The following is a 266,413-nucleotide window of genomic DNA, read 5'->3' on the forward strand; positions in this document are numbered from 1 at the left end:
TTATACCAAATTATTTGCAGGCACAAAAGGAGGCCATAGAAAAATTTAGGGGTAATAGAAGGGGAAGGTCTCTGATATTACCAGAGGCCATTTGAAATAAAATCTAAGCAAAACTAAAACATGAAAGATGTGATTTGCAGGGCCACAAGGCTTTATTTGTTCTGAAATATGTTTTGAATTCCGAAATATGGGGAGAATTAAGAATACTACGTATTTGAGAACGCAAGAGATGGATAAAGAATGAACCAGACAAATTGTAAAATGAATACAGTGTTTCAGAAAACCTTGTGTTTTAGTAAAAGCAGCACAGTCTTCAGCTTTTATGTTAAAACCTTCTTATATTAAACTAGAGGCCCGGTGCATGAAATTAGTGCACTTATGGGGTGTCCCCCAGCCTGGCCTGTGCCCTCTCACAGTGCAAGAGCCCCGTGATTGATTGCCCCAAAGAGGCAGGCCCCACCCACCCATCCAGGGCTCCTCAATGGATTGCCCCAAAGAGGTAGGCCAGAGCCTGGGGTCCCACCTACACGCCGAGCGGAGCCGTGGCACCTGCCTCTGCGCTGTGCATGTATTGTCAAGCCCCAGCCCACCCCCGTGCGCACAGCCCCGCCCACCCACACGTGCCCGCTGTGCATGCAGCCTCCTGATGATTGTTCATTGTGGTGTGAGGGCATCATGGTGTGAGGGCATAATGACCACATAGGCTTTTACTAATAGGACCAGAGGCCCGGTGCATGAAATCTGTGTGGAGGGGGGTCCCCTCAGCCCAACCTGCACCCTCTCCAATCCAGGACCCCTCAGGGGATGTCCAACTGCCAGTTTAGGCCCGATCCCTGGGATTGGGCCTAAACCGGCAGTCGGACATCCCTCTCACAATCCTGGACTGCTAGCTCCTAATCACTCACCTGCCTGCCTGCCTGGTCGCCCCTAACTGCCCCCCGCTGCTGGCCAGGTCATCCCTAACTGCCCCCCCTGCCAGCCTGGTCACCCACAATTGCCCCCCCCCCCTGCTGGCCTAATCGCCCTCAACTGCCCCCTACTGCCAGCCTGGTCACCCCCAACTGCACCCCCCCGCCGACCTGGTTGCCCCTAACTGCCCCCTCCCCCACTGGCCTGGTCACCTCTTACTGCCCCCCTTGCCAGCCTGGTTGCCCCCAACTGCCCCCCCTGCTGGCCTGGTCACCCCTCACAGACCCTCCCCCCCGCCGGCCTAATCGCCCCATGCAGCCTGCTGTTCAGTTGTTTGGTCGTCCCTCACTAACCCCCCTGCTGGTCTGGTTGTAGGCAGCCATCTTGTGAGGGAGTGAGGGTTAATTTGCATATTACCTCTTTATTATATAAGATTATTGCAGGTTTCGGTAGCTAGAAGAAGTGAGTTTTAATATATGTTAGAATTTTATTTTTTATTTAAATATATTTTTTATTTTTGATAGTAGTACAGATATCTCCCAGTTCCTTCCCCCCAATCTTTACTCCCCTCCTCCCAGCCCACAGTATGTTAGAATTTTAATACAGACATAAGTTATGATGCTTATCTAGTTATTTTTATTGGTCCTTTACATTTTTCTCCTTTGCTTATATTTTAATAACGATTATACTTTCAGTCTTAAGGTAGTAATGGTTTATGAATTAGAAAGGTTAAACTATTGGAGATGAGGTTTTAAAATTCCAAAGTCTTCCAAAAAAATTTTTGGTAACATCTGGATAATGACCTTCCAATTATCTTTCATCAGTTGGTGTTTGGCTGCCAAGAGCCATAATTCTGCATTTTTCCTTGCTTCTAGGCTGTGTGGCATAGAAGAAAGGGCATGGACTTTGGAGTCTCACAACCTTGGGTTCAAATCTAGCTCCGTGATCTTGAGCAAGTTACTTAGCATCTCTGAACATCAGTTTCATCATCTGAAGATGGGCCATTTCTGCTGAAGTGGTTGTGAGGATTAAATAAAATAATGTCTATCCAGTGCCCAAAACGTAACAGGAAACCATGAAGGATCCCAATTACTTCTTTCTATTTTCACATTCCATATTGATTCCTTTTTCTTTTCCTCCCTCCCTCCCTCCCTCCCTCCCTTCTCACCCCCCTACCCCCAAATTCAAAACTAAAGGAGCAGTATCCTGCAACTCTTCAGCATGCTATATTGAGCTGGATGACGTCATCATTAGCTAACACTGGCTTTTAACCAAGCCATTCCTTAAGGCATGCCCTGGATAGAATTTCATCTCCGTTTAGGGTGTGTACTTCATAACTGGACTATTTATTGGCAGAAAACTGCCTGTGCTTTGCTTTCTGGGATGTGGCTGGTTAACACTTTGCTCCTCAGAGCACTCGCTCCGTGTCCTCAGTGCTGTGCTCACCGGGGGGAGTCTGAGCTCTGAAAGAAGTGTGAACTTGATGTGGGGCTCTTTAGATGGCGCACACCACTCAGAACCTTCAGTAGCTCTAACAGAAATGGACCGTTTCGGGGGAGGGAGGCGTTGTGTTTTGTGTGTGTGTTTTTTTAATTATGAGACTTTGTGACATTGCTCCTAAAAGGCTACTGCCCATGTTATATGTTATTGTGGAGAGTCAGACAGACTTGAGTTTGGACCCTGACTTTGATATATCCTAGGTAGTATATAACCTCTCAAAGCTTTGGCTTTCTGATCTGTATACCAGAGATTGTGGTAGCACCTGCCTCCTAGGGTTGTTGGGCAGTTTAGTTGGGTTAATGCACGAAATGCCCTTGATTAATGTTAGTTCTCAGGAGTGGCAGCAGCAGTAAAAGCCACTGTGGTGGGAGTATATTTGTGTACATTTTATGAACATGTCTCATTCTAGGAACTTACCAGAACTCTCCTCAAATGTTACACTGGTGATTGCATTCTCTGTGAGCCATGTCAGTGGCAGTCTCTCTCTCTTCTTTTGTATTCCTGCTGCCATTTTCTCTTTGGTGAGGTGCATAAGTCTGCCACTCACCTGCACTGCTTAGCCCCTTTGTCCTGCCCTGCACAGTCTTGCTTCCAAGTCTCTCATCTTCAGGAGGACCTGAGGCCTCATACTTACAGGGTAACTGCACGTTGCCTGTCTCTGAATCCTGGTCCTCCAACTCTGGGCCTTCAGGTCAGCCCCCACAGAGGATGGGACTTCCTGGGCTCTTCTCCTCTGACTCTGCTTTGTATGCCCTGGGCTGTGGCCTCTGTCCAGCCTCGGGCAGCAGGTCTCTCATTAGCGTGGGTGCTTGAATCCGCTTGGCGAAGGAGGAAAACCCTGGGCTAAGCCTTGAAGAAAGCCCAGGTCTTTGCCGGTGTCAGAGCGATCCATCGCTAGCATGCAGCCAGTTGCACAAGGAAGAAAGCAAGCCCAAATGTGAAGGCTAGTTTCTTAATGCTTTTGTTTCCCAGTTGAAAGTTTTCTGTCCAGCAACTTCCTCAGGGAGAGAACTCCCGGTGGGCAAGCTCGGGAAACTGTATTTGGCAAGTTCTTTGAACTGAGGTTACGGAATATCACTGAGACTGTACACTGATGACTAGAGCAGCTGCACAACCTCTGGGGCAAGAGGAGGCAATGTCACAGGCCAGTGGTCGGCAAACTCATTAGTCCACAGAGCCCAATATCAACAGGACAACGACTGAAATTTCTTTGGAGAGCCAAATTTTTTAAACTTAAACTTCTTCGAACGCCACTTCTTCAACATAGACTCGCCCAGGCCGTGGTATTTTGTGGAAGAGCCACACTCAAGGGGCCAAAGAGCCGCCTGTGGCTCGCGAGCCGCGGTTTGCCGACCACGGTTACGGGCGATGCTTGGGGCCTTGGAGACTAAGAACCTTACCGGCCACAGCGACGCTGGGCTGAGCGTGTGTCCTCGGACCCAAATAAGCTGTGCCCCCCTAGGAAGTGGCCGAGAGGAGAGACTGCACAGGATTCCTACTGTGTCTCATCACATTTTCTCAGATGATACCATAAAAAGGACCGTTTGTCCTCAGCATCTGCGTTTGTTTTTACCTGGGCGTATACATAACTGCTCAAAACAGACGAGGTTCTCAGCCTCCCTGGAAGGCTGTGTCTAATACGCTGATGAGCTCATACACTGAGTTTTAAATTTTGGTAGCCTCTTGTTTTAATTCATTTTAAACGTTTCATCTGTTTTCTTTAAACGTTTTCTGCGTACTTATTCCCTGTGCTTGTCTGGTATTTCTAGTATGTAAAGTGTTGGGGAGTTTAAATCTGTTGGTCGTTTCCACTGACTCTTAAGCATAGTGGTTTATTTTGTGTGCATTGGAGAATTTTTTTTTTAATATTTTTATTTATTTTTTACAGAGAGGAAGAGAGTGGGAGAGAGAGTTAGAAACATCGATGAGAGAGAAACATCGATCAGCTGCCTCTTGCACACCTCCAACTGGGGATGTGCCCGCAACCAATGTACATGCCCTTGACCGGAATCGAACCTGGGACCTTTCAGTCCGCAGGTCGACGCTCTATCCACTGAGCCAAACTGGTTTTGGCAACATTGGAGAATTTTTTATTGTGAGCTCATTTTATGTTGAATTGAATCAGTGGGAATCCTGAAGGCCTGAATAGGGTGAGCTTTCCTCTGGAGAGGATTTATATTTGTGTATATCCAAATAAGCTAAGAGACTCCTTGGTGAGGTGCATAAGTCTGCCACTCACCTGCACTGCTGAGCCCCTTTGACCTGCCCTAGCACAGTCTTGCTTCCAACTCTCTCATCTTGGGGAGGACCTGAGGCCTCATCCTTACAGAGGCAGTTATTCCCTTCACATTAATGTAGCATCCACTGGTCTACTTTTAGCTCACACATTCACATTTATCCTGCTTGTATCTGTCTGTCTGTCTTAGAAAATTCTCATTACTTTCTGGGGAGCTCTATGATATTATGTTATAATTTATCCAGGATTTAGTTGTATTTTTGTAAGAAATGCAGCCCACTGTACTTCTGGAATCAGAAGTCCTCATGTACTTGCTAAGAATTAGTAGTATGGGTATATTTTATAGTTTTCAATAAGCAATGATGATATGAGAAAGATATCCTTATACCATGAGATTTAACAGTTACATGTATTTGCAAGATTATGCCTCTGATTTCTCAGGTCTCCTGGCATTTAAAAGGCTGTGCTGTAGAGCTTTTGGGAGACTCTAATGTCAGTACGCTGATGTTTGAGCATAAGGGAATTTTATGTTAAGAAAGATGACTTTTGTTTTTCAAAAGCCAAGTCAAGGATTTCTTTTCTCCCCTCTAAATGCCCCCACTTCTAAAATTTGGATAAAGAGGAATAGACTTGTTATATAAAATCTCTTGGAGGAGGAGGGGGGTTGGGGCAAGGATGGAGGGGAGCCTGCCCCTTCGGTCCCACTGGGCGTTCCCCTGATGTGCCCTCAGGGAGGGAGCTGGAGAACCACTGAGCAGAGGTGCCAGGCGGGTCACCTAGTTAGTAAGCAAATCCCTTCCCTTCTGAGCACCGCAAGGCTCCGAGGGTGTTCATGCACAGTGGGAGATAGAATTCGGGGTGGTAAGCCACCGGTGTCATCGACAGAGCACAGGTGGCATGCGAGACCTGGATTTGGAGCCAGTCTCATGAGCTGTCTGTGTGCCTGGAAAATGTCCCTGGGTCTCAGTTTGTCTCTCTTAAAATCAGAGCATGGGCCCTACCCAGTTTGGCTCAGTGGATAGAGCGTCAGCCTGCGGACTGAAGGGTCCCAGGTTCAATTCCGGTCAAGGGCACATGCCCAGGTTTGGGCTCAGTCCCCCTTAGGGGGTGTGCAGGAGGAAGCCGCTCAGTGATTCTCTCTCATCATTGATGTTTCTGCCTCTCTCTTCCTCTCCCTTCCTCTCTGAAATCAATAAAAATATATTAAAAATCAGAGTATGGGACTGGCAGTCCATTTTATTCTAAATCTTTATTTCTGTGTATCTACAAATCCTTTACATAAAAAGTGAGTGGCTTCTATACATGGATTATTTTTGGTGTTCCAAGACATGAATGTTAAACACATAGATGTGAGCACTGTAGGAGTGGCACGTCCTGAGGGAGGCACAGGGTGAATCTGGAAGGATGTGTTTGCGCGAGTTCTAGTAATAGATTAACAGCCACGGCCATCCACTGAGGGCCTGCTCTGTAGTGGGCACTTCACATACATTTTCCCCTTTGACCTTCATAACAACCTTATGAGAACACCTTCATGTCAGCAGTGAGAAAGGGGAGCCGAGGGGTAAACTCTGCCTGCCTCTAAGACCCCACGCCCTTTCCACGCCGGAGTCTGCTGTTACCACCAACTCTATGATCCAATGAAAGTGGGTGGTCATGTTATCACACCTGACTCTCATTAGAGTTTTTTAAAGGTGTTTATTTCTTTTTGATGCCAGGAAGATGAGAATAATTGTTTGTTGTCATTGCCATTGTAAAGGGGCAAACAAAAAGCCGTTTATTCTTCTCTCCTCTTTAATTTACCAATCTCAGGAATGAGCAAAATAATTGGCTGAGGTATTTATATGCAGAGTGTGACTTTCACATCTAAAGCTGATGTTTTTGCTAGCTTGTTGGTAGCAGGGGAGAAGACAGAGCCACAGTATGCCCTTGGGAACAAGTTCTTGGCACATGGCATTTGTTCTCTGTGCTCTGGTGTGCATTCTGATGCACTTTGACTTTTAGAGGTGGAGAAATTACCAGAAATGATTGATCAGGCAACAGTCAAGGACGACTCAGATCTAGACTCTCTTCCTGTGTCCAGATAAAGTGGTAATCTAGAATGGAGCAATTCCCCACATGTTTTCCCTGTAATTTTTCTACATTTGTGTTATTAAACGTGTGCTTTCAGCCCACCAGAGAAGTTTGCCTTGATTTTTTAAGTAGAATAATACCTTTCCCTGGGTATCGTATAGGTGCTGATCTGCCGCACTAGAAAGGATATTTCAGTTGTAAGTATTTCTTTGAAGAAAAAGAAAATGTTTAGATATCTTCACACACACAAAAATCAAATAAACAGTCTCTAGAATATGAAACAAGAAGGTGGTCCCAAATCATAGCTGGAATTAGTATTTGTTGCATTTTCTCCTGATTCCTCAATAAATTATCTTTACACTCCCAGAAAGATGTCCTTGGCCTGGCCAGTGTGGCTTAGTTGGTTGAGCATCCTCCCGTGCACTGAGGGGTCGCTGGTTCGATTCCCGGTCAGGGGGCACATGCCTGGATTGTGGGCTCAATCCCTAGTAAGGAGTGTGTAGGAGGCCACGGATGGATGTTTTTCTCTCTCAGATTGATGTTTCTCTCTCTCATGGATATTTCTCTCTCTCGTGGATGTTTCTCTCCCTCTCTCTTCCTCTCTCTCTAAAATCAATAAAAACATTTTTTTAAAGAGATGTCCTATAAAAGGACACAACACAGCTGCAGGTTCAGAGGTGAGCACTGGAGGAGTGGCAAGTCCTGAGGGAGGCACAGGTTGAATCTGGAAGGAGGGGCTTTTAAGGGGACCATGAGCTATTTTCCTTCCAGTTACCACGGTAGAGTTGTGCATGCTTCGTTAGTGATTGTGAGCTCATGCTCCGAGGTCATGCCCAAGTCCATGGTGCCGGAGCCACAGATGATGAAATGATGTTTTGCAGCCTGCAAACAAGGATGTTCCCGCAGGGGGTTGTTGAAACCCTCCTGTGAAAGACTGTTAAACAAACTTGATCTTTGTTGATGTAAGGTGAATGCAACACGGAGGCTGGGTAATGAGACTTTAGGGGGCTCAAAGAATTTGCACAAGTTATACCTTTTGGTAATATTCATAGGATGTTTGTCTCTTGATAACAAGGAAATCATCTGCTTATACCCTAGAATGTTCTGCACTGACCAGCTGGCAGACTCAGTCTGTGTACCCTTGATTTTTAAAAAGCAGACTTCTAAATGCTTCCAGAAAATACAGATCTAACTCCATGGACTACATGTAACCATGCCATTGGGAAAGAAGTAAAGACAAATGCAGTCAAAATCCTAGTGGACTGCTCCGTGTGAGGAAACAAGATGGGCAGACACGACCACTCGTGGCTACCACGGGAGTTCATTGGTGGTGCTCAGACTTAAAAGATGGGAGAGGAAAGTAAATGGTACAAATCTGTGACAAATAGTAAAGGGATGTTTGAGTTGAATCTTTATGAAACGTAGTCAGGGAGGAGAGAGAAAAGGGGTGATAACCACAGGTGGCCGAGGGAAGGCAGAGCGGCCAACTCCCTAGTTTGCTTTTGTCATTACTAGAAGGTGGCTGTCTCACCAGGGGACACAACACACAACAGAAAGGGGACCTGAAGCCCCAGTTGGTGAGAGAACTGAAGCTGCTTTACACTAGTTCACAGTCTCAGGCCCAGATGAATTCTGTCTCACAACATTAAGTTGTAGATCTGAGTCTGGAGTAACCACCCTGGAGGTAGTCCTGGAGGTGCCCTGAGGTACAGACAGCAGAAGGCAGGAAGGAGGCCGATGGAGATCACAGAAACCGCTGATCAGGGAGCTGGACACGGCTCACCAGCCAAACACTAGCCATGGGATTGTAGTTGGAAAAGAAGTGACCGATTCCCAAAAGGCATGAGTTCAGCAAGAACAAGCTATGCCTAGCAAACTCCACTCCATCTTTTTCCATGGTTATTAGGTTGGTGGATTTGGGAAGATTAAACATAACGTGTGAGGGTTCTGGCAAAGCATTTAACAGCATGTGTTAGGATAACCTTGGGGCAAGTTGGAGAGAATGTGGGTTTCCCGTTGGTTGCATGATATGTCCAGAGTGTTGATTAACGGGTCGATACCAGCTTGGAGAGGCGGTCTTGGTGGCCTGCCATGGTACTCTGTCCTTGGCCCTGTGGTGTGTAAGCATGTTTATCATTTATTTACTGGGATTGAGATAGAAGACATGCTTATTACATTGGCAATGACATAAGGATAGGTAGGGTGCTGAATACATTGACTGGTTGATAGGCTCGTAATTACACATAATCCCAAATACCAGTCATGTGAAGCTTAAAATTCTGGATTTAGGTTTCAAAATAATCAGTGAAACAAAATGGAATCAAGAAGACCAGTGTATGTAAACATCTTTGGGAGAAAAAAAAGACGCCTGGGTGTTTTAGTGAAGTATAAACTAAGGATGAACCATCCATTCACTGACCAAACGTTTACTTCACTCCTATGTATATTTTAATCATTCTCGGTACATTGAGAATGCAACAGATGAGTAAAATACAGACCTTGCTTCCAAGAAGTTGTTAGCCTAAAGGAGTGTATTCGTTTCCTAGGGTTGCCATGAAAAAGTACCACAGACTGGGTGGCTTAGAATAAAAATACATACTGACCCACAGTTCTGGAAACCTGAAGTCTAGGATCCAGGGGCCAGCAGGGCCAGCCTCCCTCTGAAACCCTGGCCGAGAATCCCTCCGGGGCCCTTGGAGCTTCTGGTGGTGGCCATGGAGCTTTGGTGTCCTTGGCTTGCAGCTGCATCCCTCCACCGTCTGCTCTGACGTCACCCGGCATTCTCCCTGTGTGTCTGTCTTCACCGTGGCCTTATCCTGGTCTCCTAAGGACACCAGTCAGTCCTAGGGGATTAGGGCTCACCCTAATCACCTCCTCTTCATTTGATAACCAAACCAGGAACCTGGTTACTGATAGGCGCTTCCACATATCTTTTACAGGAAGCCAGTTCATCCGAAACATGTTCATCCAAGGCATTTGACTCTGATCCTGTTAAAGGAAAAAGTGCCACAGAGGATTAAACAGACAAGCTCTAGACTATGAAAAAGAAAGCGGAGTGCTGTGGGAACAAGTGGCAGGGAGGCCCTCCTCAGCTCCCGGGAGGAGGGGCGTGGAGGATGCTGGGAGCTCTCTAGGCAAGGAGGAGGGGTAACTTTCCAGGAAGAAGGAGCCACAATGCAGAGAGCCTGGAGGCAGTAAGAGGCTGAGTTCAGAGCAAGTTCAGAGGAAACGGTGTAGCTGGAGGGCGTGAGCAGGAGGCAGAAGATGGGCGGAGGAGAGCCAGGGGCCGGCCAGCTGAGCTCTGTGCGTGGTGCTGAGGTGGATTGTGGCGTCTTTAAAAAGAACACAGCCCTAGTCGGTCTGGCTCCGTGGACAGAGCGTCAGCCTGCGGACTGAAGGGTCCGTGTTCTGTTCCCGTCAAGGGCACATGCCTTCATTGTGGGCTCGATCCCCAGGGGGTGTGCAGGAAGCAGCCAATCAATGATTTTCTTTCATCGTTGATGTTTCTCTCCTCTCTCTCTCTCTCTCTCTCTCTCTCTCTCTCTCTCTCTCTCTCTCTCCCTTCCTCTCTAAAATCAATAAAAATATATTTTTTAAAAGGCAAAAAGAATAAATAGGAGTATACAGAATTGGAGGAAGAAAATAAGCAAATTAGACTCTGTGCTTGCGTGACCACATCTGAAATGCTTTGGCTTGTTAGGAGTGTCATTTAAAGTTAGGGTTTTTCAAAATGTGCTTCTCAAGCTTTGAATTAATGTATTTGTTGGAGAGGGAAGAATTATTGGGATGGTAGCTATTTGAATGAGGACTTTTTCGCCTTTGCTCTTAGGGCAGAATGAGGCCAATAGGCAGGAGTTATAGGGGGCTTCGGGCAGGAGTTATAGGGGGGCTTCGGGCAGGAGTTATAGGGGGGCTTCGGGCAGGGGAAGGGCTTGTGGCCGTGGGGGCTACACGAGCGCAGAGGATGCCTTGAGAATGCGCCTGCCCTTGCCCATGGGGACGGCCACCTGTCAGAGAAGAAAGGAATTCTGCAGCGAAGGCAGGATGGGGAATTTCCTCCAAGGTCCCCCATGAGGTGTGCCCACCAGGGTTTCATGTATGGTGTTAAGATTTCTAAAATGCATTAACATGCCCTTTATCATCAAGCATTAAGAGCATTCCAAAGGCTTTAACATGGAGTGTCACTGGGGGGTTATTAAATGATGGAATTCGCTGAAAAGTCTCTGTGATGCAATATTGGATGTCAGTGACATCGCAACTAAAACATCTTCGCAGCATCACAGCCAGGCACGTGCTCTTCTGAGGCCGCGGTATTGGCAGGAAGTATCTTAACCTCACGTCGTCGGTACAACTGTCTCTTTTTCCGCCCCCCCCCCCCCCCCCCCGCCCCGATGTCCTTCCAGCCGCCCTTGCCGGCCTGGTTCTGTCCACCTTGTTTCCAGGGATCAGTTGCCAGTCATTTACCATAAGCCAAATAAATCCTACTTAGAAGTGGTGGTATGTAAATGTGTGCATGCTGTCTTACACCAACTGAGCAGTTTTACCTTCAAGGGGGGCGGGGAAGCCGGAGACACAGTGTATGGGAGAGTGTTCATCCTCCCCACGTGCCTCGAGACCCAGAAAACCGGCCAGCTGCCAGGAGTGTATTTAAAAAGGATTTCAAGCCCTCGCTAGTTTGGCTCAGTGGCAGGGGTCCTCAAACTTTTTAAACAGGGGGCCAGTTCACTGTCCCTCAGACCGTTGGAGGGCCGGACTATAGTTTAAAAAAAACTATGAACAAATTCCTGTGCACACTGCACATATCTTATTTTGAAGTAAAAAAAAAAAACACAAAATGGCAAAAACACCCGCATGTGGCCCGCGGGCCGTCGTCTGAGGACGCCTGGAGAGCGTCAGCCTGCGGTTTGATTCCAGTCAAGGGCACATGCTGGGGTTGTGGGCTCCATCCCCAGCAAGGAGCATGCAGGAGGCAGCTGATCAATGATTCTCTCTCATCGTTGATGTTTCTATCTCCCTCTCCCTTTCTCTCTGAAATCAATAAAAAAAATTTTTTAATATTATGTTAAAAATAATTTAAAAATAATAATAAAAAGGATTTCAGCGTTTCCTTGTATCTCTTGAAGGAGATCCAGTTCACATTCCACACCAGCACTTCGCAAAACCCGCCCCCTTTCCCCTCTGCCTCCTCGGGGCCAGGTGGATCCCGGGCTGCAGGCTTCCTTCCTTCCCGACCCCCTTCATTACATTACTCAGCCTGGCTTTTTGGCTTTGCTGTTTCCGAGTGGGTGGTGTGTGTGTTTTTTTCTTCTCGGAGTCAGAGGAATCAGGAATTGACAGAGAAGGCAAGAAAGTCCCTTCCTGCTGTCCCCGCAGGAGCTCAGAAGGCCCCGGGAGCCAGGCAACACCAGCTCCACAGACCCTGTTCCTCGCGTGGGTTCGAGAAGGCACGTGTTGTAGGGGAAGTAGGTGGATAATTGGACTGCGGTATTCACTCGGATAACAGCAAAGCAGAAGGCGAGGAAGGGAGGCCGAGGCCAGAGGCCAGAGGGGGTGGTTCTGAAACCAGGCGAAGTGTTCGAGTTGGTTGACGTTGGCAGGAGGCGGATTGGATCCCCGTGTAAGTAAAAAGATCCAAAACTCAACTCATTCTGCGTGTTCCATAATTCTGGTATTTGGGAGTATGCTGATGTCTGTAAACATTCACAAGCATGATGTAAAATCAAGGACACTAAACCGTTAGACCAAAAGAATTCATTTAGCAATCGCTGCACAGCCTGGATTCAAATGCTTGCTTCCTGCCCCAGGCATCGCTTCAAGTGAGGGGTGGGAAGTAGTGCTATTTCCTGGACCAGCTGGGGACAGAGCCCAGGAGACCGAATTTCTCTCTGCGGTCTGAGCGCTGACTACTCTCAAGGTCAGATGAAACGGCTCTCGGAGAAGCAGTAGCCGGAGTGTGAGGATGAAGGGACTTTATCTTTCTTCTGTGACATTCTTGTTTTATAGCCATCTTGTAGCACAGAACATTATAAAGGTTTTAGAGGCAAGTTATTGTTTTATTTCTGCGTAACAAAGATTAAAGATAAGTGTTTTTAAAAAGAAGTTTGAGAAACTGTGAGTAGTAGATAAATGTGTGTGGATATATATATATATATATATATATATATCCACACACATATATATTTTAACTTTCTGCTTAAGGAATTTCTTGCAACCCTCCATACTTTTCATTTTTATAAATTGTATTCCTTGTAGAGACCACTCTTTACACATTATTTGTTTAGAAATGTCTTATTGATCAATGATTACCAAGTAGGGCTTTTAGAAAAGTATGAAATAGTTTGAATTTTGAATTGTATAGTAACTTAGCTGTTACTACTCAAAATTAAAAATGAAAATAGTTGTTTCCAAGAACTTCTAATTAAGATTTTGCAGATACATGTGATTATTTTAATGATTTGTTGCTTTTTTTTAAAAAAGGGAAAGAACCTCAGATGTTATTAAATTAGTAAAAAAATTCAGGATCTTTTTCCAAGAAAGGATTTTTCCCCCAAATAAAGTAAGAAAGAGAAAAAGTTGGACTTTTAAGCAACTGATTTTAAGAAGTGGCTGATTATATAAACTGTCAGAATTTCAAAGTGAGTCTTAAAGAGTAATGATATTTAGTTATTAGAAAAAATCAGTTGGTTTTCTTATATATTCTTTGCTGTGAAGACTAGTTAAGCATTATTCAGCCTTTTTATTTATTTATTTTAAATATATATTTTATTGATTTTAGAGAGGAAGGGAGATGGGAGAGAGAGATAGAAACATCAGTGAGGAGAGAGAATCATTGATCAGCTGCCTCCTGCTGATCGCCCCACACTAGGGACTTGAGCCTGCAACCCGGGCATGTGCCCTTGACTGGAATTGAACCTGGGATCCTTCGCTGACGCTCCATCCACTAAGTCAGACCAGCTAGGGCCATACAGCCTTTTTAAAAATGAATTCTGGAATGAAAGAATGGGTAAGGGCTCCGATCAATTTTGGCTCTGCCCAGGATGACCTCTCTGCTGCCCCAACCGCAGGCCCCAGTCTGAGCAGGTGCCCCTCTCATGCATCCCTGTAGTACCCTTATCTTCTCCTTCCCCCTCTCCTTCCCCTTCCCCCTCTCCTTCCCCCTCCCCTTCCTCTTCCCTTCTCTTCCCTGCAGCATATTATAGGGGATGGCCTAGTTGTACTTGTTTTGCCTGTATTCCCCCTCCCACCGCCCCGCTCCCTGGAAATTTTGTCTAGAAATTGCATTTAGACCATTTCACTTTTCCTTTTCAAAATTTCTAAAGCTTGATCTTTTAGAGAAATCGACAATTCATTAAGTAATTGATAGTAATTAATACGCCCTAACTACAATTTCTCCAACTTTAAGGGTTGGAGATCAGAATTTTTCCTAATTTTTCTAAAAATATTACAAAAATAGAACACACATGGGACAAGAATGTCAGACCTCAGTTTTAGGGTCCTCATCATTTCAAGTTATTTTGATTTTTTAAAATTCTTAGTTCGCATCGCCTAAACCTAACTTTTAGTGGCTCTGAAAGGTGGAGGTGAAGAATGGGCACTGTTTTCGTTGCTTTCTCTGAGCGCACAATAGAAATGTTTTATTCAGACTCGCTGGACCCCAACGGGAACTTTCAAATCTCTCTCAGCCAATGGCAGTGTTCCCACAAACTGCCAAGATGCTAATGATGCAAGTTCTGGCAACACATTGTTTCTGCGTTTTAAGAAGTAGCAAATCAGAACGTGCTTTTCAAAATGGAAAATATAGTCTTTTATAGAAATGTCTTTTCTGCCAAACCCTAAAACATAAGTACACTCGGTATGTGATCCATCTAAACTTCTTAAACTTGGACTAAGAGTGAATGTGAATTCTTGTCGAATTCCTTCCCTGCCACAGTTTGACGGAGGAATTTTGCCTCGCATTGAAACAGGAGTGGTTTAATCTTAACAGTGAATGAAACCAGGTTCCTTTGAGGAGGGGTGTGAGGTGGTAAATTGAGGCGGTGCTTCGGCTCTAAAGGAAAACGCGTGACTAGAGGAAACCAATGTTCGAAAGTATTTCTCAATTCTTTGCTCTTGGACAAAAAGAGCTTTCTTGGACTGTAACATGCCTCCTCGTCCATGAACATACTTGCAGCATTTTTAATTTGGAATCCAGCTACTAATCCAGAAATAAGTTTAAAAAGAAAAAAAAAAAACGTCCTGAGGATTGGCTATAATGCAACAGGGGATTTGATTGGTGCCCTGGAGTTGGCTATAATTTGTATGCCGGTGAATTAAAATTAGAATGAGGGCGATAGGGAATGTTTTTTTGCTTGTTTTTTAAAAGTTATGTTTGTCTTTTTAGGCAGTTTCTTGAGAAGTAATACCGAGTGAATCACTTTCTTGTAAGATGAGCAGTTCCCACACCTGTGACCACAGCAGGACCCCTGAACTGTGGCAAGATTTGATCCACAACAATCAGAGTTACCGCGACTTAAACTTCAGTGGTCTAGGGAGCCCACTCATCTAGACTATCCCGTGGCATAAAAGCATGCCCGATGTGACTGTTTTCTGGCCATTTGGATTCTATTCTAGAAGCCCAGCTAACCCCTACTTATCTCTAGCTCTCCCCAGCCCCCGACACGTGAGAAACACTCAACAAACGTTAGTCATCTCAACAGGATAGCATTTACGTAGTGACGGGTGTGGAGTCTTTAGAAAGGGTACCTCCGATGTTTGGGATGCCACGTCTTTACGGGGTGACAGGGACTCGCAGAGGACACTTCCTTCGGTAGCTGGTTGGGGTGAGGGACAGAGTGTACCCTCTGGCATGTGGGGTGGTTTATTAACCAAAGATTGCTAAGACCTAATGGGTCAGGCGGCTGCCTGATGCCGAAGCGTACCACCAGGATCCTTGCCGGGGGAACCGGGTGCTGACTGGCCAGAGACTCCCGTCACAGAGGTGCTGAGGGCTCGGTTTCTTTCCTGCACTTTTTTTTAACTTCTGCTCCTCTCCAACCCTAACAACAAAAAGTTGGACAATTTTTTTTATTATTCTGCGTCTATTTGAATGAGACAGCTAGGTATACCTATGCCCTTGTTTTTGCCTTTCCTGAAACTAAATAGATACCCATTTTAAAGCTGCCTTTACCGACAGTCCTCGTGTTACATTAGACTCAACGTATGTCGTTTCGCAGTTACATCGCCATTTCCCATTTATTTATTTAAAAAAAAAAAAGCCAGTTTCAGCCCTATCCCACTGGCCACTCCCCTCGGGAGGGCCAGACGCAGGGCTCATGGCGATCGGGACTGATTGGGCACGAGCCCGCAGCAGGCACAGAGGGGCCAGGATGAGAGGAGCAGCAGGTAGGAGCTGCAGGTGGTGTTGGACTGCAGGTTTCGGCCCGATTCCTGCAAGCCACCCAGAGGGACCCCACCCGTGCACGAATTCGTGCACTGGGCCTCTAGTTTGGTTATAATTAGGAAGAGCTAATTTGTTGAGGATTTGCTGGAGCGCCTGCCTGCCCCACCGGCTTGCCACAGCTCTTTCTCCTGTAAGATTTGTTGACAGGAACTGTGATACTGAGATGGAGGATTAAGTTTGAAAGTTCAGCCTGACTTAGGGGAGGAGAGGAAAGATTCATTTCTATGCCACTAAGTGCCTCGTCAGACTCCTGAGCCAGAGTAAAAATCCAGGACTGACGTGTGATTGCAATTTGCAGATTTGGAAAGATTCCTGTGGTCAGCGGAAAGGAAGTCTGCTCTGTGATGTTGTCATGTCACCAGGGCTAGGGGTTTACTTGACCTGCAATTCTGTGCTGTCACATTTACAGCCTGGATTGAAGAAGGTTGAGAAGGAGGTGTTGAGGAAGGAATTGAGCTATGGGGCAAGAATTAAAAGGGGCTCCAGCAAGGAGTTAGGTTTTTTGAAACTGTTTACTTATGGGGGCGGGGCGGTGAGGGGGGATGTGGAAGACGCGCCTTGTATCATCAGGCTCCTTAGAATCATTCGGAGATGTTGGCACCGCAGAGTCTATTACAGATCCCTCCGGCCTGCCCTTGGCTAATTACATTTCCAGATCTAGGCTGAATATTTGCAGATTTTTCTCCTCAATAGAGAGGCCACTGTCTTAGCAATCTAATCTAATAATAGACAAATATGCAAATTGACCGCACCTTTGCTACACCTAAGCCACGCCCACCAGCCAAGCCACGCCCACCAACCAATCAGGATGGGTATGCAAATTGTCCCAACAAAGATGGCGGCTAATTTGCATATCAAGACAGCATCCAAAGAAGCCAACAGCTGCAGAAGGGAGTAAAGCTTCGAAGAAGCAAGCAAGCTGTGGGGGGGGGGGGGGGGGGAGGAGAAGGGCGGGGCGGAGGCGGGGCCGGGGGTGAAGGGAAACTCGGGCGGGCTGGAGGAGAAGGCGAGGCGGGTGACAAGGGCGGGGCGGAGGCGGGGCCGGGGGCGAAGGGAAACTCGGGCGGGCTGGAGGAGAAGGTGAGGCGGGCGAACAAGGGAGGAACGGAGGCGGGGTAGAGTGCAGCAGGAAATCCTATTGCAGGATTTTTCCTGCAATGGGAAAGCTAGTAAGTAAAATAATTGTTTGTTGAAGAAAGGTACACATCTGTTTCCGGGATTACCAGTCCCTGGTGACCTCATAGGAATGTTGATTCGAGTTTTACGTTCTAAGGGTAAGGCCATGGGTCTGAATGTTACGGAGACCTCTGCATGCCTGTAGGTTTCCTATTAAATACCCGTCCTTGGTCCCAGGAGCAGTAGCTGACAGAGCCCTTGGCAAAACAGTCTGGACTCTCCAGGCCAATAGAACCGTCTTTAAAACCCCTGCATCTTCTCCCCACACGGTGTGTTGTTGATGAGGCAGTGCACGGGCAGAGGGTACAGACCTGAGTCAAAGGCTAAGTGTGAGTGGAATTCTCTTCAGCAAGGAAAGAACCTTGTAGAAGTGAGAATGATGTCATCACCCTTTCACACAAGGAGCATATCTTTTAAAAACGTTGTAAAGGAAGAGTCATTCTTTTAAATATGTAAATGTCAAATTGTATCACTCAGATTCAACCCAAATACCCTATTTTTTCATTCTTCTGTTGCCATCGTACACTCATCGATCAGTCTGTCTCCACAAAAGCAAAAAAGCACAGGATTCATTTTTCTTTATTGACTAAACAGTGTCCGTTACACCTGCTAGGACTTAACAAATGTTTGGCTAGCAATGACACATCACATTGACCCAGGATGTTTTACATTGCGTTTCTCCCATCCCATTATATTTCTACCAAATTGATATTGTGCCCGGGCTTTTGCAATCAGTATTTTATCAGCTGTGCATAGCTGAGAGTGTTTGCAGAGAGCACTGTGCAACCTGTCAGTTCTAAGAAGAGTTCTTGACGTATGCTTTCCTGTTACTTAAAAGCTAATGGAAGCTTAGCGAACACAGCTTTATCTTATTTTCTGAGGGCAACATGGAAAAAGGCCCAAAATACTTTCCAGCAATCAGATCCTATCTGATTAAAGGGTCCAGTTCTGTAAAGAACAGCTCTGCTTTCTGTGGAATGTAGAGTGAATTAAATTCACTTTTATATTGATGAGATGACGGTAACGGATTCATTTTGGGTAACTGTTGACAATAAAAGTTTTCACTATTTTTTATATTTTCAAAGGTTTATGGGTTGGCTTGCTTATTCCCTTTCATTTTTTACACTGTTTATTTTGTGTGTGTAGAAGGGGGGGAGGTAAAAGAAATTTCACAAAGAACAGTATGACAATAGTATCAGAAAAAAAGGATTTAAAAAAAAGAAAACTCACAATCCTATCACACTCCAAATTTTTTAAATTGTCCCTTCTTCCAGATCTTTTCCTTAAATAGTCAACGTTATAGAATTTGTGTCTTTTCCTAAAAACTGAGGTTAAGTGCTTTATCAACTGTGTTTTATCTAAAGACAAACAGGTATCCCTCATTTTGTATATCAGCTGTTTCCTAAAGTTGTATATGACAGGTCCCGCTTTCACATGATCTTAAATCATTACAAAATTCAGTAAATATTTGAGCTTTTTAAAAATTGGTAGTTGTTCCTAAATCTTGAATAAAAACATTTAAATGTTAGAGAAGGTCAGCATTTAGTAATACCTTCAGTTCTCCACAGCTTCACCCCCCCACACACACACACACACCTCAGTTGACCTCTATTTAACTTCAGTGTTTTACTTTAAATATATATATATATATATATATATATATATATATATATATATATATATATATATAGTTCAGAGAGAAAGGGAGAGGAAGAGAGATAGAAACCTCAATGATGAGAGAGAATCATTGATTGGCTGCCTTCTGCATGCCCTGTACTGGGGATTGAGCTCACCACCTGGGCATGTGCCCTGACCAAGAATCGAACTGTGACCTCCTGGTTCATAGGTTGATGCTCAGCCACTGAACCATGCTGGCTGGGCAGTGCATTTGACTTCTTGATTCTTTTTTAAGCAGTACACTTTCCTACCTCATCTTCTATATGTATTAGAAATAGCTTGTCAAGGGTTAGTTATAGAAATTGATACACATTTGATTTATAGAAGTATTGATACCCTTTGACTTTGGAAGCCAGAATATTGACAAAATTGGAGATGGCATTCATCTGTATTTCCAAATTCTCCACCAAGTATTTGTAAAGTGCCATGCTTGGCATTCTGTCAGGATGTGTGGAAGATGCTGATGTGCAAACTTTATTGTTACTGTAAGGAACTTTTCACTCATTTTTGCTTTTCTTTAGGATTTTTCTCTGTATTCTTTGAGCTTCTTTCAATATCAAGGACTTGTGTTTACAATGATATGTGAATAATGTTTAGCTAGTTAGCTTTATCTACTAGGTTTATTGTGAAATTGGATTATTCATATCCCAGACAAACATCTCTTATGAGCAACTAGTCATTTAGATTTAGTATAGAAAGTTTATCTTATTGTATTTATTATTTTTAAATAAATAATTTTTAATAATAGAGTTGTTTTAAACAGAGATTAAGGTTGAGAACTGTTTAAAGGTTTATTTTCTAGGGTAAAAAACCTCTTAAGTTCTTTGGAGAAGATTCCTCATGAGTTAAGGTTATTGATAATGAATGTCATGAGATTGAAGGGGATGGCATTCAACCTCTAGTTCAGTACAAGTGGCAAACTTGAATTTGAACTTCCAAAAATAAATACAGTTGATTTTATGCACCAATAAGATGCATATACTATTATATTCCCTATTCCTTAGTTATTTCCTAGTCTGCTGAGTTATATGTCTCCATAGACAAGGCCACGTAGAGCTTTTTAATTTTTATACTTCTTTTGCACATAAATTGCACATATTCATTGGAGATGAATTAGAAATACACATTAGGAATATGATGAATATTATATGAAATACACAGGAGTGAAACTTAGCCCACCACCCAAGGATCACTAATGTTAATATATGAATATGATGAATATTATATGAAATACACAGGAGTGAAACTTAGCCCACCACCCAAGGATCACTAATGTTAATAATATTTGGGTATAGTTTGCTTTACTAGTAGCCTTTTTGCTGTAATAGGTGCATATTTTTTCTTACCCAAATCCATACTTGGTTTTATAACCTAATAATATTTTTCTCAGTGCTAGGTTTTTTGGGCCTGTTTGGGGTGGAGATGGGGTGGGTTGCAGAATGAGACTTGCTATCTACTTTATTCATTGCATTTCAAAAGAACACATAAAACTTGATATGGACTTTGGGTTAGTATATTTATTTAGAAATCTCAAATAACTACAAATAAGAATGTATTTCGGATCGGAGGAAAAAATGGCGACGGAATAGAGTCGGGTTTGGAGTCTGTTCCTGGGGCGGAGAGTCGGAGCAGCAGAGGCTCGCAGAGGGAGTGTATGTGGGCAAGCCAAGGGACAGCTAAACTCCAGGAGAAGGCGGGGGAGTGCTGGGCAGTGTTCCTCTGACCGCGCAGCACCCACAGGGGCTGGGTCCCCTCCCGGAGCTGCGGGCTCGCCGGGCGCCTCGCCATCTTGCAAGGAAAGGAGGATTTTGGTGGAAACCTGACTTTCCGCGGCAACTGCAAACACTGAACTGCTGGGAGCACCAGACCACCGGTCCCCTATCAGCGCAAACATTCGGATTCAAAGAAACTCTTCACTGCACCACGGAAAGGTCAGATTTCCTCTGAAATAAGCTGCGGTTTCTAATCCCCGCGGTGGGTGAGGGAAGCGCTGGGTGAGGGAAGCGCGGCAGCCGCAGGACCGCAGGACCGGCAGGAGCCGGGAGGTCTGTGCCTAGAAAAATCAGCGGCAGTTGGAACTGCCGTGATCCGTGAATGAGGAGGGGGGTCTTCTGAGCTGCTAACAGAAGTGACCTCTTGAAAGCAACTCATTTTAATCTGACGAGGAGGGTCAGACTAAGAATTTTCAAAGGAGTGCAGGCTCCTTAGTCTGGCGCACAGACCCACGGTCCGCACACCTGGGCTCTTTCCGACTCTGATTGCTAAGCCCAATACAGAGGTAAACCCAGGCGGAAACCCTGAAAGACTGCAGGGGGAAGGTGTTTTTTCGGAACCTGGGGCCAGAGCTGCGTGTGACCATCAGAGAGGCAGCTCTGAGGCGCACGCCTCCACAAACTGGTAGTGAGTGCCATAGAAGGGGGAAAAAAAAAAAGAAAAAAGAGCTAGAGAGGCCCGGAAGTCAATTCAGAAACACTGCCACCCAGGGGCTGAAACGCTAATTGTCTCTGGTGTAATCAAAAATAAATACGAGAAATTAAGACAGGGCTGGCTTAAAAAGCAGGACTGGCTTCCAACACTGAGGAGCCCTGGAATGAAGCTGAACTGAAATACCGCCCAGACTGGGAAAAAGGCGTACCAAACAGAATAATAGAGGAAGTGAATGACAGCCGCTACTGCACATTTTAGTCTTCCTATTTTTTAATTTTCAATTCTTTTTTCAATTTTTTAATTTTTTTATTCTCATATTCTTTTATTTTCATTTTTTGCATCTTTTACTTAAGAAACTAATATTTTTTCTTTTTCCTCACTTGATTTTCACCTTTTTAATTATTACATTTTTATTTTCAATCAGCACTATTATTACTATTATTTTACTTTTTTTTTTTTTAATGTCATTTGATTTTCCATCTCTTTTATTTTTGGATTAGTGTCCTACATTCGATTTGCATCTTTCCCTTACAATCGCTTTACCCTATCTCAAAGCTAAAATTACGCCATCACTCTCCTCCTAACCTTTCCCCTTTTGGTCCCCAGTTTATCTTAACCCTTTCTGGCTTTAGATTTTCCCTACTTTTTCAGTTTACTCCCTGCTAAAACTTCACCCTACTTATATATCTAATTCCCAACCCCCTGCTCCAAATCCATACAAACCTCTCTCTACGCTACCTTTAAAAAATTATTTTTCTCTCGGGCCTTTTGTTGTTGTTTGCTTGAATGTTGATTAGATTGAATTTTTATGCTTTTTTATGAGATTGTTTTGATTATTCTTTTTGTTGGTTTGGTTGGTTCTTTTGTTTGCTTTGTTTTTGTTTGTTTTTTACTTTTGTTTTCCCTTGCCTCACTTGATATTAGCTGCTGTTGCAGTTTGTAATAATCTCCAGGCTCGTGTTGCTGGAATTTGCTGGGAATAGTGGTTGTTCTAGTGGAGTTTACTCCCCATATATATAGTTTGTTCCCCTTTTCTCTCTTAGTATCATTCTTGTCTCTCTTACTTTTTTTTTTCTTTTCTTTTTCTTTTCTGTTTTTTCTTTTCTTTCTTTCTGCTCTTTTCCCAAGTTCAGATTCACACTCTTTGTTGTTTTTTTTTTTTTTCTTCGTTGTTGTTCTTTTTTTTTACTCTCCCTCTTCCACTCCTATTCCCTAATTTGTCTTTCTCTGGTGGTTACCTTTATTGGAGGTTATTAATATTGTGAATACAATTCTGTTCAGTGCCTTGTCTGTTGTGCCTGGTTGTGTTGTATTTTATACCTTTAAATCAACGCCAGAGAGAGAAATCTATATAACCAGACATCCGGAGAAGAGAGACCATGGGGAGACAAAGAAACAGCCCAAACAGGAAAGAGAAGCAGGCATCACCAGAAAAGGAAGTAAACGATTTAGAGGCAAACAACCTATCAGAGAAAGAATTCAGAGAAATGGTCATAAAGTGGCTGAAAAGGATGGAAGACAAATTCGACAATATGAGTAAGAACCAAGAAGAAATGAAGAAGAACCAAGAAGAAATGAAAAATGACATCGCTGCTGTAAAGAACTCAATAGAAAGCATCAAGAGTAGACTAGATGAAGCAGAGGACCGCATAAGTGAGCTAGAAGACAAGATGGAAAAAAATACCCAATTACAACAGCTTCTAGAAACAAAAATTAGAAAGATTGAGGAGAGCGTAAGGGAACTTCGGGACAATACAAAACAAAACAACATCAGGATAATAGGGGTGCCAGAAGGAAAGGAAACTGAGCAAGGAATAGAAAACCTGTTTGAAGAAATAATAACAGAAAACTTCCCTGATATAGGGAAGAAAAAACCCACACAAATCCAAGAAGCTCACAGAGTTCCAAGCAAAATGAACCCCAAAAGACCGACGCCAAGGCACATTATAGTTAAGTTGGCAAACACCAACGACAAAGTAAGAATCTTACAAGCGGCCAGAGAGAGACAGACAGTTACATACAAAGGAACCCCCATAAGACTAGCAACTGATTTCTCAACAGAAACTCATCAGGCCAGAAGGGAATGGAATGAAATATACCAAGTCATGCAAAGGAAGGGTCTAAATCCAAGAATACTGTACCCAGCAAGGCTATCAATCAAAATTGAAGGTGAAATCAGGAGCTTCAGAGACAAAAAAGGACTAAGGGAGTTTATCACCACCAAACCAGCAATGAAAGAAATGCTAAAGGGTCTGCTGTAAAAAAAAAAAAAAGAAAGAAAGAAATAGGAAGCAAAGAAGGTACACAGGGGTATAGAATAAAAATGGCGTCAAATAAGTACCTATCAATAATAACTTTAAATGTAAATGGATTGAATGCCCCAATCAAAAGACACAGGGTAACAGACTGGATAAGAAAACAAAACCCAGATATCTGCTGTCTACAGGAAACCCACCTCAAAAAAAAGGATGCATACAGACTGAGAGTAAAGGGATGGAAAAAGGTTTTCCAGGCAAATGGAAATGAAAAAAAAGCTGGGGTTGCAATACTTATATCTGACAAATTAGATCTCAAAGTGAAGGACATAACAAGAGATAATGAAGGCCACTTCATAATACTAAAGGGAGAAATCCAACAAGAAGAAATAACTCTGGTAAACATATATGCACCCAATACAGGAGCACCAAGATACATTAAAAAACTCCTGGAAGACATCAAAGGAGAGATTGACAGTAATACAATCATAGTAGGAGACTTCAATACCCCACTATCACCATTGGACAAATCCTCTAAACAAAAAATCAGCAAAGAAACATCAATCCTAAATGACTCACTAGAACAGATGGAATTAATCGACATCTTCAGAACATTTCACCCCAAAGCCACAGAATATACATTCTTCTCAAGTGCACATGGGTCATTTTCAAAGATAGACCATATGTTAGGACATAGGCAAAGTCTCTCCAAATTCAAGAAGATAGAAATCATATCAAGTATCTTCTCAGATCACAGTGGCATAAAACTGGAAATCAACTACAATAAAAACAACCCAAAGAAATCAAACACTTGGAGACTAAACAGCATGTTATTAAACCATGACTGGGTTACCAAAGACATCAAGGAAGAAATAAAAAACATCATGGCAACAAACGACAATGAAAACACAACAATCCAAAATCTATGGGACACAATGAAAGCAGTCCTGAGAGGGAAGTTCATAGCTCTACAAGCCTACTTCAAAAAACAAGAAACAATGGTAATAAATTACCTAACCCAACAACTCAAAGAGTTAGAGAGAGAGCAACAAGATAAGCCCAGTGTAAGCAGAAGGAAAGAAATAATAAAGATCAGAGCGGAGATAAACGACATAGAGACCAAAGAAACAATACAAAAGATCAACAAAACCAAGAGCTGGTTCTTTGAAAGGATAAACAAGATTGATGGACCTCTAGCCAGGCTCACCAAGAAGCAAAGAGAGAGGACCCAAATAAACAAAATCAGAAATGAAAGAGGTGAAATAACAACAGACCCCGACGAAATACAAAGGATTGTTACAAAATACTACGAACAACTCTATTCCAACAAACTGGACAACCTAGAGGAAATCGACATATTCCTAGAAAAATACAACCTTCCAAAACTCAATCAGGAAGATTCTAAACAGCTCAACATGCCAGTAACTATGGAAGAAATTGAAGCAGTCATCAAAAAGCTTCCGGCAAACAAAAGCCCGGGGCCAGATGGCTTCACAGGAGAGTTTTATCAAACTTTCAAGGAAGAACTAAAACCTATCCTCCTCAGACTATTCCAAAAAATTCAAGAGGAAGGAACACTTCCAGGCTCCTTCTATGAAGCCAGCATCACCCTAATACCAAAACCAGATAAAGACAACTCAATGAAAGAGAATTACAGGCCAATATCCCTCATGAACATTGATGCCAAAATCCTCAACAAAATTCTAGCAAATCGGCTCCAGCAGTACATCAGAAAGATCATACACCATGACCAAGTAGGATTTATTCCAGGAATGCAAGGATGGTACAATATCCGCAAATCAATAAACGTGATACATCACATAAACAAATTGAGAGATAAAAATCACATAGTCATATCAATAGATGCAGAAAAAGCATTTGACAAAATCCAACACCCTTTCTTGATAAAAACTCTCAACAAGGTGGGAATAGAAGGCTCATACCTCAACATAATAAAAGCTATTTATGATAAACCCACAGCAAACATCATACTCAATGGGCAAAAACTAAAACCATTTCCCCTAAGAACAGGAACAAGACAGGGATGCCCACTCTCACCACTCCTGTTTGACATAGTACTGGAAGTATTAGCTATCGCAATTAGGCAAGAAGAAGAAATAAGAGGCATCCAAATTGGAAAAGAAGAAGTGAAGCTGTCCTTATTTGCAGATGACATGATATTGTACATAAAAAACCCAAAAGATTCCATCAAAAAGCTAATAGACTTAATAAATGAATTCGGCAATGTAGCGGGATACAAAATTAACGCCAAGAAATCTATGGCTTTTCTATACACCAATAATGAACTTACAGAAAGAGAGACTAAAAAAGCAATCCCATTTACCATCGCACCAAAAAAATTAAGATACCTAGGAATAAACTTAACTAAGGAGGTAAAAGACCTATACGCAGAAAACTACAGGACACTGAAAAAAGAGATAGAGGAAGAAGTAAACAGATGGAAGAACATACCATGTTCCTGGATTGGTAGAATCAACATCATTAAAATGTCCATACTACCCAAAGCAATCTACAGATTCAATGCACTCCCCATCAAAATACCAACAGCATATTTCACAGACCTAGAAAGAACTCTCCAAAAATTCATCTGGAATAAAAAAAGACCCCGACTAGCCTCAGCAATCCTCAGAAAGAAGAATAAAGTAGGTGGGATCTCAATACCAGATTTCAAGCTGTATTACAAAGCCACTGTTCTCAAAACAGCCTGGTACTGGCACAAGAACAGACATATTGATCAATGGAACAGAATAGAGAACCCAGATATCGACCCAAACCACTATGCTCAATTAATATTTGACAAAGGAGGCATGAACATACAATGGAGTCAAGACAGTCTCTTCAATAAATGGTGTTGGGAAAACTGGACAGATACATGCAAAAAAATGAAACTAGATCACCAACTTACACCATACACAAAAATAAATTCAAAATGGATACAGGACTTAAACATAAGACGGGAAACCATAAAAATACTAGAGGAATCCACAGGCAACAAAATCTCAGACATATGCCACAAGAACTTCTTCACTGACACTGCCCCTAGGGCAATGGAAGCTAAAGAGAAAATTAACAAATGGGACTACATCAAAATAAAAAGCTTTTTTACAGCAAAAGAAACCATCAACAAAACAACAAGAAAGCCCACTGCATGGGAAAACATATTTGCAAATGCTATCACTGATAAAGGTTTAATCTCCAACATCTACAGGCAGCTTATGCAACTCAATAAGAGGAAGATAAATGATCCAATAAAAAAATGGGCAACAGACCTAAACAGAATATTTTCAAAAGAAGACAGAAGGAAGGCCAAGAGACACATGAAAACATGTTCAAAGTCACTTATTATCCGAGAGATGCAAATCAAAACAACAATGAGGTACCATCTCACACCTGTCAGAATGGCTATCATCAACAAATCAACAAACAACAAGTGTTGGCGAGGATGCGGAGAAAAAGGAACCCTCGTGCACTGCTGGTGGGAATGCAGACTGGTGCAGCCACTATGGAGAACAGTATGGAGTTTCCTCAAAAAACTGAAAATGGAACTCCCATTTGACCCAGTAATCCCACTCCTGGGAATATATCCGAAGAAACTAGAAACACCAATCAGAAAGGATATATGCACCACTATGTTCATAGCAGCACAATTTACAATAGCTAAGATTTGGAAACAGCCTAGGTGCCCATCAGCAGATGACTGGATCGGAAAACTGTGGTACATCTACACAATGGAATACTATGCTGCCATAAAAAAGAAGGAATTCTCATCATTTGCAGCAACCTGGATGGAATTGGAGAACATTATGCTAAGTGAAATAAGCCAGTCAATGAAAGAAAAATACCACATGATCTCACTCATTTAGGGATAGTAAAGAACATTATAAAGTGGTGAACAAAAAGATAGATACAGAGACAGTAAAGCATCAAACAGACTTTCAAAGTACAGGGGGAAAGTTTGGGAAAGGTGGGGGAGTTATGAAATCAAACGAAGGACTTGTATGCATGCATATAAGCATAAACAATGGACGCAAAACTCTGGGGGGGGAGGGCATGTGTGGGTGTGGGGTGGGGGGGGTAATAGTAAGATATGTACACATATAATACCTCAATAAAAATATTAAAAAAAAAAAAAAAAAAAAAAAAAAAATAAGAATGTATTTCACTACAAATTCATACTTAAAGCATAGTAGAATAGCAGTTTTAGAAAAATCCAAGCGTGTTTTGGAGGAAATTTTTTTTCTTCTAAAAGGTTCAAATGACTCCACATAAAAAACAAAATGGAACAGAATGAAATGAAAACAGAGAAGCTAAAACACATATTTGAAATGCATGTTCATATCATGAAAACACATATTTGCTAAATCTGTAGAATACATAATGATGGTGAATTTCCCTGCCTTTCCCATGCAAGTCCCCTAAAGCTGGAGAATATATCTATGTACCACCCATTCTACACTTACTCTTAGCACAATTCCTGGCAGATAGTAACACCTAGAAAACATGAGTTGAATGAATGACTGAAGAAAAAAAAAAGAAAGGGAGAACCAAAAAGATGAGGTCATTCACCCCCTTCCTTGTATTGAAGACCAGTTAACCATCTTACGGAAAATAGATTTATCAGCATATGTTTAAAAATTGTGACAACAAAAATGACAAATCTTTTTTAATCACTCCGGGCTCCTATCCCTTTGCACCCCAAATAAGCCATTGTCTCAGCCCCTTATAAAAGGGCATGTCTGAGTGAACTCTTAAGAAATTCACCGCTTTTGGCTCATGAAGCCCTCCTGATGGCTCTGGCCACACCTCTAGCAACAAGTCAATAGGGGAAATAATGAACAACATAAACTGATGAACAAAAACAGACCCGGAGACAGGGAAGCATCGATCAGACTGTCAAACCTCCGAGGGAAGGTAGGGGAGGATGGGGGTAAGAGGGAGAGATCAACCAAAGGACTTGTATGCATGCATATGAGCCTAACCAGTGGTCATGGACAACAGGGGGGTGGGGGCATGCGTGGGGAGGGGTTTGGGATGGGAATGGGGGGTTGAGGACAAATATGTGATACCTTAATCAATAAAAAAAATTTTTAAAAAACGTCAACAAAAACAAAAATCCAGGCGCCATAACTGAGCTGAGAAGCTGGGCCTCGGATTGGAGGGATGATGATTCCAGACCAGCCTCTAACGTCCTCCCCGCCCCTCTCTCCCTCCTCTCTCTCCCTCAGGTTGACCTTTTCACCATGATCCCCTGCAGAGCAGCGCTCTCTTTTGCCCGATGTCTGATCCGGAGAAAAATCGTCGTCATGGACGGCCTAGAAGATTCCAAATTAAGCCGTTGCTTATCCACCATGGACCTCATTGCCCTGGGGGTTGGAAGCACCCTCGGTGCCGGGGTTTATGTCCTGGCCGGGGAGGTGGCCAAGTCGGATTCAGGCCCCAGCATCGTCCTTTCCTTCCTCATCGCCGCCCTGGCTTCGGTGATGGCCGGCCTCTGCTACGCTGAATTTGGGGCCCGTGTTCCCAAGACGGGGTCCGCGTATCTGTACACGTACGTTACCGTTGGAGAGCTGTGGGCCTTCATCACCGGCTGGAACCTCATTTTATCCTATGTGATAGGTAGGTTTCCAAAAACCCGTCTACTTGTGTGGAGTGGTAGCATAGCTCTCCCGAGTCCGAGGCCTTAGGGCTCCCTTGTTGGTCTGATTTGGTTAATGACCATGGTCTTGAGTGTGAGAATCACATGATCCCCGGGTGCCTCCTTTTTCTCATCTCTACAGAGTCTCTCCTCCTCACTGCACAGCTGGGCGATTCTGCCTCATCTCTGAATACGCCGCTTAGTGGATTTATAAACCTCTTTTCAAAAATATAGCTCTTTAATGCAAATAAAGGTACCCGATTCTGCAGGTGATGGACTGGAGCATTTGATTACTAGGTTATAATTGTACTGTTATTAAATAATTGTATGTGGGATGAAAATGGCCAGGTCAGTCTGCACTAACCCATGTGTCTCCTAGAAGAGAGTAGCAAATGATGTCATGTTAATTTTCGCCCAGTGACCGTGTATTCTCTGAATGTCCTTGTGTTTTGGGAAGGTACGTCGAGTGTTGCAAGAGCTTGGAGTGGCACCTTTGATGAACTTCTGAACAAACAGATTGGCCAGTTTTTCAGGACGTACTTCAATATCAATTATACCGGCCTTGCAGAGTATCCGGACTTCTTTGCTGTCTTCCTCATATTGCTTCTATCGGGTAAGAAAACTAGTGACACTCCTCCCTGCAGTGAGCCAGACTCATTGTCCCAGGGAAATAGATTACCACTGAAATTGGGGCCTGTGTTCCCAAGACCAGGCAGCTTATTTCTACACTTAGATCATCATTGGAGATCCGTGGGCCTGGCTAGCATCCCATTTTATCTTAGGTGATAGGCATGCTTCCGAGAGACATCGGAATTGTGTCGAGGGGTAGAAATAGCACTTTCATCTTCATGGCACTTGGAATGCACTAAATAATAGCTGGAGGCCCATCAAACTTATAACACTCATTGGAGAGTTGCAGAAATGGCAGTGAAGTCTCAATAAGGAAGAATGTATAGTATTTGGCATTATTTCATCTTGTGTTATACAATTGAGGATATTTACAAGCATACTATTTCTGAAAGAAACTCTGTCTTTTCAATCATGCCATTATCTGTATACTGCAGGCATCTGGTGGGTTCTTTTTTTTGGGGGGGGGGGTTTGTTTGTTTGTTTTGATTTTTTTGTTCTTTTCCTGTTATTTTTTGGTGTAGACATCATATAGGAAAACGTACTTGGTAGTAGGATTCTTTTTGTTTTCACCAGCACTGTAGCATAGTGGTTTAGAAAGGCACAAGGGAATAGGGTCCGAGAAGCCAGGTTTCTCCTCCTACTCTACCACGTAGGGTCTCCCGAACATTGAGTGACTTCCTTTTCCCATGATTCAGTTTGCTCACCCATAGGTATCAGTGTCTCTCTTGCACAGGCTTCCTGCTTGGTACCTAGTAAGCACTTAGACGGAAGGCGGGTTTGTTTTGTGGGCGTAGTTAATCCCTGCTGTCCCCTTATATTTATCTGTTTTTAACTATTTGAATGTTTTCTATATTGATTGTAATCCCTACCTGCATTCCTGCTAAAACCCATCAAGGATTGCACTAAGAATAAAATCCACCTTTTTTTCCACTTCCTACTTGACATACACTGCTAATCTGCCCCTTGTTTTCCTAGCCAACCTTATCTCTAACTCTGTCCTTCCTTGGTTGCAAACATTCTATAATGAATGTTTACTTGTAAAGTTATATACTCTTTAAGATAGCTTTACCCTTTAAAAGTTGGTTGTTAATGAAATGTTTTGTAAAGGGATAGGGTTAGGGGCATGAACAAAAACGATAGATCTGTAATATTTGGCATTTTGCTCTAATATCAAGAAAAATCACATTACTTGTTTTTCAACAGGTGATAGATTTTGTTTTGGTTTCTAAACAGCCTTGCTAAGATGAAATTAGTTAGATCATATTTTATTTAGGGATGGTTTCAATGAACTTAAAGTATTCAGCTAAACAATGGGAAGCGTGTCGCTATGACACAGTTCGGATCACTAAATTCCACAGCAAGACTCGGGCCTTGGCTTGCGTCTTTTGTTGAGTTCTTGACCTTCGTGTCTCTACTTTAAATAGAGGCTAAGCTTACAAGCTAACATTGTTCTTAGTATCTTTGAAGATCAAAACCTCCTATTACAAATCTTTATTCGGAGTGTAATACCAAATATCTTGGCAACTGAAGCTGTTATTTCTTAAGGGCCCAAGGGAAGTGTATGCAGTATTTGGATGAGATATTTATTGCTCTCTAATCTACTGGCTGGAGATGGGGATCTCAGAATAGAGAGGGCACGTGGGGTATTGGGAAGCTTTCCTAGGGCATGACAGTGGCTTTGCTACTTTGCAGTGTGTATAGTGGCATAGAGCATAGTGTGTATTTCCTAGGTGTATAGTGGTTCCTGAGCGACGGGGAGTTACAGAGTCATAGTTCTACTGACTATACAATTTTCCTTTATGTTGTTAATGTAGTTACATTAGTGTACATTCTGGGAATTATAAAGGAAGAGGAATGAAATTTGGCTTCTCTCATCTCTACTTGTAGAGTTGTGCTTATGAGGTCAGGGGTGTGTAGATGAGAAAGAAGCAAGTAAACATAGGGCCTAATCCTTTCATCTCAATAATTTCCTCAAAGTGAAAAATAAATTTTATTTGATTATACTTATTCATATCTATATAAGGTGGATTAAAGATATAAATATAATCATAAAAAGAACACAAAGGTGAATGTTTGGGGGATTAATAGTAGGGAAAATCTAAAGGTAGAAACTAAAAAGGAAAACTTTATATTCTAAAACACTAATATTAAAAGAAAATGATAAACTGGGAAAAACGAGGTAATACATGATAGAGAGGTTATAGCATTATTGTTATATAAATACATCTTATAAATCAATATGAACAAGAATAGCCTAACACAGTAGTCGGCAAACTCATTAGTCAACAGAGCCAAATATCACAGTACAACGATTGAAATTTCTTTTGAGAGCCGAAAACTGACTTCTGCGCATGGGCCACGAAGTTTCAATCGCACTGTACGTGTGCACCCACACGTGGTATTTTGTGGAAGAGCCACACTCAAGGGGCCAAAGAGCCGCATGTGGCTCATGAGCCGCAGTTTGTCGACCGCTGGCCTAACAGAAAAAAATGGGCAATTTAAAGTGGGCCAAAGATTATGGAGAATATTTTGATAATATGAAGCAAAAGCCTTGTATAAAAGTACATGGCCTTGATACAATATTAAATTTTAGAAAATTATTGTCAAGAAATAATTAGAAAGTGTAAAAAGATATTTATGTCAATACTGTTTATAGTAGTAAGAAACTAAAGTGGCCTGGTTGTCTCTAAATAAGAGATAAAAGTGCAGTGTCTCCATATAGAGGGAGAGTATGTGGCCATTAGAAATGTATTTGTTGCCCTAGCCGATTTGGCTCAGTGGGTAGGACATCGGCCTGTGAACTGAAGGGCCCAGGTTTGATTCCAGTCAAGGGCATATGCCTGGTTGTAAGCTCAATCCCCAGTGTGGGGTGTGCAGGAGGCAGCCAATCAATGATTCTCTCTCATCATTGATGTTTCTATCTCTCTCTCCCTCTCCCTTCCTCTCTGAAATCAATGAAAATATATTTTTTAATGTATTTGTTGACATAGAGATGTGTGTGTGTGTGTGTGTGTGTGTGCGCGCGCGCGCGTGCACGCACGCAAATTTCTAGACAGGAGATTAATCTTGATTTTATTTCCTTTATATGTTGTCTGTGTCTTCGAATTACTTGGATAGGAAATTGATTACTTTTACAATCAGAATATGAAATAAAACTGTAAAGATGAGAATCGACCTAACTATCTTTTTGGCATGACAATTAATTGTTTATGTTTATGTATATAGTAAATATGAGGCAGACATATGATTGAGCTTTTACCTTCAAAATTTTGCAGCTTAATTAACCTTGGAATGGCTTTAGAACAGCATTTCATGAAAACGAAGTTACTTTACCTCTAGCTACCAATGGGTAGTAATAGCCAAGGTGATGGGATTTGTCTGTTTCCAGGCTGGTGTGGTGTCTGGTAGCTGTGAGCACATCTGCCTTCTGGTTGGTTGGATTCAGAGATACTGTGTCTCAATTAGGCCAGTGAGTAAGCACTCACAACAGAAAGGGACGAATCGGACTTAAATATGTGAATGCTGGTGAAATAACATCCTAAAGCCTGTAACTGCCTCAAAAAGCCATTACCTTTCCTAAAGCTTAGGTCAGACTCAAAACACCCTTTCTTCTTCCATAGGTCTTCTGTCTTTCGGGGTAAAAGAGTCTGCTTGGGTGAACAAAATCTTCACAGCTGTCAACATCCTGGTCCTTCTCTTTGTTATGATTGCTGGGTTTGTGAAAGGAAACGTGGCAAACTGGAAGATTAGTGAAGAATTTCTCAAGAATATATCAGCAACTGCCAGGTAAAATATTTGGATTTTTTCCTCCTCTTGTTCTCTTTTTCTTGTTTTTTGTTTTTTTTTTTAATTTACTCACTGGTGTCTTACTTATGTTACCTTTTTTTTCGAACAATGGTTCTCAAACTTTTTGCTCTGGAGACCTTTCTGAGTTTCTGTCCTATTCCAAGACTCTTCCTCCTGTTCACTGCCTCCCTCCCCACTCCCTGCAGACATGAATGCATAGGTGTGCTCACCATTGAGCTGCTGTGGAAGCCATGCGACTGCTGGCTCTCACGCTCTGCTCCAGGTGTAGGGGAAGGAAAAGGGAGACTCTAACCATTGGACAAATGCTTTTATTTTCTCCCAAAGGTTTGCTACCTCTACATAACAAGGAGTATTTTTAAGTCATTCATCTTTTAGTTCGCCTATTGGGACCACCATTTGGTTTCATTGCATTTTCCAGCCTTGTAGTGAATTTCAGGCCTTGTTTTTTGGAGAATGTTTTTAGTTGCATAAGCAGACTTGTCCTTGCACTTCACTTTAAACTAGATGGTCTCAAAAATTAAATAAATAATAGTGTACAAAATGGTTTATCCTAAGGTTTATTTAATCATAATTCTCATTTGTGCATGTAAAATAAGATTACAAAAATATTGATTACACACATTTGTAATACCTTAATCAATAAAAAAAATATATCGATTATACGGAGTGAGGTATATCTACCTGAGTTTCTTTACATGACTTGTTAGTAGGCACTCTGATGAAGCAAAAATTGTATCCTCTGGTTTTAATACAGTTTTTAACATGCAAGGACATGTTCAACTTTAGTATTGTTAACCAAGCCGAGAGAATTCTATTTCACCTTTTCAGATGCCTTTCTAGTAAAGTTTTCACTGCTGCCCAACTGTCCGTGAGAAGAGGAAGTGTCCTGATTTTCTTTCAGATCAGGGTCCCCAGATGGAGTCTCTGCCTGGCTATGAGTTCCATCCAGAGGGGGTCTGGGCCTCGGCTCCTGCTGTCAGTCAGCCTCTGACCAAGATCAGTGTTGGTACCCCTGAGAAGATGCTGTTGTTGGGGTACCACTGTGTTCTCTAGGACAGAGTCAGAGAATCAGGGTTTGCTCTTAGCGTATCAGCTTCAGAGCTGATGAGCACGCAGCCTCCTCAGGGCATTGATTCAGTCACATCACCAGAAGCAGTGTCCTATGAAAATGACTTTCCGACCTATGTTCTCTCCCTTAGAGAGCCACCTTCTGAAAATGGAACAAGTCTCTATGGGGCCGGTGGCTTCATGCCGTACGGCATTGCGGGAACGTTGGCCGGGGCTGCAACCTGCTTTTATGCCTTTGTGGGATTTGACTGCATTGCAACAACTGGTAAGAGCAGAGTCCTGGCTCCAGGTCTAAGGGAGAGGGTCTCTTTGTACCACATGAGTACCTGTGGGTGGCAGCAGAGAGTCCAGGAAAGAGAATGGGATTTAGACCGGGTTCCAGATCCAGTTGTGACACCTGCTGTATATGACAAAAAGGAACTTGTATGAAACAACCTGAGCCTTGGTGTCCAGGTTGGTGAAATTGGGAGAGTGGTACCTACCCCTCAGATGTTTGAAGGTTACCTAAGAGATACACACACACACACACACACACACACTATCCTCAACCTTCTATCTGGACATGCTATCACAATGAGTAACCAATGATAATCACACTCTTAAATGATCTCTTCTCTATTAGGACAATATATTGTGATAATTCTGTCCTCTTAATCTTATACAAGGAAATCATCATGCCAGAATCACTCTCCAAGTATCTACTCTGGGTTCATATTTTTTGCATGGTTTATAATCTATCGTGTGTTGGATGCTTCAAATGCCACGTCTTATTAGAAGGACTCAAAGTATACTATTTTCTATTGAAACTAGAGTTCAATATAAAGTAGCTGAATTGGGTAGAAGTTTATCTGAAGCCTTCATATTTAAGGACCTACAGAATGGCATGACAGGCATTTAATCTCTGTGGGTGAATCGTTTTCAAAATGAATTAAGACTGCCTTCCTACCACTAACCATTTAATAGTGCTGGTATACCCTGTTTTCTGGAATTGGATTTTTATGTGATAGCCGTGTACCCTTAACAGGAGAGAGAATTTCATGTAGAATAGGTGGATCAAGCTAAGAACACAGAAGGGCCAAAAGCAGAGCAGAATGACCGTGGAGGAGGAGGAAAATGCATGGCTTACCTATTCATGTTTTATTCGACACTCGAACCTTTTATGTTTCCTTAGGTGAAGAGGTCCGGAATCCTCAGAAAGCTATTCCTATCGGAATTGTGACTTCTCTGCTTGTTTGCTTTATGGCCTATTTTGGGGTCTCTGCCGCTTTAACACTTATGATGCCGTACTACCTCCTCGATGAAAAGAGCCCCCTTCCTGTAGCATTTGAGTACGTCGGATGGGGTCCTGCCAAATACGTCGTGGCTGCGGGCTCCCTCTGCGCATTGTCAGCAAGGTACATTGCATTGCCTCCGGGGCGGGGCTGTTTGGGTTTCTGCAAGTGTAGTCCCTGTTTAAAGATTCCTTTTGTGTGCTTTTAAAATAATCCTGATTTCAGGAACATATTATGCAGTTATGTATTCTCTGAATAGTATGCCTGGAATTGCTATCTTTATCTTAAGTGATAAAGTCTTTTAACTCCATCAGTCTAGAGTCAGTTTCTCAAGATAATGACGGTCCAAGCTTCAGCAGAAATACCATACAGGATTGGGACAGGCATCCACATGCATATACATATGTGTCACACGTATTCATATATGTGTGTATTATCAAACTTTAGGATGCTTATACTAGTATGTTTCCATGCTGGCCCAGACAATTGAAACCCTAGGTACAGACTTGACATTGTCTTTTAAAGTAACCTCAAGTCCATGGGCATGGAAGCCATATGCTGTGGCATTGTTAAATGTAATGTGCTTTTTATCGGGAAACACTGAGACATTTCCACTTAGCACTGATGAAAGTGAACTTGGTCTGGAGAAAGAAATGACCCTTCTCAAATTCATGGTGGAAATTTGTATAACATCTATCCGAAAACGAAAGGGTCGTTGTATCTCAAGTGTTTGCATTTTCAGTAGCTGCTTGTTTTAACACTTCAGAATTCATTTCCCAGCTTTCCTGACTACTCATATTTTCAATTGTGATCATAAGATATTTAATTCTAGTATTATACTGTGCTGTGTAGTAGAGCATTCTTACAAAAAGAAAATTGATCTCTGCCTGATTACTAATTTTTTAAAGTAAAAATAATTAAAGTCTGATATTGGATGAAGAAATATTTCATATAATTTATCAGCCTAGCCTTTTTTTTCCTCAAATCTATTTTATTTTCTATTCAAGATAATGTGAAGTAGCAATTAGGAATTACTCCCATTGGTTTCTTAGCCATCTGCTAAGAGTAAGGTTTATTCTGAATAGTTTCAAATAGTTTCAAAAAACTGAACTGTGATGATACCTTGCCAACCAGTCTTAGAAGAGACGGACCCAAATTCACTGTGGCCAACTTCAACCCAGCTTTATTAAAAATAAAGAAGATGGATTTTTAAAAATAAAACATCTTACTCATTTTCTCTTAAATGGTTCTTTTTCAACACTAAGCCATATATGGAATGGTACTGCCAGTAAACATACAGGTTTTTCTGAAGTATCTGAAGTTTTCTTAAACTTTTCATCATGGCTATATCTATGTACTGATTTTACAGTGAGTTGATTTTTAAAATCTTGATTATCTTGTGATGCTGGGAATTATTACTAATTTGATCAAAGATCAGGCTATATGGGGAAAATAATGGTAAGATAAATATTAAAAATATATAATTATTAAATAAATGAAGGGGCTATTCTATGAATCAAGTTACTTAATCTCTTTTAAAAAGACATGTCAATTTAGGAATTTTATTTCCTGAGTTATTGCCATTAAAAATGGCTTAATGATATGATTGCTTTGTTTTTCTTGTTACGTCTTAATTTTTAGTTTTAATTCAGTAATAATCATGGGCATGCACAAATTACTTGCATTGTTGTTAGTCTGATCATTGTGCTATGCAGATCTCTGCAACAGAATAATAAGTGCACAGTGGTAAACATTGGCAATATTTTTAAATGCCCAATCATAATTTTAAGAATAACAAGACTTCATAATCATCGCTGTGTGCTGCGTTTTATACAATTGCTTAATTGGAGATCTGGGGTGTAATCGTGCATGAACATGTTTGCATACTGCATGTGTTTGCTTTTTATTCAGTCTTCTTGGATGCATTTTCCCAATGCCTCGTGTAATCTATGCTATGGCGGAGGATGGGTTGCTTTTCAAATGTCTAGCTCAAATCAATTCCAAAACGAAGACACCAATAATTGCTACTTTATCATCGGGTGCGGTGGCAGGTGAGAGAGAGTTAACTTTTATTAAGAAACGGGGGTGGGGATGTCTATTTTCATCAAGGATTCTGAAAAAGTATGGAAACTTAGGTGGTTTTCTGTTTTGATTCACATGAAGATCAATAACTTGTTTGCAAATGTTTCCTGTATTGAATTTTTTTTGGCAATGGTTGGTTCTGCACTTTAGTGTGTCCAGTCTGTACTTGTATCTACCTGTCTAGAAAAATGCTTGTCATAACTCACATGGATTATGAATTTTTCTGTTCTAGTCTTCTGGGCTCTATGTTTCCTTTACCCCGAATTCTGTTTGCCATGGCCCGGGATGGCTTACTCTTTAGATTTCTTGCCAAACTGAGTAAGAGGCAGTCACCAGTTGCTGCCACACTGACTGCAGGGGTCATTTCTGGTAAGCTTTCCAAACATAGGCTCCTTCCATGTTGGACTTGAACGTTTTGTGCGCATGCATGGACTTACAAGGAGGGTCTGCTTGCTGTGCATGTAAGTTACGAACAAAATCACTGAGAAATGATGGTCTGGGCATTGGGAAGACATCTGAAAATCGTGGTGGCAGCGGTTTCCTGAAATTCATTCATAATCGACCCTTTTGGGATTTTTTTTTTTTTTTGCCATTTTGTTATTTTAACCTTTGGGGCTTCTAACAAATGTGCAAAGGGTTATAATGGTTGTTCGCTTTATGTCAGGTATTAAATGCTTTTCAGATTGATTAGCACATAAAATTGTATCGCTGACACACAGCATTTTAATTAAAGAATGATTACTTAATTTTGGACATATTGATTAAAAATAATTACGTAGTATTTCCTTGTTTGTCCAGGATTTAAGCTGAATATTGGTGAAGGGACAGAGGGTTATTGAAAAGCTAAAGCTCACCCATTCCTTTTTTTTCTTTTTTTTTCTTTTTCTTTTTAAAATATATTTTATTGATTTTTTACAGAGAGGAAGAGAGAGGGATAGAGAGTTAGAAACATCGATGAGAGAGAAACATCGATCAGCTGCCTCCTGCACACCCCCTACTGGGGATGTGCCCGCAACCAAGGTACATGCCCTTGACACGAATCGAACCTGGGACCCTGGAGTCCGCAGGCCGACGCTCTATCCACTGAGCCAAACCGGTTTCGGCAGCTCACCCATTCTTAATTAAGCATAAGGAATGTCCAAGATGACTGGTACTTGGCTGTGGTAGTCACTGCCGTTAGAATGGCAGACGACCCACTTCCCGGGGCCTCACTGTTCCTTCGGTCTCTAAACCCCATGAGGAACCCATTTCTCCTTTCATCAGTTTTGGTTCCTAAATCATGTGCAAGAACCCCAGAAGCTTACCTTTTGGCATATCATGATAACCATGTCAAAAGCCTGTGGCCAGATTTTATTGCAGAAATTTTCAGGTATTCTACAGATCAAGACAGAGAGGCCTTAAAGGTCCTGTTACAAGAAGCAAGAGAGGGAGAGTCTAGCAAGCTTTATGGATAAAATGACAGACTGTCTAGGTGTTGTAGCAATCCAAACCAAAAATGATCATTGTGTTGAGGCTCTCAATTGTTGGGAAATGAGGGTAGGGAATGCTCATGTTTAATTGTGTGTGAAATGGGTTGTTTTTTTCAGAGACAAAAGTGTTTGTCTAAACAGCTTCACTTTGTATATATTTTCTCATAGATTTGGCACTTCGTTAGGCATACATTGGAAGGTCGAGTCACTTCTTTTCTAATCTCTGCACCATAAATGAAAGTTGTACTAGATAATCTGCAGCCCATTTTATTATTAAACGGTGCCTTATGATATTGTAGTTTAAAATCATGGCAAAGGATCACACATTTTATTAACTCCATAAAAACTTTTCTTTTTTCCAGCAGAACTTTACCCAGTTATATTCAGAATTTTATATATTATAGATATATTGTGTATTCAGAATTTTAAAAAATTTATTCTTCCTTCCTTAATTTGGCAGTATAACAAGATATTAAAATTATTAATTAAAAGAAGATAATTGTGACAAGAGGCTTTTTGTCAATATTTTTATTTCATGCTCCCATCTTATTGTGCTTGATTTTTTAATTAGATCAGATTGCTTGTAGGGATAATTAATTATGTCCTTCTATCTTGGCCATCTTATTTTGGCTAGCTGTGATTCTTACCAACACATTGAGGCCAATATTTTTTAAAGTAATCAAAGTAGATGGTTTTTAATAATCAAAGTAGTAACTATCAGTCTGATAACTGAGGGGTTTTGAAGTTTTGTTAGCAGTTTATATGATCCAAAAAACATCCTATTAATTGTGAGAAATATAATTTATATACCTTGTTCGACTTACCATTGGTACTAAAACAACAACAAAAATGACAGTCAGTTATCAGCTTTACGGAATTTTATCCGAGGCCATTTCCTTCACCATCCTTTTCGTTCCTCCATAGCGGTGATGGCGTTTCTTTTTGACCTGAAGGCACTCGTGGACATGATGTCCATCGGCACTCTCCTGGCCTACTCTCTGGTCGCAGCCTGCGTCCTCATCCTCAGGTGAGCCATCCTTGCTGTGAGAAGGTTCTGGAGGGTGTGGAAGTAAAGGAAGTGAGAGCTCACCATCCCTGCTTCCTAGGAGTTAGCAGTCTCAGAGTGAGAGGCTATGGGCATACAAACGTCAATATAAAGTATTGGTCCTTAGCCAAGAATCAAATACAATTGATAGTTAGCAGGAGTTGGGTTGGCCCAATTCTATGTGAACGGCAGGTTTCCATCTATATATATAAAGGCCTAAGTGACCAAACGACCGAACAACTGGTTAACCGGTCGCTATAACGCACACTGACCACCAGGGGGCAGACGCTCAATGCTGGAGTTGCCCCCTGGTGGTCAGTGCGCTCCCACAGCCAACCTCCCATGGTCCCTCTCCCCAGCTGGCCAGCCAACCTCCCGCAGCCCCTCCCCGTGGCCGGCCAACCTCCTGCGGCCCCTCCCCCCGGCCAACCTCCCGCCGCCCTGATCAGCCCCAATCACTGGCCAGGCCGAGGGACCTCACCTGCATGAATTCAGACACTGGGCCTCTAGTATGTGTAAAGACACTTAAAAATACTATACTTCGCTGATACATAACCAGAGTTTCTGTGCTGTTTTCGTGAATGTCTCCTTGGGGCATAGATATTTTGGTAAAAATCACCGTTATCACAGTTGCCTCATTTGAAACTGTAACTCTCTTCTGCATCTAATAAATAAATTCAATGGCCATCAAAGGAAATTCAGAGTAGCTGCAGATACCATACTGAGTGGGATTGTGTTCTGACTCCGCACGCTCAGGGGCTGCACCAGCTGCGGCACTGTCCCATGTCTCGCTGAGAGTCCCAGGAGCTTGTGTCATTGGGACCAAGTGTCTCTTTGAGAATCAAGACACCCACATTTATTTGGGGACAGGTACCAGCCCAGTCTGTCGTACGAGCAGCCCAGATATTCTCCTGAGAAAGAAGCTCTGGAGTCGTGCGCCGGGGCGGACTCGGAAAGCGCATCCCAGGTCACCATGCTGCAGGGACAGGGTTTCAGCCTGCAGACTCTCTTCAGCCCCTCGGCTCTGCCCACAAAGCAGTCGGCTTCTCTCGTGAGCTTCCTGGTAGGATTCCTGGGTAAGTCCTCTCCACTGTGTGCATTAGAAAGGGCCAGCAGGAGTGTGTAGATGGAGCAAGTGGGATGTGAGAGAGGACACACGGCCTCGTGTTACTCTAGACCTGATTAGCCACTTCCTGGAGCCCTGAAATGTCCATGTAGTGGGTCACTAGACTTGAGATCAACTTTTTATATTTTTATTTTTTTAATGTATAGTTTATTGATTTCAGGGAGGAAGGGAGAGGGAGAGAGAGATAGAAACATCAATGATGAGAGAGAATCATTGATCAGCTTGCCTTCTGCACACCCCCTACTGGGGATCAAGCCCACAACCCGGGCATATGCCCTGACCGAGAATTAAACCGTGACCTCCTGGTTCACAGGTTGATGCTCAAATACTGAGCCATGCCAGCCAGGTGAGATATCATCTTTAGATTAGCAGGATACATGTATCATATTTTGGTAAATGAAGAAGACAGGAAGAAATTCATAAGGTGAGAGGGTTAGAAGGAGGACATTGGTACATTTCATCAGCTGTTAGGGAGCTTCCTGTGTGAAAGCATTTGGCCAAGTACACCTGCCAATCACGGAACTGGGACCCAGGAGACTGGGAGGCAATCTAGAAAAGCCTGTCTGCTTACCCCCAGTTATGCAATCTTTCACATTTTCGGCAACATTTGTTGAGCATCATCTATGTGTCCGGAACTTTGCTGGGCACTTGGGATATCAAGAGAGATGGGTGCCCTCACTGGGCTTTACAACCCAAGGCTATGGGTGGCAAGCTAGGGGAGGTACAGGTTTCACTGAGAGTACATCGGAGGGACCCCTAATGCAGACTTGATGGTCAGAGACAGGGCCGGGAGAGGGGCGGGGGCGATGTCACTCTCTGAAACAGGGAGAAAAGATGCAGGTCATATTGTATTTGTTTACATTAGCAAGTGGTGTTTGCAACAGCTGAAAGTGGGCCAAGGGCACTATCCACCCCTGACAATGGCCCCTCAGTCCACGTGGTAGAGTCTGAGACAGTAGCAGACGAGGTGGCACCTGGGCAGGAAAAGCAGGAGGTCGTGCTGTCGGGAGGTTGACTTCCGAGGAGGAGACAGTCGCGAGTAAGCAAGTAGCGTTGCTTCATTCAACGAGATCAGCCCTTGCTGCCCTCAAGGAAAAGGAAGAATCTGAGTATTTGGCCAAGTAGATATGTAAAGAGCGCGATACCTTATCTAAATGGACTGTTGGAACTGAGGCATCTGAATGAAGTGTGGCTGCTGATTTTTTGCACACACGCATCTCCTTTGCAGCCTTTCTCGTGTTGGGCCTGAGCATTTTGACCACGTACGGGGTCCAGGCCATCGCCAGGCGGGAAGCATGGAGTGTGGCTCTCCTGGTGCTGTTTCTCGTCCTCTGCATCGCCATCGTCTTCATCATCTGGAGGCAGCCCCAGAACCAGCATAAAGTATCCTTTATGGTACGTGCGCCTTGTCCCCGGAACGTTGATTTTTAGGAGTTGTTTCTTTTCAAAACCAAAACGAAACACTTGCGATGAAGTTAGCCAATGAACAAGAGCGTCGCAATTCTTTGAGATGTTCCTTTTTGTCCCATGTATTCTGCCTGCGTTGGCTGTGTTACTGCCATTTTCAAAAACTTGAGGATGCTCCTCTCACAATATTATACATCACTAGCGTTCCCGTTGCAGGAAAAATCCTGCAATAGGATTTCCTGCTGCACTCTACCCTGCCTCCCCTCCGCCCTTGTCACCCGCCCCGCCTTCTCCTCCAGCCCGCCTGCTTTTCCCTTCACCCCCGGCCCTGACTTCGCTCCTCCCTTCTCCTCCCCTGCCCCTCCTGGCTTGCTTGCTTCTTCGAAGCTTTACTCCCTTCTGCAGCTCTTGGCTTTTTTCGACACTGTCTTGATATGCAAATTAGCCACCATCTTTGGTGGGGTAATTTGCATACTCGTCCTGATTGGCTGGTGGGCGTGGCTTGGCTGGTGGGTGTGGCTTAGGTGTAGCAAAGGTGTGGTCAATTTGCATATTTGTCTATTATTAGATTAGATAGTAACCAGATTTCTTGTCCAGTAATCTATAGTATCAACGGAGTAATTAGAATATCTTATTTTAGGAAGTCAGGACCATCTCAGGAAGGTTATTCCCACCAAAATACCCTTTCACTGCACATGAGATGATCCTGTCCCACTCGAACTCAGAGCAGGTTTCAGCTGGGAGTGTCCCCCGAGCTGCGGTGTGTATCCAGGGTTACAGAGGCATGTCCTGTTGATGTCCCAGGGGAACCTGCAACCCCGAACTGAACCACGCCGTGAAGCCAGTTGCATCTCGGCGATGGTGCAGGTGTTCGCAGGCTGGACCGGTCCTCTGTGGCTGTGGCCGCAGGGAACAGTGCTCTCCGTAGTGCTCTTCAGAAGAGTGCTTTTTTACTCGTGTTGTCCTTTCCGTGAAACGGTACACTTACACAGAATGCAAGTGTGTACTGCGCCAAATTGGTTACCGCCGAGTGGGAATGTGCTTTCAAACTTCAGAGTGTATTTACGAAGCTGTTTTCCCCCTCAGGTCCCGTTCTTACCGTTTCTGCCAGCGTTCAGCATCCTGGTGAACATTTACTTGATGGTCCAGCTGAGCGCGGAGACTTGGATCAGATTTAGCATTTGGATGGCACTTGGTAGGTCTTTTAATATTCTGGCTTTCTCAGCTCTGGCTCTCTCTTTCTGATTTCTGCACTGTGATTGGAGTAATGCTTCCAAATTCCCCCTCCCCGCCAATTTCTTCCTTTCCCAATTTTGAGAACATCTGAGTGCTTGCTTTTCCACAGGTTTTCAGATGCCTTTTAAAAACTCGAGTCTCCAAGTAACCCTGTAGAACCCATAGGTTCTATTTCCTTCAACTTGATAAATAAGAAAAATTAAGCCCCAAAATGTCAAAGAAACTAATTTACAAATGGCAGCCAAAGACTGATCCCAAAGTGAGCCAGCGGATTTTTGGAGACATTTTGAATGAGCTAGTAGCAATACCTACATACACACACATGTGTATGTGTGTGTGTGTGTGTGTGTGTGTGTGTGTGTGTGTGTGTGTGTGTAAATATTTTTTCTGAAACCTAAATTTATTAGAGCCTTGTAGGGGATTTAACATTAAATAACACGAGTTAGCGTATTTATATCTATACCACTTTGCTTTTCATTTTGACTTCTTCAATTTTGTATGTGAAGATTGAGGTAGAAATTAAGAGTTTACGTTTGTTGTAACTCAAGCACTGAGCACTGACTACCTTCAAAATGTGAGCTGAAGTAGTGAGAAATGAGAGTTAAATTTGCATTGGTTTTGGTGGCCTGAGGAGTTTGGGTTGATGCTTTTTGACAGTCCTCCCATTGGCTCAATAAGAATGAATGTAACTCACTTTGGTGTATGTATGTATGTGTTTGCTTTGGCTGTAAATTAACTTATTTTCAGTTTCAGCCACCAACCCCACTTGAATTGATGGGAGAATGAACCTCAGTCCATTTTGCCCATCTTCCCCCCCACACACCCACACTCATACACTTGAACTTGGATAAAGGCATGAATTACAGAGTCAGATTCTCTGGATTTGAATCCAGCTCTGCCATTGATTAGCTGGGTGACCTAGTTTTGTGCCTTAGTGTCTGTAAAATGGTCATGTTAGTACCTTTATCTGAGGACAGGGAGGGCTGGATCCTTGGACCTCTGAGGACAGGAGAGGAAATAGAATCATTCCTGATAATTGGACATGCCCAAATGCTAATTGGTAGCCTACTTCCCATAATGTTAAAGCGGAAAATTATAATGCATTTCACATCAACCCAAAACTCTCAACCAGTCCTTAAAAACAACAACACTAAAGCCCAGCAGAATGTCCATATATAAAAGTAATAAACTATTTTTTGGAGGATCCTTAAAACATTGTCTTCTAATCCCCGTCAGCACGGCTGTTAACAGTTGCTCTAGACACATAACTTGGCCTCTCCCGGTGACACAGAAAGAGAAGGCAAAAGGCCCTATTGAGTTTGTATTAAATTGTCCATGTTCCAACAGTCGTTTTCTGACACCGATACTTTGTTCTCTAAAAGGTTTCCTGATTTACTTCACTTACGGCATTCGACACAGCCTGGAGGGGACTTCAAGGGATGAAGATGAAGACGAAGATTCGTATTCAGACAACATTAACGCAGCAACCGAAGAGAAAGCTGCCATTCAAGCAAATGACCATCACCAGAGAAACCTCAGTTTACCTTACATACTCAATGAAAAGACGAGCGAATGCTAACGCTTGTAGGAGCCGAACAGGTCATAGTCTTCATGTGTGTATCCTACACTGAGCAAACGGGCAGGATGTCCTCATCGTGCTTGCTTGTCATGGGTTTGCTGCAGACATAGTTCACCCTAATTTATACTCACCTGGACAGCACCTCTCAGGTGGTGGATTTTACCTGGGGAAACCTGAGCTCTCTCCTAGTGCTATCTCCCAGACAGTGTGTGTGCATGTGTGTATGTGTGTATGTGTGTGTCTGTGTTGGGGAATACGCATGGTAAAAGTTGTTGGTGTTTTTACTGTTACTGCTTGACATTTTTCCAGTGTTTGTCATGATTTGGGGTCATATGGTACACATACTGAAATAGAAGTAATCACTGAATCAAAGAGTGTTTTGTATGTGCTTGGTATTGTTAGGGAAATGACTGTTGCTTTTCCTTGTTAGATTTCATTAATGTCAACTTAGAACAGGCTACAAATGCAGCTCCTCATCTGGGAATCTGTCATTGGTCAGGAGTAAGAGGAGGGGATAAGATATGAGCCTTTTCTATAACTTACAAATGCCAGCCGTGGGTTTAGTACAGAGTTTTCTTCTACAAGGTGTGACAGTTTGCTAAAACTTTAGCCAATAAGAGGATTTGCACCCGCCATGCTACACAGGGCACAAACCAGACAACACCCCTTTGACCTGTGGTCTTCTTTGAGAGAAGTGGTCCTTACATATCAGGCCTTCACCTGCTGTGAGTGATATGCCCACTCGGCCCAGTCAGGGGCTTGAGACAGGCAGTGTGATCTACGTCAGACCCTTTGTGTGGAAGGTGGTCCCTGTGGCCAGAAAGCTGGTGTAAGTGGCAATGGTGAGGATATGTTTGAGAATCAGAGTTAGACATATGCGTGGGTCAGTAGATACCAAGCATCCTTGTTTTAAAAGTCACTTAAAAGAAGCCAATAGAGTCCCAGATCACACTGCTGGTGGAATGGTTCATACTTCTTTCCATTATTTAAAAACTAATCAGTCAGGTGTTTTAACCCTACCAGACAAAGTATTCACTCCTCTCTTTCTACCATTATTTTGTCTTGTCTTGTCCTAGAAATGAGGGCTACAGTAGCAAATGCTATCTATACTACATGCCAAAGAGGAAAAAATGAAGGGATAAAAGCAGGAAAATTCCTCTGTTCTAATTTTAAAGTGCCTATTCAGATATTAAAGAGCATTTGGCCCGATTCAAGGGGTTCAGATCTAATTTGGCTGTTTCTTTTAGAAACATTTAGGGATGTTTTTCATCCCCCACCCCATAACAGTTTAGCACTTTTAATTTCATTTATTTTTAAATGGCCACACTAAAGCTATTTATACGAACGCCAGTATTCTATCAGTGGTTGGCCAATAAAATATTTTGGTTAAATACATGATTGTTTAAAACTTTAAGTTAAAAAAAATTAACCAAATTAAAGCTATAGATGACAGTAACCTTTCTATGAGTAAATAATTTATTTTTATGTGTAAGATTCTCTAAATACTATATTTTACTTTGTAGGGTTCTCTAATAGTAGACTATTTACCTGCAGTGTGATTTGCTTCTCATGAATTGTTTTTCTTTCAAATCATTAAATGGTCGACCAGATGAGAGCAAAGGCTCAATACACGTATAATGGGTTGCATTCCCGGGACAAGCGCTGTCAAGCACACCAGTTGGCCAGCCTCATCCAGGAACAAGGAACACGTTTCTGACAGCCCTTCTAAGAGATCAGTTATTATATTGATGCCATTAAAAAGCCAGTCGTGACCGAATTGTCTAACGAAGACTTTGTTGTGATTAAATATCAAACAAACAGGTAGAAAGCCTGGGTTCTGAGCTGCTAGACTCCTGGTGTCCCTGACATAGAACTCAGTACTGACATTCCACAATCCCCGGGGTGTTCATGGCAAAATCTGCGGCTGAGAATTCTCTTCCAAGCTGCGTGTTTCACTGGAGAGGCAGGGGGAAGGAGACTTGTAAGGACTGCAGGGATGCTCGGAGACCTTTGCTATCATAGCCATATCACGAGAACCTCTTTCATCCCATTATCAATCTAGAGTAGGCCCTTCACACAGAGAACATGAGGTACTTCTTATATGAATATTTAACTCTTTCATTGTAACAAAATCAAGAAATTTGTTTAGAATGTGAGAGGCAGCTAAAACTATTATGCCCCGTGTGTTCATTTAGGAGCAGAATTCAGTTAAAAATTATTTTTCCACATTGAAACACTTTGCAAACGCAAATGTCTTATGAAAAGATGCTTTGTCAGTGACTGTGTTTTGTTTTGTTTTTCCTTTGAAGACTCAAATGTGTCTGTATGTGCGAGTGTGTATATATTATATATATATGTATGTATATGTATGTCCGCGTATTTCAAATGTGAGTGTAAAAGTCAGTTGGGTTTATGATGGGCTTTGGAAATAATGCCATTGTGTGGATAAAAAAAAATCCAACGGATGTAGAGAAAATATAATGTTTTGTATTGATGGGTATGCTTATATAAAATGTTTAGGTTTTAAAGTATTTTGAAATGCACAGTGATTTTATATATATGATATTTTCTATAGATAGATTCTTTAAGAAAGCTGTATTTATAATGTTCCTAAGACGAAATCACTAAACTCTAGTTCATTGCAACAGGTGCTTTCTAATCTGAAATGGAGGAGGGTAGGAATATTAGGGTGTTGCTGTTTACTTGTCTCTGTGGTACCTTTTCTGCATCTCTGTCCTGGTACATCTAGGAAAAGCTGGTACTGCCAGCGCCGGTACCACTTCCCTGTTCCTCCACTTGAACTATAACCTTTTGGACAAAATGTTGTTTTTCCTTTCTTAGGATTACCAAAGTGTGTTTTATAGATTTCACTAGTCATTAATCACACTTATGTGAAAGCCTCTCCAGAAATTAAAAAGTACATATACACATCCTCTTAACTGTGACTGCATAAAAACAGCTTAAGTTACTTTTTTTTTTTTTGCACTAGGAAATATGTTCTCTTGATATTTTCAGTGAGAAACTTCTTCTAATGGCACCTCTGTTGTATACTCTTTTAAAAGAGAAGATGGTTTGTGAATGGCCATATGAAGGTCACCCCTACCCTACCTTTAACAAGGTAGCTATGCAGATTCAAGTTTAAAAATTATTTATGAGAAAACTTATATTAGAGCTTTTGATGTATACTGAAATGCATAGTCACATTTTCCCCAGAGACAAGTATCAGGAAAAACTAAGACCAGAACATCATTGGGGTATGTACATTATGGAAAACTAATGTTGATATATATATATGTATGTGTGTATGTATATATGTATATGTATATACATATATATATACACCTGTATATACATATATATACTATATATACATATATATACAACTAGACTATTACCAGCCATAGTTGATGCAACATATCCATTTCAGAATTGTCTTCCTTCAAAAGACAAGAGCCTCTTAATTTTCCTGAAAAAAAAAAAAGATTTTTTTTTTTACTTTAAAAATTTTAAATATTAGCCAAAATATCATTGAAGTCCTGGGAATTTGCAGGTGGTTGTTACAATATTTTGAATTCGAATCTATATTCATCAAATTGTTTTCTACACGTATTTGAATGCTTAGCAAGGAGAATAGGGACAGAGATCGCCCTTCACTGCTGAGAGCGCCGCAGGGAGCAGATCGGCCTTATCTTCTTTCCTCTTAAATCGGGGCCATATTCTGAGACTACAAACCACGTGATAAAGTTGTGCCCGGTCCCACTGCTCCCTTCCCTGTGAGGTTGCTCAGTGTTCTCTGCTTGATTTCTCCTGATGTGCTTCAAGTTAACACCAGCAATACAGTTTCCACAGAATTGTAAAGGATTGGATTGCACATCATGGAGTATTAAAATGAACAAGATTTTAATGAAGGGGTGGGATTGGTGGTTTTATTTTACTAGTGCCAAAATACAATAGTGCCTTCTCTGTACATTTTCTACTTTCATTCTCTAACATGTCCTAAACCATCAAGGGGAAATGTATCAAAGTTCAGGTAGGACATGATGCCAGCACAGGTCATTTTTAAACGTAGACTTAGAAGTAAGGTTGCTTGCCTTTGTTGTTTAGCTGTGTTAGGTTTTTTTTCCCCCTTCTTGTATAATTATGTTTAAACATTTTTACATGGCTTTCTGTGTTCTGGGTTTTAAGAGGCCTTCTCTGTTATTGTTGTGGCTGTCGGTTTTTGTAACATTCATTATTGTTTATATATGTACACAGTTTAGTCTTACTGATTTCAAATGCATTTGGCTATGGCTCAACCCAGTTGGCAACCCTATTTGCTGGAGCACTCTGCGTAGCTTTTATTCACTATGGCTGAAGCCACTGCCACAATCTCTGGCCTTAAAGAGCCGTCACTGACCACTGGGGCCCCGTGGGGATCATGAGCCAGGACCCTGGGCTGGTTCCAGGATCATGCAGCCTGCAAAGTATGGGCATCCATAGCTACCTGTTGGGTGGGGTCTTGGCATGTCAGGGGAGGATATGAAGTAAAAGACTTCACCTGAAAGTAAGGTAGTTTGAGGTCCATAATATCAGTTCCAAATACCCCATGAGTGCATCAAGGTAAAGGATCAGGGCGAAGGAACCTCTGTGCCTCATGGGAGGGACGGCTGCTTCCTGGAACTGGCACCATAGGGCGTGTCTTACTGCAATCCCTGGACTGCCACGGACAGCCTTGGGTGGAACTGCATGGGCCAAGGTTGGGTTGATGAAGAACCTTGTGTGACCAACAGGGTGGTGTCTCTGGCCCATGCCTGGTTGACAGGCTCTTCATCTTTGCATCCACCAGGGGTTCCCGGTCGTTTTATTGCTTTCTCTTGTTACCATTGTACTCAATAGAAACTGTAGATAGGGCCCAAAACCCTAGAGAAATTCTGTGTCTGTGAAAACCAACAGATACATCGGACTTGTGAGAATGTAAAGATGTGTTTGTTGAGTAGGTAATTTTAAATTTAAATGTTTGTAATGATAATCAGCGTTCCTTTTTACTTATAAAGTTGGATTATTTTTTAGAATTTGTAATAAATGAAAACTGTTGCTGCTTTACCACTGTAAAATAGGCTTTCTAATGTGACCATGTATTTTTTAAATAAATTTTAATACAACTTGTAATAATGTCGTATGCATGTGTATCACACAAACCGAAGTCTACATTTCACACTTACCTAATTTAAAATGTTAATATATATATACACATATATATGTATATATATGTGTGTGTGTGTATATATATATATATATACATAATATACATATATATATATCTCCTACCTAATAATAGAGTAATATGCAAATTGACCGCACCTTCGCTATGCCTAAACCACGCCCACCAGCCAATCAGGAGCAAATATGCAAATAAACCCAACCAAGATGGCTACTGCCACTGAGAGCAGGAGGGAGGGTTTCCTCGGTAACAAAAGAAGCCATCCTGTTGCCGGCCTAAGCCTCCACTCAAGGCTACAAAGTTTCAATTATAGAAGGTGAATTAACTCCAACAGAAATCGCTGCTGGCCACGGAGCTTGGCTTTGCTCCAGGCTACAAAGTTTCAATTGTAGAAGGTAAATAAATTCCAGATACCAGGGCCTCCGCTTGGGTTGCCAGGGGCGTGGCCAGCCTGCAAACCACCACAGGCCCCTCGCTCAGGCCACCCCATGCCCCAAGGGAACCCCCACCCTTCAGGGCAAACCAGTCAGCCCCCACCCATGCACCAGACCTCTATCCTATCTAATAAAAGAGTAATATGCAGATTGACTATCACTGCAACACACAATATAGCTGCCCCCATGTGGTCAAAGATCCTGCCCCCATGTGGACACAAGATGGCCAGCAGGGGAGGGCAGTTGGGAGGCACCAGGCCTGCAGGGGAGGGCAGTTAGGGGTGACCAGGCCGGCAGAGGAGGGAAGTTGGGGCCAAACAGGCTGGCTGGGGAGCAGTTAGGCATCAATCAGGCTGGCAGCAAAGTGGTTAGGGGGTGATCAGGCTGGCAGGCAGAAGCGGTTAGGGGCAATCAGGAAGGCAGGCAGGTGATCAGTTGGGAGCCAGCAGTCCTGGATTGTGAGAGGGATGTCCAACTGATCCTGGATCGGGCCTAAATGGGCAGTCGGACATCCCTCGAGGGGTCCCAGATTGGAGAGGGTGCAGGCTGGGCTGAGGGACACGTCCCCCCTCCGTGCACGAATTTCATGCACCGGGCCTCTAGAGTGTGTGTGTGTGTGTGTGTGTGTGTGTGTGTGTGTATACTTTTATTGATTTCAGAGAGGAAGGGAGAGGGACAGAAAGATAGAAACATCAATGATGAGAGAGAATCATCGCTGCCTCCTGCTGGGGATCAAGCCTACAATCCGGGCATGTGCCCCTGACTGGAACAGAACCAGGACCCTTCAGTTCACAGACTGATGCCTCATCTACTGACCCAAACCAGCCAGGGCAAAAAAAAACCAGCCAGGGCTTTTTAAAAATTTGGGAATCTTTAAATCTCCAAAATATAATACAATCTAAATTGAAATAATGACATTGTTAATACTACTCAGAGGGAAGCCTAGGGCTTACTGTGTGACTAACCAAGTCCTATGAGATAAAGGAAATGCCTTCACATATGCTCAATCCTCATGGCACCTTCCAGAAAAGATCAGTTGCTCCTGAAGCATACCACCCCAGGACCACCCTGAGAGCCACCACTTCCACTGCCCTTTAATGGACCAATCTCTCTGACATGGCTTTTGTGTGTGAGAAGCGCCTCGATGTTTTCCTGACCAAATCATAGCCTCTAATAATCGGTGATCAGTTCTCTGTAACTAAGAAATTTTTCACAGTGTAGTGAATGAATATTTACCAACTTCAACCCTATTTGCCCTCTTGGAGGGAGGAGTCAAAGGGCTTTCTGGCAATGGCTCAAGTTATCTCGCAAACCTCTTAAATTAGCTTGTTTAATTTTGAAATGTCTTTGTGTATACACTGAATTGCTATTTATTCTAGTAAGTTGGAGGGAACACGATGTTGGTTTAAAAACTTTAAGACCAAGTAAGCCAGCATTGAAAACCGAGCTGAAACAGCAAAGTATTTGCCAAGGAGGAGCTGAAAACCTCCTTTACCTAATTGTTGGCTTGATGAGGATTGTGACCAGGTTTTGTTCTACCGCCTCTGCTTTGGTACCATGGGATCATGTGGAAAAAGCAGTGATGCCCCAGGAGCTGTGTCTGGGCTGTGGGGCCAGCCAGGAACTCCCCAAAACAGGACACCTTCTCCTTAGTGATTTTTTATAGAGAGGAAGGGAGAGGGATAGAGAGTTAGAAACATCGATGAGAGAAGCATCGATCAGCTGCCTCCTGCACACCCCCCACTGGGGATGTGCCTGCAACCAAGGTACCTGCCCTTGACCAGAATTGAACCTGGGACCCTTCAGTCCACAGGCCGACGCTCTATCCACTGAGCCAAACCGGCTAGGGCTCGTTAGTGTTCTTTAAAGAAGGCCACAGGCTAAGGGCTCAAGGCCCATGGAGTGCTGATTGTGCTGACTAGTATCCACCTGTCTGTGTGGACAGAGTGATTCATTTCATTCATTCCATGAAATGTCTCAAAAAAATTCTCAAAGACATCCAAAACTCACCCATTATCACATTATCTCAAAGTAGGGTCAACGAATGGGGAAACTATCTAGAAATAAACTCAGCTCCATGCTGATTTACTTAAAACGTTCTAGTAACAGATTCATAGCCAACTCTTAAACACTTTGAGGTACCAGACATTGCAGATGTCACAGATCCTGGGTAAAGCATCCTCGTGACTCTACTAAGACGGGAGTAGTCAACATGAGGAGGAGAACACAGGTCAGACTACACTACCCAGGAGCATGGTACAACCCAGGCTGGGCTCCTATCTCCGCCACAGGGAACAAGCTCATTTCTGGGCTCTGGGTCCCTTAATCCACAGGCACCACAGCCCTGTTGCTATCCCAGTGGCGGAGTCTCCGGGGCTCCATTATCTTCCCCAGCCTGCTCCCTGATGCCTGACACATCTTCATGCAAAGACGGAGGGTATACCAGCAGTTAGCAGCTGTGCGTCACTGCAGGTTGCCCAGGACCAAACCAGAGAGAATCGGACCTGCATCACCACCATTTGTCCACCATCCAGAACTGTAATGTCAGTGCTGACATGTACACATAAGGAACATTGAAATTGGGTCTCAAAAGAACTGTTGGCCCAGAAAGAAACTCACTACAGACTGATTCATTTGCCTGTCAGCATAACCATTATTGCTTGTCTCATTTTCAGTTCTTATAAGTGTATTTCTAATAGCACATGATCTCACTCATATAGTGGAAATAATGAACAACATAGATGGATGAACAAGAACAGACCCAGAAACAAGGAGGCATGGATCAGACTGTCGGGCCTCAGAGGGAGGGGAGGGGAGGGTGGGGGTAAAGGGGAGAGATCAACCAAAGGATTTGTGTGCATGCATATGAGCCTAACCAGCGGTTACGGACAACAGGGGGGTGGGGGCATGTGTGGGGAGGGGTGTGGGATGGGAATGGAGGGATGAGGACAAATATGTGATACCTTAATCAATAAAGAAATTTAAAAAAATAAAAATAAAAAAAAATAAAAAAAAATAAAAAAGACGGAGGGTAGAGATCAGACCTAAAGTCCAATATTCTTGAAACTGAAACACCGACTTCAATTGGCATGAAGTTGTAAATGACCAATAGAAGATGCTTTTCAAAAAGTGAGCATTTAAAAAGCAAATAAACAGACAAAGCAAAGAGGCACAGATATTTAAAGGAAGAAGGAAGGACCATTAAGTAAAGAAAAACCAAAGAAAGGAGAGGATGGAGGTTTTACGTCATTTGCATTTTAGCTTAGAGTTGTCTTTCTTCCCCGAGGCCTTAGAGCTGTAACTAACGGACAGCTGATACATCAGCACAGGTGCTATCTCTGCTCCCAACCCTGGACCATGTTCACTTCTCTCTTCCATTTGCTGATTTCTGGTCCTCCCTCCACCACTCTCCTCTCCTCTCCAGCTCTGCCTTTGCTAAGTCAATGCCTGGGGCTGCTGGCTGAGCTCTCAGAGGAAGGTGCTGATGCACAGTCGCTCAGAGGATGCTGTGCCCTCCCGAGTGTGATGGTGCTTCCCTGGACACTGCTTTTATTTTAATTTATTTTTATTTTTAAATATATATTTTTAAGTTGATTTCAGGGAGTAAGGGGGCGGGGGGAGAGAGAGATGGAAACATCAATGATGAGAGAGAACATGGATCGGCTGCCTTTTGTATGCCCCCTACTGGGGATCAAGCCCACAACCCGGGCATGTGCCCTGACGGGGAATCGAACCGTGACCTCCTGGTTCACAGGCTGATGCTCAACCACTCAGCCCCTCTGGCCTGGCTGGACACTGTTTTTAAAAGGGCTGTTTTCTGTTTTTTCAGCCTCCTCTCCTCCCGCATGAGGAAGTAGCTGATGATTCAGGGAGGCTTGGACCCCTGATTAGTGCCACGCCTGAGCCACCCTGTGCGTCATGAGGTCAGGGGTGAGTGGATTATAAACACTAAAAGCTAATGAACGTAAGAGTGAGGTGGAGGGAGCAGACCGACAATAGTTAATAAGGAAAGGAAACATGGATTTGCAGGTAATACAGTCATTTATCTAAAAACCCAAGACATCAACTAAAAACTATATGGACAACAGTATGGTGGTTACCAGAGAGAAGGAGGGTGGGAGGTTGTAAAAGGTCAAGGGGTCAAATATATGGTAATAAAAGATTTGATTTGGGGTAGTAAACACAGATGATAAGTCATAGAATTGTATACTGGAAACCTATATAATTTTATTTACCAATGTGACCCCCAATAAAATTTAATAGAAAAGATGCAAACATACAAAAGTGAATCATGCCTTGGGAATTCAGGCTTCGAGTTGGATTTGACTTTGACCTGTAAGTCAAGGCTTGTTTTAATTGGCCCGTACTATAGCCATGGTTGGAGAAAGAATGGGAAAGATCCACATAAACTGAGATTCTAATAATAAAATTCCTTCTCACCCTGGAGACAAAGCACATGGGTTTTCACAGTGAAATCAAACCTATAAAAAATACAAGTCTGGCAGTTTTATTTTTCCGATTCAGAGTCATCGTGAAGTCCTCTCATTCAAGGATAACAAGCCTTGGAAAGCCCCTGTGTTTCTGGCAACCCTTGCTCCCCTCCTGGCCGACCGTCATGGCTCCGAAGGGCTGCCGGAGCGATGGCTACAGCCTGCCTGGGCTACACAACAGACATGCTTTCTCACAGTCCCAGAGGCTTTAAGTCAGGGATTAAGATGCCAGCAGGACCCTCGCCGGTTTGGCTCAGTGGATAAAGCATCGGCCTGTGGACTGAAGGGCCCCAGGTTCGATTCTGGCCAGGGGCACATGCCCAGGTTGCAGGCTTGATCCCCGGAGGGGGCCCTGCAGGAGGCAGCTGATTGATGATTCTCTCTCATCATTGATGTTTCTCTCTCTCTCTCTCTCTCTCTCTCTCCCTCTCCCTTTCTCTCTGAAATCAATAAAAATATATTTAAAAAAAAAAGATGTCAGCAGGGTGGCTGGTGTCTTTGGGGGCCTCTCTCCTGGGCTTGGAGATGGTCAACTTCCCCCTGAATCTTCACCTGAGCTTCCCTCTGTGCCTGCGTCTGTGTGTACACGTCCCCTTCTTACTTGCAAGGATGCCAGTCAGATCGGGTTCGTGCCCCAATAACCTAATTCTAACTTAATTCCCTCCTCAGAGACCCTAGCTCCAAATGTGGTCACATTCCGAAGTACTGGAGGTTAGGGTGTCATCATTTTTAAAAAATTGGGGGTAGGGGAGAGGAGGGCCCAATTCAGCCCATAGCACAGACCTAGGATAGTTTAGGTACCTACATTTAGCTAAAGTGTACGTGACAGAGAAGTAAAATTCCTTTTTTTTTTTTTTTCTGTATGCCGCTTACCCAATTTGAAAGTGTACTTAGGGGGCTGTGGCCACATCCCAGCCAGGAAAGATAGCAGCTGGAGCCTGCGCCGTGAGGCCCGGGATGATGGCAAATAGGCGCAGACTGGATGTGCCCTCAGCAGGCCGGCCAGGCAGGACCTGGCCACTGTGAGGCGTGGTGAACCCCAGGCTCCGACGCAGAGCGACAGATGTCAAGGTCACAGGGTCAGGATGGGAAGGGATCTCCGTGGGGAGCAGCCCAGGCTGACTGAGTCACTCCTGTGTGTGCTCCTGGATTCTTCGCCCAGAGTGCTCCCCAGGCCACGCCTCCAGGCCATGTTCAGGCCTCAGAAGTAGGAGCGCCGTCTTCACCTTTATACCCATGGTAATGAGCACGTAGTGAGCATCCAGGGGGCTCAGGGGGGCTGTGGGGGCTGTGGAGAGGTCGTGGCAGAGGCAGGGCCTGACCTGGGACTTCCCTCCTCCCACCGGCGAAGCGAGGACCGAGCTGACGATGGAAGGCGGGATTCCACACCTCTGTCCTGCAGGGCAGCACTTCCTCCCAGGGGTGCTGAGGGAAGGCCCCTTCCCGTGGTCTCTAATCTGCTGGCTGGGAGCTGTAATGTGCACGTGGGCCAGCGGGGAGCCAGGCCCTGCTTCCCCCTGGGGGCCCGCACCGGCTTGCCCACACCTGCAGGCTGCTCTCACCTGATGAGCCCGCAGCTCAGAAACCGGGGATGGGTCCCCGCCCAGGCACGGGGTGCCTAAACCCTCCACCCGCCACAGCCCCGTCCCCAGCCCCAGGCTGCGGCTTCACTCTCATTTCCCACTTTGTTCCCACGCTCTTCCCCTCTGGCCAGTGAACGCGGCTGCCAGTTCTTTCTTGCCGCGTGCCTTAGCCCCCCTGACCTTGGCCGACACCGGACAGCACGCACTCCTCGGCGCCCTCCCCCTGCCGCTCTGCTCTCCAAATTCAAGGCCTCCCCCTCTCTGGTTTCCTCCTCCTCCATCCTGCACTCACCTCTCTGAACTACTCCAATATTCATAGCTTGTACCGCACAATTTAGCATTTAATTATATTTTAGTTTGCAGTGCCTTTTTCTTTCCACCTTAGTCACCTCCTCAGGATGCTTCATGATGAGCACACAGGAGGGTCTGGGGGGAGAATTTGCAGGAACTGAGGAGCTTCCTGGAAGAAAGTAGTCTACATTTAGAAACCACCCAGAGTGCTGGTCTTGACTAGGAAGGATAGTGTGGTGTGTGTGTGTGTGTGTGTGAATGTGTGATGTGGTGTGTGTGTGAGTGATGTGTGTGTGTGTGTGTGTGTGTGTGAATGTGTGATGTGGTGTGTGTGTGGTGTGGTGTGTGTGTGTGTGTGTGTGTGTGATGTGGTGTGGTGTGGTGTGAGGTGTGTGTGTGTGTGTGTGAATGTGTGTGTGTGTGTGTGTTGGGGGCAGGGCAGCCCTGACGCTGTCCCTCTGACCTGTGGGCTTTCACAAGCACAGCTGAGGGTGTGGGGTGTGTGTGTGTGGTGTGTGTGGTGTGTGTGTGTGTGTGTGTGTGTGTGTGTGTGGTGTGTGTGTTGGGGGCAGGGCAGCCCTGATGCTGTCCCTCTGACCTGAGGCTTTCACAGTCCGCAGGCACAGCTGAGGGTGTGTGGTGTGTGTGTGTGTGTGTGTGTGGTGTGTGTGGTGTGTGTGTAGGGGGAGGGTGTGGGGTGTGTGTGTTGGGGGCAGGGCAGCCCTGATGCTGTCCCTCTGACCTGAGGCTTTCACAGTCCGCAGGCACAGCTGAGGGTGTGTGGTGTGTGTGTGGTGTGTGGTGTGTGTGTGTGGTGTGTGTGTAGGGGGAGGGTGTGGGGTTTGTGTGTTGGGGGCAGGGCAGCCCTGATGCTGTCCCTCTGACCTGAGGGTTTCACAGTCCGCAGGCACAGCTGAGGGCACAGGTGATGGCCTTCTGGGCACAGGTGATGGCCTTCTGGGAAGGAGATAATCAGGGGGCTGTTTACAAAGCTCCCGGCTCCGCCTGAGTGGGGGGGACAGTTGGACCTTTCTGGCCGCAGGGACCCTGCCAGCACCGCAGAGCGCCCGGCCTGGAGGGGGAAGTCCAGGAAGACGCCCGCCCACCTGGAGCAGCTAGGGATGGGTTCCCTGCGCCCGCCCTCCCCGCCGGGCCACCAGCGCCGCTCCGCGCCGCGCCGCCAGGGGGCAGGAGAGCTCACACACGGAATTTTAAAAATCCCAAGACTTTTCCCCCAAAACTGTGTTCCTCCTCATGAAACCGAATCCTCCAGCTGTGGCGTCCCAGGCGCCCGCCCCGACCCGCCGGCTCCCGCCCCGAGGCGGCGCCCCTGCCCGCGCCCCGAGCTGTGCGCGCCTCGGACCCGCGGTGCCCAGCGCCTCTGCCCCGACCGTCCGCCCTGAAGATGAAGGTGTGGCTGCTGCTGGGTCTTCTGCTCGTGCACGAGGCGCTCGAGGATGGTGAGTGACTTAGAGCGGCCGTTACAGGTCTGAGCCCCGACGTTAGCGGGGGTCCCCACCCTCGTCCTCCCGCCAGCTCTTCCTAACTCCCGGCCTTCGGAGGCTCGGCCCCGGCGCCGCCCCCTGCCACGTGCACCTGCCCCTCCTAGCAGGGTCTCCCTCCCTCCCTCCCTTCCTCCCTCTCCCCACCTCCCCTGGGGGCCCCTGGGCCGGCGGCAGCCACCCCGACCCTTCGGTGCCCACCAGGAAAGCTCCGCGCTCCCTCCCGGAGCATCCCGGCCAGCGCCTGGGCCAGCCCGAGTCAACGTGTCGGTCTGGGAGGTGGCAGGACCCGCAGCCGGCTTCCACCTCCGAGCCTCGCATCAGCTCGGGATCTCCGCTCTGAGGGCGGGGGGGCCCCCTGAGCCGGGCAGTGGCTGGTGCTTTTGCAACACTCCCAGTGCCTCCTCCTCCAGGCCGCAGCCCTGGGTTTGTGTCCTCGGCCACCTGGGGCTTGCATCCTGCAAGACCTGCCTAAGCAGTCCTGGCTGGTTTGGCTCAGTGGATAGAGCATCGGCCTTCGGACTGAAGGGTCCCAGGTTCGATTCCCGTCAAGGGCACATGCCTGGGTTGTGGGATCAGTCCCCAGTGGGGGGTGTGCAGGAGGCAGCCAATCAATGATTCTCTCTCATCATTGATATTTCTATCCCTCTCTCCCTTCCTCTCTAAAATAATTAAAATATATTTAAAAAAAAAAAAAGACCTGCCTAAGCCTTCCAGCAAATACTTCTATGGCTGAAACCTCAACACGAATCCAAATCCCACAGCTGTTCCTTACACCTCCTATCTGAGTGGATGGGGAAAGGTGAAGCGCGCTTTTTCCAACGCGAGCCTGTCCTGGGCCCACGCTGTTTTAAAGACTCACAGCCACAAGGTCAGGCTGTATTTTGATGTGTGTGTGTGTGTGTGTGTGTGTGTGTGTGTGTTGTTTATGTCTGTGTCTGTCTCCACGGTACCGTCAGCATTCGATCGCCTCGCTGGCTCCATTCGTTGGTTGATCAGGGTTATGTGTGCAGTACACTGCGCATCTGGGTCCATCCTGGCATCCTGAACCCGCCCTTGGAATTGCTCAGCCTCGGCCCCGTCTCTGCTTAGTTTTGGTTGAAAAGCAGCTTTTGTTGTTATGCAACCTCACGCTGGAGCCAGCTCAACCTGGCTCGCATTTTACCCACCACTCAGCCCTGACCAGTTCCTTTCTTTCCCGTGAAACTAGGGGCGCTGGCCAAAAAATACCACATCCTCCTTTGCAAAGTCCAAGATGGTTGTGGGACTTGAAGCTGAGCGTGAGGATCCTTAAGCCTCCTGGAGTCTTGCTGAATAAAACGTAGGGAGTTTCTCTACTCGGGGAAGCAACAGGTACTGTTTGCCCAGAGAGGAGCTGGCGTGAGCTCACGTTGTAAAATGCGATACGAAACCGCTCCTGGCAGGTCCGGATGGGATCGCTAACGTGACGGAAATGCAGTATTTGGTATTCTTTTTTGAATAAGGGCAGGAGATGGCCAGACAAAATAATTTCAGATAACCCACTCACTTGATTATACAGTTCACCCAAGATGCCTGCCTGAGGCTCAGGAAAGAGCGCCCGAGGTTTTTCCGGTCGACGTGTGCCCAGACGGTGAGAATGGTTGCACGCTGCCTGAATGAATTAGCATTATTTCAGTCAAATGTCATCCATGCGCGCAGTAAACAGTTGTGAGACCATCGGAGAAAGTTGAACGCAGATGAAACCCTTTATAAGAAATAATTGGTACATTTTAGGCATGGCAGTAGCCATTGTCTTTGTTTTTAAAGTATCTACTTTAAAAGATAGAGTATAGACTATGAATAAAATACTGAGCACATAATTAGAAAAGTAAACCTGCCCCGTTAGATTATATAACATTTCCCTAAACCTATTACGGATGCCTCTTCTGGTTTGAATTATGCTGTGGCTGGCTGGGGCTGGGAACAGGCCAGTCAGAGTGCCAGGCTCTGATTGGCAGGTTGGGCTGTGGGGCATGGCCACGCCCAGACACAAGGCCATGACTCACCTTGTCCCACTGCCTTCCCCTGTTTTCTGATCACTCCCCGGAGAGGGAGAGGCCGTGGGATAGAAAAAGGCTGCCCTGTGAGCGTGTAGTGGGTGGATAGCTGCTCTAGCCCAGAGGTCGGCAAACTCATTAGTCAACAGAGCCCAATATCAACAGGACAACGACTGAAATTTCTTTGGAGAGCCACATTTTTTAAACTTAAACTTCTTCCAATGCCACTTCTTCAAAATAGACTCGCCCAGGCCGTGGTATTTTGTGGAAGAGCCACACTCAAGGGGCCAAAGAGCCACATGGGGCTCGCGAGCCGCGGTTTGCCGACCGCGGCTCTAACCCAACAACGCGTGCCTGCCTGATTCCAGAATGCTTTAGAGTTGTAGGAGTGATGTTATTTCCCCTCATGAAGTAATGTTCTTTCTCCTCCGGTTCTGAAATGGCACACATTCCTCTTGAATCATGACAGGGTGTCATGAAAATAGTTACTAACCAGCCCGAGATCCCACCAGGTCGCCATGGCTCGCAGCACCTGGTTGCCAGCTTTTGTGTGGAGCACCTGCCACGGTCTTTACTGATGGGTGCTGCTCTTTTTACATTAAGAAATATAAAGCCACAGGTACTTACCAACTTTTGATCATCTACATCAGGGGTCCTCAAACTTTTTAAACAGGGGGCCAGTTCACTGTCCCTCAGACCGTTGGAGGGCCGGACTATAGTTTTAAAAAAACTGTGAACAAATTTCTATGCACACTGCACATATCTTATTTTGAAGTAAAAAAACAAAACGGCAAAAACACCCGCATGTGGCCCACGGGCTGTAGTTTGAGGACGCCTGATCTACATATTTTATCTGATGTCAGGAGTAAACTATGAAGCGTAATTGATTTGTGACTGCTGTTTCGTTGATCTTGATCAATGCTGATTTGAACCTCGGTCTCACATGGGTTCATTTTGGATCCTGTGAAAAGTTCTCTTTCGGGGAGGACGAAAGAGATTCATTTTGATGTGGGGGCAATGCAGCCAGATCTCTGTAAGGAGAGAAACATTAATGACGATTCTCTATCCGCACTATCATTTTTGTGTCTCAGTTTATTCCTTGGAAAGAGAGGGTAAAAATTAGTTCGGAAATTCTTTTTTTTTTTTTTAAACCCTCACCCGAGGACATATTTTTAGCGATAAAGGAAGGGAGAGAGAGGGAGAAAGGAAAAACATCGATGTGAGAGAAACATTAATTAGTTGCCTCCTGTACACACCCCGACTGGGGATCAAACCCAAAACCTAGATTTGTGCCCTGACTGAGAATTGAATCCCCAACCTTTTGGTGTACGGGACAACGCTCCATCCAATCAACTTCGCCTACTGGCCAGGGCCAGAAATTCTTACAGTGAGAAAAGAATTGTAAAAATTTTCATTGTTGGTAAGTGTAAATCACGAATGTTTTGAAGCATGTAGGATTTTGGCCTATATATTTGACATACAGAATAATCTCTGATCCCTAAACCAGAAGAAGAGAAATTTGAGGGCAAGAGAGAGGAGGGAGAGAAGGCCTGGGCATTGAAGGCTTTCCCTGCACAAGGTTGTAAAACCCTTACTTTGTGGTGCTAATGATCCAATGGAGAGGAGAGATGGAAAACAAACAAGTAAGGATTGATTTCCGGAAGTGACAAGTGGCATGAAGAATCAATAATCAGGGTGCATACATTTCCTAGGGCCGCTGTCCCCAAGTGCCACAAACCGGTGGCTTAAGACAACAGAAGCCCATTCCCTCCAGTTCTGGAGGATAGAGGTCTGAAATGAAGGTTCAGCAGGGCCACGGTCCCTCTGACACTCTGGAGCGTACCCTTCCCGGCTCGTCCAGCTTCTGCAGGTAGCCGGCTCCTTGGCTTTTAGCTGGATCACTCCCATGTCTATCTCTGTGGTCACATGGCCATCTTCAACCTGTAAGTTTCTCTTCACATGGCATTTCCCTGTGTGTGTGTGTGTGTGTGTGTGTGTGTGTGTGATAAGGACACCAGCATATTGGATTAGAGTTCACCCTAATGATCTAATCGTAACTCGATTATATCTGCAAAGATCCAATTTTCAAATAAGGTCTCATTCGCCAGCACCAGGGATTCGGACTTAAGTGTGTCATTTCGGGAACACAATCCACCCCGAAGCACAGGGTAAGCGGATGGAGAGGGCTGCGGATGAAGTGAGTGTGGGTGGGAGAGGAGAGGCAGAGGCCTGCCTGGAGGAGGAGGCAAAGGCTGCCGGTGTGAGAAAGGAGGCAGGCCCAGCAGCTTCCCAGTGGCCAGTGGGGCCCAAGCACCGTGAGGCCTGAGGCAGGACATGGCAAAGCCTTGCAGGGCACAGGAAGACGTGGGGTTTGGCTCTAAAGTAGATGAACGTCAAGGTGAGTCTTTAGCAGAGGCGTGCCCGTCCCTGGTTCATGTTTTCATATGTTGGAGTGCTTGGGTGGCAGCCAGGAGCCCGGACCAACTTAATGGTCTAAGCCAGTGGTCGGCAAACTCATTAGTCCACAGAGCCAAATGTCAACAGTACAACGATTGAAATGTCTTTGGAGAGCCACATTTTTTAAACTTAAACTTCTTCTAACGCCACTTCTTCAAAATAGACTCGCCCAGGCCGTGGTATTTTGTGGCAGAGCCACACTCAAGGGGCCGAAGAGCCGCACGTGGCTCGCGAGCCGCAGTTTGCCGACCACGGGTCTAGGAGAGAAGAGGCTTGGTCCGGGGTTGGTCACGGTGGATGGAGGGAAGAAGAGATGGCTTCAGGGTCTATTTTGAAGGCAAACAGTCCTCTCCCTGAGGATTTGCTGCTGGATTGGACACGGCGCAGGAGAGAAATACATAATCATGAGTGACTCTGAGGCTTTTGTCCTGAGAAACTGGTGAATAGACTTGCCGTTTACTGATTAAGGGACACTGGGACGGAGGTTCTGAGCGGCACCCAGGGTCGGCGTGGGCATCGTCAGCTTGCGCCGCCGCCTGGCTTTCCAAGCGCAGTGCTGAGTAAGCGGTTCAGGCCTGGAGCTTAGAGGCAACGTGAGGACAGGAACCGGGCAGCTCTCGGCATCTGAATGCTGCCAACGCCCGGGGGGCCGTGTGAGGCCACTCAGAGATGGAGTGTCCTTAGCGGTGGAGAGGACAGAGCCCCCGGGACTCGGGTCAGGCAGGAAGGGAAGAGGAGGGAGGGCTGCCGAGCACACTGAGGAGTTGTGGGGGATGTAGGAGGAACAGCCACAGTGCCCCGTCCTGGGAGCCGAGCAAATAAAGCTGTTTCAGCTAGAGAGGGATCCTTTTCCAGTATGTGAACACAAATAGGAATCATTACGCTGTACACCTGAAACTGACATAATGCTGTATGTCCATTGCCTCCATTTAAAAAAAAAAGAACAGCGATCAACCCTGTTCTAATGGATATTCTGAAAAAGGTTTCATTCAAAGTAAGGTCTTTACCTTGGAACAGAAGCATGTGATTCCTAGACGTTGCTGTGTTAAGAAAATGGTACCTTGAGAAATGGCAGGGGGGCGATTTGGAGGAGGGTTCTAGAAGAGAGGAGGGAAGGACAGGCTCGCATCTTTTTTTTCTTTCTTTCTTTATGTTGCGTGTCAGTGCCTTCCCATCGGCTCAGCGCTGGTTTCAGAAGTCTCAGTGCTCCCGTGGGTGTTTCACGAGGAACGGAAACATGAGCGTGAGGCACGGCCCTCAGTGCATAACCCCCGAGCTGCTCAGCACGTTTGCAGGGCAGACCTTCCCCCCTCACTGCCTGTGGGGAGAAAACACCCAACAGCTCCAGGTCTTTGATGTTAATGACTCTGATCTAAAGCGCAGCAGGGATTCTTCTAATGAATATATTGTCTCCTCCTGCACAGTTCTAGAGGATTAAAGAGTTAATAGTCAGTCAGTCGAACGAGGGTTCATTGCAACCCTCAGTTCGTGCGGAAGGATCACCGTCCGTTTTCCTGCGTTGCAGCCTTTATTCATTCATTCTGGGGACGGGGTTTTGCCCGGCGTCTCCCCGCTTGGGGAGTCTAATGTAAGCCTTGGGAAAGCATCCCCGGCCCTTCCAGGAAGGGTGTGCTCTCATCCCTGGCATCAAGTTTTGTTTGGCTTGGAACTCGTTGTCAAAGCCCAGGGCACAGAGACAAAGAAACCACTCAGACAATGGGGCTGCGCAGGAGGTTTGTGCCAACGCAGGGAAACTGCTGCAGAACGTTCATCTCTACGTGAACTGAAAGGCAAGGGCATGGCCCAGGGGAGACTCTAGACCTGGAGCCAAAGGGTCTGGTTTGTCACCACCTTCTTGGTGACCTGGGCGAGCGACTTGGCCTCCGTGGTCTCAGTTTTTTACACCTGTAAACCAGGGAGAATAAGAGCTCCCTTGTCCCCATCACCTGTTTATCATGGAGATCATCATGGGACATTATCATGAGATTACAAAACAAGGAGCACTTCACTGGCCCCTGTTGGGGTCAGACACTGCTCCCAGTATTTAAAACAGTAACTCGTTTACCGCCTGCCCCCCCCCCCCGCACCCCCAATCCATGAGATCATCGTTATTGCCATATAGTTCTCCATTTACAGATGAGGAATCTGAGGCAGAGAGAGGCTAAGGAACATCCCAAGATCACACAGCTAGTAGGTGGTAGCCAGGACCTGAAGTCAGTAATGATATTTAATGTTTTGGTTTTTATTATTTTACCACCTATTTCTCTATAAAATGCAGTAGTCTCAAAAAATGCAGTGGTAATGTACTTTCATTTTTATTTACCTACAATAGAAATTCTTACATGGTTTAGGCCTTTGAGAAATAATTTACATCGTTCGGCTGAAGAGTCGTATTCTTTACAAAGTAGGCCTGGGATTTGGGAGTCACTCAATCCTAGGACTGTCTGGGTATCTGTAGGGTCACTCACCTGACTCCTTTAACTTAGTGTCATCACCATAAACCACTGACCGATTCCATGGGCAGCCAGCTGGACAGGTGGGCCTGTTTGGTCAAAAGGTTAAATTACTTTGCAGGGATAATAGCACATATTTGGATGCATATTATTCACAATTAGGTCATCAAATGTTCCTGAGTAGGATAGCCACAGGAGCTGACAACTTACAAGTCAGACAAGTTGTGCATGTGCCCTAACTGGGAATTGAACTGTGACCTCCTGGTTCATAGGTTGACCCTCAACCACTAAGCCACGCTGGCCAGGCTGACTCACCTTGTTTTGTCACCTGCCTGGGCCACTGGCATAAGAATTGGTAACACTTGTCTTTTTGCATCTCTTGATCCCAATTTCAGTGTCTTTGTACTTTGGACCACTCCAAGCCTTTTGTACGCTAAGGTAGTACTGGATAAATACATCCATCAAAAAGGAAAAAAGGATTTTCTCCCGACTTATGCCACTTCTTTTAAACAAATGCCTTGTGATTCCCTCAGTTAGCCATGGTTCCTGTGCTTATCTGGTCAAAATAATCCTGGATGTTTATCTACATAGAGTGAGTGAGGACTTTGAATGAGGTTCAGAAGATCTGAGTTCTGCTCTCACTTTCTGCCAGGACCAGCGCTGAGCAATTTATGTAACTTCTCAGGGCCTCCTTAATTTTTTAATCTACAGCATGCGGACTTGACCTCAGTGACCTCTCGGGGGTCCGGTAAGTTTGGACACTGTGATTCTGTGAGTCTTTGAGCTCATGCAGGCAGATGCGCTGACTGCACAGTCTCCTTCTCATCCTGCTGGGGGCACCAGGCGCGTGGCTGCCGAGCTGGGGGGACAGCTGGGATTTCTGGAGCACGGGTTCAGTACTCGTTTCTCCCTAAACCTTGTGCTCTGTATGGACATTGTCAGCCCCCGGCACACAAAGACGCACGGTCCCCGCTTGTCTTGGGTAAATTTCCTAAAGGCTCAAAGTCTCCTGAGTGAGCTTGTGGTACCGGTTGTGTCTCCACTCACTGGAGACAACATTTAAACAGTAGATTCAAACTGAACAGTGAGCGCCCTGCGATTGCAAAGCAGGCACCAGGCCGTGTGAGTGGCTTCCATCCTGCCATTCCACTCCTTAGAGAAATAGATTCCCTTTCAGTCATGCATTGTTTTAAAGCTAAAGAATGAACCAAGAAAATGGTGATTATTGCTGAAAACGATGTTGGTAGATGAGGAGTGGGGTATTAAAAAGTGATCTGGCCTGGCCGGTGTGGCTCAGCGGTCAAGCGTCGACCTATGAACCAGAAGGTCATGGTTCAATTCTGGTCCAGGGCAGATGCCAGGGTAGTAGGCTCAATTCCCAGTAGGGGGCGTGCAGGAGGCAGCTGATCAACCATTCTCTCATCATGGATGTTTATCTCTCTCTCTCCCTCTCCTTTCCTCTCTGATATCAATAAAAACATATGTTTGTTTTGTAAAGTGACCTGTCTTAGGTGTTAAATGCCCTGGGTGTGTCACTCCTACAGCCCATTGTTCTCTCCTCACTTTTGTACTAGTTACCGGCCAACACCCTCCTAAGAACAAGCGTCCAAAGGAGCCAGGAGAGAACAGAATCAAGCCCACCAACAAGAAGGTGAAGCCCAAGATCCCCAGAACGAAGGACAGGGACTCGGCCGATGACCCGGCGCCGAAGAATCAGTCTATCATGGTGCAGATGACGGAGAGAGGGCGCTTCCAGAAGCCCGCTGCCACCCTGAGCCTGGCGGCGGGGCAGACCCTGGAGCTCCGGTGTAAAGGGAATAAAATTGGATGGAGCTACCCCGCATACCTGGACACCTTCAAGGACTCCCGCCTCAGGTGAGCATGCGTGTACCTTTTATTCTGCTTACATTGGGCCAAGGGTGTGTTTCGTTCCCTCAGTAAATATTGTATCATTTCTGACATTGACCATGTCACTCTACCAGCTTATAAAAATGGACGCTCAATGGGCAAAGGACATTGACTTTATTTCTTTGACCAGTTACAGAAAATTACTGCAAATCCTATGAATGGTGGTTAAAACTGAAGCCATATGACAAATAATTGAAACGGTGATGCATATAGGTATTTAAGAATGCATATTGTGAAAAATAATGGGTCCGATGCTGTATGTTACTTTTTTTTCAATCATAATGAAAACAGAAATGAGCTAACAGGACATTCCTAAGAGCAGCCTGACTGCATGTTCAACACGGACAAACCCCACCTCCGTCTGCATCTCCCGCAAGGACACCCCCATCCACTCAGCTGCTCAGCCAGAAACCCGGGGAGCATCCTTGCCTTGTCCTCTCCCATCACTCCCCACATCCAGTCAACCACCCCGTTCAGCCAATTCAGCTTCCTCAGAGCCATAAACCCGTCCTCTTTCCATCTCTGGTGTCACTGCCCCAGTCCCAGCTGGTGTCATCCCTCCCCACAAAGACCGCATGCCCCGGTGTGTCCTCCCCCGACTCCTCGCTGCAGCTAAAGTGATGTTTAGAAAGTGCTCATCTGGTCCTGTCACTCCCCTGCTCATCACTGGGCGGGTTTCCACTGGGGATGAGGTCTGACATCCTCACATGACTGCTGAGACCCTCCCAGCTCTCCGCAGCCTCTCGCCAGTCACCTCTCGCCTCTCGATTCGTGTCTCTGCTCTCGCTGGCTGGGCTCCTGGGACATCATCAAGTGCTTCGAGCACTCGGGGCCTTAAAACTTGGCTGTGCCCACTCTCAGCCCCTGTTCAGCGGCCAACTTCAGCCTCAGAGTCACTTTCTCTGGGAAGCCTGTGTCCGGCCCCCCCAGGTCTATTCCCATGGCCCCCGGCATCCTCTTCCGAGAACTCTTTATTTTTATTCCTGCTTCTTTGTTTTTCTAGTCTGTGTTTTTCACTGGGACTTAGCTAAGTGCTTGGCCTTCAGCTTTATCTATTGAATGATGGAATGACAGTCTTTCCCCCCTCATTCTCACACATATACACCTTGGAGAATAAATAAATTAAAATATATGTATAAGTAATCTCTCTCTATCTAACCTCTGGCATTAAGACCTCTTTTACATTTTCTTCTGAAGTTACTCTTGTGGCTTCATGGTGTATAATAGTGTAGGGTTTTTCTTACGGGATATTTGGTTGAACGAGTGGAGGGGGAAAGAATGAAACAGTTTTTCCCATTTGAATCTCCACACTTGAAATAAGTGTGAGCGTGAGTGTGTGTGTGTGTGTGTGTGTCCCTGTCCGTCCATCCCCTTAGAACAAAGCTGGAACTATTTATTCCCACAAACGTTTTAAATGTCTTCATTTACCAAAGTCAAGATTTACACTTAAAAAACAACAACAGATGGAGTCATTTGAAATTATTCAGGACATTTAGTCTTGGACTTATACAAAGTTCCTAAACCTAGATGATTTGGCCCTTAAAGATTTAATATTTTCTAGGAGTAGCTTCAAAGTTACGTTGGCCAAAATATGCTTGAAAATAGCTTAAGGACTCAAAGTAAAGGGAACATGGATCTGAATGGAAAAGAAATATCCAGTAGCTGAAAAAGCCAATTTCGACTTAACATTAAGTAGCATTCATTCAAAGCACAGTTAGGGCTTTATAAGAAAGTAAAGACAGATGTGGGCCCCCAAGGACTCTACACACACACACACAAAAATGTGGAAAATGTGAAAAACACCTAGTCATAACTCTGTATCACACAACAACCAAAAAAATCACGATTTATTTGACACCAGAGATTCAACAAATCGACTCTTGACATCTTTCCCGGAACGCGGGGCCTTTGGGTAGAAGAGAAGCATTCATTCGGTGTTTTCCTTTCCCGGGGAATGAGTTCTTTCCATCGTTCTCACAGCTTTGGGGTTGGAGGCTCCCCAGATGCATGTCTAACAGAACTCGGTGGTTGTGAGCCATTTTGGTAGCTTTCTGGAACGAAGTTCACATGCTACCCTATTTGTCCAAATGGAATCCTCTGACCGGAAGAGGAAGTGTGTGATGGACCAGGGAGGTCAGGCTGATGCACAGGCAGATTGAAATCCTGTCTTTACCACTAACCAGCAAAGTGGTCTTTGATCAGTAATTTCCTTGGAACCCTGTTTCCTCGTCTGGACTATGGAGATAATAGTACTGATGGTAAGTGCCGCCTGGCCCCTGGTAAATGTCCAGTAAATTATGACTAACGGTTACGAGGCAATGCGTATTTCTCAATCACAGGGATTCAAAAGACCTTTTGGGATATGTCATTGTGACCAGCACTCACATTAACCAGGGAATTATGCACAGCTACGTGGCTTCGAATATAGAGGATCCAAGAAAGTGTGTACACTTCTCTCCCACTTTCACTTAATTGATCAATTCTTTGTCATCTGGGACCTGTGTCCATCTTCCCCCTGAAAGTGTAAGCCCCTCCCTAGCCAGTTTGGCTCCGTGGATAGAGCATCGACCTGGGAACTGAAGGGTCTCGAGTTCTCCGGTCAAGGGCACATGCCTGGGTTTCAGGCTTGATCCCCAGTAGGAGGTGTGCAGGAGGCAGCAGATCAGTGATTCTCTCTCATCATTGATGTTTCTATCTCTCCCTCTCCCTTCCTTTCTGAAATCAATAAAAATTTATATTAAAAGAAAAAAATGAAAGTGTACGCCCCATGAGGGCAGATACCACATCTGTTTGGTTCCTGGTCAGATTCCTAGTACCTGGAACAGTGCCCGGCACATACCAGAACTCAGGAAATGGTTTCCTGGTTCCCGCAGGGGTTTAGTGACCCTGTCGGAAGTCAGTTCCTAGTCACATGCCTTCATTCATTCAGTATTTAAAGATAATTACACTTAGTGACACTGTTTATTGGAAAGTGTGAAAGCATTTTATATCCAGGGCGCTGTGTCACCTGTATCCATCCCTATTATCTCAGAGTCTGTTGTTGCTTGGCCTTCTGGAGCCATTCATTCGTCAGTTGACCCTCTTTACCCATCCTGACCCCTGTCTTCACTTCTCCCCCTCCTTCTATCTTAAACTCTTGAACACGTCTTGGGTAAGTTACTTTGCCCCCTGTTTTCCTTCACTTCCCTCCCATTTGGAAATTTCCAGCCCCAAACGAACTTGTTTACCTACTTCCTCTGGAGGCACGTGGACACGGAGGGCTGCTAAGGAAACCAGGCAGCTGGCCGGGCGGGTGCCATTGGTTCCTGGTCACCTCACTTGTGCCTGGCAAAGCAGAAGACATTTCTCTAGGGAGCTCACTTTTTTCCTCTTCTCAAATCTCTGATCTCCATCGCTCTCACTTTCAGCTAAATGATCACCTGATTTATTAGACATTGGGCCCCTAGAACTGTCTTACCTTCCTCTTATGGCATCTCTTTCTTCACTCTTCTCACAGCTTTAGTGGAGAAAGAGTTTGTCCACTTAACCCAGGCCAAAGTGTCATCTGTGCTCTGGATCTTGTCCTTACAATCTTTCTCAGGAACCTCAAGACATCAGGTATTGCCTTGCTGTTCTGGCTCATCATCCTCCCCTTCTCAAGGGGATTTTCTCCATAAATCTTCTCCATGTTAGGAAACCCCAGCCCAGTCCCACTACCCTCTGGCCACCTTCCTTTCTCTTCTTACCTTCACAGCCCCTTGGAAGAGTCTCTCTCTGCTTCCATCATCTTATTTTCCTCTCCTAGCCACTCTTCAACTCCTGCACCTGGCGCATGCTCCTGCTCCACATGCATTTATCACCCTGGTCAAGGTCACTAAATCCAGAGCTCACTTTTCAGTTCCCTGTGGCTGCTCCAGTAGGTCCATCCGCAGAAGGGAACACTCTCCTCTTGGCTTGCACAACGCTGTATGCTTCTGGTTTTCTTTCTGCCTCGCCGGCCTCTCCTCAGTATCCTTCCCCGGCTTCACATCCTCTGCTGTTCCATCTATTAAATGTTGGTTCTGTGCTGTCTTCTCTTCTCACTGCCTGCTGCCAAATGCCCTTCATCTGTCGTAGGTTAGATTAAATGTTTCTTCTAGGATGCTCTAGACTGAACTCTCCCACTGCCTGCTCACCCGCCTGGACCTTTCAGGAGCCTTTCTCTAAATGAAACCACCTGACACTGAGCTCTTGGTCTTCTGCACACCTGGTCCTCCTCCTGTGGCCTTGAGCTGATGACTGGCACTAATTCCACCCAGTTGTCCTTGACCAGAGGCCTGGGACTCACCTTGGACTCATCTTGGACACTTCCCTTTTACCTCCAATCAGCCCCCAGGCCCTAATGGTGCTGCTGTTTAACTCTTTCTTGAATCTCCCCACTTCTTTCCACCACAGCAGCAATAACCCGAGTCTCTCACTTACAGTAATCCAAGCTAATAAAGAGGGAATATGCAAATTGACAGTCACGCCATAACAAGATGGCTGCACCCATAGCAGAGACAAGGATTCCATAACACAAGATGGCTGCACCTACAGCAGAGGCTGAGTTCCCGTAATGAGCCTTAATGAGCAATCAGCAAGGACCTGAGGCTGCATGGCGCTGGGCCGGGGCAGGGGACCTGAGGCTGTGCCCCCATTCTGGTGGGGCTTGACAGGGGACCTCAGGCTGTGTCTCCCACTCGGCAGAGCTTGATGGGGGATCTCAGGCTGCAACCCCCGCCCCAGTGCCGGGCTGTGGGACCTGAGGCTGCGCGCACCCCCACCTCCACCCCACCCCCGCCTGGCGGGGCTTGACAGGAGACCTCAAGGCACGCCCCCTGGCCTGGGCTGGGGGACCTCAGGCCATGCCCCCCGCCCCAGTGCTGGGCCAGGCAACCTGAGGCCACGCCCCCCACCTGGCAGGGCTTGATGGGGGTGGTGCCAACTGGGTCTGGATCTAGCCCAATGGGGGTGAGGCTGGCAGGGTCTCACGCAATTTCAAGGTGCATGTGGGTGGGCGGGAACTTGACTCTGGGTCCCATGGCATGCCCCAGACTCTGACAGGAGGAAGATTTTTCATATACATTTTACTAATTTTCTCTCATCTCTGACACTTCTATTATAGAGAAAGGGCAAATAGCAATATTAAAATATTTCCTCTAATTAATTCCCTTTTAATGTGCACGAATTTCGTGCACCGGGTCACTAGTAATCACATAACTGCCTCCCTGTGCCAAAGCCCTAACCTGACCTCATTCCTCCACAGAGCACTGAGATCTTTCACAGAGCTGATCTGGTGCTGTCATTTTTCTGCCTCAAACTCTTCACTGGAGCCATTCTGCTGCCCTTAGAATAAAGTTCAAACTCCTCACATGGCCCAAAGGCCATGCATAGTCCAGCCCCTGCCTTTGCCTTCTGCCCCATTTCATTTCAACACACTGGAATAGCTGTGCTCCAGCCTGCAGATCCAGGCCTGCCACATCCTTCGTGAGAGCTCCTTGCTCCCGGACCTCACTTCCACCGGCCCCCGTTACATACCCTCGCTGCGCACTGATCATCAATGGTGCAATTACCATTTCCTCCCTCACTGATGCTGGTGCCCCTCTGTAGGCTGAAAGCTTGGCAGAGATGTCAGTGTATGCATTGGTGCTTCCCCAGCACCCAGCACGCTGCAGGTTCCACTGGTGTTTCAGGGAGAGCATGGTGCCGGGCCACTGAGCCTAGAGCTGGTCTTAAGTCAGGGCCCTGTGATCATGAGACCTGTGTCTCTGAACTTTAGAGATGAAAGGGACTTTAGTGTTTATCATGCTTATGCCCCTCTTTCTAACAAATGAGGACACTGAGAATCAGTGGGGATAGACAGCTCATCCAGAGAGACAGACTGGTGAGGGGCAGCCTGAGTCCTAAACTGTGCCCTCCTGCTCAGGTGCTCCGAGTGTGGCTAGTGGCATGGTGCAGACCAAAGAACATGCTTGGCTTAAGGAAGGGAGAAGCTTCAGGGAAGATAGATGTGTGTCTACTTTTGTTGTTGTTCCTTGGATACTAGACTGACAAATCTGATTTCTACAGTTAAGCTTCAAAACAGAAATAAAATTCTTTTCCAGCCATGGTGGTGGGTTGAAAGTGGATTGATTTCAGATGTTTTGGACACTAGGTGTTAACACATCACTGTGGCTGTGGAGAAAGGGGAGCTCTTATAGAAGGCTGTCTGATGCCCACCCTAGAAGTGATGTGTGCCTTCAGGTTCTCCAGCCTCATTCTGAGATGCTTTCTTTTGCCTTGGAAAAGAAGAACAACATAAAATAAGGGAGGGCGGGAAGATGGAAGCCAAATGGGAGAACAGAAAGGGAATGAGGCAGAGGAGTCAGTAAGCATTCAATGAATGGTAACATATATGCAATCAATACTAATAACTGTTGTCAGAAAAGTATCCTCACTCTTTTCTGATCTCAGAAGAGAATGGAGAGCTTATGTCATTGGACGACCACGAGATGGCAGTGTTCAATTGTCTTCCTTTCGCCAGTAAAAAAGCATTTCAAATGAGGGCAGATTGGGTAAAATAATTGCACACTTGTGTTTATGGTTCTTTCAGCCTTTTAGCCCACCCAGTGGTCACAGTTTAGAGTTATATCTTAAGCAACATAGAATTCAATTTCCCAACAAACAAATTAAAAATGTCGTGGGCGTGTGTCAGATTATGTGCCCTGAGTACTGCTAGTCTGCCCAGAGCCCTGGGCCCTTTGACTGGCTTAGTTGGCTCCTCAGTGGCCACAGTAAAAACTGATTCGGATTTTTATTCCAGACTCAGTATATCCCAATCACACAGATCTCCATTCTCTTCTTTTTTAAAAAAAAATATATATTTTTTTATTGATTCCAGAGAGGAAGGGAGAGGGAAAGAGAGAGAGAAACATCAATGATGAGAAAGAGTCATTTCTTGACTGAAATGTTCCTTGGGTACTAGACTAACTAGGCTGCCTCCTGCAGGGCCCCTACTGGGGACCAAGCCCAAAACACAGGCATGTGCCCTTGACCGGAATCGAACCCGGGACCCTTCAGTCCGCAGGCTAACGCTCTGTCTACTGAGCCTAGCTGGCTAGAGTGGACAGAAGAGTGAGGATACTTTTCTGACAATAGTTATTAGTATTGATTGTATATGTGTTACCATTCATTGAATGCTTACTGACTCCTCTGCCTCATTCCCTTTCTGTTCTCCCATTCGGCTTCCATCTTCCCGCCCTCCCTTATTTTATGTTGTTCTTCTTTTCCAACAAGTGTTTATTTTAGCATCTACAGCCGTCACAGTCCTGTGCTATGTGGATGCTGGAGATACGATAATGAGCAAGACAGACACGACCTCAATAGCTATAGAGCTCTTATTCTTGTGGGAAGACAGACTGTTTAATAAGCAATATTGATACATAGCTGTGTGAGTGCCTTGCTAGCAAAAGTACAGGGTCAGGGAGGAGAAAACTCAAGCTAATGTCTGAAGGTGGAGTGTTAACCAGCTAAAGAAGGGGATGGGAACCCAGCCGGCAGTAATAACCCAGTGAGAAGTAATAGCCCTCACACTGTGGTGTATATCCCTCTGTACTTTCTATGTTTGTCTACACATAAAGGCTTCAAGTCAGTGACTCATAATTGACCTTAGTTTCACTCTGAATTCCTCATCATGGTTGACAAAGCCTCCCATGTTTTGACTCTGGCTTATCTCCAACATCATCTCTACTTGGTCATCTCTTCCTCCTCCACAACCTAGAGCATCTCCCTCACACACCCTCAATGCTCCAGCTCTAGGCAGTTCCTCATGCTGTTCCCTCCTTCTGGAATTTTTTTACATTTCTTCTCCCATCCCTTTAGGAGCAAGACAGTGCCCCTTCCCTGTCTCAGGTGTACCCATCTCTCTTCATGTGTCCCACCCCCGATTTCCGCACGCTGGGGTCTGTAGACATATTCTTGGACCCAAGTTTCTTTACAAGAATTTTTTTAATGTTGCTCTTATTTTTGTTGATAATATAAAAAACATTCATGTAAGAATATTCTGGACCATCTGATCAACCTCTACTGGGCGATCAACACAATCCATTTCCATCTTCTCTGGAAACATTTTGTCTCTTCAATCTCATCCTAGCACACGTCCTGAGCTTACGCGCAGCAGGAGATTCTTGGCGCAATGCAGAGCCAGGGAGGGAAATCAGAAGAGACTTAGAATTAGTGGCCCGGACGATGGCTTACCTGTAAATCACTGTTGAGTACGAAGAGGGAGACATTGGAGATGTAAGCAAGGTTGTTAGTTAGCAACGTCACAGATGTAAAAGCAAGCTGGGGTGACGTGTGGTAGTCAAGAACCCCGGCTCTGCGCCTAGAAAGTCCGGGGGCAGGCACTGTCTTTCAGGATGCTCTTGTGGTGTCTGGGGGAGGTTAGCATTTTTCAGTCAAGAGCTGTGTGTTCAGAGTGGGTGGGGCAGGAGGTCTTTGATGGCTGGTCGCCCTGAAAACAACAACCAGCTTCTGGAGAGGAGGGAGGGTGCCTGGGTTTCCACGTGGCCACAGTTGGCACCAGCTTTCTCCACCCACAGACAACACAAAGGGCGGGTGGGCGAGGAGGCAGGCAGCCGGCGCCAGGCCAGTCCAACCCTGCGCCCCAGCACCGGGAGGAGCGTGGTCAGGGACCATTTTAAAAGAAAAGGAGAAAGCTATTAAAAAGTGTTTATCAACAGAATCCTACTGTTGAGCAAGAACCTATACAGACTTTGGTAAATATTATCTGTCATGCTCTGGTATTATACTAAGGAAGATGTCTTTTTCTTTCCAATTTATTTTATTTTGCTCAAATATATACATATGTATGTGTGTGTGTGTGTGTGTACATATATATGTATACATATGTAATTAGCCATTTTAACCATTTTTAAGTGTACAGTTCGGTGGCAATATGTTCACACTATTGTACAGGTGTCTTTAATTCAAGCTCACTTCCCATCAAAGCTCATTTTACTTTATTTTCTGAGCAGAACAAATGAAGACAGTGAGTTTCCATGAGAGTCCTCTCCCTTTGTCTTCCTCCTTCCCTGGAGGTGCCGTTGGGGTCCAATTTGCGTTGGGAAATCAAAAGCAGCCACCAAACTGACACTTACCTTCAGATGGATTTCTACCCCAGAAAACAGTGGAATTAAAAATAAGTAACTTATCCTGCTCTGAAGGGAGAGCTCTCTGTGCCCAGACTCCATGGCACCAGCCTCAGGTCCTCCAGCAGTTCCGGAGATGGACACGTGGGGGCGGCAGGATGCGAGCCCTCTCTGGTGTGTGAGACCTCTTGGCAGTGTTCAGGTTAGGGTTAGGGTTAGGGTTAGGGTTAGTCAAAAACAAAAGGGTGCCCTGTATTTGTAATAATTTCTGTGAGCTAAAGTAGCTCCAAAAGCTTTTAATTTTAATTGGCTCAGTTCCACTCAGGATTGGGTGGGGGAGGCAGTAATGCACCCAGCCTCTTGTGCTGTTGTCAGGATAGATGAGGTCATGCAAGGAAAGCACTGGCACACGTGGTAAGCCATGTCAACAAAGATGCACTATTTTTATTCACAATACTGTACCCAAGGGAGGGAACTCACAAGAAAACAGCCAGTTCGTTAGGAGTATTTTTATTTTTTAATTGAGATATAATTGACATATGCCATTATGTTAATTTCAGGTACACATTAGGTGATGATTCAATATTTGTATATATTGCAAAATGACAACCACAATAAATCTATTTGACACCTGTCACCTCACACAGTTAACATTTTTTTTCTCATGATGAGAAATTTTAAGACCTACTCTCTTAGCAACTTTCAAATATGCACTACAGTACTTTGGTCACCACACCATACATTACATTCCCAGAACTTATCTATCTTATAACCAGATGTTTGTACCTTTTCACTCCCTTCACCTGTTTTGTACACCCAACACCCCTCCCTCTGGCACCACCAAACTGTTCCCTGTATTTATAACCTCGGTGCTTTTGTTTTTCTCTTTCAGATTCCACATGTAAGTGAGATCATATAGTATTTATCTCTCTCTCTCTGATTTATTGCACTTAGCATCATGCCTTCAAAGTCCATTGCTGTTGTCACAAATGTCAAGGTTTTATTCATTCTTATGGCTGAGGCAGAATCATTCTGTTGTACACCCCAACCACCACACACAAAGTATATATGTGGGTGACGTCTGGGATTTAATGTGCAAATATGAAAATGGGTGTTATTGTAGCATGATAATTCTTTTTGCCAAGTACTTAAATATACAAAATGCAAATAAAACAATTTTGCAAGTTATATCAGGGGAGGAAGTAAAAACACACACACACAGGAATAAAGAATAAGCTATAAAATGGAAAATGCTATGTCTACTAGTATGTCACTGCATAAAATGGCACATTATAAAAAACAGCAAAACGGAGATGTCAGAGCTTTGCCTCCAGTCTGGGTTCAGCTGCCTGAATAGCAACATGCAGCCCATGGGGCGGCTGCGTGTGGGTGGGTGAGACGTCACTGCCCTCGGGAATCTGCCCAGGCCTTCAGGTGTCACCCCCCCACACACTCCCCTCCCCCTGCTTCCTCCCCCCCCTCCCCCCCCCGCCATCAACACTGTTCACTCTGCTTTGTCACCTGCACTTTACTTTTCAGACGTTTTGTTCAGATTCCCTCTTGGACTTGATCTTGACTTTGTCCTATTGCCTAAAGCCCTCCTCCCAACCCCATCCTACTTCTCAGCCCCCAGGTCCAGTCTGGTATCTCACTTGCCTGGGAGGGGCGGTCAGTACTTTCACTTCCCGGATAACCTTGCTCTTCTTTATGAACGTGACTTAGTAGCTGGGACAAGGCAGGGCATGAGACCTTGTGTACCAACCAAAATAGATATAAGAGAACGTGCATGCATTTCATAGGTGGCTCATGGAATGGCATGAGCTATGGCATCAGCAGGTGGGCATCCTGGGGGAAGAGGCAGGGAACAGCAGCTGTCCATGTAAGAGCAGGAGGGGTGGCCATGACAAGTGTGTCACAACTTGAGACTAATGGGCACTCAGAGACTAATAGATTAAAGGCGTTCAGCAGAGTGCATGCCAGCTAGAGTGACTGTTAGCCTGATTTATGCAGAAAGACGGTCTATTGGGTCAGAAAGGTAAATGTGAGAAAACCAGATGTGGTCCTGCCTACCAGTGGCTTTGGAACTAATGACACACACGCCAGATACTATTACAGAGCAACAATGGACGGCTTGTGGTCAAGTGCGAGTGCGCGGGGGCTGACGGGAAGAGAGAAGGCTGCTGTCAGCATGGGCTAGCGCTAGAGAGACGCTGGTTCATTGAGTGATTGATTACCTAATCGTAGGAGACGGGCCCTGAAGATCAGATGATGAGATGTGGAATGAAGAGCCAAGGAGAGGGCATAAACGTTCCCCAAGAAATTGCCAGACACAGTCCGCGTGGGGACCCACTGATCTGGCCTGGACCCTGCATTTTACAGATGATTAGGTTAGACCCACAGGGCTCAGGGGTGTTCTCAAGTTTGTACAGCTTTTAGTAAAAGAAGCCTAGACTTGAACCTAATTTTCAAGCCCCCTCCCAGTCTCAAGAAAGCAGTCTATTTCTTTAGGTGTCTGATGTTTGTTCAGAAGGTTGACCAGCCAAGTAACATTAGTATCTGTGGGCACTTTGAGAATGTTGGCAAGATAGGAGGTTCGGGGGATCTCTGTCTGTTTTGAATGCCAGGTGTGAGTGGGGCCCTGCCCACGGCCTCTGCATTCGCTGTTATAACTTGGCCACAACGCACTCACTGGCCGTGTGCCAGCCCATTGGTAACCCTCCTCTTGTTTCCCTAACGAGGGTGGTGGCGGCTTGCTCCATTGTCCTCTGTCACTCCTCTCCCAAGGCCTGTTCTTCCCCAGTGTGGCCGTGAGCACTGGGGGAGGGGAAGGTGGGTGTCTATTTCTTGTGAGCTGTGTTAATGGGCTTATTCTACCTAGTAAGATTAGAATTGCCAAAAATGTAATGTGAGTCTTTCATATAAAGAACCCCCATGCGTCAGAATCATATGGCTGCCAAGTTTGAAAGATGACTTTTTAAAAATTACATTGACAACAATGATTTCCTTATTTCCGTGAGTTTCTCTACATCCACCAGGCTGTATCTTAGCATCACCGTGAACTGGCTCTGTGACCCTGGGGGAGCCACTTGATCTCTGTAATAGGAGGGATCCAACCAGGTGGTCTCTAAAGTTCCTTCTCGCTCCAAAATGGTTATTGGCATTTGTAGTTCATTCGCTTAGATGACACGGGGCCAAGGAGTGAGAGCTTTTGGACAAATTATTCAGCTCAGTTCCACTCACTGAATTCTGTTTCGTTCTGCTCACAGTCACCTATAACGCTGTCTGCATAGCATTATGCCATGCAGAAGGCTATGGGTAATACAGGCAGGAATAAGACATGGTTCCTTCTTGGAAAGGAATCATTTTACCAGGGAGTTGAAAAGGTCACACAAGACAGGGAGTTGAAAAGGTCACACAAGACAGCAGATCGATAGGCAGAGAGATAGAGAGAGAGAGAGAGAGATAGATAGATAGATAGATAGATAGATAGATAGATAGACAGGTGATAGATAGATCTCTAAGATTTGTGATAAAGACATTAAGTGCTGGGTGTGAGAAGCTTAGATCTCACACCCCAGTAGCACCTAACATTTCAGTGCTTTTTCTGTGCCAGCATCCTTCTAGGATCTTATACAGTTATTAACTAACTAGAGACCTGGTGCATGAAATTCGTGCACAGATGGGGTGCCTAGGCTGGGCTGGTGATCAGGGCCTATTGGGGCCATCTTGCCCAGTCCCTGGGGGCCTGCCAGCTTCTGGCCAGGGCCTGGGGGCCTGCCGGCCACTGGACGGGCCTGCTGGCCACCGATGGCGCCTGCTGGATCGGGGGAGGGGAAGGGGAAGGGACTGCGGGAGGTTGGCTGGCTGTGGGAGGTTGGCTGTGGGAGCGCACTGACCACCAGGGGGCAGTTCCTGCGTGAGCATCTGCCCCCTGGTGGTCAGTGCACGTCATAATGACCAGTCGTTCCGGTTGTTCTGGTCATTCGGTGGTAATGGTCGCTTAGGCTTTTTTATATATATATATATATAGATTGCATTCTCATAATAACCCTGGAAGGTAGGGACTATTATTATCTTCCTGTCTCAGATGAGGAAATGGAGCATGATAAGATTAAATAATGTGTTAATAATGGTCACCAAGCCAGTAGTGTAGAGACAGGATTTGAATCAAGGAAATCAGACTCTTGAATGAATGCTCTTAACCCCTGTTTTCCAAATGCCACTGGACAGAAAAGCTCTCCCTGAGGACAGAACTCTGAAGAACAACCAGGTACAGGCCAGATGGGAAAAGAAGAGAGCCTTTGCAAGGGAAACAGGGAGCTGGAGGGCTGGGGTGGGAACGAGCCGAGGTGTCTGGGTTTGTAAGGACTTGGTTTGGATGAAGAGAAGTCGACAACGCAGGAGCTGGGAGCCTTGCATTCTAGGCAGAGAAGGATGCCTTCAATTCTGTGTGCACTGGGAGCTACTCACATTGTAAAGCGGAGGCCATCACAAAATGGCTTTGAGTAAAGTATATGTGACCTTTCATAGGGCATTTGAAGGGGATAGAGGAGATGTTTTTCAAGAAGGATCAGTTTGTCGGCTGATAAAGTGTAAGGATTGGAACAGAGATGGAGAGTCAATGTTGATGTCAAGATTGAGCCTGGGAGAAAGATGGAGCTATGACTCCATCAAAGAAACAGGGAGATCCAGAGAGGGAACCAGGTGAGAGGGGAGGCTGCCCAGGATTCAGGAGCCTGGGAGGCAGGTGATGCGCTAGGGAGGGGGCGGCATAGCCTGGTGGCCACCTGTGCATGGGAAGCACAGCAGGTGTGAGAACAGTCACGCTGCATTTCTGATTATTTCTTACACTCCCACTGGCAGTCTTTTTATTAATCAGAGCCAAAATTATATATATATATATATTATTATATTTTTTTTTTTTTTTTGATTTCCTAGAGGAAGGGAGAGGGAGAGAGAGAAACATCAGTGATGAGAGAGAATCATTGATCAGCTGCCTCCTGCATGTCCCACGCTGGAGATTGAGCCCGCAACCCAGGCATATGCCCTGACCAGGAATTGGACAGTGACCTCCTGGTTCATAGGTCGATGCTCACCCACTGAGCCGGCTGGGCTATACTGGCTTTTTTAGACCTTCCAAGGAATTCCTGCTTGTCCTGCCTTTGGAATCCACATTCAAAAAAGGACAACACAATATAAAACTCACCTTCAGGTTTCTTAAAGTACAATGTACAAACGCCTTAATGATTAATTTTTACATAGTTTATCATGAATATTATTCTGTGTTATAACTGTAATTCCATAGTACATGTAACTAATTTTTTTTTTTTTTTACTGTCACAGTCATTGCTGCAAGTGAACATCTAGATAGTAATGATTAATTCCCACAAGAGGGAAAATTGTTGGGCCACAGGCTGGCACGTCTTAAGGCCTTTATTCTAGGAATCCCAGCGGGATTTTCTGTTGGGTTAATCTCTGGTTTATCAGGCCTGGCTTGGTTTATGGTGTCAAAGGGGTAGCCACGCCTCAATTTCTTAGAATCTGGGAAATCTCTGGAGGAGGAGGAGTCCCTTTTCCTTTGTACAGAAGCCAGATGGGTTGGCAAGAGAGGCAACAAGGAAGGATGACATCAGCTGGGTGGATGGGGTGGAGGGAGGAGAGAAGGGGGACCTCCCAGTGGTTGGAGTCCGGGGTCAGTGTCAGGGGCAGGAGCTGGAGGGCCATTACTCGGTGAAAGAGTTAAGCATGCCCATAATGACTTCTTTCTAAATAACACAGAAGAATCTGGTGTAAGTCACTCCAGTAGAACAGACCTGAGTCCCATTTCACAGACACTAACATAACTGGTTGTTGGAATAGAAATGCTGTGGTTATACTGTAAGGGTTTTGAGCAAGTCCTTGGATAGTCCTCTAACATGGAGAGAGAGAGAGAGAGAGAGAGAGAGAGAGAGAGAGAGAGAGAGAGAGAGAGAGAAGCTTAATTTCTTATATTGAAACTGTATTCGCTTTGAAGTTTCTCGTTTTGCATATTGGTTTCTCACACATTTTTCTTTTCATCTTTTTTTTTTTTTTTAAATCATAAACTGTGGAGCTTCGCTATGCTTTACCCAGCTGTCTGTTTCCCAGGATGTGTGCTCTGTGGACATGGCTTCGTTCCCAGCATATCATGGAGCAATTATTTGTGACACATTCTTAAAAGGAGGCTCAGTGTAAACACAGACCCATTACAAACACTTGAAACATGGAGAAGCAGATATGCATGAATCTCCCTTGATCCTGGGTGCAGTTCCTTGCAATGTGGTAGCAGCTAAATAATGTATAAATGTGAAATGACTGTTGAGTAAGGAAGATATTTGATCAGATTTTACTTTACTTTTTATCTCTGTTTTATGCCAATGGAGGCATCAGTCTCCAAGGCAGAATGTCTGGAATGATGTAGTTATTTACCCAGACCTTCAACTTCTCCTGTGGCTCCAACACTTTCCATCACTGTGTCCCTCCCTCTCTGTTCCAGAAACCTGCAATGTAATTTGCATTTTAAGTATTTTGGGGACCGATGACTGAATAGCTTGTCATTCAGGACTCACCTCCTGCCCGTGGCTTGTAGGGGGACAGGAGCGTGGACCCCACCATCCTCACCTAGTCACTGTCCAGGGGAGATGCCCAGTGGCCCCTCACTTTGGGAGCTGTCAGCCCAGCCTCTGTCTGTCCCAGGAGACAGGTCCCCTTTAGAAGAGAGAGTGCTGGGCAGCATGCAAGAAGCTGCGGGCTGCCGAAACCGGTTTGGCTCAGTGGATAAGAGCGTCGGCCTGCGGACTGAAGGGTCCCGGGTTCGATTCTGGTCAAGGGCATGTACCTTGGTTGCGGGCCAGGTCGGGCCAGGTCTGAACGCGCTAGCATGGAAGGCAAAGGCCTTAGGTGAGCTGATGAGCAGGCATGTTCAGAGCCACATCCAGTGAATGTAAATTCCACTTTTCCTAATTATACTTTCTGGGGGCCACTTTGTTGCAGCACCTCTTTTTGCTCCACTCCACTTCACATCCTCCACGTCTTCCATCCCTGGGGTTGGGTAAGTGGTTACCAGGGAAGGGAAGGGACTTGGGGGAAGGATTTCTGTGCAGCACTCGGCAGGGCTCCCTGAATCCTTGTCCCCAATTCATGATGCAGACTCTTCCCTCAGCGGCTGTAGGTCATAGTCTAACCCCTTGGGCAGCCTGCCCACTGGACTGTGTGAAGCCATTAGTAGAAATGAACACTTAAATCCAGGCATTTAGACTGTAATCCTGCTACATAATTTGTTTCCTGTTTTATATTGTTTGCCTATGAGAGGGGGTGGAAAAATCCAGAAATGTTTTCCAGGGCATTTCCTTCCTTCCACCCCCAATCCTGCTAAAGATACAGCATGCAGACTTCATGGTGGCAGTAGGCTTATTCCCGATGCTAAATTCTCATGTGCCCAGTTCCTTTCCCGTAGGAATGGCATCCCATACTCTTTATCACTACAATGCTAGCAAATGCCCGGCCCAGACAAAGTGCCAAGTTAATGTATTGATTACTTGCTGATTTCACACCCTGGTTTTAAACTCTGCAGGGAATGTGGCCAAGACATTATGGTCTACTGGGGAAGACCTCCACCTTCTCTTCCTTGCCACGGTTCCATTTTTTTATCTGCTGAAATCTAACTCCATCCTCACAACTGCAATTGCTCATTTGGTGGGTGCCAAATACTTTCATTCTGCTAAAGGAAGTGTGTGTGTGTGTGTGTGTGTGTGTGTGTGTGTGTGTGTGTGGCCACCAATCCCTCTTTAAGCATCTGATGTTTTTGAGCATCACCTTATCCAGTTCTTCTTTCTTTCCTGATCTTTTCTCTCTCCTCTATCTGCCTCTTCTTTTTCTTCTGGCCCTCTAATTTGGCTCCAGATTTTATCCTCAACCTATTCCCATCTTGTCTTGTTGCTTTTTCTTGTTGACTTCGTTCATTCCTTTAGTTTCAGCTTTTACTTATGTTATACATGATGTGCCAAATATAAATCCAGTGCTGTTTTTCTCCTCTGTGCCAGGCCTGAATTTCCAACTGCCTATAGGACATCCGTACTTAAATGACCCACATTTGATCACAAATCCCAAATCACCACCATTATTTTGCCTACCCTCAATCTCCTTTCTCTTCACAATTATCCCATTCAGGCAGTTAAAACCCCATTCTTGCCAGCCAGTGTTGTTCAGTAGTTGAGCATCTACCCATCACCCAAGAGGTCACTAGTTCAATTATCAGTTGGGGCACATGCAGGCCCAGACCTCGGGGGGAGGGCGTGCAGGAGGCAGCTAATCGATGTTTCTCTCTCATTGATGTTTCTATCTCTCTATCCCTCTCCCTTCCTCTCTCTCTAAAATCAATAAAAACATTTAAAAAACACAACATTCTTTTCAATAGAAGTACAAAGTAAGTGTTCATTATTGATATCTCTCTTCTTCCACCTTACTATGTCTGTCAAAAATTTCCCCCAAGGAAACATTTCTTACATTTGCTTCACTGCCATTGCCAACACCCAACCGGGCCCCAGCATTTGCTGAGTATCATGGACACAGACCTCTCAGCCTCTCCTCTGCCTCCTGCCTCCTGACTCCTGTTCTTTTCACTGGTGACCCGACTAAGGTGGGCCCATCACTTCCCATCTCCCAAACTGAGTGGCCCTTCCTGCCTGCTGAGTGAAACATGCACCCTTCTTGCTGTTCTCAACCTTATGTCCCGTGACTCCCAACCCCCTCCCTCTGTCTCCTTCCACAGTTAATGGATTGACTCCCCTAGTAATTGAATGCCTTCTACCCACCATGCACTGGGGCTATGGCAATGAACAGAGGTCCCTCCCACTCCTTATGGAGCTGGAGTTTTCCTGAGCAAGTGAGCTCACGGCTTCTCAGCCTCCTTGCTGTCCGCGGCCTTTCATCCCCACTGTTGAAAGTCCAGCTTGCCTTACCTCCGCCCAGAGCTGTCCTCACCTTCTTCAAACCACAGTGGTGAATCCCTTTTCAGAATTCCTGTTGTTCTTGCTGTGAGCACCCCTTTACTGATTCTCTGACTTTTTCATGTATATTAGTTATAATTCCTAACTGGATTGCAATATCCTTGAGGTCCACTGGTTTTTGTTTGTCGTGCTAACTATGCCCAATGTTGTGTGTGTGTGTGTGTGTGTGTGTGTGTGTGTGTGTGTCATTGTTGTAGTAGTATGCATAATAGCTCCTACTAATCTGCAGTTACAGGTAATGAGGCCATAATTAGGATAATTGCCGTGAACCAGGCACGGCATGAAGTGCTTTATGTGCATTTTCTTATCTAATGAGTGAATATTTCTTACATGCTTAATTGACTGAAGTCATCGACTCCATGTTCACCAGCCGTGGGTCTCAGGGAAGTCACTTCTGCTCAGACTCAGTTTCCCCTCCAGCAATACTGGGAGCTGGATGTCTGCTTTTCGAGATTTCTTACCAGTTCCAACCCTCGGTTCGATTCCATTCCAGTCCACTCGTTTCTAGGGAATCCTTACTGTGTACCCTGCACAGATTTATTGCTTAGGAAATATAATAACAATGATGGCACAGTCCCTGCCCTCAAAGTTTTCACCATCCTTTGTAAATAACAGGAAGCCGGGGTGCCTGCGGGGGAGAGAACAAGGGACCAGTTACATCACTAGGAAAAAGCGGGGAGGCCCCTGGGGGTCGATTCTAACTAGAAGCTTCCTGAAGGAGGAGAGATTTCCGTCCAGTTGAAAGGAGGCCCGTCGACCGAGTGGGAGTGCAGAGGCACCTCCTGGCAGAGCTGGTGGGCACAGCTCTTCAGCAGTGAGCCGGCCTGGCTGTGTTTAAGGCCGGCCGGCCAGACGTGTGGCTGTGAGCTAAATTTAAAGGGTGACTGTACTGATGTGGCTGCTGCACACAACCGGAGAATCTCGACTGCATCCGAAAAGTATGTGGCGCTCCTGGGGGTGAAACTTTGGGATATTTGAGCTGCATCCTCCGATTAAAACCATTTCTTCTGGCATCTGCACACAGGCTCAGCCCCAGGGGAACATCTGTCCCAGAATGATACATCTGGATTCCTGACACAATGCATCACATTGACAACTGGCTAATACTAGTGTTTTATAGTAATACAATATTTATTTATGGCTCTCCTCATTCGAAGTGGAACTGGAGGGGTTTGCAAATATATTCACAGGGACAAGATAAAAATCTTTACAAGAGGTAAAACCTGAGGAGATAAAAGTAGAAATAGGGTGAGGCAAAGGAGAGGTGCGAATGCTCATAGGCTCTGAATACTTTTACCAGAGGTGGGCTGTATAGCTGGGGCTTGCATCTGAGCAACGAGTGCATTTTGTCCTAAAGAAAGTGGTGGGTTTTTTCATTTTTTTTATAATAAACATTTTACTTTAGAACTATTTTTGATTTACAGGATTACTGTGCAGAGGTAGTATAGAGAATTCCTGAATACCCTATGCCCAGTTCCCCTATTAGTAACATCTTATATTAGTGTGGTATATATACGTATAACGCTATTAATGAACAATATCGATACAATATTAAGTAAAGTTCATAGTTTATTCAGATTTCTTTTATTACCTAATGTCCCTTTTCTTTTAAAATTGTTTTTAAATTTTTCAATTACAGTTGACAATATTATATTCGTTTCAGCTGTACAATAAAGTGACTAGGCATTTATATAACTTACGAAATGATCCCTCCCAATAAGTCTAGTACTCATCTGAAACCGTGCATAGTTATTATATTATTGACTCCATTCCCTAAGCTGTACTTCACATCCCTGTGACTATTTTTGTAACTGGTAATTACTTCTTAACCTGTTTGTTTATTTTGCTTTTCAGATTCCCCATGTAAGTGAAGTCGTATGTTCTGTGTCTTTCTCCGTCTTATTTATTTCACTTAGTATAATACCCTCTAGGCTCATCCCTGTTGTTGCACGTGGCAAAATTTTATTCTTTTGTATGGCCCAGTAATATTCCATTATATATATATGTACCACTTCTTCTTTATCCCCTCCTCTATCGATGGACACTTCGGTTGCTTCCACATCTTGGCTACTGTAGATAAAGCTGCAGTGAACATAGGGGTGCACGTATCTTTTCGAAGGAGTGTTCTGTATTTCTTTGGATAAATACCCAGAAGTGGCCTCATCATGGACTTTTCTTTCTATCCTTAGCTATAGGACTTCTGTTCAGCTAGTCTTCAGGTGGGACTCACTGATGGTTGTTCTATAATTTAGTTGTAATTTTGATGTGGTTGTGGGAGGAAGGGAACATAGCCTTCACCTACTCTTCTCTCTTGACTGGAAGTCTAAAATATAGTTGTTAGTTTTATTTTGTGTGTGGTTTGACTTATTTTTATTATTAAATTTATCAGAGTAATATTGGTTAATAACATTATATAATTTTCAGGCGTATGAGATTATAATTTGATATCTGTGTGCTCAACGCCGGAAGTCTAGTTCCCTTCTGTTCCCATATATCTGACCCCCTTTACTCACTGGCTCTTCCCCTCCCTCCACCTCCTCTGGTCACCACCATTCTGTTGTCTGTACGTATGAGTTCGTTTTTATTTATTTTGTGAGTTCTTCTTTTACTTTTTTTTTTCCAATTATTTTTATTGTTTAAAGTGTTACGGATGTCCCCCTTTTTTCCCCATTGACCTCTCCTCCTCCCCTCTCCCACCCCCTCCCCAGGCCTTCACCCCACTATTGTCTGAGTCCATGGGCTATGCATATGTGCATATAAGTTCTTTGGTTGATCTCTTCCCTCACACCCCCCCCCCCTTCCCTTTATTTTACTTTTTGTTTTATATTCCACATATGAGTGAAATCATAGGTGGGTTTGTTGTTTGTTTTTGTTTGTTTTTTGTCATTTTCCGTCTGACTTATTTCACTTAGCATAATCTTGAGAGAATTATGCAGAGTTTTTATTTTTAATACAATAATGTAGCATCTTGAAGATTCCAAGCTTGTATTCAGAGAATTGTCCTTGCTGATGAAAGAGATTGTGCACATTGGATAACGCTGGGTATTTTCTTTACCGCAACTGTTGCTGCAATGAACTCATTAAAAACAAAAGCCGAAAGCAAAACACGTGCCCCAGGCTTTTGGCTGAGTTTCCGTGGCTGCGTGGCAGTGGACCCGTGGTTTTACTTAAGGAAACTTGAGCGCTGAGATGGAAGAGAATTTCCTCTCTTTAGAAAACTGTCTTTTTTTTTAATCCTCACTTGAGGTTATTGTTTCCATTGCTTTTTAGAGAGAGTGAATGGGAGAGGGGGAGAGAGAAACATCGATGTGAGAGAGACACATCAATTGGTTGCCAAGGATCAAATCTGCAACCAGGTACATGCCCTTGACCAGGAATTGAACCTGTGACCCTATGGTACGAGGGCTGACACTCTAACCTCTGGGCAACACCAGCCCAGGCCATAACTGTCGTTTTTGAATTCCCTTTTAGAGAAGGTTCTTGTCTCTGCCTCTTCCCCCTACACACACCTCCCCCAAACACACTTTTTTTAGTTTGTGCCATAAGAGAGAGGGCACTCTGTCCTGACCCATTGGGCATTCATATGTGAGAACAGGGGAGCAGAGAGCGAAGGCCCGGGTGTGTGCATTTATATGTGAGAACAGGGGAGCAGAGAGCGAAGGCCCGGGTGTGTGCATTTATATGTGAGAACAGGGGAGCAGAGAGCGAAGGCCCAGGTGTGTGCATTTATATGTGAGAACAGGGGAGCAGAGAGCGAAGGCCCAGGTGTGTGCATTTATATGTGAGAACAGGGGAGCAGAGAGCGAAGGCACGGGTGTGTGCATTTATATGTGAGAACAGGGGAGCAGAGAGCGAAGGCCCAGGTGTGTGCATTTATATGTGAGAACAGGGGAGCAGAGAGCGAAGGCACGGGTGTGTGCATTTATATGTGAGAACAGGGGAGTGGAGAGCGAAGGCCCAGGTGTGTGCATTTATATGTGAGAACAGGGGAGTGGAGAGCGAAGGCCCGGGTGTGTGCATTTATATGTGAGAACAGGGGAGTGGAGAGCGAAGGCCCAGGTGTGTGCATTTATATGTGAGAACAGGGGAGCAGAGAGCGAAGGCCCGGGTATGTACGTTTATATGTGAGAACAGGGGAGCAGAGAGCGAAGGCCAGGGTGTGTACGTTTATATGTGAGAACAGGGGAGCAGAGAGCGAAGGCCAGGGTGTGTATGTTTATATGTGAGAACAGGGGAGCAGAGAGTGAAGGCCCGGGTGTGTGCATTTACATGTGAGAACAGGGGAGCAGAGAGCGAAGGCCCGGGTGTGTGCATTTATATGTGAGAACAGGGGAGCAGAGAGCGAAGGCCCGGGTGTGTGCATTTATATGTGAGAACAGGGGAGCGGAGAGCGAAGGCCCGGGTGTGTGCATTTATATGTGAGAACAGGGGAGCAGAGAATGAAGGCCTGTGCCCATATGTGTGCATTTATACGTGAGAATAGGGGAGCAGAGGCGAAGGCCCGGGTGTGTGCATTTATATGTGAGAACAGGGGAGCAGAGAGCGAAGGCCCGGGTGTGTGCATTTATATGTGAGAACAGGGGAGCAGAGAGTGAAGGCCCGGGTGTGTGCATTCATATGTGAGAACAGGGGAGCAGAGAGCGAAGGCCCGGGTGTGTGCATTTATATGTGAGAACAGGGAGCAGAGAGCGAAGGCCCGGGTGTGTGCATTTATATGTGAGAACAGGGGAGCAGAGAGCGAAGGCCTGTGCCCATATGTGTGCATTTATACGTGAGAACAGGGGAGCAGAGAGCGAAGGCCTGTGCCTGTATGTGTGCATTTATATGTGAGAACAGGGGAGCAGAGAGTGAAGGCCTGTGCCCATATGTGTGCATTTATACGTGAGAACAGGGGAGCAGAGGCGAAGGCCCGGGTGTGTGCATTCATATGTGAGAACAGGGGAGCAGAGGCGAAGGCCCGGGTGTGTGCATTCATATGTGAGAACAGGGGAGCAGAGGCGAAGGCCCCAGTGTGTGACCAGCTCTGCTTCTGTTGACAGTGTGAAGCAGCACGAGCGCTACGGCCAGCTGACCCTGGTCAACTCCACCGCGGCCGACACCGGCGAGTTCAGCTGCTGGGGGCAGCTCTGCAACGGCTACATCTGCACGAAGGACGAGACCAAAACCGGCTCCACCTACATCTTTTTCACAGGTAAAAGGTTTGCTGCCTCAGTGGACTCCTCACACGCCTGGACTTGCTCAGGGTAAAGGTTCCACTGTGTGCTGAATATCAATAATGACAGTCAGAGCCCTCCCTGTCGGTCAGGCCCTGGGCTCAAGGCTTTCCATCTATTAGTTCAGGTAAGTCTCTCACCAGCCCTTCAGGGCGAGTACTAACATCATTTCCATTTCCTTTTCCCAATGGAATAGTTGAGGTTTAGAGATTAAGTAAGTCCTTAAGGTTATACTACAAGGAATGCCTGTTATCAGAATTTGAACCCAGGACAGTCTGACTCCAGAGTTTGTACTTACCTACATTGTCCAATATGATAGCCACTGGACACCTGGCTATTTACATTTAAATGGGAATTAAAATTAAACAAAATTTAAAACTAGTTTCTCCGTGGCCCTTACGTTTCCAGGGCTCCATTGCCACGTGCGGCTGGTGGCTGTCCTAGTGGACACGTGACAGAGAACACCTCCATCATTGCAGAAAGCCCGGCTGTCAACTTTGAGTCACATGCTCTCATACCTGTGATGGCCTTTCTGGAACCTCCGCAGTCCTAGGATGCCTGGCCAGAGGCCTCTTTGTATTTGTTCTCGTGAGTGCTGAGAGCTGAGGGTTGAGGGGCTGGATTCCCAGAGGTGGTGGTCCTTGAGTCTCCAGCCCCAGTCCCTGAGCCTGAGCCTGAGCCTGAGCGAGGTGCCTGAGAAGGCATAGGTCAGAGTGAACTCTCCTCCCCCGTGGTGCTAGGTCTGGCTTTGCCGGGGGAATTGCACTTGGAGAAACAGGCACTGCAGAGGAGGTTGCAGCCCCCTCCCTCTTGAAGGAGGGAGATGGCGTTCTCCAGGGCCCAGCAGTCAGGGGCAGCTTCAAGGCCTTACAGAGGCCACCCCCTGGTGAAGTCAGAATTCTTTTCTTTTTTTTTTTTTTAATTGATTTCAGAGAGGAAGGAAGAAGGAGAGAGAGATAGAAACATCAGTGAGAGAGAATCATTGACCAGCTGCCTCCTGCCCGCCCCACACTGGGGATCGAGCCTGCAACTCGGGCTTGTGACCTGACCGGGGAATCGAACTGTGACCTCCTAGTTCATAGGTTGACGCTCAACCACTGAGCCATGCCAGCTGGGCCAGAATTCTTTCTTAGTGTCGTAGACAGGCACTTTCAGGAGTTTTGTCCACTTCCTGAATCCATCTGCCTTTCAGACCTTAGCGATTTAGGCCTATGACTCAAATGACCTGATGCCCTGGCCATTAACGAGTGCTTTAACAAAATCTCACATATAATCCCTTCCCGCCCAGAGTGCGCCTCTCCGGCCAGCGCCTCTCATGGCCCCGGAGGCCCATGGATCTCATTTCACTTCCAAATGCCCCCGGGAACTGAGTAGAAACTGCTTTGTTATCTCGGTGTGAGAAATAATGACGAGGATGCTGAGCCTCGGAGGGCAAGGTGACCCGTTCAGTGTTTCCTGGCTTACAGCGGCAGAGTAAAGATCCAGCCCTGTTTTTCTGCCCCGGGACCCAATGTTCTTACTGCCCGGACCCGTTTCGAAGACCAGGTGATTGACTGATGGGCAGACAGACAGGCACTAGCTAGCATAACGGGCGTTGTCAGGAGAATTGCTCGCAGTTGTTCACAGGTAATCCCTTCTGATCCTCATTCTGGAATGTGCTACGCAGAAAGCCCACGTGCCTTAGTGTTATACCGCCCTGGGAAGCAACAGTGGAAAAGGCACCTACGACTAAATCAGGGCCTCTTATTTGGATGAGGACTGATAGCATATTTCTCATGACAGAAAGAAGACTTTCCTGTCACAGTTAGCCCTGCTGTGTCTTCCCAAAACATTGGTTTTTGAACTGAGATTTTTGAACTGAAGACCTCCCTTGAGCAAAATGTCCTATTAGAGTCCTGGGCTCTCTCTGAGTTTTAGAGGCAGGTCTTCTCCCTCAATGCAGGGAAGCCCCTTTGTGAGTCAAAGGAACACCCCCAAATTAGTATTTATTTCAACATAAATATTATGTTGAGCATTGACCTAGGAACCAGGAGGTCACAGTTCGATTCCTGGTCAGGGCACATGCCCGGGTTGTGGGCTCAATCCCCAGTAGGAGATTGTACAGGAGGCAGCCAATCAATGATTCTCTCTCATCATTGATGTTTCTGTCTCTCTCCCCCTCTCCCTGCCTCTCTGAAATCAATCAAAAAGGGGGGTGGGGTGTATGTGACCCAATGTGTTGTAGCATTTTCTCAATCCTCAACACAAAGTGGAGAGTCCAGTTGGATTTTCAGTATAGGGTTTAGCAGTTTGTCTTCTCAGGCCTGGTGAGTCTGCAAAACCAGGATGGGCTGTGATGAGAGCTGAGCGTTCTGCTGCTGGCTCTGGGTCCCTTCAGAACATATGCTTTCCCTCTGCCCACACAGAGAAACGTCTGGCATTCATTATGTTCGCGTGTTCCCTGGCGCTTGATTGCAAACACTGTGAAGCTTCCTTTTGATTGTTGGTAATTTGTGCAATTTTTGTGTTAATTTGTGCAACTGTCACATATTATATTTAATCTTATCCAGGAGGCACTCATGTGTTTTTCCCCCTAACTTTTTATTGAAGTATAACAAAGCAAAGTACACACATCATAGCTATACAGCTCAATAAATTACCCTCAAGTCACACGTGACTGCCACCAGATCAAAGAGGGGAACATCACTGACAACAGGCCTTTCTCATGGCAAAGGGCTTGGGCTCCAGTCTTCATATGTAGAAAAACCACATGAAGGAGCACTGTTATGGAGTTGGTAATCATTTGGATTTTAGTTTATAGCCTATTAACTAATTCTTTTGGAAATCTACATTTCCATGTGTTTAGTTTTTCTTAAAGTCATACTTTTTATCTGCTCGAGTAGATGCAAACATATTTGCAGGGGGCCTATGTCATCTACAGTTCTTTGAACTTTAACATACTTTTTTGGGTAGATGGAATGTGCTGATTGTAAGTGAAAATTCTTTTCTGTTTGTTAAAGCCACTGGTGCGGTCACTTCTTTTGAAAGCAGGTCCAAGTGAGACCACATTTTTGTATTCCGAGATTCCGATGGTTATCATACTGGCTTCGCTCCCTGGTTTCAGTTTTCTCTACAAACCCTTAAAAGAGAAGTTGCTTCTAAACCTTACGGTCATCAACTCCTTAAACACTTTGGCCAAAAAGACATCTTGAATACTACCTACTCTGGATTCTTCTCTTTACAGGTGGGGATGACATACCCAAGGCCACGCAGAATTGCTGTTTGTGAACACAGGACTGTTAGGTGCCCCTTGCCTAAGCCTGAAAGTCAGTTCCTCATGAGGTGGCCTGAGCTAGCCAGGCTGATAGGAAGCCTGGAAAAGACAGGGCCTCTCTGTGCCGTGGCATGCTCTTCCTTGACCTCAGTCAGAGCCGGGGGGGGAAGGATCTGCATGGTAATGGCACCCGTTGCAAAGAAGTCTTGGCTCATGAAGACATTTGATGACATATCCAGGAATTCGGTCCCTGACCTAAAACATCACATGGACTGTCGCACAAAGAAGGGTAGTGCAGGAGAAAGCCAAGAATAATTGGTTGTTTCGGGAACATTGCAGGAAAAGCATGGGAAACAATTGAACAAGTGTTGGGGTATAATTAAGTTAAATGATTTCTCTTAATTATGATAATATCCTCTCATAGTGTAGGAAACAAAAGATTTAACGTGCCATGCCAAAAACAAACAAAAAATAAACCTCAACTCAGAGTCCTTTGTACTAAGGAAAGTCAGGGCATACCAGTTCTCATTTCTGTAAGATAAAAATGCCATTTTCTGTGCTTAAAAAACACACGGAGTGACTTCAGAGGGAACAGGGGTGTAAGAAACTGGCTGGAGGTCCCCAGCCCTGAGGCAGCCAAGCTGAGCTCAGAACCTGAGGTTAGTGGTAGCAGGTTCCTCGTCTGTCTCTTCTCCATTCCCTTTCCATGAGCCTTGGCAGGAATGGGGTGCACTGGGCTGGATTCTCAGGGAGCTCTGCGTGCTGTGATCCGCCTCCAACAGCAGTTCCTGAGCAGGTCACAGGGCTGATTTCTCCAGAGACACAGCCGGTTATTTCCAGGTCTTGAGGCTGCCCTGATCGTATGGAAATCAGCCTCCTCCCCTGCTTCCTCAGGGAGTGAGCCATGGGCCTGATTTGATCTTGAACTAAGACCTACTTAATTTCCCTTAAGGAGTTGGGAAATAATAACATCCTTCTTCAGAAAGGGGAAAATTATTTAAAAATAGCTTTCTCTACTCCCAAGGACTCAGTATTCTGAGTATATTGTCAGTCCCCTCTCATCTTTGTGCCCTGGAGTCGAGAATCCATAAAGTGTTCTTTACCTTGTTCCTCCAGAACAAATAAGCCCATGTCCCTTGCTTTGCAGAGAAAGGAGAACTCTTTGTGCCTTCTCCCAGTTACTTCGATGTTGTCTACCTGAGCCCGGACAGACAGGCTGTGGTTCCTTGTCGAGTGACCGTCCTGTCAGCCAAAGTCACGCTCCACAGGGAGTTCCCGGCCAAGGAAATCCCGGCCAATGGAACAGACATCGTTTATGACATGAAGAGAGGCTTTGTGTACCTGCAACCTCATTCTGACCACCAGGGGGTGGTCTACTGCAAGGCGGAGGCTGGGGGCAAGTCGCAGATCTCTGTCAAGTATCAACTCCTCTACGCAGAAGGTAAGCGTGTTTCCCACCAGTGCCTAGATTTCAGTGGCTTCCAGCTGGTCAGTAGCAGGCACTGCTCTTCCTAAGGATGGATGGAATTAGGAGGCACAGAATGCTGTCCTTTTTGTTCTTTAAATATATATTTTATTGATTTTTTACAGAGAGGAAGGAGAGGGAGAGAGAGTTAGAAACATTGATAAGAGAAACATCCATCAGCTGCCTCCTGCACACCCCCCCACTGGAGATATGCCCACAACCAAGATACATGCCCTTGACTGGAATCGAACCTGGGACCCTTGAGTCCTCAGGCCAACGCTCTATCCACTGAGCCAAACCAGTTAGGGATAGAATGCTGTTCTTAATGGCTCCTTTATTGCACCACTATTTCTAGAATGTTCTACTTCCTTGTCTGTGACCATGACCTTCAGATAAACCCTGGCAGACCTTTTAGCCTCCTTCCCTAATCACAAAGGAAATGGCTGGGCCTGCGGAGTTCTGGGTGCCGACCCCATTAGGACCACCAAGGTAGAGAAAGAGGAGGCTTTAAGGAATCCGAAAGTGGTGGGATGGCGGCGGCCTGGTGCTCACTGGGAGAGGCGGAAATGTTACACATCTGTCCAAAGAAAAGAAGGTGCCTGTAGGTTTGTCTTCAGTGTTGCCCTCATGAATGTCACCTTTCCCTGTCTCCTGCTTAATGCCAGTTCCCAGCGGCCCCCCATCCACAACCATCTTGGCATCTTCAAACAGAGTGAACAGTGGGGACGACATCAGTGTCCTCTGCACTGTCCTCGGGGAGCCCGACGTCGAGGTGGAGTTCAGGTGGATCTATCCAGGCCAGAAGGTAAGACCTTCCCCTCACTCAGCCAGTTGTTCAAGTTCAGGTTTGTCTCCCTCTTCCCCACCTGCCACTGATGAAGACCTTAACTTACGTGGTGCAAGAAATGTGTGGGACTAAGGTAGGTGCCAGGGCTTGCTGGTTGTCTTCTAAGACATCGGTCGCCAACCTTTCGGACCTCACGGACCCACCAGTGGTCCATGGACCACCAGTTGGTGACCACTGTTCTAAGATGTTTCAGTATATTTACAAATGGCTTTTTTTCTTAATAGAAAAGGTGCCTGGGTTCCATCAGGTAATTCACTCAGTGTACCCTCTTCATGTGTGATTCCTCTTCATAATTCTTTTTTAATATATTTTTTTATCAATTTTTGAGGAGAAGGAGAGATAGAAACATCAATGATGAGAGAGAATCATTGATTGGCTGCCTCCTGCACAACCCACACAGGGGATCGAGCCAACAACCCGGGCATGTGGCTGGCCAGGAATCAAACCGTGACCTCCTGGTTCATAGGTTGATGCTCAACCATTGAGCCACACCAGCTGGGCTTATCTTCATAATCCTTAAATAAGAAGGAGCAGGGGTTTGAAAGGGACAGGACGGGCCTCCCTCTTTCTCCACCCCAACCTCAACCTTCAGTCTTAATTCTGGGTTGATTAGAGGCCAATCTAACTTCCTTCTGGTTCCTTTCTGTCTGGCACACAAGCTGTGCCTGTGGCGAGGAGCTCTGAGCAGACACCCACAGGCCCCGTCCAAAAGGTGCCGTGAGGCCAGAGATCTTTTTAAAATAGACTTTCCATAAAAGCAACTACAGCTTAGGTAGCCTCTGTGTGTGCTCTGCTCACTAATAGAAACAGCTCTGCTACCAACATGGAACGATCGCTTTGTTGCCAGAAGAGACTTGGCCTCTTGAGATGTACTCAGTAGCCAACACCCTTCTGGCTCCAGGGGCTGTGATTGGTGGAAAATAACTCTCCCCGGAGAATGGTATTTTCCGGCCTTCTGGTACCCGTACTTGCTTTTACACAGTTGTCACAATTAGAAAACATTAATGATTTTCAAGAGAGATTTCTTTTACATTGCTAATTATTATTTTACGAGCAGAAGGGGGATGAACTGAGTTGCACTGTATTACAGTTGGTAAGCTAATCCAGAAAATACTACGTTCTTATCACCGGATTTGGATGAAGTCACTCTAAGGTGACCATCTGACGTTCTGGAAATAGGGAGTTACATCACTTAGGGCGTCACCTTATCCATCCCGGGTACAGCTTCTCTCCCACGGGAGCCCTCGGCACATTTCACTTACCATCTTTCTCTTTCTCCCAAAGCCGCACAATTGGGAGCTTTTATTCACTTGCATGGGGAGTGCTTTGGGCTCTTTTTGACCAGAAATTCTGTAAATAAGAACCAGCGAGTGAGAGGGTGAATGTGGGCAACGTAGAGAAGTGTGGAAAATTTTATCTACATCTTGTTGAGTAACACCAGGTCTAACTCCTTGGAGTTCCAATTCCAAAAGAATCCATCTTATATTCAGTAGAAATTTCTAAAGAGCCCGGCCGGCATGGCTGAGTGTCCGTCTATGAACCAGGAGGTCACGGTTCAATCCCCAGTCAGAGCACATGCCTGGGTTGTGGGCTCGATCCCCAGTAGGGAGCATGCAGGAGGCAGCCGATCAGTGATTCTCTCTCATCGTTGATGTTTCTCCCTCTCTCTCCCTCTTCCCCTCCTTTCTGAAATAAATGCAAATACAGTTTTTTAAAAACTTACTAAAGAAAAGGGCAGAGAGAGTCAACAGCATAATGAAGTCCCAGACTGTGCTTTGGAAAACATGCCGCTGAGAGTGACGATCCAGTGCAAAAGCACCCATGGTAAGGTGACCAGATCGTCCCGCTTTCCAAAAATAGGGACTTTTTAAAAACGCCGTGGGACGCGGGACAAATTGTTAAAAATTGGGACTGTCCCGCCAAAAGCGGGACGTCTGGTCACCTTAACCCATGGGCCTCGCAGACCGGTCTCGTCTAAGCACGGCTCCGTGTTGAGCGACTGGGACCTGTTTATAGCCGCGTGCCGTCGCTTCTTCATCCCTGTGGGTGTCGTTGAACAGGATGAAAGGCCCGTGGCCATCCAGGACACCTGGAGGCTGATCCACAGAGGCCTGGGGCACACCACCAGGCTCTCCCAGAGCGTCCTGACGGTGGGAGACCTGGAGACCATCGACGCGGGCTATTACATTTGCACGGCCCAGAACCTCCACGGACAGACCACAGTAGCCACCGCTGTGGAGTTCTCCTGACTTGGAAAACGAGGCGCAGTGGACTGACGGGGAGCCCACGTGTGCACACCACCAGCTCGGGCGTCCTTGTGACTCGTGCTTTGCCAGAGGCTGACGTCCGGCGCCAAACCCCGGTCCCCACCTTGTGAGTAAGACCCAGACATCCAAACACACAGGAAGTCGTCCGGTCTAATAACGGACGTGTTCACTCCTCGGACAGAAAGCGTGTCTTTCGATTGCTTACCTACGTATATGCGCTTCTGGTTTGTATACTCAGAGAGCATATATGTGAACAACTTTATATAATCGTCTCTATTAAACGAGCAAGTTTTTGTAAAATAAATGTAAAACTGGGCTAAGTGCTCGTGTTTTAGGGTGGCAGAAGGACTTGTTGGTAGTGATGTTTGGGTTAACCTTAACTTCCATTTGATTTTAATCACAATACATGAGCATCTAAAAATGTAGTAACTATATATGGACTATGATATGAAAGTATCCAAAAAAATCATAGAAACTTGCTTTTTATTAAAAAAAAAAGGCTGCACTCAGAAGTAACTAGTTCTAGATTAGTACATTCAGAAAGATTTACAGCATGTGTTTTTAGAAGTTTAATTTTCAATATAAAATAGGTATGCAGATCAAGGAGAATTCAACTTCATTTAGCATCTGCAAAAATATTTAGACCATAGTTTCCTCACCTTCAAGACTGTTAAAAACAGTCAAAAGTTATTCCTCCAAAACACAGAGCTCTGAATTTAGAAAAGAAAAGCTTCATTCTGAGTTGAGCTCTGTGAGCCAAGTTTCAGCCCACGGCCAGTGTTGTGGCGGCAGTGGGAATGCCTGGGGAACGGCTGAGGAGGAGGCCCGGGCCAGCGCCTGGGCTGCGAGGAGGGCTGTAAGCGGGGCAGCACTGGGGAGAGTGAAGTATGTCACAGGTTGCACTTCTTATATTAAATATTCCAGCATTGTTTATTTAATCAAGGTAAAAATACACTTTGCATCATTACAAACTGAGCACAATTAATAGTTTTTACACATCCGTATACTGTATGACGTGCCGACACTGTACATCCTACGTGAAACATTTGGTTTGAAAACAGTCTCCAGGTTGTTTCCTACCTTCTCTCCGGTTGTCTCCCATTCTCTGAAGACACTTTATACTAACTGTGTAAGACTGATTTCCCCAGACACCTGAAGGGTATGGAGGAGAGCAGGGATCAGCACGAGATTTACCATGCGCGGGCACGGCTGGCAAATCCCACTCCGGCTAATGACACTGAGCACAGCTGGAAAGGGTAAGCAGAGAGACCTCAGAAGGTGGCAGCGGGCCGATTCCCGCTTGTCAGAAGCACACACGGAAGGTTACATACACAATACACTAGTGAGGCTTAGACTTCAGACATAATCACTAATAATTAGGAAAAAAACACCATGCATCATGAATATTAACTTACTATGTAGTGTACATGTAATGATGACTCAAATACCACCCCCCTCTAGCATCCTGGACCTGTTCTTACCATGGGGGCTATTTGTACAGCCATCAAACGTCAGCGATGCAGATTAGTAAATACTGACATCACCATGTTGACACGTGGGGGGGGGGGGGGCGGGGCGGGGGAAGCCAAGGATGAGAATTGGGGGAGGTAATAAGTGAAGTTTGGAAGAGAAACTGAAATGCAATGCGGAGGAGAGTCCTACGAGTAGAAAAAGCCACATTTTCTACTCGTAAGCTGGCCATTCTGCCTTCCCAGAGGCAGAAGGATTCCTCAAAGGGCACACGGGAACTTGGCGTTTTATCTTCTATGAAATGCTGCATCGCTGGTTTCATCAAGGTACTCCTGTCCATCGATACACACGGAGTCTACCTTTCTTAGTTCTGCGAGCCAGTGACTCTCTCGTTCTTTATTCCTTCTAGGGGTTCCCAAAACTTGTACTATCAGATCCAGGCTGTGGCTTATGTGGAGAGTGGTGTCAGCACCTTGAGGATGAGCTGGCTCTGGAAAAGCATATGCCACTATCCTTGTCCCAGAGAACAATAGGAAGGAGGTAGGAGGGTTGCTTTGTGGCTCTAGCTGGGGGAGGGAAGGAAGGAAAGGGAGGAGGCGAGGATAAGGGGAGAAGACAATAGTTGACATCACTGAGGACAGCTTAGGTCACGGTAAACGTGAGGCGGGAGCAAACTGCTGCCGCCCCTTTTCTTTGTACAGAATTTTAGAAAAATTTGGGTTTGACATTTGCTCGTAGCCTGAGAAAATGGATCGTAGTCAAACGTCAGGTTCACAGGGGAACGTTAAAACGCTACAGAAAAAAAAAAAAAATCTTGTTGGTTTTAACTGACATGGCTGAACACTGAAAGAATGCCAAGAAACTTCCAAAGGATACAGACACTGCACAGATGCGGACCAATCGAAACGCTTCCTGTCACCCCCACCCCACCCCGTGTCAGAGGGCGGAGCGGAGTGGGTGGCAGAGAGAGAGTCATCATTCAAGCAGCGATCGCTCTTCCTTCTATGGCTTTTTGCAGAGATGCACACACCGACTCAGCTGATTAGTACAGGCCCAGAAATGCGCAGCTTTTGACTTGCAATACACAGCAAAGGAGGCAGCATCAGACACAGGACACTCGCGACATCCCTTTTATTCACGCATCCCCCAAATAAAAATCACAAGAAGGTGCCTGTGGCGAAGAACATTATAAAGGTTATATAAATCTTTATCTTAAGAGGCCCCTGAGAGTTTTTCCCCTTATGCGTACGTGAGAAAGGCAATGTTCTTTAAGTGCTTTGTGCAAATGTCCGTGCAGATCGCTTCCGAAATCCTTTGGGGAGGAGTCTCTTGGCCAGAGAGCCACGTGTTCCTCCTGAGCTCCGGGCTCCCCGAGGAGCCGAGGCAGGGGGCCGAGCCGTTCCAGTTCTAGGGCGGTGATGACACGTCGGCCCACGTGGCTTCTGGACCCCTCGGCCGTGGCGAGGGTCAGCCCTGCGGACCTGTGACAGTGCTCTCAGACAGTCTCCCGCGGGCCGAAGCGTCATCTGGGCGACACGCTGGGGCTGGGGAAGGAGCCGGAATTCCGCGGCGACTGGAAGGGGATGGCGGGGGACGTGGGGGACCTGTCGGAGCCGCACAGGTCCCCGTTGTGCAGCTTCCACAGCAGCTCCTCGTTCTCCATGGACAGGCGCTTGTTGACTTTCGACTCCTTCTCCAGCCACTCCTGCAGCGTGGCCTGCTCGTTGGACAGTTGCCTGAAAGACAAAAAAAAAGAGGCGGAAACCACATGGATCTTTATTTTTACTGATTTCAGAGAGGAAGGGGAGAGAGAGAGAGAGAAACATCAATGATGAGCGTCATTGATCGGCTGCCTCCTGCACGCCCCCTACGGGGGATCAAACCTGCCAGCCAGGCATGTGCCCCGACCAGGACTTGAACCATGACCTCCTGATTCATAGGTCAAATGCTCAACCACTGAGCCACACCCAGCTGGGCATGGATCTGAATTTCTAAAAAATGTACTTGAAAAAAATTTTTTCTTGCCTTTTTAAATTTGAGAGTCCAGAAAAATGACCCCTGGGCATGGGTATTGGCTGCCTAAGAAACCCAGGAAGTGGGAGCCAAAGGGAAAGCTGCTCTCTGGGGTCAATGTCACAGGAGGCTCCGTGACGCTCCCACAGATCATCTGAATGTCACGTGACTGTCCTGGGTGGGGCGGTTCCCCACTGGGTCCTGTGATGCTCTTTCTCTGAAGGCATCTCAGCGTCACTATGCCAGGGGCTCTGGGGGGAGGCTGGCCTGCTTAGGTCTCAGCGCCCAGCCCAGGCCCCACAGTCAGGCCATGAAGTGCCACCATCACACTTCCCAGGAAGAAACCAGCACCTGCTCCCCCACCCTCTGCGATCCCGCTCCCAGGAGGCGGCTGGGGGGTGGGGTGAGGCCCAGTGACACTAAACGTAGGAGGAAGGGGGAGATCGGAAAAACTGGACCGTTTTCTCTTTACCTTGAAATTGCAATGTGCTTGTCTATCCGAGCTTTTAACTCCTCGTTCTCCTGCTGACATCGCTTCAGCTTGTCGACCAGCGCTGTGTTGTTGTCCTCCTGGGGGCGAACAAGCATGCCAACGGGTAGACATTAAAAACAGGGAAACAAAGCCCTCGTTTCCTCCGGCACATTCCTGGCACCAGCACACGCTGGAGAGATCTAATTGAGGCAAATTTAATTGTATAGTGAAATACCTATCCACGGACACACTGCAAAACAGAATCTGAAGCAGCAAAGCAGAGCATCTGGGTCAAGCATATTAAACTCGTGGCTGGTGGGCTGCATGCCTCATCCTCCTATATAATAAAGAGGTAATATGCAAATTGACCCTCATGCCCTCAAAGATGGCTGCCTACGACCAGGCCGGCAGGGGGGTTAGTGAGGGACGACCAAACGACTGAACAAGCAGACTGCTTGGGGTGACCAGGCTGGCGGGGGGGTGCAGTTGGGGGTGACCAGGCTGGTGGGAGGGCAGTTGGGGGCGATTAGGCCGGCAGGGGGGCAGTGAAGGGTGACTAGGCCAGCAGGGGGGCAGTTAGGGGCAACCAGATGGGGCAGTTGGGGGCAACCAGGCTGGCAGGGGGGACAGTATGGGGTGACCAGGCAGGCAGGCAGGTGAATGATTAGGAGCCAGTGGTCCAGGATTGTGAGAGGGATGTCCGACTGCCGGTTTAGGCCCGATCCCGGGGATCGGGCCTAAACCGGCAGTCGGACATCCCCCAAGGGGTCCCGGATTGGAGATGGTGCAGGCTGGGCTGAGGGGAGCCCCCCCTGCCCCCCCGCCGCCCCGTGCACGAATTTCATGCACCGGTCCTCTAGTTTATTATAAACGAGGCATGCGGCCCACCTGCCATGAGTTTGACATGCTTGATCTAGGTGTGTGTGTTTTTTTTAAATGCATTGTCAGATTTCAAGAACCATTTGAACAATGAACACAAGGGGGTGACTGAGTTGGTCTATGTCACGCCATTTTAGAGGCTCCCCCCAACCCCCCAAGAACTTGGGTCCTGACCTGGGCAACCGTGGGGCCGTGCCTCTTGGATTCAAGGTGGTAAAACAAAAGCAGCAGCCAGACATAGGCCTGCATTTATCAAGGGCACCAGCACTTCTTATGGTCCGTCTTGCAAAAAACAAATTCCCACGTTTGATGAAAACTCTAAGGCCAACAACAGGTCGCCGCTCTGGGTGATGTTCCATGTGGCCTTAAACACGGTTTCCTAGCTCCTCTTCAGCATCTACTTACCTCTCAGTGGCCCCACAAAGCAGCAATTTACAAAACGAGCGTCCAATGAGAGAAACGCCAGTACAGAAAGCCGCCCCTCAGTTCAGCTGAAGGCACATTTGGCCTCCTTGCTGGCCTGCCCAGGCTACACTTTATCAAGGAAGACACATTGATCGGCTGGGAGATTAAAGGATAAAATCCCAGAAGACATTTCACATGCTGAGGAGCTGATTAATCCCAGAGTGCTTTCTAAAGGTAAGATTTTATCACTCGTTTAGGACCGTGGTTGGCAAACTGCGGCTCGCGAGCCACATGCGGCTCTTTGGCCCCTTGAGTGTGGCTCTTCCACAAAATACCACGGCCTGGGCGAGTCTGTTTTGAAGCAGTGGCGTTAGAAGAAGTTTAAGTTTAAACAATTTGGCTCTCAGAAGAAATTTCAATCGTTGTACTGTTGATATTTGGCTCTGTGGACTAATGAGTTTGCCGACCACTGGCTTAGGAGATGACATCACAGCTCCGTCACAGTTAATTCTGAGTCCCTGTCATTGTACCGTACGACTACTCTACTTTGATTATGGCTCTCAGTGTGGGATCCTATTGTTCTTAACCTATCATATTACCCAGGAAATGCTCCGGACAAGTCAATCAAATGAAACAACGTCCTCCAAAACGAGACTAGAATGTAAGGAAAAGATGGCCTTGGAACATCAGTTCCCTGTCCGAGAGCCACAAACTAAATCTCACTCACAGCCTTCACAGTGCGTGCTATTTACCCCACTGCATTCATCTTACTAAGCACAGTGTTCAGCCCGTTCTAATTCACAAGAAGCAAGACAAAGAACTTCGGGAGCCAGATTCAATTGCTCCACCGTGACTAATTCCCATGTCTAACTTTTTGGGGCATCCGAAACCTGCCCAGAGTTGGGAGAAACATCCAAGTACTGATTTGACATGATTTGAAAATTCTCCCCACGCAGGGTAAGATGCACAGACCCCTGAAAGGGGAGCCGGGTTCGTTAGTTGTGGGTTTTCCAAGGACCCCATGCTGCTTTACCTGTTCCTTGAAAAACAAAAAAAGAAGAAAGTGGTGCAGAAGGCAGCAATGGCCAGCCTGCAGCAAGCACAGAAACGGAAGTGAGACCTCTTTTGCCTGTGGCATGTTTCCCAACAGCTTCAGGAGCAGTTACAACAGCCCCCAGGGCTAGGTCACAGCCCGGTCCCCACTCCCCAGACGCCAGGCCCTTTGGGGAGGCGCGGACAGAAACGTACCAGTTTCTCCATTTTCATCAGCTTCACGTCCTGCTGGTGCAGCTTCTCGTTCTTGATCTCCAGCACGGCCTTCAGGCTCTCCAGCTCCTGCTCCAGGTACATGATCTGCGGGTTTTTCTGGGAGACACACAGCAGGTCATTAAATGCAATCCCACTGTGCAAATTCTTAATTTAAAAAAATATCTCTGATTAGACCTAGGAATTAGACAAAGTGGCAGCAAGCTTCTACTGCCTTACCTTGTTTGTTTCAAAGAAAAGAGGTGAGAGGAATGGTTAGGATAACGTTAACCTCACAGTCGTCGGTTATAAGGATGACATAAAAACATTTCATATCTGGAAACAAGCGTTTCACGCATTTACCAGCAACTTAACGTGGAGAAGATATTGGCAGCACCACGTATGTTATTGGAAATAGGAGGAAACTATTGCTTAACGATAGAAAACAGAATTCTGGCCAGAAATGGGGTATCTCCAAGCCCAGCACTGGTGTTTGGGGGGAGGGAAGGGAACAACAGCTCTCTCTCACCGAAGTCAGTACCCGACCAGGAATGAAAAGACGGTGCATACGTAGGGCTCTCTGGAAACCCACAGGGATGCCGGTACCGTCCTGCGTCTTCTGGATTTTTAGTGTGATGGGACTGCGCTGGCCTGGCCATCCTAGGGCAGCTGTGACGCCCTGTCATTTTATTTTGTGACAGCCAACACCTACGCGGCATATAGCACAGGTACTACCAAAAGTCTATCAAATAAACACTCCGTAAGGGAGACACCCTCTTAGAGCCCAACTCCAGGCGAGATGCCCCGACTCCTTGCTTTACTTATGGAAATTCAGGTGAGCCATCCAAAAGGCATGGCACAAATGGACAGTGGGAGACAGCCTCTCCACGCCCCGCCAGGGACTCCCTGAGCTGGCAGCAACGTTCACGAGGCAAAAAGCTTTGCTTCCAGTCTCAGGGCACCAGGCTATGGAACAGTGGTTCTCAAAACACAAGCGGTAAACTTTATTTTTCTCCAAAAAAAGAGGAGTGAGGCGGGGGAGCGAGGATACAAGCTACAAGAGCAAGTTGAGCTTACAAGAGAAATTTGTATTTTTCAAAAGGGAAGAGCAATCATACAGTGAAATACTGATCGGCCAAGGGAAGGCATGGAGTCCCTACACCTGCCGTACCATGCACGGACGCCGAAGAAGCCAGGTGCAGAAGGCCACAGACAAGATTCTGTTTAAGTGAAGAGGCAAGGCCACACACACAGGAAGTAGCCTGGCGACTCCCTGGGGCTTTGTGGGGTGATAGGGGGTGACTGCTAATGAGTACAAGGTTCTTTAGGGCCGATACAAATGTTCTGGAATTGGGTAACTGGTGACCAACACACAACTTTGTGACTATACTAAAAACCACCGAATTGCACATTTTATAGGGTATATAAATTATGCCTCAATATAGCAGTCAGCTTAAAAAAAAAAAAAAAGTGAAGACTTCAAACAAAAGCCTGACCCTAAACTGATACGTTTCTTGTCTTCTGTAGGTATTAGCTTAGACCACTTGCAATATATAGGATATCCCCACAACATGTATACACACTTTAACAGCTGGTAGCTGTTAAACGAAAATGAAATGCATCTTAATAAACACGGCGTCTACATTTGGGGAGGACACCCTGTCTACTGGGCTTCATCTGCATGCCAGTGTTTTGTTTATTTTAAAATATATTTTATTGATTTTTTTACAGAGAGGAAGGGAGAGGGATAGAGAGTTAGAAACATCGATGAGAGAGAAACATCAATCAGCCGCCTCCTGCACACCTCCTACTGGGGATGTGCCCGCAACCAAGGTACATGCCCTTGACCGGAATCGAACCTGGGACCCTTGAGTCCGCAGGCTGACGCTCTATCCACTGAGCCAAACCAGTTAGGGCTGCATGCCAGTGTTTAAGATTTTAAAAACACACCACTAAACACAGAAGCTGTTCAATACAGTTTAAATAGCACAGCTCAAGAGCTGAGGAGGGCCCCAGACTCTGCTATTTCTCTGCTGCTGAACATAACTCGACTTGAAACGTTGGCTAAGGAGGAGAACTCAGTAGTGATGGATCACACAACTTACTGAATTCGCTTTCTCTCTTGAGAGTCTTTTTTGTTCTTCTGATTTCAGCTTTTCATTTAAAGCCTCATTTTCACTCTTCAGATCAGTGATTTGTTTCTAAAACACAAATAATGAAACGTGGGACATGAGTCGGCACACACACACCAGAACCACAGCAGAATGTGCGCAGAAACATACCCAAACCCACAAACCCCAAAGCTCAAGATTATTATTATTTTTTTGTACTGAGATGTACCCACCTCTAGGGATTCCTGCTTCTCAGAAAGCAAATCCTCGAGTGATTTCTTTTCTAATTCATGGCTTTTCTTGATTTCTGGAAAGAAGTGATATTTTTAATGTCCTATGAGGTCACTGTGTTCTGTAGTTGTTAAGCACATATTCTTATGAGTTGGTGACAAAGCAATATGGCTGCTGCTTTGTATTTGTGCCATGCTTTTATATAAATTAACCTGTTCTCGGATCAGCCCTGTGAGGCAAGACAGGCGCATAGTCCCAGTTTATTACCGCGACCACTGAGGCCCACAGGGGCCAGGAGCGCGTAGGGGACACAGAGCAGACTCTCAGGGACGGGCCTCGAACCCTGGCCTGCAGCCCCCCGCCCTGGAGCTCCTGTGTTCTCCATTTGCATTTCATGAACCAAACAGAAATCTAAACTTAAACCCATTTCTAGGAGGAAGGAAGGAAAACAATGTTTACTAAATGTCTACCCTGGAATGGTCACTTTTACATGTTATCATCTTGGACTTCACACAACAACTCTATTTTCTAAATTTTTAAAATACGTTTTTATTGACTTCAGAGAGAGGAAGGGAGGAGGGAGGAAGGGAGGGAGGGAGGGAGGAAAACATTGATGATGAAAGAGAATCACTGATCGGCTGCCTCTTGCACGCCCCCTACTGGGAGTTGAGACTGCAACCCAAGCATGTGCCCTGACTGGGAATCGAACTGTGACCTCCAGGTTCAGGGGTCAATGCTCAGCCAGTGAGCCACACCGGCCGGGCTGTATTTTCTGCTGAAAAAGGCCTTTGCTGAAGGCCACACAGCCAGTTCTTACCACCCATCTACACGCTGCTGTGTAGGATACAATGAGTTTAGTGTAACAACTTCGGCTACACGGCCAACTGTTCTGAAAGAAACAGCTTCTTATTCTTTTCCTTCCACTTTTCCTCCCAATCATGGTGACATAATAAAGATTCTTTCTTCATTCAACAAGTGCCATCTCCCTTTTCACAGTGGTGTCCGTGTGTAGGTATGTTGGTGAGCAAGAGTGCTGCTCAGCATGGACCCCATACCGTGGCCAGGATATGAACTCACACCTCCATGTCCCAGAACTTAAGGTGGTCAAATACAACTTTCCTAAAAGGCCTTTAAGTTCTTTAAAAGCTTGCCTACTTCCTAAAATGCTGTCATTTATAACAAACTATTATTTGCTTGTTATAAGGGAAAGGACACGGCTAACAATGAACAATGCAAAAAAGAAGCCAAAACACCCCAAACTGAATGTCACAGGGCATTCTCTGGAGGAGGAAGTGGTGAATCATTTCCGCTTTAAAACATATCATGCTGTTCCCTTAGACCTTATTCTATTTAAACTGAAAACACGCATTCTTGCCTGAAAGGGAGGTTTCATAGGCCTTCTTTAGTAATTCTACTTCGTCGGAGTGGCTAGCTTCAATTTCCAACTTCGAGGTTTCGTGGGCAGCACTTAAGTTGTCAAACTATGAGAAAAAACACAACAAAACAATAGTTTACCAGTAAAATCAGAAGTCCTAAGTTGAACAGTAAGGAGCAACAGTAGGAAACTTGACACATACACTTGAATTCAAGTTGAAGGCCTACCTAACGCATGTCAAGACCAACCCCATTTGAATTTGCCACTCCCAGGCCTCCACTCCTTCCCACCCAGGATCAGACACACAGCTCGCCAGGGCGCACTGACGGACATGGCGAATCCATCACAAGGAATGAGGGGGCGTGTCCCGGTGACAGGACACAGTGGCTCCACCCCTGCCATGGGGGCCTCTATAGCCTCAGTCCCTAGCACATGGCGTATAGTAGGAACTCTAAATAAATACTTGCTAAACGTTAAGCTGATTTAAAAAGGGAACAAGGAAGTGAAAGAGTAGCTTCTAATATACTAATAGGTGAAAATTATGGGTTATTAAACAAGGGCCATTTTTTTAAAAAATAAAGAAGAAATTCAAACCAAAGTTTAGCAGCACAACAGAATGATCACAAAGGGATTATTCCCAGGTAATAAGATAAAGGGTTGTTTTTAATTTTATCTTTTTCCTTCCCTTTTGCTCAATATACGTACATTGCTTTTATCATAAGAAAAAAAGTTAATTAAAAAACCCTTTTTGTCCTAGCTGGTTTGGCTCAGTGGATAGAGCATCAGTCTGTGGACTGAAGGGTCCCAGGTTCAATTCCTGTCAAGGGCACATGCCTGGGTCTCGGGCTCAATCCCCAATAGGGGGTATGCAGGAGGCAGCCAATCAATGATTCTCATCATTGATGTTTCTATCTCTCTCTCCCTCTCCCTTCCTCTCTAAAATCAATAAAAATATATATTTTTTAAAAACCCTTTTCACATTTTTAAATAAATAAAGAGGGATGTTCAACAAAGACAAGTTCATAAAGGAAGTGGATCATCAAACAACAATTACAATTCAAGTACAGAGCCAAGGACACACTGGTTCCTAAAGCACAGACCTGCTCTTGCAGCTGAGTTTTGTACTTCTCTGCTTCTTCGATGTAAATGCCCTGGAGCTTCTCACACTCCTCGGTGTAGAACTCTTTGAGCCGATTCTCTAGCTCGGTTAGATCCGTCTGGTGCTGCTGGTTCAGCTTCTGGACAAATCCTTCATAAGCTGCTTGCAACTCATTCCTGGCTTTTTCTAATTTCTCACAGGTGGTCGAAGCAGTGACTGGAGATAAAAAAAAAAAGAGAAAGATGACGTTTGACTTGTTCAATGTCCTAAATTCATAACCTTCACACACAGCTGGGATATCTCAGTTCTTTGGTGACCAGACTTCAAACCTAGTAGCACAGAATTCAACAGTGAAAAAGAGCCAGGTTCCCAGTGAAGATCACCCTTTTCCATGGTGACCAATCAGTGCAGGGCCCATAAGGAGAGGAGGCTCTGATTGGCCAGGTGTCTCTGAGGGCAGCCAGCCAGTAGGAAGAAGCTAAGACACAGAAGGGGCAGGGAAGACCAGAGAGAAGAACAAATGGATTTAGCTTCTACTTCATTGGAACCGATTTCAACTTATTTATAAAATACAGCAATAAACAACAAAATATTAGCCCATGTTGGAAACAAATCACCAGAGCATACAAACTTTAGGGAAAAAATGTATTTTAAAAGCTATATAATGTAATATGACAACAACAACAACAATAATAATAATAATAATATACTGAAAGGTTAATAGTTTTAAAAAGGCAAAGTAATTTGATAAACATAACTTAAAATCAGAACATCCTACTCTTCACCACTACCAAGACCAGAATTACCAACAGTACATTGCAGAACTCATGCACAAATACATACTCCCACTCACTCTAATAAGCCTGGAAGATCTCATTTCTCGGAAAGTTTGACTTTGGACTTTTCCAGCCTTCCTTCACTGATGGTAAATACAGATAAGTGGAATAACAGAAAACGGGGACTGGTGAATCTGTAAAATTAATTCTTACCTCTCTTTTTGTAAGGAATATATATTTTAGGAGTTATGGAAGGAAAATGATGGTTTTAGGGCAGAGAAAATAATAGTTTAGATCAATGATTATTCTACCTAAGTAATGTGGAATTGGCTGGCTCCTGGGATGAATTTCTGACAATGATATAGACTGTTTTCTTAGGAATACGCCACGTGGCAGTAGGAAAACCAGTCACTTTTCCCGTATCAGTCTTCTTTCAGAGGTAAAATGGGCCATATTGAAATAATAGCAAGAATGGTGTCCGCTAAAGAGAACCCTTACAATTCAAATAAACCCACAAATATTTACTGAAGGGGAAAGGAAGAAAAGAACTTACATTAAAAACAAGAAACTGCTGCCCAGCCCGTGTGGCTCAGTGGTTGAGCATCGACCTATGAACGAGGAGGTCACGGTTCGATTCCTGGTCAGGGCACATGCCCGGGTTGTGGGCTGGATCCCCCGTGTGGGGCAGCCAATCAATGATTCTCTCTCATCATTGATGTGTCCATCTCTCTCTCCCTCACCCTTCCTCTCTGAAATCAATAATATATTTAAAAACAACAACAACAAGAAACTACTATTTGATGACTGGCACAGTCTGGGGCTCCCTACCCATTATCTCATCTAACCCTCATGAAATCCTGTGAGAACCTCATTTCTAAATGTAAATGTACATCAGGCAACCAGCAGAGAGGATAACTTGTTCACGGGCACACCGCCATAAGGGGTAGAGGACTGGGTTGTCGTAAGAAGTTTGGGTTCTGATTCTGTCTGTGTGCCTCCCCGCCCCTCCCATCCAGCTGCCTCTGGTGCCAGGAACCGAGGGGCAAGAGGGAGCCTCTCCGTAGGCAGTTCCTTGTCCAACTGGGAAGACAAGACACACACACACACACACACACACACACACACACGAGCAGCAACAAGACCGAGCGGTACCTAAGGGGCCCAATGGAGGGCAGTCAGTCAGTTTACATCTATCTGGGGTGGGTTTTTTTAAGTTTGGAAAAATAGGCATAAAAATTAGTATTTTAATCGTTTCTAAATGTGCAGTTCTGTGGCATTAGTACATGCACACTGTTGGGCAACCATCACCGCCATCCGTCTACAGAACTTTCCCCCTAAATGGAAACTCCCCACCAGTGAAACGGTACCTCGTCATTGCCCCTTCTCCTCAGCTCTGACCACCACCATCCCACTGTCTCTAAGCATCTGACTACTCTAGGCGTGTCCTGTAAGAGGAATACAGCATTTGTCCTCTTGCGACTGGCTTACTTCACTCACCAGAATGTCTTCCGTGTCCTCCCTCCCTGTCCCAGCATGTGCCAGAACGCCCTGCCCGTTTTAAGCCGGGTCAGATGCTATTGCAGGTACACACTACCTTTTGCTTACCCTGCCACCCCTCAGCGGACAGGGGAGTTGATTCCGCCTTCTGGCGTCTGTGAATAATGCTGCTCTGAACACGGGGGAAGATTATAGCTGGAGGCAGATTATAGAGGCCATTACATGAAATATCACTGACAACTCATTCTTTGGGAAGAAACTTTGGAAGGCATTTTTTTTTTCTCTTTAAAATAGTTTCATAAAAGATAAGGGCTATGTCAGTTACTACAGAACATCTTCAACATTCACTTGTCCTTTTACGGCACTAATGATTTATCTGAGAAATAATGATTCCAGAAGGCCCATGGGAGGCCAACGAGTAAACACAACTCAGCTTCTGCCGCCTATCCTCACACGGCGCACAAGTGAAAGGACGGGCCACAGCCTCTTTGGTGGGAACTCTGTTAGAACTCTACAGGAAAGTCGGCAATGGAAAAGCATTTTGGAAGCAGTCAGTGAAGGCATCAAATAGCTTTCTAGTCAGAAAAATGCTGGTTTCACGCAGCCTCTTTGCTTAATTCCCTTGGAATTCCAGATTTTTGGGGGGAGGGTGGAATAGAATGATCCTAGTCCATCCAAATGCTCACATCAGAACTAGAAAACAGAAGAGCTTCTAGGCGGAAGCTCGCCACTGCCAGTGGGGTGAAGGGAGGACAGACAGACAGACAGAGACGGGAGGCGAGGGACGGGAGAAGCTGGGCCAGATGGGGAGCGGGTGCTTTGCTGCTCTAGTACACCGCCCAGTGCGCAGGCGCAGCCCCAGATGGTGACGTCAGCCCACAGCTGTGCTGGGACCTTTGCCCCGTGTAGCCCCTGCTGTGCTGTGGAGAACAGCTGGGCTGCGTGATCACTCACACAAAGGCCTTTATTCTAATGCGTTGGCCTGGGCTCCTGGGGAAACATTCATTTGGTGTAAAGGCTCGTGAAAGACTTTTTTAAAGGACACGTGCACTGAGAGTTATCAAGGGCACTCCGAGCGTCCCTGTCACCCCAGGCGTCAGGCCTGGCCTTGTCCTTGCGCTTCCTACAGTTAAGGAGAGATTTCTCATGTCCCTCCGCTTGCCGACTCCCATTCTCAGTCCTGTCCCTTCTTGGCTTCTTTCTTCTCCAGAGTCCCACTCGCTTCCAGTCACCTAGTCAGACACCCAACAAAGCCCCAACCAGACACGTGATGTTTCAGAATTCAGACTAATAAACCCGGAGTCTTCCCACGCTGTTAGGCGACACTTATCCAGAAGTTATTGGATAAATACAAAACCCACACAGTAACGAAGTAGTCCTTTGTCCTGGTTTTGAAAACATCCTTCCATGAGGTGGTTTTTAAGAGCAAGTCTGATTAAGGGCACCGAAAGCCCCCTGCCTGCAGCAGAGCGGAAGGATGGCGACTCTCGTACACAGACTGGAAAAGCCATCTCCAGCAATCGACCTTGAAACGAGGAATACAGTTTTCAATTAGAAAAACAGACACCCCTCATTTGCAAGATTAGCCCTCAAACATGAGCCGTGTTGCCGATGAGAAGTCAACACTTCGCTCTGGGAGAAACCGGGCCTGAGAATTCTAGGCCAACGACAAAAACAGGAAAAACGCAGGGACACTCCCTGACAGTTTGAAACATCGGTGGCCGAGCAAGGAGCAGGTATTTCAGAGGAAGCGGTGAAATGCTTGATACTTATCCTTTTCCACTAACTCTTTGGATGACTTCTAGAAAATGCCCAATGTCAGAGTCAAATATAACCTCTGGGAAGTAGAACTGGACGTATCCCAGGTCCTTTAGGAGTCATCCCCAAGGAGAGGAAATGGAGCCATTACATACTTAGTCCTGGCGGCTTTCCTAAGAGGGGGAGGTCGGATTTTATTTTATTTCCATTTTGTAGAGACTAATTTCCCTTTGGTAACTGATAAGTGTGCTACGTGCAGAGAAAACCTCATTAGACAACCATGGTCCTAAATTTTAATAGTCTTTTGAAATAATACTGACATTTCTTAATTTTTATGTCTCAGTAGCAGGCTTCATCATGAGACAACCACAAATATTTTCATTCTCAAGAACGCAATGACATGTCTTCATAGAAAAGAGGTAGAATTCTTAGGTTCACATCTCAGCCACACCATTTACCTGCTATGCGATTTGAGAAACTTAAGCTTTCTAAGTCTGCATTTCGTCGTTTTAAATGGAGATAATATGTTAGTGCCTTCCCTGCAGAATTAAATAAAATAATACATGTGAAGTGCCGGGCCCAGGGCCTAACCAGAGTATGCATGTAATAGATGTTATTATTAATTAATAGCCTTGCAAAGGGCCACCGATTCACATGTGCTTGGAGAGCCTTCAAAGACATGCGTGGGTTTCCAGGGCAGAATGTGACAGTTAAAACGAAGCACTGCTTGTCTCGTATTCAAAGAAGATAAATACACTCACACACACATCCGTCAAATCTTCCCTTTCTACCCCTCTCTTGTTCTTGGCATTCTATGCAATAGAATTTTCCCAATTTTTAGGTGATTTTTATCTACGTTGGACATAAAATATAAAAGGAAAAAGAAAAAACAAAATTGGGGAGGTTGCCCTAACCGGTTTGGCTCAGTGGATAGAGCGTTGGCCTGCGGACTCAAGGGTCCCAGGTTCGATTCCGGTCAAGAGCATGTACCTTGGTTTCGCGCACATCCCCAGTAGGAGGTGTGTGGGAGGCAGCTGATCGATGTTGCTCTCTGATCGATGTTTCTCTCTATCCCTCTCCCTTCCTCTCTGTAAATAAAATCAATAAAATATATTTTTTTAAAAATTGGGGAGGTCACATGGAAGAGCCTGCAATGTTTGTGATGCCACATAAGAGGCTGTGAAAGAAAGAAAAGACAAACTGGAAAGTAAGATGACTTCATGCCCCAGCTGTACACACGTGCTTTTTCTATATGCTTCCTGCAGGCCTGCTGTGGATACCAGTGCTTCTTGGAACAGAGATCCCCTTCCCTGCACCGTCTATGAGGAAAATGAGATGCTGGTATCCAGCTCTGCTTGCCTGCTTTGGGCCTCTTTCTCAATCTCTCTCTGGCCACCTGGGAAGTCAGACACCTGCTTTTAGTTCTGGGCACCTTGGCTATTGTCTTCAGTAGCATACACTGCCTCAAATAAACATAGTTTGTGTTTTTAAACTCTTAATTGTAGAATAATTTCAGATTTGTAGAAAAGGTACAAAGAGAGTAGAGAGAGTTCCTAGCGTCCCCAAGTATTAACATCTTACGTAACAGTTATCTTACTTCCCCTGTACCCCTGCCCTAGAAGTATGAATGGGGACTCAACCTACTGCCATAGTAGCGTGACTATTTCATAATATTATTCTATGAAGGGAAATCCAGTGATGACATACTTCCAGGGCAAGTAATTATGTTGGTTACTCTCTTAAAAGGAAGTTTAATCTGTTTAAAATTGGAGATAGTACTATAACTGAACAAAGTAACCAAGAAGCCATTTTTTAAAAAAGTAAATTGCTATTCTGTGGAGAGGCAGTAGCCTACAGAAGAACAACAAAAGGGTAGGGATCTAGACTACCCTACAACAGTCATTCCCAACTTTCCTCATGTCAATTTCCTGATACACACGGTAGGAATAAATATCACCTGCTCAGAGCTTCTAGTCTGGTGAAGATACAGTGAAAGAGACGGCATTGTATTTTGCCGAGTGAGCCTTCACAGACTGTCTGTGGAACAATCATTGACTCATAAGAACCCCACATTCCACCTCCCAAGAGGTACTACTTTTTTATGTGACCTAGAAATTTGCAGGCCTGTGCTAGAGAAAGGTTTTTTACTCAATTTCAAAACTAGTTACAAATGGCTTTCTGTCTGTCCTAGGGAATTATATGAATTGACACAAAGTGATTTCAAAGCCTTCCATTAATCATAACTTACCAGAAATTTACTTTTACAAAAAGCCTGCACCACCAAATCAATTCTCCCATAAATAATACAGCCTAACCTTTAAACTCAGCTCATACCTGACAAAGTACCCTCACATTTATTATTACAAGTAATATAATAACTAACAGAGCTAAAAGAAAAAAAAATAAACAGTAATAGGATAATAGTTGGGGACTTTAATGCACCACTCTCAGCAGCGGAAGGTCATCGAGACAGAGAATCAACAAGGAGACGGCATATTTGAACAGCACGATAGACCAAATGGACCTAACGGACATAGACAGAACACTCTACCAACAGCAGCAGAACACACATTCTTGAGTACACATGGAAGATTTTCTAGGCTAGACCATATGTTAGCTCAAAAAACTATTCATAGCAACTTCAAAAAGAATGAAATCAGACCAAGTATCTTCTCTGACCACAAGGGCATGAAACTAGAAATTAATAACAAGAGGGAAACTGGAAAACTCATGAACACATAGAAATTAACACTCTCCTGAACAACCAATGGGTCAGAAGAGAAATTAAAGGGGAAGTAAGAAAGTTTCTTGAGACCAATGAAAATGGAAATACCACAGGCCAGAATTTATGGGATGCAGCAAAACATTTCTAAGAGGGAAGGTCACAGCAATACAGACCCAAATAAAAACTCGACTTCTATGCCTTAAGGAACTAGAAAAAGAACAAACTGAGCCCAAGTTAGAGAAGAAAGGATATATGTTGAGTTGATGCAATCGGTATTACATAAAATCCTATTTCACTAGAGAGGGAACTGAAGTGTCTGGAAGGGGTCTACAGCGCAATCTGCTCAGCCTTTTCCAGTGCGGGTTCTACACCACAGAGCACCAACCTTATCTGAGTGGCTCTTTTCCCAGCCTGAGATGAGGAAGAGAAAAGTGAGTTCCTACATCCAATGGACGCCTCCAGGTATTAGGACTTAATTCTCTAGTGAGAGCTAGAAAGACGGCATGACAAGGCAGGTAGAAATTATCTTTTCTCTCCCTACACTGACTAGTCCTGGCAAATTCTTCCTCTCCCTGAGATGATGATCTGGCCCAATCAGCCCATCTTAGAACACAGGTGCCAGTGGGGCATCCTCGGAACCTCAGGTGCTCTTCCAATAAAAGGCTCTGCTGCTTTTCAGCTTACTCACCAGCCAGCAAAGGGCTGCAAAACAGATGCTCTCCTAACCAACACACATTCCATGGACCAATGAAAACCTTAGGATGAAAGTGCATTGGAGGCGAAGGCCTGACTCAATAACTGACATAACGCTCTCAGCCTTAGGCCTGATAAAAAGGTGATTTTTGAGCCAGGTACTATTTGGCCCCTCCTTCTCCCTGATGATTCATTTTTAGGGTGCAAGGTTCAAAAGGGCAGGTAAATGCTGCTGAAATGCATAAAATTTGGAAAGCTGTGTACAAGAATGGTCTCGGTTCAGTTAAAGCCATTTGGTACTGTTTCCTCTCTTAGGTGCTTACTTGCTTCTTATGTACTTTTTGACATAAAAGCAACAACGTTCTGGACAGCGGGTGTGGTGCCAGGTGTCGCCCAGGGAGCACCCGCATCAGGGTCACCTGCCTGAGCATTAAAAGCAGACGCCTGGGCTCCATTCCAAACCACCTGAGTCAGGACCAGAAAGCTGCATCTTAACCAGGTCCATTTTAGTACCCACTGAAGTCTGAGAACCACCGTTCTAGAGAGATGACATGAAATTAGGAAAAAACTGAACAGGTCAAAACTGGGCAAGGACAAGTTAGGACAAGGAAAAAATATTCAATGGACTTTCAAAACAGATCCCCTTGGTAACATGATGCAAGGCGAGAGAATGCGGCCTCTTACCTATAAACACAACAAGCCCAAGTCTACGTTTAGGATAGAGAGACCAGATAGGAAAAGAATGAGCTAACTGGGAAGGCCTGGGGAGGGGGCAGGAGTGGGGTGGAGGGCATCAATGGGCGAGGGGAGGAGAGGAGTAGGGGAGACCTCCGTAATACTTTCAACAATAAAGATAAATTTTTATTTATTTTATTATTATTTTTAAAATATATTTTATTGATTTTTTACAGAGAGGAAGGGAGAGGGATAGAGAGTTAGAAACATCGATGATAGAGAAACATCGATCAGTTGCCTCTTGCACACCCCCTACTGGGGATGTGCCCGCAACCAAGGTACATGCCCTTGACCGGAATCGAACCTGGGACCCTTGAGTCCGCAGCCGACGCTCTATCCACTGAGCCAAACCGGTTTCGGCTAAAGATAAATTTTTAAAAAAGAATGAGCTAAGTTTGAGGTGGTATCAACTCCACCTTCAATCATCTCAGTGGGATAAAGATTTACTTTTATGTACAACTGGTTTTCATTATATCAGTAGATATTTCCTTAAAGCCGATTTCAAATATCACTTCTGGAGTTTGGTAACCAAAGAGTGACTTACCTGTAAAGCAGTGGTTCTCAACCTTTCTAATGCCGCGACCCTTTAATACAGGTCCTCATGTTGTGGTGACCCCCAACCATAAAATTATTTTCGTTGCTACTTCTTAACTGTAATTTTGTTACTGTTATGAATCGTAATGTAAATATCTGTGTTTTCCGATGGTCTTAGGTGTTGAGAACTGCCGCTGTAGAGCCTAAGACCAAAACTACTTTAAGTACACAGCCTGTCAGACCACAACTGAGCAGAGAAAGAAAGGACACATCCCCAAGGTGTGAGGTAGCCACGCTCACAGACACCAGCTAAGCGGGTATTACATAATCTGTACACTACTTTTGGCAAAGCCACGTTACTTTTTCTTGGTAGGTAATAACAAGGCACATTTGAAGCTAACAAGATTTCTTGAACTCTTCATTCAAATAAAAAGATCCCAAAAGTCGTTATCAGTGCAAACTAATGTTAATCTAAAATGATCCCCCAACGTTTAAAATACTGTCACCATGCGTTCACTGTTGTGATTAACAGGAGTTTGGCAGTCAGTCATTCTGGGATCTTACCCAGGGCTTTGCTTCTCTAATTTACTGACCTTAGGAATGTTACTTAAATTTTAAGCCTCAATTTTGTTTCTTTTCAATAAATAAATAAATAAATAAATAAATAAATAAATAAATAAATAAATAAATAAAATGCAGCCCTAGCAAGTTTGGCTTAGTAGATAGAATGTCGGCCTAAGGACTGAAGGGTCCTGGGTTTGAGTCCGGTCAAGGGCACATGCCAGGGTTGTGGGCTCGATCCCCAGTAGGAGGCATGCAGGAGGCAGCCAACTGGTGATTCTCTCTCATCATTGATGTTTCTATCTCTCTCCCCTTGTCACCCTTCCTCTCTGGAATCAATTAAAAAATATATTTTAAAAAAATGCAAACCAGCAGACTTAGAGCTGATGTTAGGAAAGAGTAGGCACTCCATAAATGTTAATGCCTCACTCACCTCATAATTTTTACATAAAGAGGGCAAAATTAACTAGCATCCTATATCATTATTAATGTAATTCCAAGAATTTTCAGTGGATTAGGGGTTAAAATTTTATTTGTATCATAAAATACAAACAATCAGGACAAATGCATAAAAAGATACAAGTGAGCTATTAATTCTTGTATCTTTGGAAAAAATAATTTTGAAATACAGAAGTCATTTTTTGCATTCTAGCAGGGCCTCCTAAGACCATCAGAAAACACAGATATTTACATTACGATTCATTAACAGTAGCAAAATTACAGTTATGAAGTAGCAACAAAAATAATTTTATGGTTGGGGGTCACCACAACATGAGGAACTGTATTAAAGGGTCGCGGTATTAGGAAGGTTGAGAACCACTGATTTAGATGGAAAGTGTGTTTCCAATGATTAACATTAATAAAAAAAAAAATAGGAACTCCCAAATATCATAATTATGGCTCTCTATGACACCACCATGCCTCTACAAGGAGTAAGAATGACAAATCAATCCCCATCACAGGCCATATGTTTGCTGTGGATATAGACCATCAAATTGAACTGTGATCTATTTCAGGGGCTGACACTTTCCAAATGACCTGATTAGCATATTATAAGGGTGAAACCAACTCTCCCTAGCTCCTGTCCTTCACAAGTAAAATCATCCCTTCACTGGAGTACCAGCGATAGAGCCACAAAGAGGAAGGCGATCCTGGCCTTGCCCTTGAACAGCTCACGGTTCTGGACTGTGAGAGGAGGCCTATAAATACATATATAAGAGCAACTTGAAGGGCATAGTAGAAGGCATAATTAATCAACGTGCTTGAAAGATCTGGGTGAAACTCAATTGAAGACGAGATATTTTAGGTAGGTTTTGAAAAATGAGAAGGCCTTTGAGAGGCAAAAAAAAAAAAAAATAGCAAGTTAGTGAAAAGGGGAGAGAGCATTTCAGACAGCGAGGATAACCTGTGCCAGAGAGGTGCAGAATATGTCTGAATACCCCCCTGGCTAGGGCCTGGCAGGGGAAAGACATTGGGAACAAAGGGAAATGAGCGTGCAGATATCATGAAGTTGGACTGGAAGGTAACAGTCCAATCTTATGTGCTGGCTTTGACAAGTCTGGATTTTTTCCCAAAGCCAAAAAATGGAATCATTTCTGTTAAAAACGTCCAGTAGAGGACACATGTGAGATTTACTGTAAGGATAGTCCCAGTAGCGTGTAGAGAGGAGAGAAGCAAGCCCGGAGACAAGGTGACCTGTTAGGTGAGCAGTGTGATATACTAGGATTCCAGGTCAGAAACGATGGCGCTTAAGTTAGAGCAGCAGCAGCCAGAATGCTGAGCGAGGCTGAGAACACAGCCTGGTAGCGGGTGGAGGACGCAGGACAAGGAGCCTGACCTCAGCCTTTGGCATGGCTGGTAAGGGACTAACAGTGCCACTGCGGAGGATGATGAATAGACTTGGAGGGTTAGGTCTGAATGAGAAGACACTGTAGAGCGTGCTCAGGAAGCAAGGGGCGGGGAAGTCCGGGAGGGGTGAGTACACAGGGCTGGCTCTGCTGGAGGCAGATCTTCACTGGGGAAAACACCCCTGCTGCTCAGTATGGAGAGGACCAGGGAAGTATATGTGTCGGTCATCCCCCTACAGGTTGTGGTGGAAGCCATGGGGATGGGCGGGGACACAGCCGACAATGAGACCCTCTCTCCACTACAACACTGTTTGCGCTGCGCCCACGCGGTAAGCTTGCCCACAGTCATTAAGCATCACCGCAGTGAAGACTGGGAGGTGGTATGCAGTTCTTAGCGTATGGGAACCTTACCTCAGTGCCTGATACAAGATGAAAAGATCAGAGTGTATGCAAAATTACATGGACGGGCCACAGAAATGGCATGCTGTGTGGAAGAAGCCAGGCCCAGAAAGAACATACTGTGTGTTTCCATTTATATGAAATTACACAACAAAGTTAACCTACTGGTATGGTGATAAAAATCAGGCCCGTGTTTGTTTCTTTTGGAAGAGGGGGCTACTAAAAGCGGCCCTGGGGAGGGGATCGGAGTGGGGGCACGGTTCTGGGATGGGAGAAATAGTCTGTGCCTTGATAGAGGTGGAGGCTATATGAGGGTATGTGTTTGTCAAAAATGATGGAATAACAAGCATTCCATGGTGTGTAAATTATACTGAATACAAGATCAGAGTGCAAACTTGTATAGATTCATATAAATAAAGAAGAATATCCTACCTAATAAAACAGTAATATGCAAATTGACCGCACCTTTGCTACGCCCAAGCCACGCCCACCAGCCAATCAGGACACATATGCAAATTACCCAACAAAGATGGCGGTTAATTTGCATACACTGAGGGAGGGAGGAGTGAAGACTGAAGACAACTTAGAAGGAAGAGGGAGAAAAAGCAGAAAGCAAGGTGGCTGCCAGAGGGAAAGCCCGGGCGGGGCGGGGTGGGGCGGAGCGGGGCGGGCGGCAGCGGTGCACGGGTGCAGGCGCGGCGGCCGCAACAGCGGTGGCAGCGGCAGCGCACGCGGCCGCAGCAGCCACTTGCAGGATTCTTCCTGCAAATGGGCTACTAGTATGAAAATAAAAGTATGTCAGGATAGGGGAGCTATGGCGATTTTCCTCTCCAAGATTTTAATTTTCATACATTGTTTTTAAATAAAGAGGGACTCTAAAGCTTCAAATGCCCATAAATATTGATCAGGCACCCATAAAAACGGAAGGCAGATTATCTGTTTTTCCAGAGGGGACAGCAAAGAGTCTCTGCAATTAAGGGGTTACTCTCTGAAGACAGCGGGAAGACACGAGATACAATAAATGCATGAATGGAAGGACACGGTCTTACTGGAGGGAAGGAAGCCTCAGGGCTGTGTTGTAAGATGGCCGAGAGGGGCGTTTGGAAGGAGCAAATGGAAAGTTATTCCAGGATGAGGATACGGCACAGATAGCAGGAGCGTGCGGGCTGCAGGGTTGGGTAAGCTGGGTTAACCGGGCAGTCCAGGCCACGAGTGAGTGAGAGGACAATGGGATGAGGGAGAGGACAATGGGATGAGGGAGAGGACAATGGGATGAGGGAGAGGACAATGGGATGAGGGAGAGGACAATGGGATGAGGGAGAGGACAATGGGATGAGGGAGAGGACAATGGGATGAGGGAGAGGACAATGGGAATGTCAGTCAACAGAGCGGACGAGGTAGGTTCTGAAGGGCAGTGGTGCAGACTCCATCTGGGCTGCAGCGCTCCTGAGTTTATGAGCTGTTCTCCATTCTTTGCAGTTCTCGGCGTTTGGGAACCTTACCTCACTTCTCTTTTTTTTCTTTTTTTAAATATATTTTATTGATTTTTTACAGAGAGGAAGAGAGAGGGATAGAGAGCTAGAAACATCGATGAGAGAGAAACATCGATCAGCTGCCTCTTGCACACCCCCTACTGGGGATGTGCCCGCAACCAAGGTACATGCCCTTGACCGGAATCGAACCCGGGACCCTTGAGTCCGCAGGCCGACGCTCTATCCACTGAGCCAAACCGGTTTCGGCCTTACCTCACTTTTCATAGAGAAGCTAAACAAAAATCACCCAGTGGGAGAGACACACCAACGGCCCCTCCTTCATTTTGGAGCGAAAAGGTGGATGCTTGGATGATGGTGACAGCGGCGGCTCCCTCTTCTTGAGTTCCCATGATGGACTATGCCAGTTACTGCAAATACGTTACCATTTAACTCAAGCTCCCCAACAAGCCAGCAAAGTGCACATTAACTTCACATCCCGTGAGGAACTGCAGTCCAAGAAACTAACAAATGAATGGACAAAAACCACACCCCAAACACTTCTACTGTATCAGGCAGGGATCGATCACGTCCCAGTTCCCTTTGAGTGTGAAAAAAACCATCCTGTCCTGGGGGAGTCTCTTAATATTTTGCCTAATTAACATTCCTTTCTCCAGTGCAGTCTATGATGTCACACACAGCATATGTGGTTCATTACTGCACAGCTGCAAACTGCATACATCTTAACACCTACTGCCTGTCTACTAGCAGTCAGCACTTGCTGCTAAATATTTCACAGCGTGTTACCACGTGTAATCCTCATGACCACCCTGGAGGCAGGCAACTGGGACAGGCCTTTCACAGGGGATGAAACGGGACAGAAGACACGTCATGTGACTTGCCCCAGGCCGCCCAGCTACCCAAGAGTTGAACCTGGACAGTCTAACCACTTCGCCCTACTGCCTCCAACTTTAAAACTGAGCTTCCAACTTCACCGGGGGGACCTGTTTCTTTCTCAGTTCACGCTCCAAACGCGCAGCCTGGCAGCTTCGAGAGCATCCTTCCTGCCTTCCTCATCAGAAGAACGAGCTGAAGGCTTCCTCTCTGCCCCCTCGCAGAATCAAAAGCCCTTCCCCACATGCTTCACGCTGTTACCCGATCAGTTCAACCTGATTCAGTAGCCCCGGTGACATTCTCCGAGTCCGGCCTCGGGTGACCGAATGATACGGCCGGGCCAGCCGCTGCATCCCGACACTGTGATAACAGCAGAAAGGACACCGGGGCGCGCTCTCTTTTCACAGGCGGAAAGCTGAGAGCGGGTGCCGCCTGGGAGGGCCGCTTCCTGTCAGGCAGAGGACCTGGGTCCCCATTCAAATCATTAGCTGTGCTCTCCACCAAAGGGGCAGAGAGGGTGCCCCATTCCAGCCGCGTGAATGAGAGCAGTGTTCTGTCTCCCGTCCCGTCTTGGGAGACGCTGAAACGTGAGCCAGCAGCGAGGCTCATCTCCCCGCCACTGGGTTAGAGTGAATGAAACACACAGACAGGGCCCCCGGCCTGATCTGCCTCTGCAGCCCTAACGTTACCTCCGGCCCAGCCAGGAGCGCCCCAGGCTGGTCACGTGGGTGATCAGAAGCGCAGAAGCCCAGTAAGTCACAGGGCAGAGCCTGAAGCCTCTCGGAGCTGGCTCTCAGCTGTGCTTTTCAGGGTTTGCTCCCCTAGAACCCTCAAGTCTTTGGGGTCCTGAAGTGCCATCTGTCTAAACGTTACGTTTCCATACAGAGCCCTTCATTCCCACGGCCCCCAATGCGGGCAGGAGCGGAGGACCCCCGGCCAGCTATTGGGATCAGGAGCGTGGTGTTGCAGCGCGGGGAGAAGGGAACAGGGACGAGGCCCGCAGAGAGGTCCTGAGCCCACACTCCGGCCACCTGAGCTTCGCCTGGGGAGACAGGGGTGTTCGAGTCCAGCACATGATGCTGACGGTGTTTCAGCTCTGGTCTCACCCCAAGAAAAAGGAGCAGTTTCTCCCGGAACTGGATGAACACAGTTCTGCTCTGGCTGTCGCCTCTGCACGATGTGTACACATACCTGCACACACTTTATGTGGCGATGCCAGCACGCGCAGAAAGCTGCGAAGGGCAAGGAGCTCGCCTCTCAGTGAACATCCCTAGGCCTGACTGAAGCTACAGCAGAAAGCGGATTCTCTGGGGCAGGAGTGCCCACAGCACACAGGGGACCCCGAGGCAGCAGCTCACTCCCACCCAGTGGCAGGGTTAGGGGAGGCCGTATTGTCAGCTGCACGCATCCCAACCCCGAGGACTCTTCCAGGAGGGACCAGAACTGAAACAGAGGCCAGCCGGGAACAGCGGACCTGGGTGGCGAGCGTGCCAGGCCTCAGAGGCACATGGCTGCCCCATCACATAGGAAGATCAGCATAGAAACGGGCCTTCTCCAGGCAGGCAGCATCCTTCTTACTTTATACTCACCCCCCACGCCCATTCCCCAGGAAGCGTGACGCCAGCACCGTCATGAGAGGGGGTGTTCTCTCACCACCCTTCAGTGTGAAAAGTGGTTCTGAAAATAATAGGACGGAATGATTGCCCAGGAGCCCTCGCGGTTACAAAAAAGCGCCTGTCCCTGCCTTTGGGAAGAGGAATGCTTTGGTCATCAGAAGCTCTGCTAGGCTTCGTCAGATCAGTGCCAGGAATTCTGTGAACGGCCGGTCACACTGCCAAGATTCAGAAGAAATGTCGATGGTTAAGTGTTTGCACGGCGATGCCAGAGGGGGCAGCTACCAGCTGCCAGCCGGCACCTCCAGCCACAACGCAGCCGGGCAGACCAAGCCGGCCAGTCCGCCCCGCGCCCGGTAACCCTCAACAAGAAGAAAAGCTCTTACCCAGCTCTCCCCGGAGGCTCACGAGTTCTTGCGACAGGGTTTTGTGCTGTTTCAGAGCTTCCTCCCGCTGCGGAAGACAAACATCAGGTTACTCCGGTGGTCAGGGGGGTCCCTCCCAGCGAGGCGCACATTTGTTATCACCAGGAAGACGAGACTCAGCATCCAGAGGCCAAGATGTGAATCACTTAGGCTAACAGTGTGTGCTGTTCAAAAACACAGCTGTCCCTCCGGGTGAAGGAAATCCGAGTTCCCCCAAAACACATCTGTATTTTCTCAGGGCCGCGTGCAACTTGCACGGGAGGCGCTGAGAATGTTTACTCAGAGCAAAGCCTTTCCGCGGATGCGCACTGCGCTCAAGATGTGATGCAGCCCCCCCTCCGAGGGCAAGCCAGACCTCATCAGCTCTAGATAAATATTTAATGTTCCCAGCATCTGCGCTGGTGCGCACTTTGTCCTATATCTGCAAATACCAATAAAAAGAAGTTGTGACAGCCCTTGACTTCTAAAAGGAAGACACAAAGTTTGTGATAAAGCTGAGGCGAAAAAATAATCCTCTAGTAAAGACAAAAATTAAACTGATTTGACTCAGCAAGCCACATTATTTTCTGAAGATGATAATATACTGAATCAGCTACAGTTCTTCGGTAGATGCTACAGACAAGAATCAGGGAAAAGCAGGCAGCTGTCTTGGTAGTCACAAAGCAATTTTCAACCTTGCAAAAGAAAGAATTTCCCAGGGACAGCAACTCACAGCCATCACCCATGCACACACGCTCACACAGACACAGCCATTAGATACCGTTTCTTTATCAGGCAGAGCCCCAAACCCAGGGTGGGAGGGAGGAAAAGGCGGAAGTCACAGCTCCCCGAAAATGCCCCCCTAGGAGCCGCCAAGGGGAGCCCCCCCCACCCCCCCCCCACCCCCCCGCCACATCTTGATCACAGTGATTGCAGGCGGGAGTCGCTTGTCATTTAAAGCATTTCCCCCTCTTTCCACAGACCTCTGCCTTAGTCCCTGCCACTCCTCCAGAAAAGCACTAGAAACAAATACTAATTACCCTTGTCGCTGCACATGGAGAATAGAGGCACATTTTGCTGCCGGAGCAGCCCATTTTCCAGCTTCTGTCTCCAATCCCCCCGCCCCCTGCACTGCCCGCGAAGCGCACAGGTGGCCACGCCACCCACCAGCCGGTCTGTCTACATCTGAAGCTCTACCGGGAGGCAGCTCTCCCGGGAGGCGGGCCTTTGGTCCTGGGTTAGCCTTACTTCTCGTCCTGCAGGTTAGCGGCTGCCTCTGCGGCCTCGCCTCTCCGCACACAGGCTGATGCTGCAGCGAGTGCCTTTGGCACAGGCAGCCTGCGATCACTTAAAGCCACAGCCCTTCATTTATGGAAAACGAGAGCCAGACGTCAGACTGATCGATGGGCACTTACTTAAATCTCAGCCGGTGCGGGGGGGAAAGAAAGACAGACCTTCGCTGCGTGGATAATGGAGTGATTCTTAGATTTGTGAGCCCTGCTATGCCCCTCCCTAACTGAGGTCATTAGATGGTCACACGGACTAACGGGAGAGGGAAACTTGGTCTCTGATGCCTATATGTGAACGCGCCTATGAACTACTAGGTGAACAACCACGAAAGCGTGTGTGTGTTGTGACCTGGAATATAAAACGCCCTTCTACAACAAACGCTGTTTTCCGCAAGATTCCCTTTGAATGCTGAGAACACGGTCCTCTGGTGTTTTCAGGAAAAGGGTGAAATTCTGATTTGAGAGCCGGAGTTACCAACACACCAGCACTGTCATTTGGACATTTAACAGTGAAATTTAAGAAACACTTTCTCTCACTGAGTCATTTTGGCCTCGATGGTATTCTGAGTGCTTGATGTTTAAGACACAGCACTGAGCTGTTCTGAAATCACAGATCAGTTAGTCCAGGTTTTAAAAATCAACAAGTGGCCCTAGCTGGTTTGGCTCAGTGGGTAGAGCGTCAGCCTGTGGACTAAAGAGTCCCGGGTTCGATTCTGGTCAAGGGCACATGCCCACTTTATGGACTCGATCCCCAGGGGTCATGCAGGAGGCAGCCAATCAATGATTCTCTCTCTCATCATTGATGTTTCTATCTCTCTCTCCCTCTCCCTTCCTCTCTGAAATCAATACAATTATATATTTTTTAAAAATCAACAAGTAATGGGTTTTCTAATGTAGAAATTGAAGTTTGTGGAAAACCAACCTGAATAAAATTAGAAGAAAATTGAAAAATACATACACTACATACTTCTCTGAATCTCATACCTTCGAGTGAAGCCTTAATTTTGTTTGCTTAGTAATCTAGTTCAAGTATCGGCAAGTTTTGTCACTCAAGCGACAAGAAAATCAGAAGACAGCTTCACGAGATGCGAGCAATCCTGCAGCACGTTCAGTCAACCGGCTTATAATTCCCTTCTTCCAAGGGTGCCTTGATTGCCAATAGAAAGAAAGTTCCACCACTTTTCAAACCTCCATAAAAAATTAAGTTGGTATATAATTGCCAGCAGTCACTTTGTGAAAACTTGTACATCCTACTACAGATCTATACCAGGTGATCGTTTTGCTGATTAAAGGGCCTTTGGGGACAAGGAGTCTCAGTAGCATGTGCCGTTTCTCCCAACTCTGCTGCACCCTACCTCCTGCCCTCCGTGCCCAGAGCCATGGATACCTTCCAACCTCTGTCAACCCCAGGAACAGGAACAGGAAAACCGTGAGGTCATCTTGACTCTTCTTTGTCTACCTGGGTGTGCCCGAGTCGGTTTTTCCTTCCTGGTGTGCCTTGAATTGCTCTTTCCTATTAGAACTACCTCCACCCTCGTCCTGATCCTCGCCAACCCTCCCTGGGCTGTCGGAAGCATCCCTACACACTCCCTTGCAGAGGGCTGCTACATTATCCCATCTTCCTTGCACAACTAAACACCCGAGTCTTCTACTGATTTACATAAAAAAAATAAACATCACCCCAATTCCATGAACCTCAATCATGCAACTGCTCTTTAGACTCCTGACTCCCCTGTCCAAGGCACGCTCGCCACGCATGTCCCACCTACACACTCGGGAATGCCTGGTCTGCTTCACCTGGGCCCCTGTGCAAACTTTGGGAGAAGGCTACATGTCACTCACAGACACCCTCCCTCTTCCCCATATGCCTAGACAGCACATGCATCCTTCTGAGTTGGTTGGAAAATTATTACTCAATATCAACTGACCAAGCACCAGTCCAGATGCTGGGGAAAAAATATGAGAGAAATTTAAGACATGGTCCCTGCCTTTGAGAAGGTTGGCACGTAGATAGAACTAAAATGTCCAGGCCCAATTCTCTTTATCATGTCTCAAAGCAGATGACCTCATCGGAGAGGAAGCAGTACAGGACAATGGAAAAACCAATGATCCTCTTAAAGCCACAGCCTAAATTCTGGCCACAGAGCCCCCTGCCGTAACAGTCTCATACTGTTAGTTTCTGCCCAACTCTTCCTGGTAGCTTGCCCTTTAAGATACGTTACCCTTTACTTCTAGATGACAAAATGTATTTTGTCACTCAGATACTGATTGCCTATTTCTTCTGATCCAGCTGCTCCCATATCAGTGTTCCTGTCTTAGATCATAAAGTCATTACAGTCCAGATAACAAGTTTATATCAGTCCCTTTGTAGCATATAACATGCAGAATTCCACCCAATGTGAAAAAAGAGGTGGGACTCCAGATAGAAAAATGCTTTTATACTCATACATTAAATATATGAAGTGCTCCAAGAAAAAAATGGATTCACCACAATTTAATTAGGACGTCCTTGGCCACAGGCACTTAGCTTCTGGCCGGCATCCCATCAGCAGGCCAGAATTTGCTGGCTGTCGAAGAGCATGCGCAGCTCGGGGGTTTGCAGGAAAGAGCCACATCAGACGGCTGAGATGTGGGCAATGCCCCACCTCCTTCCCAGTGCTCACACAATCGTGTCCACTGTGTTTTTTGTTCAGAGACTATTTTATTTATAGTAGACTGCTGGTGTCACTCAAAATTCACCTTTGTTTAGGTGCTACTTTACGTTAGATTCCTCCTGCAAAAATAGAATTGGAGGCACACTGGATAATCAGTGGGGTGACCTCGATCCTGCTCAGGCTTACCTAAAAACTCATCCACAGACCCTTTTATGAAGAAATTGGGATTACTACCAACACTGTCCTCCCCTGGGGCAGTCTGCACAGAATGCTGTACAACTATGCAAGGGCAACGCGAGAATTAGAACTAAAACCACACTGTGTCCTTTTGAGAAAGAGAAAATGTGGTATTAGTTTCCAGATACATGAGACATTTCTTAGAACGTCCAGTATGTATTGAATTGTGTCTGCCATTAAAGTGGGGAAGTTGCAGTTATTAAATAGACTTGCAACAAAAAGATAAGTTAATGTTCCAGTACGCCCTATAATCAATAATTTTTACCCATAATCTAAAGCTCCAAAACCAATTAGAAAAAAATTAGCAATAACAAGATATACATGCATATACAAATCAATCTACATCTATAAGATCTATATTTATAGGTCAACATAATCAATCAATCAATCAATCACTTCTGTAATGGAGGGTTAAGAGAAAATCGTTTTGAAGAAATTGCTTAACTTTCCCCCTAGTTATGTCTTTCCTTCCCAACTGTTTTATAACAGTGCCCTGCACACATTAGGCAATCAGTAAATATTTGCTAATCTACACTAATAAAAGAGAAAGATGCAAATTGACCGTACCTTCTCGACGCCCACCAGCCAATGAGGAGTATACAAATTAACCCAAAAATATGGCGGGTTAATTTGCATATGCAGGTGCCGAGTGGCCAGGGGCAGGACGCTTGCGTCATCGCCATGGCAACGATGCAGGCATTCCGCACCGCCCCAGCCGCTCCGGGCCTCTGGGCAGCATGGGAAGGTGGAAAGGTGGCTCCGGCCTGTGCAAAGGCAGAAAGGCGGCTCTGGCCGGAGCCAAGGTGGTGCCGGCAGCCAGGGGAAGGAAGGCCCATTCTTGCATGAATCTTCGTGCATCGGGCCTCTAGTCTATATATATAAAAGCCTAAGCTATGACATGCACTGACGACCAGGGGGCAGACACTCAATGCAGGAGCTGCCCCCAGGTGGTCAGTGTGCTCCCACAGCCAACCTCCCACAGTCCCTCCTCCCGGCTGGCCCCTATCTGCCCTTTCAAGACTAAACGAGATAGCCCCGATCAGCCCCCATCGCCGGCCAGGCCAAGGGATCCCACCCGTGCACGAATTTGTGCACCGGGCCTCTAGTTGATTATAAAGAGCTAGCAAAGAACATACACATTAAGGCTTTATATGTTCAACTCGGGATTCCCTCCTCTCTACTCATCCGTTTGTACATTCGGATATACATCGTATGTCTACTAGACATAAGGCACCACCATAGCTGCTGGGTGGTCTAAGAAAGAGCTAAACACAGATCCTGCTCCCAGTGAGCTTCCTGTCTTAAAAATCAAAAACATGTGCTAGCTGATTACCTATAAGGTAGAGAGCTACAGAAATGTAAGTGCACCTGGAACCCAGACAGTAGGTAGATATCTAGAAGGATCAGGAAAGTCTTCTTAAAAGAGGGAGTTTTGACTGGAATTTTTAGAAATTTGGTGGAGTCACAATTACATAGGTGCTAGGACCTAAATTAAGTATAGGATGAAATTCACATCCAGTAAAAGTATCCCTAAAATACACTAAGATTTTGCCCTACTTCGACTGGCAAAGCATCTCTCAGCACGCCCCGTCCTGTGAGGTTATCCTTCAGTGTGGGAATTGCTTTCTCCAACTGAACACCCCATAATCTGTCTTTGGCTTGTGTTTAGGACCCAGGTCATATGGGAAGAAAGTATGGTGTGTGTGTTTTTTTTAAGATTTTTAAATTGATTTTTAAAGAGAGAGGAAGGAAGGTAGAGGGGGAGAGAGAGAGAAACATCAACGTCAGAGCAAAACATCAGTCAGCTGCCTCCTGCACCCCCTCCCTACCGGGAATTGAGCCTACTACCCGGGCATGTGCCCTGACCAGGAATCGAACTGGCAACCTTTCGGTGCACAGGATGATTCCAATCAACTGAGCCACGCCGGCGGCCATGGCTGGGAAGAAAATATCTTTAAACACCAGGATCACACAGATTGTGAAAGGTTCATGCCCACCGGGTGTTTGGGGACTGAGAATACAGCTGAAGGAAGAGCTGACTCCTGTCCTCTGCTTCCTGAGGGGCATGGAACGCAGAACTGCCTGACCTATTTAATTTGCATTTTTAACTTCGGCTGTCTGCCCAAGGAGCCTGCCACATGTAATGTAAGTTAAATGCAGGTGGTGATGGGATGCCACTATAAGGAAGATCTGAACGTGTGTTTGTTAGCGGGAAAGGCAGTAGTAGCCCAGTAATGGCATTTGAACAAAGGATGGAAAAGCACATAGGGATATTCATAGGGGCTTTTCAGTTCAAAGTGTCCTAGATGTGTGTTCAAGTCTTGATCCTCCTCTTACTAGCCGTCTGATGATCGTCAAATTTCTTAACAGCTCTAGCATCAATGTCTGTCCTTCCTTCCTTCCTTCCCTTTTCCCTCCCTCCCTCTCTCCCTTCCTTTTGTTAATTCTCACTGGTGGACATTTTTTCCCCATTGAGTTTTTAGAGAGAGTGGAAGGGAGGGAGGAGGGGGGAGAGAGAGAAAAAGACAGAGAGAGGGAGGGAGAGAGAGAGGGAGAGAGAGAGGGAGGGAGAGAGGAAGAGAGGGAGAGATAGGGAGAGAGAGAGAGAAAGGGAAACATCGATGTGGGAGAGACACATGGGTTGATTGCCTCCCACACTCGCCCAGACTGAACTGGGGATGGAACCTGCAACCCAGGCATGTGTCCTAACTGGGAATTGAACCGGCACATAGGTCGATGCTCAACCACTGAGCCACACCGGCCAGGCTGTACTTTTAAATTTATACTGAATTAAGTCTAGTAAATGTGTGCATTCACCAGTCACGGAGAGTACAGAAATGTACATAGCTGGGCACAACTTGGCCCATGTGGGAACATTCAGCCAGCCTATGTTAAAACTGCTGTGGCTCGAGGGCATGAATGGGGTGGGGTGGGGAGGCAATGGGGGGGATAAGGACACATATGTAATATCTTAATAAAGAGAAGGGGAAAAAACTGCTGTGGCTCAGTGGTTGAGCATGGCCTCATGAACCAGGAGGCCATGGTTCGATTCCTGGTCAGGACACATGCCTGGATTTCAGGCTCCATCCCTAGTAGGGGGTGTGCACGAGGCAGCCGATTGATGATTCTCTCTCATCATTGATGTTTCTATCTCTTTCTCCCTCTCCCTTCCTCTCTAAAATAAAAAAATAAAAAATAAATAAAAAACTGCTGCAGAAAGTCAAGCCACAAGACAAAAGAACCAATTACCTCGAGATGGAGTGTGATCATGTGCTAATCATTCACGGAACATTGTTTACGAGTGGTGACTGTTGTATTTAAATATGTACACTATAGTTGTAGATATGTAATATTTACTTACGTTGGTGAAATTACTACAGTATTTTTTTTCAACACATGGCCTATTTGCTAAAGTTTTTAAAGAATAACAGTGAATTGGCCGACAGTGTTGCTCAGTGGTTGAGTGTCAACCGATGAACCCACAGTCACAGTTCGATGCCAGGTCAGGGCACATGCCTGGGTTGTGGGCTCGATCCCAGTGGGGGGCATGCAGGAGGCAGCTGATTGATGATTCTCTCTCAACACTGATGTTTCTATCTTTCTCTCCCTTTCCCTTCCTCTCTGAAATCAATAAAAATATATTTAAAAAATAATAACAACAGTGAATTAATAACAATAAAAAAATAACCTGTTAATTTAATTATAAGCAAATCTTGGTTAAAAGCATTTTAAAATGAACAGGTTGAATCTCAGAGGGAAGGCGAGGATGGATGTGTGGGTAGGGAGAGGCTAACCAAAGAACTTATATGCATAACCCACGGACACAGACAATAATGTGGTGACGTTGGATGCAGGGTGGAGCAAATCAACGGGGGGAAAAGGAAGGACATCTCTAATACTTCAAAAATAAAGATAAATTTTAAAAACATTGACACGGTATTAATTTTCACATATGACATGCGGGCTGGAAATTTTGTCTGTCTGATCCAAAGTCTGTTCAATCGAGGTCCACAAAATCACGGGTTTACTGTCTAGTCCGCAGGTGCACAGGCGTATCACAGGCAAATACCTTTTCACGATCGACTGCTGGTCTATGAGACTATCTAGAGAAGAAACGTTTCACCCCAAATTTCTAAAGAGTGACTTGGGTATCAAGTGAGTGGCAAAAGCATAATTGGGTGAATTATATCTGATTTTACCAATCATCAATGTAAAGATATTCACAAAACAACCCATGAACACTGCTCCCCTTCTCCCCCCACACCCCCCCCCCCCCGCCATCCTGGTCCCCCACTTCAGGGGAAAAGACTGCCTGGGGGGGGGGGGCACATATCCTTACCTCAGACAGTAGGTGCTGAATCACAACTGTTAATGCTTCAAACTTGGCATTCCCGCAGGAGACAAGCTGCTTAAGGTGCAGGATAAACCGACTCTGGCTCTCTGATTTTGTTTTATACTGAGCCAACTCAAGTGTTTTCTCAGAGGAGAGCACATCTGGAGACGTCTGAGTTTGGATACATAAACTTCTGGGAGTCTTCTGTCTGCCGTTTTCAACTGCAAAAGGAATTAATAAGAGGTAGTGACATATATGATTGTGATTTCTAGAATAAGCACCATATGCATTCAGATACAACGAGAGAAGCCACAGAAATGCATTTAAGTTATGTTTACTGAAGGAAAGCATATGAATGAGAACTGGAATTAATCACATATCTAGACGTTTGGAATTCATGAACACAGACAATGGCTTTCATTGTGACTTTAAAAGCTCTCTATGGGGCAGAGAAATTATCTACATGAAACAATCCAGACACAGAAAACTTGTGTGCAAAATCATGTTGATTTCGTAGCTTCTCATTTCCTAGGCACACTGGTACAGAAACCTGACTGTCACTGTTAGCCTGACTCTATATTCTGGTCACATATGCTGAAAGAAAAACACAAATTATTGGACTTTAAATGCCTTTCCCTCCCCCTACACATTTTTTACGATCTTCCCACCCCTTCCCTGCTGCTGGCCTGGTCATTACGAAGATTTATACTGCAGACGAGTCACTCCCTAGTCTCTAAAGAATCATCGTGTACATTTAAAATCTACTCACATTTTGTCCCTTATCTTTAAATTCACTGTCAAGAGCACTAGACTCTTGACTGTACTATTTCATTTTCTATCAAATACAAGCTTGGCTGGTTTTTCCCCTTCCAACTAGTAATAATAGCTATAAGCATCTTTTTTAAAGCACATGTTAATACTCGCATGCCGAGTGATTACTCACTTTCTGTGCCACGGTGCCCTGGGAACTACTCTTCTCTGTTTTAAATGAAAACCTGTTCAGTTTAGGAGCCATTCCAAATGCCTCAGTCACTTTAAATATCAAACAGACCGGGAAAGCAGGACACAAGCTGTTTAGCTTCTTCAGACAAGGAGGCCACACACTCAAAACAAATCTAAATCTAAAAAATAAAAAGCTACCAGAAAATGTAAAAAACACCCACGTTTCCTTGTTCTCACAGGCATTTGCTATGGCATCCACATTCTGTGGTAACCACGGCAATTTTATAAACTAATTATTTTCTCTAATTTTTCAGGGGAAGGAAAATTACAGTGATCACTTGAAGGAAAATAAACAAAGAAACCTCAGTATTCGTGATCCAAGAACCAATGGCCAAAAACAGGAAAAAAAAAAGAAAAAAAGGCGTTCATTTTCTATGGCTGCTTTCCATAGTTAAACAACTCGCATCTGTACTCATGCTTGACAATTCCCAGTTCTAAAATGACTAAGATATCTGTTGTGTTTTCAAATTACTTGAAAAGAGGGGGAAAGTGTTTATCCGGGATTCTTTATTAGTCATCATTAATAGTTGTCTGTCAATAATTGCCAATTCCCCAGATGGAGAAAGTAACTGAGTTAATAGTCATAATATTAAAATCCTGAAGGAAGAACAACTTTATCAAGTCACTATATTCATGAAAAATATTTTTAAATTATGTCAAAATATCTGAGCTTCGTATTCCTTTATTTCGTTTCCTAAAGTGTTCTTAGAAATTTTACTTTTCCTATACAGATAATAATAATTAATAATGTTTTACTGTTCATAGTGTCTCACTTTCCTCTCTTTCCGTTCTCCCAGTCACCCTTGGTAGGGAAGGTGATACTCAGAGATGAGGGCCTTGCCCAGGTGTAGACAGGCAGCTTCTATGGGACAGATTCAAGGTCAGGACCTAGGCCTCCGAAGTCAGGTCTCTACTATTCCCACACATTTTGGAAAGTGAATATGGGGTGGAGATGTAATATATTTCATAACTAAAACAAATATGTATGCAATAATCTTGGTAAGATGTTACTTTAACACATTCAAGCCCATTACCTGAGAACTCTTCATTTCAATAAACTTACATATAAACATCTGTTTCATACCGTGTTTTTTATATTTTACTAGTAGCCCGTTGCAGGAAGATTCCTGCAACAGGGCTTCCTGCTGCGCTCTCCCCCGCCCTGCCTGCTTGCCTCCCTTCTCTCTTGGCCCCGCCTGCTTGCCTCCCTTCTCCGCCGGCCAGCCCTGCCTGCTTGCTTCTCCACATCTTCACTCCCTTCTGCAGTGCTTGGCTTCTTCCTATGCTGTCTTGATATGCAAATTAACCACCATCTTGGTTGGGTTAATTTGCATACTCGCCCTGATTGGCTGGTGGGTGTGGCTTGGGCGTAGCGAAGGTGTGGTCAATTTGCATATTACTCTTTTATTAGGTAGGATACAAAACCAAAAACAAGATAACAACAACAACAAAACCAGGACAGCAATAAACACTTTTAACTCTTTGACCACCTAGAATTTACTGCAACATATGTAGATATACACCCATGCTCCTGGTTGGTGTCATTGCTGTATGTCCTACCAATACTTTATTGAAATACTCATTTATTTATTGATACATTGCTTTAAATTCATCATTTCTTGAATCCTTAACAATGTTTGATTTTCTTTCTACAATTTATATGCTAATCACTTTTATAATTTAACACAATATCAAAGTTTAAAAACTGTAAGGTTATAATTATTTACAAAATCTGAGTGGTAAATCTTTCATATTAACAGTTTTAGAGAAAACATTAAGTATTCTCATCTACTTAGTCTTTCAGATGAGTTTTAGTATTCAACGGTAAGTTTTAGTAGGTTTTTTCATAAGAAAATATATTTAATTAAATGTAAATTAGCATATTAAACACTGTTTTTCACACTGAGGTTCAGAATTCAGGTACTATCTTTATAGCACCAAATGTTATATTTTCCTGCAAATTATCTCTTATACCAAAGTCAGGCCATAGTTAAGTATTTATGTTTGGCTCCTTTGTGAACTACTTTTTTCCCCCACTGTATTATCAAGATTTTTTAAATTTTAACTTACAACTGTATTGAAAGTATTTGCTAGAGAAGTAGGGGAGGGAACGAGGCTGCTTCAGTGAAACCCAAGCTGTCCTTACTAGTTAGTACACCAGCCTCTTTTTTCCTCAGGCCTCCTGAGTGGCCTGAGAACCGGAATTTCAAGAGTGGGGGAAGCCCATTCATCAGCATCGGCTCCTGAGTGTCCAGCCATGAAAACCCAAGCATCACACCTGGAACTCAGACATGCTCTGCCTCGGGAAGAGATCAAAATCCTCAGATCTGTCCATCATGCTGCAGTGCTAAATGCTACCTGAGAACCTCATCCAAGCATTTAAAACGATTCTGGTCACGTCTGTCTGCATAATTTCATTTACTCAAGTTGATGTTGGAAGACATAAAAGCTTGGCGAGAACCCTTCTCTAACACACCCTAGCATAAACTATTGGATTCATAGCTGGGAAGCCAGAATTTATCCTGTTATGAATCCTACAAGGGAGAAAAATAACGTCTATACAGCGGTCTTCACTGCAAACTTGTTGGCAAAGAAAAGGGTGAGGAAACAACCCGAATGTCCGTAAGTAGAGGATTCGTTAAAAAATTACAGTACATTTATATAGTGGAACACCGCAGCTGTGACACAGAACTAAGAACTCCTGTGGTAAATGAAAAAAAACATACTAAGGAACAATGTAGATACTATGCCCTATTGTATAAAGATGGGAATATAAGACCACATTTTATTTTCTTCTTATAAAGGCATAACAAAGCTATTGCATAATACACATAAAAGGACTAACAATGTTTGCTTTTCCTTAGAAGAGAACGGGAACCAGACAGATACAAGGCATTCTAACACATTTTTTTATACTTTTTAACCATGGGGTAAATATTACCTATTCAAAATGAACAAGTAGTATTATTTGTTTAAAAGATGGGTTAAAATTAATTCTGAGCACTTAAAATCCACTTAGCTATGGAGACAACATAGTCAATCTGTGTTTCTTCCTTGGGGAATCTAGACAGGATTCTAAATAACATGAGTTTTATTGTATATGAATACTCAGAATAGACTTACATTTAAGGAGAAAAGAACACAGACATATTATCCTTCTAAGAGTACATGTCTTCAAATGGTAACAAAAGAGCCACTAAGCTAACAAGCTGCACTCTACCTAGAGCTGGAGAAGCAAGTTGTGGCCTCAATCTTCCGCTCCAAACACTGAGCTCCCTGAGGACAAAATTGTACCACATGGTAGCAGATGGCCCAATTTGAGCATCCCTCTCACCCTCCTCACTCCTGACTCAACTGAAGATCAGAGATGATGCAAAAATCTCCAGTGATGCTCAAAGCCCCAGTGCTCAAACATAGGGTATTTCATACTACTAAAACACAACAGTTTCCCTTAAATCCCACAGGATTTCATCATGTATAAGAAATGAGCATAATGTGAACCAAACTTTGCCCTTACATTCCATTTATTAGCATATTACCTCTGATAATAAAAGCTGTATTTAAAGGCATAAAATATTCTATTATACCTATTAACAGGATATGTTCTGATTTCAAAGGATCAATTTAACCTGAAGCTTTCAAATTAAACGCTAATGTCTACATAGATTCAGATGTATCTCAACAAGATAATTATCAACAAGATAATTACCACCATTGTGTCCCAGCCAATCTTCCCAGGATTCATTAGAATGAAACCGAAACCTCCATCAGGAAAACAAAAGCCCTACACCCGTGGTCGGCAAACTGTGGCTCGCGAGCCACATGCGGCTCTTTGGCCCCTTGAGTGTGGCTCTTCCACAAAATACCATGGCCTGGGCGAGTCTATTTTGAAGAAGTGGCATTAGAAGAAGTTTAAGTTTAAAAAATTTGGCTCTCAAAAGAAATTTCAATCGTTGTATTGTTGATATTTGGCTCTGTTGACTAATGAGTTTGCCGACCACTGCCCTACACCAAAGATATTTACTTGAAAAATAGCTGGATAACACTGCTTGCTATCTTTATTCTTTCTCCTCAGAAACCTCAAATTTAATAAAAGTTAAAACTAGTCTAATTATCTTATTTATCATCTTAAAGTAGCAGGCAATGAGAAACAGAACCATTTTTTTCCAGACTCAAGTCACTCAAACATATAGATCCCCATCTCAAGACTAAACACCATTTTTGAGAGACATGGACTAACCATCATCACATACTAGCTGCGGAGGACACATCCATCCTAAGGCCAAACAAGCCATTTACTGAATCTCCTGGATTTCTAAATATTAAAATTGACTTCGAGACAAGACCTTCCAGGAGAGTGCCTTGGCTTCCATGAAACACACAACTCAACACAGGATGTAGTAATACTGCGGCCTCGTGTCTTGTAGACTCATTGATATACTCATTCACTCGCCAAATATTTATCAAAATCTACCGTGTTGGTTTTCTGTGGTTGGGCAGACCTTCCCTGATGTCCTGGGGAGCAAAGGAGGCACGTAGAAGAGGCTGGTAGTGTACAGGGAGGCCTGAAGACGCCAAGGGTCTCTGCTGAATTGATTTTCCCTAGTATTAATCTCTTCCTGTTCGACTCGCACACATCCACCTATCTGAATGTGAGTGAGTCATCAGGTGGTCTGTGCTTTCTACCAGATACCGCATTGAAAACGGATGTTTGTGGGCGAATAAAATGTAGGTAATGAACTAATGGGCTAGCGAGCATTCTCTAACTTTCTACCCGCACCTTGGAGACACAACCACTTCCCCTATCTGCCTTAATTTGAACTTATGTATCTATAAACCTTAGTAAAAACACCTATCTCTACACAAGTCCTTCCGGTCAGTATTTCCTCAGCCTTGGATGGTGGGTGTGTACCCTGGGATATTCCATGAAAGCAAAGCCCTGAAGTGCAAATTATTGGGCAATGTGTGTTCAAATAAGAGGGAGTGCCCAGTTAGGAATCGATGGCCCAAATGACACTTCATCCAGTAAGTGTCTACTCAATGTCTTCCTTAACAAAGCGGCCCTTGCTTTTAAGGAACTTCTTTGCAGCAGAGAAGAAATAGGTCATCGACAATGGCAATATGATTTGATAATTAGATAGCAGAATGAGTACAGACTGGGGAGAGCGAAGATGATCTGGGATTGTCAAGAAAGGGTTCTACAGACAGGATGGACATTTGCACACTTGGCAGACAGATAAGCAGAGAAGGTGAGCACATACAAAGGCATAGAGAGGTACAGGAGGCCCTGGAGGCCCTGGAAGCCAGTGCTCCTGGTGTCCCAGCAAGATGAAGTGGCTGGCAGCATACATGGGGGCGAGAGCACGCGTGCCATTCAAGGTTTCATCTGGTAGGAGGCACAGAACAATGCTGAGCCGGAGACTGGAGGCGTGTGGGAGAAACTCTGAGGGGGTATGGTCAGGAGGGAGCCCAGCAAGAGACACTCAGGGGTCAGCGGCGGCAAGAACAGGCAGCAAAACATAAATGTGTTTATGAGGCAAAACAGGAGGATTAGTGGCCAGCTGGACCAAGGGAATCCGGGGTGAGTCACACGTTCCCAGCGAGGAAATAACACGAAGAGGAGTAGATTATCGCTTGAGAATGTGAGGGCAGAGAGAGGGGAAGGTGTGGGTCAGGGTGAGGACGGTGTGGGTCATGTGCTAACACTGCTCTTTATTCTCCAAAGAGAGTCTATTCTAAACTCACCTGCTCCATAGCACTTTCCAAATTTAGTCATCTGCCATCGCATTTTCCTGAGGAGTAATCAGCTCTTTATTTCCCACTGACCTGAATATTGCTCCTAACACACACCATTAACATACTGTCTAGTTGTATCTATGAACAGTGACCCACGGTAACCTGGACCTTACCAAGATAGTTAAGAAATCATTATTCATGTCATCAATTATTGGTTTAAATTTGTATAAAACTTAACAATGTAGGAATAGAATACCCACCATAAATATTCTACTAATAAAACATTAATCTTTTGTTAACACATTTTAAGTATATAAAAGCCATACCTAAAGTTGAGAACATTTTCTCTCAATGTATTACTTAAAACCTGAAAATTAATTCATTTAAGAGGTCAAAATATTAATCTTTATGTTTAAACAACAAAGTGACTTGAAAGCATTTAATTGACATAACTACAAAATAGGTAAGCATTACCAAAAAACTTTTGTGTCGTAAAAGAGAAAAAACAATAGGGTCTATCACGAAGTTCAGCCTATTAAATGATGTACTCCCCTTACGTATAAGCAGCTAATAATCAGCTTTTGAGAAATCACTGTTTTGCCTTCTCTGTGGCAGAAACTACAATAAGGCTCTAACCCTCTCATACCTGTATGTACTATAGAGAGTGGAGAAGTCAGACACTCAATATCCCAGAGTCCCTTGTGGGTAGAGACAGCCATGTGACAAGACTTAGCCAATGAGATGTAAGCTTTAGTGATATGGCACCACCCCTTCCCTATTTCCTATTTCCTGCCTGGAGCAGCCATTGTGAGATCATGAGGCAACAATCATGAGGAAAGTGCTAAGAAAGCAGCAGAGAAGTTGACCCTGAAGTTGCTGAGCTACTGAACGATGTCAGGGCTGCTTTTTAGGTGAGACACAGAAGCACCTTCTTAGTTGTCTTAACAAACTGCAGCTAAAAGCAATTCTACTTGACTGTCTCAAAAATGAATACCAAACCAAAGAACATAACTGGATGCCTTTCATTCTAATTAAGCACACGTATTCACATTCTGCCTCACTATGACAGAATATCAGATTAGTCAGAATAGTTCTCTTCGCTCTGGCCGGGTGGTTCAGTTGGTTTGAGTGTCCTGTACACCAAAAGGTTTCGGGTTCAATTCCTGGTCAGGGCATATACCTAGGTTGCAGGTTCCATAGCCTGTCAGGGACATAGGGGAGGCAACTGATTGATGTTTCTCTTTCTCTCTCTCTCTCTCCCTCTATCTCTCTCCCTCTCTCTCTCTCAAATCAGTTTTTTCTTTAAATTACCCTCGGGTGAGGATAACAAAAAAATAGTTCTCTTCAGTGCAGCTTTAAGTAAATGAAAATATTTTCTGTTAACAGTCCTCATGCCTTCCTCAATATATTTGTATATACATCTCTTCTTTTTGCTATAATAATTGCCTTTTTAAAAATCCTCACCAAAGGATATGTTCTCATTGACTTTAGAGAGGAGGAGGAGGGGGGGGAGGCGGAGGAGTGGGGGGGAATCCTTGATGTGCTTTTTAACCTTTTGCACTCGGATGTCGAGTGTGACTTGACACGGTTAGCATTAGAATAAAGGAATCGAGAAAAAAGCAAGCGAGTGCAAAGGGTTAAATATATATATATTTATATATATATATTTTAATATATTTTTATTGATTTCAGAGAGGAAGGGAGAGGGAGAGAGAGATAGAAACATCAATGATGATAATCATTGATGGGCTGCCTCCTGTGTGCCCCCTACTGGGTATCGAGCCCACAACCCGGGCATGTGCCCTTGACCAGAATCGAACCTGGGACCCTTCAGTCCGCAGGCTGACGCTCTATCCACTGAGCCAAACCAGTTAGGGCAATATATTTATATATTTTAATTGATTTCAAATAAGGGAGAGGGAGAGAGAGAGAGAAATACCAATGATGAGAAGGAATCGTTAATTGGCTGCCTCCTGCACACCCCCTACTGGGGACTGATCCCACAACCCGGGCATGTGCCCTGACTGGGAATCGAACCGTGACCTCCTGGTTCTTAAGTTGACACTAAGCCATGCCGGCTGGGCTATCGATGTACTTTTAAGATCACTAGCTCAGCAAAACCAACTCCATTTTTTCAGTGCAAGTAACTTCACTTGAATCAAAGAGAACATTTCCTCAAAATGGCACTTTTCAGAATAATTAATATAGCTCTGTCCAGCTTCACAGAAAACCTGAATTCTAATCAAACTGGTGGCAAGAACTATTTCTCCTTAGAAGATTCGTTTCCCTTCACTGACTCATTATAAAATTGGCACCGCTACCTTCAGGCAAGATTCTGGAACAGACTGAGCCGAGCACTCTGGCAGGAGACCTCAGCCAGCCCTCGGGCAGCCAGTGAAGCCACTCCTGGGCCTCGGGAGATGCCAGCCTTGACCTCCCGCCGCCAGCTCATCCATGCCCGGCGCCCTGCACATCACTCAGAACTCCGGGAAATTCTCTCTTCCTTTCTTTGCCCCTGTTCACAGAGGAAACTACATGCTGGCTCCAACAACACACTCTTGTCAACGGGTGCCACACAGTAACAACACACGGACACGCACAGCACACAAAGCATGTGAGGCTTCAGTGAAAGAGCCTGTTCCCGCTGGGTCCCTGTGAGCACCATCCTTACCGCTGGCACCTCTCTCTCCACCGTCTATGCCCACAGTCTGGACCACCTGGATAAAGACACCCTCACCCTTGGGCGCCTCACCCATGCCCCATCAGGATTACTTCATGTTCTACGTCTGTCTGTCTCCATTAAATTGTGGGCTGTGTGGAGACAGGGGCCACGTGTGACGCAGTCCTGGCTCTGTTTGCAGCATCTAGCAGTGCACCTGACACATATACACGTCTAATACGTATTTATTTATGAAATGAATGAATGAATGGATCCTGCAATGTGAAAAAGTTTAGAAACAGGGGAAAGGCTGGTGCCCCAAACCAAAAATATAAAATCCTTCAAATAGCCCGACGTATTAGGTTAGGGGATATGAAACTGTCCATATTGTTTACTTGTCAAAAGAGTAATGTCCAAAGCTTCAGCCTAATAGCAAAGCCTGAGCTAGAGGAGTGGCGGAGGGTAAAAACAAATAGAGATTTCCTACGGCAGAGTCTTAGATTCTTGCAACCAGTTAGTTACGGCCAAATGACCAAGAACAAGGATTCCAAGGTGACAGACTTAATGATAGGACAAGGGAAAAACATGGTGTCACAAAGAGAAATAAACAAATTAGGCATAGTAACAGCTTGAGAGAGAAGGAGAGAATTCGTTTCGAGGCGATGAATTTTCAGGTGTCAGTAATACATCCAGGGAGTTTTAAATCTGTAGTCAGAAGAACCTCAGAATTTCAGGTTAAAGGGACTTCCTGTATGGTTATGTGATCAAGGTCTCTGACGTGGTGACCAGCAGAACCAAGGCCACAAACCCCGGGCTCCTGGAATCCAGGTCACCACCACTGCCACTAGGGCAACCAACACAACTTCCCTTAGTAAGAATACAAACACAGCTACTGCCCGCAGCCACGCGGATAAGAAAAGACACAAGGTCTTCGTTATGCATTCTACTGGAAGATTTCTCAGTCCTTAAAGGTATGTAATGCGGATAAAGCTCACAAAAGATTCTTACTGGGGGTGAGTAGAATTCTGTACTTGACATAATTTTAAAATCCTCTCCATGCACAAAACTCTTTTTTTTTCATCACTACTATTTGCTGGATCACTACTATTTGCTGGATCAGAATTAGAGCAAAATTCACAGTCCGGAAAATCTATAACCCAGAAATTCTAAACCGAGGCCCCGGGTTTTAGTCCCATCTCTGCCACAGGCTGTGTTCACGGCTCTGGGCCGCAGACTTCTTGGCGGCAAATAAGACCAACCAGATCCCCTCTCGGTGCACTCCAGCTCTGAAAACTGTGACTGCAGGCAGATGGATGTTGCGAAATAGGTTTATATAAGTTCCGAAAATAAAAATGGAGCGGAAAGAACCCTATTAGTTAAACTCTGGTGATCAAAGCCTTGTCTCTTTTTGCTTCAGCTGCCTTGGAAAGCTAACTGCTTCACAAAGAGACACACACAACCGGAAACGTTCACTAGCTGAAGACTGGAGAAATAAATCTTGGCTGGCCCAACAATGGGATGCCATGTGACCATTAAGAAGGAGTGCGATAAATAAATGTGTTCATGTGAAAATCTAAGACACATTAACTTTCAAAAGCAAGCTATAGAAGAGTGTATATAGTATGCATCCATTTCCGTATAACCAAGAAGGATGTAAAAGGGCCATCCAGGCTCGCACATGATCAGAAGCTACCAGGGGCTGGAAGGCACCCCCCCTGAGAGTGGCTGCCTGCGGGAGGGGGCAGGGTCGGGTGACAAGGAGGCTCCCTGGGAATTGAACAACCTCCTGTACGGTTTGGTTTTCCTTTTAACTTGGAGTATGGATTATATTTTTAAGTTAAAGTTGAAAGCTTTTGGAGCTACTTTAGATCACACAAATTATTACAAGTACAGGGCACCCTTTTTTGTTTTCTAAGGCTGAAAAAACGATAGTGACATTTCTGCTGGGAGAAACACACACGGCCACTGTGAACCTCCTAATCTGCCTGGGTACCTTTAGCTGTCAGACCAGATGGGGAGGGAAAGGCTGGCTGGCTCAGGTGGCAGGTCAGGGGGAGTTATGAAACACGAGGAAGAGGTGCTGGAAAAATGAGAATTATCCTACAGAGAAGGGAGATGCCTCAGGGAGACAGTTGCTGAATAAAATCTCTAGGGGCAGAGAGGAAAAACAAGATGCATAGGGCTGCCGGGCATATGAAACAAGGAAATAGCTTCTGTTTACATCCCCAAACAATCCTCTTACAGTGAACACTACTCAGCCCAAATCCAATGTACAGCACTCTCGTTTTTACAGCCTAAAATCAACCTCATTTACCATGGCTGCAATGATCAGAACGAGAGGCCGGGCTGTCCGGCTCCTGAATCCTCTCAGAGGGACTCACAGGCTCCCACATGCCTAAGATACACGCCGCACTGATTCCTATCTGAGGCACAGAAAATAAAAGGCAGATACGAGCGTACACATCAGAGGCGGTCTTTTGCAACTGCAAACATTTTCACTATGAACCCTGGAGGACTTCATTTGTGGCTCGCTTGTTACCTGCCTCTCCACAAAACCATCATCGGGGTATTTAAATTCAGACCAATGTTTAGAATGTGGAAATCTTGTCGTCTATGAAACATCACCATCTCAGTGAGAAATTACATAATGAAAAACCACAGAAACCCTCTCATCTCATCTCATCCTTTACTGGAAAGAAAAATATTCTTCTTGATATACCCACGGCCTATTTCCAAAATCACTGGAAGTAACATGCCAGTTGGCAGGTGTTGATTTTCACAGATTTGGTCGGCATCCGAGAGAAAAAAGCTAGGGAGCTCCAAGGCAACAATTCTGTTTTCTGTAAACAAACGGAGCACACATCTGCTTGCAAACAGTCACAGCGCCGTACACGCCTGTGTGGAACCATCAGAAAACTGCTTTTTTTTAATTTTATTTTTACAAATTAAGCCTAGTGCTCTCAAAGAAAGAGCTTCCTCCCCCGACTCCCCACTCATCTATCTCATTGGGAACCGTCTGCAGACATCTGCACGTCCATCCAGGTGCCCCCCACGCACCAGCCACCACGGAGCAATCAACGCCGGACAAACCTGCGTGGAAGGTGACCGAGCTCCTCCGGAACCCCGAGGGGAGGCGCAGGTTGCGCAGCAGCCCCTTGGCAGTCAGGCGGACGTGGATGGTGGACAAGGAGAACTTGGGAGACAAGAGCATGTCTTCGGAGCAGGTGGGCAGAGCTCACACAAGGAACAGCTCCCGCGGGTGGTCACATACTGTCTTTTTAAACTCGGCACTCCTCGAGGCCAAGAAACCCAGCGAGAGGAAACATGCCTACAGAGCAAATGTCATTCCAGCACACACACACACACACACACACACACACACACACACACACACACAGAGAAAAAAAAAAACCCAGAGCGGTCCCACTGTTTCCGGCTTCCCTTTGCTCTCCCAGATGTTGCCAAAACAATGCTCTTCCTCGGAATAAAATCTCCTCTTGGCAGCCCCAGCGCAGCAGTCTGTGCATGACATCACACTGCACATGCCTATGGGTTGTTATGGTTCTCATCGGAGATGGCAAAGGGGGAGGGAGTGGGTGGTCTCAGGAGCTTTATGTAACAGCCAATAACGCCGCAGAGTCTGGAACCACTTGGGCGACGGTTCAGGGAAATTAACTACTTCCAGTGCCTCGTGCTTATTTAGTAATTAGGGAAAAAAAAAAAAGATTTCATGGAAGTAATCTGCGTTCTGGTTTTTAACATTTTTTATTATATTCACACTGATAACGCGGCACGTTTGCAGATTACTTCTATGCAAGCCTATGTATAAACCTGACACCCTGGATAAAAATTTTTTTAAATGGCTCTAAGCAATAAATGTTCCCTATTATGATTTTTAATAAAATGTCTATGATAGCAATGACGGATTGATAAGAGGTTCAAGTGCCAACTTTCACACGCACGTTCTGAGGACCTCACGCGTAACCAACAGTAAGAGGTTCATGCAATTTCTCTAGCAGGTGTAATGTAGTGGTTCCAGAGGAATAAAATGTTAGTTATTCACATAGGCAGTGTGCTAAGGGCTGCACTTACTGCTCGCCCCATCCCAGGTACAGAAAACCAGGTAGCCTCTCACAGTCAGGTGCTGAGACTAGAAACGCGGGAGGGGCGTGGTTATGTGCATTTTTTACCGGGATCTATTAAATGCTTTTTGTAGTAGAGTGGTTTATGAAAGCACATGAAAATATGATGGCAAAAAAACAACAAGGAAGTCAAAAGGTAAAGGTATGGGTATAAGAAAATTGCAGCGGCAAATATGCTACTTAAGTGAAGCAAATATTAAACCTGGAACAGCCCAAAACCCTAACTCTGTTTTTAATCTAACAAAGTACAAGAAAACAATGTGTCAAAAATGATCTATGCTTGTTCCCAAGATTTCCTTAAAAAAAAAAATAAAGACTCGGTATCAGAATAAATGTAGAGATTGTTAACTATGAGTAATCCTATTAATTGCTATTTAATGCGCAGGAAGCACTCTTTCAGGAATTGTATGGAGCATTTAGGGTGTGACGGGGGAAGCTGATAGGCAGGAAAGGAAATTCTGAATAATCTCTTCTCCCTCCTCACTCAGTCCCCAGCCTGTCATTTTAGAGACACACCAGTCACTTGTCCAGCGTTCACTGTGGGAAAGACACAACTTGTTCACACACAGACAATGGACCTCGGAAACACACTGCACCCATGGCAACTGAAACACAAATAACCATGGACAAAAAGTCAAAACAGCTACATTTAGGTGCTGATTTACAACTTATCCCAATTTATTGTTATTTTAAAAAACCCACCTTTTATTCCGTTTCTGAATATTAATAGTATGCTATAACCACCTCTCCTCCAAGCCCCCCCTCCAGAAACGTGTAAAAACCAAGATGCCAATCAGCATTAAAATTGTAAAGAAGAATAAAGTTAAATATCAAACATTATTAAAAATAGACATGACACCACTCCATATGGGATTTGGGTTTTTTGGTTATTGTTGTTGTTTTTGGAGGGGTGGGGTTGTTAAGAAATAGTAAACTCCAAAATACCCTGGTTAAGAAAGAAATCCTTTAGCCTAGACCAGTGGTCAGCAAACTCATTAGTCAACAGAGCCAAATATCAACAGTACAGCGATTGAAATTTCTTTTGAGAGCCGAAAACCGACTTCTGCGCATGGGCCATGAAGTTTCAATCGCACTGTACGTGCGCGCCCACACATGGTATTTTGTGGAAGAGCCACACTCAAGGGGCCAAAGAGCCGCATGTGGCTCGTGAGCCACAGTTTGCCGACCACTGGCCTAGACCACTCAAATAAAGAAATTAGCAACATCCACCTATCCATCCTACTTGTTATAGCTTTTACTTGTACCACACTAAGCTACCACATATATTAAAAGCAAACGGTGCTGGATCTGGCCGTGTAGCTCAGTTGGTTATAGCATCATCCCAATACACCCAAGTTGTGGGGGGTTCTCCAGTGAGGGCACATATAAGAATCAACCAATCTATACTAATAAAAGGGTAATATGCTAATTAGACTGGGAGACCTTCAGGACAAAGCCATGGTGGCGGGGCTGAGGCAGAGACGGTTAGGGGCGATCAGGCCAGGTTGGGAGGGCAGTTGGGAGTGATCAGGCTGGTGGGGGGGGAAGCTGGGGGTGATCAGGCCGGCGGGGCGGGGGGCAGTTGGGGGTGAGAAGGTCGGCGGGGAGTGGAGGGGGCACTTGGGGGAGAGCAGGTCAGCAGGCAGAGTGGTTAGGGGTGATCAGCAGGCAGGCAGGTGAGCGGTTAGGAGCCAGCAGTCCTGGATTGCAAGAGGGCTGTCTGACTGCTGGTTTAGGCTCGAGGGGTCCCAGATTGGAGAGGGTGCAGGCCGGGCTGAGGGACAACCCCCCCCCCCCCGCGCACAAATTTCATGCACCAGGCCACTAGTGAAACCATAAATACATGTAACAACAATCTCCTCCCCCCCCCCCCGGCTTTCTCTCTCTTCCCTGCTCACTCTCTCAAAATCATTGAAAGAAAATGTTGTTAATGACCCTTTTTTAACATCAGAACAAAGAATTGCAAGAATAAAGAGAAGAGGGCTTCTGGTCAAGATGATTCACTTCAGATTAAAAGACACACACAGACTGAAAGTAAAGATATTTCATAAAAATGGAAACAAACAACAACAACAAAAGGCTGGGGTAGCAATACTTATACCAGACAAAATAGACTTTAAAGCAAAGGCTATAATAAGAGACAAAGAAGGACCCAGCAATTCCACATCTGGGTATTTATCTGAAGAAACCTAAACACTAAATTGAAAAGACATATGTATCCATATGTTTATTACAGATTACCTACAATAGCTAACATATGGAAATGACCCAAGTTTCTGTCAGTAGATGAATGGATAAAGAAGAAGTGGTGCATACATACAATGAAATATGACTCATCCATAAAAAAGAATAAAATCTTACCATCTGCAGCAACATGGGTGGACCTAGAGGGTACTGTGCTGAGTGAAATAAATTGGACAGAGAATGACAAATGCCAAAAGATTCCATTTATATGTAGAATCTAAAGAACAAATGAACAAGCAGAACACAGACTCACAGCTACGGAGACCATTTTGACAGTTGCCGGATGGGAGGGAGATTGGGAGGATTTATGGAAAATGTGGAGGGATTAAGAAGTATAAAATGGTAGTTAGAGAACAATCATGGGCATGTATAGTACAACATTGTGAGAACAGTAAATAATCTATAATAATAAAAGCTAATATGCAAATCGACCGAACGGCTGAACAGCAGAAAAACCAGACGACCACGCTATGATGCCCACTGGCTCCAGGCAGCCAAGGCGGGTGTGATGCGATTGGTCGGGGGCCCGGCCATGGCCCCATGATCACCCTGCAGAGGGAGGCCCAGGCCACCAGCCGGCGGGGCAATCAATCGGGTGGCTCCATGATAGCCACAAAGAGGGAGGCCCAGGCCACCGACTGGCAGGCTGCGGCGGGTGGGAGGGGCCTCCCTCTGCGGGAGTGATCCATCATGGAGGCCCGGCCGGGTGGGCAGGGCCTACCTCTTTGGGACAATCGATCGATCGCGGGGCTCCTGGACTGTGAGAGGGCACAGGCCGGGCTGAGGGAACCCCCTACCTGAGTGCATGAATCTCGTGCACCAGGCCCCTAGTGTTATAATAACTAAAAAGAGAAGCAGTGCCAATGAAAAGAAAAAAGTAAAAGTCAGAAGGGCCCTAGCTGGTTTAGCTCAGTGGATAGAGTGTCGGCCTTTGGACTGAAGGGTCCAGGTTCGATTCCAGTCAAGGGCACATGCCTGGGTTGCGGGCTTGATTCCTAATAGGCGGCGTGCAGGAGGCAGCCAATCAATGATTCTCTCTCATCATTGATGTTTCTCTCTCTCTCTCCTCCTCCCTTCCTCTCTGAAATCAATAAAAATATATTTTTTAAAAAGTCAGAAGGAATAGTTCTTGGGTTTTTTTTTTACAGCAAAGTACAATGCTCACAAGTAAGGTATACTAAAGACTAAGCACAGCTTAAACTAGGTTTCAATTCTTTCCCAAACATAGTCTGCCCCCTGATGGCAACTTAGCACAAGTGAGCCAAAGTGAAGGGGAAGCCTTGACCATCTGTTAACAGCCAACTCTTATGTAAGACAATCTACTGTGTGCTGGGCACTCACCCAAATACTTCATATATATTCACTCATGTAAATAACTAAAAAAGCAGTTATTGTACAGTAACACCAATTTGTAAATATATCACTTCGGGCATTGGGGAAGCACAGATTTTTAAATTGGCTCAAAAATATACTTTGATTACTTATTGATCAGCTGTTTATCACTTGTGCCCCACCTGTAGTTTCTGAAATTATACTAAATAGGAGAAGTACCTAAAGATAAGAAAGTATCCACCTTCATTATTATACAGAGTCTTAATGTGATTTAAGAGAACATAATAAGGATCCCCAAGGGAAAAAAAATCTAACGAACTTTTGGTACCTAAGATGAAAAACACTGTAGTTACTGCTATAAAAATTAGGACTGAGTTTTAGGAAGTTCAGCAGAGCTTGTGTTAGGATGTCAAGTGGAAAAACAAAACCATGATTTAAAATACATATAGCAGGACTTCAACTTTAAACAAAAATAATAAAGAATATTAAAGCAAATATACCAAAATGTTGGCAATGCCCTGGAAGTTGGAGTGGGCGTGGTTTTTATTTTCTTGGCCATATGTTTCTGTGTTTCCCCATTATTTTTAACAAGCATCAGAGGCAGAAAAAGAAACTTTTAAAAAAGTGTGACAAAATAGCTTTATGAAAAGCCTATGAAATAAGCTGAGTCTCAGTTAATGACACAAATAAAGAAAAACCAAGAAAACATTTTGTAAGTCTTTAGTAAGGCTTCAGAAACAAAAGAAGATATTCTAGGGGTGCTATAAGCATTTGGCAGGTCAGTGTGTTATGATATCACAGTACATTCAAAGCAGAATCACAGACTCCACTGCAGTCAGAGAGAGAGAGAGGGAGAGAGAGAGAGAGATTAATCAGAGACTTGACTGTAGAAAACAATGATGTTATGATTCTAGACATGATTCTGGCATGTGCTATGCAGGGATGCTTAGATGTGAAGAAGTGCATACAAATATTGTATGATTTTTTTTTGTCTGTTGTTAATGATCACGAAGAATCTGTAGCAAGTTGATATTTATATCAGAGATTCAAGCCTCTACGTCCAACCCATCTTCCCCAGAATTCTAACATGGAGTATCAATCTTAACCTTTATCTCCTTACTTTCCCTAAAAGAATGCTAATAGCTACATCTTCTTCATTTTTATGACTTCATAATCTTTATGGTCTTATGTTCTTATCTCTATTTCAATCGTAGAAAGTTCAACTCAAAGCCCTATTTTTTCCCATAGGTCCTATTCTTTAGTAGGAGGAAGAATGCCTAGAAGATATATTGTAAATAATGATTTAAAAAATAACACAAAACAATTAGAAAAAATTTCAACCCCCATCCACCCATAAGCTTGTAAGTTCTCCAATACCAGTACCATCGCCTTTTAGTTCTTTGGTCTCCCAACATAAGAGCAGTGACGTCTTACCCATGCACAGTGTTTGTTTTAAAAACAAATTTTAAAAACATGTGTTCATTGTAGATTTTTTTAATAATAAAAATTAAATTACATGCACATCACAGTGCTCTGCAACAAGTTTCTAAACTTAATGTAAGCTTAACAAACTTATTAAACTAAAAATTTCACTTATCTTTCATAGCATTAAATAATCCTCTATATTGTTATTTAATGGCTTAAAAATGTCATTGTCAATGAACGTAATTTAAATAGCATCTGTTATTTCTATCAGTCAGGTTGTTTCCCATTTTTCCCCCCTTTAAATAATTTTGAAAGCAATAAATACGGTAAGTCCATTATTTTCCTAGAATCAGTTCTGATCAATGGAATTCCTGGATAGAAAACTTTTGTCACCCAAGTGCCTCAGAAAGGCGGTTGTAATGTATACTCCCCTTAGTAGTATGTCTGAGGCACCTCACTCATTCACTAACAAGAGACAAGAACTGACAGCACATTATTTTAATTAGAATTTTGCAAACTTTTTTTCACACGTTTTGTAGCCCTCCATATTTCTTCTTTCATGTCGGTCCATTTATTTTTCTACTGTGGAGACGCCTTTATCTTGCTGACTTGACGAAGCCTCTATGGAGTAAGCCTGTAGCTTATGTTGTCCCGTTTTGTTGTTTGCTTTTAAATATTGTTTATAATGTTTTTAATTGAGATATAATTGACAGATAACATTATATGAGTTTCAAGTGTACAACACAATGATTCGATATTTGTATGTACTGTGAAATGATCACAATAAGTGTAGTTATAGCTAACACCCATCACCATGTTTATAATGTTTTTGACAGAGGAGAAGTCTAAAACTTTTGTTGACATAATTATTCATCTTTTCTTTTATACAGTTGTTCCTGGGAAGGTCTTTTCTATCCAAGTCTATATTCCTAGTGTAATTATCATTCTAATTTTTGGGGAAATTTTCAGTCACAGTAGAATACACAGGGTGGAGGAAAGGTAGGTTTACAGGTGTGAGTATACAAAACAGTTTATTCTTCTACTAGAGGCCCGGTGTATGAATTCATGCACAGGTGGGGTCCAGCCCACCCGCCCCAATTGGGGCAGATGGAGGGGATGGGCCACAGTGGTTGGCCGGCCAGCCCCGGCCCCTGGCCAAATTTCCAGTCAAATGGTCAAGGGGGACAATGTTCATATTAGTCTTTTATTATATAGGATTGTTATTTATTAATTATTGTATTCTTTTCCTTCCAAACAACTGTAAACCTCCTTTTGCTCTACCCTGTATTTATGTCGTATGTGAAGTAGACACTCAGCTCCTACCAAAAAAAAAAAAAAAAATAGCCTTTGTCCCAACAAGAATTTATTAAATAATCCATACATTTCCCTGATTTGAAACACCAAATTGAGTACAAATAAGGACATCTGCAGTATGAGAGGAGAATTATAATCATAAACCAACACTGAGTGACAGCCTCGTCCTTCCTCTCACCAGGGGAAACGCAGGCCACCCCCCTGTTACCTCATCAGAGCAGGTTTGCAACTTGCATCCATTTCCCCGCCCTCCTGTGCCACGTTTAGTAAATGGATTTGGAAGGAGCGGCGCATTTTCTCCTCTCCGGGGCAGACACCATGGCACCTGGGCCCGATGATCTCGTGTGAAATAACCTGCTGCTTCGGTTTCCCAAACAGTCTTAGCGTGCGGCAGAAGCAAGGTAATACTAGTTCGTGGCATGTGTGACAGCTTCCTGATGAAGAGTAAACTGAGTTTTATTTAGAGTCAGTGTTGGCTAGAGCTTATAACATCATAATCTTTAAATAAATTACACCAGCTAGTCTCCACGAGATGGCTCTTGACTTTCAGTGGGCTTTCTGCTTGCTTTCGGCATTTAAAACAATGCAACTTCCTGGAAAAGAACTCTGAAAGTAAGCCACTAGGATCGGAAGATCAATGGAGAGGGTTACCAACATCACCATCCCTAACAGAAGACACATTTGAGAGCTTTCTACACAACAATTCCCTGGGGTCGGAATTACTCCTACATAGGCAGTCCGTCCCCAAATGTTTTCCTATTCCCAAGTGAGAAAGTTGAGAGTTGGAGAGGCTTAGCAATTAGCTCAAGGTCAGAACAAAAGTAGAATGTGGCAAGACCAAGATTTAAACCAACACTCAATGCCTCTGAAGATAATTCTCTTTCTGCTTCTCTTCCTTGTCTTATGAGATAACAGGATTGTCTCTGCAATAATTGATTAAGGTTAAACTAAAACAACACCATACAAAATTTTCAATGGTTACATTAGCCAACAATTAAAAAAAAACAATACCCAATGCTGACCAGAGTATGGTGAAAGCAGCCTATTTTATGTTGTCATTCACGGTATGTGTGGGAAAGAAGCTTTTATTTATTTTTGGGGGGTGGGGCAAGACGCTTTTAGAAAGCAGTTTGGTTACCTGAGGGCAGGGACAAGTATGGAAATGTCTTGATTTATTTACATTACTTTTAAAAAATCTATCACAAAAAACTAACCCAAACTTTAAAAGTGATCATTGTAGAGATGCTCATCATAGAATCATTTTTATCTAACTTACCAGGAGCATTTGTTTTCTTTTTTCTTTTTTTTATATTTTTACTGATTTCAGAGAGAGGAAGGAAAAGGAAGAGAGAGAGACAAACGTGGATGATGAGAGAGAATCATCGACTGGCTGCCTCCTGCACGCCGACAACCAAAGCATGTGCCCTGGCCAGGAATCGAACCAGTGACCTCTTGGTTCATGGGTCGACGCCCAACCACTGAGTCAAACCAGTTAGGGCATAGAGTCATTTTTAAGTATGATAGGAGTGCCCCAAATATTCAAGAGTAGTTAAATTATGCTGCTTATGAAAGTGATTACTTAAGTGACAAAACAGTACTAAAATTATCTGAATTTTATTTAAACTCAAATTTTAAAAAATTAAATGGTGATTTCTAAATCTCTACATGCTAAACTTTTTAGACTTTAGCAAACTGCCATAATTAAAATTAAATTACTATTTTACCAAAACAAAAGGATATCAAGTTGGTCAACTTAATTTCCACCAGTTTGTTGCTTTTAAAATAAAAAGCCATAGTACAATTATTTAGAATTTAATCCTCAGAGGAACATGTTTGTATGTGGAGGCGATCTCTTCTATATCATCCAAAAGATGGCCATTTGCAAGCAGAATATGAAGGAAGTCAAGGTGACTTGTAGACACAGAATATGACAGTAGGGAACACCTTAGTGATCAGTCATTTCTATACAGAATATCTGCTACTGAAGAGGTTACATGATCCACTCAAAGTCACCAGCTGTTTGAACGCCACTTCTTAGCATCAAAGCTCTCCTTCCAAAAACCAACACACTGTGACTTTTCCTCAGCAGGCTCAGCATGATACAAGCAAGTCTTAAATCATGATAATGAACAACCAACTAGAAAAACCTGGAAAAGTCATGTTTCTGATTTTGGGGAAATACATGTTCATACCACAGTCTAGGTCAGTGGTCGGCAAACTGCGGCTCGCGAGCCGCGGTTTGACGCTCTGTTGACTAATGAGTTTGCCGACCACTGGGATAGGGGCTTAATCACAAGGAACAACAACAGCCTGTAGTTATTGGAACCGAGAGTCTAGGTCAGGGGTCGCCCCTACCCCAGTGGTCGGCAAACTCATCAGTCAACAGCGCGGCAAACTCATCAGTCAACAGCGCGGCAAACCGCGGCTCGGCTCGCGAGCCGCAGTTTGCCGACCACTGGGCTAGGTAAAATTGCAATGTTGACCCCTTAAAATACATCTTTTGTTTTTTCACTGAAATTAATTGTAGCATTGATTACTAATTGGAGACAGGCATTCTTGAACCCTATCATATATCCCATTTAACTTCAAGGGTTAAATGTTTTGCCAAACAAAACCACACCATAATTCATACTTCCCATTTCTTTTCTTAAACCTTCTTAGTTTATCGGGAGTTAATTTTCCATTCTGATAACCTTACCTGTAAAGGGTCCGTTATGTACTTTGGAAATAAGGCGGGCATAATGTCAGTCCAACACTGAGCCAAGGGAACATGCCTAGTGCAATACTTTTTCTCTCCAGTAGAAAGGAGCTATACATTGGGATTATGTATTATCCCCATCAGAAGAAACATCCCTTTTAATAGTTCATATGATCATAGTCTTGAGACATTCAGCCTGCCTTTCCCAGCTTCATATTTAATTCAGATTAAAACAGGCAGCTAAAACGATAATGTCTGAAAATGTGTGGCTGCTATAAATGGAAAGCATGGATTCCCCACTCACGTAAAACCTGTGAGATTCAAAAGCTCACAAATTCAATAGGGAAACATACTGGAGTGCCCTGTCCTGTAAAGTTATCAGTGGAATCACCAAGTTCTAATTATCTGAAAGCTGTCTTAGTATCGAAGTTGGACAGTTCTGAATTTTCAGTTACTGGTGTGTGTGTAGATTATGGGGCTTTATGATAAATAAAAACCACAGATTCCTGTCATCCCAGCAGGGTGTCAACTGATGCCCCGGAAATGTATTAAGTACTGGAACAGACGAGAACCTGCTGGCACGCTAAAGAATCTTTCCCAGTACGTTTGCCTGTTTTCTCTTCAATTCAGTTGAAAGGCAAAAGTGTTGATAAACATTCACTAGGTAATTACCATGAAGTTACCACATGATGCTGTACACCAAGCATGTCAAACTCAAAGGCTAACATGGGCCAAATAAACGAGGCATGCAGCCCGTGGGCCACGAGTTTGACATGCTTGCTATACACACATGTGCTCACACACGCTCTCACACACACACACACACACACACACACGATGCAGAGCAACAGACATTCACACAGCTCTGAGAGACTAACACCTTTCTGGAAAGTTATGTACTAACAAATACTAGGAATTTCAAGAAGATTCATCTAGCCCAGGCTGGTTTGGCTCAGTGGATAGAGTGTTGGCCCGTGGACCCCAGGGTCCCGGGTTCGATTCCGATCAAGGGCACGTACCTCGGTTACAAGCTACTCCCGGGCCCAGGGCCCTGGTCAGGGCTCCTGCAGGAGGCAACCAATCTGTGTGTTTCTCTCACATCGATATTTCTCTCTGTCCTTCCCTCTCTCTTCCACTCTCTCTAAAATCAATGGAAAAATCCTCCGGTGAGAATTTCAGAAAAGAGTTAAAAAGATTCATCTAATTTATGCATAGGGTTCAGCTCAGTTTTCCAATCTCCAATAAAAATCGGGAGACGATTTATGTGGCCATCTATGCTATGCAACAAGAGCACCCTCAGTGCAGGGAGGAGCACCCATGTGGCCGCGGACGAGGCAGAGTGTAGGCTGCCATCTGTGTCGATCATGCGCGAACAATACTGTGCACACTCCTTGGCTGCTACAGGATGAGACCTGCTTCCGCTCCTCCTCTGCTCCAGCAAGGAGCTGGGGACCCAAATCTGTCCTGGAACCAAGAAGCCCAAGTCCCAGTGCTAAACCATAAAAGAGATTCATGCCTAAGTAATAAAAACCATCCTCTATGTTATTTGTAAACCTTTCCTCTCTCACTCACACAGGAATCCTCTCTGAGATGAAAAAAAAAACACAAAAAACAAAAACTTCCCAGGCACTAAAAGAAATGCTAAAGAAAGGACTTTAGGATAGTAACCAGCTCTGCTTGGTCTGTGGTGGAACTCTGGTGAGTCCACTAGTTAGTTAGGCAAAGGGGCTCCTACACGATTAATATAAAGGGACCTACACTACTTCCAGGAGAAAATATCAGGGCAAAAGCAGGAGAGAAGAATCTAGTGAGCAATTACTACACTTTAAGTAGACTAGGTCAACGAGTTCAGGAAGGAGCATCTTCTCTATTTTGCTCCAGTCTCTCATTTTGCTTCTCTTTCTTCGCTGGAATTCTAAAGACAGTCTTAGCATATTAAGGGTCCGTGATACCAGAACAAAGAGCAAAGCAACAGTCATAACCTGTAACTTGTTCATTTTCTATCGGAACTAACATTTAAAACCATCATGGCAAAGCTTCAGGTAGATGACTCACTCTTATTTCTTCTTTTGCCCAACATTAACGGGAGCCCTGGACATCAAACAACTAAATAGCTTCCAGTCACACAGGACAGGTGGGCACACCATGTTTAGATGGGTTCTTCCTAAGCTGTGAATTTCCCCTCAGTCTTTATGGCCTCCCATTGGGTTGAAAAGGGAACCTAAATCCGCTGTAGCATCCTTAACCCTTTGCACTCGCTTGCTTTTTTCTCGATTCCTTTATTCTAATGCTAACCGTGTCGAGTCACACTCGACATCCGAGTGCAAAAGGTTAAGAATTGTATTTGCATGGGGGGGGCAGGGAAAGGAAAAAAGTAAGCAAGCCGGGACTTGTTTCTGCGTTCTGAACCCCAAATGAGGATGCCTTTTCACGTTCTGTTTTTGCTGAATGTGTGCTGGATCCACAATGAGGTCCTATGAGGCTGTGTTTCTCTGCTGTGCTATGGTGGAGTGGACTCTGTGGCTACTTTAGGACTCTAACCACCATCACCATCGCTTATTGCACCGTTTGGGGCAGGGAGAATCTACATTTTAAAACCTCATAAATGTCAAAAACATTAGAAGAAAGGTTTGAAAAATGGTACCAGCGTGTAGAGATAAAAGCATATAAAACGATTTCCAATTTCATCGAGTAGTAATTAAAACTAGACAAAGGAGCCCTGGCTCAGTGGCTCAGCTGGCTGGAGCGTCATCCTGTGCACCAAACAGTTGCGGGTTCAATCCCTGGTCGGGGCACATGTGGGAGACAACCAATTGATGTTTCTCTCTCAACCTTCCTCTCTCTCTAAAAAAATCAATAAAAACATATCCTTGGGTAAAGAGTAAAAACAAAACAAAAAAAGAAAGCAGCAGCTAGAAGCTAACTTAATTTTTTAAAATCGGTATTTCCTTTTTTTAACGTTTTAACAGCACTTATTATTTTTCTGATTATATATCTCATATATGTACATTAAAAATATTAGAAATGTAAATGTCAACTGATAAGTGTAGAAGAAATAATAAAATTAGAAAATCATCATTTGGCAACCGTTACAGAAATACTTGATTCAGACCAGGAAATATCAGTGGATGTTAACATTAGTGGATAATTCTGAGGACAAACATGATACATTACATATCAAATATTTCTAAAGATAGCAAAATATTACTCTACAAGACATTTGCTAATTAAAAACAGCAACTTTACAGTGGAGAAAACTGGCAAACACCTCCTTAACCAAATAATTAGAATTAAAGTCACCAGGAATGAGGCAAATTGAAATCATGTGATTCTTTTTTTTTTTTCCATAATTTTTTCATTCAATATTATTTTACATTAGTTGCAGGTATATAGCACAGTAATTAGATAATTACATAATTTATAAAGTGATCTCCCTAATAATTCAAGTACCCACCTGATACCACACATAGTTATTACAATATTATGGACTATATTGCCTATGTTGAACTGTACATCCCTCCGACTGCCAACTTGTACTTCTTAATCCGTTCACATTTTTCACCCAATCCTCTAACCACCACCGTTGTCTGGCAACCATCAGTCTGTTTTCTGTATCTGAGTCTGTTTCTGCTTGGTTTGTTCGTTTTTGTTCATTAGGTTCCACATATGAGTGAAATCAAATGGTATTTGTCTTTTTCTGTCTGACTTATTTTACTCAGCAAAATACCCCCTATATCCGTCCATGCTGTCGCAAATGGTAAGATTTCATTATTTTTTAGGGCCGAGTAATAATCTATTGTACATATATGTACCACAGCTTTTTTATCCACTTGTCTACTGATGGACACTTGGGTTACTTCTATATCTTGGCTGGTTGTAAATAATGCTGCAATGAACACAGGGGTGCATTTATCTTTAGAGATCATTCTAAATTCACACTTTCACTTTTGAGTCTCCGTAACTGAATAGCCTTTGCAAAAGTACACTGTCCAGAAACTTAGCTCCTACGAGGAATTTTGGCCGTAACGCTCTGTTCTTCCTAAGACATTATCATGTCATACAACATTCAAGAGGGTAAAGAGCACACAGTCCTTTTCTCCCCCTACCCAAGGGGGGAAATCCATGCAAAAATACTTGGAAAGTTTTATGGTTCTCTCTTCCCATAAACGTCAACCTTTTCATCCATCTCCCTTGTTAAACATTCAAACTACTGGCATGTTTACCGCCACGTGCTCCCTGAGCCAGAGGGAAAATCTGGAGATTCAAGTCACTCACCACCTGGTTTCCAGCTTAATTTCCCCGCCACCAACCCAGATGGGATTTTTTCCCCCCCACTGTTTCCAAATAATCTTTGATACCCAATTCTAAGCATCCAATTCTATGCTGATAGTCAACACTTAACCATCACAAATGTCTTTACCAATGTTGATCTTTCTACCGCACATTTCTAGGAAAAGGTTAGATGTGTGCCTTGTTTACTGATATCTTATAAATTTGAAACAGAAGCTATTCACTGGGCTAACCCATTCCGACTCTACCGCAGTGCTGACAGATGTCACCTTGGAATCCTGTAGAAACATGCTATTTTCTCCCCTGATCTATGTCAAGTCCCTCTACAGTGAGCCATCTGCTCGTTCTTCCTGTGCCCAGATAACGTTGGCAGTGTTAGGTCAAATCAACACAGAGCCTTCCCACCTACTGTCAGGTTTCTGTCCATTTCCTATTCTTCTTTCCAATTCTCTCCTTCCCCCAAATCTAGAGACCTGGTTTTCCCAAAATTGACAGGGAGCTCATGTAAGTGATAATCCTGAAGAGGCTACGACTATAAAATTCAATACAACTTCTTAAAGGATGGATGGGGAATAATTTCACAAATGTAAAACAACACAACCGAAGTTTCACAGAGCATATTTTATAGATTTCCGTACAAAATGGGAACTGGGTTTCAATGAGCATTTCAGCCTTTGCTAAATCAAAATACAAGGAAGGAAATAAATAATTTTATTAGAGTCTTAAACATGTATTACAACAATCTGGATTTTAGTCTTACTTTTTTTCTTTTTTTAATTAAATTTATTGGGGTGACATGGGTTAATAGGATCATATAGGTTTCAGGCATAGATGTCTATGATATAATATCTGTATATTGCATTGTGTGCCCACATAGTCTTACTTTTCTTGAAACATTTCTAAAATTATATTTAGCAGCAAATAAATCACCTATTCAGATTTTGAAACGTTGAACTGAGTTTACATACTGAATATAAATTCATATCGTCCTGAATTAACACTTTGCAATACTGAGCTTTAAAGCACAAAGACCTTTAAGTTTCCAAAGAACTCAATAAAAGGCTTTCTCACTACAGCACGAAACACATTTCTCCGGAGGAACAATCCCCGTGTCGCTTGGCTCTCTGTCACACAGAACAGGAGGTGTTCCCCTGAAAACAAGCTCACGGCCACTCTTCAGGTTCAACATTCTTATCCTGATCACTGGATCCAGCCCAGATCTATCAGCAACTTTGTTAACACGTGAGAGTCAAAATCCACATTTCAAGGACAACATTTCTGATCCAGATATAAACACACACACATGTTTATCCTTATATGTAACATACATACATATGCAGATACACACAAACACACACACTCTAAGACCACCTATTGTACACACTTCTCACCTTCCCTCTTCCCTACTTTACTAATGGGGGGACAAACTGTGCTGAGCTGCACATACTTTTATAGCCAACACTGACACATCTGACCCTCAAGTCTCTCAACACTATCCTTTAAGCTGGCCCACTGTTTTTTATTATGTTTTTTAATATATTTTATTGATTTTTTTACAGAGAGGAAGGGAGAGGGACAGAGAGCCAGAAACATCAATGAGAGAGAAACATCGACCAGCTGCCTCCTGCACACCCCCCTACCGAGGATGTGCCCGCAACCAATGTACATGCCCTGACCGGAATCGAACCCGGGACCTTTCAGTCCGCAGACCGACGCTCTATCCACTGAGCCAAACCGGTTTCGGCAAAGCTGGCCCACTGTTAATAAACCTCAACTTGAAGGGAGGTACTTCACCATGAGGCATGGTGCCATGTAAGTATTTCTCCTGCCCTCTGTCAGTCCTACCACGGCAGCTGATTGGTATCCGGGGGATATCTAAATTTTCTCTTGTCCAGTGTTATTATATCTGAATTATACATCCTTCAGCACCAAAAGTTCCAATATAATATGAGAAGCATAATAGTTTCAATGAATGGTGGAAACCTATATAATAAAAGGCTAATATGCAAGTCGACCAAATGGCAGAATGACTGGTTGCTATGATGCACACTGACCACCAGCGGGCAGATGATCAATGCAGGAGCTGCCCCCTGGTGGTCAGTGCATTCCCACAGGGGGAGCACCGCTCAACCAGAAGCTGGGCTCACAGCTGGTGAGCGCAACGGGAGTGGCCAGAGCCTCTCCCGCCTCCAAGGCAGCACTAAGGATGTCCAACTGCCACGGGTAGCGGGCCTAAGCCATCAGTCGGACACCCACTGAGGGCTCCCAGACTGCAAGAGGGCACAGGGACTGAGGGACCCCCCCACTCCCCAATGCACAGATCTCATGCACCAGGCCTCTAGTCTATAATAAGTGAGTTCTGGTCCTGACTTGGCCACTACCTGGCTGCCCTCAATCACTCCACCTCTCTATGCCTAATGAGTGGGACTGAATATCAGGTGTGGAAACAGTCAGTACTTAAGCTGCCATGGGCCCCGACTAACTGATCATGGTGCTCAGTCCCACTGAGACCAAACCCCTCCTCAGAATTCTCCTAAACACGGAGCTCCAGGGGCCCCGGCCATGACCATGCAATGACAGCTGGTCTGCAGAATCCCTGTGTGAAAGTCCACTTGTGCTCCCCTAGGACTTAGCCAGCTCTAGCATGCAGCTTAAAATTGGCCCTCTCCTGTTTCCATCCTTGGTCCTAGCTGTCTCAATTACGCCAGGATAATAGATTCTCTGGAATCCTTAGTGTTCATTTCCTCAAGGTCAAAATGTAGTTCAAGTGAAAAGGGAGAGAGGGATGGAGGGAGGGAGAAGGGAGGCAGAGAGGGGGATAAGGAAGGAGGAGAGATGAAGGGAGGGAAGGAGAGAGAGGGGCAAAGAGAGAGGGAGAGAGATGGCAGAGTCTAAGGAAAAAGTGGAGAGAGATTCTTGGAGAAGCCCAGGCAGAAGCGATGGCTTTCCTATGCGAGAAGGGCTTTTCACTGCTCCAGACTTTTATTTGTGAACTAACATTTCATGCTCCATTTTAGCATCTAGCAAACATTAGTATGGGTTTGCTTATTAAAGTATGTATAAACACACAGAGCCAACATTCTGTTCATTTCTTGAATTTTGGGGGGGAATCCGCTTAACACTCCCCACTGCGCCAGATCATCTGCTCACCTGGCTCGAAATCAAATCACTACTGAAGTCTAAGCTTTCAGATTCCAAAAGCAAAATTACCCCACTTTGTGATAGCAAGAATGTCTCATATATACCCTGGAAAATCATTAAAAGAACAAAAAACAAAATTAACAGCAGTCTGGATAATAGTATTTTCTTATTTAATAGTCCATTTAGACACAGATTAAGTATTAAGCATATTTGTAACATAGGACCAGAGTATACATATATACTAGAGGCCCTGTGCACAAATTCGTGCACCAGTGGGGTCCCTCGGCCTGGCCTGTGGGATCAGGCTGGAACTGGCTCTCCCCCATCTCGCAAGGGGTCCAGGATTGCGAGAGGGTGCAGGCCAGGCCGAGGGATCCCACTGATGCATGATTGGGGCTGGGAGGGACGCGGGAGGTTGGCCAGCCAGGGAGGGACCGTGGGAGGGCTCCAGGGCATATTCGATCCATCTCCTCAGTCCCGATCAGCCAGACCCCAGCAGCAAGCTAACCTACTGGTCAGAGTGTCTGCCCCCTGGTGGTCAGTGCATGTCATAGCGAGTGGTTGGCCAGTCGACCGTCTGCCCCCTGGTGGTCAGTGCACTTCATAGCGACTGGTTGACCAGTTGACCATCTGCCCCCTGGTGATCGGTGCACATCATAGTGAGCGGTTGAGCGGCCTTAGCATATCATTAGCATATTATGCTTTGATTGGTTGAATGGCCGATCAGACGACTGGACACTTACCATATTAGGCTTTTATTATATAGGATACAGCCTGTCTGCCAGCCCTTCCTCCCCCTTGGCAGACATCACTAGTCAAACACAGACTTTTGCTCAGAACCTGGAAGCAGCCTGAAAAACTGTCAACACTGTTCTCCAGCCGACTCTTTCCGACCGACCAGGGCTGGCCGTGAGCCACCTCCCACTTGTCACCCTGCCATGAGGAGGAGACAGCGGGTAAACCAGACCCCTGCTTCTCTCTGCCAGCTTCCTCGCTGCAACAACGGCAAGCACCTCCTTCCAAGCCATTAGGCTCGGTCGGTCGTATTGTAATGAAGAAAATACAAGTGCCTGGCCCTCCCCTCCCACTCGCCGGTGAGAACACTGAGGCTCAGAGAGGGAAACACTGTCCAGCATCACATCAGCTCCTAGGAGAATGAGGAGGAGCCTGAGTTCAATTAACCTTTTCTGCGCATCACACCGCCTGGGCCGGGGCTGGCCATGAAGGTGAAGGAAAAGGCTCCATTTCTTTCGTCAGCCTCCTCCTGTTCTCCTCTTCCCAAGAGAGTGAAAATAGCTTCGGTGTGCGTCTCTTATGTTTCCTCTCACCACCTGTCTCTCAAAAATAAACATGTCTTTTGTGGCCAAAATGGAAGGAGAGGGAAGCCCTTGGACTTCATATTGGCTAATGTGGTGAAATCAGACTCTCCAAAGACTCCCTTCTGCTTTGGCACCGTGGTCCTCCAGCCTCCCCTCTGTCAAGACCTGCAGAGATCGTTTATTTTTATTCAGTGATCTCAAAAACTGGACTACAGCCCGGCCGGCGTGGCTCAGTGGTTGAGTGTCGACCTATGAACCAGGAGGTCACGGTTCGATTCCGGTCAGGGCACATGCCTGGGTTGCAGGATTGATCCCCAGTAGGGGGCATGCAGGAGGCAGCCAATCATTGATTCTCTCTCATCATTGATGTTTCTCTCTCTCTCTCTCTCCCCCTTCCTCTCTGAAATCAGTAAAAAAAATATATATATATATATATATATATATATATATATGTATGTGTATATATATGTGTGTATGTGTGTGTGTGTGTATATATATATATAAAAAACTGGACCTTAGCTATCTGGTTCTTGAAGAGCTGAAGGCGTTTAATCTCTATAAATGACCACATCTGACCTAGAAGCTACCATGCAATGTTTTATGTTAATTTGCAAAAGGAAAATTTATATCATAACTTTAAATGTTTCTATGCTTAAAAGAACATAAAAAAACAAACCCTGCTAAAACGCTCAAGTAACAGAGCTTTACTATCTTAGCTATCTTGACTCAGCCGCTTTAAAACTTGGCAATGCTATTTCCATAGGATCTCAACGCAGCCAGAACCAGGGGCTAATTTTGCAGCAGCACCATGTGGTCTCAGTTCTTAAATGATGCCACTGACATGGTCACATCACAAAGAAACGAGCAGACAAAGCCGAGGAAGTGTTCTTTAAAGGGGTTCCCAGGCTCCACCCAACGTGAACGGAGCACTGATCAGTAGATGGCTTCCCAACACGACCCGTCCCCATCCGAACAGGAAAACCTCAGCTCCAAACGATTTAGGTCTTAAGGTAATCTTTAAAAAGTACACAGCTTTAACACTTTTAATATCACGAGTAATATAAAGATGTGTTTTCATTTTAATTCTACAAAAATATTTTCATAGTCATGCGACTATCAGCCACACACACACAAACTACTAGCTATTTAATTGGAAAGGAGACCACCAGACAACCTTTGAAAATGAAGTGATTTCGTGTGCCAAGAACATCGACGGTGCTGCTGGCTTATGTGGAGTCCGGAAACACACACCATATACAATAAAAATGGTTCCGTGTGGAATCATTGACAGCTTAAACTATGTCTGAGAAACACTGCAACTAACATAAATTACAAGTTACAAAAATAGCAGAAGATGCTAGATCGGTGCACTGCACAACATCGAGAGCATGCTTACAAAGAGAAGAATCAAACCAGAAATCACCGACGTACTTCTGTTCCCGGTGAGCGCGGCTAACAAAGGAGCCACACAAAGGCTGTAGGATCCCAGGACCAGCAGCGTCAGGAGAGTGGCATCGTAGTGCCCCTCTGAGCCGGCCGGCGGGGTGAGTGTCGAATTGATAAATACGTTGGAAGAAATATCCGTTTCTGTGCAACTGCGAAATCCTCCTGGTACAGTCATTTAAGTGGGTCAGAGCAAGCTCAGGCAGGAAACACTGCAGCCATGTTCGCTCCCACATCCTTCATGCTTGCGCTTAGTGAATTAGAATCCGGGGGGGAAGTATCTGTAAGCTCCCAGGCGCTACACAAAACAGATCGGACCAGCCAGCAAATCACGCTGAGAAAGAGGCTCATTGATCCGGACGCTAACTCTGCAACGGGGGAAGCTAGACAGGCTCGGTGGGTGGAGGGAAAAGCCCTTTGTTACAAGACAAAAAGGAGCAGACAAAGGCATGGTACAGCCTCCTCAGGAGTGTCAGGCCCGCCAGGGAACCGGGGGCCGTGTCAACATGGCTGTCCATGGAAAAGGCTGGGTGGTGACACTCCGGAGCGTCTGCTTCCAGTGTCACTGATTCCGGCGTCAGGGGTCCCCCGAGAGCAAGCTGCGGATGCTGCTGGTTTTGAACATTCGCGTTGCACACGGAGAAAGCGGCAAGCGAATCACCTTTCCCAATTCCTAATTCTCTGCTCCATGCAAATCCCTCTGATTTCATGCGACAACTTCAAGTGCAGACAGTAAGCGGAGGGGAACCCCGGTCCATGGTCAGTAGCCTGTTCTGGCATTCCTGGAGTTCTGGTATCAGCTCCTTCCCACCACGAGACTAGCCATTGCTGCTAAGTGAGCTCTCGGAAATGCGCTCATTCATTCAATGCCTCGTCCTCCACGTGCGCGTCAATTCTGTTCACACGCTGGCTGAGTGCCCTGGCCCGGTGACAACCTTGCTGAGCCTGAATTACCTTACATATATAATGAGTTGCAACAGAAATTATTTGAGAGGGGGGAAAAAAATGAAATAGTGTATGGTAACCCTGTAATACGCTCCATACCCAAAGGTTCGCTACCCATGACTCTGCTTTGTCCCCGGCCCCTCCCCAGAAAGAAGAAACCGATCCCTCCTTAAAGAACTCCCCTCCGCCCCACACCCCCGTACATCTGGTTTCATCTGCTTATTCTAGCTATCCATGTACATATCTTCTTTCTTCTCATCTCCTTTTAGAGAAGCGCCATTCTTTTATAACCTGTACCTCTCATTGCATCTATCATGACGCCTGCACACAGCCAGGCACACCTAAATTGTTCAAATTAACTACATTTGTGAGAAAATTTCCATGAGCAAAGAAGTACCAAGACCAAACACACCTTTTGAATGCAAAGGAACACTCAATTCATTCACCCTTTTTATACACAGGAAACAGAATTCACATTAGCAACATTAAAAATATTACGTAAAAGCAGACTTGAAATTCTAATATACTAGTCATCTGACACTGAACCTAGCATCCAAAGATTATAAAACAAACATCCACAAAATGTGATCTTTTACAAAATAAATGGAGCTGAAGTTTTCTTTTTCCTGGTTTCCAGCTGGGTTCCAATGGCCCCCTAGATTGCTTTCTTTCCTTAAACCAGTGATGGCGAACCTATGACACGCGTGTCAGCACTGACACGCGTAGCCATTTCTGATGACACGCGGCCGCTGAGACGGCCGCATGCCGAGGATGAAACATTTGCTGCTCCTGAGGATGAAACATTTGCGACATAATGTTTTTTCCTCCAAGTGACACACTACCTGAGTTATGCTCAGTTTTTTGGCGAAGTTTGACACACCAAGCTCAAAAGGTTGCCCATCACTGCTTTAAACAAACCAAAAAACACTATCGCTTCCAATGGCACACTTCAGAATCCCTATTTAAAAAAATACCAGGTCCCTTTAAACACCAATATTTCAATGTTTCATAGCACATTCATCCAAAGAGAAGGTTGTTGAAAGAACGTTTTTCCTGCCAAACTTTCAGAACAAAAAAAAAAAAAGGAAAAAAATTTGGGAGGAAGCAGCAGCAAGCATATGTTCTCATAAACCACAGAACCAAAGAGTCTAGTAATTATCTGCAGGGTACTGGTTCTTCATGTAACGGCCATTTCAACAACCCCCGAAGGATGACAGACGTATGACGGACTCACAATTGCTGCTGTAGGCGTTCAGATCACTGTGGGTGCTGGCGATGGAGGCGGGGCTCCCCGTCCGCCGGAGCACCGAGCTCTTCAAGGACCCGTTGGACTTCGGAAGCGGCCGAGGCAAATTCACCCAAGACGGCGGTGCGCTTTTCAGAGATGTAGGTTTTCCTTGAGGGGGGAAGGAAGAAAGAAGTTTCTACCGCTATTCATATATTTGAAAGTTTTCAGCTTATAAACGCAAATGCCTCACTGACAACGTAAAATGGATATTCCCAATCATGTCACTTCAGATGAAGTCTTCACCTAGACTTATTTATTGCTGATATATGAGAAGCAGGCAAGCAGGCTGGCTGTAACCAAGGAGCCTCGCGTCCTTAACTCGTGTGTTCTGTGATACAGTGGTAGGTCAGAAAGAGCCATGTGAGATAGAAGCTTGTGGCAAAGTTAAAACCAAAGAATAAACAAATTGATATGATTCCCCCCCATGCTGTTGACTGAAAAGTATACAAATGAGCCCATTCATGCACGAGGCTTCCATGTAAAACAAACAAACAAAAAACAGATGAAAAATTTACAACAACCAAACAGAAAGGGGGAAATAAATCCATCTGATGACGAAAAAAAAAAAACTTCACTTAGAAAATACCTACTGTCTAACACCAGGTGGTGCTATATTACTAGCAGTATTCTTTTCTCCTCTTAACTTTTCATCTTTACTCCTTATTTGCCAAACTTAAATGACCTCCACTCAAACTTCTCTTTCTTGCAGCAGAAGGGTTTCCATTTATCAACAAAATACACATGCCGCACATTCTCTGGCATCTTTGAAGTCACACTGTCTCACACTGTCTGAATGTGGGCATTTCCCAAGTTCAAGACTTCACTCGCGGCTTTCTTCCTATCCACCTCTCTTGCAGATTCTATTGTATTCACTTGACTCTAACCCTGCCCTGGATGAATGAATCCCAGATTCGCACCTGCAGCCCTAACCTCCTTCTGAACCCCAATGCCGCTCACATTTCCAATTCCTTGCTGAAGGATTCCATTTGGACAGATAACCTCCTACCTACTGATGCTAATTTAAGTCTAGTTTTCCTTCTTCCCCAAGCCTCAAAACACAGGAATCATTTCCCCTCCCTCTCCCAGTTTACCATATAATCTAGCACCAAGTCTCTCAATGCTAAAAGTATCACATACTGAAGAATGTCAAGAAAATGAAAAGACCTCAGATGAAATTGATAGCGTCACACATTACTGATGGTGCCGTAAGTGAGAAAAGAACTTTGTCTGAAAAGTCATGCTCATTGCTTGGTCCCAGTGCTTTCACCTGCCAAAATCTCATCTTAACAGAGAAAAAAGAGCTGACTCTCCTTAGGTCTGGCATCTAAAGTCACCCAAATTAAAGCTCTCCCTGCCTCCAGCCTCACCCCTGCACTGTTCTTTGTTATGGGCAACCAGCCTACTCTTCTCTGGACACCAGGATTTTACTATTCTAATCCACTAGGAACATCGTTTCTTTTCAAAACAGTCTTCTTCCTCCCCATCCAAGTCCTACAATCCTTACTAACCCCTGATATCTTGCCTAAACAACTGTATTAGGCACCATACGTCCTGTCCTTCTATCCTTCCCAACCCCACCACATGGACCTCCTGAACATGGGAACTATGGCCATGACCCAATTTAAAAAGCTCCATTATCTGCAGGATATTATTTTCAATCCTCTCAGTGAATATTTAATTCTAGAGGCATGAAGGGGTTGACTCATACCAACTTCTTCCCCCTTATGCTTTGCCATGCCTCCATGCTCATTTCTACCTCTCTGGCTCATTCTACTCTGTTCTTCTGCCCAAGACCATCTTTGTGAACGAAATGGCCTCCTTTCCGTCTAGTCCTCTATTTTGTCTGGTGCATACAAAGCCAACAGACGGTGCTTTTAAATCCTTGGCAGCCCCACCCCAGATCTGTGAATCACCATCTCCATCTTAACAAGATCCCCAGGTGATTCAAATACACATGAAGTGTGAGAAGCCCTGGGAAGAATCAGGGCCTCTTTGTGTGTGCAGTGGGCCACACCTCCCTTTATGTTGCTTCCATCACAGCTATTTACTATGTCTCTGGCCTAGTCTCCCTGAGAATGGGAGGAGTATCTTACTCCATTCTGTCCCTCAGGGCCCAGCAAAGTGGAGAGCATAGAGTGAGACTTAATATATGTTTGTTGAATTCATTAATTTTTCTTTTCAGGCCAAGAGTTAGGTATGGGAAATAGGGACAGGTAGGTAAAGGGTACAAACGTTCAGTTATTGATTAATGTCTGAGGTGCTGATGTAAAACATGGTGACTAAGGCTGATAACACCTAAGATGGATGATTGAAATTTGCTATAGCTAAGAGCTGGAAACAGCCCAAGTGCCCATCAGTAGATGAGTATACAAAAAAGCTGTGGTACATTTACACCATGAATACTATGCAGCTGGGGGAAAAAAGAAGGATCGCTTACCTTTTAAGACAGCATGGAGGGACCTGGAGAGTATTATGCTAAGCAAAATAACCCAGTCAGAGAAAGACAAGTATCAAATGATCTCACTCATATGTGGAATCTAATGAACAAAATAAACGATGAACAAAATAGATCCAGAGACATAGAAGCAGAGAACTGTCAAATCTCAGAAGGAAGGTTGGGTGGGGGAGAGATTAACCAGGAACTTACATGCACATATGCACAGTCCATGTACACAGACAATTGTGTGGTGAAGGCCTGGGAGGGGTGAGTATGGGGTGGAGGGGGTCATTGGGAAAACAGAGGAGACATGTGTACCACTTTCCACAATAAAGATAAATTTTAAAAAATTGCTAAGAGAGGGTAGCTCAGTAGCTCAGTTGGTAAGAGCATCCTCTGGATGTACCAAGGTTGCGGGTTTGATCCCCAACCATGCCACATAGAGGAGTCACAGGAATCAAGCAATGAGTGCAGGAGGGGTGGAGCAACAGCAACAGGCTGACCTTTCTTCCCTCCTTCTATATGCCTCCCTTCTCACTACTGCATTTGACTAGCCAAAAAAAAAAAAAAAAAATTGCTAAGAGAGCAGAACTTCAATGTTCTCACACACACAAAAAAAAATAAATATATGAGGTGGATGTGTTAATTAATTTGATGGTGGGAACCCTTCCATAATGTATACATACATACAATCACCACAATGTACACTTTACATATCTTACAACTTTATCAATTATACCTCAATCAGGCATTTATAATTATAAATGTAGAATTATAATGGTGATAGTAATAAAACTATTAAAATTTCCTTTAAAGGCAAGAGTAGATAAATTTTGGTAATCTCATCATCTACACTGAAGCATTAAACACTTAACCAAATTTATTTGTCCTTTGTTAATAGACTACAGCCTGTTAGCTAAATAAAAGGAGACATTTTTCTTTACATTGCTTATGATGATTAGCAAGTAATAGATATTCAAATGTCCATTTGATTTTTAAATTTACAGTTTGCCACAAGTTTTACTTGATTTTAGAGGTATAGAAAAAGTTTTTTAGAATATAAATTCATCAAATTGCTGCCCTTTAAGCAAAATAATTCTGATGAGTCATATCATCGAAACCAATGAACAAGGTTGGGCAAGCTACATATGAAAGCTTCTGGGCCGCAGCCACATGCAATCAAGACTCAACAGGTTTAGAAAATCAACTTATTTTTCAGAAAGGAATGTTTCACAGCATTGTTCCTGAAGGACTGAGGTTTACATACATTCCTCAGTGTGCCTTGGAGTTACTACAGACCTGTACCCTGATTCCAACACACAGCCTGGCATCAGAAGCAAGCTTACTCCGCAGTTATCATTCCTCTGACCTGCCCTACTCCCTTTTTAAAGAACATATATATTTTATTGATTTCAGAGAGGAAGAGAGAGAGAGAGAGAGGATGATGAGAACCATTGATTGGCTGCCTCCCTGCATGCTCACCCCCCCCTCCACTGGGATTGACCCTGCAACCCGGGCATGTGGCCTGACCAGGAATCAAACCGTGAACTCCTGGTTCATAGGTCGATGCGCAGCCACTGAGTCATGCCAGCCAGACTGCACTACCCCATTTTTACAAGTCACACTGTCACCCCCACCAGCACCACCCGCACCACCCCCTCCACCTAATGGCAAATTTGCAGTCCTAGCCAAAGTCTCACCCATTCTACTAGTACATACTCTTGACTGCTGGGCACTGAGGGTACTGAACCAAGCCTACTTCACCAAAGGACTAGCTCCCTTGAAACTCAGAATAACCCTGACAGTGCATTAACTATCCCCCGTTGGTAGATGAGAAAACTCCTTAGGCACTTAAATGGCTTAGTTGGGTCACATACCTGAGGCCTAGAGTACAAGCCACTTACCACCAACCTAACATTCCCTCTATGCAGCCACAGAACAGAGGCATCACGGTTAAGGGAAGAAGTGTCGGGCGTGGAGGCCAGTGTGAGCTCCTCCTCCCTCTAGAAGGGTGTGCCTAGACTGCAACGGTAAAGACACCACGATACAACAAGGTGTGTGACTGTTTCCCCAACAGGCCTAATGTCTGCCTAATGGCCAAGGTGGTCTCAAGGGCCTGTAAGCAGACTTCACATAAAGCAGCAGTAAAACACAGTCATCACGAGCAGTATAGGCAACATGTCAATACTGGGCTGAGAGGCTGTGAGTAACCTGAGCACCAGGTTCTTAAACGATGAAGTCAACACAGGACTGCTCTGACAGGCAGCCCCAAAAAGGCGACGTTCATCAGTTTACTCCACATTATGTTATTCATCCCAGATGTGAACCATAAAGATTAAGATCTACCTGTAGAGATATTACTGACCTTAGAGGTTTATTTTAAGTTCATGCCTTTAGCATAAACTTATAGAGAGAGAACTGGTTTTGATTCTATTATTATAATCATCTCTTGTCTGGGGAAAATATGGAAGGAATAACATTTGCTCTGTGCCTTATGTCAAGCGTGTCAAGCTCGCGGGCCGCATGCGGCCCACAAGGAATATTTTTGCGGCCCAGCCAATAGAAGGGTACGTAAGAGACATTTTAATAAAAATTCCATAATTTTTACAATATCCTGTCATACATAATTATTAATAACTAGAGGCCCGGTGCACGAAATTTGTGCACAGGGGGTGGGTTCCTCAGCCCGACCTGCACCCTCTCCAATCTGGGGGGCCTCAAGGGAGCCCTTTCCAATCCGGGAGCCCTGATAGCTTAGGCCCACTCCCCGTGGTTCTCTGCTCTCTGCGGGGCCTGGCCGCTCCGAGCCCGCTGCCCAGAGGCTCTCCGTGGCGGGGGGTGGGATACTTGCCTCGTTGTGGGCTTGATTCCCCAGTTGGGGGCATGCAGGAGGTAGCCGACCAGTGATTCTCTCTCACCAGTGATGCTCTGTCTCTCTCTCCCGCTCCCTTCCTCTCAGAAATCAATGAAAATATATTAAATTTTAAAAAGAAAAAAGAAGAATGAATAAAACAAAGCGAAAAACAGCCATTCGCTGGATCATTGTCCCAACTCCTTGAGATTCTGCTTCCCGGCAAGTGTGGACAGTTTGGCTCAAGTAAACTCATAAAAGTTCTCTACAGGTTTGAGTGATTTTACGTGAACACGACATATACACCTGCTGGTTTCTGAGGGCGAGGCAACAGAATCAGTCCATGAGGTCTGCTGTGAAACTGTAGAGGAGTCTGTTTTTGCTGTCAAAAGCCAGGTCACCCTTAGAAAGAGTATAGAAAACCGGAAATGGGATTTACAAAGAGAAAACAGACAGAAGCGAACAGAGGGATGCTCCCGCACTCTTTTCCACCCAGACAGGTCCGTTTCTCAAACATCCTCCCTCCCTGAAGGTGGTGAGCTGCGGCCTAAAGGTGGGGGGAGTCAGAGAAGCCCGAGCGAGGTCCTAGGCAGCTCCGGAGAGCTTTCTGCATTTGAATGAAGCCTTGGAGTGAGATCCATTGGAATGAATCGCCCTGACCTCCTCTCCTCCCGCTTGCTCCCTACCCCACCCCCTACCCCCAAGCCTAGGATCTGTCTGCTCCCAGCTGCCTCCCCCGAACATGCATGCCAGGTGCAGGTGGATCCCAGAGAGTGGGCACTGCTCCCCACAGCAGTGCCCAGCTCCAGAGGGTGCCTTTGAGTTTGACATGCTTGCCTTAGGTGGTAACACAGAGTCTACTGGATTTGAAATATGCCTTCATCAAACAAGCAATTTACTAGGACAACCAACTTGGAAAACCTAATTAATTGCACAGCACTCATCCGAAATGTAATCATTAAGGAATGCCTTGCAATACTAAAAATCCAAAAGAAAGTTTTATTAAGTGAAAAAAAAGGATACTGTTATGTATAAACTTAAAAAACAGGATAGTATTATCTATACATTGAAAAGTTACAGAAGGATATACCAGAATTTTATGAGACTGTTATGGGATGCAGTCCAGGGGGACAGGGAAGAAAAGAGTAGAAAAAAGCAGGAATGGGGAATGTTCCCTCCATACTTCACGAACTGACATATTCCTCCGCGTGAGTTTTCTTACTACAATCAGCATATTTTTATAACAAAAACTAATAAATATTACTAAAGTCAAATATTTAATTAGATAAAAGATGCTTGAGACAAAACAAAAAAAAACAAGAATGCATAAAATGAATAAATACTTAATGCAAGTAGATTCTATACTTATTCCTACACATCGGTAAGCCTTATGTATTCTTTAATTCTTTTAATTTTGCTAAGAAAAACAAACTAAAGAAACCAGCACCTTAAATTGATGTTTTTATATGGCTGTGATGGAAAATTCTTTATGATGCCATAATGGTGTGTTTCCTGGGACTAGAAATGAAAGCTAAAGAATGAACTTCTGAATGGTGCTCCTTTGTTCTGACACTTACAAATGACTCATTCTCTGGGAGAAAGCTCCCAGGACCTGCACAGGTTCGCACTGTAATCGCTCAGCTCCATTGGGCCTCCTCCATTCTTTAAGGAAAGGCCTGGGAAAGAAGGTGGGTCCCACCCTGCTCACAAAACACAGCAATGTGAGAGGTTCCCAACGCCACAGAAACACCTACCAGTCAAAGCACGTTCTCCTCTCTGAACTCTCAGCGAGACAAGAAGGAATTCTGCACGAGTACGTTTTTCACGAGGCCATTCGGCACTAAAAAAAATGACTGGCTGCTTTTTACATTCGATAAAATTCATGAGTTTTAATTTAAAAAAAAAAAACTTGACTACTACATTACCTAAATTAGAAGACACAGCTCATCTTAATAAAAATCTGGACAATGGATTCACATATGGAGTTGCGTTACACAGGTAATACTTGCTTACATAGTATGGTAACTGTGTGTAATGGCAAAGCACAAATGTATAGGGAGGGTGCTAGGAACGCCTGACATCTTACTATAGAAATCACTACCACATGTTTTCCACAAAAATTACATACTAGAGAATACATTGTACCGCATCACATTAAAATACTTTGTTCTGGGACTTGCGTTGCTTAGTAGGAGCACAGGTATCTTGGGGAAGAAAAAGAAAATGAGGTTGGAGAGGAGGAGAGTTTGCAGTAGGCATTCAATAGCTAAAGATGGCACTAACTTCCAGGCTAAAAACTTCACACCTTAATGGGTGGCGGTGGGGACTGGAGGGAGGATGGAGAGGCAGGGGCACTGCAGCTTTCTTAGCATTTGCTTCTGAACTTGGTCACATGGTAGCAGTGTGCAGAACTGACTGCAGGGAAGCGAGTGAAATCAAGGAGACAACTTAGGAGGCCAATGCACTGCCAGGGCTCGGGGCCATGCAGATTTTAACTAGACAGCGAAAAGGAGACTGCTGAGGTCAGTACTATGGGAACGACCTATTAAAAAAATACATATGTGTATATATATGTTTTAAAATATAAATCACTAGAGGCCTGGAGCACGAAATTCATGCATGGGGGGGGGGGGGGGGTTGTCCCTCAGCCCAGCCTGCACCTTCTCCAATCTAGGACCCCTCGAGGCATGTGCAACTGCCCTCTCACAATCCAGGACTGCTGGCTCCCAACTGCTCGCCTGCCTGCCTTCCTGATTGCCCCTAACCACTTCTGCCTGCCAGCCTGATCACCCCCTAACCACTCCCCTGCCAGCCTGATTGATGCCTAACTGCTCCCCTGCCAGCCTGTTTTCCCCTAACTGCCCTCCCCTGCAGGTCTGGTCACCCCTAACTGCACTCCCCTGCAGGCCTGGTCCCTCCCAACTGCCCTCCCCTGCTGGCCTGATCACCCACAACTGCCCTCCCTTGCAGACCTGGTCCCTCCCAACTGCCCTCCCCTGCTGGCCATCTTGTGGCGGCCATCTTGTGTGTTGGAGTGGTGGTCAATTTGCATATTATTATTAGATAGGATTAGATAGGATAGAGGCCTGGTGCAGGGGTGGGGGTTCCCTTGGGGCGTGGGGCCTGTGGTGGTTTGCAGGCCAGCCATGCCCCCCAGTGACCCAAGAGGAGGCCCTGGTATCTGGGATTTATTTATCTTCTATAATTGAAACTTTGTAGCCTTGAGCAGAGCCAAGCCTCCTGCTCGCTCTATGGCTGCAGCCATTTTTGTTGGGATTTATTTATCTTCTATAATTGAAACTTTGTAGCCTTGAGTGGAGGCCAAGGCAGGCCAGGGCTGTGGAAACTTGGCTTCCTCCATTGCCGGGGAAACCCAAGACTCCTGCTCTCTCCGTGGCCACAGCCATCTTGGTTGGGTTAATTTGCATACTCGCTCCTGATTGGCTGGTGGGCATGGCTTGTGGTGTAGCGGAGGTATAGTCAATTTGCATATTACTCTTTTATTAGATAGGATTATATTGTTATGTAAAACATAATGAATAGTAATAAGGAAAGCAAGTAGCAGGGCCATTGACTATTAGAGTCAGAATCAGGAAATGCCAAATAAACAGACAAAAGTAGTTAAAATACCAAGAAAAAAAAAGAGAGAGAGAATCTGTTTATACCTATAATGATAACTTTGCTTACTTAAACACAACTCCATAGAGAAAGTGACCTTGGGTGTAATTATGTACAGTAACTAGAAATTATTATTATAAATTACTAAGTCTACCCAAAGGGATAAAAAAATAACAATAACATATGGAGAAATAATTTATACCACTCAAAACTGTGGCTCCAAGTTTACTCTCAACCCAAAAGGACCAAATTCTCTCATTAGCACTAATGTAGACGTTAAAAATTTATCTTCAATGGTAGAGCATTGTCAAAAAACTATTTAAATAAACCTGATATTATGCTTACAAAATAAATACTATACAACAATCAGTTTTCCAATATACCAGAAAAAAAATGAGAAAAGATCCTATTTCTATAAAGAAATTATCAAAAAGTGCTAGTATTATGGAAAAATACAAAACTGAAGAGAATAAAAGATTTGTGTAAGTGAAAATACATGTTAATTCTTCCCTGAATTAAGATATTAATTGAATGTCATTCCGATGTAAATCTACATGTGATTGGTTCTAAAGAAGAAATTGGGCAAAAATATTTTTCAAAAAAATAATCTTTTGATAAAAATTGCACATAAAAATCTTCAGAAATTACCAAGAGAAAGGTATTTCTTAGAACATTTTATAAAACAACATTTGGTCCTTTTACAAAAGCTCCCTTTTACTGTAAAAGCATTTCTTATTTACAGATTAGACGTAAGGAGAATTTTTTAAAGCAATTTAAATTAGTCTATAATAAGTTAAGGATGGCCAAAAATTTCTGGAACCTAAAAGTAATGGCAAGGACTACAACTCAACAACAACAAAACAATCTGATTTTAAGAATGGGCAAAGGACTTGAATGGGCCTTTCTCCAAAGAAGGTATACAATGGCCAACAAGCACGTGAAAAGATGTTCAATGTCATTAGTCATTCTTAATGAAATATAAATCAAAACCACAAGACGATGCCACTTTACGCCTATTAGGATGGCCAGTATAAAAACAAAACAGGAAATAACAAGCGTCGGTGAGGATTTGGAGAAATTGGAACTCTGTGCTTTGCTGGTAGAAAAGTAAAATGGTACGGTTGCTGTGGAAAATAGTAGGGAGGTTTCTCAAAAAAATTCAAGTAGAACTACCATATGATCCAGCAATTCCACTTCTGGGCATATATCCAAAAAAACCGGAAGCAGGATCTTCAAGAGATATTTGTTTACCTATGTCTCACAGCATGATTCACAATAGCCAAAATGTGCAAGCAACCCAAGTGTCCACTGACAGATGAATGGAGAAGCAAAAGGTGGCACATACATACAATGAAAACTTGATTGGCCTTAAAAGAAAAGGAAATTCTGACACATGCTACAATATGGAAGAACCTTGAAGATATTATGGTTAGTGAACTAAGCCAGACACAAAAGAACAAATATTGTATGATTCCTCATATATGATGTACCTAGAGTAGTCAAATTCATAGAGCCAGAAAATAGAACTGTGGTTGTCAGGGGCTGAAAGAAAGGGAGAATGGGGAGTCAGTGATTGATAGATAGAGTTTCAGTTGGGGAAGATGAAGTTCTGGAGATGGGATGGTGGTGATGGCTGTACAACAATGTGAATGTACTTAAATACCACTGAACTGTACACTTAAAAATGGTAAAAATGGTAAATGTTATGTAATATATATCTTACCACAATAAAAAAAAATAGTTTAAAAACTAGGTGAAAGAACTTGTGCTATTCATTATTATTGAATATAAACTAGTAAAAGTCTACTACTGGTATGAAACTATACTGACAGATTAATAAACTGGTGTATAAGTCTCAGAAATATAAAAATTCAGAATAGGGTAAGGGGAGGTATTTCAAATCAGTGAAGAAATTTGTGGTATTAAGATATTTGAATTTTAAAAGGTTAAAATTGGAGAAGCAGTATGATATAGGGATTAAAAGTCGAAAATCTAGAGCCACTGTGGTTGAGCATCAACCTATGAACCAGGAGGTCACAGTTTGATTCCCAGTCAGGGCACATGCCTGGGTTGCGGGCTTGAACCCCAGTGAGGGGTATGCAGGAGGCAGCCGATCAATGATTCTCTCTCATCATTGGTGTTTCTAACTCTCTCTCCCTCTCCCGTCCTCTCTGAAATGTAAATGTGTGTGTGTGTGTGTGTATGTGTGTGTGTGTGTGTGTGTGTGTATAGATATAGATATAGATATATATAGATTGTTTTTGTTTTTAAATCTAGAGCCAAACTGCCTAGGCATAAACCTAGCTCTAGCTGCACTGGCTGTGGGCAGTTTATTTTACCTCTCTGGACCTCTATTTTCTCAAATGTAAGAATGGGGGTGACTATACTGGTATTTCATAGGTTCTTGTGAGAGTTAAATGAGTTCATATTTTTTAAATGCTTAAAACAGCCCCTGGTCCAAAGTAAGTGGTGTATGACTATTAACTACCAGTGCTCACTATCAAAAAACATTTGAGTTGGGTTAAAAAACATAAAAATTAAGCATAATAATTAAATATAGATTAGTCTTCCTTTTCCGTAGAGAAGGTCTTGTTAAGCATAAAAACAAAGGAACTGTTAAAGGACAAGACGCATTTGACACTATAAAAATGGGAAATTAACAAAAAACAGAATACCATATGCGAAATAAAAGGGCATAGAGTAAAAAATACAGGACAAAGGACAACAGATAAGATCAAACCAACAAAAAAGAATCATATGCCCCAAAATATAAGTGAGCAAAAGCTCTAAGCTAAAGGGTACCTAAAAATAGTCAATACATTGTATTTTTAATTTAACCTGATTGTATCTAACGTCTTTCCTGACTCCTCAACTGTCATTCCTAATCCCCATTTCCATTGCTCACATTCTATAGAAAGGTCTAAAAAGCCAAATACTTGTGTCTCCCACCTTTCTTCAAGTTAGGGGTGACCATGTGATCCAACCTCTGCCAATAAGACTTCAAGATCCGAGCACTAGGGGATGAGGTGCTGAGTAAGATCTTTCCTCCGTGATAAATGGAGCCAGGCATGTCAGGAGGGAGCTCTCATCTGGCTGCTGTCCTTTGCCCTCAGCCTCTGGACATGGTAGTAGGAGCACTTAACACGTGGAACTCTTAGCGACCATACTTTAACTGAAAAGTCACCGACGAAAGCAACATGCTGAGGCAGGAGGAGCGGAAGGACGGAAAGATGACATTATTGAATCACCAAGTCTGGAACTGCCTGCCTCTCGACACACACAACCTTCTGGTTTAACCCAAATTGGGTTCTTCATGAAATCTTCCCATTTGCGAGAGCCTGGATGAACTAAGAGGGCATTATACTCAGTGAAATAAGTCAGACGCATAAAGACAAATACCATATGAATTGGTTTATATGTGGCATCTAAAGAGCAAAATAAATGGAGAAACGAAACAGAAACAAAACTGACTCATGGATACAGAGAACAGACTGATGGTTGCCAGAGGGGAGGGGGGTTGGTTGCTGGGTGAAAAAGGTGAAGGGATTAAGAAGTACAGATTGTAGTTACAGAACAGTCAAGGGGACAGTGTAGGGAATGTAGTCAACAACATTGTAATAACTAAGTATGGTCCCAGGTAGGTACCGAAAATATCAAGGGATCACTTTGTAAAATAAAACCTGTAATTATCTAACCACTATGCGGTACACCTGAAACTATGAAAGTCAACCGTAATGGAACAATAAAATTCTTGAAAAGACAAATTGTGTTCTTAATGACCACATTCCCGGTCTTCTTTCTCCTTGGAGCACACTTCCCTTACTTGGCTTCCAGAACACCACTCATGACGGACTTCCCGCCTACCTTGCTCGCTGCTCCTTCTTGGACTCCTTTGTAATTAATTCTTCCTCATTTCCCCAGCCCTTTAAAGCTTGGGAGTACTCCAGGGGGACTTCGTAGTACTCCAGGGAGGTCCCCAGGGGTGCTCTTGACACGTTCTCTTTCTACATTTACTCTCTTGGTAATTTCATCCAACCCAGTGGCTTTAAATAACATTTAAATGTTAATGAGTCCCAAATTTATATCCCTAAGCCTGGATTTCTTCTGTGTACTCTAGACTTGTATATCCTACTTTCTACTCTACACCTTCTCTTCTATAACCTATTACTCATCTTAACTTAATTTCTGAGTTCCCAATTATCTACCTTCCAACATCTGTCTCTCCATCATCCATCCCCTTCTCAGTAAATGGCAACAGCATCCTTCCACTGCTCACACCAAAATGTGTACAGACATCTCCGACTCCTCTCCTCGGCTCTCACCCTCGAATTTCATCTTAGCAAATCTCTGTTGGCTTTACTTTCCACACACATATCTGACCACCCCTTCCCGCCCCCCTGCCCTGACCACAACCCTGGTCAAAGAAGCCACAATTTCCTACCATGATTATAGCAACACCTCCTCACTGATCCTGTCCTCACCCCAATTCAATGTCCTCTCGACACAGCTATCAGAGTGATCCGGTGAAAATTTAAGTCCATTTGGTTAAAAGCCCACGTCCTTATGATTTTCAAGACTCTACCTGTTCTGGCTCTCCACTGCTTGTCCACCCTCATCCCCTACTCCACTCTTCCTTCATTCCCTGCTGTTCCCAGTGCACATGAGTCAAACTCCACCTCCGGTTCTTTCCACTGAGACTGCTATCTTTTCACCCCGACATTCGCATGGCTGGCTCCTTCGAGCCTTTACTCAAAAGCCACCTTTCCCTGGCCACACTAACCAACATTTCTCCCCCTTCCCTCCTCTCTTCTTCTGCACACCCCAACACTGCATATTTCCTTCATTGGTGTTAGTATTTTTCATCTCTCTTTAGAACTTCACACTATCAAACATCCTATATACTTCATTGTGTATATATGGTCTGTCTCTCCTACCAGAATGTACCTTCAAGAAGGGCATGTTTTGATCTCATATTCACTTCTGTACCTCAGCGCTCTGACCATAGGATCTGCATTTATTCAATAAATATTTGAGTACCTAGCATATTTCAATTAAAATAAGATACCAGTTTATACTTTTCCTAAAGAGGGACTCTTTGGCAAGAGTGTTAGAAATGTCAAAATTCTTATGTAGGTGTTGGGAAATCCTCACACGCTCAGAGCAGGAGCACAGACTTGCATGCTGCTTCCAGAGGGCGATTTGGTGACTCCTATCAAGAGCTTTAAAATGCTACCCCCTCTGATTCCACCAAAAGGAAGGTATTTACCTGACCTGCTTATCTACTTATTACAAAGTTCTTCTGAGTAGAGCTGTTGAATACACTAAAAAATACTGGAAACAACCCAGTGTGTAAAGAAGTCTGAAGAAATAAATCATAGCACGTTCACAAGATGAAATATTATACAGCCATTTAAAATCATGTTACTAAGAATATATACGAATTTAAGAATTGAGGAAAATAGGTACCATACCTTGTCAATGAAAAAGAAAATTCAATCAACTAATCAGGTGCCTACCGATATTAGATATGAGGTCTCAAAAATACTAGGAACTGTTTATCCCCATCATATGTGTGCATGAGAATATGCAAAAAGAAAAGCACTGAATAGTCATAGATTATGATAAGATGAGATCGAGGGTGATTTTTCTTCTTCCTACTAGTCACTTAAAGCACTGTAGTTTTTAAATCGCCTACTGGAAAGAGGGCAGTGGAAACCTGATGAGCCATCCAAATTAACTAGCTAAATCCAAGATACAAGAGGGGTAGAATAAGATTCACCTTGCTTGGGACAATGCCCCATGTTCCCTTCTTGCCATGGACCAGCCTGAGCGCCACCTGGACCTCTTCCTTATTTATGTTGACCGCCAGAACACCAATGCATTGCGTCCTAATTGCCCACCTGCCCTCCTCCCTATTTCCACGCATCTGTACTGACTTCCTCAAACTTTATTTTCTATCCTCCGAACCCTAACTGCCCCTTCATTTCTACTCCCCAGTGCACCAGCCAAGTCCTAAAAAAAACACACCCAAATCCATATGTATCCTTCTTATTTTTATTTCTGGGGTCTCAGTGGCAAAAATTAAACAGCAGAAAGGATCAACACTAAACCAAGACTAGTGCTTACATCTGTAAGGGTATGGCTTTATTATGTTATAGAATTGCTTATATTATAACAAGAAAGAATTTAAGCAAACTTTGGTATTAGGAATCTACTCTCTTTTGAAATCCTATAGCTTTTTTTTTTTTTTTTTTTTTAGTATTATAGGGAAATATGTAATGAGGAACATCTTACCCATCTCATGATTCCTCAGGGTCTGTAGTATGACTTGCACAGAATACACTATCAAACTGTTGAGTGAATGAATGATCTTCAAGAACATAACATTTCAGTAACACCCTACATTTGCACATTGCAAAATGTGACTTCAATATTCCACATGCCAAGGCAATATTATGGAAGTCGGGTACAAGAAACTGCATCCTGCATTGCCATCACCCATTGGCCTAAACTCAAGAGTAAACTCAAAAGACAAAGTCACAACAGTTCAAGTGAGTCACAACGAAAGCACAGCAAGTCTGAAGAGGGCCGGGATTTGACAGAGAAACAAGACATCCCATAAAGCTAGGCTCTCATGATGCCTTCGGTGGCAGGCAGCATAGTATTCACGGTGACACTGTCAGGACCTGCCTCTGCAAGTGTGTTCACAAGAGTCTGCTGCTTCGGATGGAGATTAAGCAAAAATAACTTCCTTAGTCACAGGCCTGGGAACATGGGCCCCGCAACCACGGGTGCAACACACCCACGATTTAGAGGGGCTGCATCCTTTCTGGAGCCCCCTACAAAGAAGATGAATACGGGTCTTCAGAGGTTTGCTCCTCAGCACGTGTTTTTGCCTGGTAGGGAATGAGCTCACCCGGCACTCGCCCTGAGAATTCCTAACAGAACGAGGAAGGCACGTGGGGAGCCTCCTGGCTCATTAGAAGCCCAGGTCACGAGCTTTGAACAATGAGGTCATTGAGATTCCCAGTGGGTCATCATCTTACGTTTATTTCCTTTTAGAAGATTACAAAAGTAAGCAAATGCATAAAATTTGCACAAATTCACTTGAAAGAAATCACCTAATCTCATAAAAGCGCGTTGCAAAACACGAGAAAGAAGAACCTGCCCAGCCCATGATCCACAGCTGCTACTCTGAATCTTGACTCTTCAAACCACTGCTTCATCTCCAAGTGGATCTACGTCTACACACTACTGCCTTCCCTTCTTCGTTTACCGGCGCACTGGACACATTCCGATGCTCCCATGGCCTGGTTGTCAGTCATCCCAGCTCCTGTCTTCATCAGCTCTTTCCCCAGAGGCTTCCTGACCCTCTACATGGTCTTACTGTCTTAAACCTCTAACATGAACACAGCCTTTGAGGTGGTTCTCTGTCTTCAGTCTCTGCAACTTAACATGACTCAAACTAAACCATCCTTCTCCTGGTCACCTCTTCTTGCTACTCTATTAGGAAAAACCTATTTCGCTTCATGGTCACCAGAACGAGAAAACTGAGGAAACTTAGGATTATTCACCACTGAAGGGCCCTCTTTCTCCAAAACATCTTCTAATATTTTCATCGGCTTTTGATTCCCAAATACTGGTATGATTCTTACAAGCTTGTGTCCAGACTATTAGAACTGCCCTGCCTTAATCTCCCTTGGGGCTCACCTATCACTTATCGCAACACACGGTTTGCTCAAGGCAAGATGGCTCCCCAGACACCCCATACCCTTTCATGACTCTACATGTGCGTCCCCGGGAATGCCAGCAACCTTTCATGCCTGGCCAACTCCTACAGGAACATTTCAAGGCCAGTTCGAACGTCACGGCTCTTCTCCAGTCTTCCCTGAGGCTAGGTTACTGGGGTTCCCTCTACTGTGAACAGAGCTTCATACAAGTCTCCACTCCCATCAAGTCCGACAACATCTGTAAACACCTGTTTCGCTGAGCACTGGAAAATATAAAAATAACTCAGACCTGGACTCCACCCTCATGGATCTCACAGTTCTGTAGAGGACAGATATGTAAGAAAATAATTACAGTAGAGAATGATAAATGCAAAGTACCACAGAGGCCAGGCATTCAGCTGGGGTTTGAAGAACGAAGTCTGAATTCAAATGACTGGCTTCAATACCTCTTTCACCTCACCCTCCAACTAGTGAGCTCATTAAAAGGGCATCCACCGTGTTTGTATCCTCAGAATCCAGTTGACTGTCCAGCACATAACAGATACCCAAAACCTTTCTTGCATGGAAAAATAAGACTACAGCGTGAAAGTTAAGAGCATGGATGCAGAAAAATAAGACTACATGATGACGTAGTAAGCACAGTTTGAGTCATTCCATAAAGCAATCTTCCCCAGAAGTACTTGCCAAGTGAGAATTGTAAGAACGCCTGCAAAACGATCAAGAATTCCAGTGATGCCCTAACCGGTTTGGCGCAGTGGATAGAGCATAGGCCTGCGGACTCAGGGGTCCCGGGTTCGATTCCGGTCAAGGGCATGTACCTTGGTTGTGGCCACATCCCCAGTGGGGGGTGTGCAGGAGGCAGCTGATGGATGTTTCTAACTCTCTATCCCTCTCCCTTCCTCTCTGTAAAAAATCAATAAAATATATATATATTTTTTAAAAGAATTCCAGTGATGACGTCGGTAAGGAAGAGAACACGCCTGTCTGCCACGTGCCTACAAGGTGCTGCTTGGTAGGCCTCCTCCCCGCTCCCCACCTCACATGCTGGTCAGCTCAGCACCCGCAAGCACCACCCGTACTGCCTCACCTCGACTTTGCACTCGCTGTTCCCTCCTCCGGCAAAGTCCTTCCATCTGACGCCCAAGTGTATCCCTCCTTCTCCTCCTTTGGGGGTTGGCTCAAATGTCACCTGCTCGGCGAGGCCTTCCTTGAGACCCTATTTAAACATCTAACGCCCACCCGTCACTGCTTTGTCTTTGTCCTCATCACTTACCACCACCGTACCTACTAAACACCGTGCTGGTTTGTGTTCTGACTCACCCTCCTAGAATTCAAGCTCTGCAAGGGCCAGAATTTGCCTCCTTCCCAGCACCTCCAGCAGCTCCCGGCGCAGCAGGCTCGGCCGCGGCTTGTTGGAGGAATGAGGGTGTGGAAGGGCCCTCCCGCTGCACGTGCACAACAGAGGTGAAGAGCAGAGACCTCGGCACGGACGGCCTGGTCTGTTTCCTCCCCCACCAATTACAACTGGGTGCCTTGGGGCAAGTTACGTAAGCTTTCAAAACCTCACTCCTTCATTTGCAGAGAGGGGATAATCATAGTATCCGTACCTCATGAGCTGCAAGAATTAAATAAAATGGTGCATTTGGAAAGCTTAGAACCGGGCTTGGCACCTCATTGGCACTCAAAACACATTACCACGGTTATTTCTTATGGAAAGAAACCTTGAGATGTATTCTTTAGGAAGTGTTTTAATTGCATACAAATATAGAAACATCTAGGAGCAACACATTAAATTTAGCGTTTAGAATAAGTATGAGATGATCACTCCTGGTTTTTAATAATGAATTTATGTAAGCGTGTGAATACACTTCTCGTAATTTTGCTTGTTCTCCCTGTCTCTCAAACTCTTGCCCGGAAAAGGCTAAAATGACATAAAATAAATAGAAATGATTTCAATTCCCTTTAACACTAAGTACACAGAAATCGGTTTACACACAGAAAAGCAACTAAGAGGGAAACCACTCAGCGTGAAAGAAGAGAAACCTACAGGACGGGCAAGTCATTACAGGTGGGAAGTACTCCTGGTTTGAAAGGAATTTATCCTATTAACCCACGAGGGACTGAATTAAAACAAAGGTATACTCTTTTGAAATGTTATTTCTCTTCCTCTAGAACAAAACTAAAGACCAGCTCTTTCCTGAGGCCTTTCTTTAGGCTCTGGCATAATAAGGCGGGTCCCGAACATTCATTCTTCTTTTCCCCAGAGTCCTAGAGCACCCAGGGGCCTCTTCCACACCCCACCCAGCCCTGTGGCGCTCTGTGGTTGCAGCATCCCCATGCATGGGCCCTCGCCCTCCAGGGGCAGGGAAAGGGCCCCCAGGGGAGGGAGTGCATTCCGTACCATTTCCCTCGTCCTGCCTGACTCAGGCTGGGCCCTGGAACACACACATCTGTCTGTCATCCACAACCTGGTATCACCCCTGAAAGTGCGGGCAGACGTGTCTCTGAAAACGCCTGAATCGATCTGGTTATTGCACATTAAGTGGCATTAATGTGCAGTAACCGTGTAAAATCATTTACATCATGATAAATGGATTTAGATTTTAAGCCAAAGGCCTGAAAAGAGAAATGCCACAGCATCTAAACTATTCAGCTGGGCAGAAGAATTCTAATTGACCAAAACTCGTGGCCATCCTAATGGTGTTTCTTTTTTGTTTTTTTGTTGTTGTTGTTTTTTAAATATATTTTTATTGATTTGAGAGAAAGGGAGAGGGAAAGAGAGACAGAAACATTACTGAGACAGAGAATCATTGATCGGCTGCCTCTTGCACTCCCCACACTGGGGATAGAGCCTGCAACCAGGGCATGTGTCCTGACCAGGAATCGAGCCGTGACCTCCTGGTTCATAGGTTGATGCTCAACCACCGAGCCACGCCAGCTGGGCATAACAGTGTTTCTTAGGCTACACCATGAGGGTTAAGAGCATGGATGCAGAGCCCACCGTCTGAGCGGAATCCCACCTCTGCCACTTTCTAGCGGCATAACCTGGACAAATTGTTTAACTTCTCTGTGACCGTTTCCTCATCTGCAAAATGGGGGTAAGCCTCACAAAACTGCAGTGAGGATTAAATGAATTTGTAGGGGAAATGATTAAGACAGAGCCTGAAACTTGGTAAGCATTGAAGAAGCGTGGGCTGCTATCATTAGCATTATAAATTATTATTAGAAATAGTTTCCCCCACTCTCTCATCCTGTTTGAGTGGTTAAAGCACACGCATACCCCAAAAGAAGCAACGGGTACTTTGGGTTTGCTTTGTTGTCATCCCTTATACTCTGGATTCATATAAATGCCCTGGTTTTGCCCAATGGGAGAGCTCCATGGTGCTTCATCCCAATTCTTTCTCATCCTCACTTGACAGCTTCAAGAAAGTGGCTGTTTGAACTCCAGGCCTGGTTTTCGGCTTCGTCCTCTGAAAGGAGTCATTGAAACCCCAGGTCAGCTGGAACATTCCTGCCGCTTACCTTTCAGCACAGTAACTTTGTATGAGTACAGAGGATGTCCATTCGGTTTCGGTTTTCTAATACACAAGCACATCATTGTACAGCGAATGGCAACATGCTCTCGATGATCTGAGGGCACTTTGTTTCTGCTCCTGGGTTCTGTTCTACTTTTCACTCTGTGGTGATTAAGTTTCCTGTCCCTACAACAAACACCGCTCCATGGACGGTGAGCATCCAAACAAGTGAGCTGCTGTTAACTTTTTAAAAACATAACACAGCATAATCAAGTCTTTCAGTGCAAACCCATACAGCATCTGCTTACATTAAATTTTCCCCCCCATTTATATATGGGAAACGACCAAGTGAAATATAATTTCATGTTTAACTCAGATTGAAAACTCTGAAAGTATAACTTAGTTATCAAGCTTGTTTATACAGGTTAATAAAAGCTTAATAAATTTCCCTGTCTTTTTATTAAGACTAAATAGACCTATTTTTCTCTCCTTACAACATTGCCCTTATAACAGTATATAGTAAAGGGACTTAAAAATGACTCACTTTTTGATGGGACCAATCACCTACATAAAAGAATCCCCCTCTTGTAAAACACAGGGGTGGGCAAAAGTAGGTAATAATCTACACTAATAAAAGAGAAATATGCAAATTGACCTACCAACACAACACCCATCAGCCAATCAGGAGTGAGTATGCAAATTAACCCAACAAAGCTGGCTGGCTAATTTGCATATGCAGGCACAGAACAGCCAGGTGGGGTGGGACGCCTGCTATGAGAGGGAGGGCGGGGGGCGGAGGGAGCTACAGGAGCGGTGCTCTGGTCGGCGCGAGGACTTGCAGGCTCCCGTGCGTCTGGGAGCGAAGCCAGGGGAAGGAAGGCCTATTCTTGCACGAATATTAGTGCAACGGGCCTATAGTAATAAATAATAATGCGAGAATAAACTCTGTTTTGCATACTCACAACTGTAAACCTACTTTTGCCCACCCCTGTATATCCCGGATGTTGGCCACATTTCTTAAAAGCATGTGCACTTAAGGTTTTCTGGGATTTGAGCATCGTGTGGTCCAGCAGTAGCCACTACTCGGAAAATTAGGTGAGCTCCACATTGCCCCTAGAAAGATGACTACAAAAGTTGACAGGGCCTCACGTTCTTAAACCCTCACACGTCAGAAATGCGAAGGCTGAAGGCCAGGGAGGGTAATGGACTTGCCCAGGCAGTTCTTGGTGCAAGAGTGATACTGGAACCCAGGGCTCCTAACCACAGGCCAGGCTGCCGTGGCGTGGCTCCTCCAATATACCAAGCCACAGACGCTCCGGACATCTAAGCAGGAAGGGGTCTCCCCATCATCCGGCAAACTCCATGAGCCTTGTCTGGCAGCAACAGTAAGAACCAAGGCTTTGATCTCACTTATGCCTCAACTCCCCGTCCGTGGCAATATCCAAAATAAGGATCACGCCCAGCCGGTGTGGCTCAGTGGTTGCACAGTGACCTACGAACCAGGAGGTCTCCGTTAGACTCTGGTCAGAGCACATGCCTGGGAGGCAAGTTTGATCCCCAGTGGGGGGTGTGCAGGAGGCAGCTGACCAATGATTCTCTCTCATCATTGATGTTTCTATCTCTCTCTCCCTTCCTCTGAAATCAATAAAAATACTAGTATATTTAAAAGAAACAAAAACAAACAAACAAAAAACAAAATAAGGATCGGTTCCTCTCCGAATTTCTGTCACTTCTCTTCTGTTTTTCTCCCAAAGGATGAAGGTGCTGCTAATTTTTCTTCCTCCTCCCATACCTCTTCCTGAGTCTGTGCCTCAGAATCTCAGCACCCTGATGCCAGGCCTGCCTCTAAGTAAGGCATCCTTAAAACCCTTCTGCACGTTACAGGCCTCTCACCCAGGCGGCTTCACAACAGGACTGGAAAACAGATGCCAAGGTATGGAGATGTCCAGAGATACTCTGGGTTTTGGCTGGTTTGTTAGTTTCTGTAAAGTGTTCTCACATGTGTGAACCCACAATGCTAGAGGCACTTTTTTTTTTTTTTTTTAGACCATTCAATTATAGTCACTCTTTTTATAAGGAAACCTCTAAATCTCTCTGACGTGCCTTTCATTTGCTCAAGGTTCTACTTGTTAAAATAGGGGTGTTCCCTGCAGGGCATTTTCCATGGCTTTCTGTCTCCGTCCCTATGACAGAGACAACTCCTGGTCTGATTTGTAAGCGTAGCCTTCCATTCGGAGAACTCTGTGCATCTGCCAAAGTAGTCAGACATTTAACAGCTAGCTACTCTTGAGGCTCTCAAATTTCATAGACCGAATATGATTTTAAAACTACTACTTCCAAAATACGAACCAACATAAATAAAAGTTCCTATTAGAAAAGTTTAACTTTTTAGTCACTCTTATGTCCCTGAAAATTTCTAAAACATCTTACAGTAAAAATTCTTTTAAAGGCTAATCTTTTCACATGCGGTGAGGGTACATTGTAAGTTTAGCATATAACACTTAAGTGTTATTAAGCACTTAACCATTTTTTAAAAAATTGTTAATAATTCATCTAGAACAGGTAGCTGACTATATCTCTATAAGCTTGCTTCTGAATGGTTTGTAAGTGAGTTTGTGCAAAAAGATCTCTCCCCACTGAGCCTGAACATGGCTCAAAGATGAGGGCTGTGTCCCCGACTTCTCCTACCTTCCCTGCTACGATGCTAGTCCACAAAGGTCAAGGCTTCATGACAGAACGCATTTGTTCTAAAACCAAAACCTGCCTTTCCGCTCTCCGACACGCCTAATTTTACATGGGAATAACTCATACACGGCTAGAAGGCACGGCTGCAGTACTTTATGCTCACCAGAACTGGCTGCACGCCTGATCCTCTGCAAAGATAAGGTCCGGTCGGAACTGAGCGTTCTGCTGTTGCTGGTACACCTCAAGCAGGAAGCAGAAGGGCCCGCTTTGGCTTTCGGACCCGGTGTTATCCGCAAACTGGAGGCGTCGGGCTTGGGTGCATTCCTACCTGCGGGGGCTGCAGTTTTTGAAGCAGAACCCTGTGAAGAAAAGAGTTAAAATGTGAGTTCGGATCACACCGTCCCCACACTACTACTCCCTGTGGTGTTAGCTACGTGAACGAAACAATTCGTTTCTATGGCGCTGTCTTTTTAAATTTTTTTAAAATTTATTGGGAGGATATTGGTTAATAAAATTGAGTTTTCAGGCTGCAGATTTCACACTCAAGACTACAACATCAACTCTTCTCTCAATTTCCATCCTCCCAACCTTCTCTATATGTTTCAGCCCCCACAATCATGTGGCATAAGCCAGTTCCTTAAAATCAATATTATATATCTATCTTCCTATACATACATAGATACCTGTATCTTTATATATTCATACACACATATGTCTAGCTATACACATATACATATTGCTATAGACTGAATGTTTATGCCCCCCCCAAAAAAAATCATAAATTGAATTCATAAATCTTCAATGTGATAGTATTTGGACGTGGGGCCTTTGAAAGTTGATGAAGTCTTGAAGGTGGAACTCTTATGAACGGGATTCATGCCCAAGAGAGACCCCAAAGCGCTGTCCTGCCACCTCGGGCCATGTGAGGATCCAGGGGAGGACAGCTGTCTATGAGGAAGCTGGCTCTCACCAGACACCGAATCTGCTGGTGCCTTCATCTAGGTCCCGGCCTCCAGAATGGTGAGAAATAAATGCTTGTCATCCATCTTTTTAAAAAGAACAATTTCTTTAAGCAGAGATGCCAGATGAGTATTTAATTTTCATTTTTACCATGAAGAAATTAAAGCTCTTCACAGTTTACTCTGAAAATCATCGTTATCTGCTTCTGGCCCCATCAGTGAAACTGTTCCCAAGGTGACCAATGACTTGTAGGCCTTCTCTGTGGCATCTGGTGACGATGAGTCTACCTTTCCTAGATTTCTCGACGCGGTTCTTCCTGGTTTTCTTTCCACCTGTCTGCTTGTTCCTTCTCTGGATTCTGTTCTTCCGTACCTTTTAAGGCTAGCCACTATGAGGGTCTTAAGTGGGTCCTGTTCTCTTCTCTCACCATATACTCTCCCTAGATGGTTGTGTCCACTGTTTCAACCTCCTATACATGGTCATGTCCAAAGTCCGCATGTCCAAGCGAGCAGTCTCTCTGGAGTTTCCCAGAGACCTAGCTTCTATCTGCACCTGCCCACCTGACATCCTTCAGGCACCTCTACGTAACAATGTGGACAATGATCATGTTGTTGTGGTTTACTGATCAACATCTAGTCCTTACAGGATGAAAACTACCATTTTAAGTTCGAAATGCATGCATCAGCTCATTTAGTCCTCATAACCCTATAAAGGTGGATATTTTCATCACATCCTATTTTACAAATGAAGAACAGAAAGCAGCTTCTAAAAGTAAACTCACTTCACCTATTCATCTCAAAACATCAACAGTCGCAGACACCCAACTTAAACAATAAACGCCTCTTCTAGGTGCTTCTTCCTTCCTTCTTAAAGCCCTCTCGATGGCATCCTCTTCCTTCTCCCCCACCTCGGGGCAGGCCTACATCGTTTCTTGGCAGGATTACTGAAAACACATCCTCGGGATCTTTCTGGTCTCACCAGCCCCCCATTCATCTGGCACTCCACCGCTACGGCAATCTCTCTAGAGTCCAAATGAGGCTCAGAGCGGCTTCCCTCTGTCTTCCAGGTAAAGTCCGCCTCCGCAACAAGGCAGGCCGAGCCCTTTCGGACGGGTCGGCCCCTGCCATCTTCTCCAGCTTACTGCTTATGGCCCTGCACTCCTGGCTCCCATCACACTCACTGCCTGGAGTCCCCTGAATGAGGAGACCCTGTTTCTTCATCTTGGTGCATGCTATTCCCGACACCCAGCACGCCCTGCCAACACATACTTGCCCTTTAAGCTCCAGCTGGCGACTAACACAGTATCTCCCCAAGAAGCCTTCCATGACTACTCTCCCCATCACCACCACCCCGTTCTGACCCCTGCGGCACAGCAGCCCACATATACTTAACACCCTTAGTACTTAATACCCTTTTGGTTTATCTTCTAAAATTACCCACGGCAGCCTTAGCTGCTTTGGCTCAGTGGATAGAGCGTCAGCCTGTGGACCCAAGGGTCCCAGGTTCGATTCTGGTCAAGGGCACATACCTCAGTTGCAGGCTCCTCCCTGACCTGGGCCCTGGTCGGGGTGCGTGCAGGAGGCAACCAATCGATGTGCTTCTCTCACATAGATATTTCTCTCTCTTCCACTCACTCTAAAAATCAATGGAAAAATATCCCCAGGTGAGGATTAAAAATGAGTAATAAATAAATAAGTAAAAATTACCCACTGTTCTAAACACTACGATTGGCCAGGGGCTGTGTCTTTCTTTTCTATATCCCAACAGTCACCGTCCCATATAGCATGCAGCAGGTGCCCCATAAATGTTCCCGTTCTACATACGGAGATGAGAGCCTGGGCCTTCCTCGGAGAGCAAATTCCGACAACATAAGCTGTCACTTGTAGCCTCCCTTTCCAGCAAGGAAAACGCAGCCTCCTAAAGACTAAGTAACCGCCTGAGGTCACTCTGCCAGTGAATGAAGGAGCTACAATTTGAAACCAGGTTTAACTCCAGAGTCCTTGAACTGCACATGAATCCTTTTTTGTTGCTGTTGTTTAAAATGGAACTGTAAAGTCCTCTCCCCTCCCCACAAATATCTGAGAGTTGCTATAGAAAAAATACCGTTTTTTACTATAAGAATAAAATGGGTTTTATTTAATGTACCAGAAATCAATTATGTTCGGGCTGCAAGAGCCCTCACTCATCACCTTGGGCAGGGGGGGGGCAAGGGGGGGGGGGGGGCGAGGGGGCGTCTCAAAAGACGACTGGCCCCAAGTCACAAGAGCGATCAGAGGCAGAATCCAGAGTCCTCCTGCTCACCGGAGAGGCACCACTCCCCGGAGCTGCTTCCTCACCAAGAGACCAGGTATTATTTCTGTGTTGACACTGTGCCAGCATCCCCAGCCATTCCGAAACTGTGGTCCAATCCATTTTAAAGTTCATTAAAAAAAAACACAAAAAAAAAACACTTTTTCCCCCTATAGATAGAAAACCATCAGATGTGTCACTTCAAATAACTAACTACCCTAAAATAGTCAATTAGCCTGGTCTTCTAAGTTTACTATTATGCCCAAAGGAACATTAATACTCAATATAAAATACGAAGCTTCAGGAATTTCTGTTCCCCAACATGCAGGTTTCCAATTAACACTCGAAAATGTACCGACGAGGGAAAGGATGACCGGCCAGCGTAGTAACAACTGAAAGCAAATGAGCGCCTCGCTCTGCAACGTGACTGGCAATTAGTGGGTGACCAACTGCTAACGCAGCCCTGAGTCTCCCCCACCATTCCCTGAGGCAGGCAGAAATCTGACTCACCAAAAACAGAGACCCATAGTCAAAGGTCTCATTCAAAACGTCCTTCTTGAGGTCTTGTTTTTCCAGAAGGGTCCCATTTTCCTGTTCTCCCTTCTCTTCAGGGCCAGTCCTATGGATGTTGGGCACATACGTCATTTCCAAGCACTCGGGGCTTTCCATTGTCACCGAGAACAGGCCCCTGCACTTCTGGAGGAACGAAGCCACGGACCCAGGCTCGCACGCCGAATGGGAAGAACTTGCCTTGTCAACATCTTCCCGATTCGATTTCAGGGCAGGTGTTGTTCTTGAAACCTTGTGGGAAGCGTTTTTAGAATGCGTTGCAACATGCTCGGCCTGGCTCGTGATGAGTTTATTCAATTGCTGCTTCTGCGTCTTGCTAATTGGGGTTTCTGCTTTCGTGTCTGCGTTCAGGTCGGATCTCCGGGTTTTGCTCAGCGCGGTCAACTGTCTCGAGGAAGAGCCCGACGAGGGGGATGAGCAGGCACTGGTCAGCTGAGGTCTGGGTGTGACCTTGGACAAAGCGGGGTCGTGGGCCTGCGCTGCAGGTCTCGACATCACTTTTGCTTTGACGTTCTTGAAGTTAGGTCTTGGGTAACTGATGATTTTGTTCTTTCTGACTTTGCTGCCTATCGGGGTATTGGCTTTGGTTGTTGGCTTTCCTAGGTTCGGTTTAGAAAGCTCTAGGTGACTCTTCTCCAGGTTACTACATTTCTCCGTCGCCTCGACGGGGGAGACAAAAAAGGTTGCATTCAGGGGTTTGGGGACTGGCGTGGACATGCAAATGGCGTCATTTGCACTGATGACCATGTCATTTTCATCCCAAGTCAGTTCAAGCGAATGTCCAGGGGGGCTACTTGGGACCAGCTCTATGGTATGATTTCGGATTTCCAGGTCCTCTTCATGGGGGGCCATCTGTGTGTGTTCGGCCCCGGTGACACTGGGTTCAGGACGCAGCACTGGGGCTGTGCTGTTGTCAAAAGCTGGCACCAGGCCAGGGCACTCGTCATCGATAAGACAATCCGACACTGTTTCTCCTAGATTTTGGCCCATTTCCTTTGGCCCATGTGAGCTCGCCGAATGTGTCTCACTGTGCGGTTCATCGCTAGATAAACAAAAGAACTCCTTTACTGCAGACCCGCTGGGAACGTCCATGCCATCGGAAACTGGTGCCAGAGCGTGGATCTCCTTTTCTCCAGCTAGCCTTTGCTGTGGCCCATCTGTGTACTCGCTGGTGACCTTCCCTGAAGAATACGGACAGGCATTTCCAACATCTGGAACAAAGGCATCCGTCTGCATCAGCACCTCAGGAAACGCTGTGAACGCTGCCCCCTGGGCCTCCGAGGCTGTGGCCGCAGGGCATTGAAAGACGCCTCTATCACAGCTCGTCTCTGTCACGTGTGTCTTCTCAGAATGGGAAGCCGGGCGAACGGAACAGGATAGAGATGTATTTCCACTTCTCATGCCAGTTGGTTGCAGGCTCCCAGAGGCGTGCAAAGACTGGCTCTTTCCCACGGCGTGGTGTTTCGCAAAGGTGCAGTGAGCGTTATCCACTCTCCTGTCAAAGGTCTGGTTTAGCTCCCAGGCACCCGGGCAGTCTGCACAGCTCCAATCGCCCTCTTTGGGGTTCCGCGCACAAGGCGGCGATGGCTCATCCCTCTGGCCCCGAGGGGACTGTCGGGAGTGACAGCTGCTCCGCGGGTACCTGGGCTCCCCGGTGACTACGGCGTGTGCGGGACCAGAGAAATCACGTGGAGGCTTTTGGTGATCAACGTCTTCGACACACAGAGGGCTTAAGGCCATGCTTTCACCAACGTCCGCAGCGGCGTGGGCTTCATACTCCACCACCATGTCGTCTGGGTGGGCGGAATGCCAGCAGCCCGCCGAACAGCTCTGCGGAGGTGGTGGTTTGGGGTGGTAGGCGTAAGGGTTTCCATTGTTGTCTTCGGGCTCGTCTCCTGAACTAAACTCATTCATCCTGAAGACGAACTCAAAACCTCTGCCACTTTAGTTCTCTCTTAAATCCTTTCCAATGAGAGGGAGGAGAAATTGTCCATCTTCGACGTTCTTCTCAGCACAGTTGAGAGTTTCTTAGTCTGAGATGTTTTGAAGCTGTTCCCTGGAAGAAATAAAATATTTAACTCACGGAAATGTTAGAAAAATGAGCAAGTCACCACTTGATTCATTTCAGTCCCTTTGTTTTTTACGTTTAGAACTTAGGACTACAGAGGTGGGTGATTCAGGGATCCTTAGCTAAAGTATCACCTCCTTTTCAAAACGCTTTTTCATTTGAGGGCATGGGGCCCACGGAAGGCAGACACTGCCACTGCTGCCCCGGCGACCGACTTCACATCGTAGATGCCTCCTCTCGACTCTCAGTGAGTCTTACTCGTCATAAGAGAGAAGAAACAGGAATCCGATAACCGTTTCCTTCTTGTTGGTTGAAAGAGTGAGCTTTGGTCCTAATTTGTCTAGGACAGTCCCAATTCATGCCTGTGGTCCCAACATAATTAGTAATGATGCCCTTTTCGCCTTTCAGAAGGGTCCCTGCGTTTCCCTGGAGGGTGGTTGCCAGGCAGCCTGGCAGGCACCGCCAAGGAGCTGAAGGTGAGTGACGATTTGCAAGCATGTCCAACTCGCGGCCGTGTGACATGCTCGAAAGGAAGCTGGTACTCTCTTTTCCCGGTTTTCATTCTCTACCTCAAACTCATCCCATTTCAAAGTTGAAAAAAAAGTTTATTTTTTTTTAATTTTTAAAAATTGATTTCAGAGAGAGGAAGGGAGAGAGAGAGAGAGAGAGAGAGAGAGAATTAGAAACATCAATAATGAGAAGAATCATTGATCAGCTGTCTCCTGCAAGCTCCCTACTGGAGATCAAGCTCACAACCCAAGCATGTGCCCTGACCAGGAATTGAACCAGTGACCATTTGGTGCATGGGACAACGCTCACCCACTGAGCCACACCAGCCAGGCAGAAATTGTTGATTCTTAATAGTTAAATAGGTACTCTACTGGAAGTTCCTAAAAATGTTAAATAGTTACTGCATGACACATCAACTCTACTCTCAAGTATCTAGTAAAGAGAAATGAAAACAAATGTCCACACAAAAACTTATACAAGAATGAGCATGATTTTGAATAGAAGTACCTATACTAATAAAAGGGTTATATGCTAATTAAACTGGACATCTTCTGGGTGACCTTCCAGGCGTCCTTCCAGATAAAGCCACGGTGGCGGGGCCGAGGCAGAGGCAGTTAGGGGCAATCAGGCCAGCAGGGGAGAGCAGTTAGGGGGATCAGGCCAGCAGGGGAAAGCAGTTAGGGCAATCAGGCCAGCAGGCAGAGAGGTTAGGAGTGATCAGGCAGGCAGGCAGAGGTGGTTAGGGGCAATCAGGCTGGCAGGGGAGCAGTTAGGGGCATCAAGCAGGCAGGCAGAGTGGTTAGGGGCGATCAGGCAGGCAGACTGGTGAGTGGTTAGGAGCCAGCGGTCCCAGATTGTGAGAGGGATGTCCCACTGCCGGTTTAGGCCCAATCCCACAGGCATTGGGCCTAAACCGGAAGTCGGACATACCCCAAGGGGTCCTGGATTGGAGAGGGTGCAGGCCGGGCTGAGGGACACCCTCCCCCATGCATGAATTTTGTGCACTGGGCCTCTAGTTATTCATAATAGCCAAAAAGTAAAAGCAACCCAAATGTCCCTTACTTGGTAAACAGGTAACAACACGCTATATACCTTACAACTGATATATTCTTCAGCAACAGAAAGGAATAGAATATGGATTCATACAACATGGATATAATGCTACAACTTAAAACATTATACTTAATGAAAGAAGCCAATCACAAAAGACTACATATTATGTGGTACCATTTACATGAAGTGCCCAGAATAGACAAGTCTGTAGAGCAGTGGTTCTCAACCTTTCTAATGCCGTGACCCTTTAATACAGTTCCTCATGTTGTGGTGACCCCCAACCATAAAATTATTTTCGTTGCTACTTCGTAACTGTAATTTTGCAACTGTTATGAATCGTAATGTAAATATCTCTGTTTTCCGATGGTCTTAGGCGACCCTGCTAGCGGTTCTCAACCTGTGGGTCGCAACCATCGGAAAACACAGATATTTACATTACGATTCATTAGCAGTAGCAAAATTACAGTTATGAAGTAGCAACGAGAATAATTTTATGGTTGGGGGTCACCACAACATGAGGAACTGTATTAAAGGGTCGCGGCATTAGAAAGGTTGAGAACCACTGCTGTAGAGACAGAATGTCAATTAGTGGTTCTCTCGGGCTATTTTGTTTGTTATTTTATTTTGCTCATTAGATCCCACATCTCAGTGAAATCATATGGTACATACTTGTCTCAGGCACTGAGCCACACTAAAGCCTGAAACAAGGAGAAAAGTTGATAATACTGACCCTGCCTTTACATTAAAGTTTTAGTTTTTGTTCATCCTGGATTTTTGGCCGTAATGCCGATTTTTAAAAATAATTCACTAAATATTATTTATCTCGATCACTGAGGTTTTGGGGCCACCCCTTAAATTCCCAACTTGAGACGTGTGCCTCACTCTCCTACCCTAGTCCCAGCCCTCCCCACAGAGGGCACAAGCTCTCCGCTGCCCCCCAGGAGAAGGCCCTGACCCCACAGTGGAAGGGGGGAGGGGTGGTGGCCTGGCGATGCCCTGTTCTACACTACAGTGACCAAGTGAGTCAGTCTCTGTCCCTCAAACTAGCTCTCGTCTAAAATTCACCTGTCATTATAGATGAAGTCCTGTCATTATAATTCATCTATAATTTCATCTATGACCATCTGCCCACCTTACTCTTTTTCTTATTTCTCAAATGGTTCATAACCAGAGAGAGGAAGAAGGCAGGAATGATATTCAAAAGAGTGAACGAGCAATCCTGACCGTGTCCTGGCCGCAGCCCTGGAGCAGGGTCCGGGAGGCCAGTCCCTGGGGAGCCAGGCATGTCCCCTTCGGTTCCTGGATGCTGGAGAGGTCCAAGCACTCACTCAGAAAAGGCTGCGGTGGCTGATGAACCCCAAGATGCACACAGGGCTTCGGGCAGCAGCCATTCACCTACCACTGCAGGAGACCACCTGTACTTTATTTAACCATCAGCCACTCGGAATAGCAGTCTTGAAAAGGGGATATTATTTATTGAGCCCGCTCCAAACTGTAAATATGTTGCCTAGGCAACGAGCCATGAGAAATAAACAAGGAGTCAAGTTTATGGGAGCAAACCACATGTGGGGTAACGGGGGCTTCTGTCCCGGGGGCAAGGTGGCTGGCGCTTCGGTTCAGGGTACGAGCCAAATGTTTTTCTCACATTGGTGGTTTGCAGCCTAAATCCTGCTAGCCACTCACTTTTCCAGCTGGGATGTTGGTGTTGAAATAGCACAGACTGGGCAAGAGACTTTAGGCCTAAAACCATTCCTTCTTTTAACCTGAGTGGAACACTGCTTTGTCCACAGGTTAGTGTTTCCACGGAGGAGGGCGGCACAGGTAACGTCCAGGAAACGAGGCCTGGGCTGAGCGCCTGAAACAAAGCCGTCTGGGCCGTGGCACTGGACAGGCGCTGAGCAGGCAGCTTCCAGGTGCAGGCCACACAGCGAGACCTTGAACGACCCCTGGCAGTTGCACCCGGGCACCAGCAAGGCCGCGGAGAAGGGCAGCGGGCGCCAGTGAGCACAGCTGCAGCCGCAGGGAACAGAGTGGACTCAGGCCCTTGTACTCAGTGGTGAGCACCGTCATACTGACTGCTTTAAAGTGGCCACGCAGAAGGCTGCTGTGTGTCCTGTAGAAAACTAGAGTATGTCCAGCTTTAAACTGTTAATAATAGGTCCGGTGGGCAATGCTGCATGGGATACCCCCAATTCCATCACGCATTAGAAGACAAGGAGGAAATGATGGGAGGGGTAGGCTGGAACCCATGTGGTTTTTCCAGTCTCAAAAGTCAACACCCTTCACACACACGCACGTGCGCCCACACACACACACACACACACACACATGCACATTCTCCCTCTAGGGTTTCCAATTAGGGTTTGATTGGATAATTAAATATTAGGGATAAATCTTCCCCAGGAGACGGGTTTCTTAGACTTAAGTAATTATAGAGCGAGAGGCAGGAGCAGCAGCTGTAGGTGCACACCCCTGAAAATGTGTGTGTGTGTGTGTGTGTGTGTGTGTGTGTGTGTGAGAGAGTGAGAGAGAGAGAGAGAGAGAGAGAGAGAGAGAGAGCCAAAGATGTGTCCTAGGCAGGGGCCCACCTGATGCAGCAGGACGGTCTTTGGAAACACGAAACACTGTTCCGGAAACTGGGTTCTAAGAACGTAATTTTCCCTGCATTACTGTTTCAGGATTAAGGGACTGGCTTGTTTTTCAAACTGCAGTGGTCGCAGGGAGGGGGGAAGAGGCAGTTCTGCGATCATCTGTGTCCTCTGCACACACTGGTGCTGAAGGAGCACAGCTGAACTAAGGATTGGCAGTAGCTCCAGTCTCCCTCCCCCCCCCCCACTTTATCCATGGGGGGGGGGTTATGTTCCAAGACCCCCAGGGATGCTGAAACCATGAATAGTACCAAATCCTGTACATATTATGCATTTTCCTATATATACATACATAACCATTTAGGCAGAGTAAGAGGTTAGCGACAATAATAAAATAGAGTGATTATAACAATACACTGTAATAAAAGTTATGTGAAAGTGGTCTCTCTCCAATGACTGAAATGTCTACAGCATGGAGACACTGGACAAAAGCATGATTCAGTCTCGGGTGGACAGAGCGGGATGGCTCAATATTTCATCATGCTACTCAGAATGGCATAAAATTTTAAAGGTACGAATTGGGGTTTTTTTCTGGAATTTTCTAATATAACTAGTGGCCCGGTGCACGAAATTCGTGCATGGGGTGGTGTCCCTCAGCCTGGCCAGCACCCGCTCCAATCTGGGACCCCTCAGGGGATGTCTGACTGCTGGTTTAGGCCCGATCGCTCACCTGGCTGCCAGCCTGATCGCCCCCACTGCCCCCCACACCGCCAGCCTGCTTGCCGCCAACTGCCCCCCTCTGCTGGCCTGCTCGCCCCCAACTGCCCTCACCTGCCGGCCTGCTCGCCCCCAACTGCCCCACCCTGCCGGCCTGCTTGCCCCCAACTGCCCCCACCCTGCCGGCCTGCTTGCCCCCAACTGCCCCCCCCCCCGCCAGCCTGCTTGCCCCCAACTGCCCCCCCTGCCAACCTGATCACCCCCAGCTGCCTCCCTGCCAGCCTTATCACCCCCAACTGCCCGCCCCCCCCACTGGCCTGATCACCCTAACCGCCTATGCCTTGGCCCCACCACCAAGGCTTTGTCCGGAAGGACGTCCGAAAGGCCTCTTGGAAGATCTCCCGGTCTAATTAGCATATTACCCTTTTATTAGTATAAATATTTTCAGACTGAGGTTAAGCACAGGTAACAGACCACGGAAACCAAAACTTCAAATGAAGAGGGGCTACCCTACAAATGCATTCATAGAAAATCAGTGCATTCTTCAAGTCCTCTTATGGATTGGTAGTCTGGAATCCAGGACACGGTTTCCATTATTGAAAATAAATACACATAAACAATTGTTAGGTTCCCAGATAGCCAACCGATGACATATGAACCCATGACAGAGCCCAACTGTTGCCCAATAATACTGCTATTTCCCCTAGAATTGTGCCCAATACAGCCAGCGTCGCACACGGGGCCCTAGATGTCAGAAACACATGTCCTCCGCCATAGGCACAGCCTCTACATAAGTAAATCTCTCTTCTCTCTAATGGGCAGAGTGCAGACAGTAATTACTCCGCACCCGACCACTCAAAGAGAGTGATGGCTTGCTCTGTTTCCCAGATGGCGAGAGCGTCTGCATCCTCGCTCCGCCGGCCCACGCCTGCAGCCCAGTTGTGCACGCAGGGACAAGAGAAATCACATGGCCTCCAGATTTCTCGCTCCCTGCTTGCAGAGACAGCAGGAGTTAACATAGTCCTTCATTTCAAGAATGAGCAGCAGTGGAAAAAATTATTTGAGAAGATCTTGGTATAAATACAAAAGTATCTTTACCTGGGGAGAAGCCTACATAGGTAGCAACTAACAACAGTCCAAATGCTCAGCAGTCCTGGAAACAATGGAAAAGAGGTTTGCCTTTTATTATCAATCTCATGCGAGTCTGGAATCTTAAACTCTACAGAGGTCAAGACCCTGGAGCATAGCATGAGCACTTGCTATTGACCCCTCAGGATAGGGTCAGCTTTGCTGCAATAATAAACAGCCCCAAGCCCTGGCTGGGGTGGCTCGATTGGTTAGAGCACCATCCAGGGCACCGAAGGGTCACAGGTTCCATTCCTGGTCAGGGCACATATCTAGGTTATGGGTTCCATCCCTGGTCAAGGCGTGGATGGGAGGCAACCAATCGATGTTTCTCCCTCACACCAATGTTTCCCTCTCTCCCTCTCCCTTGCCCTCTCTCTAGATTAGTGAAAAGTATATCCTCAGTGAGAATTTAAAAATAATAAAAAAAACACCCCCAGGGGCATTGGCAGGGAACCCGGCTCATATTCCTGGTCAACCAGGGACCCAGGTTGACTTAGGCTTCATCGCAACAAAAATGTCCAGTCAGCAGACATTGGGGCAGGACCACAGCAAAGCTTCTACTCGCTCTTAGCGTTCCTGCCTAAAAGGGACACACGTCTGCTCACATTTCAGCAAGGCAGGCTACCGTTTACCCAGAAGTGAGAGAACCGGAAATATGTGTGCAAAGCATGAGGTAGTCAGGGGAGAATTTCTTTCCATTATGCATTAATTATAGCAACATTCAGTATAGAGTGCATTGCACCAAATTATGCACCTTCACTGAAATTGGCATGCCTGACACTATGGCTCCTCTGTCCAAATTATACCATTTCAGTCGATATCATTTATCATTGAGTCCCAGCTTTCAGGAAAGAAAAAGGAAAAAAAGGTAAGGCATAGTAAAGGTTTCTGTCACCACCATCTCATTGTTCTCCAAATGTAAGGTGCTTTTAATGACCAGTAACTGTGGCAGAGACTGGCTGGTCACCAAACTCATTTCCTTTCCCCCCCCCCCCTCTCTTTTTATTTATTTTTTCAAAATATATTTTATTGATTTTTTTACAGAGAGGAAGGGAGAGAGATAGAGAGTTAGAAACATCGATGAGAGAGAAACATCGATGAGAGAGAAACATCGATCAGCTGCCTCTTGCACACCCCCTACTGGGGATGTGCCCGCAACCAAGGTACATGCCCTTGACCAGAATCGAACCTGGGGCCCTTGAGTCTGCAGGCCGACGCTCTATCCACTGAGCCAAACCTGTTAGGGCTCTTTTATCTTTTTCAAATAAAACTGAAAGCACGTTCTATTCACAAAAACAAATCAGTATCAGTGCAATTTAAAGAACAAGATCAGAAACTTGGCAGCTAATCGATAATTGAATGTCCGCCGAGTACCACATGCAGTACGCCCAGTGCACAAGTAGTCACCACCCTTGACTAGACAATGAAGAAATGGGGAGCTGTGTCCCTCCCACCCATCCCAAGAGCCACAGACAAGTCCCATTCCTCCAGATCTCTTCCTGTTCCCCCTCCATGATAAATGAAAACGACCTGCCCGCTGCGTGTCACTGTGATATTTTAGAAGAGCCACGTTGTCACAACCAACAGCGGCCTACCTATGACTGTTCTGCACAATAAGCTATTCTAATGGCCGCTGTGCCCGACACCTGGATGGCAAGCAGCCCACATGGCCGCAGAAAGGCAGAGGGCCAGTAAGGATGCCTCCAGGAAAAACACAAGAACTAACAAACATTGAAAGCTTCAACCAACTGAGAAACTGAACGGAGGGAAATCGGAGAGTGCTTTTGGAGAATCAGGGCTGTTTCTGCCAGATACTCAAAGAAAGCAAAGTGAACGGGCCGGGGAGAGTAGGGGAGTAGTTGTACAAGAAAGGAAACATCATCCTAGTACACTTGGTCTCAGAGACACTACCCACTACCCATATTTTGTTTAAAAGATGGAAGTAAATAAGAGAAATAATGCAGAGAGGAAATGGGATTGCCTCGGAGAATAGACAATGGGCTTTCTGTTATATAATCCTTTTATTAGCCATTTCTTGTCTTCTTAAACTCTGAGCACATGATAAGAATTAAAGAATTATGTAAGAGGATTATTTCGAATCTTTATCATCTACCCAGTTTGCTCCTTCAATATGAATCCCTCTAGTTCCTTTTGAAATTCTCAATAGCTTAGCTCTTCTCTGAGCTTTAGGCAAAGCTCAGAGTGAAACTATAGACTCCACGAACCGACTGGTAGACCTGAGCGGCCAGTGGCCTATTTCTGAGCCTGAGACTAGTGAATTATTCAGTGGCTGCTCTACACTATGCATCCTGATTGGCTACTGGAACCTGCTCATTTTAAGCCAGTATTCATGCCTCCACATTTTTCTGCTATTACCTGTAGCCACTTTCAGGGATGCTTATGGACCATCAAGGTCAATTGTCAAATTCTGCTCTAATTATATGTCAATGCCAAGAGGCTGTCTTGTAAAACACATTCTAATATAGAAACGTTATAATGTGAAAATACGTGTGTTTTAGAAATGATGAAATATAGCAATTTATTAAAACAGAGTTCAACACTTCAAAGTCATGGACTCTCTGAGTTAGACGTACCCTTAAAAATAATCAATGAAAAAAAAAATCAATGGAATCTTAACACTAATCTAACACTTAGATCTTCTTAGACTATAATTAGTCAAATGTCTGCCCAACCCAGAGAATGTTGCATGGTTCTAGGCAATTCCTACTTACCTTGTCTAGACATTCCCTGTCCCAAGTCATAAAGCATACTACAGTATTGGGGATTCCAAGTCTAGCCACAGGAGACAGAAAACCTCAGGTAACTGGCAAAAAAACCACACAAGGTAAACGTTTAGTTCTGTCTCATGGGAAAGGTTGTCCAGGATTAAGGAACCAGCTGTCAGGGACCCAGGCTCCAACCTTTCTCATTCCTCTGCTCTGCACGACCTCAACCTATGGCCCCAAATAGAACAATCTGTGTTTCATTTAAGGGGTAGAAGAAGGTGAGGAGGCAACAAGTGTGGAAGCTACCGCCACATAACACCACCGGCCAATGGCTACAGCTCAATCACAGGGCCACACCTCCCTCCACGGCACGCTGGGAAATGGAAACCAATACAGGCTACTGTACCCAGCTAAAATGTCTTAAACCACACAGAGGGGGACAACAGAGCCTGAGGGACAAAGAGCCATCTCCGCCACACTTATCGCAGACCCAATGCCCTATGCTACAGGGCACTGCTCTTCACTAAAAAGAGGCTGGGTTTGTACTTAGACCTCCACGGTTATCTATTCCATTTCAATAGAGGTTTTTCTAGAAACCTGCTTTAAACTCAACTTCCCTCTGAAGGTACCTTGCTAGACTCATGGGAAAAGATCTTTAAGAGAGAAGGTCCTTTCACAGTTTTCACACAGATGTCACAGTTATGACAACTCTAGCAGTGGGATCTGGATTCCTCTGAACCATTTTGACATAACAGAAAATTTTAGTTTCTTTTCATAAAGATGGTCCATCAAGCTGATTTCCAATCTGGTTTTGCTCTTCAGTGAATACAAGTCCTTGAATGGTTCCCTCACGTGTGATTAATGGCAGCCGTGCTTATGGATCTTGGACTAAAATTTGTAATTCAATCCAAAACTCCAGACTGATAAAATCTCAAAACAAAGACAACCTGAGATACTCTTTGAAACATGTATGTGGTGTCGACCATGTGCTGGGCACAGGTAGGTTCCGGGGCTGCTACAGACTGGATGAGAATCAGTTGTGCAGAACGTGTGACTGGCAGTGAGATAAGGGCTAGACTATTAGAGCTGAAGGAATGAGCAGACCGTACCTGAGAGAAGATTTACAACTGCTCAGGGGAGTCAGGGGATAAATCAAGTAAAAATGGAAGGACAGGCATCTGGCCAGCGTGGTTCAGTGGTAGAGCATCAACCTATGAAACAAGAGGTCACGGTTGGATTCCCAGTCAGGACATATGCCCAGGTTGTGGGCTCGATCCCAGTGTGGGGTGGGCAGGAGGCAGCCAATCAATGATTCCCTCTCATCATTGATGTTTCTATCTCTCTATCCCTCTCTCCCTTCCTCTCTGAAATCAATAAAAATCTATTTTAAAAAAAAGGACAGGCAATGCAGCCAGCAGCAATCACTCCGGCTCCTAAGTGTGAGGGGACTGGCATGGGTGGGGACAGTTAAGTAGCACAAAGTGGCCGCGGGTGGGATGAAGGGCCGCAGTCGATAGGCTCAGGAGTTGGTCTTCTATTCTGGGGCCGATGCGAGCCTGCCAAAGCTGAGAGGATGGATATAACACTCTGGTTTGGCTGAATGTGGCAGGTGTCCCGGTGAGGAAAGATCCACGGCAGGAAACTGTGCGGATGGATCTGAACTGACCCAGCGGTGATGAGAGGGAAGGAAGAAGCAGCCAGACAAAACTCCAAGGCTCAGTCCTGCCTAGCCAGTTTGCTCAGTGGTTGGAGCATTGGTGGCAGGCTCAACCCTCCAGCCCCGGTCGGAGCAAGTGCAGGAAACAATCAATTGATGTATCTCTCTCACATTGATGTTTCTCCCTCTCTCTCTCTCTCTCCCTCCCTCCTTTCCTTCCTTCCACTCTGTCTAAAAATCAATGGAAAAAATATCCTCTGGTGAGAATTAACAACAACAAAATCACACACACACACACACACACACACACACACACACACACACACACACGGCTCAGCTCTGTGTCATCTGCATGGCACAGTGGAGAGCTTGCCCCACGGTGAGTGCTGGAGACGTGACTATTGAACTAAACTTCATTTTAAGAGACTATTTTGCTTATATTAACATTCTCAGAAGGAAGTGCAGCAGATAGTACATAGGAAAGATGCATAAATAATCACATACTAGGTAAATACGAAAAGGATTTAAGCTTTTAGTATAAATTTTAAGAGTTTTACTATTATTTTCTCTGTTTTAAATAAACTATCAGGAGTAGGATACTAATTCTGGGTGCACTAGGTGCTAAAACAACAAAATATAAAGGAGATTTTTCAAAGGATGAATAAGAGATCTGGGTTAAAATAAGTAATGTATTAAGCAAAGAAACAAATACTATGTAGTTGCATCATCTAAGGAAAAATAACTCATTTGTTTCTAAAACATACAAACTGAAGAGTTTTTAAGTGAAGATACTACTCAATAATGAACCCTATCAGAGAAACTTTGCTTATGCCATGGTAAAACAATTAAAACAAGTACCTCAACAAAAATATATCACCACCTTTCCCTATCCACCCCTAAAACCACATGAGGTTTGTATTTAAAATATCTTTAAGACCCAGCACTTCATTAATTAGAATATTTTTCTAGGAATAACCAAGTATTCCCAACTTTCCTAAAAGTAGTAGAAGCCCCTCCCCTCAAAAACAAAGAAATCCTAGTTACTACAAGACTATCAGCAGATAACAGAAAATGTATCCCAAACTGATCTAAAACACCAGAAAAAAATTTTAAATGATCCAAAGGAAAATATCTATTTTTATACTAATGAAGAATAATTAACCTATATTCTATTTAAATGTCATGGATAAATAACATTTTTTAAGCTATGGGTGCATTTTAATGAGAATGGGCATCTGAAAACTAAATCTGTTGCTAATTCAGCACAATGGGTCTTTCCTGGATAGCTCACATATGCCATTTAAAGCCTTCTGGCTGAAGCCGGTTTGGCTCAGTGGATAGAGCGTCGGTCTGCGGACTGAAAGGTCCCAGGTTCGATTCCGGTCAAGGCATGTACCTTGGTTGCGGGCACATCCCTGGTAGGGGGTGTGCAGGAGGCAGCTGGTCGATGTTTCTCTCTCATCGATGTTTCTGGCTCTCTGTCCCTCTCCCTTCCTCTCTGTAAAAAAAATCAATAAAATATATTTTTTAAGAAATAAAATAAAAATAAAGCCTTCTGGGATATGAAGGTGGACCCTGGGCTGATCCATAAGGATATCAGTGACTCGCTAAACTCTGCTAGGAGATTCAACACAAAGCCAATTAACTGACCTACTGAAATTCAAAAATTCTTATTCCTGGACTTCATTCCAAAAATATTCTTTTATTCCCAGATTTTCTGGCTTAAGAATTTCCTAAAACCTCAAAACCAGCCTATGGAAGACCCCACACATCACAAACTCTTTAAACTGCATTCCTAAAAACTTAGTAATTTTACTACAGTCTCAATATTTTTCCTTTACAAATGAGTACGTTTCAGGATAGCCTATGTTCTTTAAACGTATCATAAAACAGCAGAAATAACAAGGTTGTGTTCCCTAATCTTCACATCTTGTTACTAAGATAGTGGCAGATTAAACATGCTCAGAGCATTTTAAATCATAAATATTCAAACAGTTCTAGTTTGAAACTGGCCTCATTCACTTATTCTTTGTTCAAGTATATAAGCGCGCGCACACACACACACCACATGTGCACTCAGAGCTATAACCAAAAAGAAAACCAAGGATCTAGACATTTCAGATGACACAGTAAACTAAAATTTAAAAGGAGTAATTTCCTGCACGCTCCATGCTATTGCAGATGTGACCGTAAAGCGACCACGGTCAGTAGTAACAATATATTACATTTTTACATGTTGCTAATGAAAGTTTTTGTGCTTGACAACTTAAGCTCAAAACAAAGCACCACATTTTATTCTTTTCCTCTCCATAAAGTAGGTGAAAGTGTATTCACATTTGTTCATCATAATCCTTGCATTTTCACACATTCTAGCATCTATCCTGAAGGAGTATTTCAATATGATAAATATCACAAAATGTAAAGAGATGAAAAGCATTTAAGATTTTAAAAGCAGCTGGTCTGCAAAAGTACCACTCCTAAAACTTAACTCCAGTGCTCTTGCTGAAGTTCAACAGCCCAAATCAAGTACATCAAGGTAACTTACTTACATTCCTCAGAATATCAAAATCGACAGCTGTGAAAGTAAGCAAAAGACAGCAAGTTATTTGTCAAAAAAAGAAAAAAAATCACTTTGGGTTGCACCTAAGAGACTGTCTTCTCAGACAGCAATGCAGAAACCACAACCAGACTAAAAAAGTCGGAACACCAGACATAAAATGAATCCTCTCCTGAGACCACGGTTATTCAGACAGCTCGGCCTTGCAGCAGTAACACGGCTCAGTGTAATGACTTTTTTCCCTGAACCGAAGAATTTCCCTTGGACTCTCTGCCAACAAAACATCACAGACTTTTCTGAGGCTCGGAGGCGGAAAACTCCTGCGCAGATGTTTCTTGGTCTTACTCGACACCACTTACAGTAAAACCCAAAACAAAACAAAAACGGAGGGTTCTGTAAAGTAATCAACTTACTGGTCTGCCCAGACCGTCTCTGGAAACCAGAGGGACTTCGGCCTGTCAGATTAGATCAGCATTCACTGTGACTGGAGACTGCTTCTGGATTAAAGGGCCCAGAACAGCCAGTGATTTGGACAATAAAAAAAAGAGGGAGGATGGAGTTTTAAAGGAAGGACGTTAAGTATGCAACTACATCAAAATAGGAACTCGATTTAAGGTATAATATTTTTAAGGTACATTCTTTTATTTATCTACAGTTTTACTTCTATTTCCTATACTAATAAATTCTTAGGCATTTCATATCTTTTAAACTTAGAAAGTTCTAGGTACTCAAGAAATTTTCAAATTAATAATGTATTTTATGTGTAAGAGAAAGTTCTAGAAAGATAAGTACCATACCATGATAATGGTTCATCACCACTCCCTCAGGTAGAAGGGGGCATCCACATTATAAATTTGCTTCATACATTTCTACTATTATTTAAATATTTATAATTACTTTTGGAATCTTATGTAAATACCAAAATATTAAAAATATACTTATGCGCCCATGGGGAAAAAAAAGACACATGTTTACAGGCTGTCCTTTTTTTATCAAAATTTCTTTCACAGAAACTGAAATGAAAAGATCTGGAAATCATTTATTCAGAATCTTGGGCCAGCTATCTGCTCTTTACAACATGAAAAAACTGGTGTCATCAACACTGTTACTTTACAAAATAGCCTATGTACATAGTTCCTGAATAAATGGGACTTTCAAATTTGAACAGCAGATGGTCCAATTCAGACAGATACATGCCAAGAAGTCTTGTATGCAGGCAGTCTACACACAAAGTCAAACACACAACAGATAAACTGCTCCTGAAATAAAACACGACTCTCCTTCACAAAGGTAATTTTTCTCTTGTCCTATAAAGAGGGCCCATTAATGGACGAGGGGTTGACCAACACTAATGACTGATTCACCTTCCAGTGCGTAGAGTATTGGAGTTCATTCCATCCAACCTACCGACTCCGTATGGGAGAAAACTGCTGCCTCAAGAGAAACAGTTGATTTCTGGTTCTGCCTCCATTGTATAACTCCAGGAGTCACCATTCACACACATCTCATGGAAAAGAAATCACCATTGACATTAAAGGTGCAGTAATGGTGCTCCTAGAATTGTGCAATGTAGGAGCCCTATGACTTTCAAGTTCTTACAACTATTTAGAGGCAGAACCAGGATTAGGAACGCTTACCTCCAGCCCCTTTGGCTCACCACCATCTTGCCACATACAAATATTGGAGAGGAGGGGCAAAAGGTAATGGCGCACTTAAGATAACACCACAGTTTTTACCCTCTTGAACACTATGCATGTAACCTAAATGGCAGGAATACCACAGACTAATTTGCATTAAGAACATTAAATGTACTAAAAGGAAAGCCTAGAGAAAGTAGAGACGAGCCTACAGAACAGAAAAACTTTTAAGAAATATCAAGATGCCCTACCCCAATGTAACGTATTAGTCTGTGTCCCAAAGCTACAGGCGAGAACAGGAGTAAATACGACACTTGTATTACCCTGCATCCCAATTGGTCTCAATCTCTCACCACAGAGGAGATGAATAAAGAGATTCATAATTACAACTGTCTTGTGCATCTGCTGAAACAAAATGATCTGGTCCTGCTTCCTAGCAGACGAGGCCAGCTTCATCCTTACTGATGTCATACCAAGGAAGCACTTCTGGCTACAATCACTGATGCCAATTAAGATAAGAAACCAGTACATTCAGTTCCCTACCGGGTCTCACAAGAGATTAAATTTTTCTACAAGGAGAAACTAGGCCAAAAACTAAACACCATATGCTCAACCCTTTTTGTAACCCAGTATCACTCAGTGATACAGAGGCACTAAGTAAGTAAAAGCGTTTGAGACCATTACTCAGTCAATAAGCGGAGGATCGTTCAACCACCTGTGATTCGTCTCAAAGAAACGGGGGGGGGGGGGGGGGGGGTAGGAGGAAGGGAGAAACTAAAGGGCACAGGTCTTTGAAAAAGCGGTGTCTTAGGAACCGAGGGAAGATTACAGAGCAAGACTATTGTAATCCAGGTAAGAGAACTGAAAAGAGATTAGCCCTCCAAGGACACAGCTACTATGAACTAAATGATCCCTCAGCTTCCTAAGCACGTGCAACAAACACCCACATACAACTTTCCCTCTTTTCTCTGCTTGATTTGAAAAGTTAACTTAGGCTGAGAAACTATTAGTCTTGCCCTAACCGGTTTGGCTCAGTGGATAGAGCGTCGGCCTATGGACTGAGGGGTCCCAGGTTCAATTCCAGTCAAGGGCATGTACCTTGGTTGTGGGCCCATCCCCAGTGGGGAGTGTGCAGGAGGCAGCTGATCGATGTTTCTCTCTCATTGATGTTTCTAACTCTCTATCCCTCTCCCTTCCTCTCTGTAAAAATCAATAAAATACATTTTTAAAAAAAAAAAAAAAGAAACTATTAGCCTTTATTCCCAGAGACACCAGTAAGGATCCAAGAGAAATAAAAGTCAACAGTAAAATAAATAGAAAGACGAGAAATCAGATCCCAAGGAGAGAAATAATGAATTATACATCACTGGAAATTAATGTCTCCGAACCAAACTTGTAGAACACTTTGTGACGCCTCAGGTCACCAAACCCACGTGCAGCAGTGAGGGGAGAGGCTAGGATTAGCTGCAGAAGCTCGAGGCTGCCTGGAGGGGCCGGAAGAACCCAGAAAGCCCAGTCTTGGCATCGGTGGCCGGCGTGCACAAAGGCAAACGCAGGGTAAGACGCCGCGCTTGGATGGAGCACCAAAACCCAGCAGGGGCCTCCCAGGAAGAGGTCTCTCACGTCTCCCTCATCACTTCCGTTTCTGCCCACCAGCGTCCAGTCATCACCGCTCCACACACGGTACCAACAGCTGGTGTGTCCGAGTGGAAACTCGAGCTCCAAGCACCCAGTTGGTACGTGGGCCTCAGAGGCAAGGCTGCTCATTCAGCGCTCATGCTCTTGCCCACATTTACTTCCTCCTTCACCTCCGTTCTCCTCGTGACTCCACCTTCAGCTGCACTGCTGGGACAGGCAGTCCCCACCGGACCAGCAGGTTCTCTTCCAAAGTTCACGTGGAAGTGTATTATAAGCCAAAACCAATTTTCCTGGAGCAATGCTGGTTATGATGACAGGTTCCCAGGCTGGCTCCCAAACAGAAACCCATTGAATCCATGATCTAAGTATTACCAGCTTCATACAGACCTACAAGCATCCTTGTAAGCCCTTAATAGATGTATAAGGACCAACGAGCTGAATGCAAGTTAGAGCATTACTTCCGTGGAAAATGCATTCCAAGTCAGAAAAGAGAAGCGAACAAGTTCCTTTTTCTACTCGACTCTGACTACCACCAGATGCCATGGCGTATGATTCAGTGACAACAAGGACATTCTGATAATTACTGCAAAGAGATGAACCTTGAAAACATGCTAAAGGAAATAAACCAGACACAAAAGGAAATGGTTTGATTCTTCTTACATGAAGTACCTAGAACAGGTAAATTCATGGAAAGTAGGACAGGTTATCAGGGCTAGTGGGAAAGCTGAGTGGGAAATTCTTCTTTAATGAGTTCAAAGTTTGTTTGAGATGATGGGGAAAACTCTGGAACTAGATAGTGGTGATGCCTATACAGCACTGTGAATGTACTATACACCACGGAATTGTATACTCAAAAATGGTTAAAATGGCAATTTTATGTATATTTTACCACAATTAAAAAAAAGGGGGAGGGGGGAGGCAACACCACCAACTAGAAGTGCCAGATCTAATGGTCTAACTTCATTGCTACCTCAACTTTCCCAATCTATAGAATAGGAGAAAAATATTACAGCCCAGCCCTAACCGGTTTGGCTCAGTGGATAGAGCGTCGGCCTGTGGACTGAAAGGTCCCAGGTTCGATTCCGGTCAAGGGCATGTACCTTGGTTGCGGGCACATCCCCAGTAGGGGGTGTGCAGGAGGCAGCTGATCGATGTTTCTCTCTCATTGATGTTTCTAACTCTCTATCTCTCTCCCTTCCTCTCTGTAAAAAATCAATAAAACATATTTTTTTAAAATGACAGCCCATGTCTTGGAATTCGGGGCTGCCTCCTGAGCATTGGAGATCGCATACGCTGCTAGTAAAGCCATGAATGGAGAGGTCTACACCAGAGCGCTTGTCACCACACTAACCGCTGTGGCTCCACACAGCTGCCAGGTGGAACCTCAGTCCCAGAGAAAGAGCCCACTTGGACACAGGAACACATACCTTAAGTTTGCAAGTTGTGCTGTTAAAAACCTTCATTTAAATTCTCCCTCTACCAACATGAGTCATCAAACAGATAAATGACTTCAAAGAGTAAAACTGCGATAGTAACCAGGGCAAACCCAACTGAGTCCCACAACTTAGGAACAGGTTTCTAGGCAGCCGTTTCACAGTTAAAAATTGAGGTGCTTAGGCCCCCAAAACCACTCATTAATAGTGTTGCTATTATTTCCAGAGAAAGGTTGATGCAACTACCTCTACATGGAATACTCCTCTCCAGGCCCACGTAATAAGAAGTTCCTTCTTCAGGGTTAAATACATCTCAACTTGATCGCATGATTCCGAGAATAAGAGCTGTCTGACGAACATCTGTGTATTGGCAGAAGTCTCAGGCATGAAGTCTTACTTTACGTTAGCAATCAATGAATGGTTACTATAATCAGATTATCTTAGCGACCTCATTAAACAGCACTCACAGGTGACTGGTCAAAACTAAAAAGTGGTAAACAGCCCTAGCTGGTTTGGCTCAGTGGATAGAGCATTGGACTGCAGACTGGAAGGTCCCAGGTTCGATTCTGGTCAAGGGCATATGCTCAGGTTGCGGGCTGGAACCCCAGTAGGGGGAGTGCAGGAGTCAGCCAATCAATGATACTCTCTCATCATGGATGTTTCTATCTTTCTCTCCCTCTCCCTTCCTCTCTGAAATCAATAAAAATAAAAATTCTTAAGTGGTAAACAACTATTTTTTTCAACCTTACATGTTTTTTTATATATTTTTTTCTTTTTATTGAATCTATTGAGGTGACACTGATTAACAAAATTATCCAGGTTTCAAGTGCGCAATCCCATAACACAGCATCTATACACTGTGTGTTCACGACCCCAAATAAAGTCGCCATCCATCACCATTCTCCCCCCATATGCATCTCCAGCTCCCCCCTGCAATCACCACACTGTTGTCTGTGTCCATGAGTTCTTTCTTTTTTGCTCAATCCCTTCACTCCCCCACCGCCCCCCACCACACACACAGCTGTCACTCTGCTCTCTCTGAGTCCGTCTCTATTTTATTGGTTAACTTTATTCATTAGATTCCACATATGACTCAAGACAACTATTTTTAATATTTAAACACAAATATAAAAAAGTAGCCCAGCTGGTATAGCTCAGTGGTTGAGCATCGACCTATGAACCAGGAGGTCACAGTTCTATTCCTGGTCAGGTCATATGCCCGGTTGCAGGCTCGATCCCCAGTAGGAGTTGTGCGGGGGGCAGCCAATCAATGATTCTCTCTCATCATTGATGTTTCTCTCTCTCTCTTCCTCTCTGAAATCAATAAAAATATATTTTTTAAAAAGTCAATATGTGTAATACTCTTCCTCTTCAAAGACCTAATGGTCATTGTCCTTTTGGAAAGCAAGGTCAATAGTATAAAAAATGGGTTGGATGTCATCTTTAAGTGAAAACCTCTGAGCCTGAGCTCAGTTCAGAGCAGCCCCCCTCTCTGAGACCCAGCCCCCTTTTCCTCACTGGAGTGGGCTCCACCGGATGAGCTAGCCCTGGGTTAGGCACCTGCCTCAAATGGGGCCGGAGTCTCTCTCCCCAGCATTTGGAATATGGAGTAGCTAGTTAGGCACGGTGTGTCCATGGAATAAATCCAAGCTCTGGGGATTATCCTCCTTCCTCCATGCACCCAGAGCCCAGGAAGAGAAAAGACTGCTACCAACGTCCCAAGAGATGCAGAAACAAAAAACAGTGAGGAGATGGATCGGCCTGACTTGATTCATTACAACTTCCTTCTCGCTGAATTCTGAGAAATATCCCGTGCACTAATAACATTGATCCATGTTTCCCCCGAGGTAGCTTGGATTTCTATTACTACCTTCAATTAAGAGTCGTAAGTAAACTGTTGCCAAGTATTTGCCATAGGAAAGACTTTAAAGAGATGATTTTCCAGCTTATTTTCTACAACTATGATGACTTAGAAACAATCCAAATGTTAGCAAGGGACTGATTTAAAAATTACACTATCGTCAGTCAATGAAATACTACCATTTAAAACACACAGGAAAAGAACATGAGAAAGTGAAAACAGTAGACGTGAATGGGGTAGGGGGCTGTGGGTTACTGATGCTATTTCCATCCTGTCTTTGTTATTCATCAAGACCAGGAAGAAGAATCTAATCGTTGCTGAAATGAGAAATAACAAAAATGTCGTCCGGCCGAGACCAAACCAGAGGGAGTCGGACCTCCGTTACCACCATTTGTCCACCATCCAGAGCTGAGGGGTCAGTGCTGACATGTACACATAGGGAACTGGTGGACATTGAAATTGGGTCTCAAAAGAACTGTTGGTCCAGAAAGAAACTCACTACAGACTGATTCATTTGCCTGTCAGCATAACTATTATTGCTCGTCTCACATTCAGTTCTTATAAGTATATCTCTAGGGACACATGATCTCGCTCATCTAGGGGAAATGATGAACAACATAGACTGAGGAACAAGAACAGAACCAGAAACAAGGAGGCATCGATCGGACTATCGGGCCTCAGAGGGAGGATAGGGGAGGGTGGGGGGAGGGGGGAGAGATCAACCAAAGGACTTGTGTGCATGCATATGAGCCTAACCAACGGTTAAGTTCAACAGGGGGTTGGGGCATCCGTGGGGAGGGGTGTGGGATGGGAATGGGGGGATGAGGACAAATATGTGACACCTTAATCAATAAAGAAATTAAAAAATATAAAAAAAATGTCCATCACTGGTGCATGAATTTAAAAATCGTAGTAGATCCATATAATGAAATACCACTCCGCAATAAACAGGCAGACCACTGATACAACGAGAGAAAAGTACCGCAAACACATACGTGAAGTGAAAGAAGCCGGACGCAATCGGCAAGCGTGCTGTCCGGGAAGATATTTACATACCACCTGGAAAGGCAAGCCCATGCGGACAGGACTCACACCAGTGTCTGTCCGGGTGAGGAGGGAGAGGAGGGGGAGGCCTGAGGGGGCACGAGGACACTTGGAGATGATGAAAATTTCTGTTTATTTTTATTGTGGTTGGTGATTACACAACTCCATCTTGTCAAAATTCAATATATCCAGAGCGTGGTTAGGATGTGTGCCACATAATTCCCCCATAAATTCCCATTTTAAATGTATAGGTCTTTGTTTAAAGGACCCGTTGTCTGCAAGTTTCCGAACAATGCTTCGCTCTGTGTTCCCAGGCCGTATAGGAGACAAGGCACGTTACTGTTTCCATTCTTCCAACGTACCGTGACCAACATTAAATACAAAATATTTTTTTTTTTGCAAGTTAGAAACATCGAGAAATATAGCCCACTATACACCCAGCCTCCTAAAAAGAATCACCTGCCCTAGCCGGCTTGGCTCAGTGCATAGAGCGTCGGCCTGCGGACTGAAGCGTGCTGGGTTCAATTCCGGTCAAGGGCACGCACCTAGGTTGCAGGCCCTGGTGGGGGGCATGCGGGAGGCAACCAATCAATGTATCTCGCTCACATCGGTGTTTCTTTCTGTCTCTTCCTCTCCCTTCCACTCTCTCTAAAAATCAATGGAAAAAATATCCTTGGGTGAGGATTAAAATAACAATAATAAAAAATAAAAAGAATCACCAGTAATATTTGAGTAAAAGTTTCTAAGTCAGTCAATCAGGGGAACATTCACGTCCCCCTACACACGCCGGGAAGGACAGTCACGGTGCCCCACCTTCCCACCGCCTGCAGCCAGCGCCTCCCTGCCGCCCGCCGCCTCTTCTGGCACCGGAAGCAGCCGAGGCTCTGGGCCACACGGCCCTCCTCCTGGACGGGGACTATTTTTAGGCCTGTGGCCTCTCTCTGATTTCTAAGTTGGCCCTGGACATCCATGAGGCAATCTTTGGAAAGAAACCCCTCAGAAGCCAGGCAAGTCCCAGTAGGATTAGCAACTCTCCTCTGCTGACACAGCAAGAAGCCCCTGAGCTCCAGAGGAGAAGGCCCTCCAAGGTCAGCGGGGTCATGGCCTTCATAGCCCTCCTCTGGCCGGACCAACGCCAGGCTCCCACTGCAAATGTGCCAGCCGATCCTCCCTGTGATTTCATCAGGTTTAAAAAAAAAAAGGGGGAATCAAAGATGAAAGAGCTCCTGATCTTATGAGAATTTTAATCCATGTACCAGAAAACGTGAAACAACTCAGTGGTAAGATTTCTTTTTCCTAAAATATCATGTCCAGCAGCAACGTTGAGATGTATATAATAGCCCTGGCCAGGTAGCTCAGATGGTTCGAGTGTCGTCCCAATACACTAAGGCAGTGGGTTCGATTCCTGGTCAGGGAACATACAAGAAGCAACCGACAAATGCATAAATAGGTGGAACAACAAATCAATCTCTCTCTCTCTCTCTCTCTCTCTCTCTCTCTAAAAATCAATAAATTAAAAAAAAATTTTAAGACTTATGTAACAGCCTTGGAAAGAGGTTGCTATTGATAAAAATATTCAAAGAAAATTTTAAGTCATCTTTCAAAAAAAGGAGAGCGCAGCAGGACAGTGTAGTATGTTAACTATCCCCTTGTGCTATTTAAAAACATAACCATATACTATAACGTCTGGAAATTGGAACAGGCCTACCAGAAACACGAACCATGTCTGATGTTAAACCTTACATCACCTACTCCTACGTTTCTATAAAAGACAGCAATAGTAACGTGAACTTCAATTTAAATGTTTGGTTCGTTTTCCCATCTCATTACTAAAAGGAAGCATGAGAACCTCATACTAGGTTTGAACGTTTGAACGACTGAAACTTCCTGGGAGAGCGCATCTAAGAAACAAGAGGGGGAAATACACTTACGTATTTCACCGTGTGTCGTTCCTCCAAGGATACCGCAGCATACCAAAACTGATCTCTTTCACTCATCCTCAACCTCACTTTTGTGAAGAATCTTTGCCCTAAGCCGGCTTGGCTCAGTGGACAGAGCGTCGGCCTGGGGACTGAAGGGTCCCAAATTCGATTCCAGTCAAGGGCACATGCCCGTGTAGTGGGCTCGAGCCCCAGTGTGGGACCTGCAGGAGGCAGCCGATCAATGATTCTCTCTCATCGTTGAGGATTCCATCTCTCTCTCCCTCCCTCTCTGAAGTCAACAAAAATATGTATTTTAAAAACTGTGTATCTTTTCTGAACCCCCAAGCTTCGTGTCAAAAATACTTGCTCTCCAGATCCGTACGGGGAACACTAAATGAAGGCCTCATGAAAGCACTGGGATAACACGCTGGCCCCAGGATTTGAGCAGACAAGCTGGCCTGACTCAGAACTGCGGACCCGAGGAATGATGCAGGCTCACTCACTGGTCCTGGCATGGCAGTGAGCGTCAGTTTACCGGGAGTCTCTGGCCCAGAAGGTGAGTGAGCACATCTCTACCTGTCAGGTACCCTCCCCTCCTCCCCCTGTGGAGCACCAGGATGGCTACATGGGTGGTGGGGTGGGGGGAGGGGAGATTGCTGAGAGAACAAAATAACACAGCATGGACCTTAGAAGCAAGAAACCCAGGCAAGTCCCCTCCCTTGCCCTCATGCCCAGAACAGAATCTCACTGCTCTCAAACTGGCTACTTGTGTGTTTCTCAGATGGGAGTGAAAGAAGAGGGAGCCTAGGGGATCTCAGAATCTTAATAGACTCAGAGGAATCGATGATGTAATTTTTTTAATAAAAAAGGACACTGAATATGCATTGTGCTATAGAAGAATGTGGAAATTCACAAACTCGGCTTTGTTTAGCTTTATATTTCTAAGGCTAACATGTTTAATGCAAAGTCTTTAGGTCCGTGAAAATGATCCGAGTCTGGCTCCCAATTGTATGATGGCCTGTGACAGCATTTAAAATCATTGGTAGGTGAAAGTCAATCAAGACAGACACCTCTAGCCCTGGCCAGTGTCGCTAAGTGGTTAGAGAGTCTGCCTGCAGAAGTTCGATTTCCGGTCAAGGGCATGTACCTGGGTTGAAGATTTGATCCCCGCCCTGATTGGGCATGTGCGGGGGTGAAGGGGCAACCAATCAATGGCTCTCTCTCTCTTCCCCTTTTCTCTCTCTCTTCCCTTCCCCCCATCCCTGCCACTCTCTCTAAAAATCAATGGAAAAAATATCCTTAGGTGAGGATTAACAACAAAAAAAGACAGACTCCTCTAAACAATTACCCTCAGCAATAAACTCTCAACAGCAACAATTCAAGGAATATGCTGACTCCTTCATAGCAATCTGCAGCTCAGCTGTGGCCAACAACTCCCAGGCTGAGGCCGGAATCGTTGCTCCCATTCGCCCAGATCCGTGGGCCCGCACGGCATGCCAGGCTGCCTCGGGGGGTTAAGGCCGAGATGGGTGCAATGGAGACGTGCACTTAAACATGGGGAGGACATGTTCCACTCGTGCTCACTCAGTAAGTATCTGTGGAGTTCAGTGGCCCAGCTCTTCCAAGTGAACAATCCCAGTATCCACTCAGGCCTTTCTCCAAATGACTTCAACCCCCTGCATAAGGTATTTTAACCAGAAGTTAAAATGAAATAACATTTCTCTTCTTGGATACTAAGTTCCCAGTTTAGCAGTAAAGGCAAGATGGCTGTGTGGTTTCATTTAGTCCACGTTCACAACTGAGAAAAATTCTACTTCCCCCCCATTAAATAAACACTGGACATTGTAGTTAACCATATCAACCTCACCAATTTCCTTACAACTGTTCTCGTTACACCAGAAACTTTCAAAAAAGAAATAATCCTTATGTTGTTTTTATTATAGTCACAGCCTCCAATTAACTACAAAAGGAGGCGCCCGTACGATAGCACTAGTCCCGGGAAACTTAGTAGCTACAGAATGGGGATCGGCTATCTGGTGTACCTCCCTGCCAATTCCCTTATCCCTGCTATAAAGTGACCGATTACTGCCAAAGCTTACGTTCCTTCTCCAAACACTCATCAATCGCCTGCCACGTGCCAGCTAAGCTGCTAGGAGCACAAGTCCGCCCTTGTCTTCAAGGAGCCTTCAGAGAGCCTTCAGTGCAGCTGAGGAGGCAGACAGTTCAGGGACATAATTACAAACGCTGCACAAGAAAAAGCCACCGGGGCCTAAGGGAGCTCCGCGGCTGTGGACATGGAGGGGTGCTTTCGGGTCGCTCCCGGGAGGAGATGAAGCATAAGGAGCAGGCAGGGGAGTGCGCCTCAGCCTTTCAGATGTTCTGTCAACTTTCCCCTCCCAAAATCTGGACACACAACATGGGGAAGCCAGCTTTTCATGTTGCCACTAAGGACGCGTCAGACAAAATACCTGTTTACTACTACCCACAATTCTGAAAGGACATGTCTACTACTACCAGCACTTTATAAAAGAACATCTTTGCTACTACCAGCACGTGACACAAGTCATTTTTTTAACACAAAACTGAAGGGAGTAGATACTGCGGACTAAAGAACCTTCTTTTAGCTTACATTATGTAAATTTCGCCTGATGGAAATGTTAGCACTTTTTTTTTTTTCCATTTCACTGTATCATGGTAGACACTTTGTTTCCAAGCCCCTCCACCATTCCCCTTCACAGATCCTCACGAGGAACCTCTGGGCTGGGTGAAAAGGGCAGCAGGGGCGAGGAGGGTGGGAGGATGCAGAAGGGAGGCTGCCAGAGGCTGCCAGATGGGATACGAATGGCAGTTTCCCAACTCTCCAGGAAGATCAAAGAGGAGGACCAGAGAGAAAGACACACATAAAAGAAGTGCTGAGAGGGCCAGGGCCCAGAAAAGGCCAGGACAGACCAAGGAAGAGTCACTGTGTCCTGATCCCTCCACTGGAAGCCACAACAGAGACCACAGAAACCAGGACACACCTGGACAGAGCCATCTACAGACCAACCAGGACACACACACACACACACACACACACAGCCATCTACAGACCAACCAGGACACACCTGGAGAGAACCATCTACAGACCAACCAGGACACACACACACACACATACACACACACACACACACACAGCCATCTACAGACCAACCAGGACACACCTGGACAGAGCCACCTACTGACCAACCAGGACACACCTGGACAAAGCCATCTACAGACCAACCAGGACACGGACACACACACACACACACACACACACACACACACACAGCCATCTACTGACAACCAGGACACACCTGGACAGAGCCATCTACTGACAACCAGGACACACCTGGACAGAGCCATCTACAGACTAACCAGGACACACACACAGCCATCTACAGACTAACCATGAGGAATGATTCCTCAGAGGCCATGACTTCCAGAAGGCAGCACCTGAACCAGACAACCTCACCCATTTCCTGAGATCTTGGTGCTATAAAGCTCCTCCAGGACCCAGGTACCATCCCAGATGTGGGTGTCCTGGGGAGGGAGGAAAACAACCCTTGAGATGAGAGAACAGCCCTGGAAAGGAAGTTTGAATTGACCAAATTTAAATCCTGAAGTTAGGTAGTATGTCCAGTAACTGGCACCCAAACATCCTGGGGAACTAGTCCACCTTCAGGAACAGAGGAAGCAGGCACAAAATCATTCCGGTCAGGCCAGACATCACCGCGGTTCTTTGGGTCACTTAGGAACTCACCCACCCTCACACCAACTCATACTGTTTCAGATGTATTTCAGAAAGAAAAATCAAAATATTATTTAAATCATATATACTCTTTCCTAATAAAGTTGACAAGTATTGTGTAGAGTGAGGCTGACCTAACAGCTGACACACTATCTGAGGCTTTTGAATGTTGGAAGGACTTGTGAGCAAAAACGCTGTGTCCACCGTGTTCAGGGCATCAGCGGCTGACAAGTGGGGACTGTCTCTCGCTGACACGTTGTCAATTCCTACTTGTCCAGCCACAGTCAGCAAAGTGTGTGAGGCCAGGACGGGGCAGCGGGCAGCTACTTCTTCCGTGGATAAAGATAACAAAGGCAACACACAGCTCTTCAAAGTCCACAAAGTGTTCTCACAGTCCTCCTCCCAGTGACAGCCCGTGGGACAGACGGGTCCCATGACCGTCACCTTCCTCCGAAGCCTCCTCTCCTTTTATAGAAGTCAAACTTGATATTTCCACAACTTCAGTACCTTGTCCAAGAAACAGAGTTAATAAATAGCAATGGCCATTAAACCCAGTTCAGATGTGTAATCTTGATCTCCCTTCCGCCCTCCTTCCCACAGGACTAAAATCTACTAACTTTTGGCAGCTCTAGAAAGCTATATGGACCCACAGCTGCCCAGACACGGAGAACATGTGCTGTTCATGGGGAGGTCCCACATCTACTCAACAGCTGGCTTCCCTACCTTGGGCAAGTCAAATATGATCTTGGCCACTTTTCCCTCATCAGTAAAAATGGATATCACAATAACAATAGAGCTCCTAAGGGTTGTTTTAAGAGTTAACAGGAATTTTGTAAAACTTTCTAACTCAGAATTGTTAGATGCTACTGTTATCATGGCAACAACCTTGTGAAAGAATCTTTATTATTTATCCTCATTTAACTTATGACCAAAGCTTAGCGACATGTTCATATGGTCAAGGGAACTTTCTGGAGTAATGGATATGTACTAGATAGATATGATTAGATAGATCTATCTTAACTGTATTGGTTATATAGATCTGCATTTGTCAAAATTCATCTTTGTACACTTAGTCCAGGTGCATTTCATGGTACTTAATGTTATCTCTAATTTTTCTCATAGATCATGTGGCCAGCAGACAGCAGTGCATATTCCAGAAGACATCTGTTCATTCGCACTGGAACCTACAGATGTTTTCCTTGGCTCTTGTTCTATAATCCACCTTCCAACTAATTCCTTCCTACCCAATTGAAAACCTGGAATGTTGACTACACCTACTAACTACCATTTTTGTCTGACATCAAATATGCCCAACTTAAGTAGAATTTTAAGTTTTATTGTTACCTCCTGAATATATTCATGAAGACCCCTCTTGAGGAGTTGGTTTCTGGCTATGACCCTCCATAGCCACTGACCTAAACAATCACCTTATACTAGCAAAGTCGGTCAGGACCACATACCAGGTGTCTACAATCCCAAACCAGTAGAACTGAGAATCTGAAAGACTCTCTAAGTCAGCATTCCTTCAACACATTTCTGAGCAACTAAATATAAAAACGATTCTATGTACTCCTGATAAAGAGGTGAACAAAATTAATTTCTTGCTTGTGTGGGTATTACATCGTATTGTAGATAACTTTCAGAACTTTATCAAAAAGTAGGCTTTTTCATGAAGATCAGTAAGAAGTGTGAGAGTCAAAACAGTAAGATGAAATTCCAGGATAGCACTGAGCCAACACAGACTGGACTGTCCCCATAAAAGTAAAGAAATAAAACCAAACCCCCTCTTACACCCAGTACCAACCAAGGGCCACCGTCAAGGACTATAGAGTTGGGCTAAAAAAAAAAAAGATATAAAGACTCTGTATTCTGTTTGTTTCTAAATTATATACAGCTAGTTTTAAAAAAATTGCCCAAGGCCTAGCTGGTTTGGCTCAGTGGGTAGAGCATCAGCCTGTGGACTGAAGGGTTCCGAGTTTGATGCTGGTCAAGGGCACATACCCCAGTTGCAGGCATGATCCCTGATCCAATTGGGGTGGGTGCAGGAAGCAACTAATCAATGTGTCTATCTCATCATTGATGTTTCTATCTCTCTCTCTCTCCCTCTCCCTTCCTCTCTGAAATCAATAAAATTATATTTTTTAAACTCTATTAATTAAAAAAATGTCCCAAAAGGTAGCACAGGCTGTTTAGGGGAAAGAAAATAGACTGGGTGTGCAGGGCAGTGTTTAAAACTAAAATGAAATCTTTCCCTGAAAGTGTTAAATAACCATGAACAGCTCCTTGTTTAGAACCCTTCAGACAGTTGCCATATCTCTTCAAAGTCCACTTGGCTAAAAGGAAATAATTTTCCATTTGAGTCAGGCCAAGGCCAAATGAAAAATGTCCTGTATGTGTAGTTATGCAAGCTGGCAGGCACCTCACACTGTATCTCCCAACCTTCACTAAACACCAACTTCCTGTGCCCTTTACTTGAAAATGATTACCTATGTTAGGCTTTCCACTGGCAAATAAAAGCTCCTTCGTAGAGGTTAAGGTGTGTTCATATCTAACTTGCAGGAGCAGCCCAAAGAAGGGCCAGTCTCTGTTAAGGGACTTTTCAAGTCCTGACACTGTACTTCCCTTAGAAGTCACTTTGGTAACAGAAAACTGTTGACCTTCAGGCTAGAAACCATGACTGATATCCGGGTGTAACTGTGGTTTTATGGGACATTCTCTTCCCAGTTCTGGCTGATAGCAGGCCTCATCTCCTAGTTAAATTTCTACCTGGGATTAGCTCCATTTACCCAAGAATTACCTGCCTCCGTGCAGCTTAAAATAAGGAAATGGGATTCAAAATTTCTATAGAAAAAGTGTTTCAAAAAAGCAAATATCAGCCCCTGTTCAAGATATATGACCTTGGCCCCGCCAGTGTGGCTCAGTGGTTGAGCATCGACCTATGAACCAGGAGGCCACGGTTCAATCACTGGTCAGGATGCATGCTCAGCTTGTGGGCTCCATCCCCAGTGTGGGGTGTGCAGGAGGCAGCTAATCAATGATTCTCTCTCATTGATGTTTCTGTCTCTACCTTTCTCTCTGAAATCAATTAAAATATATATATATTTTTTTAAAAGATATGTGACCTTGGATTGCTATCTATAAATGGGTACATTTTAATAATGTACTATTGTACAATCAATGGAATGATTCAAATGACTGTTCTGATAAAATTTCATTTGGTTCTTCTTGAAAAAAGTCTGAAAACTATAAAATCTCATGGAAATGTAATATATATCCTTGTAATAATCTGTAGCTGTCGATTTCCAATTTATGCCAGTAATTTAATGGCTTATTAGATTTTAACATTCTGATTTATATTCTGTGGTTAGAAAAATGGGGGGGGGAAAATGACACATCACAATTCTAAGCTATGTCATCTGAAATGTTACCTATCCGAACTACTGCATGCCTTTGATCTCATTTCAGCACCAATATGAAGAAAACTCTGCCAACAACAATTTATTACTTCGGATGGAATTGAAAGCAGTCAAGTAACAACATCACATTGGGAGTGGGGAATGGACCAGGAGGGAAGACCTGGGTCCTTGTCCTATTTCCTTAGCTTACTCATCATAATACAAAACATCTACCCAAATATTCCAGTGCTCAACGTCCTCATGTATAGAACAGAATTCGCACAACCAGCCCCGCCCACCTCACAGGGCTGACTGATGTGATAGTTGAATGAAAACGTCCTTAATGTCGTACTGACAAGGTACTTTCCAAAACACATGGAGTTATTATTTCACTTTGTTTGAAAAATGAAAATTCAGAATTGCCTTAGTATTTAAATATATGAATGATAACATTTTACAACCAAAACTCTTAAATATAAATGTTGGTGGACTAACCTACAAATTAAAAATTAGAGCAGAGGATGGCAGTACTTTAAAAGCCACAAGTGCTGATTGGTTCAAAGTGATGACTCAACTCTAAGTGCTTTTAGAATGTGCTGATAGCAAACCAGCAACATAATTTACAGACTTCAGCAAAGATGAAAGTATCTGCTTTGATTTTTTTTTTTTAATGCAGCTCATATATATCAAAATAGAGCAACTCACTCAACTCAAACCCTCAAGAAAATCAAGAGGTTACAAAGCTCGAGTCCAAGAATAAATAACCTCAACTGTTATTAGTACACACTGATTCTTTTTAAGGAAGAGGGAAAGTTATTAAATTCCAGGCTCCTATGCAGATTCAAGAAACACCTCCACCAGGAGGGAGTGGAGGAATTTAAATTCCATGATCGGAAGAGGTTTAAAACAAGAAACAAGGGAAGGCTATGATTAGCATTAAATCATTATCTTCTCTATGGCTGGCAATGTGGTAGAACAACCCCACGAGACAGGTATTATCCCACTGTCCCCATGAGGCCACAGGTGGACAAAAGCACGTGGCCTAGCACAGATCTCACACAGGAACCTGACTTGGTCTAACTTAGAAGCCTGTGCACACTCCATTACATTCCTGTCCCAAATGTTCTAGATGCCAGTAACATATTTTCCAGTTCTATAACCAAGTATGTCTCCAAGGTTTCATAATGGTCAGCAGGGTAAGAAAAAAAAAACACACATGCCTCTATTTGTTTTATTATTCCAATTTTAATAAAAACAGGAGGAAGGAGCCCTAGCCGGTTTGGCTCAGTTGGATAGAGCCGTTGGCCTACGGTCTGAAGGGTCCGGGGTTTGATTCCAGTCAAGGGCACAAGCCGGGTTATGGGCTCGATCCCCAGTAGGGGGCATGCAGGAGGCAGCCGATCAATGATTTGCTCTCATCAATGAAGTTTCTATCTCTCTCTCCCTCTCCCTTCCTCTCTGGAATCAATAAAAATATTATTATTTCTTTTCAAAAAAAGGACAAAGGAGAGGGTGAAAAATAATAGTAGGCTTCTATTTATACAATATAAGTAGAGAAAATAATTTTCATTTGACTATGTTCCTACAAAGTTGTAAATTTTAAATATTTAGTGTAGCAAGACATAACCAACATTTTCTACCATAATACTCATATGTGCAATATACACTCATTTAAAGTTTTGTATAAAAAAGAGAATACAGGATTTTTCCTATCCCCATTCCCTTTTCATTGACTAGACTCGCTCTTATCTGGGAATAAAAATTACTTAGTAAATCCCTCTGCATAGTTGTCATGAATATCTCCATAGAGCAACAGCAGAAGTTTTTAAGCATTAAACCAAAAAATTCCATACTTGAGAGTGCTGAATCCAATGCAATAACCAGCAATTCAGGTGAACCATCAAAAAGTTTTCCAGAAATGCAAAACTACTCTGAAACACACATCTTATTAATGTAATAAGAGAAAGAGCAACCCCAGACTGAAAACCCATCCGAATTCCTCTTTAAAATGTAAATACATATTTCTCCAAACAGGGAACAACCCAAGTCTCTGTTCATGCGCAGCTGCCAACTTGCGACTGACAGTACAAGTGGAAATGTCACAAATTCTCACAAGCGGACTTAATTCTGTACAAGCATATGCACATGGGCATGCCAGGTACTTTATTAAAAACAGAATCATCACTCAGAAGGAAGAGGAACCTCCCACCTTCCAGCTCTACGTCAGCCTAACTGCTACTGGCCCCGATTTCACGGGCTGAGCGGCCTCGCTCTTTGCTTGCCTCGTATATCAGTGAATGAGGGGGCCGGGCACGAGGAGAGGACAAGGACAAAGAAGACAAGGTCAAGGAAAGCCAGGACACTGATATCTCTGGCTTAAAAGACCTTCTAGTAGCTGTGACTAACTGAAGCAAGAATTTCCAGCTCCATGCCATCGGAGCTTTCGATGATTTATTCCAGGCCACATCTGGTACAAATAATTCTGAAAGTGCAAATGTATCCAGCATCATAAGGTTTAGACCCTCCTCTCCAGACACACACAAGATGTAACAAAAAGATATTAGGGGGGGGAAAGTCCCTAAAAAGATCATCCAGAGAAGGAAGGTGAAACTCAGACTGCAGTGCTGAGTATCTCGCCTCTCTCAGCTCTTTCTGTGAGAAGGAAGAGCCATCCAAGATCACAAGTCTTCACAGAACTGAATTGTCAAAACAGCCTTGGGTTTGTGAGAATTTAGTCCCGGCAGCAGAATCCCCAGCGCATGGCACCATGTTAACGGCTGGAGAGAATATTCCTAGCAACTTTGAACACTTACTAAAATGTCCGAAACTGCACTTTTCACAGTGGCTGAGGCTTCTCTGACAGACTGGCCTGAGAACCAGGGCCAATTTTTTCCAGATTCAGCACTTCTGCTTTGCAGTGTTTGGCCCATAGAAAGCGCTCAATACAAAAGTCAAACTTAAGATTCTAAGAGCAAGGATTTTTACTCATGCCTTTTATTTACTATTTACGATAAAAACATGCCCTAGCAGCCGAAACCGGTTTGGCTCAGTGGATAGAGCGTCAGCCTGCGGACTGGAGGGTCCCAGGTTCGATTCCGGTCAAGGGCATGTGCCTTGATTGCAGGCACATCCCCAGTGGGGGGTGTGCAAGAGGCAGCTGATCGATGTTTCTCTCTCATTGATGTTTCTAACTCTCTATCCCTCTCCCTTCCTCTCTGTAAAAAATCAATAAAATATATTTTTAAAAAACATGCCCTAGCCGGTTTGGCTCAGAAGGGTCCCAGGTTCGATTCCGGTCAAGGTCACATGCCTGGATTGTGGGCTCAATCCCCAGTACAGGATGTGCAGGAGGGCGGCTGATCAATGATTCTATCATTGAAGTTTCTATCTCTCCCTCTACCTTCCTCTCTGAAATCAATAAAAATATATTTTTTTCTAAAAAAGAGTTCTTTCTTTTAAAAAAAAAGCAAAAACATAATCCTAACTATCCCCTAAACATACTTGGTTCTACATAAAGGGTCTAGGTTGAATATCTGATCAAACAAGTGCCTTTTGCTCAGTAGAAAATGTACCTTCTGTAACCCATTCCTGTTTCTCCAATCTTTCTATCTCTCCAGCGAGTAGGACTTCCGCAATCCTCTGTGGTATTACAGACTTTTGGGTTAGCCGACCAGAAGTGTGCAAATATGGTTCAGTTCTATAATTTGCCTAAGAATGAGATAACTATGGCGCAGTAGGTTACTGTATAATAAAATACAGACTTTATAGTGCAAAGGGACTTCACCAGTAGTTCTAGTAAAAACAACTCAAACAGCCCTGGCCAGCTTGGCTCAGTGGATAGAACGTCAGTCTGTGGACTGAAGGGTCGTGGGTTCGATTCCGGTCAGGGGCATATGCCTGGGTTGCGGGCTCCATCCCCAGTGGGGGTCGTGCAGGTCTTTCATCATTGATGTTTCTATCTCTCTCTCCCTCTCCCTTCCTCTCTGAAATCAATAAAAATACGTTAAAAAAAAATAAAACTCAAACAACTTGACACAGGTTGGAGGGTGGGCAGGGGAATCCATGTTGGAATGTCATCTCTTAGGCTACTTCTATCTATACTGGCTTCTATTTTTGTTCCAGAAGCTAACCAAGTAACCTAGGTTTTAAAAGACAATGCAGCCCTAACTGGTTTGGCTCAGTGGATAGAGTGTTAGCCTGTGGACTGAAGGGTCCCAGGTTCGATTCCGGTCAAGGGCATGTACCTTGGTTGCGGGCACATACCCAGTAGAGAGTGTGCAGGAGGCAGCTGATCGATGTTTCTAACTCTCTATCCCTCTCCTTTCCTCTCTGTAAAAAAATCAATAAAAAATATATTTTAAAAAAATAAAAAATAAAAGGCCATGCAGTTGCAACTTGATATCATTGTTAACAATCATCAAAACAATCTACGAGATAAACAAGAGAGACAACTTCTCGTCTGTCACTGAAGGCTGTTAAACACACCATAGGTTACGAACTGCTTATCTGAAATAAGGTGAAGAAATATTGACTTTTCCTTCAGAACCGGCCTGTAGGTAAACAATGCCAGAGTTAAATATTACCACGTTTCCACTCCAGAAAAAGTATAGAAGCGAGCTAACCCGACAGTCCAGACCCAGTGAACACTGGCATACCCATTCTTTAGGCTACGTGTTTATTGACAAAGGAATGTATTTTTCTACCTCTCCTTCCTGCTCCTCTGATAAGTGGGACTCTCCCAGAGGGAGTTCTTTTTCTCAATAACAATTCGGGACATAAGACGTCCTACAATGTTTTAGTTAATTGTAGGGGATCAGAGTAACTATGACTGATTGGCCCTCAAACTTAACACTAATTTTCTTTTCTTTGCATTGAGCTTACATATAAGCTGACAAGGTACAAATACTTTAAAGTCTTTAAAGGAAATAAGGAATTTGACGGCTTTAAACCCCTCTTTCCAGGGCACCTTCCCTGGAAGACTGATACGCTCCCAGTCTGTTTTCTTTTTCTTTTTTTAATATATTTGTATTGGTTTCAGAGAGGAAGGGAGAGGGAGAGAGGGAAGGAGGGAGAGACAGAGAGACAGAGAGAAGTCTATGATGAGAGAGAATCATTGATCAGCTACCTCCCACACTTTCTCTACTAGGGATTGAGCCTGCAACCCGGACATGTGCCCCGACTGGGAATTGAACCATGACCTCCTGGCTCATAGGTCGATGCTCAACCACTGAACCATGCTGGCTGGGCCCAGTCTGTCTTCTTCCCCTTCTCCCTCCGCCCCATCTTGCTGTGGGTACACAGTGGGGGACTGGCCAGGCCCACCCTTCTGCTCAGCCCAACTCCTACTAAAACATGAAATGAGCACAATATTCAGACAAAATCACGTTACCTGGAAGTCATTTCCTTGTGACCCCTTCACCCTTTCCAGCTGGTTTGAGAATTTTATAACCTGCACTTGCCCATCTTCTTTCACTGCTCAAAGGGACTCTACTCAACCTGCTAAAAAGGACACATTTCCTCAAGAGAAACTTGAAGCAACTTCATTTTTTTTAAATATGTTTTTATTGATTTCAGAGAGGAAGGGAGAGGAAGAAAGAGATAGAAACATCAATGATGAGGGAGAATCATTGATGGGTTGCCTCCTGCACACTGCCTACTGGGGCTTGAGCCTGCAACCCAGGCATATGCCCTGACTGGGAATTGAACCGTGACCTCTTGATTCATAGGTTGATGCGCAACCACTGAGCCACACCAGCTGGGCCTGAAGCAACTTTAAAACTCTTAGTTTTACAACTTCAAAATGAAATGAAATCTCCAGGTGCGAATAAAGGGAGAATGTGTGAGTTTTCTTACTTTTACTCTTGTAAGTAATGGGCACACAAGGACAACCACTGATTTTGACCTGGGTCTATTAACAAGACTTAAAAATAGCTTATCTTTAAGTAAATACATTTTTATTTCTTTTCAGGATGGAGCTTAAACTGAAGGCCAAGGAAAAGTTACTAGCTATAATGTACTAAAAGTAAGATTTGGGAATCAAAGATGTATATGCAAATATGTACTTGTGAACTGCTTCAAGCTATTTGCTTTAGTAAAGCTCCTCTAGATTGAGTTTGTTTTACACTGTAAATTTGCTCAACACTTCTTCCTTGATTGCATAAAAGGCAGCCATCAGGGCAATCACAAATAGCAAATGAGGTTACAGTGTGTGAAAGTGACGTTTTATTGTTATCTGTCCGCAGAGGAAGGAGTAGCCCCCGAGTCTGTCATCCCCACAGCAGAAAAACCTATTTCATCGTGAGCCAAGTGAACAAGAAAAAGTCATGCATGGATAACTGCCCACATAAAAGAAAGAACTGCTGATTTCAGAGAAGCTTGAGGTCATTTAAAAAATAACTATCATCAGGGCAATGTTTTATAAAACTTGGTTTAGAAATACATTTTTAGGAGCAGTAGCTGACAGTCAAACTCAGTTCCTGGTTATCCTGAACGGCCCTAGGCCTGGTCAAAGCAGGCTTTTCTCAACCAAGTGTCAGGCTGGCTAAAGTCAGACCATATCATCTAATCCCTCTTTTTTCTTTCTTAAATAAAAATTTTTAAAAAATAACAGAATGGGGTCACTCATCCTCAGCCAGTCACTCCTCTGCAGGCCACAAGCAACCACTGCCCAAGCACCTGCCAGCTAAGTGGTCACCTACGTGGCCTCAACAGAAAGTCTGGGCCCATTTCTACTAGTAAGTGTCCCCGAACACCCTCACCACACACTGACCTCATCCTCTGGGCTCTTATTGGTCCCCTGACTTATTCTGAGGCTCTAAAAGATGGAGAGTGAAAGGGACTGGGCTCTGGGGGAGGGACCGGATCGCTCACAAGTCCTCAGGGTATACTTAAGCTTCCACAGTATGGAAAGGTAACTCAAGTTTGGGAAATCTAGAAGACATTGTCTCCTCTTCAAGTAAGTAGTTTAATCTAGGAGTAGTAGTTGAAATCAATCTGGGAAAACTTATGAACTACATATACACCCAGCTAGAAATCAGAGAGATTCATGTCAACGATGCAAAACTACAATAATGGCTATAAAAAGAATTCTGGCAAAACAGTAATACTAGGGATGAACTACGGAAAATAAGTGGATTGTGAGTCTGGTTTACATAACCACAGAACAGCAGGTCTGAAAGACTTTCGTTCCCTGGAATTTAAAACTTTTCTGTTCTTATCTGCAGGAATGCTATTCCTAACGGTATATACCAGGCACACTATTTCTCATCAACAAACACAGTCTGTGTTGCAGCAGTCTCTACTCCAGGGCATGCAGGTTCTGACAATGGATTTGATAAGAATCTAAACCAGAATTGGAGAGAGGGGGGTCTTTTGAAAGTCACCTTCTGTCACTGTCATACATAGCTCTTCAACTATGATTTGAGAGTGTTAAAAATTTTGTTATGAGAAAGTCAACAGATTTGGCTACATTAAAGTATAGAACTTCTATAAGTCAAATCCACTACAAATATGTGCTAAATGTCTTTGTAAAGCAAAGACAAAACTGGGAAAAATAGCTGCAATGTGAAGGCAAAAAATTATTATCAAGACATAAAAGGCTCTTAGAAATTGATAGAAAAATGCTAATGCCCCAGGAGGAAAAAAAATGGCACTACATTCAAATTAAAAGGGGAAGGAAAATGAAAAATTACTGGATGTTTTGGTGTTCAACATTATTTGCAATCAAAGACACGGAAATTTAAATATTGAGATAGCACTGTTCACCTATAAAGCTAGCAAGAATTATTTTTCCTTTTAAGGATGCTTCCCCGTATTAACAAGAATACAGTAACACAGGTATTCTCATCGAGTGCCAGCGGGGACACACTTCGGTATAACATTTTTCGGAAAGCAAATAATCAATCTGTATAAAGAGATTTGTGAATCATCAACTGAGTTTGGAGGACTCCATCTAAGGAACTATGCTCTGTAGATCAAGTTTTATAAAGAATATTTGTTGCATCAGTTTATATTTAATAATAGGAAATAAATTAAAAGTTCAGCTATAAGGAAATGGTTAAGTAAGTTGTTACTTCTACATAATATTATGTAGTCACTAAAATAATATTCTTGAAGAACTATGAAAACATGAGAATCTTTTCATGTGTTAGTAAAAAAAAAAAAATCAGCATGCAACAGTATATTTATACCACCACTGTAAAAAAATTTTGTTATATTGTGATTATCTTTGGAAGATATGATTATTTAACTCCTTTTTTATTTTTTTTTTTAGAGAGAGAAACATTGATGTGAGAACAAAACATCCTGCATGCCCCCTACTGGGGATTGAACCAGAAACCCCAGCATGTGCTCTGATCCAGAATCGAACCCATAACCTTACAGTGCACAGGGCGGATGATGCCCAACCAACTGAGCCACACGGGCCAGGGCGGATTATTTAACTCATGCTTTTTCTGAACCTACAGATTTTTATACAGCAAGCATGCATTACTTTTGAAATCATAACAAACAAAGACCAGATATGCGTCACTGCAGATTGCCCAGGACCAAACCAGAGAGGGTCGGACCTGCAATACCACCATTTGTCCACCATCCAGAACTGAAATATCATTGCTGTTATGAACACATTAACAACTGTTGGACATAGAAACCGGGACTCAAAAGAACTGTTGGCCCAGAAAGAAACTCACTATAGACTGATTCATTTGCCTCTCAGCATAACCATTATTGCTTGTCTCATTTTCAGTTCCTATAAGTGTATTCCTAGTATCACACGAGCTCACTCATCTAGAGGAAAAGATGAACAACATAGACTGAAGAACAAGAACAGCATTGATCAGACTGTCAGACCTCAGAGGGAAGGTAGGGGAGGGTGGGGACAAGGGAGATAGATCAACCAAAGGACTTGTGTGCTTGCATATGAGCCTAACCAGTGATCACGGACAACAGGGGGAGGGGGGCTTGCGTGTGGGGGGGATTGGGAAGGGAACGGGGGGAGGGGGTTGATGACAAATATGTGATACCTTAATCAATAAAGTAATTAAAAAAAAAAAAAACAAAGACCAACAAAATAGGGCCAATGAGTGGCATGCTTTTGAAATGCTTAAATCAAATAACTGCAGTTTTGTTTCCAAGAAATACCCGAAGAAATCTAGCTATAATTTTATAATCCTATGAAATACTCAAAATTGAAACCTTCAATTACTGATATATAATTAAAAGGTGCAGGTCGTGTGCAAGCACTATTTGCTCCACACTAAGCGGATTTTAAAAATGATAGGTGGAAAAGTTGGTGTGAGTTTAATGTATAACTATACATTATTTTAAACTAAATTCCACTCCTCGGGTTTTTATTTTTCTTACGGATAAGTAGTTTCTAATCATTTCTTTGTATAACTTTCCAATGGAGTACTGTGCCTAAGAAAAAAAAATGATTAAAGCACATTGTAAAGCACTATACAAATAGGGCATCATTGTTTCTATTGAAATTGCCCATCATTTCCTGCCCTAATTATCCCTGAAAAAGAAGTCTGTCTTCAGAACTGCAATTCCAACTATGCAATTCCTTCCAGTGTTAACCAAACACTGTTATCTGGGTGTATCTACCCTCCTTAAGGAAGTCCCAGGCTCCCAGGAAGCAGAAACTCTGGTTTCTTCCCCACCCCACCCCACCTAGGAGTGGCGGTGAGGAGGGAGACTAACCCCCCCCACACACACACACCAGCCCACCCGCCAGCCCAGGCCTGAGGACTTAGCGTGATGGTGACTGGATCCCCATTACCTGGCAAAACATGAAGGCTTTCACCCCAGCTTTCATCTGCAGGCACCCCTCCCTGTTTTGCCTAAGACTTTGATTTTATTCAAACAAAACACAACACACTGGATTTCCTTTATTAGTCCACTGCCTGCTTAAGCAGTATTAATGAAGTCTGTGGAACTATATGCAGGCTAAATTAAGGATTAACCTCCCCTTGTTGACTCCAAAATAAATTAATCCAAGTTAAAAAAAAAAATAACAGAAAGAGAGTACGTCTTGAAAAGGCATAAAGAGTTCTAAGGCAAGTAAACACCACATCCACTCAAGATTCTAGAGGAGTCCCACCTGGTGGCCCTAAAGCCAGAGAGGCACAGGGACTCGCACAAAGTAGCAAGGCGCGTGGCGAGAGGCCCAGCCCCGTTCATGCCATTTTCCACCCCGATTCCTTAGACCGAGAATGGGCCCAAGCCAGCCGCCCAGCGAGAGGGCTGGACGGCGGGGCCCCGGCGGGGCCCGGGTCTGGTGGGCGGCTTCGGGCCCAGGGCACGGCTTGTCAGCCTACAGGGAGCCCAGTCTACGGTGAACCCTCCGGTCACTGTCAAGGTGACAGCGACGAGGTCCGCATCAGTCCCTTCCGCACCAGCTGCGCGGCGCCCACGTGAGACCTGCTCTCTGCAGCCTCCGCGCTGCCCGCGCTGCCTCTCCCCTTCTCCCCCAACTTGGGCGCGCGAGCCCCCGGAATACCCGGCCCCGCCCCCGAGGCTGGCCCCGCGCCGGTGACAGGCGGGGCAGGAGACGACCCAACTCCGCACTTACCTCTACGCCTCGGATCCAGCCCCGAGCCCTCCGGGAAGCCGGACGCGGGAGGCGGGAGAGCTGCATTCCGAGCCCCAGCGCCCTTTGCACCCTCGGCGGAGGCGCTGCAGGTCCCCCCCCCCCCCGGGGCGATCGGCACCTGGGACACGCGGGTCGGCCCCACCCCCACCCGCGCGCCGGCGGCGGTGGCTGCTGCGGGGAGGGATCCCGGAGTCCCAGAGGCGCCCCAGCCTCCCCCCTCCGGCACCTCCGCCTCTCGGGCCGCCGCGGGGCGGAGCGAGGGCGGGGAGTTCGGGAAACTTGTAAATAGAGGCCGCCCCTGCCCCCCCGCGCCTGCCGCCGCCCCTTCCAGACCGCCCCGGCCGGCGCCCCGCCGCTGGAGACCCAGGCCGGGCGGCGGCCGCGGGGGGCTGCGCCCCGGGACACTCGGGAGACGCGCCAGGCGCTACCTCGGCCGGGCTCCGCGCTCCGCTCGCCCGCGGGCTCCCTCCTCTCGCGCTCCCGGCGGCCGGTCCCGGAGCCCCGCGCGCTCCCGGGCTAAATGCGGGCGCGCTCCGTGCCCGGGGCTTCCGCCCGGGACCGCGCTGCACCTGTTGCCACGTGCGACGCGGCGCCCGCGGCTGCTGCCTGCGCACCTGGCTGAGCGTCACGATCCGGCCCGCACGGGTCCCCGCGGGCGACCGGCACTCCCCCGCGCCCAGGGCGGGGGGCCCGGGCCCGGCTGCGGAGAAGGCCTCCCTCCCGCGGCCCTCCTGGCACCTGGCTTCCCGAGCGGGCTCTCTGACGTCCGCGGCGGCCCGGGGGTGGGGGGCGCGGGAAGCTTGCGGGGTTATCAGGACAGAGGTTTGCGAGGAACCAGCGGGGACTGTTTCTTCACTGTCCGACTCCCCGTCTGTAGGATTATCTGCATTATCTTCACTTCTGAGAGGTTTACTAGCAAACACCCAGGCGTTATCTTCACCTCTAAGAGCTTTACTAGCAAATACCAGGCGTTATCTTCACCTCTGAGAGGTTTACTAGCAAATACCTGCTTAAAGGTTAAAGGAATGAGCTCCGGAGCTGTGAGATCTTCGGATAAAAAAGCGCTAAGGACACGGGAGCACCTGGGAAGCAGGCGCGACCCACTTTTCAATAAACACCCACGAAAGCCTTGCTCCTTGCTAATGGAACAAATTCCGCCCCTCGCTGTCGGTTAGGCCCCGGAAAATAGTCTCTTCTCTGAGCACATTTTTAATGCAAAGCTTTTCCACAGATGCTCTTCCGCTTGCCACTTAACGAGGGATGTTGCTGATCATTAAATGCCAGACAACCTGAATCCAAACTTTTCTCTAATTACCTGTTTAGGACGCGCTGAAAGCTTTTAAAGAGGAGTCGACTTAAGCTGAGGATACTGGATTTGACCAAGTTTCTACACTGTCAGTATTAGATCAGCTAACAGATGTGTTGCCATTTACGGTTGTAAAGCCTTTTCACGCCTATAGTGTTCCATTATCCCCTCAACAAGACCCAGGGGCATGTAGGGTCAGACTGCTATCTCCATTTTTCAACTGGAGAAATGGGAGCTCGGAAAGGTCCGTGGTTTGCCCTGGCCCGGTGGCTCAGTTGATTGGGGTGTCCTCCTTACACCAAAAGGTTGCCTGGTCCGGGCACACACCTACCCATATACCTAGGTTGCTGGTTTGACCCCTAGTGCAATGGGCATGGGAGGCAACCAATGAGTGTTTCTCATATTGCTGTTTCTCTCTCTCCCTTCCTCTCTCTAAACATATATCCTTAGGTGAGGATTTAAAAAAATTTTTAATAGAAATGAAAGGTCAAGTGACTTGCTCCAGGTCACACAGCTAATGAAGAGCAAGCGCAAACCCTACAGGCCTACCTCCCAATCTTCCCTTTTTATTTCATTACACGATGACAACTCTCAGGTGCTTTTGAAGTTCCTGTTGTAAAGACAGGCGTGTAACTAACATACACATGACTCGAGGGAAAGGCATGTGATTGCTGATTAAACACCATTGAATGATTGTCCCTGTGCAAAAGCACCAAAAACAAAATAAAAACAAACCACTGACATTGTCCCTGTAAGTCATCAGGCAATTATGCTAATTAGCAGCATGCCTCCTTCCTAAGCAGAGTACTCCTATGGTTAGACATACCATTTAATCTTTATAAACCTCAGGTGACCCAGATGTCCACCCCCCTCCCCCAACAGTTCTATTGTGTACCCTAGTTATATCTATAAATATAGAAGCTGTTTTACTTCATTTTTCCATGGGATCGATTAAAGAAAGAAAAAAAAAACACACACCATCTGTAAGTAATTAGAAGCAACTTTTGTGGCCATCGGAGAATCTGAAACTGAGCTTCTAATTGCATCCACATAAAAAGAAAGGTTACCTTCTAGGGACATCATCAGGGACTCTGTGGAGACAAATATGCTTTAACAGGGGCCTGCTGACTTTTTTTTCCATCTTTGTTCTGGGCATGTGGCCATGTTCTTGATCTCTGACCTTCAATGCTGACCTGCTACAGACTTCATAAACAACATTAAGGCTCAGATAATAATTCCCCATAACTTTGTAGCTCTTTGTCCTAAAATAAAAGTTCGCCTAACTTATTTTCTCCATTAGAAAATTGCAAATTAAAACTACATTGAAAAATTATTTTTCCACTTACTCAGATTGACAAAAATTTAAAAGTTTGATAACCACAGTATGTTGGCAAAAGTATGAGAAACGGGCAGTTACAAAGCAGATGTGCTTGTAAATTAAAATGACCTCCATCAAGAGCAATTCACAATATCTAACAAAATTATTAATGTTCTTATCTTTTGAGCCAGTAAGTCCACATATAAGAATTTCTCTGACAACACACATGAGAAATGGCACGCATGTATAAGCTTGTCTATTTCAGCAGCATTTATAATAAGAAAAGGTCAAAAAAGGTATAAATGTTCATTGATAAAGGACTGGTGATTTACAAAGCAGCCATAAAATTACATTTTATGAAGTATCTTTTTAAAAAATGAGAATGCTCTTTGTGCTATTATGAAATTATTTTCAAGATACATTATGTGAAAAAAAAGATACATTATGTGCACAACTTTTTTGAAATGCAAAACAAGTATGTTACACTCTATTAAAAAGGGAGAAATTGCAAGTATACATATGTTTATTTGTATAAGCATAAAATATCTCTGGAAAGATATACCAGAAACTGATCAAATTGATTGGTCTTAAGAAAGAAGTTGGACAGCCGAAGAGCAGGGTTTGAAGAGAAACATTTCATTAAATATAATTTGTATTTTTTAAATTTTGAACCATGTAAATAATAGTACTGTTAAAGAAAACCAGAGAAGAACCAAGCAACGCTTAGAGAGATGGGGTTACATTTATTACGCGCGGGTCCAGAGGAAAATGTCTCTCAAATTCTGGGCCCCAACATGGAGGAACTTGCCCTATTTATATGTTTTTACCTTCTTTATCTCCCAAATATGGGGTGTTTCCGGCCCCCTTTGCAAGTTCTTAAAGAGCCCCTATATGCTGGGGCCTTGAGACCTCAACAAAAGGCCTGGCCTTGTGCCAGCACTGATAATTTTGTCCGGGGAAGGTTTAATGGCCTCTCTGAAGTGGGAGTAGTCTTATTTTCCTTATTATCTAAGCAAGCAAGTATTTACAGAAGCCAAATAGCAGGGTTAAAATTTTAAACAGCAATTTTTATATAAGATGGATGCTTCAGTACCATTTCAACATTTAAAGTATTGTTTTGCCATCAGGAATGACTAAGATTCTTTCCCTACTGATTTCATGATACATTTCTCATGCATTAATGGGAGAGAAAAAAGCAAAATGCCCCAACATGCTTTCAAACTTTTTCTTCTCTAGTTTATTGAAAAGGAAGACTTCAGTATATAAAACTCTAACATGCTGTGATTTTGGTGAAAATGATGAGTTAGCTAACTCCTTAGAATTTTATAAGCATTGATATCTATCTCCCTGGAATAGAGCTTCCAGCTAATTTACCCAGTCACACTCTACCAGAAATGGAAAAAATATATATATTGCTGGTTTGATTCCCAAAGGGGAAACCTTCGGTACATTGATTTGAGTAGTGAGGAAGTAATACCATGGGAATTCCATAGAGTCATTTTATTTTATTCTCAAACTTGATCCCCTTTTTTAATTAGTTATTTATTTATATTTATTTATTTAGACCACCACATCACTGAATGAGGGATTCAAACAAAGTCTAGAAGACAGGCAGAGTAAATTTAAAAAATAAAATATTTGGAAATATTAAAACAGGATCCAAGGAAAAACATACAGATAAGAGTAAACATACCATTGAGTAACAAATTAAACCACTGAGCTTTTCGGTTGCCAAATGCCACAACTGGTTACATAATTGCCATTTTCAAAAGGGGCGAAGGAGTTCTTTAAGGGAAGCAAAGCTTTACCTAGCACTGAATTCAAAGAGAAGTTTTTTCACTCATATTTCAGATCAAGACTATGGAATGGGAAAAAAAAACAATATATTATTCATGATATGTTAGAAACTTTAAATGATTGTTTTTCATAATGGCTTAGCACATAAGCCAAAAATGTTATAATAAAACTCAACTTGATGAAGGTATTCACCCTGCCAAGCCTTATAACAGCATATTCGGATCCAGGGTTGACCATAAATAGAGGTGTGTAAAAGCTTTTAAAAGTCAAGTTTGCTCATGGTAAAATTCTAACATGTTCACAAATCCCTTGACTCAGATATAAGACATACTTGCTTTATACAACATTCCAGGAATTTTCCAGTCATCTACCCATTTGAGAGGAGCTGAAGAATTAATTGCAAGAAACGACAAAGACCCAGAATGCTGGAATTTTGTGATACTGCTGATTGACTGTTCTCCTATTTCTATTGAGAGAAAACATATATTACACATATCCACATGATTTTTAATTCTTGTACCTCAAGATGGTGAATCATGCATGGCCAAATGCACAAACTGACTGGCTGTAGCAATGAGTGCACAGCAAGAAACAGCATGACAGAAGTCAATGCCCAGCCGGTGTGGCTCAGTGGTTGAGCATCAGCCTGTGAACCAGAAGGTTATGGGTTCGATTTCCAGTCGGGGCACATGCCTGGGTTTCAGGCTCAAGGCAGCCGATCCATGATTCTCTCTCATCATTGATGTTTCTATCTCTCTCTCCCTCCCACTTCCTCTCTGAAGTCAATAAAAAATAATAATAATAATAAAAGAAGTCAATGGTTCTAATTTATTTACAAATAACTCTTGAGTTCCTACGTTCTTCTTTCTAGGGGATTTGGAGACTCAAGCAGCCTCTCCTCTCAATGTTCCAGAAGGGTAACTATCACCCCAGAGATCTTCTGGTGTAGAAGTCTGCAGATTTGTAAATAAAGTATCTCAAGAAAGAAAAGTTTCTTGTTGCAAATTCAGAGCAGTGGCAGTAATAAGAAAATATCGCTTCCTCTTATCACAATGACCCGAGAGCATCTGAGAAATTCGTCCTCCCCAACCCTAGAAGGCACCTTCAACAGTCCTATTCCATTTATAAACTCTGTAGAAGGAACCATTCACGAATTATTTTAGCTCATACACAAACAAGTAGTTCTGTAATTCCGCTTTTGACCTCTTCATATTAGGAAGAAATCAAGAAAAATATAGCACCACCAGTTTGTTATGCAATCACTTTGCAAATGTTTACTTTGAGTGCTCAAAATGCCACGACTAAAAAAACTACTGGTCTGCGTCATCTACTCTTGACAATGAGTCATAACTGTGTCACTTGGAATTGGTTCATCTTTGCTCTCATCGGATGGAGTCTTCCCTTAAAAAAGTGGATGTATTTTCAACTTCAAAGTATTTATTGCTTCGTGACAAATACAACAACAAGTCTATGGCTTTGAAGTCTCATACCTTTGAGACTGTCATAATCTACTTATACTTTTTGAATTTGCTTTTAATTTATGCCCCTGGCCTTGCTCCGTTGGCCAAATGTAAGCCCTCAGAGAGCTGGGGACATCCTCCCAACTTGTTCCCATCCCCTTGGGCCCTGCTCAACGATTAGTGATCACCTGAAAAGAATGCAGATCACAAACCCATGAAGTCTAATGGGGTCAGTGTTGCTGCATTGTAACTGGTGGCCAGTGTCTAGGCCTGGTCTACTGATTGACATTTAGTTCTTTCCTTTTGCAGCTTTTGGTCTTGATTCATAGATTCTGATCCATATTTGATTCGGAGATCCAAGTCCCTTGCAAAAGGTGTGCAATCAAGTGGACCTGGAGCTCTAAGCTGTAACAAACGCTTGCAAAACATAATAATGTAGGAAGAGTCATTAACTAAATGAATAGTAGCAATTAGCCCTCCTGCTGTTGCATAAGCCTTCTTCAAAATATAATCACTTTTCTAAACATAGGCTGGCAATTCAGGAAAGAGCCACTGGAAATATTATCATCATTATGTTTTCCATACAGTGGGAAGGACTAACACTGTTTGCTTAAATCACATTGCAGTGTGCCAACATTGCAAGTCAGTGCCCGATTAGTTACCAGAAGTAAGGCAACCTTACCCTTGGGTATCTAGAACACTGAGAAGTCAGGTTGCTAACCCAGGACAGAAATTTAACACCAAATGTTTATTTTAGATAAGTATTCTTCCAATCTCTTTTTGAATAGCTACAAAATTATAGTTAGTCCCCAGTAATTTACATCCTGATTATCTGCTCTGGAAACTCACAGCTAATTGTTATCTGTTGTTTAATCTAAGAAAAAAATTTTATTGCCTGCATATCCTACCTAATAATAGACAAATATGCAAATTGACCGTACCTTCGCTATGCCCACGATTGGCCAGGAGGCGCGGGGGGGCGGGACTCGGGGTGGCCGATTGGGCCGGCGGGATGCTGAGCTCGCGTCGCCAGCAGCAGCACGAGCTCAGTGTCTGCGCCATGGCTGTACTGCGGCACAGAAGGGGCCTCGGGCAGCGAGCTCACGTCTGGCCGCGGACCATCAAAAGCGGGGGAGCCGGGTGCCTGTCCACTCCAGCACCAGCGGACAGGCACCCAGCTCCCCCACGATCGAAAGCGAAAGCGTAGGAGCTGGGTGCCTGTCCGCTCAGGCACCAGGCCTTTCAGAAGCCTTCGCCGCGCCGGAGGCTTCTGAAAGGCCTGGTGCACCAGCGGACAGGCACCCAGCTCCCCCGTGATCGAAAGCGAAAGCGTGTAGAGGACCCTACATGTGCATGATTTAATCATGCCCTGGGCCTCTAGTCTTTACATATCATTTCTTAAATAGGAGAATACAAACACCAAAAATACCATTATCACTCCAAAACTTAAGATACAAATTGAAGTTAAAAGATCTCCTTTTGACACCTACATATGTTTTTGTTGATTCAACCTATCTGCATCTCTGTTTCCCTTTTATAAAATTAGTTTTTTAGATCTCGTGGAATTATTGTGAGATAAAATATGAGATATTATTATTTATGCATTTATGATTTCTGCATGAGAACATGTTTAGAATTATTGATATCACTCATTTCCCTTCCCACTGACCTATGAACTTGAGGCTACAGAAAAACTTGTCTTCCCCAAAACATCATTCCCGTCAGTCTACCAACACCTGCCACCCTCCTCACTTCAGCCTTTCCGTTCACACCTGAACTATTCAAGTGAGTAGACCAGTAGTCTCTAAACCTATTCACTTATACTTCCCTATCGATAAAGCAAATTGAATATGTATGCCCAACATTTATTTATAAATTAGGGGCCCAGTACACGAATTCATGCACCTTGAAAGGAACTGTGGGCCAGGAGGCTGCAGTGGGCACAGGGGCAGGTCTCGGCCCATCCTTGGCGCCCCTGCCCGGCCCCTCCCACCACGGCCCCTTGGGGCCGGCAGCCTGGCTCCCAGTGCCATGGCTCTAGCACACGAACAATGGCCCTGCTCGCACCCGCTGACAGCGTGGAGCAATTGGGGCCAGCGCCAGCAGCGGGTGTGAGTGGCAGCTGCTGCCCCAATCTCCCCTCAGGAGCAGGGGAAGATGGAGAAGCCCTCAGGGGTGATTGGGCCAGCAGTCGCAGCTCACACCCGCTGATGGCGCTGAGTGATCGGGACCAGTGCCAGGTGCCAGCAGTGGGTGTAAGCGGGGCCGGCACCTGCAGCAGGTGCGAGCGCCAGGCAGGACTACAGAATTTTCAGTAACCACCAGAGGCTCACCCCCATGACAGCAACTGGCGCCCTGCCTTGGTCTGGCGCCCCCACTCACCTGCTCTGACGCCCACCATGTTCCACACTCTGCCGCCTGCTGCCAACCCCTGCCATGTTCCATTCGTGCCCCCTGGTGGTCAGCGCACATCATAGTGACCGGTTGTTCGGTTGTTCCACCATTCAGTCTATTTGCATATTAGGCTTTTATATAGAGAGATTATATATAGCACTAGAATACTAATATATTATGTACACAGTAAATTATACATAAAAATAGAAAAGGGTAAGATTAAAAATAGATAGATATCTCTAGCCGGTTTAGATATCCCTAGCTGGTTTGGATAAAGTGTCAGCCTGTGGACTGAAGGGTCCTGGGTTCAATTCTGGTCAAGGGCACATACCTTGGTTGCAGGCTTTGGTTCAGGGTGCATGCAGGAGACAACCAGTCATTATGTCTCTCTCACATCGATGTTTCTCTCTCCCCCTCCCTCCCAAAATCAATGGAAAAATATCCTTGAATGAGGATTAACAACAAAAATAAATAAATAAATAAATAAATAATAATAGTTTTTTTTTTAATTTAGATAGCTAGCTAGAGAGAAGTTCTCATATTATCCTCCCATATCCCACCAGATACCTTCTGCTGCCAAGAAACAATCCTATTTCTCTTAATGATCTTTATTGTAGCAGAATTTTCATTGCTGAAAAGGTAAAAGGCAAAAACAAGCATCACTTTTCATGTAAATACCTAGTGTTACCTATTTCAACAGCCTGGAGTCCTCTAACAGGTTTCCACTAATGTAGGCCCCTGGAAGCAACCCTTCAAACATTAATCTAACTAGTCCAACCTTCCATCCAGAGAGATATGGGTGTGTCCAAAAGAGGCAACAGGTCCAAAATGGAGTCACTTGTGCTAAGCCACACCAACTTTAATGTCTAACCTAATTGTAGTTCCAGCCTCTCCCAGGAGTGGAATTTTAAACCAATCAGTCTGGAATTTCCTGGTCAGCCCAGTGAGGTAATCTCCCTGATAAGACCCTCTGCCTTCCCCTAGGGCAGTGGTTCTCAACCTTTCTAATGCCTCGACCCTTTAATACAGTTCCTCATGTTGTGGTGACCCCCAACCGTAAAATTATTTTCGTTGCTACTTCATAACTGTAATTTTGCTACTGTTACGAATCGTAATGTAAATATCTGTGTTTTCCGATGGTCTTAGGCTCTACAGCAGCGGTTCTCAACCTGTGGGTCACGACTTAGGCTCTATAGCAGCGGTAGACCCACAGGTTGAGAACCGCTAGCAGGGTCGCCTAAGACCATCAGAAAACACAGATATTTACATTACGATTCGTAACAGTAGCAAAATTACAGTTATGAAGTAGCAACGAAAATAATTTTACGGTTGGGGGTCACCACAACATGAGGAACTGTATTAAAGGGTCGAGGCGTTAGAAAGGTTGAGAACCACAGCTCCAGGGGAAGGTGACCTTGCTGAAATAATCCACACTTTTCCTTTTCTTGTCTGGGCCCCATTTCTGCCTATAAAAGCCGTCCCTTTTGTATGGCTCCTCAGAGCACTTTCATATTTACTAGATGGGATGCTGCCCAATTCATGGATCATTCAATAAAACTAATTAGATCTTTTTTTTTTTTAAATATATTTTATTGATTTTTTACAGAGAGGAAGGGAGAGGGACAGAGAGCCAGAAACATCGATGAGAGAGAAACATCGATCAGCTGCCTCCTGCACAACCCCTACTGGGGATGTGCCCGCAACCAAGGTACATGCCCTTGACCGGAATCGAACCTGGGACCCTTGAGTCCCCAGGCCGACGCTCTATCCACTGAGCCACACCGGCCAGGGCCTAATTAGATCTTTAAATTTACTCCATTGAATATTTGTTTAACCTTCTCCAATGTGTTTCTTTTTTTTAATCCTCACCCAAGGATATTTTTCCATTGATTTTTAGAGAGTGTAAGAGAGAGGGAAAGACAGAAATATTGATGTGAGAGAAACACATGGATTGGTTGCCTCCTGCCCGCACCTTGACTGGGGAGAAGTCTGCAACTGAAGTACACGCCCTTGACCAGATCGAACCCAGGACCCTTCGTCCGAAGGCCTAAGCTCTATTCACTGAGCCAAACTGACTAGGGCTCCAATGTGTTTTTTCCAACACAAGCAATTTCGTTCTCAGCAAACACTGACTTTGTGTCCTATAAATTTAACTCAATTCTTCTTCTTCTTTTTTTTAATCCTCACCGGAGGCTATTTTTCCATTGATTTTTTTTTTTTTTTTTTAAGAGCGTGGAAGACAGAGAGAGAGAAACATCAATGTGAGATTGGTTGCCTCCTGCACGCGCCCCAACCTGCGCTGGGGATCAAGCCTGAAACCTACGTGTATGCCCTTGATCAGAATCGAACCCGGAACCCTTCAATCTGTGGCCAACGCTCTATTCACTGAGCCAAACTGGCCAGGGCAATCAATCCTTAGATAGTATCAGATCCAGCAGGTAAGGGCTCCGTCTTACAAGACTGCCCCTACTCCAGATGCCAAATGCAAATCCAGATTGTTACCTGTGCTTCTGAAGACTGGCTATAAATTGGAGTTTCCCAGGACTTCCTCCTGAAGTTCCGCCAATGTGCTAGAGAGGATGGAAGTCTCAAACCTCTGACGACTTGGTCCTTCTGGTGGCCAGCCCCATCCTGAGGCAATTGAGGGGCCCCGTTTTGTTACCCTATTCACATAAACTCTGGTGTACTCAAGAGGGGCTTCTTATGAATGACAAAGGATACTCCTATCACTCTGGAAATTCCAAGGGTTTTAAGAGCTTTGTGCCAGGAACCAGTATTAAAGAGCAAATACATTTCTCTTTTTTATTTCATTTTATTTTATTTTATTTTATTTTATTTTTCCCATTACCATTTATCCCCTATATGCCCTCTTCCACACCAACTCCTCCTACCTCCCCCAATCACCACACTGTTGTCCATAAGTTCTCTCTCTTTTTGTTTCCTTTTGCTCAATTCCCCCACCCCACCCCATTACACCACCACCACCACCACCACTACCACACCAGTGCTGTCTGCCTGCTCTCTATCTATGAGTCTGTCTATATTTTGCTTGGTAGTTCAGTTTAAATTCCACATATGAGTGAAATTATATGATACTTGTCTTTCTCTCACTGGCTTATTTCACTTAGCATAATGTTCTCCAGGTCCATCCATGCTGTCACAAAGGGATAAAATTTTCTTCCCCTCTAGGGCATACTAGTATTCTATGGTATAAATGTACCACGGCTTTTTTTATCCACTCATCTACTGATGGACACTTGGGGTGCTTCCAAATCTTGGCTATCTTATATAAAAAAAAGCCTAATATGCAAATTGACTGAACACAGAACAACCGGTGGAATGACCGGTCACTATGACACGCACTGACCACCAGGGGGTAGATGCTCAATGCAGGAGCTGCCCCCAGCCTGCAGGCCCCAGGCCAGCCAAGGTGGGTGCCTGCAGGAGCCCCGATCACCCCGCCAATCGCCCCACAGATCGGCCCTGATTGCCGGCCAGGTCTAGGGACCCTACCCATGCACTAATTTCGTGCACTGGGCCTCTAGTTGTAAATAATGTTACAATGCCCATAGGTGTACATATATTTTTTCAAATTAGTGTTTCCAGTTTCTTTGGATAAATTCCCAAAAGTAGAATTGCTGGATCACAAGTCAGTTCCTCTTTATTTATTTTCTTTTTTTTTAAGCTAGCTCCATACTGCTTTCCACTATGGTTATACCAATCTGCATTCCCACCAACAGTGCACAAGGGTTCCGTTTTCTCCACATCCTCACCAACATATGTTGTTTGTTGATTTATTCATGATACTCATTCTGACAGCAAGCATCAAACTAAAGAGTTTTTGCATAGCAAAGGAAACCATCAACAAAGTGAAAAGACAACCCGCTAAATGAGAGAACATATTCGACAATGATACATCTGATAAGGGATTAATACCCGAAATTTATAAAGAACTTGTAAAACTCAAAACCAACAAACAAATAGACAATCCAATTAAGAAATGGGCAAAAGACCTGAATCAAACGTTCTCATCTTTGGCCTTTGGGAGCCTTTTTAAGTTGGCTCCTGAGGCCTTGTCACAAGATATTAGTGAACTTTGAGAACCTCCTTGCTAGCTGATGAGACAATATTTTCCAGGACTAGCTTGTACATTTCCTGGACCACACTTGGAGTTAGCATCTCTCTAAGAAGCTGGTTTCTTTTAATGATGAGGGGGTATTCCTAGACCACAAGAGGAGTATTGCTAGTTCTGGGTGCTAAGGAAGCTTATTCAGACTGAGTTAGTTACTGTTTCTAGGGAGAGGTAGGCAATATTATATAAATAAATAATATATATATATATGCAGCAAGTTTTCCACATTGATAATCTTGGTTTAAAAAACAAAAGAGGTGATGGAATTAGACTATTGCATGATGATTTATTTGTGTAATCACACAGTATACACACATTAGGAACTCAGAATATCATACCATTAACACCAACTCCAGTAAGATTACTGAAAACAACTGAAGATTTTTGCATTTGCTATCTCTATCATCTTTCCATGTTTTTAATAGTAGTGTTTTATCTATATTGTCAAGTGTATTGCTTTTACAGATTGTACTCACACAACCTTATTAGTCTTATTGTGCTATCAGACACACATTGATGTGTGTTTGTGTGTGTGTGTGTGTGTGTGTGTGTGTGTGTTTAATGCTTTTTAATGCTTACCCCCAATTCATATGTCAATGTTTCTCATCATTATGATTGTCTGAAGCTTGTTCTCAAATAGATTCCTCAAGAAGTGTTGTTGGCAGCTAAATAAAATATCATAAAGTCTGAAAACCCTGTGGCTAGACCACAAAGATATTTATCTGGGAACAAGGAAGAGTTTCCATAAAAAAGGGAAATAGAACTGTAATACAGTTGCTGGATTTTCTCTTGTGACTATAGCTCAGTCCCAGCCAGTGAATTCCTTCTGAAATTCTGCAGGTATTAAAGGAATCGGGAAAAAGAAAAAGAAAAAGGAAATAATATTCCCTGAGTTTTAGCACAGTGATAACATTTTGTATGCAGATTTTATTCCTGAGAGCCCTCAACTCTCATTTAATTTCTTTGAATGTATTAAATGTTACTTCATTTTGTTCTGCCTAAATCATTGCTATCAAAAGTTTGGTGACAGATCTGATTTTTTCTTTTATAAATGAACTCTTTTGTCTAGATGCCCCAAATTATTTTTTCTTTAAAATATAGCAATTATATTGTAATATGTATTGATGTTGTTAGTTCTGATCAATTTTCACAGGTATGTAGTATAACTTTCTAATACATAGTTTTAAATATATATATATTTTTTTAATTTCAAAAATGTGTCCTTAATTATGTTTTGTTGTGTTTTTATTTTTGCTATTTGTAATTATCCTGTCCCTTGCTTTGGTTTTATTCTTGAGGGACTTCTGTTAAACATTTGTAGCAGGTTCGATCCATGGCCAGGGCCTGTGTGGAAGGCAACCATGGATGTTTCTCTCTTACAGTGATGTTTCTCTCTCTCTCCAAAAATCAAATTTAAACAATGGAAAAAGAAAAAGGCAAATACAACCAACTTAAAATCTCCTTTAGAGACATATTAAATTGGAAAAAAAAATTTTTAATTGTAAAACTCAATCTTAAGTCTTTAGAGGGAGGGAGAAGGTATATGTTCTACATTAATGGTGGAATTATAACATGGTTGCATCTTTCTGGAGGGTCATCTATAACATGTTCTTTGACCCATTACCCATTCCCTCTCTCTGATGGGAAAACACTAACATATAGCAATTCTCAGTGCAGCATTACCTATAACAGGGAAAATTACCATCAGTTAAAACACCTCAAAATACTTAAATGTTAAGTAAACCACGGTATACTACCATATACAAACTAAAGTGACAAGTAAATGGAGAATGTAATACATGAATGTTTCTATAAGATAAAGTAAACTAAAATATTTTGAGCCCATGACCATATCATAAAATTATATAGAAATGGATGAATGTAATTGATCTAGATGAGAAAAGGATTTTAATTGATAAAAATGATAGCACTGTTTATTAGATTTCTTTATCTTTTTTTAAAAAAGAAAATGCCCACAATTACAATAATGATGTTTAACATTTATAAAACACTTGCTATGTGCCAGGCATTGTTCTGTCTTTACATGTATTAATTTTATTTCATCTTTTGCAACCCTACGTGCTGTATACTATTGTTTTTTAAAAAATATATTTATATTGATTTCAGAGAGGGAGGGAAAGGGAGATATAGAAACATCAACGATGAGAGAGAATCATTGATCGGCTGCCTCCTGCACTCTCCCCACTGGGGACCGAGCCCAATTGGCTGGAACCCGGGACCCTTCAGTCCACAGGCCGACACTCTTTCCACTGAGCCAAACCAGCTAGGGCCTGGATACTGTTCTTAAGCTCCATTTCATAGATGAGAACATTGCGAGTAGTCAAATAAATTACTCTATGTTACACTGTTTAGCTTAACTGTTCCAGAGTGACAGTGTCTCAGGAAGCATTTCAATGATTTCACTAGCCGGTGGCTTTACGTTGGCCCCAAATTCTGGGCCTTGCTTCTGTTGTAAATATTCCCATTTACTCCACTAGGGTAAAAAAAGAAAAGTAAGAACTGAAAATCTCAAGAGCATTCCAAGAAGCCAAAACAATGAATTATTGAATACAGAATTTGAAAGGAGGAAATAGAACCATAGCCCCCAAAAAAGTTTAATTAGGGAGATAAAACTAATAATGAGCTTGTAAACATATTTTGGGATTGAAGAGAGCCTTTTCCACAGCCACCTCCCCCATTACACACACACACACACACACACACACACACACACACACACAACCATCTCCCTCTTTATCTCCTGACTCAGCATCTTGCACAGATACACCCACTGGGCCCTAATAATCCCAAGGCTTGGAGAAAATCCAGCAGCTCTATCTCAGAAAACAGTTAGACTCCGCAGAAAAAATCCTCATGGACTATGTATGAAATCAAAGGACTGGCCATTTCATCACTCAGGAAACGGACTAACGAACTCCATTGTTTTTAAAGGGGGAAATTTCCCCAGTTAGATGGATTCCAAACCTTCTGTAGGTTGACTATTCCAGGTAGGCCTGACCTGTCAGACTTCTTGGTGGCAGCTTGATTGAATTGTCCCTCATCTTTCATTCGGAGACCAAGGTGAGCTGGAAACTGGAAGGTCTTTGAAATGGCTTTCTGAAAACAGCATGTACTGTTGATATGTCTTCTGTTTGTACCCCAGATAAAAATGATAAGCCAAGGAAAAGAAATAAAGTTAAACTCAACCTTCGGTTTGTGGACCCGTTGTGGATAAACAGGAGTACATATTATCTGCACGCATGTGGTGGAGCTCTGTGGACCAGGAAAACAGGATTCTAATAAACCCATGGCTAGTATTTCAGGACCACAGCCATGAAGGAGAGACTTAAAAGGTTTCATCATTAGACTAATTGTAATTCACTTGATCCTCCATCGTAACAAAATGCCTCTGTCTACTTTTCCAAGCCATTATTTCTTACATTCAGCATATTGGCTTGTCTATCATTAAATATTCATTCTCTACAGTGCGTTTTGGAAGACAAACAAAGCAGTCACTTTACTGCTTTATATTGATTGCTGGGTTGTCCTTGGGAAAAGCTTTCAGCAGGTTCAATACTTTTGGGTGATATTAGGTGTGTACTCCATGATTGGCAGATATATTTGTCTTCTGATTTCAAAAACAGAATGTTAGAAAATTGGCTCTTTATTTTTTCATCTAGTCTATATTCTCATTATTCATGAAGATCTCAAATGATACTGAACTGTAACTGACCTCTTATCTATTTACAAGAATATTAAAATAGAAAACAGACATGATTACCAGACATGATTTTAATTGTTTTGAAAGGAAATTATGCAAACAGTGAAGAATGGAGCCTTCAGGGAGGTCTGAGGCTAAGGGCTACAGGTATAGTTTTGCCGCCCTTGAAGAAGAATTAGTTTTATTTAGCTGAGAAGGCTCTTCATGAAGATTTACTTACCTCTAGTTTAAACCTAAACTTGTGATTAATAGAATCTTTGCAAACATATTGTTTAGTATGTTTTTATTGATTTTTTTTCTTTTAAGAGAGAGAGAGGAAGAGAAAGGGAAAGGAAACGGAAAAAGAAGCATCGATGGGAGAAATATCATCCATCTGCTGCCTCCTGCATGCCCCCTATTGGAGATTGAGCTTGCAACCCAGGCATGTACCCTGACTGGGAATCTAACCGTGACCTCCTGGTTCATGAATCAACTCTCAGCCACTGAGTCACATGAGCTAGGCATAGCCTCAGTAACTTTTCCAGGACAGTTTCTTTTTAAAAAAATATATATTTTTTATGGATTTCAGAGAGGAAGGAATAGAGAGAAAGAGATAGAAACATCAATGATGAGAAAGAATCATTGATCAGCTGCCTCCTGCACACCCCCCACTGGGGATAGAGCCTGAAACCTGGGCATGGGCCCTTGACCAGAATCAAACCCAGGACCCTTCAGTCCACAGTCAGATACTCTATCTACTGAGCCAAACTGGCTAGGGCAGGACAATTTCACAGAAGTACCCACGTTCTTATGAGAGACCCCTTTGGGTTGAGTGTATGATGTGTCTTATCTTCCACAAAGTGGATTTAAATAAAATAGTGCCCTCTATAATTTCAAATATGTTAATTACATGTTAGATATGGTAAATATTTAAGAGAGACCAATTATTACTATGGAAAATATACATGGGTACATGCAATAGTCATTTCCTTTGTTTCTAGCTTTATTGAGATATAATGAACATAAAACATTGCATAAGTTTGTGTGTCATGTTTTTATTCTAGCTAACCTAAAAATGTTTACTAAGTGGATACTATGTTCTCTATGTGCTTTACCATGTGCAGATACTACTCTAAAAAAATCCACTGTGCAAAGTATGAAATATTGGAGAAAAACAGACACAGACAACAGTATGGTGATTGCCAGAGGGAAAGGGTGCTTGGGGAAGGTGGGAGAGAGCAAAGAGGGGATAAATTGTGGTGAAAAGAGACTTGACTTCTGGTGGTGACGATGCATTATGTAGAAGATGTATTATACAGGGTACACTTGAAACCTGTATGGTTTTATAAACCAACTAGAAGCCTGGTGCATGAAATTTGTGCACAGATAGGGTCCCTAGGCCTGGCCAGTGATCAGGGCCGATCAGGGCTTTCCGACTTCTGGCAGGGGCCTTCCTTCCCTGGCTGCCAGCTGCTGGCGGTGCCTTCATTCATTCCGCGCTGCCCCCTGGTGGTCAGCGCACATCATAGCGAGCGAGCGAACTCCTGGTCTCCTGGTCGAACTCCTGAGGGGATACTTTGCATATTAGCCTTTTATATATATAGATGTCTCCCTAATAAATTTAATAAAAAAGAAAAGAGCTAATAGATAATGATTATTTGAAATTCATATAAAGCATTTTGTCCCATTTCATTATCCTTTTAAGTAATTATTTTCTTATTTAGACTTAATTACTCGGATTGTGATCTGAAATTATTGCAACTAACCTGTGAAATATCCTTCATTTTTCTCTATAACCACACTTTTCTTAAGAATTTCAATAAATTATTTTAATGATGAGCATTATCCTTAATGTTCATTTTACTGAACCATTCAGGAACTGTCACCGTGGTTGTATTCAGCAAAGCACTTGGATTCTAAGCCATTTTAAGTGCATTCACCCCCAGAGAGCTCTCTCAGCCTCTTTCCACCAAGGGAAGATGTAACTAGAAGTCAGCCATCTGCAAACTGAAAGAGGACTCTCACCAAACCTGACCTTGCTGGATATCTGACCTTGGACTTCCAGCCTCCAGAACTCAGGGAAATATGTTTCTGTTGTTTATAAGCCACCCAATTTATGGTACTTTGTGACAGCAGCCCAAAGTGACTGAGACAGTGTACATAAGATTTGTGCATTTCATGGTATATAAATTTTACTCCAAAGATGAAGAATCTGAAACAAATATTAGCTATAGTAGGTTTGCTTTTTCTCAGTGGGTTAGCAATTCTGAAACTGCTCTCTGTATATTCTGCATTGGGTGAATGTACAAAGGGATAGTAAAAGCCAGGTTTTTCATTGTTAGTGAAGGGAGCCATATTGAGAGTGTAAGGTATCCTATATAATAAAAGGCTAATACGCAAATTGTCCTCTCAGGAGTTTGACCAACCAGGAGTTCAACCACTCATTATGACATGTGCTGACCACCAGGGGGTAGCGCGGAACGAAGGAAGGCCCCAACCGGCAGCCGGTAGCCAGGGGAAGTAAGGCCCTGGCTGGCAGCTGAAAGGCCCCAATGGGCCCTGATCACCAGCCTGGCCTACAGACCCTACCCATGCATGAATTTCACGCACTGGGCCTCTAGTAGAAAATAAAAGTTAAGTATCTTTTTTTGTACAATAAGAATGGACTTCCCGTGGGTATTTTCTGGAGAGGCTGTAATAAAGGTTTGAGTTGCTTTTTTTAAATGTTCTTCTGGACTAACCAATAGAGTGGCAGGTTTATATGGGTTACACACACTAAATATGAATTTAATGACTCTCTCCTCCCCTCACTCCACCTGCATTTAAACTTTATAAGGTCAATGTCCTGTCAGTTTTGCTGGTCATTTTAGCTCAGGTGTCACAATTACTAGTAGATTCTGAATCAATATTGGTTGAAATAATGAGTGATTTGGGACAATTTGCTTAACCTCTCCAGGCCTCAATTGTACATGGCTCAAATATCAATTAGGGTTACACTTGATGCTTCTCCACTTTTTCAACAGAAATAGCACCAACTACAGGGAAAAAGAAAACATTTAACCCTCGAAGTCTGGGGTAGCCTGAAGCAGCCCATTATAGTTCTGATATTTCTCCACAGTTTCTTCCAAGTTTCATGTTTCATCTTAAAAACTTGTTTCATGTTTCATCTTAAAACTTGCTTGAGCGGGGGGCGGTGAGGGCATGTGCTGGGGGGTGGGGGCAGCCGGGGAGAAGTCAATGAGGGGAAAAGGAGACTTATGTAATACATTAAACATTAAAGAATTTAAATTAAAAAAAAAAACTTACATTCCATGCCATTATATACCAGCACTTATTTAAAATGAAAGTAATTTTATTCCAAATCTTCTAATAAAAATGAATAGCATGGTACAGATTACCCCCAGGGTGACACAAAACTCAAACCTTTTGAGAAACACAAGTACTCATTACGTGACCTATAAGGATCCCTTTTTGCTCAAAATTTTATGATTCTTTGATTCTAACAAGTCAAGCAACTATTATTTATTAAGTTTCTTTTCCTGGGAGAATACAAAGAACCATCGGATAAACTCTGGCTTCAAGGAGATTGAGCTGTGATGACAATTAAAAAGATAAAATTGTGAGGTGCAACAGCGTTAGTGAAGCCGCTGTCAGTGCAGAAGAGTTCAGAAGAAGGTGTAAGAACATCGCTCTAAGCCTCAGCTTCCTCATTTGCAACATGGGGTAGCAATGCTCACACCTTTTATCCCAGATGGTGGTTATAAAGCTCAATGAGCCCTGGCCAGTGTTGCCAAGTGGTTAGAGTGTCAGCCCATGCCCTGAAGGGTTTGGGGTTCAATTCCTGGTCCAGGGCACATACCTGGGTTGTAGGTTCAATCCCCGGCCTTGGTCAGGACACATGTGGGAGGCAACCAATTGATCTCTCTCTCTGTCTCTCTCCCCTCAACCCCCTCTGTCTCTCTCTCTGTCTCTCTCTGTGTGTCTTTCTCTCTCTCTCTCACCAGCCTTCCTCTCTTCCACCTTCCATTCCATTCTCTAAAAATTAATGGAAAATATCTTCAGGTGAGGATTAACAAAAAATAAAGTACAATAAGGTAATATATGCCCACTTGCAAATAAGAAAGAGTATTTATTATTAAGTGATCAGAGCATGTCACTCACACAGTGCAGTCTTGACATACGGGGAGAAACCAGTTGACAGGCTAGCATGGGGGACAGCCTTCATGAAGTCATGGAAAGAGAAATATATTGCCAAGATACAGGAAACCAAAAGAACAGAATCTTCATTGAGCTCAAAGCTCAATTATGGGAGAGATCTCCGAAAAAAAAAAAAAATTGCAGGCCTTGAATTCTAAGTTAGGGAATTTAGAATCACTCCTGTGGGGTTTATTTTTAAAAGGTAAACCCCTTGGTATAATTTGGTTCATGTTTTGAGACAGCTGGGAACATTTTGGCACAGACCAAAGGGCTATTTTAAATGTTTCAACTCCTTTAAAGAATATTAAAAGGAGGATTGAAGAAACCAGATAATTGCTTGCAGAGATCAAATGTCAGAATCGTAACATTGCTAAGAGAATAAAGAAGGAGAATATGGTTGCATTTTTTATTTAAAAAAATGAATTGGCATTGTGCCAGGTGTGTGAGAACAGAATAGAAGTAAATTCAAAAAGGAGTTTCAATTTAACTCTTGGTGGGAGGCTAAAAGTAAGTATTCTCCAGCACAATTTTGGAATAAATTCCAGCATTATTGAATGAATAACACATGGTTCAAGTATTAATCTGAAAACTAAATTAGTAAATGTGATGAGATCTTTAAATTTGTAGAAGGCTGAGAGTTGGGGGCACGATGTAAGGGAAATAGTACTTGGTGATAATGATCAGTCTATATATCTGATTGCTTAAATGGGATATTTGAAAATCAAGTTAAAAGGAAAGATATTGTTAATAGAAAGCATTAGTAGTACAATGGAAACATGTAAACACAAAATAGGTCCCTATTTTAAGAAGTTTCTATAAAGCTTACCTTCTTTTACAAAACATGAGAAAGACCACAAAACTTTCTGTTGAAACTGTATGTGTTTGTTGTTGTTGTTGTTGTTGTTGTTTTGGGTTAATCCTCACCCGAGGCTATTTTTCCATTGATTTTTAGGGAGAATGGAATAAAGAAGGAAAGACACAGAGAAACACATTGGTGGGTTGCCTCCTGCACGATCCCTGAACAGGGCTCGGAATGAGGAGGAGCCTGCAACCAAGGTATGTGCCCTTGGCCAGAATTGAACCCGGGACCCTTTGGTCTGTAGGCCGACGCTCTATCCACTGAGCCAAACTGGCTAGGGTGAAACTGTATATGTTTAAGTACTAATGAAGAAGGCTGCATTTGAACAGGGCATAGAGTGTGTTACACTTGTGCAGAAAAGACAGTGAAGAAAGAACACACCTATTTACCAGTGTCCTTGTGAAATAACCCTGGAAGGATACAAAACCAACTGCTGATCTGGGTCTGCCTCTAGAACACAGGCATAAAGGGGAGACAATTCTTTGCATGCTCTTTTGTATTTTTCTTTAATTTGGTTCAGGTTAGTTATATAGTTCAACTAGAGGCCCAGTGCACAAAATTCGTGCACAGGAGAGGGGTCCCTCAGCCCGGCCTGCACCCTCTTCATTCTGGGACCCCTTGGACATCCCTCTCGCAATCCAGGACCACTGGCTCCTAACCGCTCACCTGCCTGCCTGTCTGATCATCCCTAACCACTCTGCGTGTCTGCCTGATCGGCCCTAACCACTCTGCCTGCCAGCCTTGTCAGCCCTAACTGCCTTTCCCTGCTGGCCTGGTCACCCCTAACTTCCCTCCCCTGCCAGCCTGGTCGCCCCTAACTGCTCTCCTGCCTGCCAGCCTGGTCGCCCCTAACCACCTCTGCCTCAGCCCCGCCACCGTGGCTTTGTCCAGAAGGATATCTGGAAGATGTCCGGTCTAATTAGCATTTTACCCTTTTATTAGTATAGATTAGCAGTCAGACAAACAAGTCAAATGATTGCAAATAAAGTGGTTATCTTTGACATGGCTTCTGGAGATTGGATATTCATTTTGTTAATAAAGAAGTCAACTTACACCAGTAGTCAGATGGGTAGGATAGTAATTGTTCTCCAGCACATTCGTCCCTAACTTTAGCATACATCTGAGTTACCTGGTTGTTGAAAATATTTCTTGGCCTTAATCTCAGAGTTTCTGATTCATGAGATCTGGGATGGGGCCCAAGAACCTGCATTTTGAACACATTCCCAGGTGCTGCTGCTGCTGGTTTTTGGGGACCACATACTGAGAACCACTGTCCTAGCAGTTACATCAGTAATGAGTCACCAGTGCTAGAAAAGTTGTCTTCACACCCCAAAGAAGAAATAAAAATGTGTGATGAGTTAGAAATCAGACTATAGAAAACATAAGCAAAACTTTATACGTGTAACATGTCACAGGCCCCACAGACAACATCTCTGGGCAAATGGCTTCCCGAAGGTCCTCTCGGTGACCCAGGAGCCAACACCATGTCCAGCACTCAGCTGTTTACGAGGAGTCGCACAATGCCATCTAAGATGCTGCTCTGCTCTCAAGAAGCCTTGGGCCCTGGCCAGTGTGCCTCAGTTGGTGGGTCATTGTCCCAGGCACCAGGAGGTTGCCGGTTCAGTGTGATTCCTGGTCAAGGGCATGTGCCTGAGTTGCGGGCTCCATCCCTGGTGGGGAGTGTGCAGGAGGAAGCCAACTGATGTTTCTCTCTCCCTCTCCTTTCCTCTTTCTCTAAAAATCCATGAACTATTCTTTCAAAAAAATATCTATATCTATATCTATATCTATATCTATATCTATATCTATATCTACATCTACATCTACATCTATATATATATACATATATGTATATATATATTTTTTAGAGAGGAAGGGAGAGGGAGAGAGAGATAGAAACATCAATGATGAGAGAGAATCATTGATTGGCTGCCTACTTACTATGTACTAGACATTTATTGAACCCTTACTGCTTTGTAGGCATTCGTTCATTTACTTTTCACAATAGCCCTATGAGATACTATGTACTATTGTTATCCCCATTTCCAGATGAGTAAATTGAAGTCCAGAGAGATTAAGAAACTTGTCCAAGGTTACTCAGTCAGTAAGTGATAGAGCCAGGATTTGAATACCTGGGCTGCCTCTCTTAAAAGTTGGAGGTAAATCATTCTTACCTACCCTTAGTAGGACATATACATTGCCCTCTATTTGTTTTTTTTAATATATTGCCTCAATATAAGTTCCTACAAATGTACAGAAAACACATATACATAGGTGACTGTACGTTTGTGTGTGTGTGTGTTGTGTGTGTGTGTGTGTGTGTGTGTACAATGTAGTATGTATTTGAACATCAGTGTATAAAAGGCTGTTAAATCCAGATAACATCTAGTGAGTGTTTATTGATTATTATATTCTTCTCTAGTTTCTGGTCAACTTTTATATTTTTACCATACAAGTGATACATAAGGAGGAAGAAATTTCCATCCAAATAGGAATGTTTGCCAAGTATAGACATGGAAGTAATCATCAAGCGTGTCAGACAAAAACCAAAGGGAGTATCATTGGCTCAATTATTTCTTTATAAAAATAGTTATTTGGGAATACAACCACTAAACAATCTATCAACTCCTGAATGATGGAATGAGTCTTTATATATCTTGTACTTAGTCAGAAATTCATCCTCTTCAGGGCATTTCTTAAACTGGTCATCCAAAAACACTAACCACCACCCAGCTGGTGTAGCTCAGCAGTTGAGCATCGACCTATGAACCAGGCAGGAGGTCATGGTTTGATTCCTGGTCAGGGCGCATGCCTGGGGTTGCGGGCTCTATCTCCAGTGTGGGACTTGCAGGAGGCAGCCGATCAATGGTTCTCTCTCATCACTGATGTTTCTATTCTCTCTCCCTCTCCCTTCTTCTCTGACATCAATTTAAAAATAAATAAATAAACTTTTTTTAAGAAAAATATTATGCTTTTTACTGCATATATGCTACATCTCAATAAAAAGAGAGCAAAACCAATATCTCTGATTAATATGAAATGAATATTTCCATGCTAAATAACTTGCAGCTCTGGAAAAATTAGAAGACGGGAAAATATTGAATATTAATCTAGTCAGGAGGATCCACAGCTGAGTTTCCTGCATATGGACTTGATGTGGCAATATTACACTTTGCCCAGGCCATTATGTGCGATGCACCAGTGGGACATTCGGGGGAGAGTAGTGAGTAGCGAATATACAGTGAATCTGCTCTCTGGTGAGTCATGTGTGAGTCAGAATGTGGAGGAGCAGGGAGTGGAACCTTTCCCCCACACGGTGCCCCTACTGACCACAGATTCTTGGTTTGGCTCTGATTGGGGGTTTTCTGTCAGATTTTATGGTTTTGCACATTCTACAACACAAGCATAAATAAATGACACATGCGTAAGGCCTGCAGATGCCGTTAGCCGTTTCCTGGACGTCCCTGGGGGCCAGTTCTCTACCTTCTCCCGCCCTCAGCCCCCTTTCCTCATAATGCAACACAGATTGGGCATTGGACTTGGATTAGCCGGCAACAGTTAGATTTTTACTTTGGGCTTTCATTTGCCTGCTGTTGAAGTGGCTCTAGGTGAGGTACGATTAGGGTGCAGCCCACAGGATCCCAATGAATAAGCTTTTAGAAATTGTTCGAAAGGTCACCTCTACCAGAGCAAAATCTTTGGGATGTCTCTATGAATGTTAACAACATGCTGGTGTACTGTATGTTGCATTCTATAAAACTAACCTGGCACCGCCCTAGCTGGTTTGGCTCAGTGGATAGAGTGTCGGCCTGCGGACTGAAGGGTCCTGGGTTCGATTCCGGTCAAGAGCACATGCCCAGGTTGTGGGCTCCATCCCCATTAGGGGGCGTGCAGGAGGCAGCGGACAATAATTCTCTCTCATCATTGATGTTTCTATCTTTCTCTCCCTCTCCCTTTCCTCTCTGAAATCAATAAAAATATATATTTTTAAAAAAGAAGAAGAACTAACGTGGCACCTAAATGCAACTGGAAAAGGTCGAAGTAGCTTAGCTCCTACCCTCAGGTGTAGGAGACATCCTGTGGGGTAGGCAGAAGGGAGAAGCTGGAATTTCTGCACGGCCAGCCCATTAGAAATAGCAACGACTAGTGTGAGCTCTTCCCCCACTCAACACTGTACCAAATCAGGGAGAGAGAAATCGCTAGGATCCAGAGAAAGGACTGCGCATTGTGTTATCCTGGCCTAGAGCAGGGGACGCAGAGGAATGCTTGCAGGATAGAGTCCTGAGATTGTCAACATTCTTCCACGGCTCACCACCAGCAGCAGCCTCGTGAGACATAACCTTTTCTACTGGCTCTGAGTCAGAGGGTGGCTGATCCTCACTCATGTGACAGCCTCTGGGCTTTGGTGCAGAGACAATGATGGAAGGAGGTGCTTTCTTACCTTTGTCCTTGTAAATGGTTGCAAGAGAACGCTTCCAGCCTTTGTCATTGGTGTGCGAGGTCAGATCCAGGAGGCGCCAATGCCAAGATGCGAAGGGACATTTGAAAGTGCATTTGGTAAAGTGATTCTAAAAGAGAAGAATTAGAATTGTATTAGGGACATCTGGCTATTTATCCAGATTTCAAACGAAGCATTCATGTTTAATGGCTATTTACCATTCTTTTTAAAGGGAAATTGCTAGCTCATTTTTCCTTAGCTGTTTTCTTCACCCTTGCCCTCTACTTTTTTTTTCCCTTCATATTTTTTTTTTATTGTTTTTTATAGAGAGTGAAGAGAGAGGGAAAGACAGACAGAAACATCAATGTGAGAGAAGCACATCAATTGGTTGCCTCCTGTAGGAGCCCTGACCAGGGCCTGGGCCGGGGAGGAGCCTGCAACCAAGTATGTGCCCTTGACCAGAATCGAACCCGGGATCCTTTGGTCCACAGGCTGACGCTCTATCCACTGAGCCAAACCGGCTAGGGCAACCCTCTACTTTTTAGAGACACTGTACATAGGTGAGTGAATTCTAGAGGCAAGATACTTGGGTTCAAATGCCAGCTTTTTGCCTACTGGCTGTGTGGTTTAGGCATTCTTATTTAACCTCTCTGTGCCTGTGTTTCTTCATTCATCAAAAGGGGATGATTATTATAAAGCCTGCCTCATAGGGTTGTTGAGAGGATGGATGAGTAAGCAGAGACAAACACCACCAACAGCATCTGGCACTTGGTAACCACCACAGTGTGTCAGCTGTATTCCATGCCTGCTGAGGGATTGATTCTCTTGTGCCTTTCACTCCACAATTTGCCTCTTCTGTTGCTGTTTCTCTCTGACATAACTCTAGCCTTTCCTCTACATCAGCATCATGAGCTCAATGCTTATTTCTTGGTGAACATTTTTCTCTCAACAGTTTTAAATCGTAAGATTCTCGGGGAAGTAGATAATGGCCAGTATGGTAAGCTTGTCACATGCTAAGTGATTCATTAATTACCCACTACTGTCATGCACTGGTCATAAGACGATTGAAAGGCACATATTATAAGAACACTCATCTACTTTGTTATGTTTTGGAAATAATGTGTGTTTTTTTTTAATCCTCACCTGAAGATATTTTTCCCATTGATTTCTAGAGAGAGTGGAAGGGAGAGAGGAGAGAGAAATGGAAGAGAGGGGGTGGGGGGAGAGAGAGAGAGAGAGAGAGAAACATTGAGTGAGAGAGAGAGAGAGAGAAACATTGATTTGTTGTCTCCCACACGTGCCCCTACCGAGGCTGTGGAGCCTGCAATCGAGGTACCTGCCCTTGAACGGGAATCAAACCCACAATCCTTCAGTACACAGGCCAATGCTGTAACCACTGAGCAACCGGCCAGGGCAATAATGTGTAATATTAAAACCACATCTCCAAATCATAAAATCTGAGATTTGAGAGAGACCAAAATGATCACTTAGTTTAACTACCTAGCTGATGCTTGTGGGCATTTGCAATGAGGTCAGTCCCAGGATGATAACCTTATCAACTCAAGAG

At 44.5% G+C, this 266,413-nt stretch overlaps 3 protein-coding genes and 1 long non-coding RNA gene across 9 annotated transcripts; 3 read left to right on the forward strand and 1 right to left on the reverse strand.

Moving 5' to 3' along the window:
• The first annotated feature begins 28,941 nt into the window (after positions 1-28,941).
• Positions 28,942-46,090, forward strand: SLC7A2 (solute carrier family 7 member 2). 2 transcript variants are annotated; one of them, XM_008146229.3, is made up of 11 exons: positions 28,942-29,326; positions 29,803-29,958; positions 33,596-33,761; positions 34,982-35,115; positions 36,022-36,244; positions 38,033-38,172; positions 40,597-40,699; positions 41,588-41,793; positions 43,072-43,238; positions 44,337-44,445; positions 45,869-46,090. In XM_008146229.3, exons 1-11 carry the CDS (start codon positions 28,951-28,953, stop codon positions 46,063-46,065), a joined length of 1,977 nt encoding a protein of 658 aa, XP_008144451.2. In that variant the 5' UTR covers positions 28,942-28,950; the 3' UTR covers positions 46,066-46,090. The 2 variants fall into 2 exon arrangements, with proteins under 2 accessions (XP_008144451.2, XP_008144452.2); XM_008146230.3 differs by lacking the exon at positions 38,033-38,172 and adding an exon at positions 38,436-38,572 and having other exon boundaries at positions 28,951-29,326.
• A 13,283-nt stretch (positions 46,091-59,373) lies between these two features.
• Positions 59,374-99,901, forward strand: PDGFRL (platelet derived growth factor receptor like). The gene is made up of 6 exons (XM_054720103.1): positions 59,374-59,523; positions 68,068-68,368; positions 91,592-91,743; positions 96,166-96,459; positions 97,149-97,288; positions 99,391-99,901. Exons 1-6 carry the CDS (start codon positions 59,469-59,471, stop codon positions 99,577-99,579), a joined length of 1,131 nt encoding a protein of 376 aa, XP_054576078.1. The 5' UTR covers positions 59,374-59,468; the 3' UTR covers positions 99,580-99,901.
• Positions 99,902-102,183: 2,282 nt separating this feature from the next.
• Positions 102,184-239,329, reverse strand: MTUS1 (microtubule associated scaffold protein 1). 5 transcript variants are annotated; one of them, XM_054720099.1, is made up of 12 exons: positions 239,225-239,329; positions 193,293-193,488; positions 170,240-170,401; positions 135,322-135,536; positions 126,785-126,851; positions 110,899-111,113; positions 109,799-109,904; positions 108,426-108,499; positions 108,187-108,282; positions 106,085-106,201; positions 103,553-103,650; positions 102,184-102,803 (listed from the first exon to the last, which is right to left on the reverse strand). In XM_054720099.1, the coding sequence occupies exons 1-12, from the start codon at positions 239,288-239,290 to the stop codon at positions 102,590-102,592; spliced, it is 1,626 nt and encodes a 541-aa protein (XP_054576074.1). In that variant the 5' UTR covers positions 239,291-239,329; the 3' UTR covers positions 102,184-102,589. The 5 variants fall into 5 exon arrangements, with proteins under 5 accessions (XP_054576074.1, XP_054576073.1, XP_054576076.1 ...); XM_054720098.1 differs by lacking the exon at positions 239,225-239,329 and adding an exon at positions 196,889-198,862; XM_054720101.1 differs by lacking the exons at positions 193,293-193,488; positions 239,225-239,329 and adding an exon at positions 182,149-182,308.
• Positions 193,447-196,172, forward strand: LOC129150007 (uncharacterized). The gene is made up of 3 exons (XR_008556788.1): positions 193,447-193,510; positions 193,940-194,149; positions 195,989-196,172. It is a non-coding gene; the product is annotated as an uncharacterized LOC129150007 (long non-coding RNA).
• Positions 239,330-266,413: the final 27,084 nt, after the last annotated feature.

This window comes from Eptesicus fuscus, chromosome 8, assembly GCF_027574615.1.
Source record: "Eptesicus fuscus isolate TK198812 chromosome 8, DD_ASM_mEF_20220401, whole genome shotgun sequence".
In the NCBI taxonomy this organism is placed as follows: Eukaryota; Metazoa; Chordata; class Mammalia; order Chiroptera; family Vespertilionidae; genus Eptesicus; species Eptesicus fuscus.

Bases quoted from the DNA above. Each gene is read 5' to 3' on its own strand.
- SLC7A2 (XM_008146229.3), top strand. From the start codon at position 28,951: ATGATCCCCTGCAGAGCAGCGCTCTCTTTTGCCCGATGTCTGATCCGG. The intron at 29,327-29,802 runs GTAGGTTTCCAA...TGTTTTGGGAAG, and splicing joins CATTTTATCCTATGTGATAG to GTACGTCGAGTGTTGCAAGA. The intron at 35,116-36,021 runs GTAAGAGCAGAG...ATGTTTCCTTAG, and splicing joins TGACTGCATTGCAACAACTG to GTGAAGAGGTCCGGAATCCT.
- PDGFRL (XM_054720103.1), top strand. From the start codon at position 59,469: ATGAAGGTGTGGCTGCTGCTGGGTCTTCTGCTCGTGCACGAGGCGCTC. The intron at 59,524-68,067 runs GTGAGTGACTTA...CTTTTGTACTAG, and splicing joins GCACGAGGCGCTCGAGGATG to TTACCGGCCAACACCCTCCT. The intron at 68,369-91,591 runs GTGAGCATGCGT...TTCTGTTGACAG, and splicing joins TTCAAGGACTCCCGCCTCAG to TGTGAAGCAGCACGAGCGCT.
- MTUS1 (XM_054720098.1), bottom strand. From the start codon at position 198,862: ATGAATGAGTTTAGTTCAGGAGACGAGCCCGAAGACAACAATGGAAAC. The intron at 109,905-110,898 runs GTCTGTGCTTTA...TTTTTCTCATAG, and splicing joins AAACTCAGCTGCAAGAGCAG to TTTGACAACTTAAGTGCTGC. The intron at 103,651-106,084 runs GTACGTTTCTGT...GTTCGCCCCCAG, and splicing joins TGATGAAAATGGAGAAACTG to GAGGACAACAACACAGCGCT.